The following is a 203,711-nucleotide window of genomic DNA, read 5'->3' as shown; positions in this document are numbered from 1 at the left end:
TGCATGGAAACGTGAAGTTGGGAGGAAAAAATAAAGCACAATCTAGCATTCAACATAGCACTTTGCATCGTCGGTCACTCTGTTGCAATTTCCCTGGATTGAGTTGAAAGGTAAAATTTGGTTCAAAGTCATCAGCTGCCCCTTTGCTGTCCCAGAAATTACATTACTCAGCAGAGACTCCAGACAAGACAGGAGTCTGTGTGCAGCAGCAAAATCAATTCTGGATACCCCAGTGGATCTGTTCTGGGGACTTCTCTTTCCCCAAGGACACTTCCCGCTCAGCCGTATTAACTGGAGTCTTAATCCTAAATTCGACTTTTAAGAATGAGAGGATGACGTCTGCCAGTGGCGCTGCCGAAGGATGAAGCCTACAGAAGGCCAATTATGAGACAAGTGAGGGTGCTGTTGTATCCCTAGTGATGACGGTGTCCATTCTTACAAATTCACTTTTCCTCCTAGCTGCATTTTGGAGCAGATTTCCATCCTGTCGTAGACCAGGTATTATTGATCTTGGTAGCCTGGTGCCAGGCAAAGAACCTGGTATTTAAGGAATGTCTGGTGAAAGAATTGAACTCTCCATGGAACCAGTCAAACCAAGAATTTAACAGTTTCCCAGACTTTTAATGCAGTAAAGATTGATAAGGATTCTTGGTGGATGTGTGTGATGTTCCCTAATTAATTTTTAAGAATTTAAGTACACACTTGGGTAAACATCCAGACAATGAATAAAGGAAAAAGCCCAAGTCCCCTTCCTAACCCTCTCTGCACATCACAGTCCCACTCTCCAGTCAACCACTGTGTGCATCATTCCATGCCTTTTACAGGCAAATATGTGTAAATATTTTAAATGGACTCACATACTTACTGTGAGGACTTGCTTTTTGCACTCATTATAAACATCAATTCTTAGTTCAAATTCATTCTTTTTAATGATTACGTAGTTTTGATATTTTTACGTTCAAAGAATGAATTGTAGCATGTGGCAGTTCACTAGAGGACACATACTATACTTCTTGGAGCCCCAGTTTTGGATGCTTTTGGGTCACCTTGAAAGATAAAGAGAAATAATGTTTTCCAATGAGGTGAGTAAGATGTGCAAGAATGAGAATGAAAAGTACTCCCACATGTTACTTCAGGCTCCACCTTTTTCAAACTCAGATCAGTTCCAGAAAGAGGGTTTTTGAATATGGTAAATCTGTTCTGTTCCCCTGCAACTAGAAGGAAAACGAAAAGGAAACACCATGTGGACTCAGGTGGCACCACCACAGTAGAATCCAGTGAGGAAATGCCCAATAAGTTCGGCATAGAATGTGGGTATCTAGGATGAGCTAGAAAGGACACAGATTGGAACTTGCCCAGGTTATGTAGCTCATCCACTGACCTCTGATTTGGCTTACCTCATACCATATCCCTCTGACGTTAAAAGAATTAGAAGTTGCCACTATATGTCCTCCAGAATCATCAGTTTATGAGATAAATGCATACTGACCAGCAAGATAAAAGGCTAGACCATCACTGTCTGATATTCCTTGCAATTCTAGCATTCTGTCGTCCTGGAAAGTCAGAGCATTAGAAAGAATGGTTTCATTTAGATGAGTAACCATGACTGACTGACTTCTCTACTCCATTTCTGCCCATCCTCCCACCTGTGAAATGAAGATTAATTATATTGTGGTACTTTACTAATTTGAACTCCCACCAATATACAGATTTTGTAGTTGGGATTCTTGAAAAAAAGTTGAGTAGTTTTTCAAAACCAGAGTTTAAGAAATAAAGGATAACTTCTTAATACCTTTAGTTTCTGTGTCCAAAAATTCATTCTTTAATGTTAAAATATTTTTTTAATTGCAATTAATTATTGTTTTATAGGTCTTTTACCTTGGTTTTTACTTTTTACTTAAGTTCATGTCTTATTAACAGCTTTTAAAATCTTTTTATCTTCTTTTATAAAAGAAATAAATCAGAAATAAATTCTGATATTCATATTTTTGAAGTCAGTTTTTCCTTCTTCTATTTAATGATATTTTATTATAGATTTATACCATATAACTTTTTCAAAAGTTGTATATAGTTTGTAATCAAATTTAAATTATATTGGTTTCTGTAATATATGTATTGAATTTGTAATTCAAATTCACATTTTTAAAATGCTCTAGGGGATTATGCAACATGATGTAAATCTCTTTAAAAATAAATTTTGCAGGGCGCCTGAGTGGCTCAGTGGGTTAAACGTCTGCCTTCGGCTCAGGTCACGATCCCAGGGTCCTGGGATCGAGCCCTGCATTGGGCTCCCTGCTCAGTGGGGAGCCCGCTTCTCCCTTTCCCTCTGTCTCCCAGCTTGTGGTCTTGCTCTCACTCTCTCTCTCAAATAAATAAATAAAATCTTTAAAAAAATAATAAAATAAAATAAATTTTGCTTTGTAAAACATCATCCTGTAACTTGTCTTACAAGTTTAGATTTTTAAATACTTATTAAGATTACCTATAATGCAAGATGCTTAAAAACATAAACTGTACTAAGATGCTTACATATCTATAGAAGAATATATGAATACATTGTAAAACTAACTGAAATAATGCAGTATTTCCTACTGGGCACAAAGCAGATTCTATGACCTCCTGAGGGAAACTGGTGCCCTCGGGCCTGTATGGCTTCAGCAAGACTGTCATCTAGCCTGAGATGCCTTCATTCGCCTTTCCTAACCTTGCTTCTCAATTTTGCTCTATGAATCAGAAAAATCTGTCTTTTGATTTGATTTCAGGATCATTTCTTAGCATTTTACTCCACGGCTTGAGAAGAATATTTCCAATCTTGCCCTCTGATTTATCTGATTTTAGTATGAGTGAATACTTTTATTTATTTACATTTTTCTAAGTCAAATGAACATTCTTTCCAGGAACTAGGAGTCCTACATAAACATATCTGAACATACAACAGGGACCTGTCTCAGCAGCTCATCAGACCCCTGTAAAATTAGGGCCCAGCTTCAAGTGATTATATGGTCAGGTGGAAAATTTCTTTTTTTTTTTTTAATGGGTCAACTTTCTTTCTTTCTTGTTTTTGTTTTTTTTTTTTAAAGATTTTATTTATTTATTTGACAGAGAGAGACAGCCAGCGAGAGAGGGAACACAAACAGGGGGAGTGAGAGAGGGAGAAGCAGGCTCATAGCGGAGGAGCCTGATGTGGGGCTCGATCCCAGAACGCCAGGATCACGCCCTGAGCCGAAGGAAGACGCCCAACGACTGCACCACCCAGGCGCCCCAGGTGGAAAATTTCTAAGGCACTCTTAACCAGCTTGCTGGCAGAAGGTCATTTCCTATACCAATATTTGAGACAAGAATGGATATATTACTGAGTAATCAAGGGGTATCCTTAGAGAAATTGTGTAGGTGCTCCATGTTTGGGGAGGAAGAGTAATGCCATATCCAAGGCAGTCGTGAGAAATCAGGAGGATTTCTCCTTGCTGCTTGTGCCGTTTTCTTGATCTGTAGCAGTGCCAACCAAGAAGGAACAGGGGGCAAGGGAGAGGGGCTTCAGCTGTATGTGATCCTCCTGTCCCTCTCATTGTTGATTCGTCTAATGACATTTTCTCAGGCATATAAATCCTATGTAAATGAAACTAAGTTCCACCCCCTTCTAAGAACAATATTGTCCTACCTGAGCCCCTCCTATACTGAAATTGAGAAAATTTCAGGAATCCATAGCCATTTATCAGCCTGGTCCAAATGGGCTCAGTAACTAGCTTGCCGTACCTTCCTGAACAGTCTGTCAAGGTAAGCAGAGTAAAATGGGATCAGACAGTGCTAACGCAGCTGTGGGGTAAGACCAAAACATTGTCCCAAGGTAGTTGCTCTCAGGCCCAGTGGCCAGTATTCATTTCAAGTTGGTTCAACCTCTTGGCTTGAAAGATATTATGGGAGATTGTAAGCAGAAATAATGCTTCAGCATAATAGCATATTCGTTGTTGGAGCACAGAGCGGTGGCAAGAGCCAAGGGAAAGAGGCTGTGGGAGGGCTATAGGGAAGAGGATGAGGGTAGTCCAAGACCTCACTCACTGATGCATCCAAGTTTTCTGATAATACTTGTTTTGGTCAGATCTGGCTTCGGAACTGTGCAGGTTTGAGAAAAAAAGCCTTCTTGGACCTCATCTCTTGGAATTGGCTCTGAGGGAGGTTGAGTTAAAGCAGAAGTGTGTATTTGCCCCCATGAAATCTAAATAAAAATATGTACCGTTAGCGACTGCCATCTATTCCCTGGAAAAGTAGCACCTGCTTATATGCTTCTGGAGAATGAATACCCGTCAGAGTAAGGAAGAAAGGCAAAAAGTTTACAAGAGAATTTAGCAATCCATCAGCCAATGAAGAAATACTTAAATGCCTACTCTAGGCTCCAAAGACATATGATATTATTTTTGTTCTCAAGAAACTAGTTGGAGGGACGCTTGGCTGGCTCAGTTGGTGGAGTGTGCAACTCGATCTCAGGGTTGTGAGTTCAAGCCCCGTATTGGGTGTAGAAATTACTTAAAAATAAAATCTTAAAAAGATTATTGGAAAGCTAAGACTAACATGCTCACGAGATTGTCCATAAAGAAGGACCAATTACCCTTGAGGGGCAACTCCAGGAGTGAAGGGTTACAGAGTCCGGCTATCCCTGGCTGCCAAGACCTGAGAAAAATGCTGAACTCTAATTAGATAAGTTTCCAGGAAATTAGAACCTGTTTAATCTCCTTCACTTCCTGCAAAGATGAAGATGAGAGAAAGGAATATAATTCTTCCTTTAGCATCTCTAACCCACACTTGTGAAAGAAGAGAAAGGAAAATGCTCTTGATGTCCTCGTTGGAACTTTTTAAAAAGCCTGTTTTGTTATGTTTTGTTTTTTCTGTTTACAGAAGTATGTAATATGTGCTCTTTAAAAACACGTAGAGGGGTGCCTGAGTGGCTCAGTCAGTTAAGCATCTGCCTTCGGCTCAGGTCATGGTCCTGGAGTCCTGAGATCGAGCCCCGCATCGGGCTCCCTGCTCAGCAGGGATGTCTGCTTCTCCAGCTCCCTCTGCTCCTTCCTCCTGCTCATGCTCACTCTCTCTCTCAAGTAAATAAATAAAATCTTTAAAAAAATAAAAATAAGAACACTTAAAAATACCAAAATGTACAATATAGAAAGTAGAAGTCCCCTGGAAGAACTTTGTCCAGGTAATCGGTCTTAACAAGTTGATGTATATTCATCCAGAGGTTTTTTGTTTTTTTTTTTTTCTATGCATGTACCATTGGCTGGACTTTCAAAGGGAAGGAACCTCTTGTTACCATGACCAGTCACACATCTATATGGAGTCCAAGACAGCAGACCAGGCAAACTATACGCAAATACCCGGGAATGCACACTGTTACCTGGGGCTTCACTGCAGTCTACTGTGCGTTTGCTCTTAGTTTTGCCCCCACTCTGCACTTGTTCCCTTTTCTTTGTTTCCGCCCTGCTCTAAGATTACTTGATGGTTTGTTTCTTTCCCTCCCGAAGTGATAGTACACTCCTGGGTACCTTCTCATATCTCTCCATCCTTGCATATTCTCTTACTGGTTTTATGGTTCTGTTTGCTGTTTCATGCTTAGTGTGTTTGAGTAAAAATAGATGTAGGATTGTGTGAAATCAGCTCACAGAGAGAGCAGTTTGACCATTAATATCACAGGTTGAAAATATTTGGAATTTTGATATTTCCTACCGTAAGCCAGAAACAGTATTCCTTGGTCTGTTAACAGTTATGCAAAATACACTGCAGTAAGAATCTCCAAAGTGGAGATGATGATATTGCAAGCGATTTAATAATAGAAAAAGAAAACTAGCTGTATGTCCCCTTCTCCCCTCCCACTCTCCGCCTCCACTCCCCAAACTGGCTGACAAACTAAGCAGTAGTGCATTTCTTAACTTCTGCTCGCCTCTCACTCAACACATTCTATATGCAAGACTGAAACTGTCGAAACAAACAGGAGGGCAGATGCTGCCTCCACCTCTCTTCCCATTGAGCTCGCTCCTGTGCTCACCCCATCCACTCTGACCCAGAGAATAACCTGTCTGAGAGCATTTTCCTCCTCTGAAGCACACACAAACATCACTGCGTTTTCTTTTGCTTGATGAAGGATAAAGGAAGAAAAGCAGCAGCTGCTCTAGGAACAGACAGCAAACAAGCCTCACTGTGGTGGCCCCACAGCCTTCACAAAGGGGGATTCAGAGAGCCGGCAGACAAACTGCACAGCCCAGGACTTCCACACAGATTCACCTGCCAAAATTACTAATTAAAAATCTAAAGAACTGTCCAGGTGAACTGAGAGTCTAACCAAAGCACATTTGCCAACTGGTCTTTTATTAAGTTCGAAGAGAGAGAATACAGTTGAAGAACTGGAAAAGGCTTCAAAGACCGTCTAATCCAGCTCTTACTCTAACCCTTCCAATTCGAAGATCAAGAGAGTGAGGCCCAGACAGAGGTCATAGAGAGAAGATACAACCCTTTTCCAGCCCGTGTACATTATAACACTGGAGATCTTTAAAAATATTTTTTACAAGGTATTTATAAGCATCTTTCACTCTTCAGATATTTGTAAGAGATGGCGTTTCGCTTTTATTGCATTATATTTCTCCACAGGGTTAATGGAAAGCCCCCAAAATTATGAAATGAAAAATTTTGAAGCTTTTATTTTATATGTGGTGTCTGTTGATTCAGAGCCCCAGGATATTAAGGATAGGGACAGTTTCTTTTGGTAGCCAAATAAAAACAGCATGGCCAACCATGGTCCCTTGGAGAATCAGTTTCCAAAGAAAAGGATTGAATATTGTGTTTTTTAGGGCTTTTTTTTTTTTTTTTTTTTATTAAAGAAAGCTCTTCATTATCTCTTGGCAAGTTCTGCTTTGAGGAAGTCAGGCTGAGCACAGTCACGCTGTTGAAAGGCGCCATTTCTCTGCTTCAGGGAAACCTGTTTTTAAAATCTACTTGTTTTACAGTTATATTTTATTTGACAATGATATCCGTTCAGCACTAATTGCTGAACAATATAGTAATAATATTTAAATAAAATTTCATATCGAAGTAACACATAGTTTTTAAAAACATGCGGTTATAACAAGGGTTACAATGAAAAGGGGTAATGTCTCATCCTACCTTTTCCCAGTCTGACTGGACTCAACCAATTTGTTTCTAGTTACTTACTGCTCAAAGCCACGCCAGCCACAGTTGATTATGTTTGGATTCTGACTTTCTTATACGTTTTTTTTTCTTGAGTTCATAGTTTCCTATTATAATGTGGACCAATTGTTTTTAGATATGTTATTCAGCCGCCATCCTCAGATTTCTTTTTACTGGAATCAGATTAGTTTTACCATTTCTTATACTCCACATCTTAACATGCTCTTTGATTTCATCTTCATGCTGCTAAAGTAGACCTACAAGTAACGTCGTCAGAAAGTGTGTGACGTAAGTTTTCTAGTTTCTTAGATTTCCAAAACCACCTTTATTTTACTCTCACATTTGATTGATAGTTTGGGTGTAGGAGTCTCTACTTGGAAGACTTTGTTCCATTGTCTTTTAGCATGGAGTATGCTTGAGGCAAAGTCTAATCTATTTCAACAGCCCCTCCTCCCCCAGGTGACCTATGTTTTGCCCTCTGAAAGCATTTAGGATCTTTATTTTATGCGCGGTGTTTTGAAATTTAATAATTTAGTCTAGATGTGGGTCTTTTAAGGTATGGGGCATAGTGGTTAAGAACCCAAGCGAATTAGACTGCCTGCACTAAAATCCTAATCTGTCACTTCCTGTGTGACCTCGGACAAAATAACCTCCCAGACCTCACCTGAGAATACCATGTGCCTCCAAGGGTTATTGTGAGAACTGACAGGACCTATTCAAGTGCTTTGCAGATAGTAAGGGCTCAATAAATATTAGTGATGATGGTTTAAGCTTGTTCAACCTTCAGTGAGCTTCTAATTTGAAGATTCATTTCTTCAACGCTGAGGAATTATCCTCCCTTTTTCTGATAATGTTCTTCTGTTTTCTTTTCCTCTCTGAAATGAAAATAAGGGGGTTATCAGATTTCCCACATTGATTTATCTTTTCTCTTGTGTTTCGTTTTCAGTGTTCTAGGAAAATTTCTTCAACTTTATGCCCACATTTCTGCTGCTTGAATTAGAATATTTAAATTTCCAAGAGCTCTTTTTTATTCACTATTTCTTTTTCACAGTATGTTTTTGTTTCTTGTATGCAATAACTTTTCTTTTTCAATTTTTATTTTGAAAATCTGATACAGAAAGGTTGAAGAATCATATAGTGAATACGTGTATGTATCTTCTACCTAGATTCAATAATTTAAAAATTTTTGGCACATTTGCTTTCTGTTTCTGTTTATATACATATATTTGTCTATGTATGCATGTATGTATGTAAGTACATGTATCACACCTACGCATACTTTTTTTCTGGACGATTTGCATGTAAGTTGCAGACACTATGACTCTGCTCCTAAATATTTCAGCATGTAGCCCCTAAGAATAAAGATATTTTCCTACACAATCACAATATCATTATCACAATGCAAAATCCCATATCACCTAATATAGAGTCTATATTCAAATTTCTGTATTGTCTCAAATATGTATTCAACCTACCAAAATGTAAAATGTCTATACCCTTTTACTCAGTGATTCCATCACCATCGTGCGTACATACTCCCACACGTACAAAATGGGGGTATACACAAGAATATTCACTGCAGCACTGCTTGTAAGAGCAGAAGATGGGAAACAAACTAAATATCTGTTAATATAGGGTTGGATTAAACACACTGAAATCAAACTATGGAATATCAAACAGCTGTTTAGAATCAAGGTGTTTAGAATCGAAGTGTTCTAATATTACTAACAAAAATGAGTTAAATTTAACTGGAAAACATTCCGTGTACTGCATATGGTACATCAGCATTTGTTTTTTTTTTAAAGATTTTATTTATTTATTTGACGGAGAGACAGCCAGTGAGAGAGGGAACACAGGCAGGGGGAGTGGGAGAGAAAGAAGCAGGCTCCCAGCGGAGGAGCCTGATGTGGGGCTCGATCCCAGAACTCTGGGAGACGCTTAACGACTGAGCCACCCAGGCGCCCCCATCAGCATTTGTGATAAAACAAAAAATTACAGATATTTGCAGACTGAAAATTAACTCTGTGGGACACAAGAGAGACTGGTAAAAGTAACTGCCTCTGGAGAGGTGAATTGGGTAAGCGGGTGGAAGGGAGGGCAGCTTCTCATCAAATACTCTCATTTTGACTTTTGTACAATGTCTGTGTTACATAATAAAAAACAGTGCTTAACATGGGTGAATATTCAATCCTGTGTAGCAGTGGTTCTCAACCAAGGGTGATTTTGTCCCCTGGAGGACATGTGGCCATGTCTAAACACGTTTGGTTGTTACAGCTGGAGATGAGGGTAGTGCTAATGGCATCTAGTTGCCCGCAGTACCTAGGTCAGCCTCCCACAACAAAGAATGATCTGGCCCAAAATGTCAATAGTGCCGAGACTGAGAAAACCCTGCTGTACGGCAATTCTTCTGGATGATAAGGTTTGAGAAGAGCTAAGCAAGACTAAAGGAAAAAACAAAAATTCAGGTGCATATGCCCAAGCATTCAAATCACTGTGACTTTAAGATAATTCATATTTCTAGCTGTGAATGAGGATGGTTGGATTAGTCCAGTAGGCATAATTTATTCCACATTGGTACAGTTCAAGCTTCTGTAATCTTAGTATATGTTAATTTGTTGTAAATGTAGTATAGTCACTAGAAGAATCAGATCAGAATAAAGTACATGACTTCTAGGGCTTTGATGTGTAGGTATACTTGCACATGTATAGGAATATGCATTGCAGTACTGTTTGTAATGGAAAATATTAGAAACAACCTAAATAATAGGGGACTGGTAAAGTAACTTATGGTATATCCATATAATGGAATACTGTTCAGCCATTAAATGAGATAGCTTTAATGATCTCCAAAATATATCAAGTTTATTTTTATTTTTCAAAAATGAGCGTGCAAGTAGGGAGAGGGACAGAGGGAAAGAATCTCAAGGCAACTCCCCAATGAGCCTGGAGCCTGATGTGGCGCTTGATCCCAGGACCCCGAGACAGGTGCCGGCTGCTTAACTGACTGCACCACCAAGGTGCCCCGAGATATATCAAGTTTAAAAAGCAAGTTAGAGGGGCTCCTGGGTGGCTCAGTCGGTTAAGCCTCTAACTCTTGATTTTGGCTCAGGTCATGATCTCGTGATCTCAGTGAGATCGAGGCCCATATCCAGCTTCATGCTCAGTGGAGAGTTGGCTTGAGTTTCTCTCTCTCTCCTTCTGTCCCTACCCCTGCTCGCATGCTCTCTCTCTCACTCTCTCTCAAATAAATAAATCTTAAAAAAATAAAAAGCAACTTAGAGAACAATATATGTAGGTTACTATATGTGTGTGTGTGTATATATATATATATATATATATGATACATAAAAGATACATATGTGCTCCTTTATACATATATCTCTGAATATATGATATATATATTCTGATATATGTTCAAAATGATCAGAAACGGGGTTGTTTCTGGAGGACTAGGGTGAGGAACTTTTTCCTGTATGCCCTTTTGCATTTTTGTACTATGTGCATACTAGTTGTATATATGCCAGCTCTACCCAAATCAATGAGTAAATGCACTATATAACCCCACTGTAACATATAATACGAGGGAGAATGAAGTATGTATTATAAGGGGCGCTGGGTGGTTCAGCTGTTAAGTGTCTGCCTTTGGCTCAGGTCCTGATGCCTGGGGGGGGGGGAAGGGGGCTCCTTGCTCTGTGGGGAGCCTGCTTCTCCCTCTCCCTCTGCTTGTGTTCCATCTCTCTGTCAAATAAATAAAATCTTCAAAAAATATGTATTATAATAAAGATGAAAGAATATGGAAACAGAAAAAGTGTAGATGTTGAAAACTTGAAAATGTTGAGAGGAAATGAGGAAATTCAAGCCATACTTCAAATGAGGCACCATTACTTTTAGTCACTATAATCAAACATCCTTTTCCTAATACCTGCTCCTCTAAGGTTATAAAAACAAGAGGGTGGTTAGGGCATTTGTCTGGTGCCTAGGGTGAATGTCATGCAAGTGAGGTATTTTCCAGACACTGATGAAAAAAAGCCCCTCTTACAAAGAGCTTAGTGGGCTGGCATGCTTAAGACTTGGCTGGCCTACTTGATAGAAAATGAGATGAAGGAGAAGTCAGAAGCCTAGGGGATAGTCCTGACTTTGCAATGAATTTATAATGTGACCTTATGCAAGTGAACCTCTGGATCTGTTGTCCATCTATAAAGTGAAGGTGTAGATCCCAAAAGATAAATTTAAAAAAATCAAATGGATAATTCATATTAGGGAAAAAACTTCATGAAAAATGGAAGAATATTCAGCCTTCCCATTAAGCAAAAGGAATATAAATTTGAGATTTTATACTATTGAAACAACAAAATCAATACCCCATGGCACTCAAATTCTGTTAAAACTAGTACACCCATTCATATGTTAGTAATTTACAACCTTTTCTGGAGAATGTGGCATGTTTGTATAACTGAGCCATAGAGATATTCCTGCCCTTTGACTCAGTAATTGCATTTCCCAGGAATTTATCTTAAGGAAATGATTTAACAGATACAAAAATATATTACACAAAGACATTAATTCATTTGAATGTTGTAATAAAAAAAAACTAATAGTTTATTATGGGCATATCAGTATGAAATATTGTTCATCTGTTAGAACCATTTTAAACACTGGAAATGTTAAGAATACTACTGTATTTAATGTAAACACAGAGACAATATACAAATGTAAAATAATTTCACTCAGAAGGAAGAATTATGGGAGCGCCTGGGTGGCTCAATCGATTAAGTATCCAACTCTTGATGTCAGCTCAGGTTATGATCTCAGGATTCTGGGATTGAGTTCCACATCAGGCTTGAGGCTCAGCAGGGAGTCTGCTTGAGGATTCTCTCGCCCTCTGCCCCTCCCCCAGCTCCTGTTCTAATAAATAAATCTTTTTTTAAAAGAGGAAGAATTATGGGTACTTTATTATTTAATCAGTATTTAATACTGTTAAACAGACTTTTAAATTCTAATAAAAAACTTAAGATTGAGCTTAAGGAATTAAATCATTTGACCTCTGAGGTCTACGATTCTAATCATTCTCTGATACAGTGCTGGGGGTTTTGCTGTCCACTTTCCTCTAGTAGGCAAGGAGGCAGTGGATGAGATAAATTTTCAGAATAGACGAGGTTCTGATACAACAAGCTGGGGCCTTGGCAATTTGGAGATAATCAGGGACACAAAGTGTTTTGTTTTTTTCCTCTCACATTTTAAGTCACATATAAACTATGAATTTTGAATGACTTACAAAAATGCTTTATTTTAGATATATATCACATCAACACTCACATTTTAGTATAAAAGCATTTAGAATGAGAAGAAAAGATATGAGAAGGATAAACATGTTATCTTAGAACAGGGAGGAAGCCTAGAGAGAATTCTAGTACAACCTCATTTTACAGATGAAAAAACTGATGCTCAGAAAATTCTTACATGTACAGAAAATGCAATTTGGAGGACAGGAAAAAAATTAAGGGTGATTGGAGGGGGGGAAGGTCAGTGAAAAAAAGTAAAGGCCACAAGTAAATACAGATGTGTATGTGGATGATAAAATGGGTGAAGGCTACTCTTGGAGGGTGAAAGTGATCACCAGGACCTAGAAGGTGGCTGTGTTGGGTTCATACATGGTCTACACACCCATCCTTGTATTTAATTACATTATACAAGGTACAGATCTATCAGATTTTCAACCTTCTAAATCCATGAAGGGACAGCCTTTCAAGTCCCAAAGATTAATGCTAAAGCAGATTTTTATCCATAAATGGATCATAGAACATTGCTTTAAAAAAAAGTACAGAAATTGGTATTCCACTGGCTTTTTCTGGTTTCTACATCAAAAATATGTTGAAAGATAATTTGTTTAGATTGTACTGACCGCCCACCCCTTGGAGCTCATCTCTAAGTATTGAATGTGAATTTTGAATGAGAAGTTTTTAATTAGCTAATTTAGATGGAAAGCAAATTGCTTTCATGTATTTTCAGAAAGGATTTTAACTGAACTAGTTCATTCTATCTGAACAAATTTTGTACATATATACTTTCAGAAATCCAAGTTTCATCTACATATATAAGCTTTGAGATGAGACTAAAACTTTTCCAACAGCCTAATTCAAAGGGGATGGCTTAGTGCTGCTGGTATGCTGCTGACCACAGCTGCTGTGTGTCCAGAGGGTACTAGTTACTTTGCTTCTCCTAGGTTTGACAGGTTTTACTGGTGGAAAGCAGATCTAAGGACAAGACAGTGCTTAGCCAAGTTGGGATTTTGCCTTAAGCACTGAACAAATCGGATTTTAAAAGTTCAACTTACATGCCATTTTTTTATGTTATACAACACCTCACTTACTGGCACACATTATAAACATGAGGCTTTTAATGATTCCATATCAAGCAATTTATTTATACTCTAATAAAAATAAGACTACAGTAAGCAATTTATCATTGCTTTTGGGTTTTTTCCTCTTGGACTTCGACATCTTCAGAACCTTGTAACAAATCACAACACATATACACCTCATTTTACACAAGATATATTTCAATAATGGCGTATAAATTGATTTTTATAAACTGACTTATTATTTTACATTATTTATAAAACATTTATGTTTTTTTCCCAAAATTTTATTTATACATTTATGCTAACTTTTAAATTATCTTCAATTAATATGTGATGTCAAACATTTTGGCTTTAGGCTATATCTAGTTTCCTTTTTCTTTTTTACCCACCCATCCTACCCCCAACAAACAGTTAGTAGAGGAGTTTATTTAAAAACAAATCTATACTAGGAATATTTCCTCTATTTGGAGAACTTACATAGGAAAAACAAGATTACTAGGGAAGACCTTAAAGAAATGTGTTTTAAAAGTGCCAGATGTAAAATCTTAGAAGCAAAACACAGGAGGAATGATAATAAAAGCCTAAAAGCCATTTGTGACAACGTGAATGGACCTAGAGGGTATTATGCGATGTGAAAACCTAAAGTTTTTTTTAACAAGACCAAAAAGTTTATTTTAAGTACTTAAGAATCATATCACACATTAGCATATCACAACTAAGCATTTATTATACTGGTAAGAAGGGAAGCAATTGCAGTGGTATTTCAGAAGCTATATATTTTTTTAAAATGTAATATATGCTCATAGACTCTAAACAGTATTTTAAAATATACAATCTCTCCAAAAGAAAATATTCAACTAAAGATAAGATAGATAACTTTTAATGTAAGTAAATGTTACAAGATTTTAAAATTAAAGTCATCATCAGATTTTCCACAACACAATGTACAGAAATTTGCAAACTTCCTGTACAGAGCCAAATCATCTTTACTCTTGAGCGAGGCGTTCAATAACACGTCGGTAATCTTCCACAAGTTCCTGAAAGCTTTCTTCCAGCTGTTCGTGTTGCATGCTTATTTCTATTTGGTTCATCTGGTTTGTCAGTTCTTCTGGTCTGAGACATTTTCTCATTTTAGCAAGATCTCTCTGCTTTTTCTAAGCAACAAACACAATTATTGGTTAGACTAAGAAAGAAGATAAATTTCCTTATATTCTTTGAATTTTAAGTCTCCACTGTTGTAGGAATATGCCCAAATTTGTCCCACACAGTTTTTTCCTTAAGGAAGCCTAAACATAATGTTAACCATGAATTACAAACCCTCCAAATGGAGTTAACTAGAAGACTCGGAATTTGTGTCAATTGATGGTAAATATACATACACTAACAGCCCCCTCTCCAAAGCATAATAAAGAACTGGCCAGTGCAGACACCCAAAAATTTTTTAATAAATAAATGTATTAACTGAAGAAAGACAACTGAGATTAAGTGCTATTATTTTCCATTTCACTACTGAATCATTAATTCATTGCATTAGTTTTAATTCCAAACTGCCTTCTTCCTGCCACTAAGTTCATCTCTAAGTTTCCTTACCCAGCAATGTATTTATGGACCACATATTAATTTTAACATAAACCGTCTGAAGAGTTTCAGAATAACCAAAAACTGTCCCACTTCAAAAATGTAATATTAACTAGCACTTACTGAATTTCTACTATCCAGAAATACATTATCTTATTAAACCGTCCCCACCCCCCACCCGCACATTTTACTGAGAAGGAACCCACCATGCTGGGCTAGAAGGGAGCCAGTAACAACCTTCAGGTGGGACACTGTGTCAGAACAACACTGTGCTAGTAATGCTGAGGATGGGACTGGAAGACCAAGTTCACAGCTACTGTAAAAATTCAAGTGAGATGATGAAAGCCTAGACCAAGCCAGTAGGATCAGAGATGGAGGGGAAATGGCAGATTTAAGGAAGAAAATACTGCGTGATACGGGGAATGAAGAATGACTCCAAGATTCCTGGATAAGTGGCAACACTGCAATACAGTATGGAAACACTGCAATACACGGAACTTTCATATATTTTGGGTAAGCTGTTCTAGATTAATATGTCAATCTTCTTTTACTAGAACATATAATAAAGAGCTAACTTTACATAAAGATCAGAAATCACATCTATTAACTCATGTAATCCTAACAACTCTTTAAGATAGGTAGTCTATTTTCTACAATTGATAGATGAAGAAAAAAATAGGATACGGGAGTTGAATAAATTGACACAAAGGTAGTTAAGATGAGAGGCCAGAATGCAAACCCTAACAATCTGGTTGGAAATCTGTATTTTTTAGTTCCTGTATCTAATTGCCTTTCAAAAGACAATCAAAACAAACAAACCCTAAATCCATCATAAAAGCTAATAAATGTCCCTTAAAGAGAACCCTAATAATTTTGGAATACTAGGCAAGTGTGTCATGATTACTACTTAAAAAGCTTAAAATAAAGCTAAATTAATAACCACACGTTTTTATTTTACTTTTTTAAAGTAAGCTCTACACCCAACGTGAGGCTTGAATTCATGACTCTGAGATCAGGAGTGGAATACTCTACCGACTGAGCCACCCAGGTGCCCCCAAGATTCTGCATTTCTAACAAGCTCCTAAGTGATGCTAATGTTACTGATCTACTGATCACATTCTGAATATCAGTTCCAGAGAACTGATGAAAGTTCACATTTATTGTTCCTAAGTCCTACGAGGACAGTGTATTCCTTGCTCTTCAATCATGTGGATGAGAAATACTTTGTTTCTGTTGTAAAAGTTATTTTTTCTGCCAACAGGCATGACTGCACTATATAAGAGCATTTAACTTAAGAAAGCAGTTCAGGAACTAAAGGGTAATTCATCAGCAAATTACTGTGGTGTGTGATAGGAATAGAAGCTATTTTTCTAAATTGCTAATCAGTTATAATGTTTATTAATTTAACCCCATTGCTTGAAGATACCTCCAATCATATTAAATTCTTATATATATAATAGAACCATCATATTAAATTCTTAAATATTTCTAGACTATCAACTTTTGTTGCAAATAACCTATAAAAGGAATCCTGTGCCAGTAACATACTGTTTTAAATTATTATGCTGTTCTTAAATCTGAGAGCTTACATCCCCGATTTATTACCCCCCCCCACCTTCAATTTCTTCATTGGATGTCAGAATTAATCACTACTTTAATTTTTATTGGCATGATGGAAAATTTATGAATTAGCAGTGCCTGGGTGGCTCAGTCAGTTAAGCATCTGACTTTGGCTCAGGTGTAATCTCAGGGTCCTGGAATGGAACCTGTGTCCAGGCTCCCTGCTCAGTGGGGAGTCTGCTTTTCCCTCTGCCTCTCCACCCTCCCCGCCCCCCTACTCGTGCTCAGTGCTTCCACACACTCTCAAATAAAATCTTTTAAAAAATGATAATAAAATACATAGGAACAAAAATACCTATAAACAGCTTTATGGAAAAAATATAAAACTATATATTTAAGCTCCTCATGAACATGTAAGGTATGATTCAATTTTAAAAATAATTTGAGGTTATTTGCTTTATTCATCTTTAATATTCCTTAAATTATTTATATTCCATTGTCTATATGTATATTACAAATTTATCTTTTAAAGAATGTGTTAAAAAAACAATTAAAAACCCCCAAATTGATTTGGGGAACACCCCTATCCAGCCAAGTGACATACATTGGGAGAACAAATGAAATAATGAAAGGTAGAACCCCTTAAGATTGGAATAGATATTCTATAAGCTTTAGAATACTTTTTTCCCTTCCAAAAACAAAAACTTAATTCCTTCATAGATTAGGGGAGGTCATAATTTTTAATTAATGAAGACAAATTAAAGATGGCATTATTTTAAACTTATTTATGTTAACATTTGGCTTGGATATGAATTTATTTCCAGAAAATAGCCCTTTCTTCTTGCCTAGCTTTCACATGTTCCTAGAGGGCTTACAAATATAATCTCAAAAATGCTACCATCTCTACTAAGGGCTCCTTAATTTCTTTCGGCTGAACTAGTCACTTTTGTGAAGTATAGAGATAAGGTTCTTTTATAAGAATTTTAAAATAATAATGGTGTGGAGGCATATTAATTCCAAAGACCTGTCAAAAGACATCTTTTAAAACATGCACCACTGTATTTTATTTCTTTCTGTTCAGTGCCTAACTACGGAGACATTTCCATTTTATGGAAGGGAAGTCTAATACCCAGGTGTTAATAAGCTGTCAACAGTTACACAATTTCTAAAAGAACCAGACCTCAAAACTGAGTTTCCAGATTTCAAATGCAATGATATTAACAATGATTCTAAATTTTATATTTGTAAACCAACTAAGAATTAAATTATTCCCATGAAACAATATAAAAGCTTTAATGCTAAAACCAAGCAGCTACACCAATTTTTCTTTTTTTAGCCAAATTGTTCAAATTTATCTTTTTTTGAACACCTAAAAATTACTTCTGTAATGGTGAGGGAGTTTCTTTTTGTGCTTTAAAAAAATGATTCTAGTTGATAAAGGTTATTTCCCCCCTTCTGGCACTGAAAAAATGAATTACCAGTGTTTAAAAACTATTAAAGCGAGGTACAAGTACTTCTAATAGCTACCCAAATAATTTCTTAGTGGGAGAGTGTGTTTAGACTGACAGGTAACCTTGATTCCTCAAATACAGGCAGCACAGAATTTGCTATCAATAAATAAATAATTTCATACTTCAGTAATAACAGTGACAATCAAAATTTTAAATTTCTTTTCATAAAATGTGAAACATGTAAATTTTACACTCCAAACTTTCCCCATTAGGCATACATTTTAAAGACCTAAAAAAAATTCTAAATCACACTCATTATTAAGCAATTTTACTTTATTCTTAAATATAATTTTACATCTGAGAATACTGTAATAACACAACAAAGTACATAATATCATACTGGAATAACGAAGAAAATCATCTGCATCCATTCAACAAGGAAGTCACAGCACTCCTCCCACGTTTATTGGACATTTAACTTATTTCTAGACTTTCTTGAAGTTTGTGGTAGGTTTCCTACCCCAAGCAGTGGGACTATCAACCTAAAGTAGGGGAGGGGGACCCTCAAGCTTTCTTGTTTTTCTCAATGGGATAGAATACTGGATAACTGAACTTATTAAAATGCACATTACTATAAATACAGTTCAAGCAAGCATCTGAAGAAGTTGTGATCTATGTATGAACTTTAGTGCAAGGATGGTGACACTCAGCTGTGTTAAGAACCTAAAGAGTTTAATACCCAGTTTTCAGTTGTCTTTCAGATAGGTGAACTTGTTTGCAGGTGAGGATACTTAATATAAAAAAATCAAATCATTACCATTCTTTAAGGTAAAAAATACTTGCTTTTATGAACTATAGAAATTCCTATTTGGCATGAGTTTGTGACTGCTTACATTTAGAATTCATGATCTTTCATGTGCTACATCTGCCTATATAAAATGTCAAATAATTGTCTGAGATGCATAATTCAATAAATTATTTTGCTAAAACAGTTTTAATATAGCCATATCTCATTTTATTGTGCTTCACAGATATTCTTTTTTTTTTTTTTTTTAAAACAAACAAAGGTTTGTGGCAACCCTGGTCCAGCAAGTCTACTGGCACCATTTTTCCAGCAGTATTTGTTCACTTCATGTCTTTGTGTCTCATTTTGGTAATTCTTGCAAGATTTCAAACTTTTTCATTACTATTATATTTGTGGTGGTAATCTATAACCAGAGATCTTTGATGTTACACTACTGTAATTATTTTGGGGCACCACAAACTGAGCGATAGATGATGAACTTAATGTTGTGTGTGTTCTGACTGCACCACCGACCACGTGTCCCCCCCCCATCTCTCCTCAGGCCTCCCTATTCCCTGAGACAACAATATTGAAATTAGGCGAATATTAAAAAAAAATTAGGCCAAGACTGAAATTAACCCTACAATGGCCTTTAAGTGTTCAAGTGAAATTGCACATCTCACACTTTAAATCAAAGCCAGAAATGATTAAGCTTAGTGAGGAGGCATATCAAAAGCTGAGATAAGCCAAAAAGTAGGTCTCTTGTGCCAAACAGGCAAAGCTGTGAATGCAAAATTCTTGAAGGAAATTGAACATGCTTCTCCAGTAAACGCACAAATAATAAAAAAGCAGAACAGCCTTACTGCTGATATGGAGAAGGTTTTAGCGGTCTGGCTAGAAGATCAAACCAGCCACAACAGTGCCTTAAGCCAAAGCCTAATCCAGAGCAAGGCCCTAACGTTCTTCAATTCTCTGAAGGCAGAGAGAAATGAGCAGGCTGCAGAAGAAAAGTCTGAAGCTAGGGGAGGTTGGTTCCTGCAGTTTAAGGAAAGAAGTCATCTCTATAACATGAAAGTGCAAGGTGAAGCAGCAAGTGTTGATGCAGAAGCTGCGAGTTATCCAGAAGATCGAGCTAAGATAATTAACGAAGGTGGCTCCACTAAACAACAGATTTTCAATGTAGACCAAACAGCCGCCGCCTTTTTTTTTTTTTTAAGTTTATTTAAGTTATCTCTATACACAACGTGGGGCTCAAACCCACGACCCTGAGATTAAGTCACATGCTTTTTTTTTTTCTTTCAAGATTTTATTTATTAGAGAGAGAAAACGAACGATGGGGAGGGGCAGAGGGAAAGAGAGAGAGAGAGAGAGAAGCAGACTCCCTGCTGAGCAGGAAGCCCAACATGGGGCCCAATCCCAGGACCCAGAGGTCATGACCTGAGCCGAAGGCAGACACCTAACCAAATGAGCCACCCAGGCGCCCCAAGTCACATGCTCTTCTGACTGAGCCAGCCAGGCACCCCAAAACAGCCTTCTTTGGAGAAGATGCCATCTAGGACTTTCATGGCTAGAGAGGAGATGCTTGGCTTCGAAGCTTCAAAGAATGGGTTGAGTCCCTTGTTTAGGGTCCCTAATGCAGCTGGTGACTAAATTGAAGCCAATGCTCATTGACCATTCCAAACATCCTAGGGCCCTGAAGAATGGTTTTACTGTGGTTTTACTCTGGTTTTTACTGGTTTTACTCTGCCTATGCTCTAAGGGAATAACAAAGCCTAGATGACAGCACATCTGTTTGCAACACAGTATATTTTAAGCCCACTGTTGAGACATACTGCTCAGAAAAAAGGATTCCTTTTAAAAGATCACTGCTCACTGGCAATGTATCTGGTTACCCAAGAGCTCTGATGGAGATGTACAACGGAATTGATATTGTTTTCATATCTGCTAACACAATATCAACACAGTAGCCCATGAATCGAGGAATAACTTTGATTTTCAAGTCTTACTATTTAAGAAGTGCATTTCATAAGGCTATGGCTGCTGTAGATAGTGATTCCTCTGATAGACCTAGGCAGAGGAAACTGAAAACCTTTGGAAAGGATTCACCATTCTAGATACCATTAAGAACACTTGTGATTCATGGGAAGAGGCAAAATGTGGAAGAAGTTTATTTCAACCCTCATGGATGACTCTGAAGGGGTCAAGACTTCAGTGAAGGAAGTAACCGAGACATAGTGGAAGAACAAGAGAACTAGAACTAGAAGTGGAGACTGAAGGTGCGACTGAATTGTTGAAATCTCATGATAAAATCTGAACAGATAAGGAGTTGCTTCTTATGGATGAGCAAAGAAAGTAATTCTTGAGATGGAACCTACTTCTGATGAAGATGCTGTGAAGATGGTTGAAATGACAACAAAGGATTTAGAATATGACATCAACTTTGTTGATAAAGCAGCAGCAGGGTTTATGAGTACTGACTCCTAATTTTGAAAAAAGTTCTATTGTAGATAAAATGCTATCAAACAGCATTGCACGCAATAGAGAAAGGAAGAGTCAATCGATGTGACAAACTTCACTGTTGTCTTATTTAAGAAACTGTTATAGCCAACCCCAACCTTCAGCAACCACCACCCTGATCACAGTCAGCAGCCATTAACATCAAGGTAAGACACTCTACCAGCAAAAACATTATGACTCACTCAGAGCTCAGATAATGGTTAGCATTTTTTAGCAATAACATATTTTTAAATTAAGGTATGTCAGTTTTTAAATGTAATGCTATTGTACACTAAGCAGAGTATAGACTGTAAATGTAATTTTAAACGCACTGGAAAACCAAAAACTTCCATTTGACTTGCTTTATTGCAATATTCACTTTCTTGCAGTGGTCTGGACCGAACCTGCAGTATCTCTGAGGTATGCCTGTACTCTGAAATGCTGCCATGATAACATCTAATTATACTGTTCTATATCCCCACATTTCAACATAAAGAAATTTTCTAGATGACAAATATTACTTCCAAACTCAAAACTTTTGGAAAGAGCCATTTTTACCAATTTTCTGATGTTTCTGAAGTGATAAATATCAAAGAATAAAATGCTACTTTGAACAATCTGGGGGAAGAGAGACCATTACAATGTTTTACAACCTGCTATAGATAGTCCATAAAACAGAAAATTTTGGGATTTGTCATTTATGTTCCCAGCTATTGCATCGTATAAGCCTACGATATAGTGTATATAAATGTAGCAACCACATGTCAGGTGCTCACTAATTATTTACTGAACAAATTAACAAATATTCTCCCCAATCAGCTTACTGCACAGCTGCAACTATCATAGCAAATCCTCATTCACACAGGCTGTCATGGGCAATATCTACCTTAATAATAGCCAAATGATCATGAGGACAAACCTAATCTAGGAGGGGAAGTTTCTGAGTTTCTGAGAGGAAAATATGGGAGATGAGAAAAGGGGTAGGGGGTAGAAGGAAAGAAAGACTGTTTAAAAAAATAAGTAAATAATACTATGCTGCAATTTCAGCTATGGTAAAGTATAGAGGTTAAAAATGGCAACCAAGGCCATATTTAGGAAGAAGGGAGCAAATGCAAACACAATATATATAACAAATAGGAAACTAGAGACTTAGAACAAGTTTACTGTAGAACAAACTAGAGACTGTTAAAACAAGGTAATTTATTCAGGAAAAGTCTGAGCATTCAGATATTTAAAAGATGGCAAACAAATGAAATGAAAAGTAACCATGGGTAGACTACCCTTGGGATTAGTTTTTAGGTGAATGAAAACAGACTTATAGCTTACACTGGAAAATTATGACAGTGAGGCTTCTTATAACTAACTGGAAGAATATTTTCACTTTTGTAAAAGTTAATTTAGGAAAACGACTTGGACTGTTCCACAGACTGGCAACTGCTACACTTTCTTCTCCATTTTATTATTTATTTATTTAAAAAAGTGTTTTTTAAAGTAAACTCTACCCCCAATGTGGGGCTTGAACTCTCAACCCCAAGATCGAGTCACATGCTCGGCCAGCCAGGTGACCCTCTTCTCCATTTTTATTTATTTATTTTTTATTTTCTAAAGATTTTATTTATTTATCTGAGTGAGAGAGAGCATGAGCCAGGGGGAGGGGCAGAAGCAGACTCCCCACTGAGCAGGGAGCCTGATGCGAGGCTCAATCCCAGGACCCTGAGATCATGACCTGAGCCGAAGGCAGACACTTAACCAACTAAGCCACCCAGGCGCCCCTCTTCTCCATTTTTAAACAGTGACAAGAATATAATGTTTAAGACTCTGGAAAGTCCTACCTTATATGGACTAATTAGTCTTCTTTTGATGTCCAGTCTATAGCTTCTGTATTGTTCAGCATCACTCATGTCAGTTACCAGTAGTCGAAGAATTTCATAAACCCGCCTAGCATGTTGCTTAATGAAACAAAAGAACATGAACACTTTTAATTACAAAATAGTGATACTTTCCCAAAAAAACACAGGATATATCGAGTATTTGCTATGGGCCAGAAATTGTGCTAGGTACCAGACAAAAAACAATAAAAGATAGTCTCTGCCCTCGAGGAGCTAGCAGCCTCATGGGTAACACAAACGACTGAGGTATGGTTAATTTAATGATGGAAATATGTGTAGGGTAGTATGGTAGCATAGCCTGGGGATGGCCTACGAGGATTCCTGGGGAAAGAAACCTGAGCTAAATCTTAAAGGGAAGGGACCATGCCAGTCTAGAAAGAGAGGAGGGCACTGTGAGTGTACAAGTGCACACAGCACACACGTGCAAGACTGAGGCAGCTTGACACAGCTGGAGCACAAAATGAAAAGTAGTGAGTAGAAGTAATGTGAGGACAGAGAAGCTGAGAGCCTTACATAATATATTAAAAGAGTTGGGCTTTTATCTAGTAGGTGATGGATTTTACTTTTTATTTTATTTGTTATTTTTTAAAAATTTTATTTTATTTTATTATTTTTAAAGATTTTATTTATTTATGTGACAGAGAGACAGCCAGCGAGAGAGGGAACACAGCAGGGGAGTGGGAGAGGAAGAAGCAGACTCCCAGCGGAGGAGCCCGATGTGGGACTCGATCCCGGAACTCCAGGATCATGCCCTGAGCCGAAGGCAGACGCTTAACAACTGCGCTACCCAGGCGCCCCAGATTTTATTTATTTTAGAGAGAGGGTGAGCAGAGGGAGAAGGAGAGGGAGATCATCTCCAGCAGACTCCACACTGAGCACAGAGCTGATGCAGGGCTCAATCCCAGGGCCCCAAGATGATGACCTGATCTGAAACCAAGAGTCATACTCCTAACGGACTGAGCCACCCAGGAGCCCCTAGGTGACGGATTTTAAATGGGGGCGTGAGCAAAGCACACAAAAAAGCATTCTCTCAGCTACATAGAAATGGTAGCAAAAAGAAAGGCAGGGAGACCAATTAAGAAGCTGTGCTATTAAATCAGGCAAAAAATGATGAAGGCATGAACTAAGAATCAATAAGAATACTAAAGGAACAAGGATTCTGGATAAACAGAAGAGGAAGGATTGGGTGTGGAGGAGGGTGTACAATGACAGTGAATTTTCAGTCGAGGTGAGATTTAGGAGGCAGCAGAACATAAAAACCTGAAGAAAACTCTAGTCTAAGAACGAGGATTTAAGCAGTATCAGTATACCAGACAAGATTTAAAACTGTAGTTTTTGGTTTAAACCATAGTTTGTTTTATGGTTAAGAAAGCATAAACAGTGAAACAATGAGGGGAGGTCAGAACTCTATAGTACAAGTAACAGTTACAGGGCAGAGAAAAACAAAGAAATATTAGGAAAATCAAGAAATCTTGGTATCACTGAAGCCAAAAGAGTAGCCCATAGTTTTCTGTTTGTGCCATATATATTTATTGGGGGTAGGGGAGAGATCAGGTATAGGTATATGGGGAAGACGATGTTTGAACTTTCCAGAAGGGACACCTGAACAAATCAGTATCTGGCAAGGCAAAAAGATGGAGGAATAGAAGAAGGGGGTATCAAGGGCAAAGGGCATAGTTAACGTAAAGCGATATAAAAGGAAGAAAGATGTAGCATAGTTGGGAAATAACAAGAGGTTTAGTAATGCCAGAGCATGTAGGAAGGTGGTAGAAAGTTGAGTCTGCCAAGGTTGGTGGGGAACAAATTATGACAGGCTCAGTTTGCCATACCAAGTTTTAATTTCTTTAAGAAAAAAGTATGATTTTGAAAAATGTGTTCTTATTCCCTTTCTTTTAAAAGCTGAGCTGTTGAATAAATTCTCTGAAGGTTTAATATAGTCTGGACATTCCAAATATTTCTAAACCATACATTTATCTTTAAACCAGGAGCTATTCAAGTGTTTTAATGCAGGAGAAGATGGAAAGTTTCAGTTCAAATTAAGCTGTTGAAGGTCAGTGACCAGGAAACTTTTTTTACCTTTTTAAGATTTATTTATTGTGAGAGAGAGAGAGAGAGAATCTTAAGGAAACTCCCTGCAGAGCGGGGAGCCGGATGCGGGGTCTCAATCCCACAACCCCAAGATCATAACCTGAGCCGAAATCAAGAGTCAGACACCTAAGGGACTGAGCCACTCAGGTGCCCCAGGAAACTTTTCATATACAGTGTTGGGAGTGCAAGAGGAAAATCTATATTGGAGAGTTAGATGAGTTCTCCCAGGTAGAGTAAGTAAAATGAGGGAAAACGAGGACTGAAAAAAGAACTTTGGGGAAGAATTATCTTTAGGGAACTTATAGAAGAGTAAGAGCCAGTAAAAGTATCTCAAAAAAGATGATCACAGTAGTAAGTGAAAAAAATCAGAAACTATAATACCGTATCAGCAAGGGAGGAGAGGGTAATAGTATCATATACTAGTCCTTACTATTGGAATACCCTTCAACTCTCTCTCTCTCTCTCTCTTTTTTTTTAATATTTCTTTATTTATTTTGAAAGACAGAGAAAGTGTGCACATGAGCAGGGGCCCGGGGCAGAGGGAAAGAAACCCAAACAGACTCTATGCTGAGCCCAACATGGGGCTCAATCCCAAGACCCCAAGATCATGACCTGAGCTGAAATCAAGTCTGATGCTCAAACAGCTGAGACACCCAGGCGCCCCTCAAATACTTTCATAATCCAAATCCTACCCATTCTTCAAGGCTTCGATCAAATGCATCTCTGTCCCATGAAAAACTCTGATTCCCTTGCATACATAAATATAATAAACTAAACTTCCTCCTCTGAACTGCCAGATTATTTTTTCTGTACCTATTTTAGGATATTTACTACTTTAAAATTCAAATATATAGAAGTATATTTTATAATTTATAATTTCAAACATTTTATAACTATTTTATAATTTCAAACATTTTCTTGAAAAGTAAAAATAAGATCATACTATCCATTTTGTTCTTCTTGTTACACTTAATATAGCCATAATATCAACTATCTTCCCATTCTATTAATGAAGAAATTCAATTGCCCTAAGTCACAGAGTAAGTGGTGTAGCCAGATCTTAAACCAATTTGGCTTCAGAGCCTGTACTCTCAACCAATGCTACTTCCCACACGTGTATTCTTAATGTACCCACAATGTTTAAGTTACATACTTAAAAAAAAAAAACCTCAAAACTGAAATGTTTTTCCTTCTACAGAATAAAAATACCTTATTTATTTTGAACTTCTGTTGTGCCTCTATTGCCATGTCTTCACTGAATCCTTGCATCAACTTTTCCCGGGAAAAACAGGGCAAATCTTGACAAAGTTTCACAAGCACAAAGTCTCTTAATTTCACATAGCTTTTGGATGGATCTTCCGCTAAAGAAAAGGCAGAATAACATTTCCCTTATACAACATAATTCATCATTTGTGATCTCAATATACATGCTAGGCTAGAAAAACAAATATTTTTAAAAGAACTATACAAGGCAAAAGTTACAATGAGAAAGAATTATTCCTTATTAATCAAACAACAGCACCATTATCTTTGCCAAATAAAATTATAGGTGTAATCCTTTTGCAAAGACATATAGTTGTAAAATTAGAGCTACTCCTTTCAAATGTAAACTTTTTGATGGGTGTTATCTATCATATGCATCTTAGTTTTATTAAAGTAGCTATATAAAAGAGAGATTCAAGTTTGGACAATCAATTCCTACTCTCTGATGGCTAAGGCTTCTGAAGCTCAATTTATAACTCCCTTACTTCAATCCAATAACCTTTATAGTCTGTCATACTGCTTTTACCCAACAACAATAAAAAAACCTCTTTGTTTTCACAAGCAAATCTTCTTTTTTTTTAAAGAATAAAATGACAATATGATTTTGATCCTTTCTTCAATGCATCTGAATAGCATAGATCTTCCCTTATGTTTGTCTCTTATGTAGTGGACAAAGAAAACAAAACATGATAGGTAGAAAGACGACTACACAGAGTGGGGCGCCTGGGTGGCGCAGTCGTTAAGCGTCTGCCTTTGGCTCAGGGCGTGGTCCCGGTGTTCTGGGATCGAGCCCCACATCAGGCTCCTCCGCTAGGAGCCTGCTTCTTCCTCTCCCACTCCCCGTGCTTCTGTTCCCTCTCTCGCTGGCTGTCTCTCTCTGTCAAATAAATAAATAAAATCTTAAAAAAAAAGAAAAAGAAGACTACACAGAGAAAATCATTTTGAGTCCCAGTTCTGTCATTCATAGATGTAGGACCATGGGCAAGTCACCTTACTTTTCTGAGCTCTTGCCTTTTTTTTTTTTTTTAAAGATTTTATTTATTTATTTGACAGAGATCCCCGGTTTCCGATATAAGGCTCGATGATTCATTAGTTGCGTATAACACCCAGTGCACCATGCAATACGTGCCCTCCTTACTACCCATCACCGGTCTATCCCATTCCCCCACCCCCCTCCTCTCTGAGGCCCTCAGTTTGTTTCTCATAGTCCATAGTCTCTCATAAAAGCAAAGCTTCTAAATAGACGTTTCTCAAGAAGATACACAAAGGGACAATAAGCACATGAAAAGATCCTCAACATCATTAGCCACAGAAAAAATGCAAATCAAAACCACTGAAATACCATTTCCATCCACTAGAATGATTAGAATAAAAAAGACAGTAACAAATACTGATGAGTGTGTTGAGAAACTGAAACCTTCATATTCCTGGTGGAAATGTAAAATTGGTACAGCCACTTTGGAAAATAGCCTGGTGGTTCCTCAAAAGGTGAAACATAGTTACCAGATGTTCCACCATTTCTACTCCTAGGTATGTACCTGAGAGATATGAAACATAGGTCCACACAAACATTTGTACACAAATATTTATAGTAACACTATTCCTAAGAGCCAAAAAGCAGAAACAACCCAAATGTCCATCAATTGATAAATGGATACATAAAATTTGGTATATCTACACAATGGGAATATTCTTTGTCAATAAAAAGAAATAAAGAAATAATACATGCTATAACAAGGATGAATCTTGAAAACATGCCAAGTGAAAGAAGCATCATGTATTATATGACTTCAATGTCCAGAACAGGCAAATCTATAGACACTAAAAGTAGATTAGTGGTTGCCTAGAGCTGGAAGGGTATAGGTAGTGGGGGGTAGAAGAGGAAAGGAGTGACTGCTAATGAGTACTGGGTTTCTATTTTGGGAGAAAGGAATATTCCAAAATTAGATTATGATAATGGCTACACTGTAAATATCATTTCAAAAATTGTACAATTTAAGTAAGTGAATTGTATGATACGTTAACTATATCTCAATAAAGCTGTTTATTAAAAAAAAGTCTGAGCAGGGGTAACGTTTTATGATTGAGTCATTATCCAATCCTCCATTCATTCGATCTGTATGCACTGAATACTTTTTTTTTTTTAAAGATTTTATTTATTTGACAGAGAGATAGCACAAGCAGGGGGAGCGGCAGGCAGAGGGAGAGGGAGAAGCATGCTCCCTGAGCAGTAGGAAGTGGGGCTTGATCCCAGGACCCTGGGATCATGACCTGAGCCAAAGGCAGACGCTTAACTTACTGAGACACCCAGGTGCCCCGCACCAAATACCTTCTTAATGCTTCCTTGTGGTATTAACATCATATACATGTAATAATGAAGTATATATTATAGGACTACAGCTTTAAAGTGAAATCCTGTCACTGTATGAGTTTGGTATGAAATTATGGTTTATTAGGAAGGTACACAGATGACAAAATCAACAGGGAAGAAAATAACGGAAGTACAGACCTTGTCAAAAGCCAGAGACAAACAGAAAATCCTGAAAGCAGCAAAAGGAAAACCACTCATCAGAAACCAAAGATGGCTAGGAGTCAGTGGGGTGATATATTCAAAGTACTGAAAGAAAAATAACTGTCAAACAAGAATTCTATATCCAGCAAAATTATCCTTCAAAATGAAGGTAAAATAAAGACATTCTCAGAAAAGTAAAGATCGAAGAAATGTGTTGCCAGCAGACCTGCCCTTAAAAGAAAACTAAAGAAGTTCTTCAGTTTAAAAGAACACGATACCTCAAATCTATACGAAGAAATTAAGAGCACTGATAATTATGAAGATAAATATAAAAGTCGGTATAAATATATTTTTCTCTTTCCTCCTCTCAACTGACTTAAAAAACAATTACATTAAAAATAATTATAAAACCAATGTTTGGTACCTAACATATAAAAATATAATATATATCACAACAGTAGAACAAAGAGAGGAGGAAGAATAATTATAATGAAATAATTTCTTTATTTTACTGGAATTGAATATTAATCTGAGGAAAACTGTGATAAATTAAGATGCATATTGTAATCCCCAGAGCAACCACTAAGAAAGTACCTTAAAAAAAGTGGAAAAACAAAAACAAAACAAAGGAATTAAAATTGTTCATTTAAAATTTGTCTATCTATGGGGTTCCTGGGTGGCTCAGTCGGTTAAGCATCTGACTCTTGATCTCAGCTCAGGTCTTGATCTCAGGGTGGTGAGTTCAAGCCCTGCACTGGGCCCCGTGTTTTTTATTAAAAATAAATAAATAAATAAATAAATAAATAAATAAATAAATAAAATCTATTTAACACAAAAGAACAACAACAAAAAGCAACATATGGAAAACAAACAGCAAAATGGGAAGCATAATTCCAACCATAATGATAATTACATTAAATCTAAATATATTAAACACTCCAATCAAAATGCAGAGACTGTCACTGGATTAAAAAAAGATCCAACTATATATGCTGTCTACAACAGAAACATTTTAGATTCAAAGGCTGAGAGTGAAAGAATGAGTTAAGCATTATCACAATAAAAAACAATTGGGAAAAAATACAGTTCAAAATGAAAAAAATTACAAGAGAAAAAAAGGCACATTTTACAATGACAAGTTAATTCATGAAGAAGATATTACAATTATAAACACACATACAACTGACAACAGAGGCCCAAAATAAATGAATTAAAAACTGACAGAATGGGGGGAGAGAGAGACAATTCAACAAAAATAGCTGGGAATTTCAATACTACTCAATAATGGATAGAACAACCAGACAGAAAAAGCAGCAAATATAGAGAAGACTTGAACAGTTCCATCAACTAACTTGACCTAGCTCATAGTTAGGTAACATTTCACCCAACAACAGCAGAATACACATTCTTTTCAAGCACACATGGAACATTCTCCAGCATAGATCATATGATGGGCAAAAAATTAGTAAATGATGGCCCATGGGCCAAATCTCAACCATGGCAACACAGAACATACATGGCTTTGCAAATCATGAAATATTTATTACTTGGCCCTTTAAAGAAAAAGTTTATGCACCCCTAAGGTAAACCATAAAACAAACTCAATAAATGAAAAAGAACTGAAGTCATACAAAGCATGCTACTGACAACAACAGAATTAGATATCAACAGAAGGAAATTTGGGAATCCACAATATTTGGAAATTAAACAACATGCTTCTAAGTAACCCATGAATCAAAACGCCATTAGAAGAGATTTTGAACCACGGCACCTGGCTGGCTCAGTTGGTAGAGCATGCAACTCTTGATCTCAGGGTTGTAAATTTAAGCCCCACACTGGGTATAGAGATTACTTAAAAAAAAAAAAAGAAAAGAAAGAACAAGATATTTTGAATTGAATGAAAACATTTATGAAAATGTATGTGCTCAGCTAAGGCAGTGCTTATATTCATATATAAATATACATGTTACATATAAATATGGAAGTATTTGCATGTTTAAACGTCTATATTAAAGGGGCGCCTGGGTGGCTCAGTCGTTAAGCGTCTGCCTTCGGCTCAGGGCGTGATCCCAGGATTCTGGGATCGAGCCCCACATCAGGCTCCTCTGCTGGGAGCCTGCTTCTCCTTCTCCGTCTCCTGCTCCCCCTGCTTGTGCTTGCTCTTTCTCTCTAATAAATAAATCTTTGGCTTTTTGTTTTTTTAAAGATTTTATTTATTTATTTGACAGAGAGGGACAGCCAGCGAGAGAGGGAACACAAGCAGGGGGAGTGGGAGAGGAAGAAGCGGGCTCCCAGCGGAGGAGCCTGATGCGGGGCTCGATCCCATTACGCCGGGATCACGCCCTGAGCCGAAGGCAGATGCTTAACGACTGAGCCACCCAGGCGCCCCTCTAATAAATAAATCTTAAACAAACAAACAAAACACCTAAGTTTCAGTCTTCAATAGAATAAGAGCAAATTGAACCCAAGAAATAAGAAGAAAATAATAAAAAATCAAAGTGGGAATCAAATAAGTAGAAAACAGAAAAAGAAATTTTTATGAAAACACAAGGGATCTTGTATGACCAAAATAATTTTGAAAAAGAACATGACTAGAATACTTTCTGATTTCGAAACTCAATAGAAAGGCTGAGGCACTATTGCTGCCAGAGCCATGATGCCTAAAAAGGGAGCAAGGGAGGCCACAAAGGCCTAGCCAGCAGTACATGAGCCCTTAGGAAAACGATACACAGCTCTAGGCTGGAAATCAAAAGGCCAGGGAAGAGGAGAAGCAAGGAGAGAAGCTGAGGATGATGAAGATGACCACCAGCAATGGTGTGAAAGGGCTCATCAACATCAAGAACCACAACTGGGTGGCACAGATAATCAGAAAGGTAACAGAAATGGATCTGGACAAGCCAAGGAGCTTTCAAGGAAAGATAAAGAAGACACGAGAGAAAGCAAAAGAGCATTACATTAAAATGCATTCAGTGGAAAGACAGAACAGGCCAAGGTTGACCTCACCTGGCTGGAGATCAACCATAAAGAGCAGAAAGAAGTGCAGGAGGTCACCAGGAAGAAAGAAGAAGCAAGGAAAGCAAAGATGATGCAACTTTTATCAGGAAAACGAATGCAATCACTTACTCTAAATAAGTAAGCATGGCCTGTGGGAGGAACTGGGCCCTATTGCCAGGACCTCTGCTGTGTCTTGCCCACTCTATGCTCTGGCGCCACTGAAGCAGCCCCTCAGAGCTAGAAGCTCCCCCTGTGGCCTGGGCCTCCTCTTCATCATCTTAGCACATAAATCATTTTGGGGGAAAGGAGAGCTGGGGGACTGGGGAGGGAATAGTGGCTATCTTTGAGACAAAAAGATAAGGGCTATATTTCCTATATAACCAATGGAATGGTTTTGTTTTCAGAATTTAGAACCTCTGCTGGGGGGCAGAGGGAGTACATAGGAGGTGGGGTAAGAAGTTTTCATTTGGCAAGTAGATTACACCTTAAGGGGAAGTTGTGCTGGGGTCAGCCACTGATGAGTTTGCAACAATCAGACCCAGACTGTGTTGCCTGGGTGCTCACTCAGAGACTATACTTCGAGTCCCTGAGGGTCATGGCTCGTCCCTGGCCAGACCCCTCTAACTGAAGCCTCCCCTCTCTGCCTTTTCCTACCCCATTTCCCAGCCACCTGGGCAGGACCAATATCCATTTTTAACCCTACTCATCTATTATTTCAAGAAACTTCGGTTTACTCTATAGCACCCAGGCAAACCACACTCCACAAATTCAATGTATGTATTTGGCATATTAAACTTCATATTATCATTAAAAAAAATATCCAACTCAGTATAAAGCTACGGTAACCTAATCAAGACAGTATGAAACTGGCATAAGGACAGACATATACATATGATTAGAGTCTAGAAATAAATCTCTATGTTTATGGTCAACTGATTTTCAACACAGGTACCAAGGCAATTCAATAGAGGAAAAACAGTCCTTTTAACAAATGGTATTGGGTCAACTGGATAGCCAAATGCAAAAAGATGATTTTAGAAACTTACACACAAAAACTAACTCGAAATGGATAGGGACTGCCTGCAAATAGGCATGTGGGATCTCTTTACTGTGACAGAAATATTCTAAAACAGGACTGTGGTGATGGCTACAAAACTAGGCAGATACACTAAAACTCACTGAACTGTACACTTAAAATGGGTGAATTTTATGGTATGGAAATCATAACTCAATAAAGTTGCTTTAATTAAACCTCTTCTAAGTGACAAAAATTCTCAAAGAAGCATCTCTTATTTTTTTTAAAGTACTAACAAGATGAGGCTCAAGCTTATTCAATGTCAATTTTTCCAAGTCTACCTCTTCTAAACTGATTTAGAAAAAAGATCTGTGTTATCAATTCAAAATAAAATTTAGTATGAGTAATAGCTTAAGTAACTTATATGACCTCAGAAAATTAGGAAAAAACATATCCTAGAAAAAAGAATTACAACTGAGAAAAATCTAAAAACTCATGCCACGTTCCTATCAGAAATTCTCACATAAATCAAAAAAACATGCAAAAAATTTCCATTTAGCTTTACATAAGCTGTTACAGACTGACAATACAAGGGGCCAAGTCACCATTTCAATCTTTAAGTACATTAACCAAAAGTGTCAGACTGAAAATGAACTTAAAATAGTGATACTCAATAATTCGTGATACCTTTCAATTCCTTTGTTTCCGTGCTACAAAGATAAGCAATACATTTAAAAGATGAAATTTGCTTGAGTGTAAATCTATAGTGGCATGCAAAATAAAAAACTGAGTTTTTTCCAAATATATATAACAACTTAAGTGCTCTTCTATTATTTTTGTAAAAACCTCTCCATATTAACATGCTATATTAGCATCATTATCAAATGAAATGAGATAGCACAAACCACCTATGTATAAAAACCTTATAGATACTATTCTAAAATATTCCATTCCAGTACTATAAAGCACATTTAAAAGACACTTATAATTAGCTCTTAATACACTGATAGATTAGTAATATTGATATATACTCCAGCCCAAGATCAGTTTCTATTGCCAAAAGCAATTCTCTTCATAATTCTAGAAGAAACAAATCATTGATTCAATTTACAAGGTCACACACTTAGGTGTATTCAAATGCTTTATATCTTAAGATAGTGACAACCTCAACAGGAAGATGTACATGATATAAAGAACCATCTTCCAGTATTTTACTTTAAAATTAGGCGCTAAAAAAGAAAATGAGTGGCAATTACACCACAAACACCTATCTATCCTGTAACATAGGCCTGTCAATGTTAACTTTTAATCATTACTATATCCGGCTATATGTCTAGCAGGAAAAAAGCCACCTCAGTATAAAGAATATTCAGGATTGCAAAGGGAGATCCGGAACCTGCTAAAGATCCACAAAGTTAGAAATACATATACGAAATAATGGAGAAACAGGTAACTAAAATGACTCAAAAGTGAAAAATCCTGTTATTTTCTTTTTTAAAAAGACTGGGTATGGAAATTTAAAAGAAATATCTTCACGAAAACAGCTGATAAGGAATTTTATTAATTTATAATGCTGAGAAATGTTAACATTGAAAATAAAAGCTGGTATCCAGTTTTCAAATTCAGAAGTCCTTTAGCATGTTTAGCCTTTTCTCTTTGGAGACGTCAGTTTGCAATGAATAAAGGCTACCACTATTGATGACTCTTCACTGAGATTTAAGAAATAAAATTCTTTATCTGCTAATTGGTGCTAAGTATCAAGGACTTTATTGGTTGGAGTAGACAGAAGAAAATGGTTAAGAGGCTTCACAGAAACAACTCCCGCTGGCACATTACCCACTAGAGAATGGACAAAGACTACTTATGTGAACTCTAAGTCTCCAGATTAAAATCACCAAAAAAGTCCCTTCGTGTATCACCAAGTCCAAGCTCTATAAAGTAAACAGAAGCTAAACAATTTTTAGCTTAGTTAAAAAGAAGTATCATCATTTTTATTATGTTTCTATAATTTTTCACTTAGCTAGTAAAGGTGCCACTTAAACAATCTGTAACTTTTGATATAAACCAACTTAAGAAGTTACTTCTTTATCTCCCAAATTTCTAATTTCACAGTAGCACGAAAGTCAGATGAAAAAATAATTCAACTCTATAAACGTGGAACTCCCTTTTAAAAACAAAATGTTTTCCCTCCAGTTTTTTATTAATCTATAGGATCAATTCAGAATCTGTTTTGGAGAAACTCATTTACTCTGGACAAGCAAAACCACTATATTACATGAAAAGCTAATAATCTGCCTATTAGCCTATTTATATTCTTTTGTTTTTTTCACAAGCCTACTTATATTCTTGTTAGTCCCACATCCAGTACTTTTTTTTTTTTGGTGTCTTTAAACAAAGTGGTAAAATAAAATTCCAAAACAGCATTTTTTAAACAAATTAAAATTTTAGTGTGTGTTAAGCACTGGCAATTTTAAAAACAAAAATGTACTCAAATTGTTATGAATAAAATGTAATACCTAATTTGGATATAAATATCTGGTATAATATTTTTCATTAAAAAAAAAGAAGGCTTACTTTTAGTTTAATCAGCAACTTTCTGAGTTAACAAATTTGAAAGGGTGTTACTCAGGGGAAAGAAAATGACAACATTAATGTTCCGTGGGCCACTTTGTTCTGTGGTAGCTCACACGTTTATATACTATCATCTGTAACTCCATCTAATGATGACTTTAAAAAGAGGATCGTCTCTCTCCTTCTCCTAAGTATCCTATTCATAATACTTCTTCTCTGGCTAATTCATAATGAAAGATGTTTTCAAAATAAACAGGCCTGCATTTCACCTTATAAACTACTGGTGTGAAGGAACGCATTTTAGGAATAAAAAATACCTGCCTTAAGAAATGTGTACTCTATTCAGAAATTATTTGCTTTGGTTTTTCTTTCTCAGTAAGGTTTAGAATATTCTTCCACTACATGAAAATTAGAGCAGGGCCTCTGAGCAATGCAATGGTTGGCCAAATCAACTGAACAACTAAGTGACATCACACTTACAAAGTACATATGCCTGACCACGATCTCCCAATATATATTCAATTCATTATCTTCAATTTGTTCAATTCATAAAGCACTTCTTACTTGGGTATACAATCCAATCCCACCAAAGGCTTATAACTTAAAATGTAACCATAAGTCATCTTTACACAATTCCAAAAAGACACCAAGAGAATGCTACTATTTAAAACAGGATAGTTATTTTTTACAAAACCAAAATTAATCAGTAAAGAGACCCTTTAGAAAGGCTCTTTCAGTAACAAATCAAATTTACATACCTGTAATATCAAGAACAGAAGGAGATGCAATGTAGTACCTATGAACTGTTTCAAGAAGTTGAGCACCATGGCCTTGACCTTGAAATGGAGTCAGTATCAGCATCTGACTACAGTAAAGAAATGATTGTAAAATTAAAATATCACAACATGATCCGTTTAAAAATTGCAAATCACTGTAGTATTAAGAACATTTTAAAGTTAGTCGACCTTCAAGAAACCAAAAAATTGTTGAGATACTCAAAATTGGTTTAATCTTCCACACTGTTTCAAAGGGAACAATGAAATAAATCAGTACATAGCCAATGAATAATAGTGATTTTTTTTAAACAAATCAACACTATTATAACAAGTATTGGAAACTTCAGCAGTTCCTTCTTCTGAAATAAAAGACAAGGCACGTGTTATACCGCCAATTACCTTACACGTGGCCGGGTTTTGTCTGGGTACACATAGTAATTATAGACTGTCATGTAGCCTACGGTCGCAAAGAGCGTAGCTCCATCCTTATTATACTTCTCAAATCTGCAGATAAAACAGAAAGCCAAGCAGGTCAATTACAGTCGCGCTCCCATGCAGTGTCCATTTTCTTTTCCATTCTCTGACTGAATTTTCAGTGTCAGCAAGCTACTCTGTGAGGGCCCAATGGGTACACCTGCTATGTTCTGAATGTACAATTCACTTAATTGGTGTGCAGCAACTTGGATAAATCAGACCTCTTTACATCACTTCAGTGCACTTGCCTATTATAAAGATGAATAGGTGGCAAGTAAAAGAAAACACAGGCAAAGCTCATTTTACTGTTTAAGCCTACATTCAGGGTCCTAACGGACAACAGCATTTAATTCAGCTCTATTCTCAAGGTCTCCGAAAGCATAATGAAGGAAAACTCAAGCCTCATAAACAATAGTTTTTCTTTCCTGGGAAAAATATCATTATACTGTCCCAATAATTGGGCCGCCACAATTAAAATGCTGGCTTTGTGGAGGTAATAAGGTCTACTGTTGCTTTAGAACTGTACTTACACTAGAAAGTAGTGCCATCTTTCATCATCCACGTCAATAAAGCTAGCAGTTTCAATAAACCACATCAAAAAGGTCTGAAGCCTTTCATGATATTCTCGAAAGCCTCTACATGTCATGTCAGCCTAGGGAAAAAGCCAGGAAAAGTCAGGTGAAACTCATCACAGAGGTAAGTGAAAGTCTGTAGAACACAAAACTATCCTGTGGGAAAATGTTTAGAAGTCTCAGATTAAGATGTGTACACAGACACACATACAAAATAGATCTTTGTTTTTAATGCTGATAGAAACTTGTTTCCTGAAGCTAGAAATGAGTCACTGAAAATAACACAACAAAACAGCATATAGGTTTCAGGCAAATGGAGCACTTTTACCCAAGAAATATTCAAATTTATCTTTACCTTGTATATCTGAAAGGTAAAGTTTTCCCCTCCTGTTGGACTGAGAACAGAATATGTATGGAGTAAGGTTCCAAATGGCTTGAAATCAACTTCTTTTTCCAGCAAAGAGAGAAAATCATTCGTGTTTGTACAAAATCCAGGTGGGATGATTTGTCTAATTTTGCCCTCAACGTCATCTGCCTAAAGAATAGAGGTTAAAAGACGTATGAAAAAATTAATAACAAATTTGACTTTTAGTTGAATATGCTTAATTTCTTTGAAATGGACAAAACTCACAAAAATCACAAAACTGCAGTTCACAATTAAAGAAGTAAAGACAGGGAGAACTGGAAAAGGATGAGTTTTGTGTGCACAAGAGACTATCACCCAAATCTGAGATGAGCATAAGTATAATACAGAAATAAAAAAGAAGAGACAGGTAGCCTGAAATCAAGTATAAGAATGAGGGCAACGCTACTGAAATTTCTAACATCATCTAAAAAATGCTGACTTTATCCCTTCAGGACAATTTGAACTGGCCCAAACAAAAGGCTGCTTATTATTTTATGTATGTCAAGGAGACCATATTATCCAAGACATGAAAAGATCACAAGCAGCAGTAAGGTGAGGTTGTAGTCTGACCAAATGAATAGCAAACTCACAATGAACAAACAGACAGGTCATAACTCCTTCATACATTAAACTCAGTATTAACATGACAATTTAAAAAATATACCCACTTAGGACATACATAATTTACATGAATGGATATATTATCCACTCATCCCTATAATGTGACACAATTTTTATAGACTTGGATTTGTGACAGTAAAAAGAGACAAGCCTGGACAACAAAATTAAACTCAGAGACTAAAATTACCCTTGTTAAACAACCTCAATGAATGTTAAAACTATCAGCTGAGCAGACTTCATAATCCCTTTCAAAACCCCAAAAGACCACTTGATTGAATACATTTACTACTTCTCTTTAACCATGAATATTTGATGAAGTCTTACAATAAAGTATTACTGCTTCTCACCAGGCAATAAAACTTAATGAATTGGTCTCAACTTAACAAAACCTTATCCCTCAATACAGTCCCTAAAAGCCTGACATTACATTCAACAAAATGAGCTTGCATTCTATTCAAACTTTTTCCTGAACAATGAGGCCAGGTTTTTACTTAATGGAGTTTGCCGTGAGTTCAGCTGTAATGTTTGTATTGTATCTATTTCCACAAGGACTGACACAAGAACACTTTGTGTTAACTTACTAAGCAGCTCTTTCATACCGTTTACATGCATGATGGGTATTAGTTCTAAACCAAGACCCTTGCTACTTAGCATTCAAAACAGGGAAATTAAGATGCTTAGGACAAAATACACTACAAAAGGCTAATACAACATGCTACTAATTCCTGTCCTTTCAACCATCTTTTAACTAAGTAGAAGCAATGCACCTGCAGATGAATAGCACTTTATTATCATTCAGTTACATTTTAGGATAGAGAACCAAGGACAGAGTTTATCACAAACAAGTTTTATTTTCAATGCTCTGGTACCACCAACATTTATACATAACTTGTTTATAGCTATAAAAAAAAAAGAAGAGCTATTATTTAAAATATAGCTCTTCAGTATTTTACCGAACAGCTTATTTCTAATACGTGTTCATTTACCCTCTAAACCAAATAAACTACATTTGACATTTTTTGTTTAAACTGCTATCTAATGTGAAGAGACTATCTTAAACATATTTTATAGAATATATACAATTTCAATTATTACAAGAGGGAACTGTAATAATAAGGAATAGTCTTAATGGGTCTGATGTGTGGCAACTGAAATCCAAAGTAACAATGGAGAAAGTAGTATAATTTTAATTTTTTTAAAGATTCTATTTATTTGACAGAGAGAGAGGCAGCAAGAGAGGAAACACAAGCAGGGAGAGTGGGAGAGGGAGAAGCAGGCTTCCTGCTGAGCAGGGAGCCCGATGTGGGGCTTGATCCCAGAACGCTGGGATCATGACCTGAGCCGAAGGCAAACGCTAATGACTGAGCCACCCAGGCGCCCCAAAGTAGTATAATTTTAGTTCAAGGTAAAAAAAAAAAAAAGTCAAGAAACGCTACTTTTAAATAAAGAGGTTTATAATCAACCAGTTTAAAAGAAAATACTCAGAGCATTCACAGTATATTTAATTTTAACTTTTAAAAACTTTCCCTGATCATGGAACATTGCATCAAGAACTGGTGATGTACTGTATGGTGACTAATACAACAACAACAACAACAACTAAACAAACTTTCCCTGTATCCTGTCTTCTCAACAAGGCATTGCAAAGTATGATCAAATAACTTCACATATCTTGCATCGAATGTACTTCAAAGATTTCTTAGAAACTCTAAGTTTCAAGTAGCGGTTCTGGTGGAAGACAGAGCAACCCAAAGGTCTGAGCTCAACAAAGTTGAAAGAGAGTTAGCTTTCAGCCTTCAAAGGATACCTATATATCGTAATAAATATCTTCAAATAAATATTTTGCTCTTGGCATGTTTACACATTACTTTAAGAACTTTTACAGGAGAATAAAAGGCTAAGTTTAAAAACGAGGACTCTGTTATACATGATAGGTTAGAGAAAATTTGTATCAGATATATTACATAAAACATAGAACATAAAACCAAAGGGCTCTTCAAACCTACAATTCAGAATCTTGCTTCACTAGAGAAAAAATGTATGCATTTCCCTATTAAATAGATTCTGTTTTAAGAAAAAAAAAATCCTATTACCACTGGTTGTAGAGATCTGTACTCCTCTAATTTAGTTCAGTTAAATATTCATTTTTCATACTGGATTACTGGCCAGATAATAAAATCATCACTACAGAAAAACCCATCTTACCATTTTAAAAAGAACTTTTTTACTTTTAAAATTTTTATTCATTATTTATTTTAGTAGGCTCTAAGTCCAAGATGGGGCTTGAACTCACAAACCCTAGATCAAGAGTTGCATGCTCCAGGCGCCTGGGTAGCACAGTCGGTTGAGGATCTGACTCTTGGTTTTGGCTCAAAATGTGATCTCGGGGTCATGGGATCAAGCCCCACTTCGGGCTCCATGCTCAGCTTGGAGTCCGCCTGAGTTTCTCCCCCTCTCCCCCTGCCAGGCAAGCATGTGCATGTGCTCTCTAAAATAAATAAATCTTAAAAAAAAAAAAAAAAAGAGTCACATGCTGTAGTGACTGAGCCAGCCAGGCACCCCCACATCTCATCTTTTTTAAATTCAACATTGAATCAAAGATTAACTGAAGCCTTTTAGTTCCAATGCTTGTAGCTAAAAGTTCAGATTATATTTCTGAAGACCACTGAAAAATTCCCTACCTGATTCAAGGGTATTATTTTAAATTTCAATTAAACTTATGGAAAAATGTACTTATAGAAAAGATAGGAAGGGGCACTTGAGTGGTTCAGTTGGTTAAGCGTCTGACTCTTGATCTCAGCTCGGGTCTTGATCTCAGAGTCATGAGTTCAAGCCCTGCATTGGGCTCCACACTGGACATGGAGCCTACTTTTAAAAAATTTTTTTAAAAACCTGTGTTAAAAAAAAAAAATTAGGGGCGCCTGGGTGGCACAGCAGTTAAGCGTCTGCCTTCGGCTCAGGGCGTGATCCCGGCGTTGTGGGATCGAGCCCCACATCAGGCTCCTCCACTATGAGCCTGCTTCTTCTTCTCCCACTCCCCCTGCTTGTGTTCCCTCTCTCGCTGGCTGTCTCTCTCTCTGTCAAATAAATAAATAAAATCTTAAAAAAAAAAAAATTAAGCTGAATAGATCAAGAATCCAGAATACAACCTGATCTATTTAATAAAGAAATGCCTTACGAATGTTTTCCAAACATTTAGCAATAGCTTTTTAAAAAAAGGAAGTATTAATGGTAACTATTCTATTTAGTTCTTAGGTGAGTCATGATGAAATGTTTTAGACTGTATACTCTTTCACTATGGTCATTTCAACTTCCAATGTTCTATACTTTGTTACACATGTGATGTTCCCATGAAACAATTTTTGCTTTTCCTCATCACTACATAAAGCAATGCACCTGAAAGTAACTGGTAGTCTGCTGATATAAATATGTTTACACTTTATTTGTATTTATCCATATTTGAAAACCAAATTACATCTTTAGTATCTTTTTCTAAACACTACCATTTGTGTAAATTTGTCTATGGTGAGTTATTTTTGAAATAGTGATTAAAAAAGCCATGTTAAGTAGGTAGGTAATTATCAAAAAACGCATAGTGAAATATTATTAGTCTACCAAAGATTATTTTTTCATTTCCTCAAGATTAAATTTTTGTAAGTACACAGGGTTTTCTACAAAAGGCTAAAGAATCCAGAAAATTTAAAAAATCTGCTCTCATCTACTCTCAAATTCAATCCATATTAGTGGGAGACAAGGATAAAATAGATGATTGAAGTTCACAGATAATACAAACTGTACCCATGTATTTCAACTTCCTCTGCCAAACCTTTTCCCAGAAATGCTAGCAATTATCAAGACTGAACAATCTTAGTCATAAACTCTTACACTAAAAGGCAATTAAATTACCTTTAGAGAAAAAAGCAGGAGGCTCTGAAAAGTGTAAGATGAAAGAAACTGAAGACAACACAAATAAATGGGAAGACACACTATACTCATGGTTTAGAAGAATTAATATTATTAAAATGTTTGTACTACTCAAAGCAATCTACAGATTCAATGCACCTTCCATCAAAATACAAATGGCATTTTTCACAGAACTAGAACAAAGAATCCTAAAATTCGTATGGAACCACAAAAGATCCTGAATAGCCAAAGCAATCCTGAGAAAGAACAACAAAGCTGGAGATACCACACTCCCTGATTTCACACTATAGTGCACTACAAAGCTATAGTAATCGAAACAGTATGGTACTGGCACAGAAACAAACACAGAGATCAATGCAACAGAATAGAATGCCTAGCAATAACCCATATAGATAGATAGATAGATAGATAGATAGAGTCAATATAATTGATGACAAAGGAGGCAAGAATAAACAATGGGGAAGACAGTCTCTCCAATAAATAGCATTACGAAAACTGGACAGCCACATGCAAAAGAATGAAACTGGACCCCTCCTATACATCATATATGCAAAAATAAATTCAAAATGGATTAAAGAATTGAATGTGAGGCTTGAAACCATAAACTCCTAGAAGAAAACATAGGCAATAAGCGCTTTAACACTGGTCTTAGCAATATTTTTTCAGACTAGTCTCCTCAGGCAAGGGCAACAAAAGCTAAAATAAACAAATGGGATCGCGTCATACTAAAAAGCAGAGAAAAGTGGAGAACACTCATACACTGTTGTTGGGAATGTAATTGATGCAGCCACTGTGGAAAACAGTATGAAGGTTCTTCAAAAAATTAAAGACAGAACTACTATACAATCTAGCAATTCTACTTCTGGATATGCATTGGAAGAAAATGAAAACACCAATTTGAAGAGATACATGCATCCCTGTGTTCACTGCAGCATTATTTACAATAGGCAAGATTTGGAAACAACCTTAAGTGTCCATCATAGATAAATGGATAAAGATAGGATATATATAAATACATATATACACATACACACACACATACAAACAACAGAATATCAGTCATAAAGAAAATGAAATCTTGCCATTTGCAACAACCCAATGGACCTACAGGGTATTATGCTACGTGAAATCTAAAAAACAAAACAAGTGAATAAACAAGGCAAAACAGAAACAGATTCACAGATACAGGTAACAAACTGTTGGTTACTGGACAGGGGGATGGGGGTGGCAGTTGAGGAGGGTGGGCAAATAGATGAAAGGAATTAAGATGTACAAAATTCCAGTTATAAAACAGTCATGGGGATGTCACATATAGTACAGGGAATGTAGGCAATAATATTGTAATAACTTTGTATGATGACAGATGGTAACTGGACTTGCCATGGGGATCATTTCATAATGTATAAAAATACTTAAAAAACAAAAAAAATGAAATCACTATAATGTATACCTGAAACTAACAGGATACTGTATGTCCATTACACTTCAATTAAAAAAAGAGAGAGAGGTCAGGAGGTACTGATAAAAGCAAAGGTCAGAGACAACCATTAGAGGAACAAACCAACAGTGTCTAAATAATCAAGTTTATTGTAGTAAAATTCAGAATAATTATGTTGCCTTTAAAGATGATGGCTAGTGGAGATGTTTTACAAGCATCTTAATTGTGACTAAAAACTTTTACATGCAACTGGAGAACTCAGCTTGGAAAAGAAAAATGCATGATGAAAGATTAACATAATGGCACAATTCTAATAAGCAAATTAACTTCTAAGCTGATGAGCTGTGGTTTCTGACCACCTCACCAAAAGAGTGTATTTTTCATACATAAAAATAGTACTACATAGTATAGCCTGTGAAAACTCAAATATGATATAAAATAGTCTCACACATAACACATCTAAAACAAAAATCTTGATTTTTTTTTTCATATTTAGACCTACTTCTCTAATTCTTCCTATCTCAGTTAATAGTACTATTATTAAGGTTAAGCAATAGAGTCCTCCTTGTTTCTCTTTTTTGTATCATTATATTTAATTCAAAAATAAATCCTACTGGCTCTACCCTCAAAATATATCCTCAATCAGACAACTAAATGTAGTGTTGCCTATAACACTGCAATGTTCTGGTCTCCCTTCTTTTACTCTTTCCCCCTGCAGTGTGTTCTCTGCAGCAGTCCAAAAAATCTTTTTTTTTTTTTTAAAGATTTTATTTATTTATTTGACAGAGATAGAGACAGCCAGCGAGAGAGGGAACACAAGCAGGGGAAGTAGGAGAGGAAGAAGCAGGCTCACAGCAGAGGAGCCTGATGTGGGGCTCGATCCCAGAACGCCGGGATCATGCCCTGAGCCGAAGGCAGACGCTTAACCGCTGTGCCACCCAGGCGCCCCAGTCCAGAAGATCTTTTAAAAATATAAGTCATACCATATGACATTTACCTACTTAAAACCTCTAAAGGCTATCAACTATTCTTACCTGACAAGATCTAATTTTGCCAACCCATTCAAGCATTTCCTACCCTTCTCGCCACTACCACAATCACTTAACAACAGTGATATTTCTGAGTGTTCTCATTTCAGGGTCCTTGTTACTAGGCTCTTCTCAGGTTATTACATCATTACAATGGCTCCTCTTCATTCAGTAACCAGCAAAATGTTTCTTCTTAACACTACTTACTATTTGTTTATTGACTGTTCCTCCTAGCTAGAATATAAGCTCCACGAGAGGAATGATTTTGTTTTCTTGCCACTCTTTCCCTGGCATCAAGAACACAGAGGCACTGCGGAATGAACATTCTCAAAGCAAACTGAGATAGAAGAGGCAAGCTCATTCCACCCACACCCACTATCCATTCTTTTTTCATAAGGGGAAAAAAAGTCTTTGCTTGAACATGTAATTAAAATAAATGATCTTCGATCATGAAGCAAATAATCCTACAAGAAGACATTATAAAAGATTGATTCCTTACTCCTAACACAGTACTTCTAAATGGAAAAACCTGGTTTTCAAGAACGGAGCAATTAGAAGTCAATGCAAATACATAGCTATTTTTGCTGCAAATAGTATTTGAAAGATTTACCAATAACTAAGTCAATAGTTCCTTTGGAAGAAATCAATTCAGCACTATCAGCTGGAACTTAAAAAAAAAAAAAAAGGACACCAAAACCTTCAAACAACAGTGAATTTTGTACCACGCAAGGAAAACTACTGCATTTTTAATAAGAGTATCTAGCTAGGCTTAAGAATTTAGCAATCTAATAAGAAACATGATAAGGAAAAAAAACTCCACTTTCTTTTAATGCAGATTATCTAGCATTGTATGAACTTGGGTAAGTCCTTAACAATGAAACAAAATTAAAAACAAAAACAAGAAACTAATCAACCAGTCCCAAGTCATGAGAAGTTTTAGAAAAAAAAAGATGGGGTATGAGATTGGCAAAAGATTTAAGTCAGAAGTTTAAAGTCAGTGTAAAGCCTTGAAAAAGTTGGTTTAATTGTTAATGCGTTAGAAATTGCTACTTGTACAGAAGAAAGTTATGATATCCAGTATGCAGTAATACATAAAACCTTTGCCTAGTTATGTGAAGCACAGTATTATCAATATGATATATCTGATGAGATAAAACTTCCTGGATTTTCATCGTACATGACTCATACGCCACCAGTGGTCATCATCGATCAAAACTTCCTGGATTTTCAAATCAAATGACAAGAAATTTTACTCTAAGAATGCAATTTCCAATTTTATAAATGTGATTCGGCGACAAAAATGGCATTTCATTAAAAAAAAAATCAACTCTGAAGTAATTCTTTTTTTTTTTTTAAGATTTTATTTATTTATTCGATACAGAGAGAGAGCGCACACAGCAGGGTAGTGGCAGGCAGAGGGAGAGGGAGAAGCAGGCTCCCCGATGAGGAGGGAGCGGATGCGGAGCTTGATCCCAGGACCCTGGAATCATGACCTGAGCCGAAGGCAGATGCTTGACTGAGCCACCCAGGCGCCCCAGAAGTAATTCTTTTTTTTTTTTTTTTTTAAAGATTTTATTTATTTATTTGACAGAGAGAGAGACAGCCAGCGAGAGAGGGAACACAAGCAGGGGGAGTGGGAGAGGAAGAAGCAGGCTCACAGCAGAGGAGCCTGATGTGGGGCTCGATCCCATGACACCGGGATCAAGCCCTGAGCCGAAGGCAGAGGCTTAACCGCTGTGCCACCCAGGCGCCCCCCCAGAAGTAATTCTTGATGAAAAGTTTCAATGCCCTGAAGGGAGGTGGGTGGGGGGATGGGTAATAGGTGATGGGGATTAAGGAGTATACTTGCTGTGATGAGCACTGGGTGATGTATGTATGGCATTACTGAATCACTCACTATGTTATACAGTGTAAACTAATATTACACTGTATGTTAACTGGAATTGAAATAAAACCTTAAAAAAAAAGTTTCAATGCCTTTAAATAGGGATGTCCAGAAACAGAACAACTCCAAAACATATAATTTTCTTAAGGTCCCTCAGAGATTCATGTCCATCCCAAACATGCAAAATTAACTCACCCCACCCAACATGCAAAATTACACTCACCCCATCCCAACATCCCCAAAAGTTTCAACTACTCCATCATCAACTCAAGTCCAAAATGTCATTATCTAAGCTATTCAAACAGACTCTGGGTATGATACAACAGGAGACAAAATTCCTTTCCACCCGTAAAACTAGAAAACAAGTTACCACTTCTAAAATACAGAAGGGGGACAGGCACAGGATAAGTTATGTAGTTTCCTATCCAAAGGGGAGAAAAATGGTAGAAAGAAAGGAGTCACTGGTACCAGGCAATTTCGAAATCCAGAAGAGTTCAAGACCTGGGAATACTGTGCCCTGCAGCTCTACCTTCTGGGCCATCATCCTTTTTCTTGAAAGGAAGCATATATTTGTAGCTGAGTAGTGCTATCAGCCTGTTTCCTACCTATAGAATTTTTGGAAGTTCATTAGCCTTTCCTCAACCTATCAGTCCAAACTGGCAGTGTTTCTGCTGATATAACATTCTCAAAACCCTTCTAGGTCACCTGTGTCTGCCATGAGGGTTTACAACATTAGGTAAGATAGTCCTACAAGGGACTTGATCTCTATTCAATCTCTATTCCTGGTTTTTGCTGAGATTACTGAGGAGATCCATAAGTCATGTGTGTCATCTCTTCAGAAAGAGCAAAAGGTTATCTAGCCATGCTCTGGGCTTTCTCTCCAAAGCACACTTTCCTGACAATGAATCTCCTAATTTCAGTGTCTTCTGCAACCTGGATAGACTGATCCCAGTCTATCTCCCAAATCATCGAGTCCTGGATCTTTTTTGCTTTACAGTTTTTCCCACAATCTTTCCCTTTCCTCTCACATTTACTATAAGCCACAAAAAAAAAAAAAAAAAAACAGGCCACAACTTCAATACTTCATTTGGAAATCTCCTCAGCTAAATATCCAACTTCACTGCTTACATTTTCTCCTTTCTATATAATTGTAGGACACAATTCAGCTAGGCTTTCTGGCACTGTATATCAAATATCTCCTTTCCTTCATTTTCTAATCATATATTCATTTCCCTCTGACTCCTTCAACATGCCTATTTCTACCAACATACTGTTTATGATGGTACATTATTCTCTAAGATGATACAGGTTTTCTCTCCCATGCTCCCAACTTTATTCTGAGCCCTCACCAGAAGTGCCTTTAAAGTCTGTATTTCTACTAACCATCTATACAAAGGAGTCTATGCTTTTTCTATCATGTGCCTCAAAATTCTTCTAGTTTCTATGCATTACCCATTTCCAAAAACATTTCTACAGTTTTAGTTATTTGTTACAGCAGCACCCCACTTCCTGGTATGAAAATCTGTATTAGTTTCTATGGCTGCTGTAACAAACTACCACAAACTTGGAGGCTTAAAACAACAGAGACTTATTCTCTCACAACCTAGAGGCAAAGTCTAAAATCAACATCACTGAGCTAAAATCAAAGTATCAACAGGGATACACTCCCTCCAGAGGCTCCAGTGGTGTCTGTTCCTTGATTCTTCTAATTCTGGTGGCTACCAGCATTCCTTGGCTTGTGGTCACATCGATATGCCTCTGCTTCGTGAGGGGCCATAATTCAGCCTGCCCCAGATGCATACTCTTTAATGCCTCTCTCTGCCTTCACCCTCTTTTGGTTCATTTGTTTCAAAGAGTTTTATGTCATCAGCTTAACTGTCCATGTTCTTACGGAAATATATTAGCAAAATCTGTGGGATCAGAAATGCAGCAAGAGAAATTTAAACAGGCAAATTCTATGTGAAGTAGAAAACTTAGCTATTGCTAAATTGCTAAAGTCTTATTTAACTTCTGGGAAATGAGGTAATTTTCATGTTCATAATAAAAAAACAAAAGTTGGTAAACGAAATACAACTCTGATCATAAACAGTTTTTAGAGAAGGTTCACTCAGGAAACAGATCAGGCTAAGGATCATGATCAAAGGTTAACTGCAGTGACAGACAACCACCTCCATAACTAAAGACGACATGTGGTATTAAAGTTACTATATAACAGATCCTCTCCTCCCTCAAGCCTTTTAATTTTAAAACCTGTTTTATACTCAAATGGAAAGCAGAGTTAAAGATAAATTTATTATTGTTCTTACCTCTACACAGTCAAAATTCTCATCAACTTTAGATGCATATTCAACACGGAACATTGTTGACAGGCTACCAGCAATATAATATAACAGGATCTTCAGACCCTTGTAACCAAAAGCGGTTTCACTGAAAAGAAAAAAAATATCAGTAATCTGAGACCCCAGAAAGACTCTTTGCAAAGTCATTACAAAGTATTAGTCCTACGTATAAAGAAGTTTAACTTTATGATTTTAAACCCTACCTACTTTAAAAAGAAATAAATACTTGTAACTAAACTGTGCCTCAGCCTTCCTCATTTATAAAATAAGAGAGGGGCGCCTGGCTGGCTCAGCTGGTAGAGCATGTGAATCTTGATCTCAAGGTTGTGAGTTCAAGTCCCACTTTGGGTGGAGAGATTACACAGAAATAAAATCTTTAAAAAATAAAAAAATAAAACAACAGAATAATAGCACTTACCTCAGGGACATTGTTTGAGTTGAATGAGCAAGTTAATACCTATGAACTGCTTATAATGTTGACCAGCGTATTATACAAGTAAATATAATATATCATTGTGGCTACTAGTACCAGAAGGCATTTCAAATCAGACACAAGTGGCATTAAACTGGTATCTTGCTAGGCAAGCAGCTAAGATATAGCTTTGGCCCAGTCTTTCCTCCAGTTTACCACTTGCTTCCATCATCAACATCCAGAGTTGCTGAAAGTGGTAAAAGCACCTGTCTAATTACATCACCCTATGAACTGAGAAAGCAGATCTGGAGCTGCTGTTATTTTTCCAGCCCTGCTCCCTGCAATCCACCTCTGCCTGCATATTCTCTTCTCTGGCTTAAAAAGAGTCTTCCAAAATGTGAATCTAAAATACCCAGAATAGGTAAAGCTATAGAGACAGAAAGCGGATTAATGACTGCTAGAACTGAGGAGAGTAAGGGAGGAAAAAGAGAATGACTCCTAACTGGTTAGGAATTTTGATGGGAATGACAATATTCTAAAATTGATTGTGATGAATGCACAAAACAATATACTAAAAATCACTGAATTGTATACTTTAAATAGATGAATTATATGGTAAATTACATCTCAATAAAGCATTTCTTTTAAAGTGAATTCTGAAGAAGAGTGCCTGAAAGCAGTGTCATTTCCAGATTTCTGTCTAAACTACCAAAATAAAACACAAGCAGTGTCCGTTTCAGGACTCTGAAAGTTATGTGCATAAAAAGGAGTGGCAATGATAAGTAGGGTCAAGACCAATGTCATACCTGACTCATAAGATACAGGGTTATGATTATATGACTGTCATCTGTCTACTTTAGAAGAGGAGTATGCAAGCTTTTTTAATGACATTCAAAACAGAATGAATGTACGAAATACCATTGAGAAGCATTATCTGTAAGACTAGTTTCTATGCACCTAAGGAAGAGATTTTAAATAGCAGGAAGAGGAAAGGAATAAAACAAATAGCTCCTTAACGATAGAAATCCCAAAAGAAAATGTTCTTATCTTTATAATAAAATAAAACCTGGTTGAAATAGAAAAGGTTCAAATTTTGGCATGAATCAATATATAATAAAATACAATTATTAAAATTTAGAAGCACATAAAATGCCCAATCTGATACATTAATAATGAAAAATTCTGAGAAAATTTGTTCCACGGAGAGACATTTGTCAATTTCAAAACACATTAAATAAATATGTGAACAATGCTGAAATAACACGTAGGTAAAATAGCCACAAAGGGCAATATTTTAAATGTCAACTATGTCAAAACACCCTTTCCTACTACAACAAAGCAGGCTTCCTTGGGAAAATGTCCAACTCCAGAACTAATAGAAAAAGTATAAGATGAATCCTGAACATCTTATTGTATCCGAAAGTATCCCCTAAATGATGATGATATAGCAAAAGGATTCAAAAACTGGTTTAAAATGGGATAATTTGAGCATCATAATTAATAACACTAATGGATTATGAGCCCTTGGATTACAAGAGTCTTTGAATCTATTCTGATATAAACAAAGAAATACATAAGGGGAAAAAAAGAAGTTCTTCCCTATAGAATGCCAACTAATAAATGCAGATGATATGACAGAGTTAGAAAATCACCATTGTACAATCTGTAAAAGATTCAAGAAAGAATCATCAATGGATTTAAAAGTACTGGGTGAAAGTCTGATGGGAAACAGGATCTTTTCAGTCTTAGAGTATCTTCCCCACAGATTACATAATAAAGGAAAAAACCTTATAGTGGAGAAAGATGACAGACACCTCTAAACTAAGTGACTCAACAAACAATGGAACAAACTGACATCATGGACTTTCTGACTGTGACAGCCTGAGATGGACACATACAACCTCTCTTATGGTACTACAAAAAATGTACATTATCTGAATTTAATCATGAAGAAACAAACTAATGCAAAATGAAGGTTTATAAAACTAGCCTATATCCCACAAAAATGTCCATGTCAGGAAAAACAAAGAAAGGCTGAATAACTGTTTCAGATTAAAGGAGACCAAAGAGATAACTAAATTCAATATGTGGGGCGTCTGGGTGGCTCAGTTGGTTAAGCGTCTGCCTTTGACTCAGGTCATGATCCCACGGTCCTGGGATCGAGCCCCACATCAGGCTCTCTGCTCAGTGGGAGGCTGCTTCTCCCTCTCCCTGCTGCTCCCCCTGCTTGTACTCTCTGTCAAATAAATAAATAAAATCTTTAAAAATAATAAAAATGAAAAAAATAAATGTAATATGTGACTCTACATTGGATCCAGAATGAGGAAAATTGTTTTAAAAGTATTGGAAACCAACTGGCAAAATTTGAAATGTGGACTATATCTTAGAAAAGAGTACCACAGCAGTGTTAAATTTCCTGAATTTTGATAATTATATGGTTACTGTCCTTGTTTTTAGGAAATACATACTGAAGAATTTGGGAGTAAGGGATCAAGATATATCTGCAAACAACTCTCAAATGGTTCAACAACATACCAATATATATCTATAGGAGAGAATAATTAAAACAAATAGAACTAAATGTTAACAACTGATGAATCTAAATAAAGGATATACAGAGTACTATTCTATTTTTTCTTTGAATCAGTTAATTAACATATAGTGTAGTATTAGTTTCAGAGGTACAGTTTAGTGATTCATCAGCTGCATATAACACGTAGTGCTTACATCAAGTGCCCATCACAGAGTACCATTCTTATAACTTTCTGCAAGTAAGGTTTTTTTCAAAATCAAAAGTTTAAAAAAAATGGTAACTGACTATTCTGATAATGTAATGAAGCTATAGGAAATCAAGGAATTGTGCTGAATATCCCAGGACATATCTTTAATGTTGCTTTTAAAAATAAATTTCTCAGGGTGCCTGGATGGCTCAGTCAGTTAAGCATCTGCCTTAGCCTCAGGTCATGATCCTGGGGTCCTGGGATTGAGCCCCACATCAGGCTCCCTGCTCCGCGGGGGGCCTGCTTCTCCCTCTCCCTCTGCCTGCAGCTTCCCCTGCTCCTGCTCTCTCTCTCTAATAAATAAAAGCTTTTAAAAAGAAAAAAGAAATTTCTCTAAACTGCTTATTTACTTGTCATAGAAGAACAACTTGAGCTCTCTAGCTTCAGGAGAACATATTCTCTACTAAGAGCAGTATAGAAAAGGAGCAGGAAGAAAAGAGTAGTAGTTATGAATATGGGCTTTATAGACAGATTGCCTGAATCTGAACTTTGGTCATCCTCATGTCCTTAAGCAGCTGTTCAACTCTACCAACGTACAATGTAATGAATCATAATACCGCTGCTAAGACGGTTGTGAGAGTTAAATGAGATAATGCATCCACAGCACTACGTGATAGGTATTATACAATAAACTGGTGTCTCAATGTCAAAAATGCCATTCTAACGTATTTTTAAAATAAATTACATAAAAAACAGCAAAGAAAATAAAGTCTGGTTTCTAGACCTTAAAAAAAAAATTTTCTTTTGGCCACACTAATTTAGCAAAGTTACTTACTCATCCCCAAACAGTTGATGGGTATATTCAGGAAAGAAAGTTCTAATGTCATTCTCAAGATCTTCAGGAAAACGAACTGTTTAAAAGAATAAAAAATATAGATATTAAAGATACTAAATTAAAGATATTAAAGGTGACAGGTAGTTCCATTTCAAGAACTTCAATATAACTAGGATACTTTTTTTCTTACTTAAAATGTCACTTTTCCATTATATGATTTACACTGGATTCTCATGAGACAAATGAACAACGAAAATTAGAATATCACTTTGAATGCTTCAGCGTCAAAACCCTACTGATTCTAAGAATTAGAAAACTAGGTATGACAAAGGAATCTGATTTAGTTTTTATTTTCCTATATGTTTACATACAATGCAAAGAGTAAAAGAAAACAAAACCAAAAAAGACACTTTGAGGGGCGCCTGAGTGGCTCAGTTGGTAAAGAATCTGCCTTCGGCTTGGGTCATGATCCCGGAGTCCTATGACTGAGCCCCGCATTGGGCTCTCTGCTCAGCGGACAGCCTGCTTCTCCCTCTGCCCCTCACCCTGCTCATGCGCGCGCGTGCGCTCTCTTTCTCTCTCTCTCTCTCTCTCTCTCTCGTGTGCTCTAATAAATAAAATCTTAAAAAAAGAAAGACACTTTGAGATAAGAAAAGCTATAGCATCAAAAAAACTAAAAAAGAATGCTATAAGAAACATTCCGAAAACAAGAGTAATGAGTTTTGAGGAGGCCTTTATCATCACATCATTCTTTATCAGTGCAAGATGATATTCATGTTGTTCCTAGATTTGGGTTTTTTGTTTGTTTTTTGGGTTTTTTTTTAGCTATTAAAAGTAATGCCGCATGACATCCTTATATACGCTTTGCTGTACTCTTACAAGTATATACAGGATAAATTCCTGGCAGTAGAAATGCTGAGTAGAAGTACTGAATTATTTTTATAAGTACTGCTTAAGTGCCTTCTAAAAATACTTTAGCAGTTTATATACCCACTAGCAGCTATGTAAACTCCTTTGCTTCCCATATTCTTGAGAATATTCTGTACCCTCAACTTTAATTTCTACCAATTTAAGATGGAAATGGGTACCCTGTTATTTTACTTGCATTTATTGTGAGTTCTGATATTATTGGACATTTTCCCAATATAATTTATCTTATGTAGAAAAAACCTTACCCTCCCCCCACCAAAATCTTTAAACTGAAGAATGAAAAGATAAGTTGTAGATGAAAAATTTCCAACGCTGTCCTCCCAGAACAGGTCATTCACAGGATGCCAAAGTATCATCCAGCAGATTAATAATTTACAGAAGAAAAGATACCTTTTCACTGTAGAGATCTGGCAGTTACCACCTTTTCAAGTAATCTAACTTAAAATCACTCATTATAGGATAGACCAACATTGTATGTCTCCTGATTCAATGTCATATAACATATACAGCATCATCTATGAAACACTTTCTTACCAAAAATGCGTATCGTAGCTCTAATCCAGCTTTAAAAGCTTCCAACTTACAAGAAATATAGGAGACAGGATTGTAAGTTAAATACTACCAAAAGACAACAGACAAATCCAGAATGTAGATTTGTCTATTAACACTACTCACTAACTTCATTCTTCCAAATAAATCAATATTATGAGGGGGGACATTCCATGTTGGGGGGAAGGACTGTTCTGGATTAAAAGAGATTAAAGAAACATTACAGCCAAACACGATGCATGATCCTTGACTGAATTCTGGGTTAAATTAATTTTTTTAAAAAAGCTACTGAAGACTTTCAAGGATGACCAGGGAAACCAGAAAAGTATATCAAAGAATCACCATTAATTTTCATAGGTACTTATCGATAATGGAATTATGGTTATATATGTGAATATTCATATATTAGGGCTGTCATGATGTTCAGAAATCTCCCTTTGGGGTGTCTGGGTGGCACTGTCAATTAAACGTCCAACGCTTGGTTTCAGTTTGGGTTGTGATCTTGGGATCATGAGATCAAGCCCTGAGTCAGGCTCCAAGTTGGGCGCAGAGTCTGCTTGGGACTTCCTCTGCCTCTCCCCCTCCTCCCCACATGAGCATGCGCACTCACTCCCTCTCTCTCTTTCTAATAAATAAATCTTTTAAAAAAATCAAGTAATTCAGCAAAAATATTTATTAAAGCAAATATGACAAAATATTAATTGTTGAATTTAGGTATTGGATATAGGGGCGCCTGGGTGGCTCAGTCGTTGGGCGTCTGCCTTCGGCTCAGGGCGTGGTCCCGGCGTTTTGGGATCGAGCCCCACATCAGGCTTCTCCACTGGAAGCCTGCTTCTTCTTCTCCCACTCCCCCTGCTTGTGTTCCCTCTCTTGCTGGCTGTCTCTATCTCTGTCAAATGAATAAATAAAATCTTAAAAAAAAAAAAAGAATTTAGGTATTGGATATAGAGCTAAGTATTGTTCTATTCTCTCAACTCTTCTCTGTGTACAAAATTTTCATAATGAAACTAAAATTGAAAAAAGCCCTGGGCAAATACAGCAAAATGTTAAGATGTGAAAAAGCTAAGTGATGGGATCTTGCTATTCATTAGCTTGCTCTAGATTTTTTGCATGTCTGTAATATTACACAATAAAAAAATAAAACAACCCAATATGTCTAGATTCATTCCCCACTACTGTATCTCTAATATTTAAAAATGTTTGGAAGTCTCTAGAAATTATTAAAAATTAATTTCAAACTACTGCTTCTAATATAATATATAGCACTTTGGTAGTGATGAGAGACACAGAGAAAAAGAAATGTAACAAGTGTCAAAAACATAGTTATGATAACTATTTCTATAATTTGGTTTGGCTTTCCTCCAATATACCTGTCATCTAAACTATTAAGGTTTTACTGTTTCAGCATGAAATTTAGTCCACAGGTAATATGACTAAAAGAAAGAGAAAGCAAAGTGATGAGTCCTTTTAGTTGAAGTAAAAATCAAATAGCTTAAGGCATATATATAGTTAAATATTTATTGTTTGGATCTGATGAGATTTGGGTGAAAGAATCTAAAAGAAACTCTTTAAAACCAATGCTATGTACTTTTCAAAGGATTCTTTCAGCATTGAATAAATGAAGTTTTTATATTAGTCACTGTATTACATGTAAACTGTTCACTATACTACGTTTAGGCACAGTGAGCAGATTACTAAAAAGTTGCCCCCAAATTCCTGGGATTACACACTGAGAAGATACCCAGGGTTATACTTTATAGAGATTAGCCTGAAAGTTATCTCCTCAAAAAGGGTATTTAAGTAAAAAGTCCTAGGCCTAGACAAAAGGAACCAACAATTAGTGCTAGGAGGTTAGTCTTTCTAACAGATAAGAAACAAAGATGACTTTCCTACTCTTATTTAAAACAAAAAAAAAACCCCTCAGGGGCGCCTGGCTGGCTCCCTGTGGGGAGAACACACGACTCTTCATCTTGGGGTCATGAGTTCAAGCCCCACATTAGGTGTAGAGCTTACTTAAAAAGACAAAACCAAAAAACCTCAATACTTACACAAGTGTAGTAATTACCATAAAAGAAATGAAACCAGATCTCTTATTTGTCTATTCTGGACATTTCACATAAATGGAATCATACAACATGTGCCTTTTATGTCTGGCTTTTTTTCTTTCTTAAGTAGGCTCCACACCCAGCATGGAGCCCAACACGGGGCTTGAACTCACGACCCTGAGATCAAGACCTGAGCCATAATCAAGAGTCAGACACTTAACCAACTGAGCCACCCAGGTGCCCCATGTCTGGCTTCTTTCACTTAATACGTGCTAGAGGTTCATCCATGTTACAGCATGTACCATTAGTTCATTCCTTTTTGTGGTTGAATATTTTTCTACTCTATGGATATACCATATTTTGCTCACCCAGTCCTTGGTTAATGGACATCTGGGATGCTTCCATTTTGGGGTTATTATGAATAATGCTGCTATGAACGTTCCTGAGCAAGTTTTTTTGTGAACAATGCTAAATGCCAACACAGGACATATTCATAAGAAGCAGTCACACACAATGTTATTAACCGTATTATTAGTTGTCACTTGAACATTTACTGTGTACCAGGCAATTTGCTAAGGATTTTATAAACACTGTAGTTAATTCCCACAAGAACTACAGAAGGTAGGTATTACTATTACCCACATTTTCTAGATGAAAAATGCAAAAAAGACTAATTTGCCCAAGGACAATAAAAATGCAAAAAAGATTAACTGCTCAAGGACACAAATAAGTACTGGGCTTAAGGCTGAATCAAACTGACATATATACATGTACATGAGAACATGTACAAAGTGCGAACTCTCCTGGATATCACAAACATTAAATATTTTTAAGTATTTACAATGCAGTTATGTCAGTTAAAGCAAGACAGCAAGCAAGCAACCCCAAAATCAACCAATAGAATAATTAAATAAATTACATAAATGAAATAGTTTTAATATAAATATCACACATAACACATAACGCTACTGAGAAATAGTTGGTGACAGAAAAATGTTCATGATGCATTTAGATGAACAGAACATGACAATGTAACCTCAATTTTATAAAAGAGAAATAACATAAATGAATATATAATTTAAAAAACTAGAAGGAATTATCCCAAGTTATAATACAGAAGTACTATAGTTATTCTGAGTGATAAAATTATGGGTAATTTTTATTTCTTGTATTCTTATACACTTCCCAAAATTTCTGCAAAATATTTATTATTCCAACGGAGGAATATACAATATAAAAAACTACAGTAATTTAAAATAAGCACTAAAATTTTTCTTTTCAGGAAAATCCGTCACTCACATTTTTGGAGAAAAATGGAATCAGGGCCCAGAATACTAAATGTCACCTTATCGCCAACACAGATCATTAAGACTTACAATGAGTCTTCTATTTGAATATAAATCCTATTGTTTCCACTCCTATATATAGTTCCTATATATCCTAGTTCTCAGGATCACTTCAGTAATTTCAGGAGGGACAAAATGTAAAAGAAGATACATTCTACACTGTTGTTAACTAACTTGAATTTAAATAAAGACTTGAAAAAAAAGAAGATACTTTCTACATGTCTTTTAGCCCAAAACATAAGAAATCATCAAGGCACATTAATTTAATCAGTTTTAAAGTTTAATAATGCTTAAGCATTTAACATATGTAGGATCCATTTACAAGTGCTCATAATGCAGATATAAATGGGTTCCAATTCTCAAGCAGCTTCAGAGATGCTGCCACACATTCCTCGTAATACCTAATTGTACTCTGGACTATATATGACTTTATTCAAACTCCTATGTTCCTTTTACTTCTTTTAAAGATTTATCTATTTGAGAGAGAGAGGGAGAGCATGAGTGGGAGGAGCAGAGGGAGAGGAAAAGAGAATCTCAAGCAGATTCTGTGCTGAGCACAGAGCTCCATGCCTGGCTCGATCCCACGACCATGAGATCACAACCTGAGCCAAAACCAAGAGCTGGACACTCACCAACTGCGCCGCCCAGGTGCCCCTTACTCCTGAGTCCTTTAAACAACTGAAATCTTAGTGTTTTGGCCAATACAAACTTTTCTGACCATGTTAAACTGCAAAGTAAGTTTAATTACATTATTTGAAAATGCAGGGGTGAAGGCAGGGCCCAGTATGCTCCTGGCAACATTCCCATCAGCTTCACCAGCCTGCAACATTAGAGGTCTCAATATACCTTAGAAACCATCATAATTAATCCCATCATATTCTTTATTCCAGCAAACTTTAGTTAAATTCCTAGGTTATCCCTTTTTACCTGGATTCTCATCCCCATACAGTAGCATAAAACTTACCTAATGCCAATTCTCACTTCACTCCAACTCCCTATGACTAGTATGAAATTCACAAGTCAATTACCACCAAAATTCTCCATATCCTCAACCTCTTTCTTCTCCTATACTTTCTTACCCTAACAGTTCATGGACAAACCTGGCACTCCCTCAAGACATTGCTTCTCTTACAGCCCTCTCAAGTAGTGGCTGCTTTCTCTTTATACTGCTGGGACAAACTTCTTCTAACTCCTCATGCTGGTTTCAGACCAGTGTCCTTCTCGTCACACCTTAGAACAATCAGCTTTGATGCTAATGCCCAATCTTTCCCCCATTCTTTGAAAAATTTAGTTTCTGGCTTACTGTCACTCTTTCCAACATTACAACTGACTTAAATCTTGGTGACTTTAAAACTCATGAAAATTAATCTCCGATCCAGCCTCTAAGTTTCTTGATTCCTTCTCCAAGAATCTTTTTACTGTAACATTACCATGACATGCCCTAGCTCTTACTTATCATTATCAATAACTACACCCTTTTAATTTCCATGTCAAAAATTGTACAATCTTACCACTACCTCTTCCTAGCTTACTGCCTGTGATACCCTAATTCTAACAATTCTTCAATCCCCACCGGGACTTACAATGTATTGATTAGGACACAATTTTTGCTGTCCCTCACTGCCTCTGTATCCTTACTTTCCTCCCTCCCTTTCCAGTGTAGAATTCCATGGCCAATCAATATTATCACTCCCTCATAAACATCCTCAACTCCTCTGCTCCAATCTTTGTCATGCCAGCCTAAAACCCCACTCTAGTTAAATCTGACTATATGCCCACTTTTTGCTATACCCCTGCATCTGCATGTGGCTGACCTCGATTTTACATTCATGAGTACTAAACTTGAAGTGGACCCTTAGTGCTACCTGACGATCATACCATAGTTACAAGTCCATTCACTCCTCTTGCTTGACAAGAGGACTGTCTCCTCAAACCTCCAACATCTTCTAGAATCACATTCTCACCTGATAACCTTGCTTGTTTCACTTACGAAGCAAGCATTCACAAGAGAACCTGCACAGACTGCCACCTCTACAGCTTCCAATTTACTGAAGCCACTCCCATATATCTTCCCTTCATTAAACTGGCAAAGAAATCCTCCACACTCCCATCTAAGGCTAATCCCTCCAATGATACTCTCAAGAATATTCTCTCATATTTTTAAGAATATCACTCTACAAATATTCCCCATTCTTTTCCTGTATCATTTTTTCCTTCTCTGACGGATCATAGGCATCAGCATACAGACATGCTATAATTTCTCTCATGATTAAGTAACTCTTGTTGCAATATTCCTATCTGAAAAAGTAGTCTTCAATAAAAGGCAAGATGATGAGTTATGGTGGGGACAGAGATAAAGAGATCCCTTTATTACCAGAGATAAAGAATGGATCAATTCATTAAGAAAACTCAAGTCTGGGGCGCCTGGGTGGCACAGCGGTTAAGCGTCTGCCTTCGGCTCAGGGTGTGATCCCGGCGTTGTGGGATCGAGTCCCACATCAGGCTCCTCCGCTGGGAGCCTGCTTCTTCCTCTCCCACTCCCCCTGCTTGTGTTCCCTCTCTCGCTGGCTGTCTCTATCTCTGTCAAATAAATAAATAAAATCTTAAAAAAAAAAAAAAAAGAAAACTCAAGTCTACATCTGTATGCACCTAATAGCAGACGTTCAAAATACATGAAGCATAACTATACCTCAACTTAAAAAAAAAGAAAGAAAAAAATATATGAAGCAAAAGTTGACAATTGAAGAGAGAAACAAATCCGCTATTATAGTTGGAGATTTCAACAGACCCCTCTCAACTGTTCTGACAGAATAAGTAAATAAAAATCCGATAAAATATACAAGACTTGAATAACACTATTAAGTCAACTGACATTTATAGAACCTTATATACTGCAGATATAAATTATATTCCAGCATACTTGGGACATGCACCAAAACAGATATGTGCTAAGCTATAAAACAAGTCTCAAATTTAAAAAGACTGAAATAATCTGACCTTGATGGAATTAAAACAGAAATCAGCATAATAAGATAGCTAGAAAAGCCCCAAATATTTGGAAAGTAAGCAACACTTTTCTGTATAAGCCCACAGATCAAAGAAGAATAATTTCAAGTGAACAATAAAAACACAACATAACAGAATTGGTGGGATACAACTAAATTAGTATTGAGGTAAGTTTGTAATTTTAATGCTAATATTATAAAAGGAAAGTTTAAAACCAATTATTTAAGCATTTACCCTAAGAAGGGAGATCTCCTAAGAGCAAATTAAATAATAAAGGAAGGACAATAAGGGAAATTATAAAGATTAAGAGTAGGAAATAAAAAATAAGCAAGAGAGAAAAACAATTATTGAAAAGACTAGTAAGATTGATAAACTGATAGGCAGACTTATCAAGGAAAAAAAAAGAAAAGAAAAAAACACAAATTACCAGTATCCTGGAGAAGGGACTGAAGATTCTACAGTCCTTGATAAGGTAATAGGGGAATATTATGAACCACAGCCTGAGAAGAAAGTTAGATAAAATGGACAATTTCCTTAAAAGACAAAAATTAGGGGCGCCTGGGTGGCTCAGTCGTTAAGTGTCTGCCTTCGTCTCAGGTCATGATACCGGGGTCCTAGGATCGAGCCCCTCATTGGGCTCCCTGCTCAGCAGAAAACCTGCGTCTCCCCCTCCCACTCCCCCTGCTTGTGTTCCCTCTCTCTCTCTGTCAAATAAATAAAATCTTTAAAAAATAAATAAAATAAAAGACAAAAATTACAAAAACTAACACAAGAATAAACACCAAATCAGAACAGTACTATATCTATTAATTAGATTTGTAGTTAAAAACCTTCCAACAAAGAAAACTCAAGACACACAAAGCTTTACAGGTAAATTTTAACAAACATTTAAAGAAGAAATAAGATCAATATTATGCAAACTCTTTTTAGAAAATGGAGAACAGTTCCCAACTCATTTTATAGGCCAGCAAAATCCAACTAATAGGCCAACTAATCAAACTAAGACAGAAAAAAAAATTACATTAAATCTGTAAATGAATATGGGGAGAACTGTTGCCTTAATAACACTGAGCCCTTCAATCTATGAATTTTTAAAACTGACAACGCCAAACACTCACAAGGATGTGGAGTAACCAGAATTATAATACATTGTTGGTATGAATATAAACGCTCTTGGGAAATCAGCCTGGCAAGCACCTCATAAAGATAAATGTAAAACCACCCTATGACATAACAAATCCACTTCTAGGAATTTACCAAAAACAAAACAAAACAAAAACACAAAAACCCATATGTCCACAAAAAGATTTGTACAAGAACATTCTTAGCAGTTAGTTATAACTGCCAAAAACCAAAAAAACCAAAATACCTATTAACTGATGAATAGTGATCTATCCAACAATGGAATAGTATTCAGCAATAAATAGGAATGAACCCCTGATATAGGCAACAATAAGATGTACCTCAAAAACATGCTGACTGAACTAGGTCAGTCACAGAATATACATGCATAACTACATTTAAATAAGGTTCTAAAACAGGCAAAACTAATTTTGGTGAAAGAAGTCAGAACAGTAACACCTTGCAGGGAGCAGGGACTGAAAGGGAAGGAGCAGGGGCACTTGGGTGCACAGTCAGTTAAGAGTCCGACTCTTGGTTTTGGCTCAGATCCTGATCTCGGGGTTATGAGATCAAGCAGCATGTCAGGCTCTGAGCTCAGCTCAGCTCAGCTCAGACTCTACTTAAGATTCTCTCTTCATTTCCCTCTGCCCCTTCGGCTCGTGCTCTCTTACTCAAGTAAATAAATAAATCTTTAGGGGAAAAATAATAAAGGAAAGGGAAAGAGCAAAGTTCTGTCCACTGAGAAGGCCCACTCTCATTAATGTTAGAACACTAACAGCAACGAGCTTACCTGCTCACCCAACAGATCTTGGCTTCAAAATGCCATTTTCCTCTTCAAAAAAAAAAAAAAAAAAAAGAGAAAAACTCAACAATACTCCTTGGAGAAATGGCTGATTCCAGAGCTGTGGCAGAGATAACAAATGAGCCTGGAATATCTTGTTCCAGAAAGTAATCAAAGAATGAAGCAATCAAAAAAGGAGGAGGACATGTAAAAACACAGAAGCCAGCATGAACTAGGCTCCCACTGGCCAAATCAGGGACAATATAAGGACCAAAATACAGGATAGTAACAGATTATAATCCACTAAATAAAATGGGAACTAAATGAATGAAAGAATTGAAAGTTTAATGAAAAACGGACAGGTGCTGTAAGATCGGCACATCACTTCTGTGATCTCCCTACCAAAGATACAGAACCTGAAATAACCATGAGCAAACATCAGATAAACCCAAACTGAGGGGCAGTCTACAAAATAACTGGTCTGCCATCTTCAAAGGTGTCAAGGTCATGAAAGTCAAGAAAAGACTGACAACTGTTCCAGTCGGAGGGGGACAAAAGAAACAAGGCAACCAGATGTAAGCCCTGAGCCTAATTAAACTGGACCCCTTTGCTACAGCTATAATGGGTGTTTGGGGACACGTGGGAAACATAAACAGAGTCTGAGAATTAAGTGGTGATAATGTATTGATATTAAATTTCTAATTTTGATGATTCTGTTCTGGTCATGTATAATAATGTTCTTGTTCACAGTAAATATACGTTAAAAGAGTACGTGGTGATGGTTCATCAAGGCAGCAATTTATTCTCAAATAGTTCAGGGAAAAAAGGTCTTTGTATTTATACTTCCAACTTCTCTGTAAGTTTGCAATTGTTTCAAAAACAAAACAAAACAAAATGAGGAATGCAGCCCACCAGATCTGTTGCATGTCTCAATCTCCAACAAATAGGTTTTTAAATTCAAACCCCCAAAAGCAGCTATTTATGTGGAGGGGGGACTTCAAACCTCACTGAATCATGTACCTAGCGTGCGTTTCATTGTATGTAAATCGTACATCACTTTTTAAAAAGTAAAAATAAAGTCCTCTAACTTTATCCTGTGTCTTCCTCTAGCTGCCCATTTCTCAACTCCACTTCTGAGCAAACCAAAACAGTCTATACTCCATTTTTAATTTCTCTCTTCTTAATTTCTCTTAAATTGCTTTTAAAAAGATCTTAGGACTCCATCACTTCTCTTGTTAAGAAAAAAAAATCACCAAGGGGCGCCTCGGTGGACTGCGGCGTTAAGCGTCTGCCTTTGGCTCAGGGCGTGATCCCAGCGTTCTGGGATGGAGTCCCACATCAGGCTCCTCCGCTATGAGCCTGCTTCTTCCTCTCCCACTCCCCCTGCTTGTGTTCCCTCTCTCGCTGTCTGTCTCTGTCAAATAAGTAAATAAAATCTTTAGAAAAAAAAAATCACCAAATCACTAAATCCCAAGAGTACTTATGCTATGAGAACTACCAGCAACCAGCAAAACACCTGACATAATTGACTACTTCCTTCCCCTTCAAACACTTTCATCATTTGGCTTCCAGACACGTCATCCCCCCAAGCTATCCTTCTCAGTCACAGAGGCTTCCTTACTGTTCCCTGAACAGTACATTCTGCACATTCTGCACTTGCCATTCCTCTGCGTGTTAACACTATTCCTTGAGATATCTACGCTGCTCACAAATTCATTTCTTTTATTTTCTACACAAATGTCACCTTAGCAGTAGGCCCTCATCACCCTGTATTTTCTCCCTAACATAAATCACTATTTTCCATGTATTTATGTCCGTCTCTCATAACCAAAATGTAAGCTCCATGAAGACAGGAACTATTTGTAAACTGCTCTATCTCCAGTGCCCCGATAAATGCCTGCCACATGAGTATGGCTAAATAAGTATTTGGCAAATGGTGAATGAACTTAAAATATAAAGACTATCTCAGAACTAACAATATACTTTATTTTGAAAAACAGGTTAATTGGCTTTTTAGGAGAATTTAAAACAGTGCAGTGGAGAGTGAGAGGTCAGGGAAAACAAAACACACATTAGTTAGAAATAGGAATGAGAAAGTACAAGGAAACAACAGAAAAATGAGGTAACAAAAGCAACAAACAATAAATATAAAGGAAATAAAATTGCTAGGTAAAAAAAAAAATTATACATTCAAATCCAAGTATGCACTCTCCAAAAGATACACCTAAAAGGAATGTCAGGTTAAAAGCAAATGGAAGGGTCAAAAATGTATCATGGAAACCACAAAACTTGAAAATGCAATCTAACTTGTATTAAGATAAAAAACAATAACAACAACAACAACATTAAATGGCATAAGAGGACCTCTTCATAATGATTAATGGGAATTCTTTCAAGCCTTTACCATTAGGTAAGTGTAATGCTTTTAAAACTGGTGAGGGTGGAAGTGGTAAAGTAGGAAGGCCAAGAAAAGTAGTCACAAAGAATATAAAAGCTGACCTGCACCTCCCCTAAAAAGTAAACACAAAGGAGAAAAACACAGACCAAACTCATCTTTAAGAGGTAATGTAAAAATATTTACAAAGTCTTCATGAATTTATTAAAATATCTTGAGATACTCCTTTTAGAAATGCAAAGATGGTCCAATATACAAAAGCATAAAATCTATTATATCAAATATATTAAATAAAAATATGTATATATTATAACCAAAATTATTTCTATGGAAATCAAAATGGTACTTGATAAACCCTAATACACATTTGAATAAAAACATTTTGCAAAACAAGACAAACTATTCTTCAAAGTAAAAAGCAAAGATCATGTTTAGTGGAGAAATACTAGAACCATTCTCATTAAATTAAGTAACAGGGATGACTGTAATCATTTTTTAACAATGTTCTGAAAGTGTCAGCCAATCAATATGAAAAGTGGGTGGCTGAGTTGGTTGAGCGTATGACTCCTGATCTCAGCTCAGGTCTTGATCTCAGGGTTGTGAGTTCAAGCCCATGCTGGAGCCTACTTAAAAAAAAAAAAAAAAAAAAAAGGAACAAAAAGGCATATATATCAAAAACAAAGTGAATTTATGAAAATGATCAAATGATACTGTTGAAGGCCTGAAAAAAAATCATGAAGCCACTCACATGAAGCCACTCCCCAAAAAGTCAGAGAATGCAGTAAAATTATCAGGTTTTAAAATATATTTAAAAAAAACACAAAAAGGGGCACCTGGGTGGCTCAGTGGTTAAGCATCTGCTTTTGGCTTGGGTCATGATCTCAGGGTCCTGGTATAAAGTCCACCGGGCTCCCTGCTCATCAGAGAGCCTGCTTCTCCCTCTCCCTCCACTACTCCCCCTGCTTGTGCTCTCTCTCTCTCTCTGTCAAATAAATACTCTTAAAAAAAAACCCACCCAAACAAACAAAAAAACCCCAAATGACAACCCAATGAAAAAATAGGCAGGGGCGCCTGGGTGGCTCAGCCATTAAGCATCTGCCTTTGGCTCAGAGCTCCGCGGCTCAGAGCTCCGCATTGGGCTCCCTGCTCGGCGGGAAGCCTGCTTCTCCCTCTCACACTCCCCTTGCTTGTGTTCCCTCTCTCGCTGTCTCCCTGTCAAATAAATAAATAAAATCTTTAAAAAAAAATAGGCAAAGGATTCGAATAGACACTTCTACAAAGAAGATATACAAATGGCCAATAAGCACATGAAAAGATGCTCAACATCATTATTCGTTAGGGCAATGCAAATCAAAATCATAGTAAGATATCATTTTACATCAACTAGGATGGCTATAAAACAAAACAAAACAAGCATTAACATATGACGTGGTAAAATTGGAACATTGTACATTGCTGGTGGGACTGTAAAATGGTGCAGCTACTATGTAAAACAATTTGGCAGTTCCTCAAAATGTTAAAACATAGAATTAATATACACTCAGTAATTCTATTCCTGGCTATATACTAAAAGAATTGAAAAAAAGAATTGAAAATAGGGACTCAAAGAGATACTCATATACTGATGTCCATAACAGCATTATTCACAATAGCCAAAGGTAAAAAAGACCCAAATGTCCATCAACAGATGAATAAACAAAGCGTGGTATAAATACACAACAGAATATTATTCAGCCATGAACAGGAATGAAGTCCTGGTATCTCTACAACATGAAATATTTGCTAAGAGAAGTTGAAAACATTATGCTAAGTGAAATAAGCCACATACAAAAGGACAAATACTGTTGTGATACCACTTAAAATATCTAGAACAGGTAAATCCATAGAGACAGAAAGTAGATTAGAGATTACCAAGGGCTGGAGGGGAGAAGTGAGTGGGGATTTACTGCTTAACAGGTACCAAGTTTCTGTTTGGGGTGATGAAAAAATTTTAGAAATAGAGCTAATGGTTACACAATATTGTGAATGCAATTAATGCTACCTAACTATATACTTAAAAATGGTTAAAGTGAAATATAGGAAAAAAGATTCACTCTTTCTACAGTAACCTACCCCAAAGCACGGAACCTCTGTGAAAAAAAGTGTGTCTGTCAATCCCTCAGACACGAAGTGAAAACAGCTTCTATAAGAAGAAGAATCTTGGGATAAACCTTAGTGGAATTATGGATATGCAATCAAGAGTTCAAATTATCCCATGTGCCAAGCACAGTACCTGTCACATAGTAAGTTTCAATAAACATTTGTCCAGAGAAGATGGAAGGGAAGGTACTGGGACAGGTGGGTTGGGAAAAAAAGGGAGGAATGAAGAAAGGTTGGCCTGAGGAAGCAAGTTATTACTACGGCTATAAGGGATTAGAATGATGAAATAACCCAGTCAGTTTTAGCTCTGTCATGTATGTGTAGAACTTGAGTTACTAAGTAACCCGGATTTTGACGTAAGGAAAAAATATAAATTAAAAATTATTTTCCTTGGGGCGCCTGGGTGGCTCAGTCGTTGAGCGTCTGCCTTCGGCTCAGGGCGTGATCCCAGCGTTCTGGGATCGAGCCCCACATCGGGCTCCTCTGCTGGGAGCCTGCTTCTTCCTCTCCCACTCCCCCTGCTTGTGTTCCCTCTCTCGCTGGCTGTCTCTCTCTCTGTCTCTGTCAAATGAATAAATAAAATCTTTAAAAAAAAATTATTTTCCACAGTTTTCTCACATGCTATTAATAAAGATGAAAAATATAATGGAACAGAAGATCTCATTTATAATAGCAATAACAGAGATGAAATACCTAGAAATAAACTTAGTAAGAAATGTTTATCATCTATAAAGTTTAAAACTCCTTAAAAAGATGAACATTAAAAAGACCTGAATAAACAGAAAAATATTTTTGCTATTAGAAAGACTCAACAATGTAAGGATTTTTATTCTCCCTAAATTAAACTTATTTAACAGAATCTCAAATTTTAAAAAAATCAACAAAAAATCTTTTTCGAATTTGGTAAAATGTTCATCTAGATGAACAAACATTAGAGAAAACTTAGTAAAACTCCTAAAGAGTAACAAGTGGGGACCTAGTCACACCATATTTAATTATAACATTTATTACAGCAGTGCACTAACAGCTCAGGAAGAAAGAAAAGGCCCGAAAGCCAGGGCAAGAATATATGATACTTTAATATGATAAAAAAGAAATTTTAAATAATTAATGAAAAGACAACTTAAACCGGCAGGTGGGTAATTGGTTAATTCATCTGAGAAAGCAAAGCTGGATTCCTATACCAAGCTAGAATCAAAAGTTTCAATTTAAAAAAGAAAAAAATCCAAAAAATATTAGAGAAACAATGGATAAACTGCTTTATAAGCTTAGGGAAGGGAGGGCCTTTTTGTAAGACGTAAAACAAAAACTCGTATTTGCAATATATGGTAAAATAAGGGCTGATTCAGGGTGCCTGAGTGGGTCAGTCAGTTAAGTGTCTGCCTTCAGCTCAGGTCATGATCCCACAGTCCTGGGATCCAACACCACATCAGGCTCCCTGCTCAAACGGGGAGCCTGCTGCTCCCGCTCCTGCTCCCTCTGCTTGTACTCTCTCTCTGTCAAATAAATAAATAAAATCTTAAAAAAAAGAAATAAGGGCTGATTCTTTTAGATATAAAGGATATACTTTTCTTAGAATTAAAAATCAGTTTTCATTGTCAAATTTAAAGATATTTTTAAAAATAGTTTAGGGGCGCGTGGGTGGCTCAGTAGTTAAGCATCTGCCTTCGGCTCAGGTCATGATCCCAGCATTGTGGGATAGAGCCCTGCACTGGGCTCTTTGCTAAGCGGGAAACCTGCTTCTCCCTTTCCCACTCCCCCTGCTTGTGTTCCCTCTCTCGCTGCCTCTCTCTCTGTCAAATAAATAAATAGAATCTTAAAAAAAAAAAAGTTTAAAAAGTACAGTAAAAAATCCACAGACAATAACAAGTGTTGACAAGGATATAGAGAAATTGGAACCTATGTGCGTTGTTGGTGGAAATGCAAAGCAGAGTAGCCACTATGAAAAACAGGTATGTACACAGCCTTAAACAGGATCCTAGTTTTAGAAAAATAAATTTATGCATGCACACAAAAAAATCTAGATAAGTAGGTGAGGGGTACCTTCTTTGTCACCTTCTTTATATTTGTCTTATGTTTGTATTGTTTTAAACAGTAGACACTAACATTTACTGAGAATTTCTGGAAGTCAACCTGTTTATGTATGCACTTGACTTGTACTTAACCTCACATTTAATCTTTATAATCACTATAAAAGTAAGTACTATTCCTTCAATATAAGATAAGGAAACTCAGTCACAGAAAGTGATGGAACCAGAATTCATGTACATATAACTATTTTTTTTTAATAGTTTTATTGAGGGGCACCTGGGGGCTCAGTTGGTTAAGCATCTGCCTTTGGCTCAGGTTATGATCCCAGGGTCCCGGAATTGAGCCCCATACTGGGCTCCCTGATCAGGAGGGAGTCTGCTTCTCCCTCTCTCTCTGCTCCTCCCCACCACTCGTGCTTGCTCTCTCACAAGTAAATAAATAAAATCTTAAAAAAAAAAAAAAGCTTTATTGAGGCTTAATTTACATACCATAAAACTTACTTGTTTTAAGCTTAAATTCAGTAATTTTTAGTAAATTTACAATTGTGTGAACATTGCCACAATCTAATTTTAAAATATTGCCATTGTCCCCAAAAGAAATCTCATGCTCATTTGCAGTCATTATTTTCACAGTCAGCCCCAGGCAACTACCATTCTATCTTCTGTCTCTGGATTTGCCTTTTCCAAACATCTCATACAGATAGAATCATATTGTACATGGGGGGAGGGTTCTTGTCTGATTTCTTTCACTTAGAATATTTTTGAGTTTACCCATGTTGTAGCATGTATCAGACCTTCGTTCCTTTTTATTGTCAAGTAGTATCCCATCATATAGATATATCATACTCGGTTTATTCTATTATCAGTTGATGGAGATCTGGGTTGTTTCATTTTTGGGTTACTGTGAATAATGCTGCTATGAATATTCAGGTACTAGTTTTTGTATGGACATGTTTTCATTTTTCTTGATAGATACCTAGGAGTAGAACTGCTGGGTCATATACTGTATTTAACTTTTTAAGAAACTGCCAAACTGTTTTCCAAAGTAGTTGCATCATTTTACATTCCCATCAGCAATGAGTGTTTTTCCACATCCTCACCAACACTACTGCCTACTATTTTTATAAGCAAAAATGTAAAGGTAAATATTTTTAAGAGCCTGAGAACACTTACACCTATCATTTTTTGCCATGCTGTACTTCCTAAATGTAAACTCTGCAACCTCTTAAACATCTACGCACTTCATGACATAAATGAAGACTGAATATAATCTGAAGGTGTTCAATACATGCAGAAAGCCATACACTTACATGAACAACTGCTCTTACATAAAATTCTACTTCAAATCTTAAAAAAAACATTATATATGAACACAAACTACATACATAGTACCACTTAGAAACAGCATACATACCTAATTTTAGCTCAATTGCTGTGTTGGTGTTACATTTGTACTCTGCCAGTTTCTTCTCCACTGCACTCTTGTACTCAACCAAAAATTTCTCCATAGCACCAAATCCTAAGGGAAAGTTTTTAAAAGGTCTTGTTGGAAATGGTTTAAATAGTTAAACCTACAAAGAGGGTTCTAATTAGAAGTGGAATAAAAGGAAGATTTAAAATATGTTAATAGATCATAAAAGCACAGATCACTCTCCATATAATCCCAAATAAATATACCCGAGTATGACTGCCTCATTATAAAACAGGAAGAACATCATTTTTGCCAGAGGCTTTTGAGCTAGACTTGCTTTACATAAATAAGTAAATCTGAAAATTAACATGACTACTGACATTTCTTTAGAGTTAATACTAATATATATTACCTGCTAGGATTTATATCTAAGCAGCTTTTCAAAAATATAAGAAGGGTGCCACTGCTCCACCAAGACATAAGGTGAGAATATCCTTTGATAATTACAATAGCATTTCATCTCCAATACTGGAAAAATTTTACCCAGAGTACTTCAGATTAAAAAACCATCAACTGATAATGCATAGATTATCTCAGGAAGGACACACAAGAAACTGGTAACCGTGGTTATCTCTAGGATTAGAGAGAAGGAGTGGGGACAGGGTTAGGAAAGAAAATTTTCACTGCATTAAAAAAAAAAGTTTTTTTAACCATATGTGTACAAAGTCGTAAAATATGGGCTACTGGCAACCAAATGGTTTTACTACAATGTGGCTACATAACAAATAATTAAAAATGAAAGCAATCATTATCCCTATAAATTCTCAAGCAAAGATGACAATAAATCTCCTGACAAAATGTACACAAAAATCATAAAAATTCAGGAAAGAAGTCATGAGCAGAAACAAAAGAAACGTACAGTGACATGCCATAAACTTTAACAAGTGGTTAAAACACACATACACAGAAAATAGGGAACATCTGAGGCAGTATAGACTAAGTCTGTTGTCAGAATTCCTGGAATGAAATCCAGGCTTCACCACTTAATTACCACATCTGTGACCTAGAACTGGAGCACATTACTTGACTCCTCTGAACCTAATCTATAAAATTTGAGATAAAAGAACCCATTCCAAGGAATTACATATAACATAAGCAACAAAATTTAACTTGTGAAATCATACATTGGTTTAATCCCCACAAATCTATTAGACAAGTAAATACTATATCAGACCCACTTCACATTAAAACGCTCAGGCTTAGAGGTTTAACTGCTTAAGTGCACCCAGCTCTTGAGTGGTAAGGCAGAGATTCATTGAGGTGTAATTCTTACTCTATGTAAACCGTACAAATATGTATGTACCCCATCTTTTATACTACCAGTGTACCCCCAAGATCCCAGAGTCACAATCTCATAGAATAATCTTCTTTAAGTATCTGTAGAGCTCACGTGATAACCTGTCTATCCAGCACATCCATAAAAGTGTAGTTAAGACTACTATGAAGGCACTGGGAAAAGATAGAAGTTGAAACTGTCCACTCCAAAAGATAAGTAACTGGAAAAAAGTATATACTCACACCAAAACAGTCTTAATACACGTACAAAACAGCAATTATTAGTTATTAAATGTGTAAACTGAAGAGACAAAAAAAAAGAATAGAATGAACATGCAAATTTTAGTACAAACTACTATGAGAACTTTAGATGAAGGAAGAATTCGAGAACAATCTTTGTTAAAGAAAATCTAAATCGATCCTAGGAATATTAAAGCGCGAAAGATTAAAAAGACGATTGCGAAGCCAAGGTTCAAGGGAGAGCCCCAGTGCAGGGCAAAGCAGCAATGCGCGAGCTCCGAAGTTGTCTGTAGTGGAGGGAGACCTGGAAGAGGAGGACGATGTGAACATTAAAATCAGCTGGCGGGAACAGAACCAAGCTACTGCGGCTGAGGCAGCAGTGCGAAAAAGAAACGAGAAGATAAACAGGCCTCAAGGCAACTGGCACCTTACAAGCCAAATCGCGACTCTTTCCCCGGGCTTTTTCGGCCCTCCGCAGGGGCCGAGTTCTTCGCAGAAGGCACAGAACCCCGAGCAGCTGGGGGCGGGGGCACGAACCGTGGCCAACAGAGAGCTGGGCTGAGAGTTCCTTGCTTTCAGGCTGAAGCAACGCCTTCTGGAACCCAGGCTGGAGCCGGAAAGTTCCAGGCGGGCACTGTCACCACGGTCTCGGCGTTCTTTCCCAAACCTGCCCGCCCCCTCCCCTCGGTAAACTTTTCCCGGGAACTTACCCGCCATTTCCGAGCTGCGAGCAACCGCGGCTGAGGAAGGACGAATCAACCCGCGCGCTCCCTGGCCGGAAGTGAGCTCATTCTCTGACGCATTTCCCCCGCCCACCTCTGGCAGGTAGCTAGCCAATGAGAAGAGGAGAGTCGAGGCGCCGGGAGGTGGAAGCACCTCCAGAGGCGGGGCTGACACTGCGGGGAATGCTCCGACCGTTGCCTAGCCACGGCGAGCGCGGTCAGCCACTTCACAGGCCCAAACCCGAGGAGGAGGCCGCGTAAGGGGCCGTCAACGTTAAGATGCGCTCTGGCTCACCGGTGGAGAGTTTCTTTGGGGTTGGATTTGAATTATATAAATACCGTAAAGCTGTTTTCTATTCCGCCCGCGACGTTTCGGAGACTGGCAGAAAAACTTTCCCTTTGGCCTGCACAAATACCAGAGGCCTAGGTTTATGTAGGTAAAATATAAGGATTGAGCTTCAGTTGCAGGAGAAATTTACGTTTTGGTTTCTATTTTTGCCATAAATTCTTGTTTAACATAATTTTTCTTTTGTCATGTTTTTAAGCAGTATACAGTGTAATATTTAGGTACTCTGCTTTCACTCTTAGGATTAGTAGGCAACCATTTGGTGCACGGGAATTGTTAACTAATAATACCGCAAGTGGCCTGATCTGTCCTCCATGTCTCAAGCTCGGGTGGCCTGAACCGCATCACAGGATGCTTCCTGATTTGGGCCTCAGAGCTTGTTAGTACTTCATAACTGTTGAAACTTTTTTGTCCCAGAAGATAAGACATTATTTAGGTATCCATAAATATTCCCACAATGTTGTCTAGACCCTAAAATGCCTGTCTCGACAAATGTTGGTTAATAGGCTTTACAGTGCTATTGCTAGAGCTAAAATGGACCCTTGGGATAATAGTGTAGAATTAACACATCCCATCATTTTAGAAATAAGGACATTAAAGCCCAGAAAAGAGAAATTGCCCAAGTTCACACTCAGTATGCAGCCTATGTAAGAGTTCATTTCTCCAGATACTCAGCCCAGTATTTGTTCAACCGCATGGAGATGGCCCTCTTGAAGATAAAAATGAGAAAATGTACCGAGAAGTTTCAGATCTTTCTTTACACCTTAATGAAACACAAGAAATTACCATCCCAATGCTAAGAAGAAAACTGAAATCTGCTATTAATGACATCTTGTATCAAAAAAGGAAAACGATCTTTTTTTTTAATCATTTGTTCAAAATGACAAGACTGGTTTCTTTACAAAACCATCTTACTTATAGGTTGTCCAATAGCTAACCAGCAATTAGCCTTACAATAAGAAAGTAAGCAAGTCTGACATAGATTAGTCCTGTGACTTTATGGTTGGTTGTAGGGAAGAAACGTAATGAAACCTAAATATGATAAATATAAATAAATAAGATGAATATGAATAAGAAGTACACTTAAACATATATTGTGTGACTAGCATTTAGCATGATCTGCTTTCAGAATTAAGGTTATAGGGTTTTTTTTTTAGATTTTATTTATTTATTTATTTATTTAGAGAGAATGCAAGCAGGGGGAGGAGCAGAGGGAGAGGGACAAGCAGCCTCTATGCTAAGCATGGAGCCTGATCGGGGGGCCTGAACTCATGACCCTGAGATCATGACCTGAGCCAAAATCGAAAGCTGATTGCTTAACTGACAGCCACCCAGGCACCCTGAGGTTATAGTTTTATATTGTCCTTGTCTTAGAAATGTTCACATATATTTTTTACAATGCCACAGAATATGTGTTTAGGTACAGTCATTCTGAAAGAATGACTTTTTTTTTTTTTTAAGATTTTATTTATTTATTTGACAGAGAGAGACACAGCCAGTGAGAGAGGGAACACAAGCAGGGGGAATGGAAGAGGAAGAAGCAGGCTTCCAGTGGAGGAGCCTGATGCGGGGCTCTATCCCGGGACTCTGGGATCACGCCCTGAGCCAAAGGCAGACGCTTAACGACTGAGCCACCCAGGTGCCCCTGAAAGAATGACTTCTTTAAAGAAAGGTAGTAGTAAAATTACCAAAAAGGAAAAAGGTATTTTCTTTTTTTTTCAGGGTCTCCCCCCCCCCTTTTAAATTTTATTTTACCTTGTTCTAAAGGGGACTTAGGAGGTGAATGTTAACCACCATGGAATAAGATTTCTGCAAAAGGAATATGCTGTCCTTATACATATGGAACAAGCAGTAGAGGACTGTGGAAAGTTCAATGCCCTGCTAGTCTCAGTTCTACTACTACATGATCCTGTAACCTTGTTTCATCTATTAAGTGGTGATAATACTCTCCTTCCAATCACCACACTTGGGTTGTGAAAATCAAATGGAACAATATTTATGAAAGAGGTTTGTAAACTCTAAAATTATAGGTTGATATGAGGCAACAGTAGTATGAAAATATTTATTCTAGAATAGGAGTTTTGGAAAAGGCATTTTTCTCCAAGGAAAAAGCCATATTGCACTATTAGGAATGAACTAGCAACCACATATTTGATATAGGTTCGAATGCATACGGACTAGTAAATTTTGGCATCCTGTCTTGAAACCTCCAGAAGAGATTTTTTTTAAAAAACACGGTATTAAAGAGATGGACATCAGAAAGTGCATATAGGAAATCTGAGATCTAAAAGAAAAATGCAGTTACTTAATGTATCTTTATTTCAAAATATATACCTCTCTACAGGTAAATAACAATAGCTAGTTAACTCATTTGTTTAGTTCATAGCACTACTTGGGAGGAGAGGGAGGCAATGAGTTTCAATTCCCAGACCAATTATCCAGAATGCCCCAACCACCTACTTGATTTTCTTAAAAGTTAAAATAAAAATAGGTCAGTTCATATCAAAAACTCTAAGAAGAATAACTTAAAGACACACATTACCAACAATTTGCACACTCCATTTTGTAACTCTCATACATTACCCATAGGAATACAAACCAGTACTTTTTGAGAAGTAATTCAGCAATTTTAACAAATTGAACACATTTATTAATTTGTATATTTTTTTAATTTATATATCTTTTGAGGTAGCAGTTCCACTTACAAGCTTTTGTCCTATAAAACTATTTGCATAAGAATGCAAGGATATATGAACAAAGACGTTCAATGCAGCATTAATTTTACTGGGAAATTGGAAATGGCCTAAACATTCATCAAAAGGGGTTGGTTAATATGTACTGACTTAGGAGACTATCTACTGTATAATAGGTTAAAAAATAAATTTTACAACATTATAATGTTACGTTATTCATATACAGAAGTGTGTTTTGATATAAACATAGAATACATCTAGAAGCATACTAACAAGTTTAACAGTAACAGCCTCTAGAAGGGGGAGTTTGAAAGAAAAAAAAAAGAAGGGGGAGTTTGGAGAAGAGAATTAATGAGGGATAAAAAAAATAGTTTGCTTCTTTTAATGAGGCTATGTTGTTTTCTTTCATAATTAGAAACGTAGCATCTTTTTTGGAGGTTTTTGGACATATTTGCTAACTTCTTACCCTCTTTTTTACAGTCTACGAATCAAAGAGAAACAGCTAAATTGAAACAAGGAGCAGTTGAAAATATTTCTCCTTCGTTATGTTGTTATTTACAAGCAAAGATTGGTCAAAATGAGGGAAGAGCACTATAATTGCTTATACTTGCTTACAAATGACTATCCATGCTTCACTTTTTGAAACTATAATTTGTAAGAATGGCGTTAATTATGTGCGTCTATCTAAGGTAATACAATAATGCCTAAGATATTTCACATTCCATAGTGAAAATTCTGTTTCAAATATTTTTTTCAATGTAAGCCAACAAAAAAATTGACCATTACTCTTCTGTCTTGAATTTTTTTGCTGTTTTGTATGTTTTTTCTTAATATGGAAAGCTTCAGGGTAGAGAGAGGGTGAAGAAAACTTTATCAAAGATACTTAGATATTAAAGAAATAAGACTGAAAAGTGGTGAAAATTATGACTAGAAATATTCATTTTAAACTGATATATTATTTCAGTCAATGTCTTCTTTTTTTGACCGGTATAAAACACATATAATTGACCATCTTATTTATTTATTTATTTATTTATTTATTTATTTATTTGAGAGAGCGCGAGCAGGGGGAGGGGCAGCGGGAGAGGGAGGAGCAGGTTCCCCACTGAGCAGGGAGCCCGATTTGGGCTCCATCCCAGGACCCTGGGATCATGACCTGAGCCAAAGGCAGATACTTAACAGACTGAGCCACCCAGGTGCCCCAATCATCTTAATCATTTTTAAAAACACAGTTTAGTAGTGTTAAGTATATTTGCATTTCTGTGGAAGCTGTCATTTTAATGGACTGGTTTTCAGCCAACTTCTTTGTGATCTATTTACTCATATTATGATTCCCAGCAAGACTCTTAACTTCTATCATCTAGACACAAAAAGTGAGTAGCTTTTATACCAGCTATATAATACTATTAGTTAAATGTTTAGTTCATAAACCCATCCCTTAAAAGAATTGTAAAATAAAATAGTTTAGCTTTATGATAGTGTTTCTTCTAAACTTTTTTTATAAATCAGAATTTCGAGGGGGAAAAATATATGGTTATCAGCAAACTAAACCAACAAGTCGCTGCACAAATTAGTAAAATTTAAAGAATTCTGAAAATTTTGCTAGAGGGAATCCAGACTTTAAGTTTGTTGTTAATCTCATCAACACAGGGCTCTCAGAGAATCCTTTTGCCAGTCTCTTGAATAAGCTAAGAGGAAGAAAGGGTCATGCCAACTGGCATCATATAATACAGAGAGAACCTGCTTTAGCAGGTAAGAAGGGTGGTGTCAGTGGGTTAGGATGCATTTAAATAATGAAAATTTTACTTTTTCATATCTTTGTAAAATTAAGTTTTGTTGTATATGAGGAAGTTTATGTTATTATAGATATGGTATGATTTTTTTTAATAGTCTTTTTTTTTTGAAGATTTTATTTGACAGAGAGAGAGACAGGCAGCGAGAGAGGGAACACAAGCAGGGGGAGTGGAAGAGGAAGATGCAGGCTCCCAGCAGAGGAGCCTGATGCGGGGCTCGATCCCAGAAAGCCGGGATCACGCCCTGAGCCGAAAGCAGACGCTTAACAACTGAGCCACCCAGGCGCCCCAGATATGGTATGATTTTTAAACATAGTTTAAGAGAAACTAAAGTACTTTGAATAATATAGAATCAGAACTTTAGAGCATAGTGATTTTAGAAATTAGGTAATCTAGTCACTGCCATCTTTTTTATTTGGTAACAAATGCATAAAAACTTTTGTTCCTATCTCCATATAAATATATTTCTAATATATTTTTATTAATCTTCATTCCTATATTAAATATTACTATTGTTGACCTTTTGTTTTCTAGACAAAAAGGAATATGAATACTAATTTTTAATATATTCCATCCAAGTAAATCACCTGTGCACTCCTGAAAATCCCTGACTTCATCCCACATTCCTGTTGAAGGCTTCTCAGCAAGTTACTGATACAGGTGATACTGCTGGTACCTCTGTTTGGTCCTTTGTTTTTCTACTTTTTTCTTCCTATTCTTGCTATCAAAAGGGTTAATTTCCTTCATGAAATACTTTGCTTTGGAAAGAAAGTCATTGTGTCTGGCACATGATTGACATCTATTAAATGTTTGTTGAATGATTTTGTAGTAATACCATCAAAAACACAAGTTCTTCCCAGAACAACTAAACTTCCACTTTTGTTCCAACACTTCATGGTTCTTGGGATTGGAAACTGCTAAGTGTCGGGGCACCAGGGTGGCTCAGTTGGTTAGGCGTCTGCCTTTGGCTCAGGCATGATCCCAGGGTCCTGGGATTAAGTCCCACATCTGGCTCCTTGCTCAGCAGGGAGCCTGCTTCTCCCTCTGCCTGATGCTCTGTCTGCTTATGCTCTCTCTCTCTCTCTCTGACAAATAAATAGAATCTCTAAAGAATAAAAAAGGAAACTGCTAAGTTTCTTTACTTTAAAACAACCTTCAGAATGTGATTAGAATCTAAGACTAAAAATTACCTTATTCATGTTCAACCCATCCTACCAACATGTGTATAGTACAGGCCTTTCCTTCTTATTAAATTGCTCTTTGGATGTCACTAGGAAGTAGCTCTGGCCTAAGGTGGGTAATCAACACAATTCCCAGGAGGTGATCTTTTGCCAGAGTACATTTATCCCTGGTACAGTGGCTCCAAAGACAAGACTCTCCACGACACAGGTATTCTTGTAGATGAGCCCAAATCAGTAGCCCTTGTTTTCCCCAGAAAATTTTAACCCAGATTCTAGCTTTCTCACAGAGTTCTAAGACAGCCTAGCTATTCCTCATCAACAGCTTACCCTGCTCTTTTATACTTCCATCTCTACCCTTCAGTCAGTTAAGCACCCAAACATTCAGTCACTAGATGTAGGCTGCCATCTCCCCAAAACCAGGTCCTATCAGGAATATACTTACTGAGTCGAAGGAGAGGTATTTAGTAAGTGGTACAGTGGATATAACATCCTGCCTCCTTTTCTCCCTGGGTTTCCCACAACAAACAGGAGTGAACCCACGCTGTTCCCTGCTGCAGCCCCACATTTCACCCCAAGGGAGGCTTTTATACTCTCCTCTCACTTCTCTCCAGTTGGCTTCATTGAGGCCTGCTGTATCTGGGGCCTGCTGTGCTCACTCACCAAGGTAGGCCTACTTATCACAGAAAGATTGCCTCACTTTCTGATCTGTCCTCCTAGGGGATAATTATGAATCATCACCTTCTCCACTCTTAAGCTTATTTACCTCTTATTGATAACTCCTCCAGGGTTGGAACTATGTTATCTTCATCTCTGAGTTCTTACTTGAAGTGAGAACAAATTCTTTTACCATTTATGAAAGATTTTTATTCAGATGAAGTATTATATTGAATACATTAATATTAAGCTTGCTCATATCCTCTCTTCTTAGGCCCACTCTCAGGTTTGTTTATCTTCCTCCCCTCTCTGCCTGGCCCTTAAGGACAATTCCTATATAAATGGAATTATGTATTTACTGCAATACTGGGTTGTATTCTTATCTAAAAAATCTGAATGTTGACTTTAAAAAATATATAATATAATATTCCCATTTAAGAACAAATACTTGGAGAAATGAAAACTTCTATTTAAAAAATATTGTAAGAACAATTGCAAGGGGTTCCTAAAATATTTTAAAACATTAACAAATATTTATAACATTTTGTTTTATGTAAGTTTTGTTATGCCAGAATCACAAGGAAGACAAGGAAGAAATTTTCTTTTCAAAAAATTGTGACTGCACATCTACATTGTCCTTGGGTGTATAGAAGCCCTGCTGAGCTAAATTGTATGTTTCTTTCATTTAGTAATGATTTTTGCTACTTTTTCCTTTTCAAGTGGACTTTCAAATTCTTTGATTCTCAGATTTTGAACTTCACATTATTCTTTGAGCAAAATGCACAGAAGCACTGTAGCGGGGAGATGACAAATGTCCAATTCTTTCAAATAGTATCAATATGATTTAATTATCTTAGTTTTGCTTTGCATTAAAAAAATAAATTAGATGATGTGTTCAAATGCCAAATGACAATTTTATTTACTATTAGGAGATTTAATTGTGTATGAGTCTATATCTAAGCACAAATGAAAATTGCATAGTTATGTATTTAGTACATCACAACACCTTATCCATTTATTGAAGGAAGATAAGTACTTACCTAAATCATAATTGTGACAGGTAAGAATAATAAGCTGTAATTTAAAAGGTCATTCTTTAGTGAGCCTTACTTTATTTTTGTGCTTTCTAACTCATATATATTTTCCATGGGGTCATATGGGGTTGAGATTTTTTTTTTAGAGATTTTATGTATTCATTCGACAGAGAGAGACAGCCAGCAAGAGAGGGAACACAAGTGGGGGGAGTGGGAGAGAAAGAAGCAGGCTCCCAGGGGAAGAACCTGACATGGGGCTCGATCTCAGAACACCAGGGTCGCACCCTAAGCCAAAGGCAGATGCTTAAAGACTGAGACACCCAGGCGCCCCTGGGGTTGAGATTTTTAAAAGATAGCCATAAACTTTTTATCTCTTACCAGGCTTGGGTTAAGAAAGAGTTAGGGCATGCCTACGACCAGATCAATATGTTGTAAACAATTCCAGGAGATTCTTACCCTGCGCCTGTGTCCTAAAATATTCCAATGTGAGAAGAACACTTCATAAATTAAAGTCCTCATACAAATATTAACAATGATGCTATAGAAATTGGAGTGAGAGATAGAATAGGTTAGGGTAGATGATTTCACATCAGGTGGGCCTAGAGGAATCCTCACTGGAAGGCTCAAAAACACATTCTCTAAAATATCTCCTCTAGTAACAATTATATGTATGGACTCCCTGCAAACTAGAATGATTGCAGATAATGAAAAAAGTCAAGCATAATACTCAAATTTTAATGGAAAAGGGAGGAACTGAGAGATCATACTCTGTTTAGTCTTCTTCTTTGAAGTACTATGGTGTTAATCTTTGGAAAACAGTAACAACCAAAAAAAAAAACAAAAAAAATTTTTAAAAAACCCCAAACCACCCTAATCTATGAGTCCACAGAGGGTGGCCATGTATCTATTATCTGACCTGGATTTATGAAAAGTAATCTTGCTAAATAAACTTATTTTACTTCTTAAAACAAATAAATGGCAAAAGAAAAAAAAGAAGTGTAATAGTAGGTTTGGTTATATATACAATCATTGCTGACCTTATGCAAAATTGTGGGTTAGAGAAAATTCAATTATCTGCTCCAGGTGTTGTTTAATATATTCAGATTACTCATACATTTGTACTTGCTTCATACATACAATTTCAAGTTCTGATTCATTCACTTAACATTATATCATAAACTGCATACTACTATTTCTTTTATGTGACCAAGTTACTAAGGAATCTGAACTTGGTTGGGGTACAAACTAAAATGCTTTCTTTTTCTCTACTCATTGCTCCACTATACTATGTTCCCCCAGGGTGGATTCCATACTTTTGTGGTCTTTTAAGTTATTCAAAGTCTAGCCTATTCTAGTTAAAACTTCCCGTGTTTTAAAACCTCCTCCATTGTTGTGTAGCCTCATAGCCACAGGGACTTGAAATGAAGAAGGGAGTATAGTCAATTTTTCACTCCTTCTCCTTCTCCAAACCCCTAAAGATTGGGTTGGGGAATGTTTGGTTCTAGGTTATTTTTCCTTTCCTTCTCAACCGCAAACTCTTCTGGTATTGGGGGCTAGAAGTAGGAATAGAGGAGAGATGAATCTTGCTCCTAACTACTCTATGTTTTGGTGATCTCTGTTTCTCCAGTTGACATTGGCTGCTACCAATGACCTTATGTCTCTCACATGGCATTCATTCTTAATTCATTCAGTGAGTTGAAAGGGACATCCATTTTGTACCAATTCCCTGAAAAGAAAACTCTAGTTCTTCACTGCTTTGTCTCCTTTGTTAGTAGGCCTCCCTTTAGGATGGAACACTGAAAAAGCAGTTCAAGTCCCAATATCTTCCTGGTGTCATTTGACCTGTAAGAAATTTGTGTATCATCTGTTGTGTGACAATCAATGTCCCCAAAACAATGGGCGCACATAGACTCATCAGCCATCCTATCATCACAGGATAATGAGATTTAAAATGTTAGCCAATGACAATGCTCTTTATTTATTTTTTTAAAGATTTTATTTATTTATTAGTTTGTTTATTTATTTATTTATCTATTTATTTATTTGAGGTTGGGAGCACAAGCAGGGGGAGGGGCAGAGAGAGAGGAAAAGAGAGAAAATCCTAAGCAGGCTCCATGCTCAGCACGGAGGGCAACACAGGGCTGGATCTCAAGACCCTGAGATCATGACCTGAGCCAAAATCAAGAGTCGGATGCTTAACGAACTGAGCCACCCAGGCATTCCTTTGAAACAGAAATAATAACATGAAATAGCCCTACTTCACATGGTTGTTTTGAGAATAGATTCATATTAATGTTTCATATTTATATCATATCATAGATTCATATTCGTATCATATCAGATATTGTCTGATACACAGTAAGTATTCAATAGTAAATATTAGTTACTATGAGCTATGCATCAGTATCTTGTGAATTTGGTTAGCTTAAGTGATCTTTGGGTCATTTACAAGATGATTTCTGACCTCTGGAACCGATGACCAGATATCCCAGACTTCAGTGACTTCACCATATTAGGCCGTTTTTGAAAGACTTAATAGTTGGCCTTCAGCAATCATGCCTCTCTATCTCATTATGCCCTTCAAACTCAACAATTTTTAAAGTCCCTTCTCCAGTATTGCCTGTCTCTGTATCTGTTCTTACATGTCTATGTTTTCATCTTAATGTCTTATAAGAAACTCTTGCTAAGAGTTTAAGGTTCTTAAAAAAGGAGAGTGATGGGGGCAAAAGATATTTATGAAGATGGTCTTCCCCAGAGGTGTGTATTTATTTTTTTATCAAACATTTTTATTGACTACTATATGCCTAACCTTGTGCTAATTGCTAGAGATAGAGATTTTGTTTTATCTTTTTCTCAATTACTTATAGTGAGCATCTATCATGCTTAAGAATCTATGTAAGTTCACAGTCTGTTGTAGTATTTTTAAACTGGGCCATGAAATCAATTCAGTATGTTAAAACCAGAGTTAGAAAAAAAGGAGAATAATACAGAATAATAAATACAAGAGTATGTTGCATGTAGTAAAGTTTGATATTGCTTCATGAAATTTTAATTTCAGTGTGTACTGGGGTGGGGTTGTGATTGAAAATATGTATTTCATACTATATAGGTCTGTGTCAATAAAGTTTGAAAGCCACCAATGGAAAAGACAATAAACAAAGAAGTGATTATAACACAGTGATAAATATTATACCCAGAGTGGGGCCTATTCCAGTCAGGGAAAGTGGGTGGAAGAGTGTTTTCTGGAGAAGATTCTTGCGCTGTATCTTAAAGGATAGGCAAACTGGAATAAACGTGGAGTAAAATACTCTCAAAGGATTAGCACATAGGAAGGATATAGCACAAAAATCCTTGTGACTAAAGGAACAAGTATAGTAGCAGTAAGGCAGAAGATTTAAGTAAGAAAAGGGAACAGTTTAGTTCCACTTTTCACCAAACTGAGGAGTTTGGATTTTATATTGAAGTGACAAAATTTAATTTCTGTTTTAGGTTGAACATTTGACAGCACTGTGGAGAATGGATTTGAGAAGAGTGACAAGAGGCAGAAGGTAGAGAACTGGAGGCTTGCAGAACAATTAGGAGGCCTAATGAAGGCTATTATAGTGAGGAGAAGCAATTTAAAAACCACTGAAGGGGTAGAAAACAAAGGACTGGGGACCTATTCAAATGTGAGGGGTAAGGAAGAGTCTGATACCCAGCTTTCTGGCTTGAGTAACTAAGGTAATGGTAATGGTCTTCGCTCAGGAAATATAAAAGTACTAATGGCTAGTGCTAGAGTGATCAGATAGGAATAATCAATAAATATTAAATTAGTACCTATATAGCTAATGTCAGGCATTGAGATAAGTGTTAGGACTGAGGGTGTGGGTGAAGGAGAAAGGATAGGGAAATAAGACATACTCTGCAAGGAGCACAGAGAAATGGTAAATTCAAGAGCAAGTGGTGAATTACGGTTTCCATGAAACCTTCTGTACATCATCCAGCTTGAACCAATTTTTTCATTTTCTAAACCTGTGTGGCAAAATTTACTACACGGTTAAGCATACGCATTGTAAATTAGTGATTTTACTTTTGTTTTCCCAATACATTGTAAGATCTTTATAGAGAGGGTTAATTATGTTCCCTTTATATTTCCTATTACGGGTATCAATAATAAAGGACATACCACATCTAAGAGATGGATTAGAACTTCATAGCCATATAGAATTCTGTCTGATGCAATGCCCTACCACCCCTTCAAAGTTCTTTAGTATGTTTAAGGAGAGTGAGATTTGTCCATATGCTATTGAGCATTTGCTTTCTGTGATTCATGCCCCTCATTACCACTCATCATGTTGTGGGTTATACTCATTTAACTTCTTTTTTTTTTTTTAAGATTTTATTTATTTATTTGACAGAGAGATAGAACACAAGCAGGGAAAGAGGCAGATGGAGAAGTAGACTCCCCACTGAGGAGGGAGCCGGATGCAGGGCTTGATGCCAGGCCACTGGGATCATGACCTGAGCCAAAGGCAGACACTTAACCAACACCCAGGCACCCATACTCACTTAGCTTCTGTTCCCCATCTAGAACTCTGAGCCTACTATGTTTGATGAAATGATAGTTTCTTCTGCCACATGGATCTTAGTGAGGGGGTGGTATGAGGAAGGCACATTTCCCATTACTGTGCTTTGATTTTCTTCCACACCATCAATACAAAACTTCTTTATATATAATTCTTTATTGAAGGGTTGGGAATGATTAAATGAAGTATAATTGCTGACTCCCTATTTTATTCCCCATCCCTATCCTGTGAACCATCCAGGTAAGCCTGCCCATCCAGGATGATAGAAGAACAGGATGAGCAAATAGTGACTGTTCCTGGGGTTTCTTTCCAGGTACTGATAGTGAGGGATAATACAGGAAAGACCATGTAGATGTGTTACTCCATGATTTTTTCCAGTGCTTACTTACCAGAGTCAGGGAAGAAGCAGCCGATCTGTGTTACCCAGAAACTTCCTCCAAAGTGCAAGCTATAGTTAACTGTTTTTATATGTAGGTTTATTCTTGTCTTTTCTGGCATCTTTTGCAGGACAGAGACATTATGTCATTGTCCTCTATGACTTAACTCTTAATTCCTGTTTATTTCATTTTCTTCTAGTTTTTCCTTATTATATTGTCATTACCTTAAGGTGGTATTCTGTTGTCAGGGCTACTGGGAATGGAATACGCAGAGGACAACTTTGAGAACTTTAACAGTTCTCTGTCAGGTTTCCTTCTGTGTTCTCAGCTTCGTCTTCTTCTGTTTGAAATGCGATCATTCCACATTTCTGCCCGGTTTTCCTCTTTGATCTGTCTCCTTCCAGAAGGTGTAACTCTCCAAAATCTACCTGTTTCATACTGTTTCTTCAGAACTTTCTAAATTAAACTTCTTGCTTATTAGTCTGATCAGTACTATTCAATACTGGTCAATATTACACTATTTCTTCATAGTAATTCTTCAGAAATTTATTCCTATGCAAACCCCAGTTCCTAGCTTTCTTGTCTTGAGGGTTGTGGCCCTCTCTTCCTCAATGAGTCCTTTCTTTAGGTCTCCCATTACAAATATGCCCTCGCCTTTTTGGAAACTTTCTACTCAATGGTTGATTTCATCCTTGTATCAGTTCTACTTCTCCCAATAGGGCAACCAATGACACAATGATCCTTTGCAGGGTATTTCCCACCAAAGTCTTGAGTTTCTCAGTCCAGATTTACACCCTGGTGTACTTAAGCAGAAGAGTTCCAGGGTAGGCTTTAGATTCAAAGTCTGGTACCTTCTAAGACTTCTGTCAGTATGTTATACAGATAAACTTCCACATGGGGTTCCTGGGTGGCTCAATTGGTTAAGCATCCAACTCTTGATTTTGGCTCAGGTCATGATCTTGGGATCCTGAGATGAGGCTCTGTTCTGGGCATGGATCCTGCTTGAGATTCTCTTTCTGTCCGTCTGCCCTTCCCCCAGCTCCAGCTCTGGCACTCTCTATCTCTCCCTCTAAAAAACAAACAAAAACCAACTTGCATTTCTTCGGAGTTTTCCTATGGGTAACTATTAGACCAAAGAAGCATAAACACACAAACACAGCTCCCAAGGACATATGATTACTGTCTGGATCCATGTTAAGGAGGACATTTTTTTCCCTCAGTTCAATGCGGTTTTCAGAGATTCCCCTGCCTATAATAGAGATACATTATTTGTCAAACAGTTTCAGTTTCCTTTCCCTACTCTCATACAAGGCCTTTTTTTTTTTTTTTAATAAAAAACAAGTCCCATTACAATTTCTAGCCAAACAACAGAATTATGTACCTGAATAGTCACCTTGAGTAATGCAAAGATCCAGCACAGTTTTCCGCAATATTTTATTATGAAAAATGTCAAGGGGCGCCTGGGTGGCTCAGTCGTTGGGCGTCTGCCTTTGGCTCAGGGCGTGATCCCGGCATTCTGGAATCAAGCCCCACATCAGGCTCCTCCACTGGGAGCCTGCTTCTTCCTCTCCTGCTTCCCCTGCTTGTGTTCCCTCTCTTGCTGCCTGTCTCTCTCTCTGTCAAATAAATAAATAATAATAAAAATCTTTAAAAAAAAAGAAAAATGTCAAACATATGGAAAAGATGAATTTTTACAATGAATTCCCATATATCCCTCAGTTAGGTATTACCTATCTACCCCGTCCCCATTCATCCATCATCCATCCATCCATCCATCCATCCATCCATCCATCCATCCATCTCTGCATTCATCAATTTTATTTCTTTTACGGATTTCGAAGTAAATTTATGATACTAGTTTTTTCCCGCCTAAATACTTCATTAGATAGAATTCAATATGCATGATTTTTTTCTTTTGAGGAAAAATTTACACATGATAAAATATATAAACCTTAAGTGTACATTCCCTAAGTTTTGGAAAATACATACACCTCTAATCTGAACCCCTAGCAAGACATAGACTATTACCATCACTCCAGATAGTTCCCTCAATTCCTATCTTCCAGAAAACATGTTTTTTTTTCTACCTTAGATTAGTTTTGTTTGTTCTGGAACTTTACATAAATATACTCATACCGTGTATGCCCTTTTGCACTATGTAATTCTATGTAAGGCTTCTTTCCCTTAGCATTACATTCTGTAAATATACCATAGTTTATCCATTCTCCTATTGATAGACACATAAGCTATTTCCAGTTTTTGGCTTCTATGAATAAAGTGGCCATGAACATTCTTGTACAAGTCTTTTTACCCACATGTATTTTCATTTCTCTTGGGTAAATATCAAAAGGTAGAATTGCTAGGTCATAGTGTGGGTGTATGTTTAGTTTTATAAGAACCTGCTAGATCTTTTTCCAAAGTGATTATACCATTTTAAACTCCCACTACAAGTGCATGAGAGCTCTCGTTGCTCCACATCCTTGCCAGCATCTGTTTTCAGTCTTTAATTTTAGCCATTCTAGTGGGTGTGTAGTGCTATCTTTTTACTGTGATTTAATTTGCATTTCCCTGATGGCTAATCATGTTGTGCAGTTTTTCATGTGCTTATTGGCCATTTGTACATCTTCTTTTGTGAAGTATTTGTTCAAAACTTTTTAAACTAGGTTGCTTATTTATCATTGAGTTTTAGGAGTTCCTTAAATACTGGAATATCAGTCTTTTGTTGTATATATATACTTCTTAGGATTTTATTTATTTATTGGAGAGAGAGCATGAGAAGGGGGGGAAGGGAGAGGCATAGGGAGAGGAAGAAGCGGACTCTCCGCTGAGCAGGGAACCCTACGACCTGAGCCAGACGCTTAACTGACTGAACCACCCAAGCACCCTGTTGTACATATGTTCTGCTAATTTTTCTCCTAGAGACTGTGGCTTGCCTATTCATTTTCTTAATGCTGTTGTTTGATGAGTATAAATTTTAATTTTAGTGCAATCTAATTTATCAATTTCTTAATTTGTTATTGCTTTTAATGTGCTCACTAAAAATCCTTTACCTTGGTTATTCCGGAGTCATTTGTTGAAAAGACTCCTTGCCCCATTGAATTGTTTTAGTACCTTTGCTAGAAATCAAATGACTTTATAATTTTGTATCTATTTCTGGTCTCTCTAATCTCTTCCACTGATCTGTTTATCAATCCTTATACCAGCCAGTACCACACTGTACTGATTTTTTTAGCTTTATAATAAATCTTGAAGTCAGGTACTGTAAGTCCCCTAACTTTGTTATTTTTCAAGTTTGCTTTGGATATGCTGAGGACTTTGCTTTTCTCCTGGCACAATTTTTAAAGTGAAAATTTTTTCTTTACTTTGGACCAGATCCCAAGCATCCTTCCTTGTCTACCTGTAGACAAGTAAAAGTGAGGCAAAAACCAGATCCAAGTAAATCCCCAGGGATTGGTAGAGGTGGGCAGCTCTGGGATTGAGCAGATATTTATTGTCCCAGTTATATTCTTTTGATTGGAACGGGAATATGTGCAAACCACAGACTTTTTACCCCATTATTACCTAAAGCTGCCTTGGCCTTTGGCACATGCAGAAGGTTTTGGTATCATTCAGCTGTATTCATTTAAAAAAAATCAAAATAGCAGTTGCCACAGTCAAATATTCTACATGCTTTGGGAATCATGCTATTATTTTTCTTACATTTCCTATAGTTGCAACAATGAGTTTAGTGCAAACATGAGTCAATAAATTTTTATTAGCTAGGGGCGCCTGGGTGGCACAGCGGTTAAGCATCTGCCTTCGGCTCAGGGTGTGATCCCAGCGTTCTGGGATCGAGCCCCACATCAGGCTCCTCCGCTATGAGCCTGCTTCTTCCTCTCTCACTCCCCCTGCTTGTGTTCCCTCTCTCACTGGCTGTCTCTGTCAAATAAATAAAATCTTTAAAAAAAATTTTTATTAGCTAAAATTTAGCTCACTCTTAATCACGACATTAGAGTATTAAAAGCGTTAAAGTTCATCTAGTTCAATCCTCCATCTGATCATAATGTTTTCCACTAAATATCAGCTTACACATGACTAGTATAGTGATAAAGCCCTTGCAGACTTAAACATCTAGAGCAGCTCATTCCATGAATTCCTTCCCAAATCCATTAAAAAGAAAACTGTTATTACCTCCACAAGGGAATAAAGAAGACTGTGGTCCAAAAATAAGATCACTGTCATCCCTGTCGCATAATTTATAGGACTCAGAGTCAGACTGTGAGGCAGATAAGTTCAGGAAGATGTAACTGCAAAAGTCCAACTATTTCATCTGATTTTTGATACCCTACTCTTTCCTCTCCATCAAAAACATAATTTATTTCAATAAGACCAAATGTTCATAGAGTATAATACTTGTACAGTATAGAGAAGTCCTAAAATATCTGATAGATAAATTAGTATCAATAAGTGGTTTTGGTTGAAATAATAATTTCTGATTGATTGATTTTGAGGTCAGCCTATGAAGTAGAACATAATTTGGTCAAACTTGGACACCTAACGCTTCATATTTCTCCCTAGCCTACCCCTTGCCATTTCCCCATATAGATTCTTAGCAAGGAAGGAGTTAAAACACATTTTATAAAATTTAAGTTTTGTGGTATTTCAGTAAGGTAAAAAGAACCATTTTAAAATTCTATTAGGTCAAGACCAATATATACTTAAAAGTTCCAGATGTTCAAATATCCTTTGTGTGTGTGTGTGCCAAAGTCTGATCATGCTATTTATTTCAAATATTTTAAGTGAGCTTCATCTTGATGGGAAGCATAAAAATGCAGCTTATTCTTCGTCATAATGATTGTATATGTACTTTTAACCTAGGAAGAGCTTCCCTCTTGGTTTAGTCAGTCAGTGATATCCTAATGCTCTTCTAAGTGTTTAATACACCACCTGGATTTACTCCTTGCAAGATGACATCCACAGTAGCTGTGTGAGATATGGAAACAAGAACAAAAATGTATTCGTGTCAGTAAAATAATTGGAGGAGGCTAGAAAATAAACAGAAATGGTATGTTTTTAAAGATGGAAGGAAGGCCAGGAGTTGTGGCAGGACAGGCTCATTGGAAATTGTCTCTTGTTTTAATTATTATATTTTAGTTTATTAAGACACTAGGCATTAGTGTAATTCTGACTTTCACCCACAAAGTGACTGGCTGGTTTCAAATTAATATATGTAAGCTGCTCGAGAGTTAGAAACATGTTTCTGCGGGGTTGTCTAGTAAACCCATGTTTTGGTTTTGCATTTGGGGTAGTATATTATTTTCATGGACAACAACTTCACAAACATATTTAAATTCCCAGCTCAGTCAAGCTACATATTGAATCTTTTATTAAATCAATTCTAAAAAGTGACTATTAATGGCAATGTGTTTGCAACTAGTGTTTAGCCTTTAACTTCCAATTTTGCTTTCTGAAATGTCATTCTGTATAGACTGTTTTAATTATAAAGTTTTCAAATTATAGTTGTTCCAGAGTTTTAAAATTATTTCTTGTTTACAAGCATCATTTGGAATTTAAGTAAAGAGTTATAAATTACTTTATTGGCAAGTAATTTTAAAAAACTGTGAAAAGTTTTGAATTATTTCTACCACCTTTTCCCAAATATATTGTGAATATTATTTCACAGGTTTGTCTTTTGATATCCCATTTTCTAATAAGTTTTCCTTCAACCCTGATCATCTGCAATTGAGGCAAAGTTAAGTTTTAATTTGTTTTAACTTTTGATAATACTGTTCGTCAATCATTATAAAAGAAGGATAAATCACAAAGCTTTTCAGAGGAGCTCTAACTCATAGACTTTCATATTCCTTTAAATACTTAGTTTATTTCTGTATAGTTTATAATTTTAATACCTTTATCCATTTTATTGTTATATTTGGATAGATAAAAAATCTAGCAAAAACCACCTTTATTTAGGGTATCTGAGCTTTTCTATTTTTTCTGTATATCAGCCTTATTTAGTTTTAAATTATTACATCATCTCCATTGCAACTAGATTGGCACTAGTGAAGCTCTTGGACTTGCTCAAAGATCAGCCATTTTTTTAAAGGTATATAAAATATATACATACATATATAATTTTTTTCAAAGATAGCCTATTTTTTTAAAAAAGACATTTATTTGAGAGAGAGAGAGAGCGCGCGCACACGAATGGGAGAGGCAGAGGGAGAGAGAGAGGATCTCAAGCCAACTTGGCGGGGTTTGATTTCATGATCCTGAGATCAGATCTGAGCTGAAACCAAGAGTCAGAAGCTTAACCGTCTGGGCCACCCAGATGCCCCTCAGCTATTTTTTTAACTCAAGAAAATTTTCATTGTGGCTTGGTGCTTATACCTAGGAATTATTATGATGGGCTGTGTTAAATGTGATGTCTTCCTCTGTAGGAGTGGCCAGTCTGACCCTAAATTTTCACTCTAGCAGTATAGATTTGGTCAACAACGTGTTCCAATAGGAAATAATTCTTCCATTTTAAATAAATGCCTTCCTTCCCTTAAGTGCTTTTATTCAAACTGAGGAACTTTGGCCTACTAAACAGACATTCTTCTCTTGTAAAGTAATGTAAAATAAACATTTTGAGATTCCTACTTAGAGAAACTTCAGGAAATAAGAGAGAGCAAAGTATCAGGGACATTAGATGCTAGAAGAACGAAATATGAATTTGTAAATCCTTATGTCCAATAACATTGTTAAAAGAACTTCGAACAAACTGAATAAATAGATGTAATAGTTAAATCAACTGCAGTACGAAAGCTCATTATAGTACTAGCAATGTAGCATTCCTTATCAACAATTTCCATTTGCTGCTCCTCTTTCCTCATTTCTATTAACTTGGATAAATGTTATGATTAGTGAGAGTGGAGAAAAGGCAGGCCTCCTGTTAGATCCACCATTGGAAACTTGGAAGAGGGTGGAGAGGGATTACAGAACTAAGTGAGATTAAGATAAATCTTATGTTGTTAGCCTTTTCTCCTTCTTCTTCTTCTTCTTCTTCTTCTTCTTCTTCTTCTTCTTCTTCTTCTTCTTCAAACAGGAAGTATGCCTGTAGTCACAAACAAAGAAAATATACTTAAGGTTGGGGTTTGGGGAAGCATTGACCATCTGTAAGATACTAGAGGTTAGGGACTATATGTTATTTTTGTGTTTTTTACAAGCAGGACTATGTCTGGCATATAATAGATGCCCAGTAAATGTCTGTTGAGTGAATCAGTCTGTGGTTCAATATAGTCATAATGGCAAAATTCGGTTTTAGAGACATTATTTTGGTTTACGTTAGAGCTACTACTTAGGCAGGGCTGGCAATGGTTATGTATGGGCAAGTCGGGCCAGGATTCAATACTAGTCCTGTCGAAGACAAATGGATTATTTTCCATATGCATTTGTGCCCACCTCATTGCACAAAGGATTTGGGTGATTAGGAGTGTGGAGTGAGCCTACTAATAAAGCTTTATAATAGGACAAGAATTACAAATGTATTAAGCATATTCATCTCATCCCAACTTAAGGACGTATTTATCGTTATGTTTCCTTAGGTTTTCCCCGGAGTGCGTGGTCCCCCATGTTTTTTATTGTCAATATTAGCCATTTGTTGTGATTAATGCAATTATTATTATTATCATCATCAATGGGGCATGTCATTCGATCCGTCGAAATCTTGCTTAATCTGGATCCTAAGCGTTCCTTTAAATCTCAGGAGAAAACGACTTTGGCTGAAGTCGGTGCCCAAAGCCACACCCAGTAAGAGGCCTTAAGAAACCTGGGGCTTTCCTGGCGGCGACTCAGCTGTAAGCAACCACCCTGCGCGTCGGAATCCCAGGGCTGGCACTCCAGTCTTCCCCGTGGGAGGCGCGTCCTCCTCCCCAGCGAGGCAGGCCGTCCGCCCCGGGTCCAGCTCCCTTTCTGGCGGGGATTCGGGGGCCCCCTTCCCGCCCCGCCCAGGGCTCATCTGCATAGGGACGCGCGCGGCGCCGGCGAGCGGGAGGGCGGGCGCGGCCGGGGAGGCGGCGCGCGCGCGCGCCCTGACAGCTCGGCCCTGCTCGCTCACTCGCTCGTCCCCGGCTTCTGAGCACAGCATGGCGGTCAAGGTGACTCTCAACTCTCTGCTGCTGCCTTTATTGCATAAGAGACATTCGGGGGACCTTTCTAACAGCCCCTCACCTCTTACCATTTCCTTCTTTGCCTGGTTCTTAGATAGCGTATCCTGGGGCTCCAGCTTGCGGGTGGGAGAGCTGTGTGGGGCTTGGACCGGAGGGAGAGGATGCCCGGCTGGGGGAGGGGAAGTAGGAGGGATTATGAGTTGGAGGGGCTTCTGAGGACCGCAGGTCAGTGAAGGAAGAGTAGTGTCCTGCTCTAGATGCATGGGATTGTGAGCCCGGACTTGGAGGGCGTCAGAAAGGGAGTAGGAGGAAGTGGCATGTAAAGCCGGGGATACCTAAGGCATCTGTGTATTGCGGTGGGGGAGGGGGTGAGTAATTGAGTAATTTGGAGCTTCAGTGGGGCTGGGGGCAGTGGTTGGCATTTGTGCTGCAGGTGGCAGGATGTCGAAAGTATCTGGAAACGTTGTCGCAGCTTTCATATTTTGGGTTGGGTGGAGAAAGAGAGGAGGTTATTTTCTGGATTGCTTTTCATGGGGAAGAAAGGCTGCTAGGCCAGGCGATTAATTTGGGTGTTTCAACTTTTTTGTTGCTCTGTTCTTGCTGACTTCTTGATTTGGAGGGGGGTGGTTGCTATTGCGTTGCTAGTGGATGTGGAGTAAAGTAAGAGATTAATCCTCACTGCCCTCCCTTTCCAGTCCAGAGGAAATCTGGGAGATTTGCTGTATATTAAGCTCTTCACGCCTGTATTTACCCCCCCACCCCGCCCCGTAGGACAGATCTACAATTTGACAGGTGTTATCAATATTAGTACTTTTGGTTTGTTTTAAACTAAATGCCCTTATAAAAGATAAGACAATTGATTGTTAGCGTCTGCGAACTCTAATCTGAACAGATTATGTGGTCTCTAGTAAAGCATTAACTGGCTTTTTTCCCCCCTACAGGTGCAAACAACTAAGCGAGGTGATCCGCATGAGTTAAGAAACATATTCCTACAGGTAAATTGGCTTATGTAGCATGCTCTTATTGGGGCAAAAGAAATATGTAAATTTAATGCTTTTCAGGCCTTAACTTTCAGGATTGTTCTATTTTCATTTATTTTTAAAAACATGGATTGAGAAATATAGCTTAAAATTATTTTAAGGTTTGAATATTTTCTTTTTTATTAAGGTTTGATAAAACATTTTCCTCAAATTATTGTTTTTTTAACATGACTTAAAGTATGTAAAGAAGGACACTAAAAAGAATTTCTGGCTTCCCCTAAGCACTATGATCAACATTATATTTTAAAATATATTGACGCTCTTGTGTAATTGCTAGGTATGTTGATTAAATTTCTCAAAAGTTGCAAGTTTATGGTTTTCCTCCTTATAAGCATTTTTTATGTAATTTGTTACAGAGATAAGAATATTATAGTTATTGTTAATTTGTGTGTGTCTTTTCTCCCTCTGCTTATTTATATTCATCAGTTTTGTTACAAAATGTTACTGTCTGCAATTCTTGCAAGGACCCACCTACTGCTAAGTTTTTAAGATCAGCAAGTTGGCTGTAGACTTAAAAAGTTGGCTTAGTTTTTTGTTTTGCTTTCTTTTCTTAAATTTCAGAAGTTTCTTAGGCAGGAAGTTGTACTTAAGAAATAGATGAAAAGGGAGACAAGCTAAGGTGTTCCACCAAATTGCTGTTTTTCTCTGAAATATTCTTTTGAAAACTTTCTATTCTGGACCTGGGTTCTTATATAGAAACTTTGACCTTGGGCAGGTCCCTGCTCGGTATTTGTTTCCTCTGTAAAATGAGAGGTGATCTCCAAGGTTCCTTCCAACTCCAAACGTCTATGATTCTATATTAGGAACAGATTCTAACATATGCTGATCAGCCTGGAATAGATGACATTTTTATCTGAGGCATGGATTGCTTAAGCTATTGTTGGGGAGGAGGCTGCATAGATGACCATACATATGTGTAGTTCATGAAAAAGAATTAGCAAAAATTGAAATCTTAGATTTTATAAAATCTGATAAAGGGAAGCATCATATCCAGAACGTAAGTAATTGTAATGGAAGTGATCTGTTTATGGCTTGAGACCTTTATTCCTCACCAGTATTCTTGGAAATAGTGGGAAAATATGTCAGTATTAACCGCACTGTATGATTATACTTAGTTGTTTTGTGAAATGTTCGTGTGATATAGTTAATTTTTTTTAGATTAACTGCAGATTAAGTAGGCATGGAAGAAATCAGTTGAAATGATGCATGATGTAGTGAAGGTGTCAGAAACACTAGGTTCAGTTCCCAGTCCTGCCTCTGATCGTTGTACCTGTAAGCTACCTGTCTGGCCTTTCTGGGCTTCACCTTCTTGCATGGGACTCAATGGGACGTTGGGAAATCGAAATTGAGGTCCTTCCAGCTTTAAAAATCCTGTGTGTGGGGGTGCCTGGGTAGCACAGTCAGTTAAGCAGCAGACTCTTCGTTTTGGCTCACGTATGATCTCAGCATCATGAGATTGAGCCCAATGTCAGGCTCTGCTTTCTGCGGAGAGTCTGCTTGGTTTCTTACCCTGTTCCTCTTGCCCTACCCTCTGCTCTCTCTTTCTCTAAAATAAATAAATAAATCTTAAAAAAGAAATCCATCATTCTGCACGGATTTCTTTTTTGGGGGGAGGGAGGATAGAAATATAAGGAGAGAGCTGGGACTATGCCTAGCTTTTTGACAACTTTTAAATCTTATTATCTTTTTTTTGGTAGGCTTTTAATTTTTAACTAATATCTACACTCAATGTAGGCCTCGAACTTACAACCTTGAGATCAGGAATCGCATGCTCTACTCACTGGGCCAGCCAAGCATCCCCTTATCATTATCTTCTTACACATTATTTTGGATGATGACCTTATTTTATACTGAAAAGTTGTGGAATTTATAACAGTGCATTTAGCAATAGTTATAAAGCATTGACCCAAGAATTATTGATAGATAGGAGATCATATATATTTACCTTCAGCCGCTGGAGAGATATAATATAGTTAGTTGAATCAATTTGAGGACAGTTACCAAGTAAGATGGCAGATTTTTTTATTCCTGTCTTGAGTACTTCCAACTATAGTTACTTGAAGCTATAGGACATTGTTTAGAAACAGTTTTATATAAGAAGCATGTGGTTCATTAATATTTTAGAGGTAATAGGCGAAAATACATACTAACTACATATTTCTTAAGCATTAATTTTTTAATTTTTTTAAAAGATTTTATTTATTTGATAGACACAGCGAGAGAGGGAACACAAGAAGGGGAATGGGAGAGGGAGAAGCAGGCTTCCCGCTGAGCAGAGAGCCCGATGCAGGGCTCGATCCCAGAACCCTGGGATCATGACCTGAGCCAAAGGCAGACGCTTAACGACTGAGCCACCCAGGCGCCCCTATATATTTCTTAGCATTTAATATATTTACCCAAAAAATATTTAGTAAGGACTGTTTGCTGTGTGTGCAGTTGTATTTAGTTTAGCAGTAGACACCAGTTGAATAATCAAAGAAGATTGAGCCAAGATGTGAATGGTAATGGACATGTGACTAGCTCCTCTCTCAGACGCATTCAATCTCTAACAGGTTGTGGTTGAGGGAGTCAAGAATAATGAAGTCAAATGCATAGCCTCTGGTAGAGCAATCAAATCTTGCCTGGATCAAAGTGGCTATAATAATAATGACAATGGCTAACTTTTATTGATCATTCTGCACTGTGCTGGGCAATGGCCTAATGCATTAAGGGTATTACATTAATTTTCATAACAACCCTAGGAGGTAGGGTTAGAGTCCCTGTTAAATAGATGAAGTTAAATGACTTGGTTAATGTCATTTAGTCCTTAAGTGGTGGAGGCTAGATTGCAATCAAACTGCAGAACCTGTACTCTTAACCCTTACACCTGATCACTTGTGAGGTCTCAAAATGGGGGGCAGTTAATATTTTGAAAGCTAGAGGTATATGAGGGGCTAATGGTAGCTGTGTTTGTTAAGTTAAAGGAAAAAAACCTGGTTACTTAGGTGCTGGAAAAAAAAAGTGCCTTTACACTGTAACTACCCAGAACATTTGGCCAGTGAGTTTGGATTTGAAACAGTAGGGAGGCACTATGGGTTTCTGAGTGGGCAAATTGAAGTGGTGAATTCTGACAGCTCTTTGTGTATGTTGGATAAAGTGTGGAGAGGTTGGAAGTAGGTAGGGAGATCAGCTAAGAGGCTATTGAAATAATACATGTGGGAGATAATGACCTGGAGTGGCTGATGGCTGGGGAAATGGAAAGGAAGGACAATACCAGGGACTTTGTAAGGGATGGATCCATTGAATTTGATATTCAGTATAAAAGTAAAGGAAGAAGTAGTGAATCTGGATAGATGTTAATTGATAAGGCATCCATTTGGGAATTTTTTTGGAGGGGAGGGCCGTTTAAGTTGGGATGTTAAATAAATATGTCCCAATATGTTAAATCTGTCAGGTTTGGAGAGAGTCAGAGTTGTATAGGTGGTAGATAAATCCTTGTGGTGAGGGGATTAAATATAAAAGAAATAAGACCAGGAATAAAGGACTGATTAATAAGTGGTATCCACAATTGAAGTGGGAAGGAGGAGGAGGAGAACAAGGGAGAATCATCCCATGGGAGTTTAAAGTAGTTCCAAAAAAAGGATATTATATAGTCAAAGATTTAAATATAGATTATTGTTATTAGTGTATTTGGTTTTGGTAGGATCTGGGGGCCACTTGAGTTCAGGATCATTTGAGCTGTTTAAAGACTACAAAGAAGATTTAATTTTGAATTTTGGAATACAATTGAAAGCTTTTTTTTTTTTAAAGATTTTATTCATTTGTGAGAGAGAGAGAGAGTGCGTGTGCACGAGTGGGGGGTGGGGCAGAGGGGAGAGGGAGAAGCAGACTCCCAGCTGAGCAGGGAGCCTGATGTGGGGCTCCATCCCAGGATCCTAGGACCCGAAGATTGTGACCTGAGCCGAAGGCAGATGCTTAACTATCTGAGCCACCCAGGGGTCCCTAATTGAAAGCTGTTTTTTGTAAAATTTAGATTAACTCTCTAATTCACAAATACTCATTTGTTTTTGTCAACAGCAAAATATTCCTCTTTGAAAGTGCTGGTCTCTCTATATTTCATGGAATTATGTGTGCAAGTTTGTGAGAAGGACTTTATAAAAGTGAAACATTATTATTTGGAATATAGGGAAATAGGTTTATTTTTTCTGTGTTCATTATTTCTCAAATTTTGATGAGTTATATTTTCTAGTTAAAAATAAAGAACAATAATATTCACTAGGATCCTGCTTTTTCCTGTCCCCTACAAATTCATTAAATTGGAGCACAACAAATGAATTCATATGTGTTAGATTGTGATATAATTTTACAACCAGTTGTCAAGCTAAGATCTTACTATTACTACCCTTACAGCTGTCATTTCTTGATTTATCTCTTCTTTTACCTCTCTCACCCACACACTATCATTGACCCAATTTTGCTACATCAGAAATATACAGTAGCGCAAAGGAGACAATAGAAGCAATGAAGAGGGAGGTAAGGTGAGGATAACAGGAATGTCACAGGCTGTTTGTTATAAACCTGACAAACTTCAAAATGAGGAGTTAATCTAGTCTATGCTTTGTGGCAAAGTAGGTTTATCAAAAACTGTTTTAAGTGAATTGTTTGTTAAGGTCTTTTTTTTTTCGGTTGACTTTTTGTTGTTTATTTATCAGTGTAGTGTACGGTAAAAGCAACACAGACTGTATCATTATATGTTAGATTATAAACATGCTGCAATATAGAACTTCAAATATTTTGATCCTGTTTTTTTCCCTTTTTTTTTTTTTTTTGAAGATTTTATTTATTTATTTGAGAGAGAGCACAAGCAGGGGGAGGAGTGGAGGGAGAGGGAGAGAAACAGATTTCCTGCTGAGCTTGGAGCCTGACATGGGTTTTGGGCCCAGGACCCTGAGAGCATGACCTGAGCTGAAGTTAGACGCTTAACGACTGAGCCACCCAGGCGCCCCATCCTGTTCTTTTTCTCACTGTCACCAATGTAACAAGATCCTATCCCACATAAAAACTATGAAAATTCATTTTCTTCTGTGTTATTTTAGAGAAGAAGTGGAAGAAGATGCTGCTAATGTAAAACGAAGAGTGATTCTTCCTTAAGGTTTTTATGATAGCGTATTAATTTTTAATTGAAAGAAATATCCTTTTATTCAATAAATATTTGCTTATGTACTACATATATATTTATTTTTGGCAATAACCTGGGGCTGAGAAGGGAATTAAGCAGGGCTTTTAGCAGAAGATACTTCCACTTTGTTGGAATAGGCATTAGGGCTATGTTTTCAAAAACATGAAATGTGTTCTACAAATGATAACATCTGAGGCCCAATGTGGAGGAAAAAGGTGCTCTCATAGGGTATTTGTGGAAACAAAGACTCTTTGGAAAGCAGTCTGGCAATAGTTTAAAATAGAAAGAAGATACCATTTGAAACAAACAATCCTACCTTTGGGATATTTACCCCAGAGAAATAAAAATACTCATAAGAATATATATGTACAAGGGGCGCCTGGGTGGCTCAATCGGTTAAGTGGTTGCCTTCAGCTCATGTCATGATCCCAGGGTCCTGGGATCTAGTCCTGAATCAGGCTCCCTGCTCAGCAAGGAGTCTGCTTGTCCCTCTCCCTCTGCCCCTCCCCCCTGCTTGTGCGCACTCTCTCTCTCTCTCAAATAAATAAAATCTTAAAAAAAGAATATATATGTACAAGGTTGTTAGTTGCGGCACTCAGTTGTTCCTTGAGGGGAAAAAAAGTGGGAAACAAGAGAAATGTAATCGAAGGGGAGTGGTAGAAAAATTATGAAATAACAATCCCATGGAAAATTACACAGAACTAAAAAGAATGAGTTAGGCCTATTATAGCTGATTTAGAGAGATTTCTAATGTACTATTAAGTGAGATAAGAAAGATGTAAATAAGTGTATATAGCATGATTATAGTTTTCTAAAAGACATTTCATATATGTTGTATGTATATTTACACACATATATATGCTTATAGAAGAATTAGGGGAAAATAAAAAACAAAGCCTTGATGTATATGTATTAGATTTTGATCAAGTGAATAATTTAAAAAGTAAGAATTTAGCAGTTCAGAACCTGAAGTTAAACGAGGACTTCCAAGACTAAATTGGGTTGAATAAACCCAGTATGAGACACACAGAAGGGGATCTATAGTTTTCTTAGTCATACTGATTAAGGGTTTTCACCAGTTCTTTAGAATATAGGCATTGAAGATGATAGCCTTTATCTTTAGTATATTAGTATTTGCCATAAACTATATAGAGTTTTCATTAAAAAAAAGGGTTATGCATTAAGGGCATACTCACACCATAGACTTTATCCTTGAGTCAACTGAAAGATTAAAAAATAATGGAAAAGATGAGAAGATTACTGTTATTAAATGCCATGTTGTGTTCTACTACCCATCAATATATTTTTAATTGTCTACCATGTGCCAGGCTAGGCATTGTGCTAGGTTTTGCCTTTATAGATTTGAAAGATTTTTTTTAAAAATTTACTTATTTGAGAGAGAGAGAGAGGGAGAAATCGTGCACAAGCCAGGGGGAGAGGCATGGCGAAAGGGAGAAGCAGACTCCCCACTGAGCAGGGAGCCCCCCATGGGGCTCGATCTAGGAACCCCTGATTATGACCTGAGCCAAAGGCAGACACTTAACCAACTGAGCCACCCAGGTGCCCCTACCTTTATAGATTTTAGATAGAGGATTTCAGTAAAGGTAAAACCTCATATTCTAGGTAGCGGTGAGACAGACAATAGCAAAGCCCACAGACTTGGAAAAAAAACAAAAGGTAGCTGCAGAAGGTGACAAGTCCAATAAGAAAATAGAATGATGGAAAAGGCCATCATTTTTCAAGAGGGTGGTCAGTAAAGACCCCTGAGGAGGTGATATTAGAGATGAGACTAAAAGGTGGGTAGAGAGAATTCTGAACAGAGGGCTCACATGTCTAAAGGCCTAGATGTGGATACGGGTTTCTTATTTTGGGCAAACAGAAAGGAGGCCAGTGTGCCTGAAGTGTCAGTGAGGGAGTGAATGGCCTGCAAGAGATGAGGCTGAAGGAGAGCGACATCAGGCACGGCCTTGCTTGTAAGCCACGGAAAATGGATTTTTTTTTAAGAGCGTTGTTGAAACTACTGAAGGTCTTTCACCTTGGAAGTGGAAAAATTCAATTTACATTTTGAATAGATCATATTGAAATGTAAACTTTCTTGTACATATCTGTGCTTTCTTGTGGATGACTGCTTTGTGTAGACTGTGATTCTTCCAATTTAATTTCCTCCTGTCCATGGAGTTCTTAGAATATCTTGAGTGAGGCCTCACTGACTCCTTTTCATCCAGGAGACCAGTAGCTGGAGCCTACAAGGGCTTTGTAGTCTGACCTAGATTTGAGTCCTTATTTGATCTCTTTTTGCTGTATGACTGTAGGTATTTACATTAGCTTTGGAGTCTGTTTCCTCATCTGTCTGAGGAGGGATAACTACACCTAGCACATAGGGATGTTATAAAGATTAACCGAGGTAATTGGTAAATGATGCCTGACACATGGGGCTTAGTTCCTTTTTCCCTTCCTTTTCTTCTGAGATGAAGATTTTTCTTTCCTGAATAAGATCTGAGTCCTTTGTCTTTCCCAGATAACTGTGCTGGACCTATAAAGTGACTAAGATGTTAATATGTATTTATGATTATGTACATGTAATCAGCTAATTACTCACATATTTGAGACATACACCTGAAGATCTTTACAAATCCCCACATTCAGAAATACCACCATAAGAGGTGACTTCTCTCAAGTTTGTAGGTTCCGAGAAGTGTTATAGCCATGGTCTAAGATTGAGAGACTATGGAAGATATGTGTAGAGGTTTTTTTTGGAAACTTCAGCTGCTCAGTCTGGAAGAGAGAAGGAATAATAGTCCAAGTAAACTTGGAAATACCAAGACACAGACCTAAAAGAGACTTGTAATTCATTCTTTGTGTGTGTAACTTAAAAATCATTTCCCTGTTCTGTCCAGCTCTCTTTTACTTAATATTACTGAAGTTTCTGAAGCATCATTCACCGAAACCAGTGCCATGGCCACTATTGGGCTTCTAGAACTGTGCAAATGCTTACTTACTGAATCACAATTACATCTCAGGCACTATTGTAAGTATTTTATACAAATCTTTATGGTTAATCCTCAAAACAACTCTATAAGGTAGGAACCATTATTATTCCCATTTTCATAGATGAGGAAACTGAGCCCTAGAAGGGTTAAGTAACTTGCTCAAGGCTATACAGTAAATGGAAGAGACTTGCTTTATGTATTTCAAAACAACTTGACTTTTTTAGTTAATATTGTTTGGAGATATGGGTATGTTAGTACATATGGAATCATCTTATTCTTTTTCTGTTGTCTTTTAAAAAGGCTTTTTTAATTATGGAAAATTTTAAACCTATATAAGGTTAGAGAAAATAGTATAATGCATTACCATATATCCATCACTCAGCTTCACCAACTGTTGTGGCTAATCTTGCTTCATCTGTATTGCAGCTGCATTGGATTTTGAAGCATTTCCCAGACATTATATCACTGCATACACAAATACTTTAGTATCTCTAAAGGTGATGACTCTGAAAACCATCAAACCATAATTCGATTATTACAGGTAAAAATATTCCTTAATAATGTGGATTTCCATTCAGTGTTGAAATTTCCCTGATTGTTTCATTTTTTTTAAAGTTGCTTTATTAAAATCAGGATCCAAGCCATGTTCATACATTACATTTGGTTGATCTGTCTCTTAAATCTTTTAATATTTTCCACTCCCTACCAAGATAAAGGTCCTTTTTTCTCTGTGGCAAAAATCTTGATATTTAATCAAGGCTTACCAACATTAAAGCATTCTGTCTCCCTAGGAGCTGCACCTTGATTATCAAAGACATGATTTGCCCAGGCTTACAAATATATATGCTCCTTGTATGTTCCCATGGTTACTTAGACCAAGAGATTGAAGTATTATGTTAAGAACAATGCAAATTAATTATGCAACTTAATCTGCCCTGAGAAGCATTCTAGTTTGAGTTATTGAGTTCTCTGGGGTCATTATTTTATTTCCAAGGTTTTTGGCCATTTTGAGGGGAAAATTGTTTTGGTAGACCTAGTTTATTACGGTAGCTTCAGTTGATTTCAGTGATTAACAAGGGTCTTGTACCTCCATGCTCTGTTAGGAATTGCATTGTTTAGTAGCCGACAGTAGGACTTGATATAATGGACAGTAAAAATACATATACTAAAGCAAAAAGAAAAATAAGCACATAATAGTTCATGGAAACAAGCTGAGTTAGAAAGCAGACTTTTGGAGAACTTTTTTTGCAAAATCAAATAGAAGGTTTGTTTCTAGTGTATGTGAAATATCCAACAGAAAGTGCTAGTTAAAATTAGATGGATGGGACGCCTGGGTGGCTCAGTCAGTTAAGTGTCTGCCTTTCGCTGGGGTCATGATCCCAGAGTCCTGGGATTGAGTTCAGCATAGGGCTCTTTGCTCAGCGGGGAACCTGCTTCTCCCTCTGTATGCCACTCCCCCTGCTTGTTCTTTCTCTCTCTCTGACAGATAAATAAATAAAATCTTTAAAAAAAAATAAAAAAATAAAATAAGATGGATAAAATTGTCTTTTCCTAATGCATGTGTAGTTGATTTTAGTAACTATCAAAAAATTCTTGTATCACTAATTAAAATCTTTTAAAAAGTGGCCATATGTGTTAAAATTATTTTTCAAAATATTATGATAGATGAATTCCACATTGACTGTTATGACAGTGTTAAACAGTGTTTGTGTGTCAGACCTGTTGCAGTCTGCTCCTCATGCAGAATGCTCGTGTAGTTAAAGGGCATACATTCCGGACTAAATTTGGCTTCCGTTGGGAGTAAGAGCAGTAAAAATGACAGCAAGAGAATTAGCTTTGTATGCTCAACTCTTCCATTGTTCATGTATTCATTTTTCTGTATGGGAAATGCTTTATCTGATATCTGTAATCACCAAACTTTGCAACATTGTCATTTGAGAGTTACTGAAATTAAAAGGATATTGAGATCTGAAAATGTTGGTTCATCTCAGTTGGAACAAAGTCATGGAGCAACAGTGTGTTTTGACTCATATTACAGCCACGTGTTGGATAAGCAGAGATGAAGCTGGCTAGACCAGAGGACCGATGTGGTAAACCCAAGAATAGTGGAAGCCAATCCCAAGGAGACCTTGGTTTGGAGGAAGATGAAGAGTTAGAACAATAACTCCTTCATGCTTGGGCAAAAGCAGAATAATTAAATAAGCAAGGAGGGAAATTGAGACCCTATGCTTTTCTGTGTTTCTAAGCATTTTAGAAGAACTTCAGTATTTCAATATGCATTAGTTTTACAGTTTCCAAGTACTTTGGTGTTCAAGATCTCATTTTCCCCCTTATATCAAGACCGCTATCTTTCTGTACTGTTTTGTTAGAAAAGAGGCTCAGAGAAGCTGTGTTTCACTCAAAATTGCACAGGGGATTAGAACTCGTTTTATGACCCTGGTTTCGGTGTCCATCATGCCACCATCTCTGAGCTACGTGAGGGTAGGAACTGTGTTTTTGTGATTTTTGCATCCCTAGTACCAGGCATAGTGTCCAGCCCACAATTGGTACTTAATGTTTTTTAGGTGAATGCAGAATGACCTGGAAGATTTGATATTAGCAGGTTTTTGGTTTAAAAAGCAGCACTTCTGAATATATTACCTTGGTTTTGGCGTGCATACTTGAAAAGAAAAGCCTTGATACACTGTATACTTTTTTTTTTAAAGATTTTTTTTTTTTTTTAAAGATTTTTTATTTATTTATTCGACAGAGATAGAGACAGCCAGCGAGAGAGGGAACACAAGCAGGGGGAGTGGGAGAGGAAGAAGCAGGCTCATAGCTGAAGAGCCTGATGTGGGGCCCGATCCCATAATGCCGGGATCACGCCCTGAGCCGAAGGCAGACGCCCAACCGCTGTGCCACCCAGGCGCCCCTTTTTTTAAAGATTTTATTTATTTATTTGACAGAGAGATAGCCAGCGAGAGAGGGAACGGAGCAGGGGAGTGGGAGAGGAAGAAGCAGGCTCCCAGCGCAGGAGCCAGATGTGGGACTCGATCCCGGAATGCCGGGATCACGCCCTGAGCCGAAGGCAGATGCTTAACAACTGCGTTACCCAGGCGCCCCTACACTGTATACTTTTAAAAAAGTAACCAGCTTAATGGACACAGCAGATCAGAATTTTTCTTTGTAATCTCTGGGAAATCTTTTAGACATATAAAATATCAAAGGATCTATTTGTCTTTGAACTTAAACCATTTAAACAGGTAATTTGTATCATTTAGATTATTTGGGTTTTTTACTCATTTGTGTCATTGAATTTTAAGTTAACTTTCTTTTCCTCCTTAATAGAAATTTAGGATTGTGTGAAAACTCTTAGTAAAGTCTGCTTTATAGTAACCTGTGATATAGGTTAAAATTTGGTAAATTGTTAAAGGATTTACTACTGTCTAACTTAATTCAGTCAAGTGAGACCTTGATATGTTGATCTGTTGGCTTGGTAGGCAAAACATTTCTAGATAACAGGATCTCATTTGGAGCTAGAGGTAGTTCAGTGTAAGTACAATAATGTAAGTGCATATATCTGTATGTGAAACCCTACCATCTTTTATTGGCAATAACGATTCTGATCTTTCATTAAGATGCATTTTATTTCTCAATCTTCAGAATATCAAGACTTTTTTAAGCACATGTGAACTATACTCAATGTAAATTTAAATATTTCTGGAAATGTCAAAGCTATGTGCACTTTTACATTTAAATACTTGAGTTGGATTTGGAAAAAGTTTAATCAAGAAAATAAGTCACCTATTTTTGTTTGGATACTGTCAGCTACTTCTTGTCAATGTCTTTCATGTGTCCTTGACTTGCTTCCCAAGACGGATTTACAACTGCTTAAGAGACATCTTTGAAATGGCAAATGATTAACTCTAAAGTTATTTGGAGTATGGATATAATATTTGGTCAATTTCATTTAAAGTAATTTTGGTTCACTCTGAAATGACAGGAACAAAATGGAGATGTTATTATGAAACTAGTAAGTTAGTTGATATATTAAATTTTTAGCATAACTGTTAGCATGGGAGACCCAAAACTTTGTTTTACATTGCTTTTATTGTTTTTAGTATAAATATGCAACTCATTTTGGTTAGCAGAAGGAGGTCTCCGTATGGCCCCTTAACCTTTTCTGATTTCCAGCCTTTTGTGTTACTCAAGGCCACATTTACTTTGTTTAAAACATCATTATCCAGTCAATTAAAATTAACATCGAAAGTAATGAAGTTGTTTAAAATAAACAGGTCATTCTTATTTTAAAAGTATTTTAGGGGCGCCTGGGTGGCACAGCGGTTAAGCGTCTGCCTTCGGCTCAGGGTGTGATCCCGGCGTTATGGGATCGAGCCCCACATCAGGCTCCTCTGCTATGAGCCTGCTTCTTCCTCTCCCACTCCCCCTGCTTGTGTTCCCTCTCTCGCTGGCTGTCTCTATCTCTGTCGAATAAATAAATAAAATCTTAAAAAAAAAGTATTTTAAAATATACTTTTGGTGTAAACATATCACCTGTTTTCTTTGTTAACATAATACCTAAAATGTTTTAGCATCTTGACTGACTGCGGGTAGATTCTAGTTTCAGTTCTATACTCCCTCTTCTGTTCTGTCCGTTCAGGCAAACAGACTCACTGACATTGCCGAGTAATTGTCTCTAATTTAATGAGTTAATTAGTTAACTGTCTCCTGCAAAAGTCAAGTACTGACTCCTTATGGATGAGAAGACTTGTTTTTTTTTCCCTCTGAGCAATACACTTTATCTTTCAGTTCAAATCAAGTTAAAATAGACTAGGAGAGTTGGGGAAAACACTAGCAAAATACCTCAGGGTAAGTGATTCTCTGGCATCATTTATAACCCCAGATACTGGCAAAGCCTGTTCCAGTACTTGTCAACAAAAGCATTTGTTTTCCTTGTTGGCTGCTGTGTCCTTGGTTTGTGCTAAGGCTGCTCTATTTCCTGATAAAGTCAAGAATGTTGTGAAATCCTGGTGATTCTGTAAGTACAGTATAATTTCTGTGTGTGCGTGTGTGTTCTGTGTGTAGTGGTGGTAATCCTGGCAGTCAAATTCAGGTATTAGTGTTAGATGTTAGACACGTATGTGGCAAAAAAGAAAGGGAGGATTAGTTGCCACATTTTGCTAATACTAACTCTGAAATGTTTTCATATTCTCTTTTTTGAAAACTGACATCTGATTGTGGAAAGCAAGCAGCTCTCAAACAGTTGTAGAGAGAACAAAGATCTCCATAACCCATCTCTAGTGTTGTGTTTTGTTTTGTTTTTTTAATTTTGCATCTTGTGTTTAGTTCTTCCTTCTTTTAAATTTTTCATAGGAGTCACACCCAGGATTCCTTGTTAAAGGTCGTGAGCATTCGTATAGTTCTTTATATATGATATGTATGTGTATGTATATTGCTGAATCGCTTTTCAAAATTACTGAATTGGAAAAAAAACAACACGTACAGAATAATATAAATAGTTATGCTATCATTTGTGTAAAAATAAATGGGTAAGAATATTCATGCATATTTGCAGGTATATACATTGGCATGTATATGCCTATATCTCATATATAATCATTTATGCTTAAAACATCTGGAAGGATATACAAGAAATTGCCTCTGGAGTGGGGTATTGAGTGACTGGGGACAGAGGTGTCAGGAAAATTTTTCACTGTATACCCTTTTGTGCCTTTTGAATTTTGAATGGTGTGACTGTAACATTATGAAAATCATTAAAAAAAAAAACATTAGCAAGGGGTGAAAGTACCCATTGTTTTCTTATTTGCACTCCCACCCCCTTGGTTCAGGCCTCATCCTCTTTCACCTGGATCTTCAGTAGCGGACACTAGGTCTCCCTGCCCCCAGTCAGTTTCTGTCCTCTCCAAACCATCTTTTCCATTGCCACGAGAGAGAGCACAGGTTGAATCACATCTCTGTCCTCCTCTAAAATTTTTAGTGCATCACATGGCCCACAGAATGGAGTTCAGACTGTTCAGTTTAGCATTCAGAGTCTTCCATCATCTGCCTTTTTGGTCTCACCTTCTGCATGCTATCTTTGTATACCTTCTCTTCATTGCCATTTCCTTTTCAACTAACTCTCTCCCCCCAAAAAAGGAAAAAAAAATATTTAAAAATTTCTATATTTGTTCATATTGTTTTTCTTCTTCTTTTTCTTTCTTTCTTTCTTTTTTTTAGCCTGAAAGACCCTTTCTGTTTGCAGTTAAAATCGAATTTTATTTTTAAAGCCTATTCTGAACATTACTTTCTCCTTCCTGCTGCAGCCCCATTACACCTGTTCTTAGAATGAACCATTCCTTTTTGAATCCCATAGTACATTTCCCATACCATTGTTTGGCACTCAAATTCTAGTGAGTTGTTGACTTGTCAGTGTCTTTAAATTCTATTTTTAGACTTCCTTGTGTTGATTCCTCTTTTCAACTGCAGTAGTCTTCCTGACATTGTGCCTTACCCCACTCCTGCCTATTCTTAACTCTGTGGTTTTCTGATTTTGTTAAAACATGTCAGATTTTGAAGAACATTGGAGAACAAAGAGCAAAAGGAGTAGTTGACAGGAATTGGTAGAATCTACTCACTATTATTACTAATACCATACAGTTTATTTTTTCTTTGTCCTATATTCGCATACCTGTTGTTTTGAAATGTCAAAGATTATTTGGTCTTCATTTTATAGATGTGTCATATATCTAGAAGCCTGGGAGGAGAATGGAGTTGTTGAAGGACTCAGTGAGTTAGTGGTAGAGCCAGGACTTAAACTTAGGACCGTTTCGGGAATGATGTTTATAGCATGTAGAGAAAACATGACTTTATTTTGAGGTGATATTTGTTAGGTGTTTTTGGTAGTACAAGCTAGTAAAAACATGTCTATCTTGGGCTACTTCTTGTGCAGGCTAATAAAGCATTGGCTATGATAGCCTCTGTGGTGTGTTTTAGAATATGACAAAAGAAACATTTTTTATTTAATTCTTGTTGAAAGAGCTGGTAGCGTGGTTTAGTCAGATTCACAAATGAGAATATTTGAAATGCTTAACAAAAAGCAAACCAATAGTCTTTTGCTTTGATCCTTCCCATCCCTGTCTTGTTTCCCAGAAGCAACCACTTCTAACTCTTAGCTCTTTACTTTGGTATTTCCCTTCATATTTCTATACTGCTATTTCTAGACATTATTGACTTCCTATGATGGTAGTTGAGGAATTCCTTATACTACTTCCTCCTTCCTTCTCCCTCCATTCCTCTCAATATATTATCATTATTAAATTAATATTTGTATATATATTATTATGACTATAAATACTGTTAATTTTGAGCCAAGTCATGTATTATATTTCCTGTTTATGTACAACAAAAATACATTTTCATAATTTACTTTCTCATAGAGTTAAAAATTACCCAATTTTTCATTCACTTAGCAATTTGTGTATCTAATACCAATTAATTTAACAATATTTACTGAATGCCTACTGTGTGCCATTATTCTTGGTGCTTGGGATACAACAGTGAACAAACTAGACAAAGATTCCTTCCTTTTTTGGGAGATAGACAATAAACATAATAAAGAAGTAAAATACATAGTGTGTTAGAAAGTGATACATGCCAAGGGGGGAAAAAGAGCAATGTAAGGGGGAATGGGAATATAGGTGCAAGCATGTGTTGTAATACTAAAAAGGGTGATAAGAGTAGATCTCATTGAGAAGGTGACATTTGAACAAAGATTCATACTCCTCACAGTGTTATTTTTCACATAGCCAAATGCCTTGGATAATTTAACATTCCATTTTTCCCAGTGGCTTTCCTTCTTGGAGCCCTTCGTCTGCTCCCTGCCAGGACTGTGTACTCTAGAGGCCTGCAGCACAGTTTTTGTCCTGGGATTTCTCTTGGCCACTTTCCTGGGTTGGATCATCTGATTCCTGGATTCCACATCTTCCTCTGACTCGGTTCATGCCCTCTTTTTGATGGAGTAAATTCTCCTATAGCTTCCTGAGAAGGTACATGATCGGAGAAAAAAGTATTGAGAACATGGATATCTGAAAGTACTTTTATTTTTATTTTATTTTTTAAAAGATTTATCCATTTTAGAGAGGGAGAGAGAGAGTATGCATGAGCAGAGGAGAGGGAGAGAAGAGGCCTCCCTGCTGAGCACTGAGCTGGCCTCAGGACTCGATCCCATGACCCTGAGACCATGACCTGAGCTGAAACCAAAAGTCAGACGTCCAATTGAGTAAGCCAATCAGGCACCTCTCAAAGTACTTTTAACCTACCCTTACAATTGATTGAAAGTTTGGCTCAGTTTAGAAATCTAGGCTGGAACTCATTTATCTTAGAATTTTCAAGGTCTTACTGCACTGTCTTCAAGGTTTCAGTGTTTCTGTTGAGGAAGCATTGATGCTTGTGATTCATAATTCTTAATAAGTGACTTTCTTTTCTCTCTGAAAACTTTTAGGGTTTTCTCTTTATTTTGATGTTCTCTAATTTTATGATGCTGGGCCAGAGCCTGGTGTGGATTTTTTATTTGTTTGTTAATATATTGTGCTTGGCACTTAGTGAGCTCTTGTATTCTTCAATTCTGGGAAATCTTCTGATGTTACTACTTTGACAGTTGACTGAAGTAGCTTAATTGATCAGCTGCAACCCAAAGAAGAGACCTTTGGTTGTTCATGTTTGATCATGCCATAGTATATAAAACCCTTAAAATAATGAGGCATTTATTTGATAGGCAGGTATTTTCTTTGTAAAAATTAATGACATAAAAGAATATTTTTGTTTCTTTTTTCCAGCTACTGGAACATAGAACAAATACCTTTGGTGGAAGGTCTTCTTTGTCATGCTTTTCTCATTCATTTCACTTTCTAAGGTTTAGTAGTCTGCCCTGTACCCCCCTACATGTCCCCCCACTGTACTGTATGGTGACTAACAATATAATAAAAAATATTATTATTTTTTAAAAAAAGCCTCAAAGAGTCTACAGGGGTCATCTTCTCACTCTCAGGTCTTGGTCACCTCGGCTATCCTTTAACTTTTCTTCATCTTTCTCGTATTTCTTCTCTTAAGTATTATATGTTTTGTTGAGATAAAAGTCACATAACAAAATTCACCATTTTAACCATTTTAAAGTTTATAGTACAGTGTTGTTTAGTATATTTACAATGTTGTTTGGCCATTGCCACCATCTCATTCCAAGTCATTTCATTGCCCCCCAAAAGAAACCCCATGTATGTTTAAGCAGTTACTCTCATTTCCCCCTTCTTCCAGTTCCTGGCTACTATGCCTCTGCTTTCTGTCACTGTGAATTTGCCTGTTGTGGACATTTCATGTAGAAGGGGTCATGCAATCTATGGCCTTTTGTGTTTGGCTTCTTTAACTTAAAATGTTTTCAAGGTTTGTCCATGTTGTAGCATATATCAGTACTTTGCCAATGTTCTTAAATCAGGCTCTGAGTATTTTTCACTATCCAGAGAAAAGTCCTGCATTTATTATCTTTATTATGATTTTGATTCTGGCCTTTAATTTACCCTTTCACAAAATATTTTTTGGCTACAAGATGATGTTGGATAATTTTTAAGTATACATTATTTATTTTTTAGTATGCCAGTACTGAGGTTGATGGAGAACATTACATGACCCCAGAAGACTTTGTCCAGCGCTATCTTGGACTGTATAATGATCCGAATAGCAATCCGAAGATTGTGCAGCTCTTGGCAGGAGTAGCTGATCAAACCAAGGATGGGTAAGAACCGTTATACATTGTTTGGAAATGAATGTTCTGCAATATCTTACTAAAAAATAGTAAACCTTAAGTTTACCTATCACCATCTGGAATTTTAATATTAATAAACCATATTTTTTTCTTAGAAGTTTATAAAAAATGTTATTTGCTGCCATTATCAAGGATTTAGCATAACTAGCATTTCTTTCTTGCTTTTTTTTTTGGGAAAGAAAACTACATGTAAAAAACCATATTTTATGTTGAATAATCTGAACAGAATGTTTTTCAGAAAACTAAGTGTATTTCTTTCACGCATACAACAAATATTGAATACCTACTATGTTTTAGGCAATGTTCTAAGGCCCAAAATTACACCAGTGAATAAACTGATAAATGCAAAAGCAATCCACAAATTTAAAAGTAAACTATAGCATGTTATGTTGTAAGTGCTACGAAGAAGAATAAATCAGGGAAGAATTTAGAGAGTGGTATTTATTCATTTATCTGTCTACTCATTTATTTGACAAACATTTATTGAACAACCACCATTAGCCAGGCACTGTTGGACCTTAGTAATACAAGCGTGAATAAAATGGGGTTCTCGGCCTTAAGAAGAAACTCATGACCTAGTGAGAAAGAGGATGGGTAAACAAAAAAAATAAAGCTTTGGGAATAAGGTGCTATAATAGAAGTATAAGAAAGATACAAAGGACACCCAGGAAAGCATGGTTAACTCTGGGGTGATCAGGACAGCATTATAGAAGAGGTGATCCTTGAGTGAAATCTGACAAGATGAACAGGAGGTTGCTGGTGGTTGGATAAGTAGGGAGGAGGATTCTAGGAAAGGGAACAACACTGGTATGAAACATCAAGGAGAGTGTGCATGTGTGTGCCTGTGTGTGTGTGTTTTGGGTAGTGACATTGGGGAAGTTGTGTTACATGTACCTTGGTGTGGCTGTGGTGTTGCTTTGTTGCTGTTGGAGCTGTGGTTGGAGTGGAGCTGGGGACCTTGTGTGCTAAGATTGGACTGTATCCTGAAGGCTCGTGACTCAGTCTTGGAAGTATTTTTAGCCTGGCAGCATATGGGTGTGTGCAGTCACAGAAATAGCAAGGTGCGTCTTAACTAGAGTGTCCGTTTACTCGGGGGAAAAGCACACCATTTTTATTTTAAAGTCAGATATGATTGTATTGTAGAGCAAGTGGATTATTTTTATGAATTATAAAGAGAATTTTGTCGTGCTTTGTGAGTTCCAAGCTATATCCACAGGCCTTCAGAGGCCCAGGTTCTCTCTCCTACTTGTAGTTGTGTGAAAAACTAGGCAATGAGGAGTTGTTAAAAGTTATTTCTATTACCACAGATATGATTAGATTTTAGAAAAATGGTAGTTGGAGTAGGGCAAGACATGCATGCAGTGAAATCCATTTAGGAAACTACTGTAGTAGTTAAACTAGAAATGTTGGTATCTAAGTTCTTTGTGTCCAGCGTTAGTATTGTATTCATTTGTATTTTCCCACAGAATCTAGTACAGTGCATGAAATCTACTATGAGTATTTTATATCTTAGATAAAGATTTTATATAACTTATCAATAGTAGATATTGGGGAACTTGTATACATTTTGTGACTGGTCTCTAAAACAGTCAAATCAGGGGCTCCTGGCTGACTCAGTCGATAGAGCATGAGACTCTTGATTTTGGGGTTGTGAGTTCTAGCTCCACATTGAGTGTAGAGATTACTTAAATAAATAAACTTAAAAAAATAAAAAAAAAACCTAGTCAAATCAGCTGATAAGTTACTATGGATTATTCAGTCATTGGATTTCTCAATAGTGATTAGGCAGTAATACATTTGAAAATTAATTATTTTTAGTCAGAATTCATTCTTCAAAAATTTTAAAGGTAACATATATATTTAGATCTTTTAGGAACTATGAGAGTATTTATTGTCATTAATTTGGCCTGAGACCCGCTTTCAGAGTACTCATATCTTTTCAGATGCTTCTTTTGTGACCATCTGCTCTGGTCCATCTCAGTAAGTGTTTTTTTGAAGCTTCGAAGTCTGGTTCTCCCAGACTCAGTTGCATTGTTAATGTGGTTGAGTGGAATCAAGAGTTTAAGTTGCCAGAGTAGATCAAAGATGGGTTTTGGCTAGTGAAGTATCTAATAATGGTGAATGTTCACTTAAAAACAAACCCGTTTCTCTTTGTAAAAGGTAAATCTTCCCCCCCGCTTCCCGCTCAAAGGTAAATCTTTTCTATTTCAGATTTTAAAAACTTTTTAAACTTCCTTTTTTCCTCTCTTTGGAATGAGTCAGATTGGGATTGGATAGGAAATCTGATTCAAAGAGTTAGATCATAAAAATTAAATGAGTTTATGAAACATATAGGTTATTTCTAAAAGCAGAGAAAGGTGGAATTTTCTAGAAGCACAGCAATTCTTTTCTTTCTTTTTTTTTTTTTTAAGGGGGGGATGGGGCAGAGGGAGAGGGAGGAAGAGAATCTTAATGTGGGGCTTGATCTCACAACCCTAAGATCATGACCTGAGCCGAAATCCAGAGTTGAACACTTAACCAGCTGAGCCACCCAGGTGCCCTGGTATAGAAGGTAACCTTCTATTCATAGCTTGTCTTCAGGGGTTCCTGAACTTGCTGAAATACTATGCAAAAAGAGTGAATTTGTATCTGCATTTTTCTGGAGAGATATCCCAGGTTTTCGGGAGGGGGGGGTCTATGAATTCAAAAAAGGTTAAGTATCCTTGTTAACGTTTCTTTAATACTTGTAATTCAAGAGAATCAAAAGCTTTGATATTCTTTAATTTATTCCGAGTAGTCAACCCTTAATCTTTAACATTTAAGGGAAATGAGACCTGGAGAGGTTGATTGATTTGCCCAATGACACAGAATTCTCTTAATTTTTAGTCAATTTTCCTTCTTATAATCATTAAAAAAAAAAGTTCTTTCCGCTGCACCTCACCCCCCTCTTTCTGTTTTCCACTTTTTTACCCAGAACAGTGATGAAAGAATAGTGAGTGCAGTTGGTACATTTTTTTATAGCGCCGAGAGGTATTTTTGGTTTTATTGTAGTTGTGGGTTTTTTTGTTGTTGTCGTTGCTGTTTTTAAGATTTTATTTATTTGAGAGAGAGCAAGAGAGTGAGAGAGCATGAGCGGGATGAGGGGCAAAAGGAGAAGAAAATTGCCCGCTGAGCAAGGAACCCAATGCAGGATTCCATCCTGGGACTCAGGGATCAGGACCTGAGCCAAAGGTAGACACTTACTGACTGAGCCACGCAGGCGCCCCTCTATTGTAGTTTTTTGATGAGCGTCTTCTAGGTACAGATGATTTGAAATAGCATCACATAATATTGTTTATAATTACCAAGACCCGGTCTCAATAGAACTAGGTACAGGCAGGTCTAAGTGATTTAGTTAACAAGTGTGTGGGAAAAGCAGGTTTAGGAGTTGTGAATACCATACCTTTTTGTGCTCCGGACTCTACCGGTGCCTGCTCCCATGTTTTCTTAGCATGTAAATTGCCCTTTCTCGTCTTCATTCTCTTTCCTCTAATAGATAGTAAAATAAGCAGGAGTGTTTTTTGATATAGGTGTTTGCTGTGCAAAGCCATGTAGAAGCAACATTGTGTGGTATAAATAGCATGATGGGTTGTCTAAAAGTAAAGACCATTAGCCAAGTATTTGTGAGATTATGGCTTAAACTTTGAAGATATGGTTATATAATGAAAACCAAAATGATTTATGCATTAAATGCAGATTTTGGGAACTATTATTGTGTGAACTAATCTTAAATGTTTAGACAGTTGCTTGTTTGAAACTGTAACTCCTAGAATTGTAGTTTCTATATTTAGCTCAAGTCAGAATTTCATCTGGAGGCTCTATTCTCCTATATTGTGTAAAAGTATTATTTTCCCTCTTTTAGTTTTTCACAACTGTTTTCCTTGAATGTTCTACATACATTTAAAAATCTATTTTTTTAAAAGATTGATCTTAGAGAGGGAGAGAGCACCAGGCGGTGGGGAGGGCGGGGCAGTGGGAGCAGAGGGAGAGGGAGAGGGAAACCCAAGCAGATTGCCCACTGAGTGTGGAGCCAGATGCAGGGCTCCATATCACCTCCTGAGATCATGACCTAAGCTGAAACGAAGAGTCAGACGCTTAACTGACTGTACCACCTGGTGCCTCAAAAGTAAAGTATTCTTCATGCATGTAGAAAAACCTTTTATGCAGAAATCTTGGTTGTTCTAAAAATTGCAAAATTAACATATTAATATTCTGAAATTTTTATTAGTTTCCATTTGGTAAGCTTAAAAGGAACTTTGTAGAAAAATTTTAAAGCATCCAATTCATAAAATACAGTATTTCAAAGTTATAAGATGAATGTATGTTCTTTGTAAAAAGTGAAGCAGCAGGTATGATAAAAACTGAAGGTGCCACCTCATCCTCATTAAAAGAAGACAAACCATTTATTAAAGTATGAACTAAGCAATGGTTTCTTCACTCCAGTTAGTGGCTTGTGGTTTGCATTTGTTCTGCTTATGTCTTGGTCAGGACCTTCTAACAACAGGGAATTCATTGCAGGGTATGGTGAAAAGAGCCTTAAAAATTATTCTGGAACATGTTTGCTTTATGTTCACAGATAAACGGGCTATTTCTTGCTTTATGAAAAGTATTGTTACATTATTATGTGGTGTAAAATGCCCATGGGCTAAAAATAGATAAGGGGTATATCAGAGAGACAAAGGGGTCCATGCCCCCCACCCCCTACTTCTTCCCGGTATTTTCTAATGAAAATTCAAACATTCAGGCAAGTTGAAAGAATTTTACAATGTACACTTATATAACCACTATATTCTACCATTAACATTTTTCTATGCTTCCTTTTTCAAATATCTATCCCTCTATTTTTCTGTCCATCCATCTAATTTTTTTCACACATTTCAAAGTAAATTGCAAGCATTGATACTCCTTAAATATTTCAGCATGGATATTATTAACTGGATTTCAGTATTTATTTTGAGTGTTTTCTTTAGATGTAAAATTTACACACAGTAACATATAAAACTTAAAGGTACATTTGCAGAATTTTGATAAATGCATATACCTAGGTAATTTCAGGTGACTTTTTTATTGTAATAAAATATATATAATAACATTTACCATTTTTTTTAAGTGTACAGTTCAGTGGCATTAAGTACATTCATATTGTTGTAGTACCATCATCACCATCCATCACCATTTTTTTCATCTTCTCATACTGAAACTGTACCCATTAAACAGTGCCTGTTTTGCCCCAGTACCCAGCCACTAATAACCTCTATTCTACTTTCTGTTTCTAATGAGTTTGACTCTGCTAAGTACTTCTATACATTGAATAATGTAATATTTGTCCTTTTCTGTTTGGTTTATTGTGCTTAGTCTGTTGTTTATAAGATTCATCCATGTTACAGCATATATCAGAATTACATTCCTTTTTAAGGCTGAATAATATTAAGTTGCTGATGCTTTTGTGTTTCTTTCTTTCTTTTTTTTTTTTTTAAGATTTGTTTATTTGAGAGAGAGAACATGCAAGCGTGGTGGGGAAGGGTAGAGGCAAAGGGAAGAGAGTCTCGAGCAGACTCTGTGCAGAGGGTGGTTGGGCGGTTGGTGGTGGTGGCTGGATCTCACCAGCCTGAGTCAGGACCTGAGCCGAGGTCAGGACCTGAGTCAGAGGCTTAACCGACTGTGCCACCCAGGCGCCCCAAGAAATGTAGGTATTTAAAGTCCACAGACTTTATATTTTAGACAAAGGTCTACTTAGTTGGAAACGGACATGAGGGTCCACAGGGGTGGGTGTAGATAACTGATGGGCCCTGGTCTCTGTGAAGAGGCAGCTTCTGCTTTGGCTCCAGGGGCCTGGTGCTATTTGGGATGAGAAACCTGTTGGCAGTTTAACAAGAGAAACCAGAAAACTGGGTATTTGTGTGAAGTACTTGTGATTTCCTAATGTTGGCAACTAATGTAACTAAAAAAATTATACTTTGCTGCCAAAGAAAACATGTGTGGGCCAAATTCCGTCTGCCAGCCAACTGTTTATAACCTTTGCTAGTTAAGGAAAAAGTCTTTTACCTCTTCTTATAAATACAGAAAGTTTTGCTACTGGGGCGCCTGGGTGGCACAGCGGTTAGGCGTCTGCCTTCGGCTCAGGGCGTGATCCCGGCGTTATGGAATCGAGCCCCACATCAGGCTCCTCCGCTATGAGCCTGCTTCTTCATCTTCCACTTCCCCTGCTTGTGTTCCCTCTCCCGCTGGCTGTCTCTCTCTCTGTTGAAGAAATAAATAAAATCTTTAAAAAAAAAAAAAAAGAAAGTTTTGCTACTGAGTATGAAATGTGTTTGAAAGCTATGTCTGCTGTATTTCAGGGTGATTGTATTTTTGATGTTAGGTTCCTGAGGCTGTTTTGGAAAAGCCAAGATGTTATGGATTTTGTTTTTTAATCCATCATCAGCCTAGTTACTTTTTATTTTTTAAATTACTCTTATAATCAAAAGAAATAATGCTAAATAATGATAAAAATTTCAAACATTTCAGAGATACATACTGTAGAAAATGAAGGCCTTCTCTAAGTCCTCCCCTATATCATTATTTTGTGTTATATATTCTTATTAAAACGACTCATTGCTTTTTTGGGGTATGTGGATGATCATACCTGATATGCTATAACTTCATTTGTTTTTACTACTCTAGAATTTGTGTAATGATAGCCACACTCTTGTGTTTTATTATAGTTTTTAGTAGTACACAGATGTATAAAGTGTATTATGACATGTGACCTGATAAACAGTTTGATTATTCTTCTTCCTAGGATTCATTAGGCAATCAAATTCCTAATTTCACCAAAGATTCTTCAGCAGGGGCGCAGTGAAGGCATAGTCTTTAGTGTCCTGAATAATACCACTGCAAGGCCTTTTCCTCAATGAAGGAAAAAGGCATAGAACACATCATTGCTTTGGATATGATGTAACTTGTGTAACTTAAACATATTTCAAAGTTATTTATTTAATAGAAAATGAAACTTTGAATCTAAAATATGTCTTTGATGAATGGGGGCATAAAATGAAATGTAAAATGTAGTCATTCCTAATACTGTGTTGAGAAATATGGCTCTCTAAAAAGCCTTGTATTCTAAATTGAGTTTATTCAAGAATATTTACAATTTCCTACTCTGAATCAAACCTGTGCTCTGTGACAAGCTACCTTCTTGCAGGGAATTAGACTTTATTTTTTATTTTATTTTATTTTTTTAAAAGATTTTATTTATTTGTCAGAGAGAGAGAGAGCACAAGCAGGGCGAGCAGCCAGCAGAGCAGGCAGAGGGAAAAGCAGGCTCCCCGCTGAGTAAGGAGTCCCTATGCAGGGTGCGAGCCCAGGACTCTGGGATCATGACCTGAGCCGAAGGCAGACGCTTAACCAGCTGAGCCACTCAGGTGTCCCGGGTATTTTATTTTTACTTTAAGATTTTATTTTTTCATTTGAGAGAGAAAGAGCACAAGCAGGAGGAGAGGCAGAGGGAGAGGGAGAAGCAGACTCCCCACTGAGCTGGGAACCCAGTGTGGGGCTTGGTCCCAGGACCTGGAGATCATGACCTGAGCCAAAGGCAGATGCTTAACCATCTGAGCCACCCAGGCACCCCTTGGGCATTAGACTTTAAATAGTGAATTACATAATTACTTTAATAAAGATTTTGTAAGGGGCACTAAAAATGTTCAGTACGCTGCTGTAGGGCTGTGAAGGGTATGTAAAGTCATCTGGGGACTCTCAGATGGTTCTCTTGAGGAAATGATAATTGAGCTGAGCTATGTAAAGATGGGTACAAATTAAATGGGCAAAAGTTTGGAGATGGTTGGATGATTCCGAGGAGAATGAAATGCTGAGTGATGGTCCTGAGTGGAAGGAGCATGGATTAAGAATGAATGGGTTGGAGTGCAGAGAGCAAGGGAGAGGGGTACAGAGATCAGATCCTGAGGGACTAGGAGCCACATTGAATATTAGGTCTGTTCCTTTCTATAGGGTGACTGTAAATGTGTTGCCCAAACCAGGCCATTTGAGAATAAAAGGCAGCACCATTACTAATATAAATCAGTAAATAAATAAATAAATTGGTATATGTATTCATATATTTATAAAAACAGATTTTTATAATGCTGTTACTTGGGTACTAGTCACTTACCAATAGCAGCAACAGGGTGTGGGATCTTTGCAGCAACTTGCTATGGAAGATGACTCTAAACTAGCATATGCTGGCTCTATAAGATCATTGAAGTTGGAGTGCCTGGGTAGTTTAGTTGGTTTAGTGTCTGGCTCCTGATTTTGGCTCAGGTCATGAGCTCAGGTTTGTGAGATCGAGCCCCAAGTTGGGCTCTGTGCTGGGTGTGGAGCCTGCTTGAGATTCTCTCTTTGTGCTCCCCCCACCCCTGTTCAACCCCCCCACCCCAAAATCATCAAAGACAATTTTAGTGTAATTTTGGCCACTGGCTAATTTCATAAACCTGAGTATTCTAGGACTGAATATGTTTTAGTTTTCCCCCCTTTTGTTTTGAATTTTCCTTCAAAAAATGTATTTTCTTTTATATATTTTTTTTAAAGTAGGCTCCGTGCTCAGTGTGGAGCCCAACACGGGGCTTGAACTCATGACCTTGAGGTCAGGACCTGTGAGCTGAGGTCAAGAGTCGGACGCTTAACTGAGCCACCCAGGCGCCCCTAAAAAATGTAGTATTGACATTTCAAACATATAAAACAGACTAGTGTAGTTAATTCAATATCCTCATCACCAAGTTTTAGTAATTATTAAAATAATTATTAAATTTGTTTATTTATATCTTTTCCCATTCTTTCATCCCCTGGATTATTTTGAAGTAAATTCCAGATGGCATATTTTGTTTGTAAATATCTGTGTGTATCTCAAAAAGATAAGAAAAATTACCAAAACTAAACAAACCTCCTCAGAAACATTAACATCAATTTCTTAATATCAAGTATTTGTGTTATATTATTATTACCATTTACTAATTTTCTCATAAATTAAAAAATATTTTTCTTTGCTTAAATCAGAATCCAAATAAGATATGTATCTTATAATTAATTACTATATCTTTTAGGTCTTTAATGAGGTTCTCCTTCATATCTTTTTTCAAAGTTTTTTTAAAATCGTTGTTTTTGTTTTTTGTTTTTTTTGCAAGTACAGAATGTTTGTCCTGCAGTTTCTTACAGTCTGCATTTATGCTGATTGTGTTTCTGTGGTGATGCTTAACATGTTTCTTTGTCCTTTGTATTTTCTGTAAGTTGATTACATGGAAAGCAGTGGGTCTCAACATGGCGTGTTGGCAATTTGCAGTTTGGTGGGTAGAGGCCAGGGATGCCGCTAAACATGATACATTGCCCGAGGCCCCCACCACAAAAAATTATCCAGCTTAAAATGGTACTGTTGAGCGCCGTGGTCGAGAAACTATCATCTAGAGACTTTGTTAGCTTCAAGTTTCATTATTTTTGGTCTAGTTCTTTCTCTTTTTGTGACTTTAGGAGTGATTGATTATTGCCCAGGTCCATTAATTTATTAGGGACTCACAAAAGGGTAGTATTCTAATTCTGTCATTCCTTCCTTCTTTCTTTATTATCTGGAATACCTCTATAAAGAGAAACTTCCCTTTTTCAATTATTTGGTTACAAGTTAAATGCCTGATATTTTCCTTTTCTTTACCAGCCAATAACATTGTATATTTTATTCCAGATTGATCTCCTATCAAGAGTTCTTGGCATTTGAATCTGTTTTATGTGCTCCAGATTCTATGTTCATAGTGGCTTTCCAGTTGTTTGACAAGAGTGGAAATGGAGAGGTGACATTTGGTAAGGAAAAAAAAAGATTATAAGGGATAAGTGAAGTCAGTAAGGCTGGTCCAGTCTTTAAATGCTAAATCTAGTAACTGCATATAGATTGCTGCTTATTTAGGAGCAGTCAATAAGTGAAGTATTAATTTCCTGAAAGAGTTTACACAGATAAAATTAAAATGGTGTATTTTCTTCAAAGCATTAGACTATTGCAAAAAAGTAGGGAATCTAGGAATGCCATTGCTCATTGAGTCACTGACACTTTTACATTCCTAAAATAGGTGGTGTAAAATTTTCTTGTTCTGGGCTAGCCTGGGCAAAATTCTTAATGAAACAGACCATGAACTACATGGAATAATCATGTCATTCTTGAAGGAATTTTTGGGTAGAGAATGCAGAGCTTCTCAGTAGCAGTTTGGAAAATTGCTGCTATGTCATTGTAACACCAAGAATGGAACTGAAGGAGAGAGTTAAGAATAGTTAGCATTCTCTAAACCCCCATTATAGATTTTTGATTTTAGGAAACAAGCCTAGAACATTGAAATTGATATCTGTGTTAAATGTAAAAATTGATATAAATCCTTTGGTAGGCATATAATTTAGCACAGTGTCATTGTTTGGCAGGCATATAAACTAGAATTTCTATTTGTAGCCATGTGTTAGTTTTAAAGATGCTTATTTGTGGAAATTAGTTTGTGTTTAAAGTTTCTGCTAATTTTTCTGACAAGTTTTTCAATAAAAACCATGCAGTCTTTTCAAGGACCTTGAACACTCTTCCCTTTTTTTTACATTTGCATTTTTTATTGTAGTAAACACATAAAATCTTTATTCAGTGTACAGTTCCATAGTGTTGAGTCTATTCACATTGTTGTGAAACAGATTTCTAGAACTTTTTCACCTTGGGAAGCTGAACTTGAGCCCTTTTATGGTGTGAATTGGCATCAATATGTGGTGGAAAGCCTCTTGAAAATCAGGCTTTCCCTGACTCTAGTGCTACATATTTATTTGCTGCAGTATTTGTTATATAAAAAACATCCTTCAGTTAAACTCAAAGGAAGAAGTATCACTACCATGGAAAGAATGATGAGAAAGTATAGGTATTCAGAAGGACCCGTGGTTCCTTTACTTTGATTTTAGTGGGCACGTTTTCTGGGTGGGCATTGACTGTTTCCTTTTGCCCATTGACCCAGTTATTTTCTATATAAGAAGATTTTCCCAAATAAATACCAGTGCAGGCAGAACTCCTTAGGTTCTGTCTTGGCACGCTTCCTGCTTTGGTGCAAGCTCTGGCCATTATGCCTCCTAAAGAAGGTCAACTTTCCCCAGAAGCACCTAGATTCTGTAGTTTAAAGTATGAAGCCTTTGTCATCTCATCATTCAGCATTAACCCTGGACCACTAATAATGCTGCATTTTCTATTTTCAGTAGGTATCACACATTCTCACATGTCTCACTTCCAAATGTTGTGCAGCAAGTGCTTGGTAAATACCTTGATACGAGTCTCTGCATTAGTGACAGCATACCTGTGTTTCTATCCTATGTCCATTGTTTAAGAATTAGATTTCCCAAAACCAAATTGTGGTTTCTTTTGTCCCTCCTACCTTGGTATCTTGGTTCTTTATGTCTCCTCCATTTGATTGCTTTTCCCAATTTTATCTTAAAAAACAAGTCGCTCAAGTCAGTTCATCCAATAGCATAACAGTAGAGACTCATGCCAGTGTTGATTAGTAGACTAAAATGAGTATAGAAAGTAGCTGAGTGGTTTATAAACACATTTATTTCATGCAAATGAAAGCTTATAGTTATTAGATCCCAACTTTAGCATTTTAAAGATCTTTTGTTTTTCTCCCAGACTATGATAGAAGAGTTAGAATTTTAAGAAAATATAATCAAGATTAAAAGCCAAACACACCAGTTTCTGTTGTTGTAGCACCTGATATGAACTGAAGAACATATAAACCCTCCAAAATTCTGCTTTCATTCTTCTGCTTCACAATCTAGAGATAGGAGGAGTCTTATGGAGTAATATAAATCTGAACGCCCTTTCAACATTGCTCTTGGAGTCCCTGGCCAGCCGGATGGTTGTCTTGATGATGCTCCCGTATTTCCTGGAGACCTTGACCATTTTCCCTTCCTGCCTTGCCTCCCTAGTTTTGAGGATCCATTTGGACAAATTTTCTTAAATAAAAATCAGAATGAAGGAGAGAAAGTTTAACTTTATATTCTTACAAGAAAAAGCATTGAATCTGTTACAAATGCCATTTAACAAGATTTCTAAGGCCTACTCATTACAGGCTGTTTTCAAGAAGACAGAATTTCAGCATAAGGAAATAATTAACTTGGAGTTTATTTTTATAGGATTTTGGATCTGTGATAAAGGTCAGTTTTCATGTTTGTATCCACTTAATAAAATGAACTATGCTTATGTATTTATAGATTAATGCTTAGGTAAAAGGAAATTTTAGATCCATAATAACTAAATCCTTTTCACTAAATGGCCTTATGTTTTCTAGTTTGAAACTTGTTTATAGTTTTCTCTTGAGCACGTCGGGAGAGAAAGGTGGGAGAAAATATTGGATGCCAGGTCTAATGGAGTGGGGAAAACTGTTATGCCATTGATATCTCGTGGACTATGATGATGATGATGCTGTTATCTGTGTATTTGTATATATTGTTCTCATCTATGCTTTTGTTTTTTTAGATATGCTTTTTAATACACATCAGATTAGATACTTAAACTGTGTACATTTTTGCAAGTATTTGTATAAACAGTAATATTGAACAACTTTTACTTGAGTGCTGGAAAAGTTTTGTTTTTTTTTAATTGTTAGAGATGCCTCTACTTTGGGGGAGAGGACTTACATTGAGACATCGGTAATCCATTTCAGAACATGCAAGCTCAGGAGAGGAGGGTTCTGGGGTTTTTAAAAGAGTGAATAAAACCATTAGTTGTTTCCTCTTTGATGTTCTTTTAATAAAACTTCTAATGCATGCTTGTGGATAATTACTTATTGGCCTGTGTACCTGTTACTGCCTGGTGGCATGAGCCTTGTAGAGGCCGCTGCATGACTGGTGTTTGCTAGATACATTATAAACTTGCCTTGGTCTCCCTGCTAGCCACTAGTGTACTGGATATTCTGCTCGATAGAATTAGGTTGAGGTAACCTAGATAACCAGTATACTACATTGTGTTGTCAGTAGCTGCCATGCATTTGTCCCACATTTAAAAAAATCAGAGCCTATTGCTTTAACAAAGATGTAATCCTTCTAAAAAAATGAAACCCAAACTCCTGCCTATTAACTAATAAATGAATATAAGATACGTTATACAGTCTAAGTTTTCTATTAAAATCTCATCAACATTGTGTTCCAAACTGCTTGCCTAGGAATGGGAACTCTCCAAAGTGAATTTTTTTCGAGGGCCTATCTTCATCTCCTCACTGCAAAACCCTCAAAAAGCAGGGATTCCTTTTGATTTTATACTGTGTTTGGTCGTCATTAGATACATCAAATAAATACGTGTTCCATTTGTGCCTCTGAAATAGACTCTTTTTCCATGAAGGGAAGAATAGATTGGGTTTGGTTTAGGCATAACCATGGCTGTTACTAAAAGGTTCAGAAGATGGAAGTCTAGATATGAAAAATGTACCCTCTCTCAGTGGAAACAAAGCTATAGACGTGGAGTAATATGAAAATCTCGTAACAAATACCTCATTTAATCTGGTAAGAATTAGAGCTTCACTTGGGTGTTCAAATTAAATCAGGAAGAATCTTGAGATTCCTTGATACTGCAGAGAAGGTCATATTAATACTGAAGGCTACTAGAGAAGCTTAGAGTTTGAGGTAAAAAAACAACAACAACGATATGGTATTATTAGTTTTTATGCTATTTGGTGATAGACTCTTGAAGCATCTAGTTTCTATAGTAATAGATGCTCTTTAAATGTAAACTTACCTTTCCTGAGAAATGGACCTTCGCATGTGTTTGGCAGCAGGACTACTCTATTGACTGATTGTATGGTAGTCCCTTCTGGAGGTAGGTAAAGGGTTAATAGAAATACTTTCTTGCTTGGAAAAACAGAGGACGTCACCTAGGAAACTATTGCTCTACCTGGAAGTAGAACCTAGCAGTCTGGGACTGAGTCTACATGCTATGTTGGTTGGGACTTCCTCTGCTAAGTTCCTGTTGTTGAACTTTTTGTTGTTGTTGTTTGTTTTCCTTTGTTTTCTTTTTTGGTCTCTTAGTTGTTCCTCTTCTTTCTCCCCAAGTTTTCCTTCACTGAAAAACTCTTTACTTCCACAAGTCTCGCCATTGTTTTTGTTCAGTTATACCCAAGGAATTCATTGTTTTGGTGGGAGTCCTTCTAAAAGCCTCTCTGACTTCACTTAAAGAACTGTGCAGGTGAAACTCAAGCTATTGAGGACTCTTTTTTCCCCTGACAATAAAAATGTTTGGTCTCAAGCCTATTAAGCTGGAAGCAGTGGCTCCTGCTGGGCTGGAATCCTTGGAATCAGGATGTCGTTGGGCTGATGGTAGGTGGGCTGTGTCACAGGGCTGATGGCTTGTATACCTACAGGAGGAGTTCTCTGGCCACACCGTTGGTACAGCAGCTCCTTCCAGGCTCATTCATGGAACAGGCATGGTGGCAGTCTTGGAGAAGAGTGCCAGCCCCGGTCAGAGGTAATTTTGTACTGCAGAAAGGTGAACAAGACCAGTAGGAAGCTCCCATAAGGACCAGGGGAGGGATGAGGGTGGATGAGATGGGGAGACACAGTGTGGGCTGTTGGGGAAATTAAAACCTCTATTAAGACATATTTACATAATATATATGCTTCAATGTGTATTTCATCTACTCCTATCATCATAAGTGACTGATACAGCTAAACTGACTAATGTTATATGTCTGTGAACATTTTTACTTAATCACAGTTGTCACCATTACCTGCCCTCCTGACAAATCGTGCTCCTTTACTTTGAGCAAAGAGAACATGATGACAGGCTACTTTTGTATCTGGCCCCAATTCCCTTTTCAGAAGAATTATAAACCACCTCTTTCATAAGCCCATGCTCTGCAGGAAGTGAAAAAGTGGTCTATTGTTTTCTATATGTCAGAAAACGAATGGATTCCTATATCCCATAGCAATACCAGCCTAGTATAAAACGCTAGATCATGATCTTGCTGCCAGTAAGATGTGACCATCATAGCTCTTTCATCCAGGCCAGAACTATGGCCAGTGAGATAGCACTCCAAGGAGTGCTGCTGAGAACCAAAGACCCTTGTTTGCCACTGGAAAGACGGGATTCTCTCTGGGGGGTAAACTTGTTACGCAGTTTCAGTTAGATGTCCTGGGAATATTTGAGATTATTGGAGTTCCCTTTCATGTCATGGAGAACTTGATAAAACTGGGTAAGATTAGAACATCATCTCTTTGAGCTATTTCCTCACACAAGTTAGAAGCTCTCCAGTTCTGGAGCTTTCATATAACTTTTTTTTTTTTTTTTTGGTTAAGCACATCCTGGTAAAGTGGTAATTATGAATTGGACTTTAAAACAACAGTTGTACTGATTATTTTTGTAAGCTTCCTGAATTAGCTTTAGGCAGTTGGTAGTGAAAATAATAACAGAAGGGTAGTGGGACACATCAAGAGGTGCCAAAGTAGGTTTGAAATTTTGTTATTCCTAGTAACTATAGTTGTAGCCTGTGACATAGTTAAAATAATTAAAAGTGTCTGGGGGGTGGTTAATAAAACACCGCACATATTAATGGTCATAATAAACCATATATAAAGCTGTCAATGACCGCTTTGCAAGAAGTAGGAAATGTTGAAACAAATACTCATGGAAAAGGACACTTCAATATTTGGGGAGATTACTATGAGTAATTTAAGCTATCATTTTAATTGTTTCAAAGATATTCCAAGATCTCATTTAGAGGTTGTTAAGAAGTTTACAAAATAGGATTTTAGTTAAAGTTTTTATTATGGAACTTTTTTTGAATATAAATCAGACATTGTAATTTTGGTTCGTAAGTATCCATTTTGTGATAGTAGAAAACAAGTTTTCATAATTAAGTAAATTTTCATAGAGCTTTTGAATCTTTGGTTGTATTTGATTAGTTTCACACTAATATTCTAATATTTTCTGATCATGTAAAGGAAATTCAGTTTTATTCCACCATTATATAAAACTTCTCTAGGCAGTAGTATGTACATTTATTATCAAAATGTTGAGTTTTAGGACTTGTGACCTCTAAAATAAAGGTTATCATAAAATAACTTATTCCCTTTCATACTCTAAATATTTAAATGTATATAGTAACAAGTTACTCCAAGTTATTCTATTCTGCTTTCCATTAATTTCTTCATGTTTCCTTAGTTTAACACTCTGTTAGACCTTAAAAATAAGAAATCAAGGTAATTAATTTGGGAATAGAACAGCTAATTAGTTAAAGGAGATAGTAAAAAATTTTTGCTGATCTCTCATATGTAGCTCTAAATATTTTTTTGTAACCCTTATTATTTTAACTATCTTGTAAACTTTAATATATTTTACAACTGTTGAAATTCCATGTAGATTTAAGGGTAAACTTTTGCATTAGTTAAAAGCCAGGATCCCATGAATTGCTACTGGAAGGTGAAAATAATTTTACATGGTTTGAAAACTCTGATATAGTGTTGCTAATTAGGCAAGAAATAAATGCTACATTCCATCTCAAAGGAAAGATGAGAATCCCATCTCCCCAGTGACATCCAATGCCTTCTTCCAACTTACTGATAGCTGTGACCTATTCGGAGCTGTTATATTGAGTCCAGACTGGTAGGATTTCCAGTTCAGAATTCTTCCACCTTCTTCCACCTTCTCTCAATAGCAGTGCTTTTACCAAGAAAAAAAGGTATATAAAACTAAAGGGAATCCATTAAACCATTTACAATGTGAGATTGGTATCTTATTCAAAGAATTTACAGAAATTAGAGAAAAGAACATAGTTGGAGATTATAAAACATTAAACTTTTACTAATTAGTAAAATTGATAGTTATGGGTGGTAAAACACTTCCACTAATATAATTGGCGTAAACTTGAAAATAATTTTGTTCTTAAGACAGCAGTAAAACAGGCTTCCTGCTTTCTTAACTTTGCTAATGATTCTTTTTTTTTTTTTTTTTTTTGGCATGAGCTTCTAAATTAGGCTATCCAGTCTATGCTTGTTAAAGTAACCAGTCATTTGTGAATTGACTTTTATAGTAAGTGTAGAACTGTGTAAGAAATTGACTGACGTTGTTAGTGCATGAAGACAAGCTGTCAGAGGGTTTTGGTTGTATATTACATAGCCTGACTGATTCCTATCTAAAAGTTAGTGTACTGTGTTTAGTCCTTTATTTAAAAGTGAATCACTAATTTCACTTATCTTAAAATATTTTTAATAGTTGAGACTAATAATCATGCTTTTTATGGGGATTTTGAAGCTTGTGTCAAGACCATATTTTTGACAATATCAGAAGCTTTTAATAAGGTGCTTGCTGCTGAGCTAATGATATGCTTTTGGTAGTATTTCTTATACCTATCTTCAATAGACATTCAGGCTAGTGTGAATGTAATAATCAAGTCTCAATCAAACCATACTTAGTATGACAAATATTGCATTATACTGTAATTTAGGTATTCATGCTTCTGATAAAGGGCTTAATTCGACTCCTTGAGGAATCGGGAAAACACTATTGATTTTATACTGGAATGCAAAGTAGCAGCCATTTATAGTGCAAGATATAAATCACTTCCTAATTAAAATTAAATCAAGAGAAATTAAGAATCTCATGGCCTTATATGTAATGGTACACAATCTTAAGTGTAAAATTATATTTTGTATCAATTGTGTTCCTGTGCATGGGTTTCTGGGCACAAAAAATTTTGCAGCTAATCTTAATAGAAGCAGATAATATTGACTTGAAATTTCTCTTAATTTCTTTCTGTAGGAACATTGCAGTGGACTAAACTACTTATTCCAGATATAATTTATTTATTTTTGTTTTCCCTTTTAAGAAAATGTCAAAGAAATTTTTGGACAGACTATTATTCATCATCATATCCCTTTTAACTGGGACTGTGAATTTATCCGACTGCATTTTGGGCATAATCGGAAGAAGCATCTTAACTACACAGAATTCACACAGTTTCTCCAGGTGAGCTTAGTTTTCATAACTGGTGTCAATACATACCATTTCTCCTCCACTTCCTTCCTTTTTAGTTTTAAGTTTATTACCAAAAATAGCAATTCCTTGTGGCATTACACCCCCATTTTTCATTTCCTACTCCCAGAGGCAACTTTTTAAAACTCTTGTAATTGTTTCTTTCAGTGATTACTTCTATAGCTTTAAATAATAAACTTGTGTTGGCACTTCTTTTTTTTAATCTATTTTTTTAATTGAAATATAGTTGACACACAATGTTAAATTAGTTTCAGGTGAACAACGTAGTGATTGCCTATACTATGCTCACCACAAGTGTAGCTACCGTCTGTCACCATACAATGTTACTATATAGTACCATTCATTATATTCCCTATGCTGTGCCTTTCATCTCTGACTTATTCATGGCATAATGGGGAGCCTATACACCCCACTCTTCTTCACCCACTTTGCCCAACCCCCTACACACTTCCTCTTTAGCAACCACTAGTTCTCTGTATTTATGGGTCTGTTTCTGCTTTGTTTGTTCATTTGTTTTATTTTTTGGATTCCACATATAAGTAAAGTCGTAAGGGATTTGTTTTTGTCTGTCTTATTTCATTTAGTATGATACCCTCTAGGTCTGTCACTACTGCTGTAAATGGCAGGATCTCATTCTTTTTTATGGCCGAATAATATTCCATTGTACATATATATCACATCTTCTTTATTCATTTATAGAGGGGTACTTGGGTTGCTTCCAGGTATCTTGGCTATTGTAAATAATGTTGCAATAAACATAGGGGTTCACATGTCTTTTCAAATTAGTGTTTTCATTTTCTTTGGGTAAATACCCAGTAGTGGAATTACCAGATTGTATGGTGTTTCTGTCTTTAATTATCTCAAGGAACCTCCATATTGTTTTCTACAGTGGCTGTACCAATTTACATTCCCACCAACAGTGCATGAGGCTTGCCTTTTCTCCACATCCTCAACAATACTTATGATTTCTTGTGTTTCTAATACTAGCCATTCTAACAGATGTGAGATGATATCTCATGGTGTGTTTTTTAAAAAAAGATTTATTATTTATTTTATAGAGAAAGTGTGGGGGGTAGAGGGGCCGAGGGAGAAGGTGAGAGAGTCTTAAGCAGACTCCGAGCTGAGCAGAGCCCGACACAGGGCTTAATCCTGTGACCCTGAGATCACAACCTGAACTGAAACCAAGAGTTGGTTGCTTGACGGACTGTGTTGGCCATCTGGATGTCTTTTTTGGAAAAAAGTCTATTCATCTCTGCCTGTTTTTCTGCAAATATTTTCTCCCTTGAAGTACATTGTCTTTTTCTTTTGTTGATGGTTTCCTTTGCTGTGCAAAAGCTTTTTATTTTGGTGTAGTCCCAATAGTTTACTTCTGTTTTTGTTTCCCTGCCTCAGGAGACATATTTAGAAAAATGTTGCTAAGGCCAGTGTCAGTGAGATTACTGCCTGTGTTTTCTTCTACGAGTTTCATGGTTTCAGGTGTTAATTTAGGTCTTTAATCCATTTTGAGTTTATTTTTGTGTGTGGTGTAAGGAAGTGGTCCAGTGTCATTCTTTTGCATAGTTTTGTTTAGTTTTCCTAACACCATTTATAGAAGAGATTGTCTTTTCCTCATTATATATTCTTTACTGTTTTGTTGTAGATTAATTGACCGTATAATTGTGGGTTTATTTCTGCACTGTCTATTCTGTTCCACTGATCTATGTGTATATTTGTGCTGGTACCATACTGTTTTGATTACAACAGCTTTGTAGTATATCTTTGAAATCTGGGATTGTGGTATCTCCAGCTTTATTCTTCTTTCTCAAGATTGTGTTGGCTATATGAGGCCTTCTGTGGTCTTGTACTCTAAAAATTTTCACTTTTAGATATTTTTCATTTAATTTGAACTGTGGAAGATTAGGAGCTGGTTCTTTCACCCCTCTCTGTCTCCTACAGACTTGAATATTTTCTGTCTCCATCACCCATATAATTATGTTATGATTCTGCTTAGATCAATAATCATATTTTAATTACTATAATTTTATAAATACTATGCATGACTAAAACAATTACTTTTCTTAGGGTTTCTAGTTTTTCTTATTTGTTTAGTTTTCTATGTATTAATGCTGATTCATTCTTAAATTTTGCCTCAGTTATTAACATCTCATTTTAATATGTTTACAACATATTAGGTATTCTATCAATTTCATCTTCTTGGAGCTCTCTAGGAGCTTTTTCTTTTTTTTAAAAAAATCAAGGTAAAATTCACTTAACATAAAATTAACCATGTAAAAGTTGCATAATTTAGTGGCATTTAGTACAATTCACAGTGTTGTGCAACTATCAGCTTTGTCTTATTCCAAAACCTTTTCATTACCAAAAAAATCCCCTCTGTACTCATTAAGCAGTCACTCCCCATTCCTGTTCCTCCTCAGCTCCTGGCAGCCACCAAACTCCTTTTGCCTCTGTGGATTTACCTATTCTGCATAGTTAGTTACTGCATAAAGTAACCCCCCCCCCCCCCCATTATTTACAGTTTTGCTTTTTGCAGTTTCAGTGTACCTGCGGTCAACCGCGGTCCAGAAGCAGATAATCCTCCTTCTGATGTATCATCAGGAGGTCAATAGTAGCCTAATGCTATGTCACAATGCTCACATCATTCACCTAACTTCATCTTATCACTTAGGCATTTTATCATCTCATATTATCACAAGAAGAAGGGTGAGTACAGTAAAGTAAGATATTTGGAGAGGGCAAGAGAGAAAGAGACCACATTCACATAACTTTTATTGCAATGTATTGTTATAATTGTTCTATTTTATTATTTTAGTGATTACTGTTAATCTCTTACAGTGTCCAGTTTAGGAATTAAACTTTATCATAAGTATGTATGTATGAGAAAAAACAATATATATAGGGTTTGGTTCTGTGTGCGGTGTCAGGCATCCATGTAAGGGTCTTGGAACATATCCCCCATGGATAAGGGAGGACTACTCTTGGTGGTATTATACAATATGACTCTTTGTGTCTGGCCTTTTTTCCCTTAGCATAATGTTTTCAAGGATTATCCATGTTGTAGCATGTATAACTACCTTATTCCTTTTTATGGCTAAATAATATTCCATTGTATGGATATACAGTATTTTGTCTGTCCATTCATTAGTCGATGGACACTTGGGTTGTTCTTACCTCACCTTTTAGCACTTGTGAACATTGGAGTACATGTATTTGTTTGAATACCTGTTTCCAGATCTTTTGAGTATATCCCCAGATGTGAAATTGCTATATAATACGGTAATTTTATGTTTAACTTTTTGAGGAATTGCTGGAGTGTTTTCCATAGCCCCTGTACCGTTTTCTTCTCCTTTTTTTTTCTGCACCATTTTCTTGGAGTTTTCTGACCTGCTTCATGGTTGGAGGCTGGACTTTGTACTTTTTGCATAGCTGTCAGTCTGTCAGTCTCTCATCTCCCTTCGCCTTCATTGTGGGGAATCCATTTGTCTTTCTTTTATGTTGAATCTCCTTTTTTCTGGATTCCATCTCTTCCTTTATTATGGTTTACTTCCTCTTTTTGGTGGAATGCTTCCTGCAGGGGCTCCTTGAGGAAAGCAAAATAATTTTTTGTGAGACTTTTCATATCTGTAAACCTCTGCTGTGTTTACACTTAGTATGACTGGATATAGAATTCTTTTTTTTAAGATTTTATTTATTTATTTGAAAGAGAGAGAGAAGGATTGAGAGAACAGGTGGGAGGAGGGGCAGAGGGAGAAGCAGACTACTTGTGGAGCAGGGAGCCCAACATGGGGCTCAATCCCAGGACCCTGGGATCATGACCTGAGCCAAAGGCAGGTGCTTAACCGACTGAGCCACCCAGGGTGGGTATAGAGTATACCCGCCCTACTGGGTATAGAATTGTAGTAGGATTTATTTTCCTCCTAATTTTGAAAACATTTCTCTTTTGTTTTCTTGGTTCCTATTTTGCCACTGAAAAATCCAGTGCCATTCTCATTCTTGATTCTGTTCTGAAACATTTTTTCACTCTGGAGGGTTTTCAGGTTTTATTTCTTTTCTTTTCTTTGGTATTTTGAAATTTCATGATGGGGGCGCCTGGGTGGCGCAGTCGTTAAGTGTCTGCCTTCGGCTCGGGGCATGATCCCAGCGTTCTGGGATCGAGCCCCACATCGGGCTCCTCTGCTAGGAGCCTGCTTCTTCCTCTCCCACTCCCCCTGCTTGTGTTCCCTCTCTCTTTGGCTGTTTCTGTCAAATAAATAAATAAAATCTTTAAAAAAAAAAAGAATGAAATTTCATGATGATATTTCTTGGTGCAGGGCATTCAGTGGGCTCTTTGAATTTGAAAACTTTGGTCCCTCAATTCTTAAAAATATTCTTTTTTTTTTTCTTGAAAATATTCTTATTACTTTTCTTTCTTTCTAGGACTGGTAAAGCTATTAAATGTATGATTTATTTTTTTCATCTCTTCTACTGTTGAACCTTTTATTAAGTTTTTAATTTTGTTACATTTCAGATTTTCAGTTAAAAACTGAATATTCCTTTCTGAATATTCCTTTTTTAAAAAGAACATATTCTTTTTTCATGGATGTGCTATTTTTCTCCCTTCTCCAAAGATATTGAAGGCAGCTGTTTGTTTTTTCCCCCCTGCAAAGTGTCTGTTTTCTTCAAGTTTCTTTCTTTTTCTTTGTTTGGGTTTCTTTGGCTTTACTCATGTCTGCTCGCCATTCGTCCTCTGCTCATATTTAAGAGTGAGGTTTATTGGGAGCTTTGAGTTCACGGTACTACTTATTAACTCTAGACCTTATTGTAAAGTTCGCTGGCTGGGTTGTTATATTGGGGACCCTCTAATGTCTGTATGTTCAGGTCTTTTCTTTTTGCATCCCACCTGGAATATTCGATCTGGCTTTTGACATTCTGGTCCTGAATAAGACAAGAGGGTTGGAGGTCTCAACATTCAGTATGGAGATGGAGTTTCATTGACTTACCTCCTTTCAGCTGTGCCTTGTCTCCCCTAGTCCAGAGACCCTCTGTTACCTTCTCTAGGCAGTGAACCTCTAGTCTTCTGCCAGGCTTGGGAAAGGGCAGAATCCTGGCTACGGTGAAGCAATGCAGGTGACTAACTGCATTTTAAACAGACTTCCATCTAAGTTTCCTACTTGTAGTTCCACCTTCACTGTCACTTCCAGGGGTACTAGTGTAGCCATTCCTGAGTGTTTTGGGGGGTTCTGTCATATACATTGGATTGCTTTTTGGCTTTTTCCGTGTACAGTTTTCTTGAATCTGCTAAGTCAGTTGTCACTTGCCTTTCTGCTCTCTAATCTTAAAAATGTAGTTGCTATCTTCTTTTCTGTTCTCTTTGTCCTTCAGTGTCTGCTTGTAGTTCCTTTACTGTGATTTTCGTGAAGAGTGGAGTTTTAGAAGACAGCAGAGTTACATGTACTAGGTCATTCTCATTCAGTGCCACAGTTTCTGAAGCTCAGCTGTTTTCATCTCATAGTTAGAAATGCATTTTAACTTGAGCATAGCTTCCTTTTTTTTTTTTTACCCTTTCCTTCAGTTCCCCTATCCACACTTGAAACCTGAAAGCAGACTTATTTTATCTTTTATTTATTAGAGTGTCTTTATCTTTTTAGATAAAGTATCTTTTTAGAGTATCTTTGTGTATTTCATCTTTTATAAGCCTAGGGTATTGTTTTTCTTTGCGAGTGTGATCACAGTTGGAAAACTATATCCTTTAGGTGTGGTTGGTTGTAGAACCCAGTGCTTGTTCTAACACTTGCACGGTTAGTGCCTACCTGACTGACGTTGTAAAGTGCTCAAACTGGAAAAGTTGAAAATATTATTTATTTGAAACATGATTATTTAAGAAAGGAAATGACCCCCGAAACTAATACTACACTATATGAATTTGAATTTAAATAAATCTTGAAAAAAAAATGAAAAAAGGAAATGTTCTTCCAACTAGTGTTTTTTAAGATTTTTCTAAAGATGGTTTGTTCTTGTCATTGGTTCCCTTGCACTTACTGAATATATTTTACAAGATCTGATTCTACCCTGATATGTTAATTATACTACATAAACTGGAGAGCTTTAGATAGGAAGCTTTTTTTTCCCCTTTGTTTTGCTTCTCAGTTGAAGTCCTTAATGTTAATTTTTTAAACTTTTTATTTTGAAAAACTTCAAGTATATTTAAAAATAGAATAGTGTAATGAACTTCCATGCACTCATCAACTAGCTTTAGCAGTTGTTAACTGTTGGCCACTCTTTTTTTTTTTTTTTTTTTAAGATTTTATTTATTTGACAGAGATAGAGACAGCCAGCGAGAGAGGGAACACAAGCAGGGGGAGTGGGAGAGGAAGAAGCAGGCTCACAGCAGAAGAGCCTGATGTGGGGCTCGATCCCAGATCGCCGGGATCACGCCCTGAGCCGAAGGCAGACGCCTAACCGCTGTGCCACCCAGGCGCCCCAACTGTTGGCCACTCTTATTTTGTATAGTCTCCACTGTGCTCCCTCCTGGATCATTTGGAAGCCAATCCCATACTCTCTACGGTTTCATCTGTGATACTTTTACTGTGTATCTTTAAAAGATACATAGGAGTTCTCCAATTGTTAACCTAATAGAAAATAGAACATCTATTCTTCCAGCATTACTCTTGCAATGAGGATTCTGCTTTGTCTTTCATATAAAGGTCCACATTTTCTTCAGTACTGAGTGTCATTAATAAGGCTTCATAACGTCCATGGTTTCTACTGGATATTTCTGAGAGACTGAGACATATACGTGGAGAAGATAAAGACATGACAAAAACATAAAGAAGGAGGGAAAAGGGGCACCTGGGTGGCTCAGTTGTTAAGCGTCTGTCTTTGGCTCAGGTCATGATCCCAGAGTCCTGGGATCGAGCCCCACATTGGGCTCCCTGCTCAGCGGGAAGCCTGTTTCTCCCTCTCCCACTCCCCTTGTGTTCCCTCTCTTGCTGTCTCTCTCTTTCTGGCAAATAAATGAAAAATCTTTAAAAAAACAAAAGAGGGAAAAAAGAGGAGTGAGTAAGGGAAAACATATGTAAGACAGAGAGTGGACCCGTGTCTCTTTCTGATGCTGCTTAGGAATATCCTTTCTGTGGGGATTACTTTCAACGATATTTTAAGGTTGAAATAAATACCTAAAATTCCTGCTTCATTTGAAGGGTGATATGGTTGGAGGTGATAGGAAGGATGGAGTGAGTAGAGAGAAAGAAGAAAGTATAAGAGGACAGAATCACAAATATGTGGAAATTATACAATACATTCCTGAATAATTAATGAATCATAGAATAAATCAAAAGGAAAAGAAAAAAATATCGTGAGACAAATGAAAATTAAAATACAACATACCAAAATGTATGGGATACAGCAAAAGCAATTCTAAGAGGGAAGTTTATAGTAATAAACACCTACATTAAGGAAAAATAAGGAACCTACCTTTACATCTCAAGGAACTAGAAAAATAAACTAACGCCAAACTCAGCAGAAGGAAGAAAATAACAAAAGTCAAAGCAGAAAGAAATGAAATATAATGACTAGGGAGACAATAGAAAAGATCAATGAAGCTAAGAGCTGTATTTTTTTTTAAGATAAACAAAATTGACAGATGTTTAGCTAGACTGAGGGAAAAACAACTTAGATATTAGAGACATTACAATTGATAAGAGAAATAGGGATCATAAGAAACTACTGTGAACATTTATGTGCCAACAAATGAGATGACCTAGAAGAAATGGATAAATTCCTAAAAACATATACCCTACCAATTCTGAATCATGAAGAAGTAAAAATCTAAATAGACCAATTACCAGTAAGGAGATTGAATCAGTAATTAAAAACCTCCCAACAAAGAAAAATATGGCTTCCCTGGTGAATACTACCAAACATTGAAAGAAGAGTTAATGCCAGTCTTTCTCAAACTCTTCCAAAAAGTAGAAGAGGAGGGTACACTTCTTCCAAATTTACTTTACAAGACCAGTGTTAACCCTGATGCCAAAACCAGACGAGGACTCTGCAAGAGAGGAAAATTACAGGTCAGTATTCCTGATGAAGATAGATGCAGATAGCCTCAACAAAATATTAGTAAACTGAATTTAATAATACATTAAAAGGAGCATACACCATGATCAAGTGGGATTTATCGCTGGAATGCTAAGAGGATTCATCATATGCAAATCATTAAATGTGGTATACCACATTAACAAAAAGAAGAATCAAAATCATATCATCTCAATAGATACAGATACAGAAAAAAACATTTGACAAAATTCAGTATCCTTTCATGATAAAAATGCTTCGCAAATTAGGTATAGATGGAACATACCTCAGCATAATAAAGTGCATGTATGACAAGCCCATAGCTCACATCTTGCTCAATAGTGTAAAGCTAAAAGTTTTAACTCTAACTAAGATCAGGAACACGACAAGGATGCCCACTCTTACCACTTTTATTTTTTTAAAAAGTACTGGAAGTTTTAGCCAGAGCAATTAGTCAAGAACAAGAAATAAAAGGCATCCAAATTAGGAGGGAAGGAATAAAATTGTCCCTTTTTGCAGATGACATGCTATTATATATCGAAAACCCTAAAAACCCACACATATCCCAAAAACTGTTAACACTAATAAATGACTTCAGGGAAGTTTCAGGGTCCAAATAATATACAAAACAGCTGCATTTCTATACATTGACAACAAACTATTAGAGAAATTAAGAAACAATCCCATTTGTAGAACATCAAAAAGAATCAAATACTCGGAATAAATTTAACCAAGAAACTGAAAAATCTGGTCACTGAAAACTGTAAGACATTGATGAAAGAAGTTGAAGAAGACACAAATAAATGGAAAAATAATTGTGTTCATTTATTCGAAGAATTAATATTTTTAAAACGTCCATACTACCCAAAGTGATCTATGGATTCCACACAGTCACTATCAAAATTCCAATGACACTATTTACAGAAATAGAAAAACAGTGCTAAAATTTGTATGGAACCACAAAAGATCCCAAATAGCCAAAGCAATTTTGAGAAGAACAAAGCTGGAGACATCATACTTTCTGAATTCAAACTATATTATGAAACTATTGTACTCAAAGCAGTATGGTATTTTCAAAAACAAACACATAGATCAATGGAACAAAATAGCCCAGAAATAAACCCATGCATATATGGTCAATTAATTTCTGACAAAAAAGAATATACAGAGGAGGAAGGGTAGTGTTTTTAATAAAGTGTTGGGAAAACTGGATATCCACATGCAAAAGAATGAAACTGAACTCCTATCTTATACCATACACAAAAAGCAACTCAAAATGGATTAAAAACTTGAGCATAAGACCTGGAACTTTAAACTCCTAGAAGAGACCATAGTAGGTTATCTCCTCGACTTCAGCCTTGGCAATGATTTTTTTTTTTTTTTTTCAATTTGACACTGAAAGCAAAGGCAGCAGAAGTGAAAATAAACAAGTAGGACTACATCAACATAAAAAGCTGCATAGTAAAGAAATCCATCAACAAAATGAAAAGGCAGCCATTGGAATGGGAAAAAATATTTGCAAACCACATATCTAATAAGGGATTAATATCCAAAATATACAAGGAACTTATACAACTCAATATCATACATACATACATAAAAATAAAAATGGGCAGGGGACCTGAAGTCATTTTCCCAAAGAAGACCTACAAATGGCCAAGAGCTATATGAGAAGCTGCTCAACCTCACTAATCATCAGGGATATGCAAATTAAAACCACAATGAGCTGTTACTTCATATTTGTTAGGATGTCTATTATCAAAAAGACCAGAGATGACAAATGCCAGCAAGGATGTGGAGAAAAGGGAACCCTTGTACATTGTTGGTGGCAGTGTAAACTGGGATAGCCACTATGGAAAACAGTATGAATATTCATCAGGAAATTAAAAATAGAACCACCTTATGATCCAGCAATCCCACTTCTGGGTATGTATCCAAAGGAAACAAAAAGTCACTATTTCAAAGAGATAGTTGTATTCACATGTTTATTGTAGCATTTTCATAATAGCCAAGGTATGGAAACAACCTAAGTGTCCACTGGCGGATGAATGGATAAAGAAAATGTGTGTGTGTGTGTGTGTGTGTCTGTATGCGCACACAGAGACACACACACTAGAATATTATTCGCTCTAAAAAATAAGGAAGTCCTGTCATTTGCAGTAACTCAGATGAACTTGGGAGGGCATTATATTAACTGAAATAAGCCAGACAAGAAAGCCATATTACAAGGTATCACTTCTATGTAGAATCTTAAAAAAAAGTTGAACACCTAGAAACAAAGTAGAATAGTGGTTTCCAGGGGCTGGGTTGGGGAGGGTGTGGTGAGAGAAAGCAGGAGAAGCTGGGAAAAGGGTACAAACTTTCAATTATAACATGAGTAAGGTCTGAGGATGTACCGTGTATCATGGTGACTATGAATAATACTTTATTGTATAATTGAAATTTTTAAAAAAGATTTTATTTTAGAGAGAGTGTGGGTGGGGAGAGGCAGAGGGAGAAGAGAATCTTGAACACACTACAAACTGAGAGCGGAGCCTGACGCTGGGCTCGATCTCAGGACCCTGGGATTACCACCTACACTGAAATCAAGAGTTGGACGCTTACCCGACTACACCAACCAGGCGCCCCTGTGTAATTGAAATTTGCTGAGAGAGTAGAACTTGAGTGTTCTCATAAAAAAGGATAACTGTGTGAGGTGTTGGGTGTGTTATTCAACTTGGTGGGGCTCCTTTCACAGTGTGTGCATATATCAAATCATGTTTCACACTTTAAATATATTATGATTTTGTCAATTTTCTCTCAGAGTTGAAATTTAAAAAAAGTGGGGGGAAGAAAACTGTCAAATCATGCTGGTTGTTTATTTTGTACTTACCAGTTAAGTTTTAGTTTCTCCACTCCTGTTGCTCTTTTCAAGAAAATCCAAACATTTAGATGTTTGATGATAGATGTTACATGTTTACATGTTTTCCTCAATGTTATCATTTAATTTTTTTAAGTTATGACTATTGAAAGATTTAGTAGTTTTGATATACTTGTCTCTAGCCTGCCAAACTGCTAAGAAAAAATATTTTAAAAACTGTTTTGTTGGGGCGCCTGGGTGGCTCAGTCCTTAAGCGTCTGCCTTCGGCTCAGGTCATGATCCCAGGGTTCTGGGATCGAGCCCCGCATCGGGCTCCCTGCTCGACAGGAAGCCTGCTTCTCCCTCTCCCACTCCCCCTGCTTGTGTTCCCTCTCTCGCTGCCTCTCTGTCAAATAAGTAAATAAAATCTTAAAAACAAACAACAAAAAAAAAACTGTTCTGTTGCTGGGATGCCTGGGTGGCTCAGTCAGTAAATGTCTGCCTTCGGCTCAGGTCATGATCTCAGAGTCCTGGGATCAAGCCCCACATCGGGCTCTCTGCTCACTCTCCTTCTGTGCACGCTGTGTACACGCTTTCTCTCAAATAAATAAAATCTTAAAAAAAAATATGTCCCTTTAAAGAAAATAAGAAAATTGGGGCGCCTGCGTGCCTCAGTCGCTAAGCGTCTGCCTTTGGCTCAGGGTGTGATCCTGGCGTTCCGGGATCGAGTCCCACCCACATCAGGCTCCTCCGCTGGGAGCCTGCTTCTTCCTCTCCCACTCCCCCTGCTTGTGTTCCCTCTCTCGCTGGCTGTCTCTCTGTCACATAAATAAAATCCTAAAAAAAAAAAAAAAAAGAAAATTAAGTTTTAAATGACATTAAATATTACAACCTGAAATCTAGAGCATATTGAACATAGCCCACTTCTTGCTTGGTTTAATATTCATTGAATTGTGGTTGTCCAAATGAATATTATTCCAAAGGTAACCTTGTCCATAATAATATGTAAATGGTATTATAGCTTAACACCTGTGTATGGAAATGGGAACTATTTTCATGTTTAGTTATAGTGCTATAGAGTCCGATGTTACAATATTAAAGCCAAGACATGGATGTTTAAAAGAATTTAATGTTCACAGTTATCACTGATGCATTCATACTATTTATTAATAAAATCATATTGTGAAAAAATTGTTAAATATCATGCAAAGAGAGAAAGCCACATAAAACAAATACATAGTTTGCTGAGTTATGAGACAAACACCTAAGGTAATTTAAATGTCTTTGAATTACTACTGAGCTATCACAGACCCATAGGAAAATAAATTAGTAAAATGGTGAGACTTCTGCCAAAAACTATTTTAGTTTTTTAAAAAGATCATTTATTAGAGAAAGAGTACACACACACAGACATGTGCGCTCAGTGGGGAGGGGCAGAGACAAAGTGAGAGAGAGAATCCCAAGCGGACTCTGCACTGAGCAGGGAGTCCGACCCTGAGATCATGACCAACCAAGAGTTGGACGCTCAACCAAATGTACCCCTGGGCGCCCCCCAAAATTATTTTAAATGTCAAAAAAAGCAACATTGATGTGTAGGCTTGCATAAATAAATGGTAATGAAAATTGCAGTATCTGTGAATAATATTTAGGTATTTAGATATGAATTTTATTTCTAGAGTTGCAAATAGGGTGAAAATGGCATCCATAGCACATTATGTTGTGATAACAGATTTACTTGGATTATGTTATGGGTCCTCAGGGCAGAAATGCTCCAGTTTTGACTTTTGTATAGTGTTTCGAGTATTACTGGCACATTTTATTGTTCTTGTTGATATCATTTATGACAAAAATCGGCTGCCCCCTAGTTCGAAAGTTCAGCAAACTTCTGGATTATTTTACAGTTTATGAGTAACTGCCGCCCAAAGACAGAGTGATAGCTGAACGCTAGTTATCGGTTTGTTCTTCCTAACTTTCATGTTAGAATTACTAAGTACTGCCCTTACCAGTCAGTAGAGTTTCTCACGAAGTTCATTTTTTAAAAATTGTTTGAAAAATAGTCTCTAATTCATTGAGAGGGACAAAGAGACATTACGATTGCAGTATTTAAATTGAAATACTGAAAATGAATCTAAATTTTTAATTCAGAAATTACCCTTGGATAAGAATGCCTTCAAGTAGGACAGAATACATTTTAAAAGTCGAAGTAAAGCACAGAACAGTTTTCAGTGCTGGAAACTTTTCAGGTAAATGAAGGGTCTTTTCCTCCTCCCTTTTCTTTATTGCCATGCTGTGCTTTGTTCTTCTGAGGAATAGTGTGTAGTACGTTTTCAGGAAAACGTGTTCCTTTTAAAAGAAATCAAAAGTTTTATTGTAAATTCAGAGCTGTACAGTGTTGATTTCTGTATAAGTGCACGTAGGGGAAGAATGTCCTTTTTCAAAACATGCAATTTGGATGTGCTTTGACCAATCTAATGTCCTATTTCTAACTTTTCTCTCTAGGAGCTACAATTGGAACATGCAAGACAAGCCTTTGCGCTCAAAGACAAAAGCAAAAGTGGCATGATTTCTGGTCTGGATTTCAGTGACATCATGGTTACCATTCGGTCTCACATGCTTACTCCCTTTGTGGAGGAGAATTTAGTTTCAGTAAGTAGAAAGCAAGTACTTCATTTTCTATTTCCTTAAAAATTTGAACCACTGGGTCCTGGCTTGCTTCCTTGGACCCACTGGACTCTTAACTATTCTAACTTTTTGTTTGGTCGTAGAAGGTAAACAGGTATGTGTAAGGGAGGTGGGTGTGATGGTGAACAGTCTTTCTCCGGATCATAGCTTTTTCAGAGCCACCATCTTGCTCTCATATATTTCCAAATTGTGTATTTCCATTTATAGAGTCCAGCTAAAGAAAACACTCTGTAGACAAGAGTGTGTAATTACTTTTTCCAGTGGCAGTACCTCTCTCAGACACTACTGCTATCACGTTGGCTCTTTCCATCCCACCAGGCTCCCAAAGCCTTGCTATAAAGATGGCTCCTTCCTTTGTTGCCTGCAGGGTGCTGTTTGCTAGAGGAATCATCACTGGCCTCTACACTGTTTTAATAACCATGGCCGTGGCAGAAGGTATGGAGGAAATATGTGGGCATCAGCCTCTGTGGCTCCCTCCTCTCTCTGCCCCTTCACCTGTGCATTCAGTCTGCATGGACCAGACGGTTTTTGTTTTTTTCTTTTTTTGTTCTGTCAAACTGCTAATCTCTACAAAGTAATCATCTGGACCAATAGCAAACTGATGTCATTCACTTCCTCACAAAGAGTGGTGAAACTTTCCTCACTTACCAGTTTTCTTGTTCATGCATTGTACTTATGTATAAGTTTTTGATTGCTGCTTGTTTTAAATGGAGGGAAGCCAATGAGTGCTTTTGTTGTTTCAGCTGAAGATCATTATCCCTGATTTAGACCAGGGTAGAAAGATCAACTTCTGTTCTTTTTCTTCAGTGAATTTGAACATGGAGCATGTCACCTTGTCCTACACATTTCACCTCCTTGACACCCATCTCGCACTCCCTGAACCCTTACCTCATACCCCAGCCAAAATATGAGAGAAGGAAGGAAAGAAAGGGAGAGAGGGAGGAAAGTTGTGGGGAGGAGGGGGAGATATCCTGAGGGAAGGACTCGCTCAGTGCCTTGGAGTAAAGGGACCCATTTAATCTTTTCCAATTGGGTTACATAGACCTATTATAGCTTCAACTTACCAAATGGCATTTCAATTCCTGAAGGAATGTATTAAATAATTTGAGTTCTGCTTTTGGGTCACTGGCATCCAAATTCAGTCTAATACACATATCATCTATATTTGGGTTAAGGTATGTGTGTGAGGGGTGGATGCATTTGCCCATCATTACCTACACTGTTCTTAGTAGACCTTTATGATTAAGGTCATGCTGGTATTTCCATAAGTATTTCCTTGAATTTTTAATAGAGAATGTTTTTAATCATATGGGTTCCTCTGACTCCTGGCTTAGAAATTAGGCTTTTACAAACTATGAAAAGTATTGTCTTTTGAGTTTATGTCCAACTGGTGGGCAGAGGGAGAACTTAGCTCCTCACCCTGCAGAAGTAATGAAGGCCACATTGGCCCCCGTTGCTCCACAGGCACGAGTCTCTTCTGCACCGTTCCACCAAAGATGTAATTTCTGGTGAATTAATCCTCCCTAGATTGTCCCTACATATTTTGGAGTTTTTGGTGGTTGTACCTTTCATGATGTAGATTCAGAGCCCAGCACAGACTGTTAAATATCTTAATTATAACAGTGGCCTTTAAAAAAAAAAAAAGGTTAGGAGAGTTGATATAGTGAAATAGTCTTAAAATGTAAAGTTAGCACCGGGTTTTGTGTATGTGTATAGGAATAAAAGCAAGTTTAAAAAATATTCCTTATGTTGTACATTGTGTTTGAATTACGCCAGACTAGCAAGAGTTCCATAGTTGAGGATCTTGAAAATCCTGTTTAAATAAACCATTGTTTTTGATCTGTGGTAATTGTGTTTGTTGTTTCTGACCTTATAGGTAGATGAACTGTGAAGTCCAACTTCCAGATGTTGCTTTCTTCCTTAAAACCTAAATTACATAGACCTCCCTGAGGGCGTGAAATGCACTGTTTCAGTAGGATACTCTGTACTTATGGACTGGTTGTTAATCACTTTAATAATGAGGACTCCTTTGGATCTTCTTTGGGAAAAGTGTAGCGTCCTTATACGTTTTTTTGTTTTCACTTGTTTTTCAAACTTCTTGTATTGTCATTTCCTAGGCCGCTGGAGGAAGTATCTCACATCAGGTTAGCTTCTCGTACTTCAATGCATTTAACTCCTTACTGAATAACATGGAGCTTGTTCGTAAGATATATAGCACCCTAGCCGGCACAAGGAAGGATGTTGAAGTCACAAAGGGTAAGATTTTAAAAATATGCATTGATTTGAATCTGCATTTTTGCTTTTCTTTATCTAGGGCATGAGGTTGATCTGTTTACCACTCTGAAGCCAGATCTAGAAAGTATGTTGCTATGTGTATATGCTTTATTTGGGCCCTAGTGGTCTCCAAAAATCCAGGTGGAATTAATGGGCTGCTGGGGTCAGAATGGAAAAGTGGCTTTGACAGTTCTGAAAAGAACCTTGGTGCAGGCTGTCAAACCGGTCAGGGGCAGTGTAGCGGCAGCTTGTTTGTTCTAGGAAAGAGTTGCCACAGGAAGATGGGCAAGCCCATTCTTTTTGCTACATTGTAGTAGGGTGTTTTAGGTGATTGGAGAAGAGCCAATTCTTTTATCTTGTAACCCTGGATACCAAAGCAAATACAAGAGAGAGGATTCTAAAGAGATTGCTTTATCTTTGAAATTAATTGATCTGTTTTTGCTGTTCATGATGTTAACATTTTATCTTTTGCCAGCTTTCAGAATTTCATAGTTGAACTTAGGTATTTAAATTCAGTTTTAGATTTTTAAAATAATGCTAAGATGCCTTTAGCTTTCAGATTATGGTTGGTTAGAGTAGAAGCATATTAAGAATCTTTTAAGATTTTAAAATACCTTCTTTTTCTTCTAGAGGAATTTGCCCAGAGTGCCATACGCTATGGACAGGTCACTCCACTAGAAATTGATATCCTCTACCAACTTGCAGACTTATATAATGCTACAGGGTAACTATTCAAATACTTCTTTATGATACTTATTATAGGATGGTTCCTTTAACATGTAAAGCAGAGGTATGCTTTCAGTTCATTTTAACAGTAGTCTATTCAGTCTACAAATTCCAAGAAGAGAGATAGGCAATATGAGAAACAGGGGAGGAGGGAGAGACAGAGGAAGACAGGCCTTTAGGTCAGGAAGATGGCTGGAGAGAAAGGGCGAGAGGAAAGTGAAAAGGAAGGGTGGGGGGAAGGGAGGGAAGAGATGGAGAGAGGGAGATAAAAGAAAAGAGCAAGGTTAGCTTAAGGGGCCTGAGAGAGGGAAATTGGGCAAGGAAGAAAAATGAGAGTGGGAGGAAGTGAGAGGTAAGAGAGGGATGGGAAAAATTGATTTCATCTGGACTCGATTCAATGTAAGAGACTTGTGAAAATTTGGCTAAGTTTATCAAATAAACTGAAGGACATGTTCAGGAGTCTTATAATCTTTTTGGTTCATTGTAAATGGTCATTTTACTGAATAGTATATATCATTTTGTGTTAGAGGGTATCATTTTTGTGAAGTATGTCTGTGACATTATCATCATAGTTACCATCACGGACAAGCTCACATGTTTTATGCCTCCATTTTACAGACTAAAAAAACCAAAGTACATTGTGAGTTTTTAATTTGCAAAGTTCTTTTGCAAATCCCCAAAGAAAAACCTTCATCTCTGGCAGGATTTGTGGGATAGGGGACTTATGCTCTATTAAGTAATAAGGTCTTTTTAGATGCTTTTAGTAGTTATTTAAGTGTAGGAATATCTGAAAAATGGGTTTTAACCCTGGAGCTGAGGACTAATAGAAGCTGAGTATACCTGGGTGATTTATTGCCTTCACGCTACATAATGAATTGTTGGGCTGGAGATGATAATAAACATCCCAGCCCATCTTTGGTGATTGACATGAACTATCAGTCCATGTCTCATCCATCTAGAATTCACATTTTTAGCAAAGGTTCTGAGCGTCCTTCATGATAATAAACGATTTCAAAAAAGTGCTTTTCAAAACTGGATCTGAAGTGACCTACCTCGTTCATGGAACATACTTATTTTTAAGTAAATTTTTTGAAAACAGTAGTGCATGGTTCTAAACTTGGAGCTTAAAAGAGTAAAAGCGTAAAAAGTCTCTCTTCTACCTTTGTGCGTAAAAAGTCTCTCTTCTACTTGTGCCTTTCACTAAAGGCCACTAATATTTATCAGTTTTGTGTTTATCCTTCTCAAGGTACTTTGTACCTATGCATTAAATATGTACGCTAAAGGAATACGTTTAGTTTGTATGAACTGTCAATGTCTATACTTCGCTTCTGGTAATATTAGCTCTTTTATTATCTATCGTTGGAGTCTTATTAAATCGTGTACTCCACATTATTTTTCTGGGGACTTTTGCTTTTTGTGGTGGGAACCTGGGCCTGGAGATTTTTTTCCCACTAAAAAATGATATGGGTAAATAGAGAAATACTACTTTTAAAGCATAGCTCTTTTCTCTGCTCCTTTTTTTCTGAAGAAATATGATCTTGGTATGAGGAGTTTGTTGGTGTCTAACAATTTTCCTTTCCCATGTTTTTGCCTGAAGGCGCTTGACTTTGGCAGATATTGAGAGAATAGCCCCGTTGGCCGAGGGGGCCTTACCTTACAACCTGGCAGAACTTCAGAGACAGGTAGGAGGAGTCTCACAGATAGAATCACCTTCAAAAATGCTAAAATCATAGGTACACAACAGCCTAGAGCCTGTGAACGCTATGAAAATGAAAAACTACTTTCCAGGAAAAGACTCTACTTAGCTCAAAGATTACCTTTATAGAATTGTTACCCCCCACCCTCGTGGAGTATTTTTATGGGGAACAAAATTTATGGGTTTTTTTTCTTTTAGCTATTAAGATAAGGAAGATAAGAGTGCAAACATACATGGGCTTGACTTCCTTCTCCCTAGAACAAGCAGTCTTTTCCTTTCATTTGTATAGTGACATTTAGATATTAGTATTAAGTTCACTTTGAATCATTGGGCTTTTAAAATACAAAACGCTCTTCTAATGAAGTAAATCTTTCATGAGATTGTGCTTTATAGATTACAATAATAACACAAGAAAACTATGTAATGAATGAAACAGAAAGAAAACCTTAACTATTATTACATTTTTGATAAAATATTAGCATTTTTTTCTTGAAGGATGATTTAAACAATAGCTCTGAGTCCCATAAAGTTAATACAGTCCCATTTCTGATTTCAAAAATACTATCTTAGTGGGAAAATAAACCCCGTGATACTACATGGAAGAGTAGAATGGAACAGTATTTTTTTTTTTAGGTCTTGTTTTAAATTGAAACCCTTATCTTCTGTAGTACTTAGAGGCAGCCTCAGTTGTAGTGATGGTCACATGGCTCTGTGTGTGGGGTGAGGGTTAGGAGGGCTACTCCCTGTCCTCCTGCTATTTCCCTGCTCTAATAGATGAGGCCGGTGTCCCACATGATTACTTAGGAGACTGTGGTGCCCTAGGAGTCATTGAAAGGGTGTGGGAAGACGGGGAGAAGACCAGAACCAAGGAGAGAGAGAAAAAGACTAAATGGGCACGCCATAGAAAGAGCCCAAGTTTGCTTTTTCTTCATTGCTGCCACATGGGTGTAGAGCCATTATGTGCTAGTGAAAGATAGGCATGTAAGTGGGAAATTTTGGTAGGAAATTTTTCTTCTACTTGAGCTCCATGGAATGATGATTCTGCCTCTGAAGTTAGTTAGAATTTCTAGTTCTACTTTACATAATAAACAAGAACTTTTTAGTTAGAGAAGTAGATTGAAAGTGGAAAATATTGCTTTTATATCTACATTTGATGTTAATACTTTCTTTGCTTGGAATGGAATAAAGCTTACTGCAGATTAAAATATACCTGTAACGCATAACAGTTCAGCTTCTTTAATAGCAAAAAATTCTTATCTGCTGCCATCAAAGTTTATTTCCACTGAATGTTCTCAGTTCCTTTAAAAAATAGGTGGATTTATTCCAGTTCATTGATTTATAAAATTTAATAAATTTATTAAATAATTGAGACATTGAAATATTTGAAGAGATTAGTGAATTTAATTTTGCATTTTGTACATTTATAAAAATTTGCTCTTGAAGCATAAAAAATTGCATTTCAAAAGGAGTTATTTTTCAGTGTTAATATGTCTATTAATACAGCTTACAATATTATTCATAATATTTCCTGTGCCGTACTTTTAATCTGTGACATGTTTATTTTATAACCAGAAGTTTGTACCTCTTAATCCCCTTTATCTATTTTGCCTATTCCCCACCCGCCTTCCCTCTGGCAACCATTATTTACAATAGCCAAGATATGGAAGTAACCCAAGTGTCCATCAGTAGATGAATGGATAAGAAAGATGTGGTACTTATACACACCTGTGCGCGTGTGTTTACGCGCGCACGTACACACACACGCACTCACACACCCACACACAGAGGAATGTAATTCAGCCATAAAAAAGAATGAGACTTTGCCATTTGTGACACCATGGATGGACCTAGAGTTCATTTATGCTAAATGAACTAATTCAGAGAAAGACAAATAGCGTTTCATTTCACTTACATGTGGTATCTAAAAAACAGAACAAAAAAAACCACACAGACACTTAGATCTTGTTTTATAAGGCCAAGAATATTGAATTCAAATCCAGGTGTGATTTATAGGCAAAGAATTTTGTTTTATCTTCCCTAGACTTGCCATTCCAATCATACATTTCAGTAGGTATTAAAATCTAGGCTTTTTCTTCCCCCCTTGTATGCTCAGTATAAAAATCTTCAGCTTTTCCTTCCTTTTCTTCTCTCCACGAATAGTGTGCTATTTTGAAGGGGCAGTTCTTTTCACTGGGTTGGCACACAGCCTGAAGCAGCGTGTGTTGGGCAGCTAGTTTGACTTGCTCACAGGCACAATCTTGCCCTACCTAATGCTCATTTGTAGAACGAGACATGTTCAACAAAAAAACCATAAGAACTTTCTACTATCAAATGAGGTCTCAAGTCTTTTCTTATCATACACATATGCTCAGGGAGCAGGTTAAAAATCAGTTAAGATTCTCAACTCTTATTTTGCTTTGAAAAACACTTAATTAATCTTGTTAAATATCACCTTCATGATCATAATCATAACCTTAAGAGGAAGAGTGCCTTTTCCTTTGGTCCATTTGCTCACGGTAGGCGATCTTCTTAGTGCTGAGTATTTTCTTTTAGCCTAAATGCTAAAAATTCAGTACACAGTCATTAACAGGAATGACAGCTACAGTAGCATTTCTACTTATGAATATTCATGAAGTGAAATCCATAGCATTAATTAAATTTACATACCTGAATACAAGTGAACCATAAGTTACAGTGCTAGTTAAGCTTAAAAAAACCTTCTTACTGACCATATATTGTACTTAAAAAAAAGTGCTATTTAATAAGGGCGGAGGCTAAAAGGCATTTAGGCATTTGGGTATTTATAGAGATGTTTTTAGCTAAGAATTAAAGCACACTATAATCCTTCAGTTTTCATAGGCTTTTGTAGGGCTTATAAACATTTTTAAAGGAAGAGAGGGTAAAGAAAATATATGTGGTTGAACAGAGGAGAGACTTTTCATATGAATAAGAATTAGTGGTTACTTGATTATTATTTGGGATCACAGCCCTTTTAGTCTATGAGTTTTAGTTCAACATATTCTTTTGAAAGGAGACATGGTTAGAAATAATAATCTATGAGAGTGAGGCTTATTTTCACTCAGTTTTGTGATTGAGAAACTCCATTTTGGAAAAAAGCTTTATGTGCATGTTTTTAAAAGTTAAAAATATATTTGCTATCCAAGAAACAGACTCTGAACTGTAGGGAACACACTGATGGTTACCAGAGAGGAGGTGAGTGGGGGGATGGGTGAAATAGGTGACAGGGATTAAGGGAAGTGCACTTGTGATGAGCGCTGGGTGTTGAATGGAAGTGTTGAATCACTATATTGTACACCTGAAACTAATATTACACTGTATGTTCACTAACTGGAATTTAAATAAAAACAAAAAAAACAACAACCCATATTTGCTGTGTGTTCAAAAGGTAGCATAATAGCCACATTGATTTTAAAAGATTTTTAAATCTAAGCTAAAATGCCATTACTTGAATTTCTTCAAAATATGTGATGTTAAAAACATCATCTTTGCCGGGGCGCCTGGGTGGCTCAGTCGTTAAGCGTCTGCCTTTGGCTCAGGGCGTGATCCCAGCGTTCTGGGATCGAGCCCCACATCAGGCTCCTCTGCTGGGAGCCTGCTTCTTCCTCTCCCACTCCCCCTGCTTGTGTTCCCTCTCTCGCTGGCTGTCTCTCTCTCTGTCAAATAAATAAATAAAATCTTTAAAACAAAACAAAAACAAAAATGTCATCTTTGCCGAGAAGATATCCATTGTGTTTTCAACTATGTTACCTTTGAAACAGATTATCAGAATTAACTGGTTAGCTTCACTTTATTCAATCAATGTTTAAAAAACAAACTGAAGCATATATGTAGTCAATATAATACATTGAAGTGGTACCAAAAAGATTTTTGGATTAATAAATGAAAACAAAAATTTTAAAGAACCATTTTATTCCATCTCATTCTTTAATAATTTCTACTTTTGTCTACGTTTAAATTGCATACTATATGTAATTTAATAAAGCATATTACTTAGATTTATATAGATATTATTAGTACAATGGAGCTATGTATATGATTTATAAATGAAATCATATATTGGGGTTAGATGCTTAAAATCTTCCTGGCAGGAGTGTTCAATCCCAAAGAGTTGTTGGAGCTGTTGACTTAAAGAATGATGGAGAGTCATATTCTTGGGTGGGCAGGAAGCTGGGCCATTACTCTGCTTATTGCCCATCTCACGATGAGACCTGTAGCAAGTCTTCTGTCTTGTCCATAGTATGGCCATCTTACCTTTGTATGCACAGGGGATTGACTGACAAATTAGTGCAGTGTGGTCTCACTGTGGATAGGAATTGTTGAAAGCATCCTCCTGATGGTCTCACCAGGGTGTTTATTTACAGAGGATTGAAAAACACTGGGCGTCCAAGGGCTGCATTAGGGCACAGGTCTTGAGTACTTGGTAAAGTACTTTCACCCTTTGGGAGATAGTAAATCTCTACAGTCTAAAATTAGTGTTGTTATTATAGTGATAAAAAGAACAAAAAGTAATATCTTTTTGGGTGGGCCGTTTTTTGCTATTCTATGAATGAATCAAAATTAGGCTTATACTCAAGGTTTTGTTAAAATATCCTACTCTTTCCCTTGTTAGATTTCAAATAAAAATATCAGTTTCCAATTATTAATTGCTCACTTTTTTTTACAAGGTGTAAATGAAACATAATGGATGGCTGTGTAGTTACTTGAGCTAACTTGATAGAAAAAAATGTATTTCCTATAAGATCATGATAACTACTCTGTAGTTTTCCACCTTTTTAATGATGGTTTCTTGCACATACTAAATTCAGTTTTGTACGTAATAGATGCACCTAATTGGATTATAATAAATTTAGCATATTGTGATAGTTGAGATTTATAAAATATGTACTGATATTATTTGAAATATTGGTGTGCCAATTTTTTTTTTTTGCCAAGGGTTTTCCAAGGGTCTCATTTTGACTTTTCATCAACCATTATTAATTTATTTTCCTTTTTATTATAGAATTTATTGAACTACAATACTGGGAAGCATAATGAGCTTTTAAAAGATCTCTGCCAACGGAGATCACAATCAGACATTAAATATTTAGGTATCAGATGCTTTGGTTAAAAACTGAAAACACACTTATTGTGGTACAGAATTTACAAAACAAGAAGCAGATAAAACCTTTTTATAGGCCGCTTCTCAAATTATTTGTAAATATCTGGGTTTGCCATATTTAGCTTGGCTAATTGAGCTTTGAAGAGATTGTACAGATGAAAGCAAGTCAGAGTAGACGAGCTTTTTTTCTTTCTTTTAGATTTTAGGCATGGATTCCCTCTCCATTAAATTATTCTAATGAGTGTATCTAAGCTTTTTATTATGCTGGTTTTGAAAAGCTTATTCCAGGTTAATATGTTTCAAATTTCCTTTATGATAAACCAAATATTTTATTCTTTCATCTCAAACTGTTTATAGAGCATAACTGCTGTCTTCATGAAGAAAATATTAAATAACAAGACTGGCAGACAAGTATAGACCAGTTATTTTAGATCCTTTATGCTGTGGGATACCTATGAAGTAACATTCCGAGTCACAATAGGATTTTTTTCCTTTGCATTATTATCATCATAGATTCTACGGTGGAACTATAAATGTGGCTAGGATAGTGGTTTTCAACCTAACTGCATAGCAGAATGATTTGAAGCCTTTAAAAAATAGATTTGCTCCAGGCCTCAGGAATTTATTTTTTTAAAGACCCCCAGCTGTTTTCTTTGCATAGGTATAGCTGGAGAATACATAGGTGTAGGAGAAGAAATCCTCAGTAACATAGGTCGGAAATATTGTAGTTAAGTAGTGATAACCTCAGTGGTGAGCTGCAAAGCCAAAAATAAGGGGCCAAGGCTCTGAATACTTGAAATAGTAGTTATTAAAGATTTTCACTTTAGCCCCAAAGAGAAGCACTTGACTTTGCTTTACAAATATAATTCCAACAATCCTAGTTATGTGGTTTCTCCAGCCCTAATAAATGAGAGGCGGCAAAACCAAACTAGAAGGCTGTTGGTAAAAGAAGTAATGTGTGGGAGGCATTGGAAGATAGAACAATCAGCTACGTTAGATCTTGATGCAGTAACTGATGGACTAGGAATACGACGACTTTAAGTCATTAGAGAAGGTAGATAATCAATATTCTCTGATTTAGGAATCAAGGTAGCGTTGGGTTTTTTTTAAAAAGAATTTATTTATTTTAGAGAGAGAGAGTGCGTGTGAGCAAGCAAGGTGGGGAGGGCCAGAGGTACAGGAAGAGAGAGAATCTTAAGCAGACTCCCGGCTGAGTGTGGAGCCCTACAGGGGGCTCGATCTTATGACCCTGAGATCATGACCTGGGCTGAAATTAAGATTGCGATGCTTAACTGACTGAGCCACCCCTGCGTCCCTCAAGGTAGTTCTTGTACATTTCAGAAATATATTAACATTTTAGGGGCGCCTGGGTGGCTCAGCCGTTAAGCGTCTGCCTTCGGCTCAGGTCATGATCCCAGGGTCCTGGGATTGAGTCCCGCATCAGTCTCTCTGCTCGGCGGGAAGCCTGCTTCTCCCTGTCACACTCCCCCTGCTTGTGTTCCTTCTCTCGCTCTGTCAAATAAATAAATAAAATCTTAAAAAAAAAAAAAAGGAAATATATTAAAATTTTAGGTTGGTTAAAGTAAAGAAGGGGGAGGGGATTTTATACCGGAAATGTTTATTTACCTGAAAGAGTCACTTCTCTGGAATGATAGTGTATTCCCCAATAGTAGCAGACAAATCAGGTATTAATAGGCTTGTAAAAAAAAAAATGGGGGAGGAAAAAAACAACAGTGTCTCTTTGGCTGGATGTTATTTATAAATGCTAATTGAGGTATCCATTTTAAAATCTTAAAATAGCTGAATTGTAGCTTTTTTTTTTTTAATTTGCCTTATACTTTTCCAAAATTTTTTTTACATGTTTTCCTCCCCACAGCAATCTCACGGTTTGGGCAGGCCTGTCTGGCTCCAGATTGCTGAGTCTGCTTATAGATTCACTCTGGGCTCAGTTGCTGGAGGTGAGTGACATGGCTATGTACTGTTCCCAGCTTGTGTGCCTGCAATATTATCTCCCTAGACCGAGACAGATCAGCAGAGGTGCAGTTTGTTGTTCCTGTGGGACATGACGGCAGGGCTTTCTGAAGTATTCCTGATTTCCACCTGCGATCAGAGGACTTGCTGCAGCACAGCTGGTCTTCGGGACAAAAGCTCTGTAAAAAAGTGAAAGTCTGGACGTGTGCTGCACTCAGCTTAATTATCCTGCGGAGAACCAGGATGAAGAAATGGAAATGATACTGTGTTAATGGTGTTGGGGATGCGGGCAGGCAGGAAATCAAGATTTGGGGTCGAAATCCCAGGACCTTATGAAATAAAACAACCTCCTAAAGTGATTTACTTTGGCTTTTCTACTTATATTTTTTTCCTCTCCCTTTTTACTGCTTGAAGAATACCTGGACTTGTAGTTACTATTTGCTAAAAGGAACCTCCCGTCCTGGCTCCTGGGCAAAATTTGAGAGACTTTTTTGGCTTGAATCTCTCTACAGAAAATGTGTAGGAATCTGAAGTTGCTTTGTGAAGAACCTCGGAGGTGTGATTAAAATGTTTATGATTTTTCCTAACAAGCCTGAACTGATGAAACTATTATTATTTTTTTTCGTTTCAGTTTTAGAAGTTGCAGAACATGTTTTGGTTTTCAACAGTTGAAAGATATAGCACTCTAATTCATTTTATACATTTTTCAATCTCTGAAAAATTCTAAAGCCTGGCATTTTTTTTTTTAAAGACCAAATTCTGTACAAAGGGATAAGGTCATGTTGTGAGATTGGTTCTGATATTATGCTCGTAACTAAGATTAATTTACCAAAATGCTTTAGTAAACCAGGTTTTAAAATTACAGATACCTGTGTGAACATACATGGTTATTTAGGGGTAAGTGGTATTATATTTAGGCACTGAATGGAAAATATAAAGAAATATGTTATATATAATAGTTTCATGTTGTTACAAAAAATCAAGCCTTGATGATTTAATGTTGGTGATGACTTGAAAATCCACTGCAGTTGTTCTCGGAAGCAGATGTATTTATGGACCCCAACTGCTAGCCTGCCATCCTTCAGCGGCGTGCAGTGTATGGGAGAAGGAAAAAACACACAGTCTCTTTTTGTGAGAGTAGAGACTGCGTTTTGTTTTCTAGTCCTTTGAGATGAGATTTGTTGTCGTTAAAGATCCTCCACTTAATTGTGCTCTCTTCTAAGCCTAAAAACGGTTTTATTTGCAGCCGTGGGAGCCACCGCAGTGTACCCTATAGATCTGGTGAAGACCCGCATGCAAAACCAACGTGGCACTGGCTCTGTGGTGGGCGAGCTCATGTACAAAAACAGCTTTGACTGTTTTAAGAAAGTCTTGCGTTATGAGGGCTTCTTTGGACTCTACCGGGGTGAGTAAGCCTATCTCAGCTGCTGAAGTTAGTGACTTGATCTCCCCAGCAGCAGATTTTTAGCTCAGTCATTATGAAAATCAGTGTGTAGCCTGTCCAGTCAGACTAGAGCTGTTTCTCTCTCTTTATTTTCTTGTTGCTTGTTTCCCTTTTTACACTCTTCCCGGTAACTAGCATTATTAGTCTGCAGACAAGGCCTTCCTTTCTTCTTCCTGCTATTTATGTTTCATGGAATCCAAATCCTGCATTTTGTCCCGACATGGGTCTGTGGTCACTGTGCTCTTAGAAACTCAGGCACATGTCTGCAGGTTGAATAAAGGATGACAGCTAAGAAGTAGAGAGCTGCTTTTCTCAAAGAGAGGAGAGAGATGCCTCTTTTTTCTGAAATTGAAGCCAGGCTGTTACCTGAAGGTGAGTTTACCCCCTGTGCCCTTGTTTACATTGAAAGAGATACCAGATGTGTTTGTCTCTTCCGAGGAGACCATTCATAAGTGTTTTTTTCCAGTGAGTCATCTGAAGTTAAAAAAAAAAAAAAAAAATGAGTCAAAGAAAACCTTTGGCTCCAGGTCTCATTCTCTGTCCTTTCCTCCCCTTAGCTCAGAGGCACTGAGTAAAAGCAGAGAGATTTTCTTTTGCAGGGAATGTTACCACCAAGTCAAGGCTGAGCACAGTGCTGTCAGCATCGAGGCAACAACCCCCTGTAGGATTCTTCCCACCCCCGTGGGCTTTGTAGGAACTTGTTCTCTTTGGAGAGGGAATGACTTTCATGTGCATGTTTTCGCAGAAGAATTTAGGGTTTCCTTTGGGAGGGAGATTAATTTTTTAATCCCTTTGGGCGCCACTTGGAATTCTTTGAAAATATTCTCTACATGCTCAAGTCCAGAGCGTTGATGTAATTTACTGTACTTATTTGCTTGCACACACGGTCTCATTAATCCCTAGCTCACTCTGAGCTCTGTTGAACTGTTTGGCTTAGAACCTCTTCCTTGGAAAGAAAGATTGGACCAGCACAAAGCTTCTGCTCACGGACAGGAAAAAACACCTCTGATTAGCATTATTTGCAGATATTCGAGTGAAAAATGTATCTCTGATACATTTACATTTAAAGGAGAGGGTCATTAGGATGTTCATTTTTGGCATTATATATAGAATAAGAAAAGAGAGTGGTCTTGGGGGCGCCTGGGTGACACAACGGTTAAGCGTCTGCCTTCGGCTCAGGGCATGATCCCGGCGTTATGGGATCGAGCCCCACATCAGGCTCCTCCGCTATGAGCCTGCTTCTTCCTCTCCCACTCCCCTGCTTGTGTTCCCTCTCTCGCTGGCTGGCTCTATCTCTGTCAAATAAATAAATAAAATCTTAAAAAAAAAAAAAAAGAAAAGAAAAGAAAAGAGAGTGGTCAAATCAAACTAGGCTCAAATACCCTGCTCCTAAGAACGCATGTTGTTAATTTTACTCAAATATTCAGAGCTCTAGCCTCTCTAAATTCTAGCTGTATAACATGTACTTACTCCATGGGAAAAGGTGTGTATTGTCCAGAATACAGATCTGTGCATGGGAATGCTTATTTTAAGCTGTATTAAACCCTGCATATCTAGATTTAACGAGGAATTTAAGAAGGGTTGAGTGGTGGTAAGGTTTTTATTTTTTTTTCCTTTGTCATCTCCAGTCTTTCTTTGTTGAATAATAACCTTTCTTCCTCCTTGGTATACTTTTAAAGAGAATGTTCCTATTAGAAGTAACCTGGATATATACTGCACAGTTTAGCCGTCTCAGTGGATGGATGCTTACAGAAAGTTTCATTTCCGAGAGATGGCATGTTAATTAAATGGGTCCAATATGCAAGTCTGGGGGTGGGGAGAGGTGGAGGGATTGTTAGCTTTATTCAGGATGTGAGCTGATAAAAATCAGTTCTTTAAATGAAAGACTCTTGTATTAGGGAGAAGATTGTAGGAGTCCTGTATGTGAACACTATGATTATTGAGATTGTCATATATTGCTTAGAACTGGTCCATTATTCTGTCAGGTGATTGACAAAATTGTTGACAGATTAGCTTAAATTTCTTTGCAGGCAATAGTGATAAAATGACATAAATCAGTACTTTATTAAAATTCCATGAGCCTTATTGAGGCAAGTTGTAAAACAAATACACACGCTGACATGGTTGTATGGAAGTTAGATTAAAAGTAATAGGACCTCATAATCATGAAGGTTAGAAAGTTAAGACTGCCATCTGCTGATTTATTCTTTTAAATCAGTCTGCTACCCATTAAAGGTGTGTGCAGATTTGTGTTTGTCATTGATAATTCAGTTTGACTGACAGTAGCCTGTATGTATGATTACTTGCTGGCTCTCAATTCATAGAAAATCACTCAGCAGTATCCTCAAAGTAGGCTTAAGATCAGCAGTGAGTGTGCAAACACATACATAACTCCCCCATGGCTGGGTGATTTAAAGGGTATAGAATGTTTATTGTTAGCATCTTTAAAAAATGTATGCAAAAAATGTACGCCAGCAATTTGGATAATCTGTGTGCTTTAGGAAGCTGAGCCTTATGAATATCTACAGATGTTGAATTGTTTATATATTTTTTCTTTTCCAGTTTGCAGCCAGCCTGGGAAATTTAACTTTCTAAGAATAATGATTTCCTTTGTTTTAAGAAGGGTCTTTTGAAATATCTTAAGTTTGACATATATTAGTAAATAAGAATGCAGGAGGCATATGTTTTTGCTTGTAGAAGACACCCATTAAATGATACTTAAAACTGCATTTTTCTTTGCAGTTTTGGCTTCCTTTAAATGAGTACTGAATTCTGGTTTTCTCTGAAGAGAAAATTATGGGAGTTGGTGTTCTGTAATAACCAAACCACCGTATGCTATTACATAGGTAATAGCATCATTTGTGGCAAAATCTGGGTCCACTCAATAACATGCTTTGCAGAGGTTTTCCGAACACACAACATTGGCTTCTCTAAAGTGTTTGTGTATGTTTATATGTTGTTGGTTGTAAAGGGTGGGGATTTGGTTACATTTTTATTGGCAGTGTTCGGGAGTAGAGATCATGGGCTCCATTCCTTCCTCAGGTACTTTTTTTGGGAGATGTTAGATAACTAGGCTTTAAAGGAAGCATGCTTAAGAAAAGGGTCTATAGCCTCAAGAAAGCATAGCATTATATTTGACATCAATAATTATCACATACATGTACAGAGTTTTTAGGATAATTCATTTTTCCATATTTTAGTGAAAACCCTTAAATGTTTGATAAGTAAATAATATGGGAGAAACCACTACTTGTTGGGTTTGTATATTCATGTCTAGTACATTCATATTGCTAATGCTTCTCTCTGTTTACCTAGGTCTGATACCACAACTCATAGGGGTTGCTCCAGAAAAGGCCATTAAACTGACTGTAAGTTTCTTTCTCATTGAATTTATATGTCATTTGTTTAGATTATCATTAAGCTAAAAATTAATGCTGATGCTGCTGAGACTGGCACACTACCAAGACATTTGTAAAACTTTCAGCTTATTTGTAGACATTTGATAATTCTTAATTTTATCATGAGACAGGTATTTTGATGACTTGGAAAACCAGTAACATACCAGTAAAGGAAACGGTTAAGAATTCCGGTTAACTGATGTCGTCTTTCTGATTAGGTTAATGACTTTGTCCGGGACAAATTTACCAGAAGAGATGGCTCCATTCCACTTTTAGCAGAAATCCTTGCCGGAGGTTGTGTAAGTATTAATACTGGGCATTTCTCATGGCAAGTGTGTTCCTTTAACCTTTTTGCACATTAGATATATCTGAGTGACATTCCTTCTGAACTCAAGGGATTCTAAGATTTTCTCAGTGATCATAAGGAATGCTTTCTAATTTCATTGCATGATCTGTTTTTGAGTGAAAAAAAGAGTTAGTATTTTTATCAGCTCTGACTCTTAAAAGCTCCTGACATTACCTTCCACACTTTTTAAAGTTCTGATCCAGATTCTTAAATATCACAGAAAATAGAGTAGTGGGTGGAGTTCCCATACATTTATATTGCCTGGAACTTTAAAATAAGTGAGATGACTGATTAATTGGGCTCTTATATTTTAGGTGTAGGACTGAGTAAACCATTGTGGAATAATTATAATTTTCCTTCTTAGGGAACAGAGGTTATAGCAAACAACCATAATTATGTTAAAGCTATTACAATTCTGAATGCAGAGATTCAGATTATATTCACTTACAGCACAAAGGTTTCTGTCTTTAAAGTGTGAGCATGACATTGGATTTAGACCAATTCTCAAATTTAAGTTTGTAGCTCAACTAATTTTATTTGTGCTGTTCATTTCAAATTTGTTAATACACGATTTGTTTAAAGCTTATTTAGTCTATTTTGTCCCTGAAACCCTTAATAACTTCCAGTTGAATTGGCTGACAGTCTTGGCTAAACCCTCCTCAGTTGCTTGTGGAACTTGAGGTGATGAGGTCAATGACCTTTGCAGCTTTTAATTCTGTGAAGATGCCCCAAGGGTCAGAGAGAGCGGCTGCTCTGGATTCTTTTTGATGAGATTTGTCAGCCTGGTACGTACCTGGTTCCTCACCTTTGTGTAACCAAAGTTCCTATTGAAAAGGTGTTTGGGGCTGTGTGTGTGTGTGTGTGTGTGTGCATTTGTGTGTATGCTTACACACATGCCCATCTAAGTGCAATCTTAGGAAGCAAACTCACCTCTTTCACTGACTTTCTTTTTTCATGAAGGACAAATAATGAATATAGAATAAGACCTTTGTTTAAGCAAATCACAAAAAAAGTAGTTTCTCTTTTCTTTACCCCAATTAGATGCTGTAATTATTTCTCTTCAAATGAGAGAATGTTTGCAAATTGTAAATATTCTTTTTCTCAATGGTTTTAGGTTTAGTTTGGTTAAGAAGTTTCCAGACTCAGTTTTCCCACTGCTCAGGCATATATTTACCAGAAATCTCCTAAGTCATGCTCTTTCTGTTCCGTGTAGCTAATTATTTCTGTTTCCCTTTGTAATACCCAGAGGTTTTTGCCCATGAAACTGACCTGTTCCCATGTCTGACATGTGACCTAAGTGGTTAAACTGTAATCAGATCTTTGGTTCCTTTGTTTTTCCTACTGTGGACCCTGTTTCTAGGTTTGAACTTTGGGAATTTCTGTTGAAGTCTAGGGTGCCTCGAGGGTTGTGCTGACACTCTAAATCTCTTCTTTAATCATGAATCATTTCTGAGAACTTTGATGGATTGTCTAGTTGGAAATTGACAGCATGAAAAATAGACAGGTTAGGCTCTAGGCAGAATGATGAGGTTGTCTGCAGTTCTTCACCTCAAACATTTTCTGCTTCCCTCTTTTTTTCTAAATCTCTTCATTCAGGGAGGAAAGAAAATGTGTAATTATTGAGTTTGTACTGATGAATTCAATCACACTACAGAGTAAATGATTGTTAAAGCATAATCTGCCACTTCTCCCCATGTCTGTGTATTTCAGCAGAGAATAAAGCCTTAAAATGAGTGAGTCTCTTGTTTAAAGAATATTAGGCATTGCGGAATATAGGATGCTCTCTTTACTGAATGAAACCTGGTAAGCAGCCACCAGATAGACACAGGGAAGAGTGGCTGCCTGTGAGCCTGATCATGAAAGCCCCCACCATCCTGGATAGTGGTGGTGATATGATGTGCAGCGTCCCTGTGGGTGTTTGACTAAGTGCTTTCTGTATCACCAGCTGAGAACAGTGCTGCTGTTTTCTCAAAAATCACTCAGTTTTAAAGATGTACCTTGTGTTAACCTGTTGCAAAATGTGTTAACCTAATGCAGATTAATTCAAGAGAAATGGTTCAAACTGAATAGACAGTATTGGCTTTATAGGTTTTTCCCCAGCAGAGGGATCATCTAAGACCCGGGCTCTGAGTTCCCTATATATGGGAGAGAAATTCTGCTATAAAATTGACTGCTGTCCTGTAGGAAAAATGGTGTTCATTGATCTAGATAATGAATTGACCAAGAAATAAAAATATCCAGTCCTCAGACCTTATTTTTTTTGGTTGTTTGTTTTGTTTTACGATGTATTTTTAAGAGTATGTGATATTTGATACATGCAGAAAAGTACACACTATAAATCTAGTACACACTATAATGAGCATCTGTAAACTTATCACTCAATTAAAACGTTACTGTCATTGACACTGGTTTTTGCTTCTAATGTAGCTCTAATCTGCTAAGATTGTTAATGAGCAGTAGGGACTTTGCCTAGCCAAACATTTTATTTTCTTATTCATTTTAGAGAGAGAGAGAGGAAGAGAGAGAGCACGAGTGGGAGGGGCAGAGGGAGAGAGAATCCCAAGCAGACTCTGCACTGTGCACGGAGCCCAGTTCGGGACTTGATCCCACGACCATGAGATCATAACCTGAGCCAAAACTAAGAGTCAGATACCCAACTAACTACACCACGCAGGCAACCTCCCCCCCAACGTTTTATAGGCATTATCTATCTCATTATTATTCCCAACTAGAGTTGAAGAAAATAAATCTAAATGAGATCCAGACTTAGTAGGTGGTAAAGTTAAGATTCAAACTACTTTTGTTTTAAATCCATATTTATTCATATTTAGTATATTTCCATTCATTCATTCTTCCATTTATTAATTCTCATTCAACAAGCTGTCAAGGCTGGGAAGGATTTATTCTCTTTATTCCTGTGAAGGGAACCAGACTTAGGTTATGTTTACATCTCATAGATAAAGGGTAGTTCTTGATCATTCTCACCAGATAAAACTTAATCTTAAGTCTAATCATATTCTACTGTGGTAATTTCAAAGCAGAATTCCGTATTGTGATTTGCTGCATTTCTCCATATCACCAAAGAAAATACATGCTTCTGATTAGAAGTCATCGTGATAGCTACCGTTCTTGAGCGTCCTGCCCTGGACTGCACTGGACAGGCATCATCTCGTTATTCCCAGCCAGAGTTGAAGAAATTAAAAGCTCAATGAAATCCAGCACTTAGTAAATGGAAAAATTGAGATTCAAGCCACTTCTGTCTCCAAATCCATATTCTTCAATATTTGGTATATGTTTCTATTCATTTATTCTCTCATTTATTTATTCTCTCACTCATTGAATGCCTGCTATGTTTCAGGAATATTTTAAAAAACAGCAGCGTTACTGAGCTATAATTCACATACGCTACAGTTCTCGCATTTAAAGTGCGCAGCTCAGCAGTTTTTGGTGTATCCACGGAGTTGTGCAGCTGTCACCACAGTCAATTTTAGAGCATAGTTATCACCTGAAAAAGAAACCTGGTACCCTTCAGCTGTTGCCCATCAGTCTTTCCTCTCTCCCCCTACCAAGCCTTAGGCACCCACTAATAAACTTTCCATCTCTATAGATTCACCAATTCTGGACATTCCACATAAATGGAATAAAAAATGTGTGGCCTTTTGTGTCTGGCCCTTTTCACTCAGCATTATGTTTTCAGGGTTTATCCATGTTGCACTATGTATCAGTACTTCATGCCTTTTCATTGGTGCATAATATTCCATCATCTAGATGTATCACATTTGGTTTATGCATTAGTTGTTGAACTTTGGGTTGTTTCCACTTTTTGGCTATTATGAATAGTGCTGCTGTGAACATTAATGTTAAAAGTTTTGTGTGGACATATGTTTTCACTTCTCTTGGGTGTATACCTAGGAGTGGAATTGGTGGGTCATAGAGTAACTCTAATTTGTATTTTGAGGAACTGCCAGGTTGTTTTCCAGAGTGGCTACACCATTTTACATTCCTACCAGCAGTGTATAAGGGTTCAGATTTCTCCACATTCTTGTTATTGATTATAGCTATCCTAGTGGATATGAAGTGTTATCTTGTTGTAATCTAATAACTGACATGTTGAGCATCTTTTCAAGAATGTATTGGCATTTGTATATCTCCTTTGGAGAAATGTCTATTCAGAATTTTTGCCTGTTTTTAAGTTGGGTTGTCTTTTATTATCAAGTATAAGAGTTCTATATATTTAGAGTCCTTTATCAGACATGCGATTTCCAGTATTTTTCACTTTGTGTCCTTTGAAGAATTTTCTCTCCCTCTCCCTAAGATTTCAGTCTTAAGTTTATTGAGACTTGTTTTGTGGCCTAACGTGGTCTATCCTGGTGCTTTTTGGTGGAATGTTCTGTATGTGTTTATTAAGTCCATCTGGTCTAATGTATCTTTTTTTTTTTTTTAAGATTTTATTTATTTATTTGACAGAGATAGAGACAGCCAGCGAGAAAGGGAACACAAGCAGGGGGAGTGGGAGAGGAAGAAGCAGGCTCATAGCAGAGGAGCCTGATGTGGGGCTCGATCCCATAACGCCAGGATCACGCCCAGAGCCGAAGGCAGACGCTTAACCGCTGTGCCATCCAGGCGCCCCTGGTCTAATGTATCTTTTAAGGCTGATTTTTCCATATTGATTTTCTATCTAGATGATCTATCCATTGATGTAAGTGGGGTATTAAAGTCCCCTACTATTACTGTATCACTGTCAATTTTTCCCTGTAGGTCTGTAAGATTTCCTTTATATGTTTAGGTGCTCCTATGTTGAGTGCATAAGTATTTACAATGTTATATGATCTTGCTAGAATGACTCTTTTATTATTATGTAATGCCTATTTTTTTTTAAAACAGGTAAAGCAATTTTTATTTATTATTTTTTTAAATGTAAATTCAATTAATTAACATATAATGTATTATGGTTTCAGAGTTACAGGTCTTTGATTCATTAGTCTTATATAATACTCAGTGACCATTATATCACTTGCCCTCCTCAATGTCCATCACCCAGTTAGCCCAGCCCTCCCCCTCCCCCTCCAGCAACCCTCAGTTTGTTTCCTATGATTAAGAGTCTTTTATGGTTTGTCTCCCTCTCAGGTTACATCTTGTTTTATTTTTTCCTCTCTTCCCCTAAAGTCCTCTGTTTTGTCTCTTAAATTCCACATATCAGTAAGATCATATGATAATTGTTTTTCTTTGATTGATTTATTTTGCTTAGGATAATACCCTCTAGTTCTATCCACATCTCTGCAAATGGCAAGATTTTATTTTTTTGATGGTTGAGTAATATTCCATTGTATATATATACCACATCTTCTTTATCCATTCATCTGTCGATGGACATCTGGGCTCTTCCCATAGTTTAGCTATTGTGGACATTGCTGCTATAAATGTTGGGGTGCAGGTGTCCCTTCAGATCACTACATTTGTATCTTTGGGGTAGATACCCAGTAGTGCAATTGCTGGACCATAGGGTAGCTCTATTTTCAACTTTTTGAGGAACCTCCATACTGTTTTCCACAGTGGCTGTACCAGCTTGTATTCCCACCAACAGTGTAAGAGGGTTCTCCTTTCTCTGCATCCTCGCCAACATCTTTCATTTCCTGATTTGTTAATTTTATTCATTCTGACCGGTGTGAGGTGGTATCTCATTGTGGTGTTGATTTGTATTGAGCAATTTTTCTTGTGTCTGTTGGACATTTGCATGTCTTCTTTGCAGAAATGTCTGTTCATGTCTTCTGCCCATTTCTTGGTTGGGTTGTTCTTTGGTTGTTGAGTTTGATATGTTCTTTGTAGATTTTGCATACTAGCCCTTTATCTGATATGTCATTTCCAAGTATCTTCTCCCATTCTGTTGGCTGTCTTTTGGTTTTTGTCAACTGTTTCCTTTGCTGTGCAGAAGCTTTTTATCTTGCTGAAGTCCCAATAGTTCATTTTTGCCTTTGTTTTCCTTGCCTTTGGAGACATGTCTAGCAAGAAGTTGCTGTGGCCAAGTCAAAGAGATTGCTGCCTGTGTTCTCCTCAAGGATTTTGATGGATTCTTCTCTCACATTTAGGTCTTTCATCCATTTTGCGTCTATTTTTGTGTTATGGTGTTAGGAAATGGTCTATTTTCATTCTTCTGCGTGTGGTGTCCAATTTTCCCAACACCATTTGTTGAAGAGACTGTCTTTTTTCCATTGGATATTCTTTCCTGCTTTGTCGAAGATTAGTTGACCATAGAGTTGAGGGTCCATTTCTGGGTTCTCTATTCTGATCCATTGATCGATGTGTCTGTTTTTGTGCCAGTACCATACTGTCTTGATGATTACAGCTTTGTAATAGAGCTTGAAGTACAGAATTGTGATGCCACCAGTTTTGGTATTCTTTTTCAACATTCCTTTGGCTATTCAGGGTCTTTTCTGGTTCCATACAAATTTTAGGATTATTTGTTCCCCCTCTGTGAAAAAAGTTGATGGTATTTTGATAGGGATTGCAGTGAATATGTAGATTGCTCTACACATTCTACACACAGACATTTTAACAATATTTGTTCTTCCAATCTATGAGCATGGAATGTTTTTCCATTTCTTTGTCCTCAGTTTCTTTCATGAGTGTTCTCTAGTTTTCTGAGTACAGTTCCTTTGCCTCTTTGGCTAGGTTTATTCCTAGGTGTCTTAGGGTTTTCGATGCAATTGTAAATGGGATTGACTCCTTAATTTCTCTTTCTTCTGTCTCATTGTTAGTGTATAGAAATGCAAATGATTTCTGTACATTGATTTTATGTCCTGCCACTTTGCTGATTGCTGTATGAGTTCTAGTAATTTTGGGGTTGAGTCTTTTGGGTTTTCCACATAGAGTATCATGTCCTCTGCAAAGAGTGAGTTTGACTACTTCTTCGCCAATTCAGATGCTTTTTATTTCTTTTTGTTGTCTGATTGCTGAGGCTAGGACTTCTACTACTATGTTGAACAGCAGTGGTGATAGTGGACATCCCTGCTGTATTTCTTACCTTAGCAGAAAAACTCTCATTTTTTCCCATTGAGAATGATATTTGCTGTGGGCTTTTCATAGATGGCTTTATGATATTGAGGTATGTTCGCTCTATCCCTACACTGTGAAGCGTTTTAATCAAGAAAGAGTGCTGTACTTTGTCAAATGCTTTTTCTGCATCTATTGAGAGGATCATATGGTTCTTGTCCTTTCTTTTATTACTGTAGTGTATCACATTGATTGATTTGCAGATGTTGAACTACCCTTGCAGCCCAGGAATAAATCCTACTTGGTCGTGGTGAATAATCCTTTTAATGTACTGTTGGATCCTATTGGTTAGTATCTTGGTGGGAATTTTTGCATTCATGTTCATCAGGGATACTTGTGTATAAATCTCCTTTTTGGTAGGGTCTCTGTCTTGTTTTGGGATAAAGGTAATGCTGGCCTCATAGAAGGAGCTTGGAAGTTTTCTTCCCATTTCTATTTTTTTGAAGCAGTTTCAGGAGTATAGGTATTAATTCTGCTCTAAATGTTTGGTAGAATTCCCCTGGGAAGCCATCCGGCCCTGGGCTCTTGTTTTATTGGGAGATTTTTGATTACTGCTTCAATTTCCTTGCTGGTTATGGGTCTGTTCAGGTTTTCTATTTCTTCCTGTTTCAGTTTTGGTAGTTTATAGTCTCTAGGACTGCATCCATTTCTTCTAGATTGCCTAATTTGTTGTCATATAGTTGCTCATACATGTTCTTACAATTGTATTTCTTCAGTGTTGGTTGTGATCTCCTCTTTCATTCATGATTTTATTTGGGTCGTTTTTGTTTTCTTTTTGATAAGTCTGGCCAGAGGTTTATCAACCTTATTAATTCTTTCAAAGAACCAGCTCCTAATTACGTTGATCTGTTCTGTTCTTTTGGTTTCTATTTCCTTGATTTCTGTTCTAATCTTTATCACTTCTCTTTTCTTGCTGGGTTTAGGCTTTATCTGCTCTTCTTTCTCCAGCTCCTTTAGGTGTAGGGTTAGTTTGTGTATTTGAGACCTTTCTTGTTTCCTGAGAAAGGCTTGTATTGCTATATACTTCCCTCCTAGGACCGCCAAAGATTTTGAACAGCTGTGTTTTCATTCTCACTTGTTTCCATGAATTTTTAAAATTCTTCTTTAATTTCCTGGTTGACCCATTCATTCTTTGTAGGATGCTCTTTAGCCTCCATGTATTTCAGTTCTTTCCAAATTTCCTCTTGTCATTAAGTTCCAGTTTCAAAGCATTGTGGTCTGAAAATATGCAGAGAGTGATCCCAATCTTTTGGTACTGGTTTAGATCTGATTTGTGACCCAGGATGTGATCTAGTCCCCTTCCATGTGCACTCAAGAAGAATGTGTATTCTGTTGCTTTAGGGTGGAATATTATGAATATATCTGTGAAGACCATCTGGTCCAGTGTGTCATTCAAAGCCCTTGTTTCCTTGTTGATCTTCTGCTTAGGTGATCTGTCCATTGCAGTGAGTGGGGTGTTAAAGTCCCCTACTGTTATTATATTATCATCAATGTGTTTCTTTAATTTTGTTATTAATTGGTTTATATAATTGGCTGCTCCCATGTTAGGGGCATAAATATTTACAGTTGTTAGATCTTCATGTTGGATAGACCCTTTATTATGATATAATGTCCTTCCTCATCTCTAATTACAGTGTTTGGTTTAAAATCTAATTTGTCTAGGGGCGCCTGGGTAGCGCAGTCGTTAAAGCGTCTGCCTTCGGCTCAGGGCGTGATCCTGGCGATCCGGGATCGAGTCCCACATCAGGCTCTTCCGCTATGAGCCTGCTTCTTCCTCTCCCACTCCCCCTGCTGTGTTCCCTCTCTCGCTGGCTGTCTCTCTGTCACATAAATAAATAAAATCTTTAAAAAAAAAAAAAAAAAAAAAAAAAAAAAAAAAAATAAAATAAAATCTAATTTGTCTAATACAAGGATTGCCACCCCAGCTTTCTTTTGATGTCCATTATCATAATAAATAGTTTTCCACCCCCTCATTTTCAATTTGGTGGTGTCTTTGGGTCTAAAATGTGTCTCTTGCTGCGATGCCTTGGTGGCTCAGTTGGTTAAGTGTCTGCCTTCGGCTCCCTGGGATCAAGTCCCACATTGGGCTCCTTGCTTAGCAGGGAGCCTGCTTCTGCCTCTGCCTGCTACTCCCCCACTTGTGCGCGCGCTCTCTCTCTCTCTCTGATAAATAAATAAATAAATAATATCTTTTAAAAAAATAAAATGAGTCTCTTGCAAACAGCATATCAATGGGTTTTGCTTTTTTATCCAATCTGATACTGTGTGTCTTTTGATTGAGGCATTTAGCCCATTTACATTCAGAGTAACTATTGAAAGAGGAATTTAATGCCATTGTATTACTTGTAAAGTCCCTGTTTCTGAATATTGTCTCTCTTCTTTCTGGTCTATATTACTTTTGGGCTCTGTCTTTGCTTACAGGCTCCCCTTTATTATTTCTTGCAGGGCTGGTTTAGTGATCACAAATTCTTTTAGTTTTTTTTTTTTTTTGTCCTGGAAGCTTTTTATCTCTCCTTCTATTTTGAATGACAGTCTTGCCGGTAGTCGTTTATCTCTCTTTTCTCAGCTTCTTTATTCTCCGTCATTTGGTCTTCTATACCACTAATTTTCTCTTCTGCCTCATTTATCCTAGCAGTTAGAGCCTCCATTTTTTATTGCATCTCATTGATAGCCTTTTTTCTTTTGATTTGATTCGGTTTTAATTTTTTTATTTCTCCAGAAAGGGATTCTCTAGTGTCTTCTATGATTTTTTCAAGCCCAGCTAGTATCTTTATAATTGTTATTCTAAACTCTAGTTCCAACATCTTATATCCATACTGATTAGGTCCCTGGCAGTCAGTACTGCCTCTTGTTCTCTTTTTTGAGGGAAGTTTTTCCATCTTGTCATTCTTGCAGAATGTGGTTGCTTTTCTATTTGTAGAGCTGCAGCAATTCTTTTCTTAGGTCTCCGGTTGAGTTCACAGGTGTTCAGAATGATTTGATAGCCATCTAGCTGAATTCCTGGGACCAAAAGTTCTCCTACTCCTCCACCATCTTGAACTCCTTTCATAGTTATAGTTATTTTTACTGCTTTTATTTTTTAACCTTCACATTAGCTTTATACGTGGTTGCACCTCTCAGCACCCTCATCCTCAGAGAGGGTTCCAACAGACCCCTCTTCTTCCAGCAGATGCCTTATGCCTAGCCAATGAATCTCTATCACATGTGGTCTAGGTGCCCTCTAACCTGCTGCTTTTGTGCTGGGTCATCGGGTGAGTGAGTGTGACATGAACCCTTCGAAAGGGGAGTCTTTGTTTCCTTTACCCCTTTGGATCTCTTGGTTTTTAAAGGCAGACATTTTGGGGACTTGTTTATCTGGTACAGGTCCCAAGAGTTGGAGTGCCTGATGTGGAGCTCAAACCTGTTGCTCCTCAAGGATATTCTCTGTATTTGTGAGACCGCTCTTGCTGTGGGTCATCCCAGCACGGGTGGGGTTTTTGGCCATACTGCATTTCTGCCTGTTTATCCTGTCTCAGTGTGGTCTTTTTATCCATTGTTGTGGAGAAGCTGTTGAGCTGGTTTTCACGTCTTTTTCGGAGAGAATTGTTCTGTATGTAGTTGTAGATTTGCTGTGTTCTGGGTTTTCCTATACCATCATGTTGACCTGTCCCCTCTGTGGCGGTTTTTTTTCAAACAAGAGATTATGTAAAGTTTTGTAGACATATCTATAAACTTAAATGGGAAAAAAATTTAATGTCTTTCCAAGTCACAAAAGTAGAAAGTTTATTAGTCTAAATAGACTGATCTATATGTATTTTTAAAACGTCCCATTGGTAAATACCTATTTTTATGTTTCAACTCTAGCCAGAGCACATACATGCCTGATCCCATTACCTCTTTCAGAGAGTGTATACTTCTGAATGGGTAGAAGTCTTAATCAGAACATCTTTATAGCTCAGCAAAAAGCTAGTGTAATCTTATCATGTTGCAGACGTTCTTAGCCCTGTGTGAACATAGCTCCTGAAGAGCACATCCCTTCCCTTGATATCTTGCGTTCAGTCTGCACGGTGCTCTCACATCAGTGCACAAGAGCTCTGTGAGGTATATAGGGACATCCATTGGGATCCCTATTGTCATATCAGGAAACCAAGGACTGGGAAGGTTATGACCCGTCCAAGGTTACAAAGTTAATGACAGTATAGGTCAACAAACCTAGAATCTTTGTACTCTTCCATGCTTCCTCCCTTCAGCCTATGGGTGTCTACACCCATAGGTGCAGCAAGAGGTCCACTTGTTAGTTGGAGCATTTACTAACCCTGGGGCCAAGATTTGTAGCTGACCAGCCCTTATGCTGTGTCTTCCTCAGCAAACTGAGTTTGCATATCTCTGAAGAGTTGTTGGAAATAGTACCTCCAACTGCCATCCCAGGAATCAGTGTGCTCCCAGCTTGATGCTTGCATACTTATGTGAACACACGTACGTATGTGAACAAATTCAGAGTCCATGTATATTTATGTTGGAGTGGCTCATGATAGGTACACAGAGGATTTGACTCTTCCTTTACCCTAGTTAGGGGTATGTGTAGTTTTGTCTATTCATATCCTAACACCCTGGCATATGTCAGTGACTCAGCAGTAAGCAAATTGCAATTTTTTCCTTTTAGGTTATCATGGTCCTAGGCTATTTTAGAAAGAACCATAGCATTTCCCATTGCTTTATAAAATATCTAAGAGTGTTTGGTTGATGGCGTGTGAGACAGAGTCACTGTTCCTATTCTTCTTGAGTCAGTCCTGGTGACAGCTAATTCTGTGACTTTTATTAGCTTGGTTATTTTAAATGCACATGTTTTGTACATCTGTTCAAATTCCTAGTGTGGCCTTAAATTAACGTTAGATTTTCATCAATCTCTGTAAGGGAAGACTTTATAATGAATTGTTCAGATTGTGGTTGGAGGGAAATAATTCCAAACTACAGGAGAAAACAGATCAAAGAAGAAAGTAAACAGGAGACTGGGCACAAGCAGGGCCAGGTCCCCTGCCTCTTTGTGGACTCTGCCCCTGGGGTAGGATTTTGAGGGCAGGAGGTTGAACAGGCCTAATCCTGTGTGCAACCCCTTGGCCTCAGGCATATCAGAGGCCTGGTGACATCTCAGTATTACATCCTTTTTCTCCTAATTTTTATTGTCTACTTTAGTTGGTTTCTTTTCTCATTAAAAAAATAATTATGTGACACAAGATTAAATGGAAGTGTTTACATTCTTTCCATTTCTGTTATATATAGATAACCATTCAAAATGAGATGTGTTCTCTTTTGTTGTGTCATTTGTAATTCATTTCTAGAACAAAGAAACAATTTAGTAATGAAAACTGAAAGCCTCTAAAAGTTTTAATATTAATGCTTGTCTCTGTTTATAAGAATAAGCAGCACATTTGAAGAGGGAAATTTCACCATTAGAAGTTTAGAAGCTAATTTTGATGATTTGGTCAGTGAAAAAATTCACCAACATGTTGTATGGAATGGTGTTACCTAATGTAAGCATCAGGATGTCAAATTAGACCAAGTCCATTTAAGAGTACAGAACTGTATATCATCATGATTTAATTTGAAATTTTATATACCTTCATTATTTCAGATAACTAGCTGTATTTGCTTAGATTTTTTTTTATGTTTTATCTACATAGATGGATAAGACTGTTTAAAGTTTTGGATCTAGTGCTAATTAGTTTTTAAAATGCATTTAGTGTATATAAATTAGCAAATTTATCATGGGGAAGAATGTGAGAGAGGACCTAGTCTGTAAAGGAAGCCATTGTTTCTAAGACCAGCTCTGTTTCTTGTTTTTTGGTTGGTTATGGTTGGTTTTTTGTTGGTTTTTTGTTTTTGAGTAGTTAACCGTTCATGATTCAGAATTTAAAAGGAACAATAGGATATGCTTTAAAAATTCTTTCAGGTACTCATTTCTCTTTCCAGAAGGTAATTAATATTTTCATGTCTAAGCCATTCTAATTTTGATAAACTAATTTTGATCATTGCATACCTATATTTTATGTTTGGTTTATGTTACCTGGCGTAATTTTATTACCAGATCTTATTGCTTAAGAGCTTATAATTGTTTTTACTTAACTATTTCCTTACTGGGCATTTACATTTTTTGGTTTAATTTTGTTGCTTTTTAAAGTAGTAAACATTTGCATATTTGTAGAACAGCAAACATATTAGCATATTTGTAAAAATACAGGTACTTTTTTTCCATTGAAAAGTTACCATATTTTTATTTCACAATTCAATACTTCTGAAATTCATTATATTCATTGATTATGTTTACTGTGTTTTTTTTCCCTGTGAAAAGCTGTTTTTAATGTAATATCACTTATAATTAGTAGAGCCTTAAGATAGAAGAGAAATGCAATTTTCCTGTATTTGTTTTTCGGAGAGGAAGCAGTTAAGAATGTGATAAAATGTAATCCATGTCATTAGAATTCTTACTAGAGCGATTGAATTAATTGCAGATTTTCTTCCCCCATCCCACTGTTCCCAGTTTAACATGTGTGAGATAGTGGTCAATCTCAGCGTTTAGAAAAGGACAGCACATATTTGCCATGGAAATTTCCCTTTAAGTGTTAGGAAATATCCAAAGTTGTAGACAATTTAAATAACAATCTTATTTTTTCTAAAATTATTCAATGTTTCTGGATAGTATTGGCCTACATATTCCTAGGCCTATCGTAAAGATTTTTAAAAATATAAATTTTTAAGGCATATATAGACTATGCAATTGCTAGACGTTTTCTTCCTTCAAATACAGTAGAGTACATGAGTGTGAAACACACTCATAGATGTGTGCCTTGCTATGGTGTCATTGCCTCCTTGTTTACATGCTTACTTGTCAGATGTATATATAAATGCAAATCAGTTTAGTTTTGTCCTTATGTCCATTGCATTCTCAGGACTTAGGATGCATTCTGGGTAACAGATCTTCAAAGCATACAGCTGTTAATGTGTTAGATGTTACATGTACACTGAGAAAGAAATGTGAAGAGCTGTTGAAGGAGTACAATTCTCAGTCAACTGGCAATTATTTCCCAATGGGCCTGGCGAGGAGGGGAGGAGGAGTTGTGGGGTGGGGGACTGCTGGCTGGAGTACTCTTGCTCTGTGGGATGTTATACTTTACTAATGATTAGAAACATGGAAGAACTTTGTATTTGTTTAAACATGATGTCCATAATTAATGAATGGCATCCAAGATTTGACATCATCTGGCTGTGGCAAAGTTTGGGGATTATAATCAAAATTTGTGTTTCTATCCTGTTTTTTTAAATACGCTTTAGTTTAGAACATAAGATGCATTTTCCCAAAGATAGTCTTTGCAACCATTATTTAAACAAGGGATTTCAGGGAAGTAGTAAACTTTTTCAATTGGTTTGGTCTTTAATACTAGCTATGGGAGCACTTACTTGGATTATCATTTTAACATAATTTTTCACCCAGCAATCCTTTTGAAAGTATTGTTTGCTTAGATTGAAACATTGAAATGCTTCCTTCTCCCTGCAGCGTAGATTAAGAGAGGGAAACACAGGCAAATCAACATGTAAAATCGGGTCAGTTGTCATTCAGGGGCTTGTGTGCCAGTGGTATGGATTATGGAGTTGGGAGTCGCAGGAAACCCGGAGAGAGACAGCAAATTGCTGCACCCCCATGCTTGGTGGACAAAAAGGGGATCAGAGCCCTGGGGAATGGAGGACAGTAAGCTTCCCACAATGCAGAAAGGAATCTTGTGTCAGTGTTGGCACCTGCGGACGTGTGGTCCATAGGAGTAAGGGGTCAGGATTGGAGCAGGCGTAGTTGAGGGCTTGTAACGCCCAGCCAGTTAGGAGAATGGACTGAGACTTGCTACTCCTTGGAAGTAGGACTGGAAGGACTGTGTGTTTTAGAAACATGAACAGGAATGTGGATGAAGGTAGAGTGTTGAAGTGTCATTGAATGCTACACATGAGTTTGAAGGGTATTGTTTGTAGTATTTCTATACCTGTGGAATTATAGTGCCCCAGCGAGGCCTTTCCTAGTTCCTGTTTCACAGGTGACATGCTATCACAGTGAAGTTATGATTATATAGTATATAATATGATTATATTATATAACCATGATATATGGTTATGATTGTGTAATATAAACAGCTGCAGTTCAGATGAAGATGTGCAAATGAAATTTATTTATTTAAGAGAGAGAGACAGAGCCAGGAGCAGGGGGGAGGAAGCAGAGGGAGAGGGAGAAGCAGACTCCCCGCTGAACAGGGAGCCTGGCTTGGGGGGGGGGGGGGGTCGGTGGAGGGCTCGATCCCAGGACCCTGAGATCATGACCTGAGCTGAAGGCAGATGCTTAACTGACTGAGCCATCCAGCTGCCCCTATATTTTTGCTTTAAAAACTTATTTTTATATATCATATATGCACATACCCATACAAACACATTTTTTTCCTTACAAAAAGAAAAAGAATTGGTAGCAGTTTTGTTAAACATTCTTTTTTTTTTTCCACCTCTACTAGTTAACAGATTTCAGATGCAAATACACCCTCATTATCCAAATTCAAATCCCGTCACTCAGCACCATTGTCGGGTGTAGTTTTGATTTGCCAGTTTTGTACTCATGGTAACTAGACGGTCCATTTCCCAGCAGAGTTTTTCTGGTTTTGTCTTGATGCCGAAAGTGTCTTTCTAAATTCTCTCCTTTTAGCTATGTATCTGTCTCAAGAGTTTTGCTCAGGATAATACATTTTAGCATTTGAACTGGGGGAGACTCTTCCTCTCTGACTTGAGGCACTTCTGTGGGGCAAAGATGTGTTAATCGCTCTACCATTCGAGGAAGGGGAAGCAGGTGGCTGAGCTAACCCGAATGCTCGCTTAGAGAGGGAAAGGGACCCTCGTAGATCCAGATTTTACCTCCAGCTTCCAGAAGATACCAACCAGTCTTCTACCATCTCTTTCCCTTTCGTTGGGGAGCTCCCCGTTGCCTCATCTGGCTTCACTTTTGTTTTCCAAATACGTTTATTAGTTTTGCCATTTTGGATATGGCTGGGTTGACCCTGGAAAGACTGGTTTGAGAAATACTCTTGACATTTCAAATCAAAACAAACCCAGACATAGATTGGCTTGAAACTGGGTTTGGGCCCATCCCTGTGATCCCCTCTAGCATCAGCCAAAGCGCGGGCCTCTCATTCCCCTATGAAGAGGGAGGAGTAAAGTGGTGCTGTAGAGAGGCTTTCCTGGATTTTTCTTGGTAACGCTCCAGTTGGTCTCTGATTTAGAAATCTGCTTCTGTCTCTCCTCCCTTGCCTGCAGGCTGGCGGCTCTCAAGTCATCTTTACTAATCCACTGGAGATAGTAAAGATTCGCCTGCAGGTAGCTGGAGAGATCACCACAGGACCCAGGGTCAGTGCCCTGAACGTACTCCGGGACCTGGGACTTTTTGGTCTGTATAAGGTGGGTAGACTCCCTTGGGTTATCTCAGCAGAGAGCTTGTCATGTACTCAATAGAACCGTGAAAGAATGTGGAAACCAGGTTTCTCCCCCCAAAGTGGAAAAGCAATTTTGTCCAGCAGGGTAGTCCCTCGAGTACAAAATCAGACAAAAAGGAAAAATCAGGACACTTTTATTAGAGGCAGTGGGGTATACAAACACACTCTCCTGTTGTCGCCTTCAGCTTTTATGAAGCTGCTGGCAGGGAGGCCAGCACTGCAGACCTGCTGGCTTTAGCCTCACAGCCTTTGATTTGATGGCAGGTTTGGGAAAAGTTTCTTTGGTGTTCTCTTTGGTCTGTTTTAGGACTTCAGAATAGTCCTGTGTTTATTTTGAGTCTGAGTTATCTCTATTGTTATCTTCCCAGTAGGAGCTTCTGTTTGTCTTAATAATTTGACCACAGTGAAACAGTAGTAGAGTTTGAGAGAATTCAGGTCTTTAAGAAGTTAAGTGGTGGGATTTGTCAATAATGAATTCCATTAAAAAAAACACAACAACAGAGAGTGTACTGTACTTTAGCAAAATGCCAGTCAACAGATTCCTTCCCTGCAGGTATACTTACTCCCATCATTACAGATCAGATGTAATGGAGCAGAAGCTATTATTTTTCTTAAACAAGGAAGAGTATTTCTTTCCATTCTTTTGCCTGTTATAAGGGGGGAATGCGTAAATTCGGCTGCTATTAGACAACAGCGTTTCTACAGCATCTGATTTATTTATAGATCTATCACTGTAGAAATGTGTAAATTGGCTTCTGTAGCTACAAATTGGAAATTAGAAATTCTCTAGATTAGAATCACACAGGTACAGAGCTCTTAGGAGACCAGTAAACCAATGATTCCTATCTTGGTTTACTGTACACATTTCCTCCCCTGCACCCCCAGTTTCCATCCTTTTTAGAATTCCCTTTGAGAGCTAAATTTATTAATACTGCTTCTGCCTATTTCACCCTTCAGAGAGTCCTTGGAATTTTTTTTTTAATGTTTGACTTTGTCTTTTGAAAACAGAACCATTAGGGAAACAAGGGCCGAAGATGGAGTATTCGGCTAGCTAGCTCAAGCCCTGGGCAGAATAGCCTGGGCTGCTGACCAAGTTGAGGAAGGTGTTCATTGTTCCTCAGTCCCTGAGACAAGCTATCCCTGGGTAGCTTTCTATTCCTGTGGAAACTTCTGCTAAATAATTTGTCCCATTTCCCCCCAATCCTCTGCTATCTAGGACGTGGGGACTGAGGAGGGGAGATTGGTGGTTTCTTTTTCCCGTTCCCTAGAATAGTCACCTTTCTTTTCTAGTGTCACTGCCTGTAGCTTAACTGGTACTTCATGGGCTCTATACTGTGTAGATTGAATGGACGAATTGTTAGTTTTGTGGGCTGCCTTTGCTGGTTGCTTTGGAATCAAGCTATTAACATTAGGTTTCCAAGGCTGTTCCCACTCATGCCCCTCTCCCTCACAACCACCAAAGCCACACAGAACAAACAACCTGGAGGTTTGAGAACTGAATTTTTATTAACCTTAAAATCTGAATCTATATCGGAAATGCCAGAAAATTCTTAGTTGTCAGGATAACATCATTACTCAGTTAACTAACTCTACATCTCCAGGGTCCTCCAGCCTTTCTCAGACTTTGAGCCGGGTATATTTCTATGTCCCTCTCATTGCCACCCCCATTTCCATTCCACTCAGTCCCCATGCTGTTTGAGGGAACACCTAAGACTTGTCACCCTGGATCCCTTGTGGGCATTCACGGCCCTGTTTACACAACTGTTTTGCGCTATTTCCTCACTTGTGACAGGGTGCCAAAGCGTGTTTCCTCCGAGACATTCCCTTCTCTGCAATCTATTTTCCTGTTTATGCTCATTGCAAACTACTTCTGGCTGATGAAAATGGACACGTGGGAGGTATAAATCTCCTTGCAGCTGGAGCCATGGCAGGTAACTACAATTTTTTTTTTTTTTTAAACCAACGAACCCTCCCCCATTCTCTTTAAGAAGTACAGAATCTCAGTGCACTGTCTGCCTTTATTTCTGGAAGGGTTATTGTTTGTATCTGACTTAGTTTAAACATGATCGCTTTTTCTCCTTTGTGGGATGTGCTGTAATTCTGATGAGAGTTAATTACATTTGCATAATGTGGATAAACAGCGTAATGCAGCTTAGCAACTCAGAGCCAAATTAGATCTGCCTATCTAAATTGGGCTTTCATCATTACCATGCTTCTTAGTCTCCTGTGCCCCTGAAACCTTGGGTACAGCCAAGCTAAGCATTAAGGTGGAAGAGTTTTTCGTCAAATCAGTTGCTTCATTGTACCTCATGTGATGCCCAGGTCTAGCAGGCCTCACTTGCTCTTTCTGCATGATGGAGTCTACATGATTGGCTCAAAATTGAGCTTTCTTCATGATACTGTTGATGTTCCTTCTACCATCGTTCTCATTACACACAAGTAAGCAAACTTCCCCGGCAAACTACCCTATACTCAACTGGCATCTCTTCTCTGTCCCTTAACACTTTCTTTAGTAATAGTTGTTTGCATAAGTTTTATTTTCTGTACTAGGCTGGGAGCTTTTTGAGGGCAAGAGTTTCATTTTCTTCATTTTTGCTTTCCCTTCGTGGCCAGCATAGTAATAATAGGAGCTCAAATGTCAGTGGAACAAATGAAAATCTTCATTTGGTCTGAGTTCCCATATTAGACACAAAAGAGATTCCATCTGAAAGAGAAGCCTAACGAATGCAGGAAGGTACTAAGATGTTTCCTTCTGATCTTATAGGTCTAGTCTTCCTCTTGAAACTTGGGATAGAAGGGGAGGACCAGGTGTCCTTGGCTGCACCAGCTCTCAGAAATGACAGAGAAAGGAAAGGGCGCATGTTTGCTCCCCATTACTGCTGGTCTAGGATAGAAACGTGAAGGGTGAACACAGACTCACACGTAGTGTCCATGTGCTTGGTGTAGGTCTGACTACCTGGGCTCACGGTACCATGTAGCTCTCACTGGGTTCGTTCTCCCCTGGTGCCCTGGCTAGACAGCCGGACAGCCTGAGCGTAGTGTGTATGGTGGGGTTCTGAGCATGTTGAGATGGACCATGTTCTTGTTCTCACCCATGATTACAGGGAATGATTTGTGATGGTTAAGAAACTCTCCCAGGGAGCTCCGAGCCCTTGTTTGGGGTCCAGCAAATCCCATGTTCTCTGGCATTTGTTACTTCAGTCAACTGAAAGCCGGAAAAGCTACTGCTCCGTGTTGGCAAGGAGTGCTCATCCAGCCCCTTTTTGGTACTCACCAAAGTCTCCCATTTTTAAATGGGGCCAGCAGATTTTCGCTCTAAGCTTTTGCCCCTGTTTTCCAGTCAGCAGCAAAAAAAACCCCAAAACCAAAAACAAAACACCAAAAAACAGCAGCCAAAGAACAGTCTAGTCGTGGACAGGCATTTTGCCAGTGGTTGATGGAACCAAGTAAACATTCCATGAACTGTCAGCACCAACTTCTTGCCCACAGATATTTGATGTCAGTTTTCGGAATAAGAGATGATTTTTTCTAATTTCTACCAGTAAAGCCTTGCTGGCAGGCCCTAAGAACATTTAGAATTCAGAACATTCCGAAGACAGGCAATTTACCTAGTTTCCTCTGAATATGGTGCAGGGCCGCGTGGAGGGGAGGTATTTGCTTCATCCTGTAAGAGCGGCTCCCACAAGTCACCAGCGCCATCTGCCCAGTGATGATTCGGTGATACTCAGGCCAAATTGCATATCGTCCCTCTGAGGAGGGTTATCTTGCTCCTTTGTTCCCAGCTTTGTTTTCTAAGTGAAAGATGTGGTTGTGAAATCTCTCTTGGGTGTCCCACTGCTGATCAATCTCAGCATGACCCCGGGGAGCTCAGGCACAGGCGAGAGAGACGATAAGGCCTTTTGATGATCAGTTCCCCTATTGTCCCTTAACTGCTTGCCTGGCCTCCTCAGCTCTCGTTGTAAGTAATGACTTCTGTCGTGTAAGCCTGAAAAGAGCCCCAGTCAACTCTCGAGTTAGCCCCTCAAACAGGTGAGTGGATATGAATATTGACATTCACCTTGCACAGTAAGGTGACAGAAATCAGCAAAAAACCACTACATTTAGCATCCCTTAAACGGGCAGTGTCTTCATTTCTTATTATGTACAAAAACACTTGTAGCAAAAAAAAAAGGTGGTAAAATAATCGAAACCTAAGAGGGAATACTTGGGAACTGTCCTGGTAATATTGCTGCGTTTTTTCCTCTCATAGTTCTTTGGGATCACGCAATGTAGAGTGATTTTCCTAATTCAGAAAGAAAAAAGAATTTTGTTCCACACTGACGCAGCTAATAGGCTTATGTATCCTTTTTTCCATGAGTGCCCAGGCATCTATTTAAGAAACTTTGAGTTAGAGCAGTTAAAGTTGCTAATTGTATTGTTAGATGTTAGCAGTATTTGTGTTCTTTATAAGGTATTTCAGATGACTTAAATGTGCCTTTCTCCTGAAAGGTGTGCCTGCTGCTTCTCTTGTGACCCCCGCTGATGTCATCAAGACAAGACTGCAAGTGGCTGCCCGCGCGGGCCAGACAACATACAGTGGTGTCATTGACTGTTTCAGGAAGATACTCCGGGAAGAGGGGCCCTCAGCATTTTGGAAGGGGACAGCAGGTAGGGGCTACGGCCATACAGAATGGCTGGCTGGTGTTAGGGACCTGCTGCCATTACTCACCCATTGGCTTTGCCAGAGTCATGTTCAGTATCCCCATTCCCATCTCTTTTTCAGCTCGAGTGTTTCGATCTTCTCCCCAGTTTGGTGTTACCTTGGTCACCTATGAACTTCTCCAGCGGTGGTTTTACATTGATTTTGGAGGCCTGTAAGTGCAGCTGTTCAGTTCCTTGTAAAAGAAAGCACCAAAATGAAAATAGGTCTTTGTTCGGCCTATGGAGGCATTTTTGGAACTCTTAGAACTGGGTAGGACAGAGAATCCTACAGGACCAATGCATTTAAAACAAACAGTGGGCTTGAGAAGCTTCAGTATTAGGGGAGTAAGACCTTGGTAGGGGGACATCATACACAGTGTTAAGCAGCGACTTGGGGAAAGTGAAGGCAAGCAGCAAATTAAAATGTTCTGTGAATAATTTGTCTTTTTTAGTGTAAGCAAATACAGAGCTTCATGAATTTAGGTCCTTATTATTTGAATTTTATTATATGGCCTTTCCACCAGATATAATGTAAAGTTATATTAGTAACACTTTTATGAACTTTCTTTCCAAGACTCAGTCAAGCCTTTTCACACTTCCGAGACTTCATTATTTATTTTTATTTATTATTAGATAGGTGTAGATGTCCTTAGAGCTAACAAACAGAAAAAAACATTCAGAGAGAGGTTATGCCTATGGACATAATTACTGGTGAGATCGAGGTCAGAAATTGGGCCACTTGAAGCCTGTGCTGGGAAGAAAAGAAATACTTGTTGAATCGGCTGGGTGGGCAAGGCTGTACCTACCACAAGCAATTATCAGCTTTTCAGCAGATGATCAAATCCCACATCTGGGTCTTCAGCTCATAAACCTTTGACCCTCTTCCTTGCTCAGAGGTCAAATAGGGAATTAGCTGTTGAACCAAGGAGTAGAGGGACTTCTGCAAAGTAGGACATAAGAATAGCAATCTTACAATGTCAGGCTTTTCTGTGCTTTCACATTCTGTAAAAGTAAGAATAATACCTATGTCTCTTTAAATTTAGTAATAACCTTCATGAGTCTACCACTTAAAAAGTTAGCTTTTTAACAATGTCAAAATAAAAGAAAAGTGTAAAGTTTTTATGACTGATTTATGCTTAGTGCAGAAAATTTGGAAAACGTAAAAGTATAAAAGAGAAAATCACTTACAATCCTACTTCCCAGAGAGTGTTAATATTTAAGTACATTTTCTTCCGATCTTTTTTCTGCGGATCTATTTATAAATTGAGGCCATTCCTCTTCCAAATAAAAAATGTGAATGTGTTGCTTTCAAAGCAGCCAAAAATCATGAGAAATTAACATAGATAACAAGGAAGTAGCTGGACAAACACTCCTCTTTGTGGCACATGGGTGAGACTGAAATGTTCTGCTGTCGCCATGTGCCACCCGCATCAGTCTCGAGCACTCTAACCATTGGCTTTTTCCTGTCAACAGCAAACCCTCTGGCTCAGAACCAACACCTAAGTCACGCATCTCAGACCTTCCTCCTGCCAATCCCGATCACATCGGTGGATACAGACTTGCCACAGCCACTTTCGCTGGCATTGAAAACAAGTTTGGCCTTTATCTCCCCAAATTTAAATCTCCTAGTGTTGCTGTAGTTCAGTCAAAGGCAGTGGCGGCGGCAGCTCAGTGATGAGACAACCGTTGAGTGTGGCAAAATGGCGCCTGGAGAGAGAAGCCTAGAAGAGCAGCCCTGTAATGTACCCAGTCAGCTGCATGGTGCTGACTGGGCTGAGGAGTCAAACTATTCTTTCTATATGACATATACATATATTTGTTTATAAAGTAATCATTTGCCCAGGAAAAAGCAACAATGCAGTTTCGAGCTTTAGTGTTAAGTGTTAAAATGTTTTCTAAGCCTTGGCATGAATTAGTGTTCTAGACTGCTTTGCACAGCTTGCACTTATAGTGACTGTACATATTGTACATCTTTGTACAGAGACATCTTGGCACCTCATCCCAACAAATCACGTTTATAGAATGTAATGCAGTTCTAAGTGGCTTGAAATGTACAGAATGTTTTGAAAGTGTTTTATTAAGAGTCACACAAAAATAAATGTATTAAAATTAAGTTCATTCTCTTATTGGTGACTTATGGAAATAAAGCATCACTATTGGATGTATTTAATTCCCAGCTCGTTTTCCATTCTGGAATAAAAAGGTATTTGCTGATAGGAGGCATAATGAGACCAAGCGCTTACACCACTGAGTAAGAGACCCTTGGAAAAGATGCATGCTAGTGGATGCCAGAGGACCAGCTAATGACTTGTGTGTGCTGTTGTGTCTCCATTTGTATTTAACATGTGTGTAGATTCTCCTCTGTTCATCAGTCGAAAGGCATTTCCTCGATAGCTCCTCTCCTGTCAGTGTGCATATGGAAACAAGCATGTCTCCAGCATTACTGACTTAGTTTTGCTTTTCTCTGACACAAGGCAAGGGCCTAGCTTTCAAGATTAAAGGATACTTTGACAGTTTTTCTTCATATGAATATGATTCCAAAAAAAAATAAAATGCACACCAAAATGTATACATGTAGTTGGATTTTCCTTCATAAATACACTGATAGTGCTTTTTATTTTGATTCACTACCAGTTCCAGATAACTCATGATCAGGTCTCCCTCTCTCCCACTTCCATAGGAAATTATTTGATTTGGAAAGGGCTATGGGAGTGAGGGGAGGGAAGAAGAAAAAGAGAAGGTGTACCTTGTGATCTTTAGTGGGGTCTAGGTTCTTCCTCATGAATCCAAATCCAAACTACTTATTCCAAAAGTCACTCACCAAGGGTGTGATTACTAATTTAGATGTAAACATGCATCTTGACAGCCACATCTACACTTTGCTATTGTACTTCAGAATTTACTTTAGCAAAGTGCTTTGGGAAAACATTATTGCAATTGCCAATGAGCCAGGATATGAGAATGTACGCAAATATTTTCAAGGGGCAAACTTGGAGATAGACCCAGTCACTTAGAATCCTACACGGCACTTATCACTTGATGGCTGACAGCCCTGTAACACAGCCATAGGCTCTCAGGCCCTCAAGGAACAAAAGACTTAGCTTTGAGAGCAAGTTATTTCCAAATGTATTCAGTTCTCATTGGAATGGAATAAATAGCAATACAGTTGTTTCACTATTACCACCTGTTAAAAATATGCACGTAGTCCATAGATATGTTCTTACAAAAGATTCGTAGAATATCTGTGTATATCATTGACCTTTGAACAACTTGGGGGCAGGGGCACCAACCCCCAGTGCCAGTGGAAAACTGGCATATATTGACTCCCCGAAAACTTAACTACTAATAGCCTACTATTGACCAGAATCCTTACCAATAACATAACCAGTCACTTAACATGTATTTTGTATGTTATACGTATTATATATTGTATTCTAATAATAAAGTAAGCGTTTAGAAAATCTGTAAGGAAAATACATTTACAGTACTGCATTAAAAAAAAAATCCGCATATAAGTGGATTTGAACCCAAGTTGTTCGAGGGTCAACTGTATAGAGTAAGATGTGAAAGTGCCCTCTTTACCCTGCTTCTCCCTTCACCACTCCCTGCCTGAGAGATAATCACTAACAGGTTAAAGTCTAAATTTGTAGTCTGTTTTTCATGCATCTATATATAAAAATATATGTATATATTTATATTTTTAAAACAGGGTTATGCTATGTATATATTGTTCTGTGACTTTTGTTCACTTAATATCTTTGAGACCTTTCCATGCACATTCATAAGGATTTATCTTAATTTTCAATAGCCACATAGGATTTCATTGTATGAGTTATGACACTTTTCATAAATACTCCCTTACTGATGTTCATTTTTTTCACTATTGCAAGCACTGCTGTAGTGAATGGTATACATCTTTTTGTACATTTATTTTGAGTATGTGCGCTAGTCTTTCATTAGGATATTTAAAATTGGAACTGATGATTCACAAGATATATGGGTTTTACATTTTTGTATATATTGCCACATTGTTCCTCAAAAAGGCTTTACTAATTTACTTTCCTACTGACAGCATATGAGAATGCCTGGTTTCTTTGTAACCTCGGCAAAAATGGGTATTATCAATCTGACATTTTAGGTAAATCATGAAGTGATCACTGTTGTTTTAATTTTCATTTTCCTAATTACTTATAAGGTTGAATGTCTTTTTATATTTACAGACCATTTGTATGTTTTCTTATTGTGGAATATACAGAAAGTACATGAAATGTACATGTATGTATGTATGTATGTATATACACACATATTTTAAAGTCATAAAGTGAACACCCATGTAACTACCCATGCCAAAATACAGAATAGTTCTGACACCTCAGAAATTCCCACATATCCTCCCCATCAACTCCTTCTCTCCTCTTTAACACCATCCCTACTCTTCATTTCTTTATAGTTTTATATCCATATATATCCCTAAATACACTATTTAGTTCCTATTTTTGAAATTTTTATGAATCAAATTATATTGTAGACTTTTGAGACTTGTTTCTTTTGCTAAACATGTTTATAAGATTCATCCATATAATCATGTATTATATATACTTTACTTATTCCATTATATGAATATATTATAATTTTTCCATTTTACTCTGGACATCTGAGTGTTTTCTAATTTGAAGATATTACAGACAGTGCTCCTCTGGATATTTTGTGTGTGTATTCTAGAGTATGCATTTTTTTTTAAGTTTATTTATTTAATCTCTACACCCAGCATGGGGCTCGAACTCATGACCCCGAGATCGAGTCGTATGCTCCCCCCAGGCACCGCTAGAGTATGCACTTTTAAAAGGACGTATACCTAAGAGTAGAACACAGAGGCACAGGTTTGTTAGATTCTTGCCAGGTCGTGCCACACTGTTTCCCCCGAGATTCTTGTACTGATTTACATTCCTCCAAGGGTATATTGGCTTCTTAATTTTTACCGATCTGTCGGGTGTATAATGTTATCTCATTGTGGTTTTACTTAGCATTTTCCTTACGTCAAATGAGGCTGAACGCCTTTCATATGTTCATGTATATTGCCACACTGTTCTTCAGAAAGACTTATTTACTTTCGTGCTGAGAGCATATGAGAATGCCAACATGCTTACTGGATATTGAGATTTCATCTTTGGTGAGTGCAGTACATGTTGAAGTTTGGTGTCCATTTTTCCCCCCAGTAATTTGCAGGGGATTCTGATATATATCCTGGATACTACTCCTTTATGAGTTGTTTGCAAAAATCTTTCCTCAATTTGTGGCTTGTCTTTTCACAGTGTTTTTGATGTATTAACATTTTAATATGTTCACATATATTTTTACCTTATGGTCAGCATGTTTTAGATTTCACTTAAAAATTATTCTCGCTCTAGGTCATGAATACGGTTGATATTTTCTTCATAAATGCTTTATAGTTTGGCGTCTCACATTGAGGTTTCATCCTACTTGGAAATGTCTTCTGCATGTGGTATGAAGTAATTTTTTTTTTTGGCGTCTTTTTATGGTTAGTCTGTTGTTCCAGCACTGTTTATTGAAAAGACTTTCCTTTCCCTACTGCTTTGAAGTGCTTTCTCTGTTATATATTGAACGTTGATACGTGCAGACATCTCTTTCTAGACTATTTAGTTTTATTGGTCTTTCCTTATGCCAATATACACTCTCTTCATTACTCTATCTTGAAAAACGTTTTGATATATAGTACTGCAAGTCTTTTCACCTTGTTATTCTTCAAGAGCTTGTGGCTTTTCTTGGTTCTTTGCTCTTTCATATCCATTTTAGAAATAACTTGTGAATTTCCTCCCAAAGACTAAGCAAACCAAACACACTGAGATTTTAATTGGAGTTGCAAAGACTCTACAGGCCATATTGGGAGAATTTACATCACTATATTGAAACTTCTAATCCATGAACATGATATAATCTCTTATTTAAGTCTTTTTAATGTCTTAATAAAATTTTATTATCAAAGAGGTCTTGTACATCGTGTGTATATATATTCGTTTCTAGGGTATGTCATATATTTAGATACTATATCTTTTTTAAAAAGTCATTCCTGGTACAAAGGAATATAATTGAGTTTCCTCCCCACTTTTTATTTTCAAAAATCACAAACCTGAAAAATTTGAAGAGGTAATATGAAACTCTTTGAATATGTTTCAACTAGATTCACTTATCTACATTTTTCCATGCTTGCTTTATCTTTGCAAATAGTTATTTTTGCTGAACCATTTGAAAGTATGTTGCAGGCAACATGGTACTTCATTCCTAAATATTTTAGCAAACATCTAACAATGAGGACATTCTGCAACCAAACACTATTATCACACATTCAAAAAAAAATCCACAATAACTTCATATTATCTGATATTGTTTAAATTCAAACCTTCCCAACTACTTCAGAAATGTCTGTTTTCTGTTGTATTGATCAATCAGTATTGATGCATTATGCTTGGTTATGCATCTTTAGTTCTTAATTCTGGAATAGTCCCGTGCTCTTCCATTTGTTTGTCGGTCCTTAGCATTTTAAGTCATTTGTCTTATAGAGTATCTTGCATTTTTTATCTGATTGTTTCCTTGTGGTATTGTCTAACTTGTCCCAAAACTATAAACTGGAAGTCTAGCGGTATGGTGGCTAATTTTTCTTTTTAACAGCTTTACTGCTGAGGTATGCTTTATAGAGCTATGCAGCCATCACCATGATCCAATTTTAGTACATTTCCTTCATCTCCCCAAATGTAAAATATATCATTTTATATTCCCACCAGTAATATATGAATACAGTTTTTCCATATTCTCACCAACACCTTGTCTTTTATTATAGTTACTCAGTGGGTATGAAGTGATACACATTGTGATTTTAACATCCATTTTCACATTGACTAATGAAGTTGGGCATCTTTTCATGTGCTGATAGATATTTGTGTTTAAGCCCTTTTACGTATTTTTAAATTGGGGGGTTTGTCCTTTTATTATTGAGTTGTAAGAGTTCTTAATACATTCTGGAAATGAGTCCTATATCAGATTTGCAATTATTTTCTCCCAGTTTATTTTCTTAATCATGTCTTTGAAATACAAGAGGGTATTTTTTGTTTGTTTTTGTTTGGGTGGGGGCAGAGGGAGAGGGAGAGAGAGAATCTCAAGCAGGCTCCATGCCCAGCACATGAACCAGACATGGGGCTCATTCTCACAGCCCTGAGATCATGACCTGAGCTGAAATCAAGAGTTGGATGCTTAACCAACTGAGCCAGGCAGGTGCCCCCAAATGCAAGAGTTTTAAAGTCCAGTTTATCAGTTTTTGAATTCTATGGATCATGCTTCGGTGTCATCTTAGACCTCTGCCTAAACCAAGATTTTCTACTGTGTTTTCTTTGATAAATTTTCTATTTTGGCTCTTATATTTAGATCTGTGAACTATTTGGAGTTAATTTTTGTGTACAGTATGAAGGGTCTATATTCATCTCTGTGCATGCAGCTATCCAATTGTCTCATATCTTTTCCCTAATGAATTGTTCTGGTACTTCCGTCACAAATGAATTGCCCTTACATGTTTATTTGAGAACTCTTCATTCTGTTACATTCATCTGTATCACTGTACTTGCACCAGTACCATATTTTCTTGATTGCTAAAGCTTCATATTAAGTTTTGAAATAGGAAAGTATAACTTCTCCAGCTCTGTTCTTTTTCAAAATTGTTTTGGCTGGATCTTTTGCACTTCCATATAAATTTTAGGTTAGCTTGAGAATTTCTTCAAAAAAGTCAGTTGGTATTTTGATAAAGGTTTTGTTGGATCTGTAAATCAATTTGGGGTGAATTGCCATCTTAAATCTTTACTCTTCCAATCCATGAAGTTGGAATCTCTCTCTACTTATTTAAATATTTAAAATTTTCAGCTATGTTGTTTTGTTTTCAATGCACAAGTCTGGCGCTTCTTTTAATTTATTCTTAAGTATTTTATTGTTTATGATATATATTTTTTAATTTTATTTTTTTTTAAAGAAAGTTTTTTTTTTTTTTAAGATTTTGTTTATTTATTTGACAGTGAGAGACAGCGAGAGAGGGAACACGAGCAGGGGGAGTGGGAGAGGAAGAAGCAGGCTGCCAGCAGAAGAGCCCGACGTGGGACTCGATCCCAGAACTCCGGGATCACGCCCTGAGCCGAAGGCAGACGCTTAATGACTGAGCCACTCAGGCGCCCCTATGATATTTTTATGAATGGAATTGTTTTCTTAATTATATTTTCAGATTGCTCACTATTACTATATAGAAATACAACTGATTTTTCTATATTGATCTTGTATCCTGTGACCTTGCTGAATTCGCTTATTAGTTTTGATAATTGGGTTCTGTCTTCTGTGTCTCATATCTTTCTTTTTGTTCCTATCTTCCTCCTTTACTGCTTTCATGTGTAGAATAGATACATTTACTAGATCTACTAGATATTTAAATTTATAGCTGTAGTGTACTATTTAAATTCCTTTGTTTTAACTATTTTTAAAAAATACTTTTGTCTTTTCATGTCTTGAGTACTCATTTCTTTTATTTCATTGTCTGGTTATACCAGGGGTTTATCCATTCGCCTACTGAAGGATATCTTGGTTGCTTCCAGTCTTGGCAATTATAATAAAGCTGCCGCTATAAACATCCAGGTGCAGGACATAAGTTTTCAGCTCCTTTGAGTAAATACCAGGGAGCATGACTGCTGGATCATATGGTGAGAGTTGTTTAATTGTGTAGGAAACCACTAAACTATCTTCCCAAGTGACTGTACCATTTTGCATTCCCACCAGCAATTGAATGAGAGTTCTTATTGCCCCACATCCTCCTCAACACCTCATCTGATGTTAGTGTTCCAGATTTGGTAATTCTAATAGTAGTGGTATCTCATTTTTGTTTTAATTTGCATTTCCCTGATGATATATGATGTGGAACATCTTTTCATAAGTTTATTTGCCATCTGTATATTTTCTTTGGTAAGGTGTTAAGGTCTTTGGCCCACTTTTTAATTGGATTGTTCACCTATTTTTAAGAGTTCTTTGTATATTTTGGATAACAGCCCTTTGTCAGATGTGGCTTTTGCAAATATTTTTTTTCCAGTCTGTGGCTTGTCTTCTCATTCTCTTGACATTGTCTTTCACAGAGCAGAAGTATTTAATTTTAATGAACTCCAGCTTATCAATTATTTTTTTCATGGATTGTGCCTTTGGTGTTGTATCTAAAAGGTCACCACCATGTTCAAGGTCACTTAGGTTTTCTCCTGTGTTACTTTCTAGGAGTTTTATAGTTGCATGTTTTACATTTAGTTCTCTGATCTATTTTGAGTTAATTTTTGTGAAGGATGGAAGGTCTGTGTCTAGATTTTTTTTTTTTTTTTGTATGTGACCGTTCAGTTGTTTCAGCACCATTTATTGAGAAGACTGTCTTTGCTCCATTGTATTGCCTTTCCTCCTTTGTCAAAGATTGGTTGACTGTATTTATGTATTTAGACCATTCTGACTTCTCTATCCTGTTCCATTAATCTGGTTTTTTTTGTTTTTGTTTGTTTAACAGTACTACTATCTTGACTCCTGTGGCTATATACTAAGTCTTGAAGTAGGGTGGTGTCAGTCTTCTTTGTTCTTTAATATTGTGTTGGCTATTTGTCTTTTGCCTCTCCATATAAACTTCAGATCCATTTGATGTTATCTACAAAATAACTTACTGGGATTTCAGTTGGGATTTCATTGAATTAGTCAAGGTGGGAAAACCGACATTTTGACAATGTTGAGTCTTCCCATCCATGAACATGGAATATCTTTTTATTTCGTTCTTTCATTTTGCTCATCAGTTTTATAGTTTTCCTCAAGTAGATCTTTTTACATATTTTGTTATATATAAATATTTGATTTTAGGGGTGCTAATGATAATGGTATTGTGTTTTTAACTTCAAATTGACTTTCGTACATTAACCCTATATCCTTTAACTTTGCTATATTCACTTATTAGGTCCAGGGAGGTTATTTTTTTGTCACTTCCTTCAGATTATATAAGCAATCATGTTCATTTTCAAACCAACAGTTTTATTCCTTCCTTCCCAATTTGTATATCTTTTATTTCCTTTCCTTGTCTGCAGTGCATTAGCTGGTACTTCCAGTACAGTGTTGAAAAGGAGTAGTGAGAGGGGGCATCTTTGCCATCTTTCTCTTAATGGGAAAGCTCTTCCTCTTCCATCTTAGTGGGAAAGCTTTGTGTTTCTCACCATTAGGTATAACGTTAGCTGTAGGTTTTTTGTGGATCTTTTTTTTTTTTTTTAATCAGGTTGAGGAATTTCTTTTCTCTTCCCAGTTTACAAAGTTTTTTAAAAATCAAGAATGTGTGTTCAGGATTTTAAATACTTTTTCTGCCTCTGTTGATATGATCATGTGATTTTTCTTTAGCCTGTTTTGACGGATTACAACGATTTTCAAATGTTGACCAGTCTTGCATGCCTGGGAAAAAATCCCAATTGGTTGTGGTATGTAATTCTTTTTATACATTGTTGGATTCAATTTCCTAATATTTTATTGAGGATTTTGCATATATATTTATAAGAGATGGTAGTCTATACTTCTGTTTTCTTGTAATGTCTTTGGCTTTGGTTTTAGGGTAATGCTGCCTTATATATGAGGAGGGAAATACTCCTTCTTCTACTGTCTTCTGAGATTGTAGAAAACTAGTAGAATTTCTTCCTTTCATGTTTGGTAGGATTCATCAGTGAACCCTTCTGGGTCTGGTTCTTCTGTTTCAGACAGTTATTAATTATTGATTCAATTTCTGTGATATGAACCTATTCAGATTATTTCTTTTGTGAGTTTTAGCAAATTGTGTCTTTCAAGGAATTAGTCCATTTCATCTGGGTTATCAAATATGTGGGCATAAAGTTGTTCATGGTATTCCTTTATTATCCTTTTAATGCCCTTGGGATTTGAAGTGATGTTCCCACTTTCATTTGTTATTAGTAATAATTCTTTTTTTAGCCTGGCTAGAGGTTTATCAATATTATTGATCTTTTTAAAGAACCAGCTTTTTGGTTTCATTGATATTTCTCTATTGATTACCTGTTTTCAATTCATTGATTTCTGCTTTAATTTTTATTTCTTTTCTAATGCTTACTTTGGATTTAATTTGTTCATTTTCTAGTTTCCTAAGGTGGAAACTTAGATGACAAATTTTAGATCTTTCTTCTTTTCTAATATATTCTCAATGCTAAATTTCCTTCTAAGCATTGCTTTTGTTACGTCCTGTGAATTTGATGTTTTCATTTAATTCAGAATATTTTAAAATTTCTTTTGAGATTTTTTTTGGACCCACGTATTATTTGAAGTATGTTGTTTAATCTCCACGTATTTGGGGATTTCCAGTTGTCTTTCTTTATCTTATCGATTTCTAATTTAATTACATTGCGGTCTGAGGGTAGATATATGATTTCTGTTCTTTAAAAATTTTCAGTGTGTTTTAGGACCCAGAATGTGGTCTATCTTGGTGAATGTTCCTTATGAGCTTGAGAAGAATGTGTATTCTGTTGTTTCTGGATAAAGTAGTCTACAGATTATTGATTATGTTCAGTTCATTGATGGTGCTTTGAATTCAACGTCTTTACTGATTTTTTTGTCCTGCTGGATCTGTCCCTTTCTGAGAAAGGGATGTTGAAGTCTCCAACTATGATAGTGGTTTTATGTATTTCTCTTTGCAGTTTTATTAGTCTCTACCTCAAGTAGTTTGATGCTGTGTTAAGTGCATACACATCAAGGATTATTATTTCTTTTTTGGAGAATTGACCCTTTTATCATTATACAAAACCCTTTTTAATCCCCAGTAACTTGTCTTGCTTTGAAGTCTGCTCCGTCTGATATTAATATAGCTACTCCCACTTTCTTTTCATTAGTGTTGGCATGGTATTTTTTTCTCTACCCATTTAATTTTAATTTATATGTGTCTTTATATTTAAAGTGTGTTTACTGTAGATAACACATATTTGGGTCTTCTTTTTTGATTAGCTGTGACAATCTTTTTTATTTTTAAAAAAATTTGAGAGAAAGAGAGTGTGAGTTGGGGGAGGGGTCTCAACCAGACTTCCCGCTGAGCGCGGTACCCGCTGTGAAGCTCGATCCCATGACCCATGAGATCATGACCTGAGCCAAAATCAAGAGTCAGATGCTCAACTGACTAAATCACCCAGGCGCCCCACAATCTGTCTTAATTGGTGCATTTGGACACTGATGCTCAAAGTGATTATTGATACATTAATAGCTACCATATTTGTTACTATTTTCAATTCTTTGCCCTTTTTCTTATTTTTACCTTTCATTTTTCTGCCTTTTTTGGCTTTAATTGGGCATTTTATGATTGCCTTTTTTTTTTTTTAAAGATTTTATTTATTTATTTGACAGACAGCCAGTGAGAGAGGGAACACAAGCAAGGGGAGTGGGAGAGGAAGAAGCAGGCTCCCAGTGGAGGAGCCTGATGCGGGGATCGATCCCATAACGCCAGGATCATGCCCTGAGCTGAAGGCAGATGCCTAATGACTGAGCCACCCAGGCGCCCCATATGATTGCCTTTTCTCCTTTTTATATCAGTCCTATTTTTTTTTTTTTTACCTTTTTTAGTGGTTCCCCTAGAGTTTTCTTTTCTTTCTTTCTTTCTTTCTTTTTTTTTTTTTAAGATTTTATTTATTTGAGAGAGAAAGAGATCACGAGCAGGGGGGAAGGACAGAGGGAGAAGCAGACTCCCTGCTGAGCAGGGAGCCTGACACAGGACTCATCCCAGGACCCTGGGATCATGACCTGAGCCGAAGGCATAGGCTCAGACGACTGAGCCACCCAGGTGCCCTCCCCTAGTTTTCAATATAAACTTACAACTAATCCAAGTTCACTTTCAAGTAATATTATGCCACTTTATGGGTAGTGAGAATACTTTATAATAAAGTAATCCTAATTCCTCTCTTTTGTCCCTTCATTGCTGTCATTCATTTCACTTGTACATAAGCATACACACACAAACTATTACATAGTTGAATAGAGTGTTGCTACTATTTTTGAACAAAATTATGTTAGATCAGAATAAGAAAATTTAAGTTTTTAATTTTACCTTCACTATTCCCTCTCTGATGCTGTTCCTTTCTCTCTGGATCAGAGTGTTTCAAACCTTTATTAATTTTTTTCTCTCTAAAGAACTTCAAGTATTTTTTGCAAGACAGCCCTCCTGGCAAAAAATTCCTTCAATTTTTGTTTTGAGTAATTTTTTTTTCATTTTTTGTTGTTGTTTTGAGAAAATCTTTGTCTTCACTTTTGAAGACCACATTCTGGGTCCTAAAACACCCTTAAAATTTTTAAAGAATAGAAATCATACCATTTCTGCTTACTTAGCTATGCTACAGAATTCTAGGTTGGTGGTTTTCCCCCTCTCAATACTATTTTACTTCTCTCTCTCCTTCCTTTTGTGGTTTCTGAGAAGTTGGATGTTATTCTTAAATCATTTCTCGCCTATAAGGTAGGTAGCAATTTGTCAACTGCTGTTCAGGTTTTCCTACCCTGGCACTGGTTCCCATGGAGATAACTGCTCCAGTATATTATGGTTTTCTGTATTTGCCTGTTTCTCCAATTTGGGGGACAGTGGCTTGCACTTTGACCTTACTTCCCTTATGGATCTAAGAATAGCTGTTCAGCTTTTTACTTGCTATTACGACAGAGTAGCAACTTCTAAATTTCTTACATGCAGGACTGGAAAATGGAAGTCTAAAATTCTTAGTTCAAAGTAATTTTTTTTTGTCTTCATACATTCTTGTCAAAGAGAGGCCTGATGCCAGTAGTGTTAACTTGTATAAAACTTGTTTTCTTTAGCCTCCGGCAGCTTTTAGGATTTGTTCTGTAGTTGGTATTTTGAAATTTTCCTTTTAAAACTTCATCTGGTTCTATAGTGACTGGAGATGAACCCTTTTAATCCTAAGACTTTTTAGACCAAAGGAATCTCTGCCACTCAATTTGTCTCTCTACATTTTCTCATTTATCTCCTTTCTGTTTAGGTAGATGTAATTTTTGGACCTGTATCTTTTAGCCTTCCTTCATACTTTCTCCAATGATACTTCTAGGTTGAGTAATGGGAGACACCTTGTGATCATCCTGCTGACAGCTTTGCTTTTCAGCTGTATCCCTCGACTATTTGGCCTGGTTTTTGTTATTGTTTTTTAAATTTGATGGCTCTGATATCCTCTTCTATGCCTTTGGGATATTAAATAGAGTTCTTTAGTCTGTGGACTTTCAAAAAAATTTTGTTGTTTGGGCCTTTCATATTATTGGCTTTCTTGAAATATTTCAGTGATTCATGGTTGCAATTTATTTAGTTGCTCATTTTTGTGTTGGAATAGTTTCTTTTTGTGGGTGTGTTCTTTTCTAAGATTTTATTTATTGAAGAGAGAGAGTGCATGGTGGGGGGGGGGGCGAGGAGCGGAGAGAAAGGGCCAACAGACTCCACACTGAGCGTGCAGCCCAACGCAGGGCTTGATATGAGGACCCTGAGATCATGACCTGAGCCAGAACCAAGAGTCGGATGTTTAACTGACTAAGCCACCCACCTGTGGATGTTATCAGAGCCCATGATGGGCGTGGTGGGCTGTGCTGCCAGGTGAATATACACCAGTATTTTGATTCTGGGTATAGGGTGCTCTTCTGCTCTTGAGGGTGAGCAAGTACCTGGGGGGCACTGCCCTGCTTCTCCAGTTCCAATGGCTTCACTTACTGTCATGTTATAGGCTGGGTATAGACATCCTTTCCGCCTACCACTTGGCCCATTGTTGGGGAATGGGGCTTACTTTGCTATTCTGCATCAACTCCCTAATGAATCACCCTGCCCAGCACCCATTAGTACCCTCCTGCTCTATGCATCTGTTGATTCTAGGTTCTAACCCATTCCTCTGTTTGTAGTTGTCTTTATTGGTTTTGTGTTGTAGCTTCGCTTTATTTGCCTGTAGCTTTGATTCCATCTGCTTTTGATGTTTCTGGCATTTTCCAAAATTTCTACTCTTTTGCTAGCACCTATTTTTCAGTGCTGTAGCAGATTTTCTTATTTTTCTTCTACTTTAGCACTTTATATACGATTTAGCATTGAGAGGGCTTGTAGGTGGTTGGTTCTGTCCTGTCTGCCATCTTGATCCAGTCTTACTACCACTTTAAGAAAACAAAACAAAAACTCTTTTGTAGCCTTTCTTTTATTACAGTTAATTTCCTTGAAAGGAACTAGTGTTACAGTGGCTTCTGGGATGGTCCTCTAGTTATAAAATACTTTGTACTATTATCATTCACAGAAAGTATTGTTTATAAGGAACTACTGAAATATCAGCTCTTTGCTTTCTAACATGCACAATTTTGTGATGCATCTATCAATACTAAAAAGCAGTTCCTAGCAGTGAATACTCTTAGGGATCATGAAATAGTTTTAGTGAACTCAGTTTATTTGCATTGAAAGATTAGGGATAATAGAACTATCTTAAAAACTACTCGGTCAGAATCATAGTGGTGTAAAATGTTCTTTTTGTCGTCCTTTTAAGACAATGAGTTAGACATCCAACGACAAACACAAGCAGTGTTGTGGGAGTTGTGGGAATGAGCACCATCTGCCAAGGGACCTGAGAGGTCTTGCCTACCTGCGCATCCAGCAATAGGCAGACAGACCTTGTTACAGGCTACAGAACCAGCAACACTGCCTCAAACTGTCTTGCTGCAATAAGGGACAAACCTGGAGAGTGCCGTCCTAGGTGGATATGCATGGATGACAAAGAATTCACAAAAATCCAGACTTCCCAAGAGGAGATTCCAGCACACCATGGAGGCAAAAAACACAAGTTTGGTTCAGTACGGACTATAAGAGGAACTTTCGCAAAGCAGCGCTGCACAGGGCTGAACTATCCAGCAATGGGAACTCCTCCCACGGGGGAAAGGAAAGCAGTAAGTGCCTGGCTACCCCAGTGGTGAGGGACCTTTATGGGTGGTCTGGGAAAGAGCCAGATAAGAATATCAAAGGGCATTAAAGGAATGTAGTTCCTGCTGACAGTGCTCAGGAAGTCTGCCCACAAGCCTCTGGGCGTGATTCACCCAAATTTCATCCCACAGGGTCAGGTCCACAGGCAACCCCAATACCCCAAGGGCTAAACCAACACCTCCACCGACCCTGCAGCCAGCTCCTTATGCATCCTGGAGCGCAAATGCAACAGTAAGTTGAGTAAACACCCATCAGAAAGACCAGGAGAGGTGGGCTAGGGAGAAACCACAAACTTGAGCTATAGCACCACCTTCTGGAAAATGAGAGGATTCCAGTGGGCCCTGGTAAGTGATAAGAACCAAGAAAACCACAAAACCTTAAGAATTCTGCCATAAAAGGGACAAGAAGAGTGTAGCCAGGTATATCTATACAAAAGCAGAGAAAACCCCAAATATAACCATACCAATGAATAGTATACCCCATCCGAAAGCAACTGGTAAAGACTTAAGATGTCAGCTACTTCGAATGTGAAAGGAGCAAGCCCAACTACAGAAACATGAAAAATCAAGGAAACACATCATCACCAAAAGAAAATAATTTTCCAATAACCATGCTCTCAAAAGTATGGAATTTTGTGATCTGATAATTCAAAATAGCTGTTTTGAACAAACACAATGAATTACAAGAAAACTCAGACAATTCAATGTAATCAGGGGAAAAAAACACACGAGCAAAATGAGTTATTTACCCAAGGGACAGAAATCATAAAGAACCTAAAAGAAATTCTGAAGCTGAAAATTCCATGAATGAAATGAAAAAAAAATGCAACAGAGAGCATCTGCAGCAGAATAAAAGCAAACAGAAGACAGAATAAGTGATTTAGAGGACAGGAATTTTGAAATAACACAGAGTAGACAAAAGAAAAATGAATAAAAGAGAATGAAGAAAGCCTGTGTGATCAATAGGATTCCATCAAAAGAAAAAAAATTAGAATAACTGGGGTTCCAGAAGGAGAAGAGAGGAAGAAGGGGGCAGAAAATTAAATAATGGTCCAGAACTTTCCAAACCTGAGGAGAGATTTGGACATCCAAGTTCATGAAGCTAACAGGTCACCCGAGGATCTCAAAGCAAAAAAACCTTCTCTAAGACACATTATAATAAAACTGTTAAAAATCAAAGAGAATCTTAAAAGCAGCCAGGGGAAAAAACCTGTAACCTACAGAGAAACTCCTGTTAGGCTATGAGCAGATTTCTCAGCAGAACTATACGTCAGGAGAGAATGGAATCAAAGTGTTGAAAGAAAAAAAATCGCCGACCAAGAATACTCTATCTGGCAAAGTTATATCTCAGATATGAAGGAGAAATATTTTCACACACAAACTGAGGCAGTTCCTCACCACTAGTCCAGTCTTGCAGTAAATGCTGAAAGTTCTTCAAGCTGAAAAGACACTAATCAGCAACATGAAGACAGGAAAAAACACTGGTATAGGTGTTGTACATGCAGTATATGTATATACAATCCGAAAACTCTAATTCTGTAACAGAATGTTTGTTAAACACTTAACTGTGGCATAAAGCTTAAAGGGGAAGAGTATTAAAAATGACAGCTACTGGGGCGCCTGGGTGGCTCAGTCGTTAAATGTCTGCCTTCGGCTCAGGGCGTGATCCCGGCGTTCTGGGATCGAGCCCCACATCAGGCTCCTCCGCTGGGAGCCTGCTTCTTCCTCTCCCACTCCCCCTGCTTGTGTTCCCTCTCTTGCTGGCTGTCTCTATCTCTGTCAAATAAATAAATAAAATCTTAAAAAAAAATGACAGCTACTATAATTTGTTAATGAATAAACAATATAAAGAGGAAGTGACTACTTCAAAATATAAAAAGCAAAAGCAAAAGGATGAAGCTTTTTAGGCAATTCAAGTTCAGTTGCTATCGGCTTAAAATGGACTCTTTTACCTATGAGACATTTTATGTAAGCCTCATGGTAACTACAAAGCAAAAACCTAGAATAGATTCACAAAAGATCCAGAAAGATCACCAATTTACAAAGGTACACAGAAACGGAAAAAGAAGAAAAAACAAATACGAAACAACTGAAAACCAATTAATAAGATAGCATTAGTAAGTCCTTACCTACCAATAGTTCTAAATATAAATGGGTTGAATTCACTAAGCAGGCAGAGTAGTTGGACGGATTAAAAAAACCCAACTATATGCTGCCTACTAGAGACTCACTTCAGCTGAAGGACAAAAAAGCTCAAAGTTACAGGATAAAAATTAGCATACAGAATCAGTTTGCATGTCTATACACTAATACTGAAACATCTAAAAAAATAAAGCTATCCCAATTTACAATAAAATAGTTAGGAATACATTTAACCAAGGACATGAAAGATCTGTACCATGAAAACTACAAGATTTTGATGAAAGACACTGAAGTCACAAACAAATGGAGAGATATCCTATGCTCATGGATCAGAAGAATTAATAGTTAAAATGTCCATACTACCCAAAGCCATCTACAGAATTGGATACAAACCCTATCAAAATTCCAATGACATTTTTCAAGAAATAGAATAATCCTAAAATTCAAGACCACACTAGCCAAAGCAATCCAAAAAAACAAAGAAACCAGAGGCATCTCACTTCCTGATTTCAAACTATAGTACAAAGCTATAGTTAAAATAGTATTGTACTGACATAAAAACAGACACATAAACCAGTGCAAGAACAGAGAGCCCAGGCATAAACCCTTGCATACACAGTCAACTAGTATTTGACAAGGGAGCCAAGAACACTCAGTGGGAAAAGAAGTTCAACAAATAGCATTGGGAAAACTGGTTAACCGCATGAAGAAAAATGAAATCGGACCCCTTATCTTACACCACTCACAAAAATTAACTCAAAATGGATTAGTCTTAAACAGAAGATCTGATACTGTAAAACTCATAGAAGAAAACATAGGGAAGAAGCTCTTTCAATTGGTCTGTGCAATGATATTTTGGATATGACCCCAAAAGGACAGGCAACAGAGGCAACAAGTAGGACTACATCAAACTAAAAAGCTTCTGTACAGCAAACAAACAATAATTTAAAAAAATGAAAAGGCAACCTATGGAATGGGAGATATCTGCAAATCATTTATTCAGTAAGAGGTTAATATTCAAAATATATATAAAGAACTCATACAATAACAAATCAATAACAAACCCCCCAAAAAATCCAATTAAAAATGGGCATAGGAACTAAATGTTTTTCCAAAGACATATAAATGACCAACAGGTACATAAAAAGGTGCTCAACATCACTAATCACTGGAGAAATACAAATCAAAACCACGTGATACCACTTCATACCTATCAGAATGGCTATCACCAAGAAGACAAGAGATAAAGATAACAAATGTTGGTGAGGATGTGAGGATTAAGAAACCCTTGTACACTGTTGGTAGGAATGTAAATGGGTGCAGCCACTACAGAAAAAAATTATGGAGGTTCCTCAAAAAATTAAAAATAGAACTACCATATGATCCAACAATTCCTCTTCTGGATATATATCCAAAGGAAATGAACAAAGGATTTCAAAGAGATATTCCACTTCTATGTTTACCGCAGCATTGTTCACAATAGCCAAGATATGGAAACAACCTAAGTGTCCATCTAAACAGATGAATGGATACAGAAATTATGGGACACACACACAGCAGTATTATTCAGCCATAAGAAGGAAATCCTGCCATTTGTGACAACATGGATGGACACTTGAAGGCATTAATACTAAGTGAGATAAGTCAGACACAAATACTGTATATTACTTATATGTCAAATCTAAAAAGGCAAATTCATAAAAGCAGAGGGGCGCCTGGGTGGCTCAGTCAGTTAAGCAACTGACTCTTGGTTTCGGCTCAGGTCATGATCTCAGGATCTCAGGTCTGTGAGATCAAGCCCTGTGTGGGGCTCCATGCTTAGCACGGATTCAGCTGGGACTCTCTCTCCCTCTCCCCCTACCCCGTGCTTGCCCTTTAAAAGAAATAAATCTTAAAAACAAACAAACAAGGCAGAGAATAGATTGGTGGTTATCAGAGGCTGCGGGGTGGGGTAATTGGGGACATATTACTTAAGGATACAGACTTGGAGATCTAATGCACAGCACAGTGATTACAGACAATATCATATTATAAGTTTCAAAGTTGCTAAGAGGTTAGATCTTAATGGTTCCCACCACAAATAATTATAATTATGTAACTGATAGAGGTATTAGCTAAGTATTTATACACACACACACACACACACACACACGCACACACACACGCTATACCTGTTTATATATTGTAATATATAAGTATTTCAAACACCTTGGACACCTTAAACTTACACAACCTTATATTTTAATTATGTCTTTAAAAAACCCCAACAAACTACTCAGTGGACTTTAGGAGAAAAGGCCAAGCACTGCCGTTAGCTGCCCTTAGTGGCCTCTTAAAAAAAAATCTATGCCTAGGCCCTCCTGTAACCCCCAAGGGGCACAGACTACAGGGCCAACAGGATATCCCCACCTGGAGCCCATCTCATTCCTTTAAAGACCATGTTCAAGGTACCTGAGACAAATATCCTACCTGAACAGCTCTGCTTCCAGGGCCTGCATGAGCCTCTTCACCCAGGTCCATCTTCCCTAAAATGCACCCCTAAATCTAAAGGGTGGCCAAGAGATGGCTATTTTCCAGTGGTTCGAAATTTAGGCGTGTAGGCTGAAGAATCCACAAAATTTCCTTTGAGGCCTGTCATTCACAGAATAGGTGGAAAAGGAGGAGAGGAATGGGCTGTGGGGTGGTTCTCCTCTGGCTGCTACATTTTGACATGGAATCCTGAAAATTCTCAAATCCAAGCTATATGTGCATGCTATGAAAATAATTTAATAGCTTGTTTTTTAACAGTGA

At 37.2% G+C, this 203,711-nt stretch overlaps 2 protein-coding genes, 2 long non-coding RNA genes and 1 pseudogene across 5 annotated transcripts; 2 read left to right on the top strand and 3 right to left on the bottom strand.

Moving 5' to 3' along the window:
* Nucleotides 1-12,430: 12,430 nt before the first annotated feature.
* On the bottom strand, nt 12,431-73,281 carry HAT1 (histone acetyltransferase 1). The gene is made up of 11 exons (XM_026492561.4): nt 73,202-73,281; nt 70,920-71,024; nt 53,163-53,238; nt 49,163-49,283; nt 37,910-38,089; nt 37,513-37,634; nt 36,908-37,012; nt 36,491-36,597; nt 26,587-26,738; nt 23,233-23,349; nt 12,431-14,685 (listed from the first exon to the last, which is right to left on the bottom strand). Exons 1-11 carry the CDS (start codon nt 73,206-73,208, stop codon nt 14,518-14,520), a joined length of 1,260 nt encoding a protein of 419 aa, XP_026348346.1. The 5' UTR covers nt 73,209-73,281; the 3' UTR covers nt 12,431-14,517.
* LOC113250914 (small nucleolar RNA SNORD113/SNORD114 family) lies at nt 46,116-46,184 on the bottom strand (annotated as a pseudogene).
* Nucleotides 73,282-77,917: 4,636 nt separating the features above from the next.
* LOC130544809 (uncharacterized) lies at nt 77,918-84,564 on the top strand. The gene is made up of 3 exons (XR_008961430.1): nt 77,918-78,342; nt 78,580-78,705; nt 84,404-84,564. It is a non-coding gene; the product is annotated as an uncharacterized LOC130544809 (long non-coding RNA).
* A 9,104-nt stretch (nt 84,565-93,668) lies between these two features.
* Nucleotides 93,669-184,869, top strand: SLC25A12 (solute carrier family 25 member 12). Of its 2 annotated transcripts, XM_026492562.3 has the most exons (18): nt 93,669-93,973; nt 94,927-94,980; nt 112,794-112,936; nt 122,688-122,803; nt 130,825-130,964; nt 144,379-144,525; nt 146,679-146,817; nt 147,466-147,559; nt 149,159-149,243; nt 156,253-156,334; nt 157,594-157,752; nt 161,107-161,159; nt 161,408-161,488; nt 177,901-178,041; nt 179,869-180,007; nt 182,565-182,723; nt 182,839-182,929; nt 184,230-184,869. In XM_026492562.3, the coding sequence occupies exons 1-18, from the start codon at nt 93,962-93,964 to the stop codon at nt 184,429-184,431; spliced, it is 2,037 nt and encodes a 678-aa protein (XP_026348347.1). In that variant the 5' UTR covers nt 93,669-93,961; the 3' UTR covers nt 184,432-184,869. The 2 variants fall into 2 exon arrangements, with proteins under 2 accessions (XP_026348347.1, XP_026348350.1); XM_026492565.4 differs by lacking the exons at nt 93,669-93,973; nt 94,927-94,980; nt 112,794-112,936 and adding an exon at nt 127,363-127,466 and having other exon boundaries at nt 122,729-122,803.
* LOC130544808 (uncharacterized) lies at nt 181,232-184,326 on the bottom strand. Its single transcript, XR_008961425.1, has 2 exons — nt 183,563-184,326; nt 181,232-182,950 (listed from the first exon to the last, which is right to left on the bottom strand). It is a non-coding gene; the product is annotated as an uncharacterized LOC130544808 (long non-coding RNA).
* Nucleotides 184,870-203,711: the final 18,842 nt, after the last annotated feature.

The sequence above is a fragment of the Ursus arctos genome, unplaced genomic scaffold, assembly GCF_023065955.2.
Source record: "Ursus arctos isolate Adak ecotype North America unplaced genomic scaffold, UrsArc2.0 scaffold_1, whole genome shotgun sequence".
Taxonomy (NCBI): Eukaryota; Metazoa; Chordata; class Mammalia; order Carnivora; family Ursidae; genus Ursus; species Ursus arctos.
This window is presented reverse-complemented; position numbering and strand designations above follow the sequence as displayed.

What these genes read in the sequence shown, in the direction of transcription:
- HAT1 (XM_026492561.4), bottom strand. An exon ending in AGATGGCACTACTTTCTAGT is followed by an intron (nt 37,013 to 37,512) that starts GTAAGTACAGTT and finishes TTTTATCTGCAG; the next exon opens with ATTTGAGAAGTATAATAAGG. An exon ending in GACTAATTAGTCCATATAAG is followed by an intron (nt 14,686 to 23,232) that starts GTAGGACTTTCC and finishes TTTGTTGCTTAG; the next exon opens with AAAAAGCAGAGAGATCTTGC.
- SLC25A12 (XM_026492562.3), top strand. An exon ending in GACTTTTTGGTCTGTATAAG is followed by an intron (nt 178,042 to 179,868) that starts GTGGGTAGACTC and finishes CACTTGTGACAG; the next exon opens with GGTGCCAAAGCGTGTTTCCT. An exon ending in ATTTTGGAAGGGGACAGCAG is followed by an intron (nt 182,724 to 182,838) that starts GTAGGGGCTACG and finishes TCTCTTTTTCAG; the next exon opens with CTCGAGTGTTTCGATCTTCT.